The sequence below is a fragment of the Phodopus roborovskii genome, unplaced genomic scaffold (assembly GCF_943737965.1).
Source record: "Phodopus roborovskii unplaced genomic scaffold, PHOROB, whole genome shotgun sequence".
Taxonomy (NCBI): Eukaryota; Metazoa; Chordata; class Mammalia; order Rodentia; family Cricetidae; genus Phodopus; species Phodopus roborovskii.
Window position 1 is genome coordinate 35,026,760 of NW_026126410.1, and position 288,358 is coordinate 35,315,117.

Below are 288,358 nucleotides of genomic sequence, written 5' to 3' on the forward strand. Positions count from 1 at the left end.
TAGGAGCATCCGGATATTTTCTTTAATACTGAAGGATGGAAGACTGGCGGCTGTAGCTGGACAAAATGAGACTGGCCCCTCCTCCCCACTTTAAAATCCAAAACCCAGACTCCCTTTGAGACGAACCCTCTCTACCTGTCCTCCTCAGTTGGAAGGGAAAAGGGAGGCTTTTCCTCTGGTCCCCAGCCACCCAGGGACGCCGCCCAGATGGCATCCACGGATCCAGCGAGCGGAGCGCAGGATGTGCAGCCCGGCCCAGGGCGGCCCCGCCCCTACGCGAACTTGACCGCACCCTCTTCCCCCGCGCGGCCGCGACTGACGTCACAAGGCACCCAGCCGCCGGCGCCCCGCGGTGCGCACCCCGAGCCCCGACCGGTCGCCGCTGCTTTCCGGGCGCTCACCGCCAGGCGCGCGCGTGCCCGGCCGCCCGCCCACCCGCGTCCCTCCCCGTCCCCGTCCCCGTCCCCGCCAGCAAAGCATCGCTGAAGATGGCGAGCCCGGCGCCCGGGGAGCACGCCGCTCAAGGATGCCCAGCCTCGGCAGCAGAGGAACAGGCGCCGAGGCCCGGGGTTCCCGGGGAGGAGGCTGCACCGGAGGCAGGGCCGGCGGGCGCGGGGCCGCAGGTGGAGGAGGAGGCCGCGGGCAAGGTGGCCGCCGCCCTGACCTGGCTGCTCGGGGAGCCCGTGCTGTGGCTGGGATGTCGGGCGGACGAGCTCCTGAGCTGGAAGAGGCCGCTGCGCAGCCTGCTTGCCTTTCTGGGTGCCAACCTGCTGTTCTGGTGAGCCCTGGGACTGGGTGGGGGAGTGGGAGCGCCCCGGAGGGCAGGTGACCTTGGGGCGCCCGGGGCTGGATGTGGCCTGGCCAGGGTGAGCTAGGCGCTGCGGTGGAAGAAATAACCCCGTCCCACTTGCTTGGCCACCTGTCTGAAACAGGTAGTCTCCCGCTTCAACTTTCCTCCAGACACACTTGCCTGTGAGTGGCTGTCACCCTTGCTGCAGATAACCACCCTCCAAGGGGAGGTGATGGTCTGATAACCCACGTGTTCCTTTATCTAGGGATGTCCCAGGGCTCTTGAAAACTTCGGTCCTGGCATTGTCAGCTCGCAGATCTTGACTAAAACGCGTAGGGGTACAAGGGCGCTTGTGCTTGAGTTGATTTTTGCACCCACAGAGGCACATCTGGGTCAGCCTAGGTATAGTTTCAACACTACTGCTGCCTTTCATCAGCCACAAGAGATGGGCAGTGAATGGTTTGTTTTTCCTTTCCCTGGAGGGCAGGGTTTACTGTCTTTGCTCCCAGATGAGAAAGCAGGAGGTAAACAAACAGGTGGATTAGGCACATCGCCCCGCCCCCCCAGGTTGTGTGTGTGTGTGTGTGTGTGTGTGTGTGTGTGTGTGTGTGTGTGTGTAGGCGGGCAGTAGTAATTTCAGGTGAACTCCAGAGGAAATAGACAAGAATGTTCTTTGAATATCCCCCAATCAACAGGTTTGTCTCACCAGAAAGTGTTATGCCTAGGTAAGCACCAGGCAGGCTCCATCCCTGAAGGATGTGCCCTGTCATCTGGTACTAGTGCTCTGAGGGCAGAGAAAAACCAGTTCTCTTTGAAACAAACATGTCCCTCGAAGTGCAGAATAAGCAGTTTTACTAACAGACACCTATTTACAGGACATAGATTTCTTAACCCCAAAGTTGGGAAATAAATGCACAAGAGAGACATAGCCTGTTATTTTCCTAGATTAACTGGGGCAATGTGAAGGATTTTCTTTAGATCCCTGCTTGTCTTGGTTTACTCTGAAAATGAGCTGTGTCTTGTTTCTGTCTGTGAATGTTAATTAACTTTGGGTCTCTCAGCTATTGCTGTTTCTGGAGTTTATCCCAACTCTCTATCCCTGCTGTAAGGTTACCTGATCCCTTAAATAAAGAGGTTATATTATGTCGAGCTAAGCTGGGGCAGGAAACCAAGTCTAAGGGCTGTGTCTCATGTATTTACCAATAAGCAGCGAGTTTTTAATTTTATTTATCTAAAGACATCAAGTTCCAGAGTTTGAAGGTACAAAACTGTAAACACTTTGAAAATGTCTGCCCTTTGAAACTCTCATTCCCACGCCCATCCCCAGCCCTTCAGCTTCCTCCCAGAGGCAACCGAGGCCTCTCTCTTTCTCTCTCTGTTTTAGCAGAAGCGCTCGGCTCTGTGTAGACTGTGGGCTAGAATGGTAAGGATTCCTCATGTAAGGGTGGGTGCCTGGCTGGTCACTTCCTCATTTTGCAATGCATAGAATTCCTTTGTAAGAGGTCTCAAAGTATTGAACCTCAGGCATAGTTTCCAGCGCTTGAGTTTTTAGTGTGATAGCTGAGTATTGTACGTGTAGCATTTGGTATAAATGAAAATGAGTTAGAGGATGAATCCCACAAGTGAAACTGCTGGGTCAGAGGGCATGTGCACTTGTTATTTTAATGGCTGCCACTGGGGTTCTACCAGCTTATTTGACCATCAACAGTGATGTTACTGCTTGCACTGCTAAACTTCTGCCAAGACTTCTGAAAAACATTTTAATCTGGTAAGTCTGCTAGGTGGAAAGGGTACTGTGGTATGGTTTTAAATTTGTGTTTGTCTGAGACTGAATGTTTTCCTTGTGTTCAAGGCCACTGTAATCATTTTTTTCTTCTCTGCAGTGTGTATTTATCTCTAACAACTCTGGTCTATTTCTTCACTTTAGACATTGATCTCATTGACTTCCTGAAGCTCTTTTTATAGATGGATTTTAGCATAATTAATGTAATGAGTTGCAAGTATTTTTCCTATGATGTATTCTTGTGTGTGTGTGTGTGTGTGTGTGTGTGTCCTGGGTTGTGTGTGGGTTGTGTGGGAGTTTGTGTGTTGGTGGTCCACAGTTATGTGTGTGCAAGTAGTAGAGGCCAGATGCGCTCTTATATTGTTCTCCTCATCAATACGACTGGTCAATGAGCCACAGGGATCTGCCTGTCTCTAGCCTTTCTAGGCTGGAGTTACAGATACATGTCATCACTCCTGGCTTTCATGTAGTGCTAGGGAACTGAACTTAGGTCTTTATGCTGTGTGGCAGCCACATTCCTGACTGAGCTACCTCTCTAGCCTCCCTATGACATATTCTTTAAGAACACTGTTGAAACTGCTTTTTTTGAACAGATAATTTTAAAAAGTATATTTGATATTTTCCATATGAGTATTGTGTCCCATCCATTTTATTTACCACTCAGATAGAAAGACAGATAGTGGGCAGACATTGAACCTGGTTAGAATTTTATTTGCTTTGTTTTTTCTGTTTACAGTAGCTGGATTCCACGCATGCATTTCCTCTGACAGACTGCAACCCTGCTCTGAATTCTGAAGCACTTGTTGCTTTTGTGTTAAAATTTACCAGATTTTATGACTGCTTTATTGATGCCAGAACTTCTTTTTTGAAATCTTCCTTATTCCTTTTTCTGGGGTTAAAATATGTTTTTACAGTTTAAAAAAAGTTTATTTCCTCTCAAATGATCTGATTTTTGTTTTCATTCCCCCTTTTCTTTTTTTTCTAAAAAAAAAAAAATAATAAATAAAAAAACAAGTTACTACTCTGTTATCCAGTTGGTCTCAAACTCATAACAATCCTCCTGCCTCAGCTTCTTAAGTACTAACACTAAATGTATGAGCCATCACTCGTGGCTCATTTGGTTCTTAGTATTCTGTGTCTTGGGAATGCTAAAGCTTGTGTTTTCTATGAGAGAGATGAAGAAGTCATTATTTTAAAATATAATGGGCTATAGGATGAGACCCTGTCTCAAAAACAAACAAGAAAAATCCAAATCTTAGCATAAGCAGTGGGGTGTTTCATCTGTCATTGCTGCTGGTCCATCCTCGTGAAAAATAACTTTGTGAATATACAGTTTGCATAATTTAATGTCTAGTACTAATAATTGCCTTCAGGATTTTGAGCTTGACTCAGAAGTTTTGAAATTGACTGCCTGACTATGATTTGTAATACCAGTGTTGTGCACTGAAAAACCAGGAGTGAAATAGGTCCTGGGGATTTGGATTTGGAGAGCTTCACAAAGCTTTGGAAGCTCTCCAGTCTGTTCTAAGGACACACATATAGGAGATGAAACCACAGACAGCATTCACAGACAGACACATACATATTCTTATATATGACATACTTACAAAAATGCTAATGTGAAGAAATGCCATATTGTGAAGTTGTGATGTAATGTAGGCTGCATATAATTCCAGACTCCAGAATCAAGGTTTCTACAGTGGAAACAAATCAGGCCACCGTTCAGCAGGCCTGGAACTATTCAAGGCTTCAGAATGCACTATCTGCCGTATTCTTTTAACTTACAAGGAACATGTTTTCAAAAATTCTTTTTCTTAATTTTAAAAATAACTAAATATAACTTTAAAATTCCAAAGATCAAAAAGCGAAAAAGGGTAAACATTTAAAAATCTTTCCCATGCCTGCACTCAGCCCTCTCACAGGGGCAGCTAGTGTTACAGTTTTAAACACAGCTGGAAGTAAACCAGTGAGACAGAAATGACAGTTTAAGTTTTAAAAGATTTACATTTGAATTTCTAAGTGTGTGTGTGTGTGTGTGTGTGTGTCGTATGTGTGTGTGTGAATACAGATATCTGTGGAGGCCAGAGGTCACTGGATCCCCTTGTGCTTGAGTTTACAGGGGTGTGTGAGCCATCCGAGGTGTGTTCTGGGAATTGAACTCAGGTCCTCTTAAGAGCTACAAGAGCTCTTAACTGTCGAGCCATATCTCCAGCTGGATACTTTTTTTAAAGAATCTACATTTTTTTTTTTGCAGTTTATTCACACTAAAAAGTAGATATTGTGTGTACATAGTTAAGTATGTATGTATCTGTGTGTATAAAATGACAATCAAGATTTAAATTAGTCTCCTGGTTACTGTTATGACTTGGAATAAATATCTGTGTTTTTCGATGGTCTCAGTTGGCCCCTATAAAAGGGTTATTCAACCTCAAAGGGGTCATGACCCACATGTTGAGAACCACTGTTCTAGTCATATTTCAGGTGCTCAATAACCCCCCCTGCTCTCCACCCCCCAGAACCTACTGGTCACTGCAATGCCCAAGACAAGTGCAGAATCATTCCCCACATCACAAATACTCTAGTGAACAGCTGAGCATGTGTACAGTGTAGTGCAGGGATATAGCAGAACTCCAAGAGCTCCACTTGCCCCTGAGAACTTCCCTTCTGCTGGGGAAGGCATGGATGGTTCACCGAGCCAAACAGTGCATCCTGGTTGTCAGCTGCATGTCTCACCAGCGCTGTATAGCATAGGGCAAAGTGCAGATCCTGTGTAGCTTGGCAATGCTGGTGAAAGCTTTTGTACAGAGTATTGAGTGGGTTTAAAAGAAGGAGCCCAATTGTAAAAGAGAGGTTAATGCCAAGAACTTTTGGCGTTTGATAAACCAGGAATAAACAGGGAGTGAGCTCTAGGTTCTCCCAGACTAGGGAGGTTTACCTGGCTCGTCCGGGGGGATATGGTTGGGGGAAGTGGGAGAATAATATGGGATACCTAGACCAGTTAGTTGATGATCTGAAAGGCAGATGCCCAGAATGCTGTGACAGGTCTAGGTGCAATTGGTAGTCTTCTCTAGCCTGGTAGGGTGGAGCTGGCTTGAAAGGGCCTTCAAAGTAGAAAGGATTCAGTCCATTAAAAACAGCTCTGGGCCTTTGGGTATTGAGCCTTCAGCAAATGTTTCTTGAGCAAGGGCTTCCTGGTGGACACAGTGGCTCTTTGTGAAGCTCTCTCTCAGCCTCAGTCCTCAGGACCAGCAAATGCAAGGCTGATCTCAGAGGATCAGTGCTTCTTCTCGGAAGCAGTCACGTTTTCCTCCACGCTACAGTGGCCTTGAGCCTCAGAGCCACCTTTTCAGGCAGGGTCAGTGATTTTTGCAGAGATTTGGGTGTCAGTTTGCCTCAGCTCCATTTGGCATGTCTGTCTTTTTATCTTGTTCTGTGCGTGAATGTTCTCAGGCTGCCCCAATTGGTTCAAATGAGTACAAGTAAATGGGGTGTGTCATTGTTCCTGCTGCTGGGACCAGAAAGATGATGGAGACACAGTCTGATCCCTGGGGAGGTTGGGGACAGCGAGAGACACAAGTTAGTGACTGTGTATATGACAGGTTATGCTGTGAGTATTACACTGTCTGTCACACAGGAGCTGGGAAGAAACAGCAGGGATTTTTAGGCAGTAGATGAAGGGATGCTATACTTTTTAAAGTGTCTCCTAAAAATACACATGTTGGAAATGTGATGCTCAAATTCATCGTAATGGGATAGGGAAGTAGAAGTTTTAAGAGGCGGTAATCAAGTGAGGCTATAAGACAGAACCCCAGAAGGGGAAATAAAATTTGGAGCTGGTGTGCTTGCTTTTCTTCCCATGTGATGTCCTCCTCACCATGTTATGCTGCATGGAGAAACTTACCTGATGATGGCATTATGTTCCTGGACTTCCTACCACAGCCAAGCAGCTTCAAAATTTTGCCTCTCTATGGTTATTCAGTTAGAGCAACAAAACAGACCAAGACAAGATGGTATTGGATTTGAGAGGGCAGGGCATAGGTTGATCTGTTTGTAAAAAGTGCAATAGAACTGGCATGCATTTATTATTATGTTTTCATTGCTGAGTTGATTTATGGGAACAAAACATAGCAACAGCCAGGGATAGAGAGAGGGGAAGTGGTTTTATGTGTTGGGTAGAAGGAGAAAGTTTGGGATGGCAGTTTGTAAAGAGCTTGTTATTGGACCTCTCAGTATCCCCGCTCCTGTTCTTGGTGGCTTCAGTGTGGGTGGGGACACGGATTGAGGCAAAACTGAGGGTAAAATCTGGGAGCACTGATTGGTTTGGCTGGTGGGAAGTGATTTAGATGACTCCCGCATGTGAGAAGCGTCTGGGAATGTTAATAATCAATTTGAGAGTCACTGGGGTCACACCAGGTGAGGGTTTTGGAGAGGAGTGGTTCTGTCCAGTTTGGGGGATTTTGAGTTTGATGGACCCCTGACCTCCCAGGCAGATTACTCACATAGGTGGTTATGAGGTCAGATGTACAGACTCATGCCAGGGATTGGGCTGACTCGAAGTGTGTATCTGGGCATGTTTAGTTCTTGCAGATTTCAGAGTGTGTGAAATGGCTGGGGACCTTTTGCTGGGAATGATGAGAGGGGGGAGGTGCCGAGGAGGCCAGTGTTACCAAGTTGAGTGGCCCGAAGCATTTTATGGAGAGGATCCTTGTGTGGTAGCTCCAGGCTTAAGTTGCTCCTGGGAAGCCAGCAGAGTTGGGCATTGGGGATGGAGAGCACTTGCCTGTGATTGACATGTTGGCCTTTTTGGCATCACTTTCCAGAAAGAGCTGAGGATCCCAGACCCCACTTGAATGAGGGTAGGATACTCTGCCTCATTTTATCACCTTCTTGTTACTGTGGCATGGCTCTATTCCTGGGCCCCTGTGTGATATGATCTCAGATGAGCTCATGACTTACTTGGTCACTGGGGGAGTCCCAGTGGCCTAAGAAATCTGTTCCCCCTACTACCATTGAATGCTATGTCCTTCCCAGTTTATATACCCATCATTAGGTAGTAACATGAAGAGCTGGGGCTTTAGGAAGGCCATCAGGTCACCGAAGGAAGAGCTTTACTGACTGGGATTAGTGCCCCTACAAAAGAAGAGCCAGGGAGCTCACTCTTTCGTCCTCCATGTGGGGACATGGCAGGAAGGTGCCACTCACAAACCAGGAAGTACTTTCGTCTCAGATGGCCCAGCCCCTAAGAATAAGCGTTTGTCTTCCATGCTGCAGAGTTTGCAGCTTTCTTAGCTTAGCAGCCCAAGCCAAGCCAGGACTTTTTCTTCAATGCTCAGTTACACATGTCAGAAGCAGCATGAGCTGCATCCCTGCCAACTTTCTGTGTAGTGCTAGTCCTCTGCTCCATGCCGTTCTCTGTTTATTTTGCCAGTGCCTGGCTGGGTGCTCTGAAGCAGATTGGAGTTTGTAGAGAAGGGGACAATGAATGGGCAGGATGGTGACCTGTGAGGGGTGGAACGGAAGTGGTTAGGTTAGACTTCACCCACAGAGGCAATCTCTGTTTTCTGCCACAGGCATCAAATATCTAGGCTGGGTTCCATATTTTTTTTTTTTTTTTTTTTTTTTTTTTTTTTTGGTTAGTTGCCCAGTGACCCAATTTCGTCATATTTCACTTCCTTTTTGTGTTTGCCCTTTTGACCCAGAAAAGGTTCTCGCTTACAGGTGAGATGTCATGTGGACTCCAGCTGGTCCAGATGCCTTTGTGGCTCAGTGGCACAAGGTGGGGGTGTTTGGGATGCTGGCTTGGGTGACTGTGTTTGCGGAAATGACACTGCCTTTAAGGAAGATGTTTTGCACACAGTGGGTGGGCTTCAGTGCAGGTGTTTTGATTGACAGGGCACAAGAGGATGTTAGGAGATACTTAGCAACTGATTTCTTTCTGGGCCAAGGCATGGCACTGCCATTAGGTTCCCCCAAACCACCATCCCCTGCTTCAGGGCTCTGCCATGTCTCCATCTTCTCACCCAGCCTCTTTGTCTTTAGGCTTCACAGTCACTCCCTCAGCCAAGATGTTTCCAACCACCTGACCTAGGGCTTGCCTCTTACAGTCATGTGTTTTCTGTTGTTAAGGTAAAATGTCCGCACATGGGTATTCGTAAAGAACAGGATGATGATGATGATTTTGAGATAGGGTTTTACTGTGTAACTGTGGGTAGAACAGGTTAGTCTCAAACTCACAGAGATCCACTTGCCTCAGCCTCCTGAGTGATGGGATTAAAGATGTGAGCCACCACACCTGTCAATATCTTGAATTCATTGATTTCCATTCTGGAGTCTAGGAAGTCCAAGAACATGGTGCTCCTAGACCGTGGTGCTCCTATGTGACAAATGCTATTGTCCTGTCTCAGAACATGGTAGAGGGAGGAAAGACAAGCGAAAGGAAGAGCAACAGGGGAAGAAGGGGCCACATTTACTTCTGTAGCAAACCCAGTGCTGTGATAACCAGAAAGCAGCATTAACCTATTTACTAGGGTGGGGCTCTCGACCCAAATCAGCACTATTGCTCCATCTCCCAACACTGTTGCACCGGGAACTTAACTACAGTGTGTGAACTTTGAGGTGCACAGTTGGACAATGATATCTATGAATTTCTTTCTTTCTTTTGCAAAAGAAAAATACTCTCTAATGGTTACGTGTGACATATTAATAAACTAAATTTTCCCAAAAGCATTTTGGTAGAGATCAAAGTTGTTTGAAGTTCATTTAAGGTCATATTTAACAACCAAACTAATTATGAATGTGGAGAAGTGCTTCCTTTAATCTAAATGACAGTGTGTAAAACCCAGAATACATTAGAATTAAAAATATGTCAGTAAATGTCAGTGAGTCTTGTGCCTCTGATGTGTTAAAATAACTAGTGGAGGGCATGGCAGATAGGATACAGAATTTGTTGTTCTGAAAATGAAATTTGACCTCGTGAATAGTCCAGTTCAGAGGACTGTCAACCCTTTAAAACAAAACCCTGCGCTACATCACCGAGAAGCCTTGTTTGTGTGCAGACACTGGTGCAGAAAGGCACTGTGCAGAATGTAAATGCGCCCTCCTGAGCTCTGCTCGCATGGCTGGGCTCAGGGTGCCTGCATGCTCTTGGAAGATGTGTTTCCCAATCAAATACACACATACATCCTTTCTTAAGACTTCATTGGTCTTAGTTGCTCATTTTATACTTTATTCCTATACAATATATAACATGTTTAAAACCCTTCAATGGGTAAGTTAGAAGCAGATTTGGAGAAAGGTTGAGATAGACTAGCTGGTGCTTATCCTGACTTCACAGAGACCCTCCTGCTCCAGCCTCTGAACATCTGTGTATTTCAATTTCAGCTGTGCTTCTGTTCTTGGAGAATTTGTTAAAATTCAAAAGCATTTTATTTATTTCTCTTTGTGCTTATTTTTCTAAGTCATAGAGACAGAATTAAAAATTTTGTCAACTTGACTTAGGTCAATGAGAAATTAAAACCACAGGGACAGAACAAATGATATGGGGTATAAAGCATATGAAAATCAAGTTCTGTTTTATGTACATACATACACAAACACACACATGCACATTCACACTCACACACATGGACATCAAGATACACACAGATGTAAACACATGTTTATATCTGTACATAGAGACACATGCACAGATACATATACATGGCACACATACAACCCAGACACAAACTTAGGTGCAAATGCTTATCATAGTACATGCATAGACATGCAAATATGCATACTTGTGTACACAAGACACATGTACACATGCATATATACACACAGACACATTCACACACAGGTGTTCAAGTCTTTACTTTATCCGCACAGAGACACACACATCTTTTACATCAACTAATTTCAGTGGACTTGTAGTGAAACTGACCATCTTTTGTTGTACTTCTTTCTCTCAGCTTTCCTTAGACTTTTCTAACTAGAATTCCTGTAACAAATGCCACATCTTGACTCAGGAGTCTAAGGGAGACCCAGGCTGAATTAGAGATCAAGAGAGAGAGTGGGAGGGTCCCCGTTTCTTCTGAAGAATAGCTTAAGTGCTGGTTTTTTCTGAGTTTTGTTTTTTTCCACATAAACACTTCCTGCCCTGCTTCTACTGTGATCACTCATATCACAGTTAAATGATTCCCAGTGGAGCTAAGTGGATGCCATGTTTATGCTTCTCTTCTGTACACACACACACACACATACACACACACACACACACACACACTTACTTCTGTGAGGTGAACCCTAGGTTTTGCACATGCTGGAAAAGTGTTCTGCAACTGAACTTCAATATGCTTCTCCTACGGATAGTTCAGCTTGAGAGAGGATCTTGCTATGGTGCCCAGAAGTCCTAGAGCTCATGACATTCCTGCTCAGCTTCCCAAGTGGCAGGGATTAGAGGCCTGAGCCCCCAGCCTGGCTGGACTAGATAGGCAGGCTTCCAACACTGAATTTCTTGCTTTGTTTTTCCTCCAAAAGCTTCCAACACTGAATTTCTTGCTTTGTTTTTCCTCCAAAAGCTTCTAGGCATTTCTCTCTCTCCTTGGTTTCTTGATACCGTGTCCCAACAGATGACACCCACTCTATTTTAATTCATAGTTCTAGGTTTCATTGCAAACTTAGTCCTTCAGTTGCAGGGGGTTTTCTTAAAACAGTGAGTTTTCTATTTTGTTTTTTTTTTGTTTTTTTTTTTTTTCCTCCTGGAAATTGCATTAGTCAAACGTTGGGCTTCTTCAGTAGTCCCTGACTTTTCTTGACGTCTGTCTCTGTGTTCATCCGTGCTTTCAGTTCTCCGCTGGGATTCTTTTATCTTTCAGTTACTTAAATTTTGTTGTATCCTTTTTAGTTCTGAGGCATCCTTCTCATTGTTGATTTCTCCCTTTGGGATGTTCTTGTTTTTTTTTTTGTTTCTAGATTTGGGCTTTTGCCTTTTTCTCCTTGAGAATTTCAGGGGAGCTGACTTAAGGTTTCCCTATACTCACTCAGTGCTCCATACACAGAGTACAATACATGTTTTGTGCTCTGTTAGATGTTGGAGGCTTTCTCTAAATATTTAATAGGGAGCCTTAGAGTGCTGTTCTCATTTCACAGCGAGTGACCCTGAAAAGGAGTACGGTGGGCCAGGGTGTGACCTCAGTGTGTACTTTATTGTGTGGCTCATCTGATGAAGATCCTCTTACATTTTGAGGGATGGCCAGCAATGATTTGGCCTGCCCACTTTCGGAATGAGCAGACTGGCACCTGCCTCCTGTGGCAGCAGGGCAGGGCATAGAAGTAGTAGAAGCCTGGCTACGTCCTTGGAACTGAGTATGAGAGGTGGAGGAGGGTGAGGATGGGTACTCTGTAATCAAATGATAACTGGTACCCTGCTCCCGTGTTTTTAGTGTCACCCCCATTCCTACCCTTTGATGAGAAGAGGCCTTTACTTCTGTAAGGGCATGAGACAGGGCATGAGAGAGCATCTCTCCCCAACTTGTGTGGGTAGTGAGATGGGATGTGGAGTTCTAATTCTTCATTGTAAATGTTTTGGTTCCCACTCCCCAACCCCATCACCTCTTCCAGGTCCAAGCATGTAGGTCAAGCATCCCTATGCTTCTGACTGGCTTATCTTCTCCAGCATCCTTTCTGCCCAAAGGACTTTTGTTTTTGGCATTTAGGTTGCTGTTCTTTAGTCTTCTGCTTGCACACCTTGGTTCCTGTTTTACTTTTTTCCTGGTGTGCTTAGGAGAGGGAGGGATAGAAAAGTGCATGTGTTAAGAATGCCACATCTAACAGCAAGTCAGTCCTTCCCCACTCTGGGGCTGTCTGCAGGAGATGGCATATGTCATCTGCATGCACTGTGATGTGCAGTGGTTGTTCAGTAGTCACACAGGTGAACCTGAGGCATTGTTTTTCTTGACTATGAGAAAAAGAATGTGTGCGAAGCCTCTGCTGACCTCCTGGAGGACACCTTCTGTTCTTTCATTTTCTCCCTCCAATACTGGTTGTGGACCTGCGAGAAATCCTTCCCAATCAAAGTATGTGACCCTTCACGTATTTTAAATTAATAACTGTCCTAACTCAGTTCTGAGTAATTCCTATCCATGGTTTGGAGTTTTCACAAAGTAGAATATTCACAAGTGTGTTGGTTACTTTCATCGCTATGACTAAATACGTGACAAGAAGCGACATAAGGAAGGGAGGATTTATTTTGGCTGATGGTGTCAGAGGATACAGTCCATCCTGCATGGAAGGCATGACTGTAGGAATATAAAGGTTACAATGGTACTACTGCAGTCAAAGAGGAGAGAGAGAAAGGCTGGCATTCAGCTGGCTTTCTCCCTTCCTACCTCTTTTTCAGTCCATGCCCAAGCCCACCAGGTGGTATCACCCATATTCAGCAGGTCTGTCCTTAGTTAAACCTCTGCAAATTCCCTTACAAACATTATCAGATGTCTATGTTTTCTAGATAATTCTAAATGTAGTCACAATGAAGATTAGGCACTGGAACTATCAGGTGTATTTGTTTTTTGCTGGTTGGATTAACTTGAAGATGACATTTCATATATTATATTGTTTTATTTCTAAAAACTAAGCAAATAGAGCATGACTTGATGAATAGAGGATCCTGATGTTAAAAAGAAACCCCAGATATCTTTAGATCATTGAGATGTGGCATTGAGTCTTTAATATTTTATTTTTATGTGTATTTTGCTGGTATGTATGTATGAATGTATTATGTATGTGCATGTAGTTGCTGGGAGTTTAACTCATGTCCTTAGGAAGACCAGCCAGTGCTGTTAACTACTGAGCCATTTGTCCAGTTGCAATATTGACTTCTTAAGTGTCAGTAAGTTTTAGTAACCTAGCAGAGTCTAGTAAAGGGTGGACTGAATAGTTTGGGTCCCTCAACAGTCTTAGCTCCACCAAAATCTGTGGATCTTACCATTTGATGTCTCCTTGGAGAAAACACAGTAGGGAGCAGGTCTCTTTGAATGTGAAGTTTGCATATAACATGTATCCCAAGCTGGTAATGAGAAAGGGGTCTACCCTGTAAATAGGATTCTCTTGGGATAATCACACAGTAGCTTAGTTGAAAATGATTAATAGAAGTACTTTAGGTGAGAAGGGCCTTCTCAGACTAAAGGAGTGCTGTGAAGGATGCAAAGGGGGTGACAGCAAATGACTAACTAGTGATTCATTCTGTTAGCAGATGTCCAGTGGGGCCATGGCAGGTAGAAGTCACTGAGCCTGACATTGGCTGCACTGTCTCTCCTGAAACTCTGGGGAAAAACAAAAGTAAGAGAGTTCTTCTGATATGGCCCTCTCAAGGTCAGGAGGGTCCCTAGGAGGGCAGCCACCTGGCTGGTAGGATCTAGAGGAAGTGATGGTTTGGATGAGACCTCATTTGGCCGGTAGAGCTGGCCAGGCCAGGTTACTGGGTATGCAGCTAGAAGGAGTTGCTCCAAACAGGGAAAGCAGTGTGTGCAGCAATCCAGAGGAAAGAACATCTACATGGGTGTGAGAGAGTGACAGGGTCAAGTGACAAAGTTGAGGATGCATGAAAGGCAGGTCAGCCCTGACAGGTTTGTGCAGGGAAGGGAGGGGCCAGGCTTTTCACTGAGAACAGCCTGAAGCAGGGTCTGTCCTGGTAGCTAAGGTCATTCCCTATTTCTTCCTCAGGACATAATGTTTGCAAGTTGCAAGAGATGAGGTGGAGAGGAGCTAGCCTAGATCCATAAGGTCTTAGCCACTGGCCCACATATGGGGACCAAACCTTTTTCACCTGGTGGGCTAATAGGGAGGCTTTCTGTGACAGAAAATGCCCAGAGGCAAGAAGGTGGAATGTGTGGAGAATAGGGAGTGAGGAGGAAGTCTATGAGGACCTCCAGATTTCCACAAGGGTACACTGGTTGAAGTGGCCTGAGGTCACCTAGTAATGTGGAGAAGCCATCAGGCAGAGAAGGTATGAAGTAACCCTCCCTCCATGTGAACTCTGGAATGGTCATTGACATCCCTCCAAGTCTGAGGCCCAGCTCATCCCAGCCCAGAAAGGACCTATGTGAGACCCAGGATTTTTGCAGGGTGGTCACATTTTTAGTAGAGAAAGATAAGGTACTTTTTCATGGCTCCAAGGTTAGGGCTTATCTTTTGGGCATCAGTAGAGTTAAGCCCTAAAGGAAGATGCAGTGAGAAACCAGTGAATGATTAACATTGCAATTCACAGCCAGTGTGCAAATGCTTATGTCGGGTGTTTTAGGCAGCTTACCCCCTATGTGTAATGACCGAATGAGAAATCTTAAGTATCATTACTAGTACTCCCAGTTTATGGATGACCCCAAAGACCAGAGGGGGTAAGAGATTTGCCAAGGGTACATAGCTTATGGGTAGTTAAGATTGGCTTATAATGCTTGCCCTTGACTTCGGTTCTTTGCATATCCATTTCCATTGGCCAGCCTGTTCTTCAGTATTCTTTGTGTATGTCACTGGTATAGATGCCCTTCTCTGCTTGGTCTAGCTGCTGACTGCAGCTTCTAATACTTAGGGAAGAAGATATCAGATGAACATATGTGTTATGATTTTTCATTCTTTAGGTCTTCAGACCTGACATACTTTCCCTTTGTCTTTTGTAGTCCATTGTTCAGGTGGGTGTGTTGAACAGAGCTTCTGTGTTGCACATGGGAGTGTGACCCTGGAGTTGTGCAGGAAGGCTACACTGGTTTACATTTTTTTTTTTTTAATTTACTGAGTTGTGCCCTGAGGAGTCAAAGTCAGGCCTAGCAACTGGCAGGACCTTTTGTGAACTTTATGTGATTCTAGAGTAGGTTTTGCCTGAATGACCCACAAGGTAGAGAGAACATCATGTCAGATCTTGGTTGTACAATATTCAAAACAAACATCCCACCTGTCATTGTCCAGGATGCACTGAGTTGAGGGAAGGTCATTGCTGTTTATATTTTAGGCTTGGTTTGCCACAAAGGATCCATTTTGCCCTTCTGGACTTCCAAATGCCACCTTGGCATTTTAGGTTGTTTTGCCAAACTGTGTAGCTGAATGAAGTATGTCTGAAATGAGCAGCTTTCTGCCAAGGAATCACAGACTTCCTGGGGACATTGTACTGTCCAGATCTCTAAGGGCACCAGTTGTCTCATGACATCTGGGAGGTGTTTGCTCCTGTGATCCAGCTGACCCAGTAAAGAGGGTTGTTTGGTTGGCAATTAAACCGCTCATGAGGAAGCCACCCTGTGATGAAATAAAGGGAGAGGGAATCTTTGTGTCAATTTATGGACGAGGAAACTGAGTCACAATGTCCCACAGGAAGCCGTTGACTGCATGACTATTGCGGTAAATAAGGCCCTTATTTACCGCAATACATGACCAGTGTCAGAGTCTCCATGCCCCTCTGTAAATAGTGCTGCTAAATGTTGAACCAGAGAATGTGACAAAGCTCAGGAAGCTGAGTAAGAATGTTCTAGAGTACCCAGATCACTGGTTATGTCTTCAGATCTGTGTGGGAACTTGACTGTGTTGATCCTACTTTGTCTCAGGGACCTCTGTGTGGGTTCTAAAAGAAACATTTTTATGAGCAGGTATTTATTATACATAATAATGCATTCATTATGACATTTTCATGCATGTTTATAAAACAGTTTGATCACATTTACCTCCCATTACCCTCTCCAACCCTTTCTCAATCTCATTATAGTTTTTTCCTCTTTCCAGCTATCCCCTCTCCTATTTTCATATCTTTTTTTCTTTTTAATGATCTAGTGAGTTTCATTAGGGTTGCTTATCACAGCAACATTGGAGCCTTGGAGGCTTAGAGTGGACATAATCACAGACTCCTCACGCTCAGCCAGGACCTTTTAGCTGTACCCTTCAGTCCTTAGCCTTACACTTACTTACCCTTCTTGCTTCCCAGACACATGAATCTGCATGCTAGACATCACTTTGATAGAAGCGCACAGTTGAGCTTTCTCTTACTAAAAGTCCCAGTGGCTTGAGTTTGACTCTACTGGAAGCATGGCATCAGGCTCATGGCAAGCATTTGTGGCCTGCTTGCTTGCTTGCTTGCTTGCTTCCTTCCTTCCTTCTTTCTTTTCTTTCCCTTCCTTCCTTCCTTCCTTCTTTTCTTTCTCTTCCTTCCTTCCTTTCTTAAATTTATTTAACTTTTTACTTTATATGCTTTGGTGTGAAGCTGTCAGATCCCCTGGAACTGGAGTTGTAGACAGCAGCAAGCTGCCATGTGGGCTCTGGGAATTGAACCTGGGTTCTCTGGAAGCACAGTCAGTGCTCCCAACCACTGAGCTACCTCTCCAGCCCTGTGGCCTTCTATCAAATGATGAGGGATGCTCCATCCTTAAAAGGCCCTCTGTATTGGAAATTCTTAGCAGCTGAAAAAACATTTACTGATCAAGGGAAACATTTTCCTGTTCTGACGATGAATTTATATTGGTGTTTACTAAAGCAACTTGAGGACCTGTTGACGTGGACATGGTCATTTTGATGGCTTCCTTAGCCACCAAAGCATCACTCACTGAAATCTTCCTAATAGAATATTTGCCACTCCTCATGCAGCCCCTTCTTAGTTATCGCATATCATATAAACTCCATGGATCTTGCAGAAGTGTCCAGCTTACAGACTGCAGGGTTGCACACAGACCAGGATAGCTATGAATGTGTTCCACTACAAAACCACGAACTTATTTGAAACATTATGAGGTAGATTTGTATTTCTTTTGTAACTTGACTGCGAAGTTTACAAGTAACGGATCTTCTTTGTCCATGTGACCCAGAAAACTCAGAAGGTTGGGCACACTTGTGAGTGTCTATATGCACTCAGGGCCTGAAGACTTTGTCCTTTTATTTTGAAACAAGACTGGAATAGAACAAAGACCAAAGAAGTCCACTAGAACACATGTTTTAGGGACACAGTGTATGAGCTCTAACAGCTGTGGGTTTGCATACAGCCAGAACTTGGTGGGGAAATTAAACTATGAGTCAGAGATGGCTTCGTGTCTGGGGCCCATTTGCTCATAAGCTACACAATATCCTAATGCATCCTTCCCTGTGGGGGAAATAGCTCCTTAGCTGAAGGAAGGCCGTTATCAGAACATTATTCCTGCAACCAGTTGCTAGAGATGCAGACTGTGCAATTCTTCATCTTTTTAAGGAATGAATGTATATCTTTCTGGTATACTTTAAAACTTAACTCCAAAATACTTGCATAGTAAATTAAAAATGGTGGTGGTGTTTTTGTAATCCTCAATGGGAACTTTTCGCATGAGAATTTTGGCCTCTTTTTCATTGTTTATAAAAAATAGACAAGTTAAATTTTTATTGTTTTATGATACAAATTGTCTAAATCCTTAAAGACAGTAGTGAATTTCAGCTCATGTGCTCAGTATCTTAAGCTATATAATTAGATATAATTCAGTGGAAATAAAGATGTAATTTCAGTATTACTTTTGTGATCTTTTAAATCTGCTGTATTAGTGACCAGTAGCTTTCACTAATCAAAATGGAAATTGAACCTCAAGAGAAATTATTTAATTAGTTTTGGTTGTTTATACAGTGTTACATACGGATCAGTCTGGCTTCAATTTTGCTGTATAACTGAGGCTGCCCGTGGACTTTATCCTCTTACGTTTAACTCTAAAATCTTGAGATTATAAGCATATGTCTGTTTTGGTTTTAATAGTACCACTGATTGTATCAGTCAGGTTTCACATATATTTTCGAGCCCTGTATGACACTGAACGTCTTCTGTATGAGTTTTGCTTACAAGACAATGCATTCCATCTTTGCTGTGTGACCTGCTGCCTTTAAGATCATGACTGATGAGTAGCATTGGTCCCAGGGGACCACCAAGAACCATTCCTGGCCTACAATTCCCAGAACATTAGTGATGACTTAAAAGTAAAAGAGCATCTCCCACAAAGAAGCACAGATATATTTGGTGTTATATGACCTTTGCTGTAGACCTAGCTGCATTGCCTTGTTGTGAGCACACAGGCTTCTGGTCTGCTGCTGATAAGGAAGTGTGAGAAATCCTTCTCATGACCTTCCCAGCCACTTGATTGCAATATTGCTTCAGCTCGGGGCATGTTCTGAGAACCTAGACTGTCGTCCAGGGGATGGTGCTTTGGTGTGATTAGTTTTTTTTGTTTGTTTGTTTGTGTGGTTGGTTTTTTGATCAACATGTCACACATAATGTCACCTGGGAAAAGGGAACCTCAATTGATTGTTTCTACCAGATAGAAGAGTCTGTAGAATTTTCTTGATTGATTGGGATGGGAGGGGGGATGAAGCTCACTGTGGGTAGTGTCACCCTAGGCAGGTGGGCCTGGGTTATAATGGGCAGGTGGGCCTGGGTTGTAAGGAAAGCAAGCTGAGCAAACCAGTGAGCAGTGTTTCTCCATGCCATGCCTAGAGGTTTTTGCCTTGAGCGCCTATTTTGACTTCCTTTGATGAGCTAAAAGAAACATCTGTGAGCTGAAATAAACATTTTCCTCCCCACGTTGCTTCTGATTGGAAAATTTTATCACAGCAGCAGAAACATACCTACAACTTGCCCTCTGAAACTCATGTTGGAATTTAATGTCCATCATGAGACTGTGAGAGGCAGGACCTGTAAAATGTGACTATCATTCTTCCTTCAAGAGTAGACTAACCTACTTATATGATGAGAGGTGTAGTGTATTAATGTATTAATGAGCCATCCGGACAGTAGTCAATTTGGCTTGGACTCTTTGCTTGGGATGTGTGATGTCTACCTACACACCTTTGTGTTTCTGTCAGCAAGAGGACCACTACTGGGATTGACCCTTTAACCTTAGATCTTAGGTGCAAGCTAAAATAAATCTCCTTTCTTTGTAACTTATCCAGTGATTAGCAGGAGAAGATGGACTAAGGCTGTCAGAAGCCATGTAGTCTTCTTCTATCAAAAGCCACATATATCTTTTACTGAAGAAGAAATGATCTACACCAGATCCCTGGGCTTCTCATGCCAACCATTGCTTATTGGAGTGTCCTAAAAATGATATGGGGGTGGGGGATGGGAGTGGGAGTGGGGGGGAAGGGTTGGGCAGTGGGCGTTTGATTTGATTTCGGGCTAAGGAGCCTGGCTGTGTCACTGTGGAGAGCAGCCGCCATCCACCTTGTACATTTAGGTAGTGAGTCAGGAATTTCCAACAGTGCCTTTGTCAGGCTTTCTTGTGTGGTTGGATGCCTCTTACAGAGAGCCTGTTTTTTTTTTTTTTTTTTTTTTTTTTCATCAGTCAAGCGGGTCAGTTCTTTCTGGATATGGATTTTAAGTTCTGATGTAGTGAACTTTATGATTGGGTTGTTTTCAACAAACCCTGCTTGGCCGGGAACACTTCTCTGTGGTACTTGAAAGCATACATTTTCTGCTCTTTGTCTCCCCATCTGAAAGCTGGGAATGGAGACCCCAGGTTCACCGCACTGACTGTGGTTGGAAGCCACTCATAGTTGATTGAGGTGTTTTCCATTCTTGTTCGTGTTTGATGTGAAATGTGACAAACAGAAGCTGTGCTTCTCATCGGGATAGCCCAAGGAGAAGCTGTTCTCTCTCCTCATTACATATTCCTTTATTCTTATTCCGTACATGTGTTTCCTGGGCTGTGTTTCTCATGTTTGGAAAGTTAATATGGTGCTGGCAATCTCAGGTGGAATTACCAAGAGAGACATATGTTTTCCATCGGAGCTTGGGGACTACTGGTGTTGAGGGAGGGCTTTGTCTCCCTTGTTTAATTAGAGAGTTGTTAGGGTTGTTTGTCCCTCTGTGTACTGCACATGTGTGCACACAAAGAGGGCAGAGAGCTCGTGAACCTGCTGGGTGGAGGCGCCACTCTGGCACACCCATGTGGGTCCTTAACACCATGTTTATTGGAGGGGGTGGCTTTACTCCCTCTTGTAACATTTTTAATCGTTTCTCCTGTCTTTCTAGTGAGTCACTGCTAGAAACTAGCAGCCCCAGAGAATTGCTGTGGAGGAGTCGGGGTGGAGCTGCTGCTCTGCTCATTGCTCAGATACTCAGGGAGCCTGAGGTTGTCTGAGACATGCTCGGGTTCTAGGGTTGCCCTGCTTTGTTTTGTTCCTGGGTCCTTTTCTACACTGACGAGGCAGGGACAGTTTCTCATATGAGCTTGATGTCTCCTCCTAGTCTGTTAAAAATACACCCCACCCATAATGAAGTATCAAGTTCGCTCCCTGAAGGGTGCATTTCACCTCCTGGTTTGAATTCTTGTGGGCCCCACTTCTAAGAGTCATCTTCATTTCTACAGTTCTACAGAACTTTCCTTTGCCTAACTTTTTGTTTTCTTTTGTTTTGTGTTTATGATGCCTAGTAGATATTTGAGCTCTCTAAATTCTTGTTTGGACAGAGGAATGGCAGAAATGAATGCTTGTGGAGGCAGGCAAACTATGTGCATGTGTATGTGTGTGCATGTGTGCATGTGTGTACCTGTGCATATGTGTGTTCGCACACGCGCGCATGTATATGCATGCGCATGTGTGTGCATGTATATGTGTATGCATGTGTATGTGTGTGCATGTGGGTATACATTTGTGCATGTGTATGTGTATGCATGTATGTATATGTGTGCATGTGTGTGTGTGTGTGCATGTGTGCGTGCATGTGTGTATTTATTAGGAGAGATCTGGAAAGAGATGCATTATCTTCTAGCAAGATGAACCCAACTCAATGACCTATGTTTCTGAGCTGCCATTATATTATTTGTAAATAAAAACAAAAATCCAAAACCAAACCAAACCAACCAACCAAACAAACAAACAAAAAAAACCCTCCCCCCCAGAGAAACACTTAAGACCTTGAAGAGAAAGAGTGAAGCCCTGGTAGTCAGCTGTCCTCACAACTGCAGCCCACCCTGTGGTCTCAGTCCACTCCAGAAGTGTAGCCCACCTGAGTGTGTGGCCTCCAGCCCACACACTGGACAGCGGCCTTGACCTCGGGTGCTTTCAGCATATCCTGGCTTCCTGCTTCAAGATGTGTCATTAAACCTCCTCCTAGCCTGTGTTTTTGAGCCGTTTGCTGGAGGTCATTTTTAGAATGGTGAGGTGTGTACTGGGACATTAGAATATGACCTCAAACACAGACTCATCCACCTGCAGGAAGCCTGCTCCGTAGCTGATTGTAGGCAGAGGTGGAGATTTAACTTCTTCTGTACAGGCTTGTGGTTAGAGGGTGTTGGCTGCAGTGGAGCCAGAACCTTGCAAGTGTGCACACTGTCTCTGGCCAAGTAGATAGCATAGCCTTTGTGGTCTGGGGGGTCAAGCCAGAAGAGCCTAGAGAGTTAACAGCAATTGGAAGAGATTCATTCTTACCCCAGGTTACTCTTAAAGTGCAATGCTCCAGAAATAGTCTATGAAAATTAGAGGTATGAGGTCCACCTGCCAGTTTTCTCCCTTCTTCCTTACATTATTTTTCTGTTAACCTTCTCTCTCTCTCTCTCTCTCTCTCTGATTTTTTTGAGACAGGGTTACTCTGTGTTCCTCTGGCTTTCATGGAAACTTGCTCTGCAGATTAGACTGGCCTTGAACTCACAGAGATCTGTTTGCTTCTGCCTCCCAAATGCTAGGATTAAAAGCATACTGCACTGCCACCCAGCCTCTTTTTTTTTTTTAAATTAAGGAATGTAAATGTTTTGGTGATTTTAAAACATTTTTTAATCACATGCATTCATTGTGCACACAAACATACATTGATAGTCTTTTAATTTGACCCACAGGAAAGAACAAGAAAATGTTTTCCTTCCTGGGTTGAGCTAACGGTCTCTGGCCTTGAGATAGACCTGCCAATTAAACACCAGCTGTAATGTGGCCATTGGCATCAAGTGGCCGTTCCTGACACATAGTTATTAGTGCCCTATGTCTGCTTCTGTAGAGTGGCAGGTAGTGTTCTGTCTGAGTGCAGTGAAACAGAGCACCATGGTCCCCCTCCTGCATCCCAGCAACCAAGAGGGTGTGCCTGGCTCTGCTGTGGCTCCTTCTGTGTTTTTAACATTGCTCTCACTGTGTTGGCTGAGACAGCTGCTCCAATGGGCATTAGCTTCAGTTTTGAATTCCTCCTTATCCTTAGGCTGCCTTGCCAGGGAAGACTGAGACCCAAAAGGGCCATCATAACACTGCTCTGCATTTGATGACAAGTGTCCACATCCGCTTTTGATGTATGGTTTCTTGAAGGTTTTGTCATGGAATAGTGGGAAAAAATGGGATGTTTTCCTGAACAGCTGCTGGATATGTTCCTGATCCCAAAGGCTCTCCATGAACACAACTCCTTATACACCAGAGGGTGTCGTGCATGACCTTAAAGGCATAAGCAGTGTGGCCAGGCCAGTTCTCTTGAGAACTGTACATTCACTACACTAGTAAAGGACACTTGGTTGTGGCCTTCAAATAAGTGGGCTTCCAGATAACAGTAGTTTACTGTTCCATCTATTTTATCTTTGGGTCCTGAGTAGGATGATACAGAGCTTATTGTCTTACCCTAAGTAGGCCAGGACAGTGTGTAAACTAGAATACTATGGCCTCTGGTCTTAAGTAGGCTCTTCTATTTGACATAGTTTCCTGTGCCTTGTTCAGATCATCTAGCCTCATTTTTATTGTAACAACCTAATTGAATGCTTTGGAAGAGGTGGATGGCTCCTCAGTACAATGGGTGACACTGATCATCCAGGGCTGGTTAATACTTTGGAATTGAAACAAATCTTGGAGCAAGTTGTTGAATGTCCTAAGGTTTGGTGTCATGAACTGAACCATATCCTTTCAAACTGCAGACACTGGAGTCCCACCTCACAGCACACCCCGGGGGATGTGGTTGACTATGTATTTAGAGATAGGAATTTTATGGAGATTAATAAGACTAAATTGGGTCATATGTGTGGACCATCACCAGGATAGCCCCAGGATTGCAAACAAAGACTCTATGAGGATACCATAAGAAAGCATGTGTCTACAAGCCAAGAGAGAGGCTGTAGGACTAACCAAGTCATTGACAACTTGATCTTAGACGTCTAAATTCCCAAACTCTGAAAAAAAATATATTTTAAAACACTTCCCATTAGGCTTAACACCCAGGACTCATTTAGAAAAGCCTCAGACTGAGTTCTGGAATCGTGGTACCAGATCGGGAAGGATTTGGGCCATATGAAACCTGTGTTACACCTACTTACTTGGCAAGGAGGGCCATTAACAGAGGTCAATCTGTACATGGTGATGACCTTGACATTAGTTTATTAGGATCTAATCAAGCTTCAGTTCCTAAAATGGGTTACCTAAATCTGGGTTCCACAACCCCAGGAAGTAAAGCTCTGTTATTTATGAACCATTCAAACAATAGTATTCTGCTGTGGTAGCCAGAATGGACCTGAGAAGCCAGTCTGTTCATTTACTGACTTAAGAAAGAGGCCCCAGAGCTGCATTCGATGTTTGCTTAGGTATATGGTAGAGAATGTTTGAGCAGGAGAACCCGAGGAGCCTGCTAGTCCACACGCTCACAGGCAGACCTCATGTCTCACCTGTCCCCTTTGTTCCAAGCCACCTGAACCAGGGTGGTACCCAGGAACCTGGACTTTTAAAAAGAGCTCCAGGTAATTCCAGTGATAACAATGCAGTCTGAGGAAGGATCCCATCACTAGGGACTTGATTTAAACATGAGGAGAGGAGTGTTGGGCAGATGGTGTGCTTGTTTCTGAGCTGTATTGGCCTCTGGGCTGCTGGGTCTGTGCTGTGCAGCAGGCACATTGCCTTCTTGCCATTTGCTCACAAGCCCAGTCAACTGACTATGTATTCATAAAGTTTCCTAATCTGTTTCATCTTTAAAAAAAATTCATTTATTTGTGCGTGCACTTACGCACATGTGCTGACGAATGCATGCACAGGCACTCCAAGTGCCCAGGAAGGCTAGCACAGGGAGGGCATCAAATCCCCTAGAGCTAGAATTAAGACAGTTGTGAGCTAACCCAAGTGGTTACTGGGAATTGACTCAGGTCCTCTTGAAGAGCAGCCAGAGCTCTTAACCACTGAGTCCTCTTATCTTCCCTGCCAGATGTTTATTTCTCTGGTTTGTTCTTTCAACTTTCCATCCTTCTTAATTCTTCTGGTCCCCCATAACCTTGCCCTACTTCATGGCAGTGTGTGGTTTTGATTGACACTTCCTCCTTTTAGCTCCTCCAATGACTGATCCTGCTGGTTAGGATTGAATTTTCTAGTATTCCATCTAGAGCAGGTTGCAGAGTATCTTATTTCCCACCTTGTCTTCACCAGGTCATGTATAAAGCAGGAGTACAATATGCTGGCTGATACCCAGCTAAACCGGAAGGAAGGAGCCCACTACACTGCCCAAAGCTCCACCTGACTTGGCTTTCCTGGGACCTTTTTGCATAGTTAGAATGGGAGGTGGTATGCCAGGGCAGTATTGCTCATTGCCTTGGTCTCTGGTGGCCATGAGTCTGCTCCAGCCATGCCCTGGCTTCTCCCTTCCTTAGCTTAAGTGAGCAAATGGAACGCAGGCTGCCTGCTGTGCCTCCCTACTGGCCTGTCTTTCTGCACCAGCATGCCCTACTAACTGGGCACATTCCTTGAGCTCATTGGATTGCCACAGCCTGTGTCACCACAGTGAGCCAGCACCCTCCTCTCTGCAGCAGCTTCACAGTGATTGCTGCTGCCCAGCATTTCCTGGTTCCTGAGGTCTCAGAATCCCTCATCTTTCTAGAGGAAAGCCCCTCCCCTCCCTCTCACCACCCATTTCTCCTTTCATTCCCTCTTTTGGTCATTACACAAGGATAGGTTCTCAAGAAAATAAGGTTATCAGAGTCTAAATCTCTGTCTGTGATTTGTAATTAGAAATATGACTTGGGCCTGGAGAGATGGCTCAGCTGGTCAAGTCCTTGGCATACATAAGCTGAGGGCCCAAGTTTGGATCCCAGCCCCCACAGGAAAAGTCTGGTGGAGCAGTCAGTGCTTGAAAACCCCAGGACTGGGCAAATGGAGACCACTGCTGGTCTTTGGCACTCAATGGCTAACCAGACTAGCCAAATTGGTGATCTCCAGGTTCAGAGGAAAGGTAATTGAGGAAGACACCGATGTTGACCTCTGAACTGCAAATAGCAAGTAGACACACATACCCCCCCAAACACACACAGATTTACCTTATCTCACTCTAATTGATGATTAATCTTTCTGCAAATCATGTAAAATATACATTTTATTGCTTTAAAGAAGTATACCCCACCCAACTGGCCAGTACACACACATTTTACAGTGCTGGGAATCACAGATCCGGTGTCAAGCATGTTAAGCAAACACTCTACCATCAAGCTCCATCCCCACATAGATTTTAAGTAAACCTAAAAATAAAATTCAAGTTATAATTTAGAGTACCAAATTTATTAGGTGTCCTCCTTCTCCCCTCACCCCCCAAATGCAGGGTTTCTCTGTTCTAGCCCTGGCTGTCCTGGAACTCATTCAGTAGACCAGGCTGGCCTTGACCTTGGAGATCCACCTGACTCTGCCTCCCAAGTGCAGATTAATGGTGTGTACCACCACACCTGGCTTTACAGATATGTTTTTGTTATTTTTCATTGTGTGTAGGTGTGTATGTCTACACGTAGGTATATGCATATTAATACATATTCCACATGAAGCCAGAGACATCGGATCTTCAGGAGCTGACTAGTATATGGTTCTGAACCAGCTGATGTGGATTCTTGGAATCAAACCTGGATCCTCTGGAAGAGCAGAAAAAGCTTTTGATCACTGAGCCCTCTCCCCATCAACTTTGACTCTCCTCTTAATGGCATGTGATTTAATTTCAGGTGGTGTTTTCAGTCACTGATATTGCAGAATGAATATGGAAGTTTTGGAATTTTCTAATATTAAGGGATATGTTTCCATGTGCCTAACAGTTGGTAAAATAATCATTTTCTGGGGGATGATATTTAGGAAGTCATTAGATTAGGTCCCTGAGCTTTTCCTTCTGCTCTCCTTTCCCTCCCTCCCTCCTTCCCTCTCTCCCTCCTTTCTTCCCTTCTCCCCTCCTTTCCTCTCTCCTCCCTCCCCCACTACTTCCTTTCCTTATGGTACTTTGGGTTGAACTCAAGGCCTTATTCATTCCCCTACCACTGAGTAACCCTGCCATCCTCCTCCTCAAGATTAGCACTACTGTAGATAGCAGTAGGTAAAGCTGACATAGACTGAAGACTGGGTCTGGCCAGTCTGTAGTCATATATATGCAGTGAAGGGAAACAAAGCGCCTGGTTTGGAAGAGATTCAAAGCTGTTGACGCTTTGCCGTTTCTACAGCAGCGCCACGAAGGAGTCCAGTGGTTACTTACAGACCTTTCTGTTAGCTCTTGATGCTGTTCACCTCCTGGTACAAAGTGGGGTAACGGAGGTCAAGTGTTCACACAGGGATAGAACTGGGCCTGTCCTTTCCATTCATTCTTTTAAAAAGGTATCCTGGCTCCCTTTCTGTGGGTGATCCTTTTCTTGGCCCTATAAGAAGTTTGTTCAATGTGGCCATGCAATTTGACTTTGCAAAACCCATCACGGAGTCATGGAAAAAGTGCAAGTTTTTGTTGTCAAAGGGGCATAGAAGTAGCTGAGAAACATTTTTGTACTTCTTAGCTACTCAGCGGTGCTCTGCAAGGGGTTTGGTCTGGATCTTATCTTTTTTCATCATCTAAACTATCTGCATAGCCTGAGGCTTGTCTGCACTCTCTGGCCAGCCTGGTCTTTCGGCTTTGACTTTATTCCAGGCCTCTGCAGCCACACCCAGAACCCACGGGAAGGAAATGCTTTAAAAATGAATGAAGGGGCTACTGTCTGGGCTGGGTCAAGCCCCTGGGTTGTCATTCTCTGTTGGGCATCCTGGAGCCTGTGCCTCTCAGCTCTCTGTGGCCTGTGAGCATCAAGCGCAGACCACTTTTGCTTACTTAAAGCCACGCTTTGAGAGGATTTCCCCTTGTAATGGAACTAATCTGCTTTACCCAGGCCTTTTATTTATCATGAGGAAAGTGTTATCTTTGCATTCTTTGACTCTTTCTCTGCATCTTTCCCTGTTTTTCTTATATTTTTATTGGTCTCCAAGCATGTGGGTTGGGTCTCATTTTGTTTTTTCACATTTTTTGAGATTATAATATCACATCATTTTCCTTCCCCCTTTATTTCTCTAAATCCTCCAGTGTACCTGTCCTTTCTTTCAAACACATTGCTTCTATATAAGTATATAACTTATATAAAATACATTTGATATATATGTATATATATATATATATATTTGACATATATATATGTCTATTCCTAAATATAAAAATGCATTCTGCTCAGTATGTGTAATGTTTTAAACACACATACACACACACTCTCTCTTTCCCTTTCTCTCTCTCTCTCTCTCTCTCTCTCTCTTTCAGGGATGACCACTTAGTACTGGATAACTAATTGGTGTGCCCTTTCCTGGGGAAGACTAGTTCTCCTGCTCTTAGAATTCCTTAGTTGCCTGTAATTATTTTTCTAGGTTTGAGGTCTTGTGAACTTTCCCCTTCCAACAGTGTGCTGCTGTCCTTGTTCAGCTTATGTTTAGGCAGTTGGTGAGATTTCATGGGTGTAGCTTCTAGGATATTTCTAGGAGACACAATCTCAGTTCAGACTACCTGTTGCTTTGGCACTTGCTGTCTTTATGGGCTTTCTTCTGGAATGTTCTCTGAGCCTTAGGTGCAAAAGTTGTGGGTCTCATTTCTGTAAATGTACAGAGAACTGAACTGTACCAATGATGGCAGTGGGAGAAGACCATGTAAAGTTCAAAATAATGTTAGTGATTCTGGGAGAGGAACAGAAATGAGGGCAAAAATATAAGTAAGTGGGCTGAAAGATACAGACATCCACAGGGTACTTGCTTAGCATGCCTGAACCATGGTGTCCTTCTCCAGCACTAAATAAGCCAAGCAGGCTGATGACACCTGTAACCCCAGTACTGGGGAGGCGGAGGCAGGATCAAAAGCTCAGTGTCACCAACCCTGTCTCAAAGGGGGGGCAGTGAGAATAAAGCAAGTAGACAGATTAATTTGGTATAACAATGGATCAGAAGTGATGTTAGACAAGCATGGCCGGAAGTCGCCCGTGGGTGGTGATCGTGAGATGGGTCACCTGGGTGATGTGCTTTGCTCTTAAAGCCATCAGCATGTCGAGGTGGAGAAGCAGGTCACAGATGATGGTACTGTCTACTCCATCAGCAACCAAGCACACAGTAGGTCTCCATGAGACCAACGGGCTGTAACATATGGATAACTTTATATTTCATACGTGCCTACTTTCCTTATGCAATGCTTGCCTCAGATGCATGTGCTCATTGCCATTGTCATACACATTTGCCTTTGTGTCCCAAACATGGAGTATCCCACGTCAGCTAGCTAAGAGTATGGGATTCCTTTAGTACACAAAATGTACATTTTAATGAACACAGGTATGGTAGGTTTTTGGTTGTGGTAATTAGTTGGTTACAGGAAGTTCACTGACATAGAAGATGCTCCTGGTTGCTTGACTTTTAAGGATTGGTGGGAGTGGTCTTTCTCAATGTTCTTGCTTCTAGCTCCCTAGGCTAAACTACAAATACATGAGGGCTAAAAGCCTTTGGGAAAGGAACTAGAATTACTTTAAGGAGAAAAGACTTGAATGGACAGTCAGGAGGGATAAGGCCTATGTCCTGCCGCTTGGTGCCTGACCCTGCCTAGCCCCCAGGGAAGCTTGTGTTCCATTGTGGCTGTTGTCCTTTGAGGAGGTGTGAACACAAGGGATTGTGCTGCACAGTCATGGCAGGCAACAACAGTCCTCCTTCCAGTGGTGTGAAAGGGCGCAATGACGGGGCAGAGGCTTCCTGTCTATATAGGTCCAGGCCCCTCAGGTGTCCTGGAGTGTACATCCCAGTAGGTTGCGGGGTTATGGATCACCCTTTTGTTGGTTGGAGTGGCAGTAAGCTGGAAGTGGAATGGGGTGGGGAGGTGGCAGGGAAGTCAGCCCAGAGGAGCCCCATTGTTCCATCGTTGCCACTTTACCTTGGACCTTGATTATTATGCAGGTCCTGAGTGAAGATGGTCTATGTCTGGCCACAGAGCCTTCCTCCACACTGCACATAGTTGACACCCGCTTTTACGATCTCTACAGCACCCTGTGCCTTGATCCCAGTCCATCCTAGGATAGTTGCTCTGCAGCGTTCTAGTCACCAGACACCATGGACCAGGCAGTCGCAGCGTGCTTCTGGGAACTGTGTGACTGAGCAGATCAGTGAAGTCACTCGGGTTTTGGTCAGGCTTTGCCCCATGACATTCTTGGGAGGCGATGATGGCAATGAGTTCTTCTGCAGATGGTTGTCAAATATTTCATAGTTTCCTACGGCAGTGAGGTGACTCATAGACACCCCACGATGCAGTAGACCTCAAAGCAAGGTGTCTATGAAACTCTTATGGTGGAGTGATAGGGACAACGACAGTGGCAAGCTGATAGCCTGCTGGACTCAAAGTGCAGAATGTGGGTCACCCTGCAATCGGGGAGTGGCAGGACCTCAGTAATAATCAACACCTGTGATCAACAGTGTGAGTAAGGACTGCTGATATGCAGATATTAAATATGCAGGTGTCTGTAAAGACAAGGAAACAGATGTGATTGATGTCGCAATCAAGGTCTTGTCAGTGTGAATGATGGCCCATGCCAAACAAGAGCAGACTTAATATACTTAGGTTCAAACATCATCTGAAAAATAGAACCCCTAGGGTCTTTGACTGTCTATAAATTCAACATAGGCAGCTTGCTGATAGAACTGTAAAAAAAGAAAAAAAAAAGAGGCTGTTCTGAAATGAGTTGGAAAATACATGTCCACCCCAAGGCCAGCAGACAAATGTTGATGGTAGTAGTAGGTCTTCTTGTTAGACTTCCTTTGGACCTCCAGCTCCCAAATAATGATGCAGAGACTTATTAATTATGAAAGCTTAGCCTTAGCTTAGGCTTGTTCCCAACTAGCTCTTAAAGTTTAAATTAATGCGTTTCTATGGATTTACTCTCTGCCATATTGAGGCTGGTTCAGTATCTGTAACAATGGGCCATCTGAAATGTAAGATGTCTATAACTGCACATGGTATTCAGGGGAGACAGGGTGTGTGGGAGCTCTCGGTGCCCCCTGCGTAATCTTTTGTAAACCAGAAACTGTTCTGAAAAGTAAAACTTTTAATTAAAAAGGAAGTTGGCATGCTGCTGACAGCGCTTCTAGCCCTTTTCACAAGGTAAGAGGCACACGAAGTGGCAGAAACTATCTGAGAGGCGGTTGGCAAAGTGGCAAGGCTGGCTTACAGCCAGCAGCTTGTGTCATCATCTCAGTGCCACCTCATCTTGCCTCTGAGCCTGAGGCAAGTTCCTGACCTCTCTTTGCTCATCTGTGTAATGGGGGTAATGGCTGCACCTTCCTCATGGTTGGTTTTAAGGATGAAGCAAGTGATTGTGAAACTCCTGGAACAGAGCCCTGCCCGTTGCACATCAGCTACTTCATTCATCCAGAACTTGGCTTCAGAGGATGCACTGTCCCGCGCTACCGTCTCGCCAGCAAGAACGACGAGGCACACTCAGGATCCTTCTGCAGTAAAGCTTTAATGCATCTTGAGAGGGAGAGCATAAGCTTATAGAGCGGAGACCCCAAACATCCAAAACCCAACCCTTATATAGGTTTACAACCTTCACCTGGGACGTGTCACCTCCTGATTGGCTGCAGCCCATCGGCCCATATGACGCCACAGAAGAGGCAGAGGCCAAGGGAGGGAAAAATCACCCTGCACCTGCGCATTGACTTGTTTACTCTCAACGCCAGCTGGATGCAGGTGCCATCTTGTAATGGAGAATGCAGGGACGGCTCCCTACATCGCACCTGTACCAGAGGGTGAAGGGGTCAAGGGCTTAGGGCACACCTCCTAACTCTTAGGGGCCACCTTCTCTCATGTTCTTCAACCTGGAGCAGGCCTGTCCTCCTCACCTGACTAAAGTTGACTTCTTTTGGAATACGAAGTTCTAAAGCCATCATTGCCCTGGAACTTTTTATTTCTGATATAGCTACGGGCTCTTTTTTCTGCGCCTACAGCATCTTGAGTGGTTCTTTGATCAAACATGGTTGTTTACCTCCATGCTTTCCCATATTTGTTGGGCAGACCAGCATTTGTTGTAACTCCCACTGCTAGCCTAGTGGCTGACACATGCAGTGGTACTAACATGCTGCAGGGAGTCGGGTGAAACAGGGGTGTTGGTCAAACTAGGTGAGATGTACTGAGTAGAGGTACATGAGTCCACCTGAAGGGAATCATGGGCTGCTGGTGTGAAGGCTCCTTCTACCTTGGTTGTGCTATGGCACTGACTGTATTTTTCAGAGGGTATAACATTGCCCAGGCAGCAAGATCACCCATGCACAGATGATGGGGAGTATTATTCTGATGTCCATTTCCATGTAAGGATTAATTGAAAATTATTTGGTTCACAACACAAGACCCAGATGTCTCGCTTGCGACTGTTTATCTGAAGGAATCAACAGCATATCATAGAGATGGCTACACATCCACATTCATCACAGAATTGTTTACAACAGTAAAGATAGCTGAAGTACTCCATGGATAAATGGTTTAAAAAAATAGTTCACACACACATAGTATATTTACTGAATCTCTCTGTGTGTCACTCACCTACACACACACACACACACACACACACACACACACACACATACACACAGGAACACACTTGTAGAAGGGGACTATATGGAATAAAAGAATGCTTTAGCAGAAGAGGAGGTGATGGGGTGGAAACAACTAAGATTGTTCATATAGACATAGGAAACTGCCAAAGAATAAACAAAACTGATTTTTTATTTCATGAAGGTACAAATTTAAACCCTTCATTTTTACTTGCTTTCAATTTAATTTAACCCCCCCCCCTTTTTTTAATAAACAATGTTGTGATCATGTTTGGCCCCCATTGCTCTTCCCACACTAGTCTCTTGCTTACCCCTTCATCTCCCAGAGAACCCCCTTTCGTGCTTTCATTACTTTTGCATTGAGTTTTATTGGAGTTGGGGGAATTACTGGAGCATGGAGAACTCACCAGTGATCTACACCACTGAAGAAGATGGCTCCTCCCCTTCCCAGTCTTGCTCAGAGAAGCTTCTGTCTGCACTGCAGAGGGTCATCACTGGCCAAGGGCTGAGAATCAGTGACTGTTGGGTGCTCAGCCCTCCATGGGACATCTGAATCATACCTCTTAGGGGAGACAGAAAGAACAAAGGGCCAAAGGGGGTTATGAGTTCTACGAGATACCATGGCCATCATGATGAACACATAGCATCAGTTACCCACACAGGACCTGCACAAGACTGTGCCCTCCCACTATGCATCATGTATGGGGTGGGGCTCCTTCCCTAAGGAAGGAGCTGTTGGCAGTAGCACTGGTTCATGCCTATAAGTGTGACTATTTAGAAGGCAGATTGGCTACCTGCCATCTTGTTTATGAATGTGACACACGGTAGCCAGTATCTTCAGGAGACTCTTGGGTAGATGACTGGTTTATTAAAAAGCTGAGTTGTCGTTCTTCAAACACAGCATCTAACACTTTTTAATGTGTATTTAGTACTTGTTATTGTCAAAGACTGTTATAATAAGGTTGCCTCAGAGGGAGTTGAGAGCCAGCAGGCATGAAGGGAGAACTGGAGGATGAGTAAGGATATTGCTGTGGTAGATTGAAGCACATCACATGTGTGCACATCCCCGAGGGTTTAACCACACTGAGCAAGAAGAAGGAAATCAGCTCTGTCACCTTTGGGGGTGATGCATTGAGGAAGGAGTTTCTTATTCCATGGAATTAAAAACATCTGAGTTCCAGGACAGCCAGGGCTACACAGAGAAACTCCGACTCAAAAAACTAAAACCAAAACCCAAAAAGGACCCAGCAGGAGTGAAGGGTTGTCACCTCTCTGGAGCCCCTGAGCAGCACCACATACCTTAGGATTTCTGGGAAAAAGAAAGATCCAAACCTGATGAATCTCTAGATCCAACCACCAGTTATTAAGCTTCTCACAGGGTTGCAGGAAAATGTTAAACTATACCACAAGCATTCGGTGAGCAGTTCCCAGAATCTTGGAGACTTGGCTGAGCAGATGAGTGTTTCTTCCACAGAATCAGCCATAGTTAAGAACTGTGGCAGGAAAATTAGTGTGAAGGAGGAAGGTGGCCACAGATGCCAGTTTCAGTCTCTCACATTGTTGGCTCTTCTGCCTGCCTGCCTGTCTGTCTGCCTGTCTGTCTATCTGTCTCTATGAGTCTAAAAGTGGGTCTGCAAATGTGAACATTGACAAGGTATGTGCTGGCACTGAAGATGAAGGCAAGGTCGGGGAGGAAGGCAGCACAATGGTTTGGCTGGTAAAGATGCTCACCCCAAAAGCCTGGTGACCTGAGTTCAATCTGAGTAAAGCCGGAAGAGAGAACTGACTCCCTGTAGTTGTCCTCTGCACACAATCACTACAAATACAAATTAAAGTACCAAAATAAAGTGATGTGAAGATGGCTTGTACCTGTAATCCCAATGCCACATACAGCCATGGACAGAGACACACGCATGAGTGTGCACACATAGATACAGATACATCCACCCAAAGCTTTACACATAACAGTGGTATTTCAGTTAAAAAGGGGATTTTGGGAGGATAAATGGCAGCATTTTCAGATTAAATTACCTGTTTGGAATTTACTTCAAGTAATGAGGTAGGGACACGGAGGAACTGTGATTGTGCCTGGGGAATTATGAATTCATGAAGCCGGTTAGTAAACTCTGGCCTCTGTTTTTGTACATGCTTGAAATTTACCAAAGTGATATTTTTCTTTTCCAAATGACCCAAATTATCTAATAACAAACTCTCCATAATATTAGGTAATTCCTTTAAAATGAATAAATTAAATGCGTAAGTGTTTCCAAGATTTTTTTATTTCAAACTCTAAGTATAAATGATAGAACTATGGATTTTAAAATATGGAGGAGAGATGAGTTATAGTAAATACCATGCATAATTAAGATTCTGAATATGCACAGATTTTTTATGTGTATTTATTTACCTTAAATATTTGCTTCTCATTTATATTTTATCCTTCAGACTAACACACAATAACCTACCAAGGAGACGGTTAAGCAGTCCCACGCATTTTGGCATCACTTTTCCAAGCAATTGTTGATTCTGCCTTCTCAACTGACCATGGATTTTAATGACCAACAAGACCCTTAACTGAGATGCCAGCTGGGCCTTTGCCCAGGTCACAGAAAAGACTTGTAGAGTGTTTTTTTTTGTGTGTGTGTTGCTATGGCAACATTCGCCAAAGGAGGTCTGTGGGTTAAAGTTCTGTCATTACCTATTTTTTTTTTTTTTTTTTTTTTTTTTTTAATTCCTGGAAGTAGGAATTCCCACAGGCGAACAAGTAGTGGCTTCCAGAGCTTCAGCTAAGTCTCTGTTTCTTTCTATTCAACAAGATACTTAAATGGCTCTCTGGCTGGCTCTGAAGATATTTAAACTTGAGTGAGCTTTCACTCTCTCCTAGGGGTCTGACTCACCACTCACCATACAAAGGCAGTTTCACTTAACACATGCTACTCTTAACACTTGACTTGTGAGTTACAACTCACTAGTGCATGTGAGTCAGATTGGGGATGAAGAGGACCAACCGGTGGAGAGCATCTGAAGTCAGGACATAGGTTTCCTCCCCCAACGTGGGCTTCATTGAGAAATGTTTCATTGTAAATACAATCTCTTGCTCAGAGTCCAGAATATATGCCTATGAAAATGTATAGCACTGTGTACAATGCAAATGAAACATTTTAAAGGAAAGAATTTCCTTATGATGGATTACTAGTAAAAATCTTAAAAGCTGCTACTTCAGTTTGGAGAAATCTGTAAGAATCTAGTACATGGACAGCGGCAAGGGTTAATTATAAATTCAGGCCAAAGAGACAGGCTTAGAAGAAAACAGACACCAAGACACAGCCTGTGTTCAAACAAAGGCAAAAAGATAATGTTGTGGCCCTGTGGTGGTTAGTTCTATGTCAACTTGACACCAGTTATAATCATCTGAGAGGAGGGAATCTCAGTTGAGAAAAGGCCTCCATATGATCTAAGTGTAGGCAAGACTGTCAGCATTTTTAAATTAGTAATTGATGGAGGAGGGCCCAGCCCATTGTGGGTGGCCATCCCTGGGCTGGTGGTCCTGGATTCTGTAAGCAGACTGGGTTCTGTAAGCAGACTGAGCAAGCCAAGGGGAGAAAGCCAGTAAGTAGTGTTCCTTCATGGCCATTGCATCCGCTCCTGCCTCCAGGTTCTTGCCTCGAATGCCTACCCAACTTCTTTCAGCGACTGACTGTGATATGGAAGTGTAAGCAACATGACTCCTTTCCTCTCCCAGCTGCTCTGAGTCCTGGTGCTTTATAGAAACCCTAAGGCACTGGTAGAACACTAACTTAGAAGCACTGATGTTGTCTACCTGCTCATTTTACTTTTCCCGGTCACATAGGCACTTTGCATGAGAACCAGGATAGAGGATGGATGGATTGTGCATCCCCTCCTGATGGAGGGCTTTATTCACAATGTGACCCAAAATTTTACATAGAGTCACTGACCAGATATATTGCATAAACTTCTGGAAGGTAGCTTGACTACTTATTTTCTTCCTAGGCCAGTGTATTCTTCTAAATCACTTAGCATTTAATTTTCCTGCTCTATACCTTGTGCTTTCTCTCTATAGCCTGTGACATAAAGGCCAAAACCCTACCTTCAGTGATGAAAGCAATTTAAAAGGAGGATTTATTTGGGCTCATGGTTTAAGGGGATACAGTCCATCACCAGGTAAGGCCAGGCTGCAGGATCCTGACTCAGCTGGTCACGAGACAGTGATGAATGCTAGTACTCAGCTCACTTTCTCCTTTTTATTCAGTCTAAGACTCCTTCCATGATTTTTGTTGGTCTTTGCTAGATTAGTCTGTGTTTGGTTATACACAGAAAGCAGTACACATGTATCCTCTTCCTCCTCTTCATCCGCCCCTCTCTCTGTCTTTGGTTTTATGAGTCAGGGTCTCTCTCTGTAGACCTAGTTGTCTTGGGACTCATTATGTAGACTAGATTGGCCTCAAACACACAGAGCCTCTTGGGTGCTGGGATTAAAGGTGTGCGCCACCACACCTAGCTCTTTAGAGAGCCCTGCCATTTAACATTTGTTAAACTAACGTCTTTCGGGGTCTCTGAGTACATCCAGGTTAGCACCAGTTATCACCTTGGCCAATTAACGTGTGACAAGCAGAGTTGGCTCTCTAGTCTCGTGGAAAAGTCAAAGCTCCTTCTGACATCTTGGCTAGTCCCCTCCCTAGTAGGTCTCTCCAAGTGGAGTTTTAAAGTATTATGTGCTCTATATGGGAATTCGTTTTTCTCCAGAGAGGAGAATGTGGGCAAGTAGATTCAAAGGTAGTGATCTTCAAAGAGGATGTACTAACAAACTGGATTCTTAATGCCATCTTTTTTTTTTTTTTTTTTTTTTTTTTTTGCATATATGTGTGCATGGGTATTCCCTCGTGTGTGTGTGTGTGTGTGTGTGTGTGTGTGTGTGTGTGTGTGTGTGTTTAGGTCCAAAGTTGATGTCAGGTGTCTTAATTGTTCTCTACTATATTTATTGAGGCAGAGTTTGTTTCTGAACCCAAAGTTTGCAATTCTGGCTCGTCTGTCTTAACAGTTTATACCAGGGATTCCCTGTTACTGTCACCAAAATGCTGGGAATATTGGCAGCCACCATAGATGCTTGGCTTTTACATGGCTGCTGGAGATCCAAACTCTAGTCCTCACACACAGCAGCTAAAAATGACCTTTATTTTTTTTTATGTGCGGGCAGGGCATGCTAGACACACATATAGATAGAGGTTAGGCTACTTGTGCAAGTTGTCCTTTGTTTCACCCAGGGATTCTAGAGATCTGACTCAGATCATCAGGCATGCAGCAAGGGCCTTAACACGCTGAGCCATCCCCACTAATGCCACTCTTAAGAGATGGCATTCCCTGCAGCTGCTCCATGTTTGTAGAACATCCTGTAGCCCTGATTTTCCAGTCAGTCAAAACTCTGTTTCAGGTCATGCCCTTCTCCATCAGCAACATCTAGAGCTGTCTTGAGTAAGATCCAAGAGAAGAATCTTCTGTCCAAATTAGAAACTAGACTTGTTCCTATGAAAGTCAACTTAGATTTAAAAAAAAAAAAATGAAAATCTTCACATTGAAATGGTGATGTGTCTGTTTCTTTTGGGCACAGGTTCCTTGCATTGACTCCATGGAGAGTTTATCATCTCATTTCTGTTATGATACTTGGGCGCGTTATCATGCAAATCATCAAGGACATGGTGTTGTCTAGGACAAGAGGTAAGAGTACCCAGACTTAACTTTTATGCTTTTTATTTCTAGAGTCTAAATGTCTAATTTTTGTGCAGACATATTAACCCTTTGAGCGGGAGGGTCACATAGACGTTGTTTTCTTTACTTCCCTTTTCCTCTGGCCTTCCCTCCCTTCCCCTGGGTTTCTGGGATAAAGTCTTGCCTTGTACCCAGCCTGTACTGGAACTCCCAGTGACCTTGTTTCAGCTCGAGTGCTACGATTAAAAGTATGAGTCAATGTATTCTCTGGGTTACACACACACACACACACACACACACACACACACACATATACAATTTCAGTGCTGGGATTTGAACCCAGGGTCTTGCATGTTAGGCAGATGTTGTACCACTGAGCTATATGCCAGCTCATGATATATTTCATAATTCTGTCTCTTGTCAGAGCAGGTAAAAGGGCCACGTGTGCTGGGTTCTCCCTCAGTTTCAAGCTACTTCACATACCAGGGTGTTATTTAAGGAGGCTGCTGTGCGAAAAGCAGTTAAATATTTATTCCATCCTACAAGCTCACACTGGGCCACTGGAAAATGCATGCATTTATGGACAGTTTTATTTCACCTCATTGAATAAAAACAATGGACTTAAAATCACTGAAGACTGCATAAAAGTTTTGAATAATTGATGTTAAGAAGAGAATCAAGTATAAAAGTTACATTTAAAAGTAAGAGCTTGAATCACTTTTAATGATGGATTGGTGTCTTTAGGAGCTATGTAACTATATTAAAACCTAAGTGAATCTTTTCCGTACTCCTTCCACTAATGTTTGAACTAGTTTTTGTAAATGAGCAAAAATCTCCCCTGGACATATTGAGCCCTATGGGTCTACTTGTGGTACGATCGATTTGATCAAAATCACAAAGAGGAAGCTGTGATTAGGGTCCATATAGACTGCTGTGTGTAGGGACCGCCAGCCTCCCCATCATGGGGGATATATTACTAGAGAGGCCCAGTCTCTCAAGCCAGGATGTGAGCACCAGAATGAAGGTTCTGTGATTTTACCAATATGGTATTCCGTGGTCAGTTTTAAAGCTGGCTCATGTTTAAGCCTGTCCAGTTTAAGCCTGCCCAGTTTTAAAACCAAACCCCCATAGAAACAATTTTTAGAAAGATTGTTTTATGTTAGTGTGTTCAGGCGTGGCGGTAACTCCCATCATGCCTAGCCTTTCTGGGAAGATAAACAAATTTTAGTCTAGTTGAGGTATTTCACGAATCAACAGATTTAAATTATATTCTCTCTCTCTCTCTCTCTCTCCCTCTCTCTCTCTCTCACCCTCTTTTCCTCTTCCACATCCCCCTTTCAGAGAAGAGATGCCCAATCCTCTCACTGTTAACCCCAATAGTGTTTGCTGTTGTGTCCCAGCTGTACTGAGGCTTCCTGAGGCCAGGGCCTCACACCTCGGGTTCCCTGGAGGAGTTGGTTAGGCCCTGGCAAACTCTTGTGTTTCTGCCTTGATTCATAGCCCATAGAGGAGTGCTCAGTTTTCTTGAATGGATTTTGTAACACATTCTTCCCTCAAGAGAATGCAGGAAGACAGAGCCATTCACAGGTGTGTTCAGCAGCCTTTAAAGCAAGTTGGCCGTCCAGGAAGTTGAGTGTCTTAGTATTTTCTGTTGTGATTCACTTTGCCCATCACTTAGGCACAAGTTAAAAAGAACAGACAAATGAGGAGAGGAGGGTGAGCTGAAGGACTTGGCTTCAGATTGAAACCCAGGTTGTTGGGAGTCCTCCAGCTCCAGTGCTCCAGACTCTCCAAGGTCTTCAGTTTTCAGTTATTTTGGTAGTTACACATTGGCGAACCTATTTATTTGCAAACAGTGTCCTGGAAAACCCTCTAGATGGCAAAACTGTCCTTGAAAACATTAGGAGGTGGCATTGACATCTACTAGCCTGGAGATTCCCATTTTTAAGTTGGGACTGTCAAAGCTGGCCTGTAACCTTAGCTGTGTGGGGCTAAGGCATGAGGATCGGAAGTTTGAGGCCTGCCTGAGCTGGAGAGAGGAAGTCCAGAGCCACAATGGGGCTGCTGATTGAGATCCTGTCTTAAAATGAAAAGGGGATCTGGCTCAGGAGTGCACTGTTTACCGACAAGCACAGGCCGGTCCCTAGTAGTGCAAAAACAAATAAAGGGTGACAAGGAAAGAAGGATAATTCTTGAGCTAGTTAATGTCCACTCCTAGTTATGGAGAAGCCACACAATGGATACTTTCCTGTGGCTGTGTAATGGATCACTACTCATTTGGTGGCTCAGAATAACAGGCAATACTTTTTTCATAGCTCTGGAAGTTACCAGTTCTGAAAACACACCAGCAGGTCTGTATTCATCCTGGAGGCTCTAATGACAGGCCCTTCCTGGTCTCTTGCTGACTTCAGGTGGTACTGTTGCCTCCTGGCTTCTAACTACATCATCACTGTCCTAGCCTCCATGGTCACATCAAGTTCTCTTGTGCTTTCCGTCAGACCTTCTGTGCTCTCTACAAAGAACACTTGTGATTGAAACTGGTGCCCACCTGGATGACCAAGAGTAATCTTCTCTGTTCTTAACCTGGTGGTACCTGTAAAGTCTCCTTTTCTCTATGAAGCAGCGTTCATGGATGCTGAGCCTGCTTTGACGACTGAACCACTTCATACTGTAACAGAGAAACCCATGCTCACACCACAGGCTTGAATTCGGGTCAGGTAGAAGGCTACAATGAGCTAGCAGACCATCCAGTGGCAGTCTCAGAACATCTGGGGATCTGTCTCCTCCACAGTCAGGCTATGTTGGGTGTCTTTTTGGTCCAAGGCTAATTATAAGTACCAGTCTCTAATGAGGATGCATTCATGCCGACCTCTGCCCTCAGCAACCCCACTTCTGCAACAGACCCTCTCTCTCTCTCTGTCTCTCTCTCTCTCTCTCTCTCTCAGGGTTTTCATTGAATGAAACATTGAACACAACATTTCTATACATGAAAAAAGAAAACAGAAAGAGATGGACTTCCTTCTGCTGTTTTCCCAGAACTCCCCATTGGCTGGAGAGACCCCAGGGCCTCCTTTGGCCTCCTTTACAAAGACCCAATTGAGCTCCATGAATAGCTGGCTAGAGATGGCAGCAGGGTTTCCAGACCCCAAACAGAGCTGGCTGCAATAGGCTGTTCTCAGGGACATGTAGGCTTTGTTGCAAGATCTATCTGGAAGCAGCTGTGGTAGCGCTGTAGCTCCTGTTAGAACTGTCAGTCACTCTCAGATACCCCTGCTGATGCTGACGAGTGCAGGCAGTGAAGCCTGGGTCAGCAGAGCTCTCTGGGACCTTCTGCCTCTTTCCCTCTCTCAGCTGCCCACTTTCTCAATTCTTGGCTAAAGATATGAACTTTGCTGGCTATGAGCTTAGCAGCTCTCTTCCCCCAAATATATTTTTACTACACTTCCCACATTTTAAGCGCGCATCCCTATGAATTGTGTGCGTATGAACAGCTGATTGTGAAGTTTTTCATCTCGAGATGGGAGCTCTGTAACCACAGAGAAGCGAGCAAACCCCACCCTGTCTCCCTTCTACTCCCCAGCATTCTCTCTGACACACCCTACACACTTCATGTGAAACAAAAGGAGGAGCAAGAGCAGAGATGCAGTCTTGTGAACTAGTCTGTCTTTGTGAAAGATGCAGGTACCCAGACCTTTAGTTTGTCAGTCACTGAAACCTCCAGCTGCAGCAGACTCCTCTGTCTGACATGGACCTTGAAAGTGTGAATCCCGACCTTACTGATGTCTCTCATGCACGCCCACAGCACTGCTCACCCACAGGCTATGAGGTTATCTTCTGTATCTTGGTAAGTTCTTCCTGCATCCTCAGACTTGCCTGTGACCACTTTGTCCTTTACCCTCATGCTAACTAGGGTCAGCCATCTCCACCTCAGGCTTGGAGACCTTCAGGCACTCCCTGTGAGGAAAGTAGGTGTCCCTGTCTCTGCCCACAGCCATGTTGGGGGGTTAGTTCTGTAACCACTGTCTTTCTTGCCTTCCCTTCTGTGAAATCCACCCTATCTACACTATCTGTTGATGTCCCAGCCCAGACCTATTTGAGATTGGGTTCATGGTCTCTAGTCCTCCATGCTCTTCCGTTACTGTTATTCTGAGTTGGCTTATCCAAGGTCTGGATTCAGTAGTCCGTGTGGTAGCCACTTGTCTGAGCTTAGGGCTTGGAAGCGCTTTCAAGCCACCACGTGGGACATCTCGGAGCCAGGGCGCTCTGCTCACCCTCCAGGACTCTGCTCCCATGGAATCGGCTGTTCATTCACTCTTTTCCTCCTTAGCCCTTTTGCCAATTGTGCCGTGCTTTGACCTCAACTTTGTCAGACTCCCCCCCCCCCATGCAGTTCCCACCAGAACTATGCTCCATGGTGGTAGCCATTTCAAATCTTGTCCCTCAACCATAATCATTTCTCCAATTCCTGACAAAAGGCCAGCATCTCATGCTTATATCTCTTTTCTCTACTGTTGGCTCCAGAGTTGTTGGAGACACACAGTGAAGAGGCAAGTTAGACTAGCACGAGGTGAGGGTAGACTAGTATGTTCCTATCCATATCCAACTCTAGCTGATCCACAGTGTTGTGTAGCACTCAGTGCTAAGTTGACTTCATTTTGCATGCTGTTCAACTCCTGAAAGTTTTGAGTTATTCAAGAAGGTAACAGTTGTTTCAGAGGCCTAACAGGAGCAGACATCCAGTTTCCTAAGATGATGGAGAAACGATTCGTCCCTATGCTCATGCAGCCAAGACAATAAAGAAAACCAGATTAACTGCATGTTTCGAATTGCCTAAAGAATTGGAAACCATAAGCAACTTTTTCCTAGCAGTAAATGTTATGAAGAATATGATAGGGAAAACTATAAGCAACTTTTTCCTAGCAGTAAATGTTATGAAGAATTTGATAGGGAATGTTCACTTGATAGGGGATATTCAAGAACACACGGTAATATTTTTGACATTTGGTTTGATGAAAAGTGAAGAAAAGTTTTTATGGTGGTTTATTGAGCTTTCTTAAATCTGGTAGCTGGGAGTGTATTGTCAAGACTTGGTCCAATAAAGATAGTCCCGAGAGTTTTGAAAAACAAATCTATCTTCCTATCTATCTGTCTGTCTATCAATCATCTATCTGTCTTCATCATTATCATCAATTAATGTTTTTCTGTTGATTTCATTGCAGCTTTTATATAAGTTTACAATACCTGAAGGGTGCACCATACCAATATCCCCTTCAGTAGCACTTCCATTATTCCTACTTGAGAACTCATGTTTTCTGTCCTTTCTGACCTTTGATGGTTACCACTTCTTGTCAAGTCTTATAACTAACTGATTCTTTGAGAGCACTTTTTTCTTAAGTGCACATTTTCTGCCCCACTAGTCAATAAAGTAGCTGGAGCAGAGGTGGGTTCTGGAGTATCCTGCCTTTGTAATACTTAGTGTCTGTAGCCTATCACCTGCATCTATCATGGTAACAGACATGGACAGTGTTCTAGAGTGTCCTGCCTTTGTGATGCTCAAGTGTTTGTAGACTGTTGCCGTATCTAGCATGGTAACAGACATGAACACTATGGTTTGCTTGTAAAGGTTCTGCTTAAAGACGCTTGGGATGTGTCTAAGCTGTCAAATGCTCCTGGGGAGTGACATCTTTCTTAAGCTTCATATTTTACTTCCTGTTGCAGGTGCACAGTTATGGAGAAGCCTCAGCGAAAGGTAGGGGATTTCTCCAAAGATTGGCGAATGGATGGCAGGGCGGTGGGGTGGGCAGGTGACTTGAGCTGCCGATGTGTGTATCATTGTAGTCATGTTGTAGTGATAGGGACCTAAGTCTCTATAATGGTTTGCAAGAGTGGAGAAAAATGACATTGATGTTAAAGATGAGGACAAGGCTGTGAAGTCATTGTAGTGATAAATGCATTTCAGTGCATGGCTGGGCAGTGGCTTTGTGACTCACCTGTGTGAGGATGCAGCAGTGAGGAGAGAGAGGTCCTTGTCTGATGTTTTCTCTCAAGTTAATGACGGTTGGTTCAGTGGAAGAATGGGTAAAGTGAGGTGTAGAACTCCTTTGGAATATTCTAGAAGGGCTGGCCATGTGACAGTTGAGAGGGCTTGAGAGAGGGAAAGGAGGGACAAAAGTCTACTGGGTGTGAAGTGCCTCAGATACTGACCAGCCATGTGGTCCCTGATCCATGAGGGCTACATCTACTCCCTCATCTTCTTCTGCCCTGAAGGGAGGTAGATGCTTCCTGATTAGGGCAGTGATGAGAGGGCACAGTTTACTCCACCTGCTGTACCTATGAGACGTAAGAAAGATGGAAACCCACGTTAGTGTCTTTAGAAACTCGTTTTTTTTTTTTTAAAGAACTGATTCGATCATATATATTTGTACTACTTAAGAAAGGGTGGTTGGGGATAACCTATTTATGCCAAAGTGGACATTTGAAAATGAACACACGGAGTGAGGAACAAACTAGATGATGCCATGAAACTCCCGTGAAGAAACATGGCTTCCACCTTCAATTCCTGTGCTTTGGCTCACCTGTGGTGCACACGGTAGAGTTGATGAAGCGGAGTGAGTGTTCTGCAGTTCCAGGGTTCCACTCAGCCACCCTCCTTACTGCATCCACTGCCCTAGTCTGTAAGTTTCTTAGAATGCCCTAGTTGGTGTTGATTTAAACAGCCATGAGGAGTGCTGGCTAGGTGCATGGTGACATTTACCCCTTCCCAACAGTTGCTGCAGGTTTTTCTCATGATAATGGGACTTGGTGTTTCTGGCAAGTGGACTGTTGAGGTAAAGCATAGGCAGCGTAGAGCTGTACACAGGTGTAAACTATGAAACTTAAGGAACGACAGAGAACATGGTGTCTCCAGGAAGCCCAAATGATGGGTGTGGTGTTGAAGGGTTTGTGCCTTTTTCATCACATCTGTGATTTTTGCCTGTTGATGTTTCCTGGACCGCCTGGCCCGAAGCTGTCTCCAGTTAGCTTTCCTTTGGAGACTGAGTCTATTGGGGAGCTGGGTAGTCAGAAGGCTGCTGATGGGAGCACAGTCAAGGGAGGGTCTGAGTTTCCAAAGTGGAGTTCCTGGGGCAATCAAGTGGCACATGCCTGGTGTGGACACGTCTTGTCTCATCTACATGCTGGGCCACAGTTAGTGGGTTCTGCTTTCTGTGTTTTCCATGCATTAGGAAAAAATACAGAGGCTTGCTTCCTAATTGTGGTGGCTGTGAGATTAGACTGAGTTAACATGATTTCAAAGGATTAAAAAGCAAGCAAGCAATCAAAGCCTTGTATTCTTTTATGTAGAGTTCTGTCCAATTCAGTGATGCTCTGACCATTCAGTGTGTCTTTTGCTATGGTTTGGAAAGTGTCCATCAAAATTCATGTGGCAGTTCACTGTAGCTAAGTTATGGGACCAACCTATGTTCAACCACAGAGAAATGGATTTAAAAGATGTGCTATATATACACGATATAATTGTGGCTTCTAGATTTTATGCACTTACATAAAATCGTGTATGCATTACAGAAAACGGAAGTAGATATGGGATTGTCTAGGGGAACAAAGGAGACAAAGAGGAAGAGGGTGAGGGGGCATGGCAAGAAGTATGTTCAATGTATATACTTGTATGAAAAAAATTTAGTGTAACGAAATGAAAAACTAAAAGTAAATTTGCATGCGAGAAGTTTAATGTTTGTTGTTTTGTGTTATTGTAGTGTTGGGGTATGGGGCATCATGAGGGCTCCTCCTCATGAACGGATGGACTCTGGTTATAGACAGGGTTGCAGCTGGGAGTTGCAGCTCTTGTTTTGTCTAATTGCATGGTGCCTATACCCCAGCAAGAAGGCCTGTGTTACATATGCCCCTGATCTTGGACTTTGGTGTTGGTTCACTGAAGTTTCTAGCAAGGCATACCATTCAGTACTTTAGTGATGGAAATTTCTAATATTTCTGCCTGAGTTTCCTAGGTGATAACTCGGTATGCATGTTCAGTGGTTCTCAGCATCTGTCCTTGGGTTTGTCTATGTCTTTAACTGTGAAAAAAATTAAAAAAGAAAACAAATACAGGTTGAAATACATGATGGTAAGCAGATCATTGGAGGCAAAGGGGAGGCACTCTGCTCTTGGGAGTTATGGTGGATTAGGATCTTTTGTATTCCAAGTTCATGGCTGGCTACTAACCCTAACCCTCCTCCTTGGCAGTGGCTGGTCACTGTCCCCCACTGTCCTTTGGTGCAACAGCTGAGATACTCAGGTTACTCGTCAAGGGTTAGTTTTTCCCCTTGCAGTGTCTGCTTTCATTTGGGCTTCATCTCAACATGAGCCTGGCTTCCTGTCTGTGGGGCTTTCTTCATTTTGGTGAAGTTTTCAGCATCCCTCATGGGCCGGTAACTCACATGGATACATAAACATGCGTACAATATCTCAGATGTTTAAGGACTGTTTGTAGACTCTGTCTGCAAGTGTTTGCACTATAGCCATTCACGATGCTAAAGCCAGGCTCTGCCTTTCAACAGCAGCAACAGTAATTGAAACTTTTATTCACACGCCTTGTCAGCATAGGTACCCAGAACAGTCTTGTGCAGATGTGACTCTACTGAGCATGCTCTGACAACAGCTCACCCCCCTCCCATGTTTGTACAGCAGCAGGGGCTTTGCAAACGGTGTGCAGCACCTCTACAGTGGTTGCTATCAGCTGGACTGGACTAATGACTTTTGTAGCTCCTTCCTTGTAGTAGGTTGAGATCTACTCTGGGGTCTCACAGTACTTTTAATTTCTGCAGCACAGTGGCTGTTCATTTAATAAAATTCTCTGTTAATATATGATAATGCAACTAATTTGCCTTCAGATTAGCCACTTTTTCCTCAGTAGATACGTTAAGAGTTGTCTTTAATCTTTGCTATTCCAATAGTTTTACCTAGTTTTTTTAATAGTTCATTATAACCCAGAATAAAAGGCTAGGTTTTCCTCATCATAAGTCATTTTATTTTTCAGTATCAGCCTGTTTATTTAAGGTTTATTTCATTAGTCTGAAAGGTGTAGGAATTGAGACAGACTGAGCTCTGGAGGATTTCTGACAGACCTCCCAGACTTCTAGAAGCTTCTAGCCAAGAGCAGTCTGTAGGAGGCAGTGGTGGCCCTTGGATTCACCTGCAGCTGGGCCATGCACCAGTCTGACTTACCATGAGGCAGAGCACAGGCCATTCCAGCCAACAGGGCTAAGCAGGCATCCTGGGTTTTTGCCCCTGTGTGGCCAGATCACAGATTCTCCTTGTTTTGTCTCTCACATGCTCTCAGAGCCACTGTGTGGGCACTGACATTTGGCATCTGCATGAAATGATCTTTTGTTCCCAGGGCTTCCAGATAATTCCCACAAAAAATGTTCTTGCCACTGTGTATTTTCAGTCAGGGACAGGGAGAGAATCTTTGACCATGAAGTCCAAGCCGTGGTGTCCACCCAGCTTACAGCCCTGGAATGGGTCAGAGCATTTACAGCAGATGGCTAGGACATCATTCCTCTTTAAAAAAATGAAAGTTCACCTGTTGTCTCTAGATGACTGTTTCCTCTGACAAATGGAACATAGTTCTAAAATGTGGGGTTTTTTTCTTTGTTCTGGGGTGTGTGTGTGTGTGTGTGTGTGTGTGTGTGTGTGTGTGGTGTTGCTAGGAATTGAACTCATGGCTTTATGCATGGTAAGCAAGTGTCCTACCAGTGAGCAACATCACCAGCCTGAGGAAATTATTTTAAAAGCAATTATAACTCTTGCTCATGTACACTCTGTAGGCAGGATGGAAGATCCATATTCCTAGGCAGAAAGCTGATAGCCTGAATGTGTAATTTCTTCTTGGAACAGTAATTCCAACTTTCTTTTGCTAACCTCTCACACTTCACAGCTTTAGTTTTACTTCATGTGTCTTAAAGTTTCTTGACTCTATTGTAACCTTGGAACCTCCACAAGTAAGTGTGGTACCTTGATGTCTGTACATGTTCTTGGAGGAGGGGAGGTCCATGAGTTTTAAAGGAATATCTTCTGGGGAAAGGTACATTTGGTTGGGTTAAATGAAGAAGGACTTTCCTCTTTCAGGAAATATATAGTCATTTGAACTCAGACAGTGCTGGATGCCTGCATAAGCCTTTTTTTGGCAAATGACATGCAGGCAATCCTGGGAGCTGGGCTCCATGAGCTTGGGAGTCTGTCTTCTGCCAAAATGAGAACTCCAATAGGCCTTTTATGCCTTAAAAAAAAATAACAGTTGAGCACAGTTCTGTAGTTATCTATTGTACAATGGGGACTCAAAGCCCCTTTCTTCCTCTCTGGACAAAAGAAGGGGCCTATTCATAAACAGAACAAATCCTTCATGAGGGCTGCCGGGCTGGGTCTCCAGGCCATGCACAGGGTTCCCCAAGATTCCGGCCAAGTTGGTTGTGTTCAAGTTGATTGTTTAAATTGTACTTTGATACTGAGACCCATCAAAGACAAATACAAAACGGGACTCAATTGTGAAAATCACCCTGGAGGATATGACACAGAGAATTATGTTTATTATCTCCCATTACTGCTGGTATACCTACATAAAAATAACTTATTAGCCATTTAAAATATCTCGCACTAGATGTTTAAGGCCCATAGTCGTCTTTGGGGGACCATGACACTGAAGGAGGTGCCAGCCTGGAGTAGAAGGCAAAGGCCCTGGAAATGGATGTAGGTCTTTGCAGCATCAATGAGTGTGTTGTTTTCAAATCATTAGAAATAAAACTCAAGGTATGAAAAACACATGAGGGCTGGGGATGTTGCTCATTTGATGTGCTTGCCTAGCATGCATGCAGCTTTCTCCTTGCATAGAATCAGTGTGGCAATCCCAGTTCTAGGGTGGTAGAGGTAGAAGCAGATGAATCTGCAGTTCAAGGTTATCCTGGGCTATATCGTGTTGGAGGCCAGCCTGGGATGTGTGAGATGCTCTCTCGATAAAATACCATAATTGTGCTTGTGCACCCAGACATGGCTCACTTGTCTGTGCTATGGAATGTTCTGTCATATGCATATAGCAGAACCTTTGGTTTCCGTCTGTTTGCACTGCCCGTGGTTCGTGTGAGTCTCTGAACATACTACGTACGTTGCAGTGCAAAAGCTTGAAGGAAGGGAAAGGGGGGAGCCTGGTGCATAATGTGAGCAGTTGCTGAACTGAGGAAGCTGCACCCAGGGAAGGCTGTGTGAAACTGGCATTGATTCCTGGGCCTAGACTTGTAATTTAGGACAGTTGCAAAGCCTTCTGGAAAGTTTTCCTTCAGGCTCAGTATATTTTTGTGCTCAGCGCTGCTTCTCTGTTGGTGGCCACTAGGGGGTGTGTAGGAGGTGGAACCTCTAAGGTCTGGGAAGCTGAGAAATAACTGGCTGTTAGGGAAATGAAGCCATCCACTCCCTAGGGTTTAATACCTAGGCATTTGGTCGAGATAAAAACATTTGTGCTTTCCCAGTTACAAGAAGAAAATCCAATTAAAAGTTACATCTGTCTATACTTAGGATGCATATTTGTGTGCACGCGCGATGTAAACAAGAGTAAAAGATGAATGTAGACCAAGAGAAGCAATAGACAGTGTGAAGAAACGTGTACCTATGAGGAGTCAGACAGACTGGGAGATGAGGACACACGCACAAATGAATGGCATGGACTGGGGACAAATGGTTGCAACACTTAGTTTTCGAGATCAGCACTCAGGGGCACCTTGAGTTCTAGGCTGCTTTGCTACTTATTGTTTCTACCCCGGTCAGAATCTTCCTGAGTGGGTCTTTTGTTTCTCTTTTCTTCACTCTCCCAACTTCTTGCTCCTGAATCAAAATACAAATACATCCTCTACTCTCTCATGCTTCAGAACCCTATATAAAATAAAATTTAAAAAACCCAGGAAATGTCTTAATTTTTAAGCCATTGTGTGGAGAGTGGATAACTCTTTGAGTTTCTAGGCAAAGATCCCTGTAGGTTAGAAAAGTATGAGGCCTTGGTGCTGTGGGACATTTCCAGAAGCTTGATGTGCTTACAGTGGACTGGACAATCCTGCTGACCCCACTACATTCATATGCTAATCCTGCCCTTCACCTACCTTACACAGCAATACTTTGCAGGTGTTGGATGTGGATATTTTCTGGATTATGCACCATGGACCCAGGAGCATCACAGGATTATAGGGCCCTTTCCTGAGCCAGGTAGGACTGGGGTGCAGAGAAGTTGCAGCTGGAGGGTCAGGAGATGAAGGAAAGGAGACAAGGAGTGCAAGCAGCTCCAAGGAGCCGGAAGAGGCGGCTGTGGGGGGAGAGGGGCTCATCCTCTGGAGCAGAGATGGCTAAGTGACAAGATCACATTTGTAAGATGGTACATCTTCAAGCCACAAGCCAGTGGCAGTTTATTGCATCATTACGAGCAAGCTAATGGAATATTAATTATGATGTGAAAGAACCAGTCTTCATTGGAAATTGGCAAGGCCAAGTTGGTCATGTCATAGCTCCATCCACCAAAAAAATGCAGTTTTACTTGGTTTGTGGGGTAATTGCTTCCTAATGCAATTTGGCTTGATTTGTCCAAAAGTAGTGTCCTGAAACAGGAGTGTCCTGTTCGGTGGACAGAAAGACAAGAGTTATGGAGTCCGAGTGAGAGGACAGCTAGCCAAGACCTGCCTAGGAGGATGTTGCCACTGAGCCAGAGGAAAAATGAGGATGGGGAAAGGAACTTGTGTGATCAAGAGGGTCCCAAGTAAGATGACGATGTCATGCCAGAAGTCAGAGTTGAGCCTTGCTTGAAGGCAGTACCATCTGTGTCCTGGAGGAAAGCATTGGGTACATAAAAACCTTGGAGACCTTTGCGAATAGCTTTCTGTGGGTTTCATTTATGTGTTGAGGAAGAGAGGAAGAAGGCTTTTTAGGACTGAAAACAAAATCCAGGGGCTTAAAGATGAGAGGAAGGCTGAGAAAATGGAGGTAGGTGGTAGGTATGAGCTACAACCTGGAAAATAGTAGTGGTGGGTGACTGGAGAGAGATCACTCAGTGACCTGGAGAAAACACTAGGTTTATCCGGTTCCAAAATTCTCATTACGTATCTCCCCTTTCTCTACCTCTAGACGGCCACAGTCTGCTTCCTCTGGATGGATTTGGATGCTCCTATAAACAGCTATCTGTCCTTAATTAATTTTGTCCAGCTTCTTTTGCTTACCATAATCACTTCAAGATTCACCCATAAGATAACCCTTTACCGTATTCTATTCCTTCTCACAGCCGAGTAATGCCCACTGCCTGGAGACACCACATTTTGCTCTGCCATTATTTGATGGTCTTTTTGGCTTATTTCCATCTTGGCTAGTGAGAGGTTTGATTTTGTTGTCAAAACAGAGAGCTATGATCACCTGAGTGAAGAACTGGGGAGCCTGTGTAAGGGTTACTGGGTAGAACTTACTGGGGTGGGGGACTCAGCTCGGTCATTGGGGACAGAGTGTATATGCTTGTAGAGGGCTGGGCTTCTAAGTTTTCAGATTTCTTGTGGAAAATTGAAGCTACGTGAAGTAACTCCACAAATGCTGAATTCTAGGCATTATCTATCCCCTCCCCTCCTCCGATCCCCAAAGCAAGAGCGTCACTCCTATAGAAGGAACTGGGGACCGTGTCCTTCATCTGTCCTTTAAGTCAAGCTTCCTCTTAAATCTCCTTTCAATAGCAGTAGCGAGTTGGCAGGGAAGAAAGGAAGTCCAGGGTCAGCGCTGTTGGTAGAGGTCTGGTTAAAGGAGGAAAAGGTCTGTGGTGTAGTCTCCTGACTAGGGAGCATTGCTTTATAGCTCATGTGTTCTTCATTAGTTATTTTGAAGTCTATTCTTACTTGTGCCTGTTTTTAATACCCGGACAACTGGGAGAGAGAACTTATAATCCCGCAGTCATTTGGCTTGTATTCTTCAAGAGTATTTTTAAACTATAACTTTCAGAGCCATCTCATATCACCAAGAGCCCAAGCAGCAACCTTAGTATGCTTCCCCCCCCCCCTGGGACTGTGGCTTTAGATTTTGAATAGTATTTTGAAATCCACAAAAAAAATTAAAAAATTAAAAATATCTTTCCCGTGGTGTTTGTCTTATTTTTAGTCAATGACTGTTTTTATTAAAATGAGTGAGGAAATTTTCAGTCATGGCTCTGGAGCCATCTGCTATGGAAAGAATATTGTTTCCTAACATGTTCCAAGCTAAGCAAGCTCAACTCAAGTATGGGCAATTAATTTCAGTAAGTTGCCCATTCAAATATTATCCCCACTCTGGCTAAGATAATAATGTTTAAGGGTCCTTTAATGATTGTACTGTGCTCACTATATAATTGAGAGGAATTTTCATCTTTTTAAAGTTAATTTTTTATGTGTATGGGTGTTTGCTTGAATGCTTATATATGCACTGCATACATGCTGTGTGCTTGGGGGCCAGAAATTGGTGTCAGGTTCCCTGGAACTGGAGGGAGAAATGGTTGTGAGCTGCCATGTGGTGCTGGGAACTGAACTTGCGTCCCTTGCAAGAACAGAAAGTGCTCTCAGCCTTTGGCCTCTGAGCCTTCACTCCAGCTCTCTAGAGGAGTTTTAAGTGGAATTGAAACTTGGGCTTTTAGGTTGGATGCTGGGTCTCAGATGAATGTGGGATTAGAAACAAGACAGCCTTTTCCTTAAAAGCTGAGATAGCAAAGTGACTTTTCATTGTTATGATAATATATCTGAGAAATGGAGTCGGACGTTCTTGTTGGACTTTCTTTAGATCATCAGCCCCCAAATAATGACAGACTAATTATTCATTATGAAAGCTTGGTTTAGGCTTGCTACCAATTAACTCTAGTAAATTACTAACTTAAACTGTTTCTGTTCATTTATGTTCTGCCACATGGCTCTTTTCATCGCCCCCATTCTGTATATCTGACTCCTTCTTTATTTGGCTGGCGAATTCATGCACACCAGATGCTAACCCAGAGTTCCTATCTCTTCCCAGAAGTCCCACCTATCCTCTTCCTGCATAGCTATTGGCTGTTCAGCTCTATTCAACCAACCAAGTGCTTTAGGTAGGAGAGGCTAAACAGATACCTCTTCATACAATGTAGACAAATATCCCACAACAGAGAAAAGTTAAAGGAGGATTCATTTTGGCTCACAGAGCAGAGGCCTCAGAGCATAGTCCCTTGACTTTGCTTCGGCCTGTCCCTTGCATGATGCGCTGGGACATCATGGTGGGTAGCATGTGTTGGAGCAAAGTGGCTCATCACATGATGGACAGGAGAAAGTGAGACAGAAGAGGATAAACCAGGGGAAACTATACTTTTCCCTGGTATATTCCTCCAGTGCTCCACTAGTCATCTACTTAGCTATATTCATGTTCATGTACTGATCTACTGATGCAGTTAGTGTCCTCAGAGTTTTCTCTCAATATCCCCACCAGACAGGGATCAAGCTTTAACACATGAACACATTATGGGGACATTTCACTTCAAAGCCACAACATTTACAAATAAGTTATCTGAAGATGATAAAAATCACATCTCCTTTTTTTCTCCTCGAAGGGAAGATGGTGGTTGTGCTGGGTTAAACAATTTGTGTTGTTTGTGTAGGAAGCCTGGGTACCAATTACACATTTGTCGTTGGTTCCTCAGTCAAGACATCAGAGGTTTCCAATAGAAAAAGAAGACATGACTTGCAATAGATTGCTGATCCATATATTGGGTTGATACATAACCAACAGCAGAAAGGCATTTGTAAAATTCAGAGGAAACCTTGCCCCCTGACTGTTGCCACTTGGTTTGGGGACTAGGAGAAAAGCTATTCTCTGAGCAAGTGTTTCAAGAAACAGCAGGATGAGGCTCAGTGACAGGTGTCTAACACTGATGCCACATCGGTAACACTGCCGGTCTTCCCCACCTCGACTCAGCATGACCTATTGGCTCAGATGGCAAGTGTTTATTTCTCACATTGCTGGAAGTTGTCTGTCTAAGATTATGGGTTCTTGGTTTGATTCCTTTTCTGGGTCTGGGAGCACCATTGTATCATTGTATCACCACATGACAGAGAACACTCCGGCCTGTCATCCCCTTCTAAAGCAATAGTTTGATAATGGGACTCCATCTCATCATCTCACCAAAAACCCACTTAGCACCCAAAGCTCACTTTGGAGGTTAGTGAGTTGTGTGTAGATTTAGTTGCATGTAAATTTAAGGTTTGCAGGTGGTCAGCACCAGGACTCTCATTCCCCCTTCTCAGCTTTCTCATCTTGGATATAGTGAGGAGGGAAGTGGAGGGATGGAAGGGGTTGATACAACTCCTTAGAATGCAGAATTAGAGAGTCAGGCAAAGTCCTGGGTAATCTGAGCTTATGGAAGGGATCATGATGAGGCAAAAAGCTTAGAGGTCATCAGCTCTGCTGACTCCAGGAGGAGGGATTATGTCTAATGCCTTCTGGTTAAGTGGTGCTAGTGTTTCACAACTCTCTCAGATACCGGGGTGGGGGGGGGTCCTCACATCCTTTTAGACACTTTCCCATGCTTGTTATTGTTAAATTGTGTGACACCAGGATTTGGGGAACTTTTAACAAGAGGTAATGCAAGTACTTCAGTATGGACCATGGAGGATTAAGCCATTTCAGTCTCATTCTACCTTCACAGTTACATTTTATCAGCACTGGAAGCTAATTGTGTAGCCTTTAACAACTATATAATGTTGTGGTAGGTCCTGGATAGGAAGAGTGGGTCCTTTATCAGTCAAGGTTAGAGGCGTCAACTAATCCTGATCATTTCATTCCCTGGAGCCCCTACATGACTCCTCATTTATGCCCAGGGAGGAATACCAAGCACATCAGAACCATGGCTCATCCTAGTCACTTTCCTATTGCTGTAACAAACACTTGGGTCCTGGTATGTTACTCAGTTTTCCTTCATTGTGACAAAATACTAGATAACATCAGTCTATAAGAAAGAAGACCTATTTTGGTTCCATGAACACTTAGCCGTGTTGCTTTCATCCTGTGGCAGTAGAGTATGTATGGCCGGTGTGAGTGGTGAAGGATGTCATGGCAGGTGTGAGTGGTGAAGAAGGCCACTCACCTGACAGCAAATGGAGAGGAGGAGAAGGGATCAAGGCCTGAGTACCCTCTTCAAGTGCATGTCAGCAGTGGACATTCTTTCACCTCTTCCATTTCTCCAAAAGGTTCTATTACTTCCCAGAATGCCATAGGTTGGCAACCAATTAGTACTTGGGTCTCTTGGGAGACATTTATGATCTAAACTAGCCAGTCATACTGGTTCACACCTGTAATTACAGACTGTGGGAAGCTGTGAGTCAGAGGCCAGATTGGGATACATAGATTCAGAGCCCTGCCTGATTAAAAAAAAAGATCTGAACCCAAATACTAGGTCATGTAGACAGTTGCCAAAGTTTATTTGGCCTGTGGTTTTAGAGACTTGGAGTGAGAACTTCCTACTGCATCTCATCATAGCAAGGGCAATGGGAAAGATGACAAGTGTGCTGGGGACCAAGCTTATTCCCTGACATGGACACAGGGTAACCCATGCAGAGGGCATAGCCAACAATTGTTTCCAACCCATGAGCTTTTGGGTTGGAAATTCAATAAATCCAGCAAATCTAGCCCCTTCTCCAATTCATCCCACCCAAATACCTCTAGAGTCTTAAACTGGGTCCTGTACCAATTCAAACTGCAAAGTTTGGGGCCTTGTGTGGCTTAGTATGAGTTCAGTTCAAGATAGCCCATCATGAGGTGTGTTCCCTCTAGCTGTTTTCTGTGAACCAAACAAGTCTTCAGCTTGTTAACACAGCAATGATAGGACATGAACTTCCACAAGGATCACAAATGTGACATATTTATGTCATAATATTCAGTGATGATCAAAAGGGGTTCTCAGTGCAGTGTTAAGACTTATTCAAATTATTTTTGGACAGCAGTTCCTGGAAAACCTAGGTGAGAAAGGGTAATGAAGACACCCAGACACCCCGCTCCCCATGTGCTGTATTGCTTTCTTTCTGGACAAGGATTCAGAAAGTTATTGCTGTATTCCAGAGAAACATGAAATATGTTTGGTGTACAATGAGCATTTGTTTCTTGCTTCTGTGTCTGGCTTTAGTGGGGGTTCAGGTTGGAAGGCTTTGCTCCCAAGTTTTTGTCCTGCATCCAGGCCAACTTCATGGCCACTCGGCCTCCTTGCCTCAGAGGCTGCCCACTGTGTGTTATACTTCTGGAAGAAGGCACAAAGAGTATAGGAACTCAAATCTAGTCATTCCAGCTCTACCTGTTCAAAGCCAAGATGGAGAAAATACTTCTGGACACCATGAGGCTATGATGAGATGTATAAACTGCAAGGCAGCTGGCAATTGTGTCTCATAATGTGATCTGAAGCTAAATTTTTAAGTGGAGATACTTTTCATATAGTAGTTACATATCTTTTTATTTTATATTCAGTGCCTTCCAAAGCTCATTTAAATGGTTACTTTTTGATTATATATCTATATAGATATGTAAATATATAAGTATAAATATGCAAGTATTTAATAGTCAAGATTTTAAGTGTACCTACCTACCTATTATATATATTTATCATCTTCTATTTGTCATTTCCTTCCTTCCTTCCTGGTCTTCCTATGCTATCCAGTCTGACTTTGAATTCCTGGCTCTAGTAATTCTGCTTTAGTCTTACGGTTGACAATTTTCATTTTATCTAGTTCTTTGATTTAGCATCTCATATAGCCAAGGCTCGATTCAAACTAGTTCTGTAGCAAGGATGACCTTGGATTCCTGACCTTTCTGCCTCCATTTTGCGAGTTCTGGGACCATGTGGAGCTTACCCATTTATTTTTGTTACTTATCTACATTTACTTTAATGTATTGTTTGAAAAGTCCATGCATGAATGTAGTGTGTTTTGATCAAACCCATCCTCAACCCCTCTTCTCCACCTCCCACCTCCCCACCCCCCACTTTGTGGGTTCCTTTTCAAATTCATTCATGGTTACTTTAAAGATTTTTTTTTTCTGACTCAATATTTAACAAGCATTTCCTAGAAAGTTTTAACCATAGTTGTTAGTTTTACCCAGAACTAATTTTTAAAGAATTCTCTCACTATCTTACTAATTTTATCTTTCTAAGCCAGAATAATTGGCCTACTAGCAAGTCCAGGTTACAAAATTGTTGGAAAATTTTCATGATCATGGTACATTTGCACATGGTCAAATATCCAAAGAAAAAAGGCTCTGGACTTTGTGCTATTATATGTTTCAGGACACACCATGGACCTTTATACTTAGATGTTCTTGAGCTTTCTGTCCTGGCTGCCTGGTCCCACAACCACTTCAGCCCCAAATAAACACACGGACACTATATTAGTTATAAAACTGTTGGCTGATGACTAGGGCTTTCTATTTGCTAGCTCTGTCTTAATTACTAACCCATGTGTATTAATCTATGTATTTCCATGTGGTCTTGGCTTTCTGGAGAATGACTTTTGTGTCCTCTCTTCCCAGGCTTTACATGATGACTGCTTCTGCCTATGTTTTCCGAATTTTCCTCACCTCCTAGCCCTGTCTATGCATCCTGTCTGGCCAATCATACAATCAGTGGTTTTTATTCACCAATCAATAAGAGAAATATAAACAGAAGGACATCTTCCATCACATAGAGAGGTTCTCTTTTATACATTGAAGGGGTGACTCAGAAGACTCAGATATGTTCTTTATGGAAATCATCTATTTCTGTACTATTTCTGTAGCCTAAATTAATGTTCAAGCACAAGGTTTTGTTTGTTTGTTTGTTTTTTTGCTTTGGCTAGTAAACTCAGTTCCTATCATTGGCTCAAGATTCATTAAATGTTAACAGAAAGTCAAGTGTTTTGGGATCTGTGGGCATATGGTTTAATGATGTGGAGACCTCATTTCACTTTGCCACCAGGATGTTGTCAGCCATCTGTGTTTTATCCTGACGATTCTTTATCTTGAGTTGATGCTAATGTGCTTGACTGAGAACCCCCTCCATTATTTGCAAGAGAGCAAAGTTATATAAATGCCAGCCTTTTATTATGACCAAAGAAGCAGCCAACTCCTCATGCTCGTTCATGGTCCCACACACCTGCTCTTTTGGATCCCTGCTTACACCTTGGGGTCACTTTCTAGTCAGTGGATTCATTCTTCCAGTGAACACTTGATGTACATGGGGTAAGTGTCAGTGTTACGACATCATTGCATTTCCTCTCAGGCTAGATAGAACTTAAGGAAAACCAGTCAAGTGTCAGAGAGGTGTTGAGAGGAGGAGATCGGCACATTGCTGGGCTCAGGGGAGCTGTGAGAACTCACATACTGAAGGAATCTGAGAAAGTCTTCTGCTAGCCACTCTGTGTAAAGAGGAGACTGTCGGGAGCTGTCTTTACGGGACTGCAATTGGAACCAGCCTAGTGACCCTGGGTTTGTACCCGAGTTGGGGAGTGTGGGAAGAGGGAAAGTCTAGCTATAGATGATAAAGAAAAGACATAGACTCAGAATAAAAGTCAGGAGGGCAGATCAGTCAATACTGAAATACCACAAGTTTATTTTTCACCAGTCTTATATAACTTATCCAAAAAGGGGAACACAGTATCATGTATATGGAACAAACAGACTTTTCTTCTTCATTTATTCTAAGGGTTCAGTAGCCACATGTTAGCTTCAACTTCTTGTTCCCTAGCCTTGAGGTCAAAAGTAGCCACACTTCAGATTCAACTTCTCCTTCCCTAGCCTTGAGAGTCAGGAGTAGCCACACCTCAGATTATGTCTCTGTCAAAAGTTTTCACTGGTTCTTTAAGGCCTTGAAGATACCAACTGCAGACTTTTAAAAAAAAAAAAAAAAAAAAAGATTGACTGGACAGGGAAGAAGGGCAGTAAATTAGTTTTAGACTCATTGCACTCACAATCTCTCAGTGCTGGAGTCTGCCATTAGTTTTTATTTGGAATCAGCGCCCTACTTTCTTCGTGTCCACTTCCTGTTACAATCACTCTGCCTTCCACCCAACTCAAAGGGGTCTTTGGTGCAACATGATCCTTCAGCATGACTACTTCAGACGTTGAACGTTTATCCCAAGAATATGAACTTTCAAGGTCTGTGGACAGGCAGATATGCCACAAATACTTAGTTTCTTCTCAGGGTTTTAATTCCTTGTGTTTCTGTCGTGCAGCATGGAGTGCAGCATGGAGTTCTTCAGAGACCTGGGTTTTTCTGAACCCTTAACAACTTTACTTTCCTGTGCCTGTGGTTTACCCAGCGCCACAGGACAGGTTACTATGCCTTTACAGTGTGTCGTAACTTCTGTCTTGTTCCTCAATTCACTCTGAACATTCAGTAGCCTGCAGCTGGTATGAGAGGGCCATGAGATTTCCTGCCTGAGTCTTTCCGGGGGCAGTCTTTCCAGGGCAGCTGAGTTGAAAACACTCAGAGTCATGGTTTATGCCCCATGCTTCCTTTCCTTTTCAAGTAACCACAGCTTAGTTCCAAATTACTCATTAATAGATCTGTAGTTTTCCCAGACTAGGTTTTCTTAGTGAATGATTCACTGGGCTATGAATGAAGTTTTGAAAGGGATGGAATCAAAGGGTTTAGAAGTTCAGTCTTTCAGGTCCCCTTCTTTCCCGAATTTGTGATAGAATCGAACCTATGACGTCACTCCTTGGTGACAGTAGCATTTGTTTACTTCTCAGTCCTGAGATAGCGGGAAGTCTCCTCAGTTCTTCCATGGCAGGTGTATTCTGTCTTATGCTGTTCTTTTCCATACATCACCCACATCTTTGTTGACAAGGTCAGGCTCATGAGCTACTGAAGGTTCCTAAGAAGCTGCACATGCTTACTCTATGCCAGTAGTTCAGAGGTCACCATCAGAAAGAAGCCCACATGCAGGCTGGTTTCGTTGGTTTTTTTCAGCTGGTAAATGCAAGCATCATTTAAGAAATTTTCTTTGATTCCTAGAGCCAAATCAAAAAATTCCAAGGGCTAGAGGGTTGGCCCAGAAGTATAGTACTTGCCTAGCTCTGGTTTTTTTTTTTTTTTTTTTTTTTTTTTTTTTTTTTGGTATGGTAAACAGAACATAAAATAAAAAGCCAAGAAAAACAAAATCCCAAAGAACAGACTTTCCCAGCTGGGTGGCTTAGCAGGAAAGGACATGTGCCACCAAACCCAACGACCCAAATTTGAGCCCTGGGACCGACATGGTGGAAGGAGAGAAGAGATTACTTGAAGTTAAACCTCTAACCTCTACATATGAGCTTTGGCACACACAGAGACACACACATACACACAGATATACACACAGACACAGATATACACACACATACACAGATATACACACACATACACACACTACACAGACACACAGATACACACACAGAGATACACACAGATACACACATACTACATACACACATACATAAATAATTTTAAAAAGAACTGATATTTAATAAAAGTATATGTATTACCAGCCATATTCTTCCTAACCAGAAAACACAGAATATAAATAGAAAATCCTCTTACATTGAAATTGTTCATATGCTGTCCTTAAGATGAGCTCTTCTCTGTTCCTTCCAAATGCCATCCCTATTTTTTTTAAATACAAGAGTATATTACTTTAAACATAAAAGTTATTTTTAAAACATGTCATTCACTTCAGTCATAGTTGATAAGTAGAGAACTGAGTACTAGTAATTATTTGACACTAACTGTCTGATGGATAAAATACTCATTAATGTCTGACAGTTGCTCCAGTGCATTCAGGGCATATTCAGGACTTGATGGCTATACCTGCCAACAGTTCACAAACTTTGCTTCAGATGGTACCAGGGGTGTTGATCAGAAGCAACACAGGGGCCCAAAACAGGGGCCCAAGACATGAATACAAGCAGAGAGTTGTTTGGCTGGGGAGGAGGCTGGGCACTTGAGCGGGCAGTAGGAGCTGGGCCGGGCCAGGCCTTGACCTTTCCTTGTCTCCTGGCTCTCTGAGTCCCAGCTGGAGATTATGAAATGTGCTCTGGATGTTGTTCCCAGAGGGCACACGTCCTTTTGATGACAGCTTATTTCTGGATTCCGGGTGCCAATGTCTGAAGTCTGATGACATTCAGGGGTGTGTTCCCCAGCCGGTAATCTGATTAGTCACCAAATTCCAGGGACTCTCCCAGCTGGCTCAGAGTGCAGCACGTGAGTGTGGAGGTAAAATAACATTTTCTCTAGTGTCATTGTGACAGTTCATGAAGCCAAGCCTTGGTCCTTCCCCTGGTCTCTCTCTGGGGGTGTCTGTAAGTCATTAAGAAAATGAAATCTTCTGTTCTTTGTGGGGAAATGAGGTTGCTAAGGGAAAAGGCATTCCTTATAGGGGCGGCGTATGATCTTATATCTGAAAAGATGACTTGAGTTGCCTCTGAAAAGCCTTAGAAGAGTGAGGCCATGTCATATTCTTATAGCACATGCTCAGTGTCATTTTAAGGAGTAACATGCACATCTTCCCTCTCTAGTTCCGTTTGTCTGTGGTTCCCGTGAGGTTCAGAGTCTCAGCAGGTCAGTGTTATGCCAAGAGGAAGTGCTTTGTTTGTTGAGGTCATTCGGAGTTTCTGGGTTTGGCTGTACTGTCTTTAACATGAGTATTTTGGAGAAACAGCCTTGCAGAGCTTTAGCAAAGATGGAGGGAGATCACAGATAAGTAGCACTTCATAGAAGCCAGTGCAAAGTGTGCATTGGGCTCCTCTGATCTCTGCTCTTGCCTTCCTTTGACTTGAGAAGGGCCACTGATCTGAAACAGCTTTTAGCCAAGCCCAAGACTCCACAGGATCAGGATAGAGCGCTAATCCTGCAGCTGCCAGAGCCCTCACATCACAGGTTCCCATCATCCAAGCCCATCTCTTCATCTGCCCCTGAGATTGGCTGCTGGGTCTTCACAGGGGGAGCCAGGCGCCATCTGTTCTCCATTTCAGTGGAGGTGGATATGGGGCAGGGTTAAGTTTCCTGGCTTTCTCCAAGACTCGGGATTGCACCATAGCTCTGGAAATGTCTTCCAAATTGGGGCCCTTATGAGATGAATCTCAGTGTCAACTTTGCAGCCATCATTTCGCTGTTTGGTCGAGGCTGTGGTAAAAATGAAGGGATTGGACTATGCTCATCTTAAGTTTCCCCCTCTGCTACAATCCTGTCATTCTGTCAGTGTAGCCAAAGGTGGAGAGTCGCTGCTCCAAGTGGGTTTCCTTCCCTTGATATGTGCTCTGAAAGCTGTGTTTGTGATGAGACTGTAGGCCCTGGTAGTGACCCTGCTGTTAGCTGTGCAGACAGAACACTACACATGAAAGTAGCTATGATGTATCCTCTTTCATACATCTTTGTCTTGTATTGTCCTTTTCCTGTTAGGAACTAAAGCCTTTGGTCTTTGGCCAAATCCATACACAGTTCACTCCCACCTTGTGTAGTTGAGGTGGTGTGTTTGTCACAGGCAGTTTGCTGTGGCATCCTGTGGCAGTGGAGATGAATCATAACAGGGTGGTACCCGAGGCTCATGTGGATATTTAGCTGAGCACTCCCTCTTGACAAGGACTTGCCCCTTAGCAGGGTATAAGATCTTAAAATCTCACTCTTCATTTTTTAATACATATTAATTCCAGAGATTGCCATGAGATTAAAGGACTCGGAAGTCCATAGTGTGCACAGCACAGAGCCTTTCTGTGAGCAGAGATGTTGGATTAATGAAACTAAGTTTTATAGGCCCTTGTGCCAGCAATGAATAAGATAGACATGTTGAGAACGACTTAGGGCTCATAGGAAGGGAAGTCACTTGGCATTGGACCTTTTGAAAAGACTTTTAATTCTATTTTTATTTCTTGTGGGTGTGGGTGCTGTGGTGCACTTGTGGACATCAAAGGACAGCATGAAGAAATTGGTACTCTCCCTCCAGCCTGTGGGCCCTAGGAATTGAACTCAGGTCATTGGGCTTGGTGATGGATGCCTTTACCCACTACGTCATCTTAGTAGCCCTGGAACACCAGGGCTAATGAGAATGCTTTTAGACTGTTTACCTCTTGCCAGTGGTAAAGGCTATGGTTTAAAATGTTCCACAGAAGTTCATGTGTTACAGATTTATTTCCCAAATTCATATGTTAGTGGCAGTTAGAGATGGGACTTGTAGGAGGTTGATTAAGATGAGATGAGGTCATGATGGTGGGATCTGCGTAATGTCATTAGTGTGCTGACAAGAGGAAGAGAGATCCAAGTTGGGCCTTCATCAGATGCCTGGGCCCAATCAATGTTCATGGATTTTTACAACCTGCAGAACACATCTAAGATGCTTTTACCATCTTAGAACTATTATGATAGGAAATCAATGAAGAATCCAGCCTTGGTGCCTTGGCCTCCAACTAGTCTCTTTCACGCTCACAGTTCATCTCTGGAAACCCTCAAGTAGATCCATGGTCTGGTTTGTTCTCTCTTTCTTCCCTCCCTTCCTTACTTTTATTTTAGACAAATCCCACACTCGTCTTTCTGGCTGGCTGGGACTTACCCTATAGACCCAGATGTTGAAGAAACAATCCTTGTTGGAAAGTATTGTCTTCTTCCTAACGGATGTTACTGTATGTGATTGTTTATATAAAGACGGCCCATAAGGGAGTGGCACTATTAAATGTGTGGCCTTGTTGGAGGAGGCATGGCTTTGTTGGAGGAGGTGTGTCACTAGGCTGTGGGCTTTGAGGTCTCAGAAGCTCAAGCCTGGCCAGTGTGTCACTGTCTCTTCCTGCTGCCTCTGGATCTGGATGTAGAACTCTCAGCTACCTCTCCAGCACCAAGTATGCCTACATGCTGCCATGCTACCTACCATGATGACAGTCAGCTAAGCCTCTGAACTGTACAAGCCAAATGTTTTCCTTTGTAAGAGTTGCTGTGGTCATGGTGTCTCTGCACAGCAATAAAACCCTAAGACACTGTAAGACATGAGATAAGTTTTAGACCCCATTAGTTTATGGAACATATCTACTTAGATTTTAACGTGTTCTCAGGCGTCCATTTGTTTTGACATTATCTACACTTTGTACTAATTTTTCAGTACCTCATCATTTTTAATACCTCATCATGATCCATGATTTTTCATCAAATACAGTTTGGCACAAAAGTTAATATTTCCTCCTGAATGAGACAAAGAATACATGAGTGTGAAGAAAATGAAACAGAAAAATGAGTTTAATGAAATGAACCTGTAATCCTAGCACTGAGTGCACAGGGGCCTGAGACAGGGGGATGGCCTGGTCTCAAGTTTGAGTAGAAGCCAGCTAAGATTATATTGTAAGACCCTGTCTCTAAAAAGAAATAACAAAACAAAAAAGGAAATGGAAGATTAGGCCACATTTTTGTGTCTTGCATTATAAAGTCTGGCCATTTCCTAGTCCAGAGGATAAACTGGGTGGCTAATCAGTTTTGTGAATTGATTCCCTCAGGCTGACTAACAGGCCTGTCACTCTTGAGCCCACTGCAAGCAAGCAGAAAGAAGAGGAGAGTAAATTTGGGCTCTTATTAGCACTGCTGGGCCTTAGGGTATTGAGTAGGAGCCTTTCTCAGAACAAATCCTGTGCCCATGGCTGTTAGTCTATCTCTGGTAGGAGGCAAAATTTTGCCCTCATGAAAACTGACGGGCTGGCCGGCCCGTCTCAAGCAAGGGAAGTCAAGTGGGTGAGAGTTCACTACTTTCCTTGCAGGGACCGGCTCCAAAGCAGGGAAAATGACTCAGCCCACTCCTGGTTTGTGTGTCCATGTGAGGTGAGAGTCTTCAGAAACACAAGATGGCTCTTGTTTCAGCCCAAGACTGTGTGTACCTAAGGGCCACAACTCCCACCGTTGGGCTGTGTTCTCTGCACTTGGCATTGTAGAGATTTAGTGCAGGGTTGTGATCATACAAGGGCCGGCCTTGGCCAGAAGCCCAGGAGTGGGTAGATAGAAAACAGATGATTTACTGTGACAATGGAAATGTTGTGAGTGAGAGGCATTTTGAGATGTGAAGGTATGTATTTAGATTTTTCAAAACAGGGTCTTGTCATATACCCCAAGCCTGCCTAGTTCCCACTCTATATCCCATGTTTGTCTAGACTCCAGGTGATCCTTCTGCCTCTGCCTCCCAGGTGCTGGGAGTACTGGTGTGTGCCACCACACACAGCTGTTGTTCTGCTTTAGTATAATTTGTAGTATCCCAGGTTCCAGTAACAGCTCCCATCACTTTATAAACATCTTCGTTAATTTAGTGTCTATCCTGGGACGTGGGGCTACATCCCTGAATTTCCAGGCCTTGCTGCAGTGTGGGCCCTTAGTAGGCACTCTAGAAATGCACTTGCGGATCATTTGACTCCTATAATAGAGAATATCACTTCAAAAAGAAGAGAAGGTTACCTGGAAGTAGTTCCTGCTGAAGTTTGTCGTGTGCTTACAGTCGAGCAGTGAATGGTACAGGGCTCAATCCTGAAGGACTTCTGTCAGCAGACCAATAATAAATCAGGGGTTAGGAGTCCCACATGGGAAATGGCTAGTGACAGCTCAGAAAGAGAATGAGAGCTGGCTGGACCTGAGGTGTGAATGTTGATACGCATTTAGAAATCCCAGGGCTACCCCTTTGGATTGATTCACACATTATCACATGATTGCCTTGGCCCTGATAAGGTCGGCTGGGGTGAGCATAGCAGGTTCCCTTACCCACCCACCCTTCATGTCCTCACTCTGCAGTGAGGCAGGACGGGTGAGGAGCCCCGTGCACTTGAGCATGATAACCTTGGGGAGTTCCCCTTGTGGCCTGAGCACGCCATTCAAATCTGTGGGCAACCCATACCTGAGAGCATTTGTAGACAGGAAGGACCACGCATGACTGACGCTTTATGTGAACAAACATGATAGTCTGTCATGTTGAGAGTTGTTGGGTATGAGAGGCTGTGTCATTCTGGATGGCTACCCAGACCTTTTGAAGTTTTTTTTTCTGGATGTGAGAGGTTAGATTTACTTTTCTTTAAGTCTGGGGCTGTGGGAGACGCCCACCAGGTGTTTTCTGGTCAGTCTTCACAGTCACAGCGGGGAGTGGAAGTGGACTTAAGGGGATCACCTGTCACTGCAAGGGTCCAGCTTGTTGCATACTTTCCTCCATAGCAGTGGTGAGGGTTCTAGTGTTGGCAGAGCCAGGGTGGGCTGTACCCCACAGGGCTACTGATGCTTTGGGCAGAATACTTCTTTGGAGTGATTTGGGTCGCATTTGTGAACTCAGTCTTTGACCTTCTAGATGCTAGAAGTCTAGATTTTTAGAACTTAGAAGACTTCTAGAATCTGGAGACTCACATGACTCTTTAAACAATTCCTTGCTGTTTATCACATTTATTTATTTATTTATGGTTTGTTTGTCGTGTGTGTATGCATGGCATGCATGTGGATGTTAGAAGACAGCTTGCAGGACTCACCTCTCTCCTTCTACCAAGTGAATTCTAGGGGCCATACTCAGGTTTGGAGGTGAGCATCTTTATACCATGAGCCACCTCACCGGCCTCAATTGCTTTCTGCTTAAGCCAGCCAGAGTAAGTCCATCTTATTCATTACCAGGAACTGTGGCTGAACCTGTAGGTAAGTCAGGTATGAGACACTATACTTGGCCTTCCTAAGGGTCTGCTGCTAGTTTCCATGGTGGGCTGTCCATTCTTGAGCATCAGTTGAGAAAGGTTTGGGCCTAAACTCCCCCAGGATGGTCCACCTTTGGACATACTTCCTTGATGTTGAAGGATAGCATTTTTCTCTGCAGATGAGGAAGAAAGGAAGGAGACTGTAGGTTAAATATTTAAAAGAATCTTAGATTATCTAAAACATTGGACATTTACCTTGTCAACTGCTTAAGTATGCATTTGCGTTCCTTGCTAATTTCTTTCATTCTCAAGTCTAGAATCCAGAATAAGCATCTTCTTAAAAAGGATGTCTTCATTTATTTTCATAATGCCACATACAATGAATTAAGATCAGTGCATTGTACTTCATCTTACATCTAGGTTGGGTTTTATAATTCATTTTGTGGTGGTGAAATAGTTTTTCTGTTTCAACCTGTGTTAGAAGTTGGTTTAAATTTCACATGAGTCTTTTACATAAGCTGTATCATATCAATTCTAACAGTTGATAAAGCAAAGATTCTGATCAACCATGCCTCAGCTGGCTTTCCAAAGACTGGTTTACACTTGGGACACTCAGACTTCATGTGGGGAACTCATGCAGGTATCTGCATGGCCAGATAATGGGGAGAGGCCCTTCAGAGATATGAGGATAATAGTGACAAACTGCAAAAACTGAAAAGTAGCATCAGTGTGGTTGCTTCAGTCTTCCTCTGAATTGTCTTCATGGAGACCCAGCATTGGGTTAAAGAGAGAGAGGGTGAGGAAGAGGGACAGAGACGGGGAGAGCGGGAGCGAGAGTGATGGGAAGGAGGTGATAAAGGGGAAAACAAATAGGAAAATCTTTGAACACTGGCAAATTAAGAAATTTCAGTAGTCTAGAAAACGACAACATATGTAGTGGCCCCCAGACATTGAGTGATAACTATTAGAATTCATTGCCATTGGGTCTCTATTCAGAGACCACGGAAACCATGAGTTTATTCCCTCCAAGCCAGCAGTCTGGGTGCTGTACTTGGGCAGTCACAGGACAGAGGGGTCTGAGTTCTGTGCCTCTCCTGCCTACCGCTGGGGAAAGGAGCCTGTAGGTAGGGTAAGGCGTGTGGAATCCTTCCTAGACTTCCTGGGTTGTGAAGGAGAGGTACCATGGTGTCCTGTTTGGTGAAGAGCCTCCTTGTCCTCTTTCATCTTTGTCTATGTCTCTGCTCCCATCAGATGTGTTAGAGGTTCTGGCTTCCTTATGGAATCTCTGCTGTCAGATCCAGCACTCCTTTAACATGCCTGGGGCGTGCCCCCCTTGTGAGGCCTTTGTGCAGCCCCAACCCTCCAAGGCTGCTTTCTGGGCTTGGTGTGAGCTCCCATGTCTCACTGTACTTTCCCTGATGTTGTAATAGCCTTTATCACGCTGTTCCTTAATTATTTGTTGCTCTGTCTCTGTCTCCCACCAGACTTAAACGTGGTGACGGCAGAGACCATTTCTAATCTTTGTCCTCCTGATGCCTGCCCTGCAATTGGCAGCAAATAAACAGTTGTTAAATGAGTTATTCATGTAACCAGCCAGTGCCATTAATAAGCATGTGTGCTGAGTGTGTGGCTATTGCTATAAGCAGTGAGGGATTCCAGGGAAGGACAACATAGCCCTGACTCTGCTGTTTACAAGTTCTGTGACCTCGGGCAGGATGCTAGCCCTATCTTGACTTCATTCTCCTTTGCTCTGGAATGGACTAACAGCACCTTCCTCGAGCCAGCAGAGGACCAGGGGCCTAGTAAGAGCACGCTGGCTGCTGCTGTTATTGCCTCCCATCAAGGGTCAGTAAGTGAGCAATTAAAATGAAAATTAAAGGCATCTCGGATTCACTGTTCCTTTTCAAAATTTACTCATTACTTTGTATATGGGTGACATATATGTGTGTAGAGGGCAGAGGTCAGTGTTGTGTGTCTTCACTCTTACTTTTTTAGACAGGGTCTCTCTTGGAACATGGAACTCTATTTCAGCTAGGCTGGCCGGCCAGCAAGCCTCCAGGATTCTCTTGGCCCTGCACTCCAGCACTGGAGATACACGTGTATGCCATACTGCCCAGGTTTTATGGGAGGGCTAGGGACCCAGATTCATGTCTTCATGCCTCACCCACGAGCCAGCACCTCAGCCTTGCACCTTCCTTTTGCCCTTGCTTTTCTTTCTGTTAAAATTTTGATGAAAGAGAAAGGGAAGATCATTGTGATAGGAGACAGGGGAGAAGAATGCCTAACATCTTCGATCCCTTGAATATTCTTACTGAAAAGAATATATCTGGTTTCTTAAGACAGGGTTTCTCTTTGTAGCCTTCGATGTTCTGGAACTAGCTCTGTAGAGCAGGCTGGTCTCAAACTTAGAGAGATCCATGTGCCTCTGCCTCCCAAGTGCTGGGATTAAAGTCATACACCACCACTGCCTGGCTGTTATTGAATATAGTTTTAAAAGATTTATTTTCATTGTACTTTTAGTGTGTGTGTGTGTGTGTGTGTGTGTGTGTGTGTGAGTGATGTGCACATGAGCCTGTGGAGTCCAGAAGTGTCAAGGTCCCTCTAGAAATGGACTTATAGGTGGCTGTGAACCACCTAGTGTGGGTGTTGGGAACTGAACCTTGGTCCTCGGGACAGCAAGAAGCACTTTTAATCACTGAACTATCATCTCTCTAGTAGTCATAAGTATAGAGACATTTATATAGAAAAATAAGTGTGCCAGGCATTATTGCTTTGTTATTAGTCTCATTTAGTCTGTATACTTCATCTAAGCCAGTTACATACAGAACCTTCCTTGCACACTTTTCTCTTTGTATGAATTCTTTGAAACAAGTATCTGAAGTACTGCTTTTATCCCCCATTATACTGTGAAGAAAAGAAACAAGCACGAAGAGCAGTTAGGTTGTAGGGATCATTTGGTGGAGATGCCCCTTGGATATAACATACATGGACTATGCCCACCACAGTGATGCCAATGACATTGCCATTTAGTGGGGTCCTGTTCAGGCAGAGTTAGAGCTGCACAGATAAGTAAATGCAGTTAAAGGCAGCAGAGAAGACCAGGTAGGCTCCATGGGAGTAGCCTGTGAGATGGACATGAGCACCAGGCACCTAGGAGGGGAGAGTAGAGGCCCATGAGGAGACGCAGGAGGGGAAGTAGAGATAAAGTTATGTGGCTTCTGGGGACAGCAGGACTGATGATGTAGAGTCGAGGGCACAGCACCGTGGGCTCCTGCCAGGCTGCCTAGGGCTTTACTTAGAGTTGACTTACTCTTTGAAAAAGGCAAAACATCACTCATTGACCACTCAGGATACCAAGAGCCTGAGCTCTCTGCAGCAAATGACAATTACAGTTTTATTTTCTACCCCATTCAGTGGCCATTGGAGAGATGAAGCAGGCAGCTAAGCACCCGAGAATGTGCAAGAATTAGCCCAAATTGGCTGACAGTGAAAACCTTGACATCCAGGCATCTGATTGACAGTGAGGTGCAGATGCTTGCCGTGGCAAGGTGATGTTAACCAGGCAGTGCATCTCTGGTGGGGTGGTGGAGTGAGCAGTGAGGCACCAATCCTTGCAGATAGTTTCTTATTGTTGAATTACCACATTAGCAGCAAATGCTACTCACTTGATCAGCACCTGCTGTGATAAGAGGCTAATTATATGACAGGGTGACCCACGTGGCAGGGCAGTCTAGGTCCTAGCAACACAATATTTATCTGGGCAGCAAAGGCAAGCTGCTAATTCAAGATGCAATCTTTTCCAGAGACTTAGCCAATGCAGTCAAAACAACCTTTCCAGTGCCTCACATAGGCACCCTCATCCCCACCCCAGGTCATCGACACACAGCTGTAAGTTAACTCTTGTCAGCCACTGAATTGGGACTTGTGATCTGATGACATTCCCTGTAGTTTCATACTGGATAGCCTAAAACCAAAATACAATGGAAACAAAGCAAAAACATCAGTTCTTGGAAGGACACCAGGCACAGTGTCGCAGACTTTGTTCCTATTTGTTGAATTTTAAGGAAAGAATCTCAGACTTCTTTTTACTTGAAGAGTTTCACCTGATAACAAAAGGAACATAGAGTATTGTGTGACACTACTTCTGTGGAAATGAGAGCAACTGTCTGTTCACCACAGATAGGTAACCGATGGCAGGTCAAAGTAAGGGTATCAGCATTGTCCACCTTGGGGAAGTGAGGAGTTTTATTGGGGTTACTTATAGGAATAGAAATGTCTCAAAGACTTCCAAGTCATCAAAAGCCCAGCCAGCATGGGTGATGGCACATGTAAGCTGGAAACCTGGTGCACACTGCACAGCCTGTAGGCAGCTCAGTAGTCTGGAGAGTGTCTTTTAATGGCAGCTCCATTGGTCTGAGCCTCTTCCAAGAAGTCTGACTGGTCTGACAAGCTTGTAGGCAACTCAGCTCGTTGATAGTATCTCTTAGAAGTCCTCACTGCTTATATAAGTGTGCAGAAGGAGGGGCCTAATGAACCTGCTTGGTTTCAGGAACTTCCTGCAGCCTCTGACTTGTTTCCTGAGCTTAAGGAGCTTCCTTCTAAGATGGAGGTTTTATCTTGGAGGAAATTACTTCACTGAGTAAGGCTGGGGAGAAGACTCAGTGGACAAAGGTCTGCTGTGCAAATATGAGGATCTGAGTTTGAATCCCCAGGACCCAAATAAACCAGATGTGGTAGTTCTGTCGTTAATCAGTGTTCTGCAGCTGTGACAGAGATAGAAAGAGGAGCCCTTAGAAGCTGTGGGCCAGGTAGCCTGGCATACACAGCTGTGAACAAGAGACAAAGTCTCAAATGAGGTCAAAGGTCAAGACCGACACCAGTGGATGACCTCTGACCTCCACATGTGGTTCATGGCACATGTATGCCCACATTTATACATACAAACACAGCCCCTAGAATAGAGGAAAGGAGGAGAGAGAGAGATTAAAAAAAGAAGAAAACATATGTGAGGAAAACTGTTAATTCGTATCAGAGTAAAAAATCAAATTACAGCCAGGTGTGATAGAACCAACACCCTTTCATCCCATCACTGTTCAGGCTGAGGGAAGCATATTGCAAATTTGAGGCCAGCCTAGACCACATATTGAGACACTCTCTCAAAAGAAGAAAAAAGAAAAGACACAACCAACAAATTGGGAACAGGCATTACTAGTGACAGTACTAATTGCATCAATGTATTAGTGTAATTAGTGGCATGAAATTAGCTAACCAGGCAGGCGCATTAGGAGCTTAATTAGCTGGGTGCGTTGTTGCATATCTCTAATTTCACCACTCAGGAAGCAGAGGTAGGGGATCTCTCTGAGTACAAGGCCAATATGGTCTGCAAAGTGAATTCCAGTCCTCCATCCTGCCCCCCCAAAGGAAGTGGGGATGTCATATCACAGATTAGAAATGGGGCATGTCCATAAATGCTCCAACCCTGCTTTTAGTGATGCCCTTCTTCTGGCAAGGTTGCACCACCTTTCCAAACAGTGCCACCAACTGGGGACCAAATGGTCTAACACATGAGACTTTAGGAGACGTTTCTCATTCAAACCATCCCGACACTATTATTAAACCATGAAAAGTATGGAGGTCCCTTGTTCTGGTATTTCAGAACTCAATTTCCAAGTAGGCAACATGTTCTTTCATAAGTTGAGTAAAACACAAGAGTTACAACTTCAGCCCACACTCCTGTTTACACGCTGTCTGTGCCTGTTTCTTGTAGGAATTGGAGCCAAGCAGTTGTGACAGAGACCATCTGGGCTGCGAACTGAAACTGTTTACTGTCTGGCCCTTCCTAGAAAAGTTTGCAGTCTCTGTCCATAATATGTCAAGCATCCCACACCATCAGATGTTCCTCTTAAGCATGCTTTCAAGGACTGCATGGTGTTCTAATGTGTAAAGGTGTTGATCCACATGTCCTGTAACAAACACCTTCCTCCATCAGTAAACCTGCTTGGCTCTTCTTAATGTGTCCCAGATGCCCATCCCTTACCTTGGATGGTTAGAACCCAGTTCTTGCCCTTTGCCAGCCCTGTCCTTCTCTTGAGCTTGATGAGCCTGGTCCCCACACCAACTTGAGTTCATCTGATGGCTTCCCATTTCACTCATATGCAATGTATGCCTGGCATAAAGTAACTTTGAATTTCCATCTGTACATGGTGACCACTGCTCCTTTCCAGTACCAATATGTTGGGCAAGCTGTTGGCTAGCTTAAGACTCCCAGGAATATAAATTTAAAAGAGGAACCTTTCTCACTAAATACAAGTCTCTGTAAAATCATGTCTTAGCTACATGGTACACATGAAATCACATTTCTTTACCTACTGTAAATGTTCTAGAATGTTCCTTTTGCTATTCTCCCCAGTTATAGTTTTATTGACTACGGCTACTTTTTGACACTGACATGTTTCCCAGAAAAGTTATTTTCTCCATTAAGTCCTGACAAAGCACTTTTGAAAATTTGAGTTGGTGAAGTTTTTATCAAGGAAATCACTAGATATTTTCTTATCATATGGCTACGGGCTGTGCTGAAGAAACAAGTGTGAAGGCTTATTTGTAGGACACTTGGCCTTTTTGATGTTGGATGCACATTTCATACCCACTCCTTATGAAATCTGTGATTCTTTTGTTTTGATTATCACTATCGCTGTTATTACTGTTCTTAACCTATTTCCTGTGATAATTTCCATGACATTTATAAGCTCCCAAAACTAGCCTCAGCTGATGCTAGCTATATTCTATGTGAAGTAAACCAAGTGGGACATCTCTAGTTCATGGTATTTTTAAGATCACAAACTAATGCTGTGGTTTGAATTTTGGCTTTGAGAAAGGCTCTCACTCTATATGTGGTTCATGCTGTGTAGCCTGGGTTGGCCTCAAACTTACGGTGTTCCTTCTGCCTCTGCCTCCCAAATTCGGGGATTACAGATGAGAGCAACCATTCTTGGTGTACATCCTGGTTTTAAGGGCTGTCTTCAGACATAGCAAAGCAGATTTATTCTGCCTTGTCTTCAGATATAAAAGGTGAACTCTGGAAATGAAGTCTACACAGCCCTATAAACCCTGCCCATGTGATCCACTGTGCCTGTCATGGCCTGACTTGGTGGTTTTTATTTCCACCCCAGAGCCTGCTTGTCAGGGTTACAATTGAAGTCCTCCCATCTCTCACAACCTCCACCTTGAGCCCCGGACAAGTGACCTAGATGCACTGTCCTCCTCTCCAGGGACCCCAGAGGCTGATGCTGAGTTCTAGAGGTATACCAGTGACAAGGAGTACTCTAGGGAGGGGTAGAAAGGAGGGAGAAGCAAAGCATGACGTAGTCTAGATGAAAACCTCCACCGATGCCACAGGACCTTCTAGAGCTGGGACAACGGTACAGTGCCATCCCCAGTCTGCAGCTCGGGAGGAGGAAACCTAGCATTCACATCCCTGGTCTGATCAGCATCAATGCATTGTCGTTCGGAGAAACAATTTTCTTTAGCCAAGCTGTCCTTTCCCAGCTGGCAGAGTAAGCAACTCTCATTTCTGCAGAGGGACCTGGCAACACATCACCTACTTGCTGATAGTCCCACTTTCAGGCAGTGCATGGTGGAGCATCTATTTGGGCGTGGTATCTGTAAGCCTCATTCCTGCTTAGATCCTTGGTACCCGAGCTCACTGTCACTGCCATAGCCAGTGTATGACTGTAATACCACTTAGGATCCGTGCAGGATGTTTCCCACAGAGGAGTGCAAATGAGTGAACAGAGCTTGAGATTTTCTCATCTGTTCCACAGAGTGGCCCTTGGTCAAAATTCAGATTTTTCTTGGAAACAGTGTATGCTTCTACATCATTTTCTTGGTCCATCAGGCAACCAAAGTAATGGCCCTGCACAAATGCTTGGAGATCACCCCCAGTGCATGGCTTAAAGCTGTGTAAGTTCAAGTGGACTGGAGAGATGGCTCTGTAGTTAAGAGTACTTGCTGCTCTTGCGGAGGACCTGGGCTCAGTTCCCAGCATCCACATGGTTGCTCACAGCTATTTGTAACTCCAGTTCCAGGAGGGGGCAAAGGGGGACTGACACCATTTTCTGGTCTCTGCAGACATTGCACTAAAGTGGTACATAGACATATGTATAGGCAAAATACTCATACACATAAAATAAAAACTTCAAAAAGTCAGTTCACGCAGGCTACAGTTTCTAGTCATTTGATCATCTAGTCATTTGCTGTTGTTGAGGTATTTCTAGTTGCAATAAACTCAGCAGTAGAATACCATTAAAGCAGATCATACTTGATAATTGCAGTGGACTTTGTCCAGCCAGTGGAAAGCCTTGAGAGTAGACTGAGGTTCCCGGAGAAGGAGTTTGGCCTTCAGACTATGTATAGACTACATCCTGGACCTTCTCCTGGACTGTCCTATAGATTTCAGCCTTGCCAACTTGAACAGTACATAAACAGTTTCTCTGAGTCAGTCTCTCTATATGCCCACCCACTTGGTCCATTTCCCTGAGAAATCCAGCTGATGCTCCTTGGAAACCATGCCCAAGTCTTACCCAAACAGTTGTCATGTTCATCTGGAAGTCCAGGAGTGACTTCATCTGTGCCAGCCTTGGTCTTCAGCAGACTGGCCCAAGAGCAACCTTGTTCTTTAGCTATGGGGCTGGTCCTTCAGTCCATCCACAGAACTCAGGAAAGGCTGCTTGTCACTTGACAGGAACTTCTTGTCTGTTTTCTCACAGGAGGCCAGGTGTACTGCTGTGAGGAGAAGGGACAGCAATCACCCTTCCAGACAGTGTAAACATGATGTCCTTGCTTGCACACGATGGGGACTGGTGTTGTTTTCTGGCCTCTCTTAAAACTCCAGACAGAGACTCAGTTTGTCCCTTTGTGTTTAACTTATATTTAGGACGGAGATGATACATTTAAACTGCTCTCCTGGCCAGAGAAACAGAGGCAGGAATCTGAAGAAGGCCACTGCACTTTGAAATTTTTACTATGGTTTGCAATTTTTGTCTGATGAAAAAAAACTAATGTCAAGTCAAATTGAATAGAAAATATCCATGTTGGTTATGGATAAGGTTGAGGGCAGTCTGTTGGGAACCCACTGTGCAAACTTCTGAGGAACTGTGTGGTTGCCATGGTTTGGTGCTAAAAGTAGGTGCATGCAGTGAAGCCAAGTTTTGTTTTATTTTTAAACCATGGACTTCATCTAATACACTCCAGAGAAGAGAAACATGGAAGGTATGGTCTGATGACCCACATGGCAAGGGAATCTGGACTTGGTGTATTCGATCTTGGAGATTTTGTCAAGTTGGGGAAAAATGACAGCTTGTTATTCTTGGCTTCATAAGGGTACATTGGAAAGAATTCACATGGCCCAGTTCTGTGGATACTGCTCATACACTGACTGTCCACATGCCCATCATCCTATATCACATGCATTCACAGGAATGATATATGGGGGGGGGGGACAGTCAAGGGCTACACAGTGAAACTCTGTCTTGAAACAAAACAAAACAAAAAACCAGTGAGAGACCCCAGCAATTCTCATAACCCCCAATGATTAAGTGGATTTAATGCTTGAATGCAGTTTGCTACCCAGAATGGGATCCTGGAAGGGAAAATAAAATGTTAGCAAGAAAACCATTGAGGAACAATAGGAATCCAGAGCTTAGCTCATGGTGATGAACCAATGTTGGCTTTAGTTCTGACATATTTTGAATAGGTAGGAAACTGGCAGGGGCACATGGCAGGGTATATAGCAGTGTCTTGGCTGTCTTTATGGACATTCTCAAACCCAAAGTGATTAAACATAGACATAACAAAACAGGTGTGTGTGTGTGTGTGTGTGTGTGTGTGTGCGTGCATGCATGTGTGCGTGCGTGCGTGCGTGCGTGTGTGTGTGTGTGTGTGTGTGTGTGTGTGTGTGTGTGTGTGTGTGTTGTTCCCAGGCATGGATATACTGCATCCTGGAGTGAGTGCATCCTTCCAAGGTGCTAGCGTATGGTCAAGGAATCATGAGTCAACACTACTGGGGACTACCACACGTTGTTTATCAACTCTGATTTTATGGCTCATGATCATTGAAGGGTGCTGTGATCTGAATGTGTCCTGAGTTCCTTTGTTGGAAACTTAATTCCCAAAGTCAGTGTTAGAAGAAGAGATCTTTAGGGGTCAGTAGCCTGTGTTGGCTCTGCCTTATGAGTATTTTAATGCTGGTGTTTGTGTTGTTGTTGAATTCCAATTTTAAAGCATGGTGGTCCGATAAGATACATCGGACTATTCCTATTCTTTTGTATCTGTTGAGGTTTGTTATGTCACCTAGTATGTGGTCGATTTTAGAGAAGGTTCCATGTGGAGCAGAGAAGAAGGTATATTCTTTTGTCTTTGGATGGAATGTTCTATAGATGTCTGTTAACCCCAGTTGAGACATAACTTCTGTTAATTCTTTTGTTTCTTTGTTGAGTTTCTGATTTGTGGTCCTGTCTAGTGCTGTGGCAGTGGTGTCCTGGTGAAATGGTGAGTTCCACCCCTTTATCTTAGATGTGTCCTCTTGCTTTTCTGCCTTCTACCACGGGATGAGACAGTCAGGCACACCTTGTCAGAAGCAGGTACCTTGGTCTTGAACTTCCCAGCCTTCTGAAACATAAGGAAAAAAAAAAAAAAAACCCTTCATACTTTATGAATTACCTAGTGTGCTGGCTGGTTTTATGTTATCTTGACACAAACTGAAGTCATCTGAGAGGAAGGAACCTCAATTAAGAAAATACCTCCCTAAGATTGGGCTTGAAGGCACTTTTTAAATTAGTGATTGATGGGAGAAGACCCAGCCCCATCCCTGGGCAGGTGTTCTTGGGTGCTGTAAGAAAGCAAGGCATAGAGAACAATCTAGTAAGCAGCACTCCTTCATGGCCTCTGCATCAGCTCCTGCCTCCAGGTCCCTGCCTGTTTGAGTCCCTATCCTGACTTCCCCAGTGATGGAGTCCAGTGTGGAAGTGGGAGACTAATTAACCCTTTCCTCCCCGGGTTGCCTTTGGTCATGGTGTTCATCACAGCAGTAGTGACCCTAACTAAGTCATCCCTCAGGCTGACAGGGCTGAGGCAAAGGGGTTTTTGGTCCTAGCCTGATAGAAGCAGAGCCACATATGGGGTCCTTTCAAGTTGTCCTGTTAGTAGGGGCTTGAACTGATCCATCCTGCAGACACACTGGCTTATCAGCAGGCAGTAACAGCCATAATTAAGTTGCAGCCTTTGGGGTTATTGGTGTAGTCACCCCTTGAGGGGAAGCAGTGGGGAGGTTCCGTATGTGAAAGTCTTATTTCCCTCTCATCAGGGTCACAATGGCTCCCAGCCTTCCTTGTGGCAAATCCTTCAAAAGCAGCTGCTTCCTCTTCAAGAAGCCCCAGAGGCTGGAGGATGTTGGCCAGTAGTGTGGTTTCCCAAACCCTCAGGCCTGAGAAGTTCCTTCAGTGTCTGGGGGACATCTCTCATCCGGGGTCAAGGCTGGGTCACAGGTAGCACTTACCTGGCCACCCACTCTGCTGCATGGCACAGGATAAAGAGAGACTTAAGAAGCTTTCTGTCACCCAACCCCCAGCCTCAAAGTGGCAGTAAAAATAATGAACTGTCACAGTTGTGTAGCTAAGGACCTTCTTCTGCTCAGCTTGATTTCTTTGTTGAAAGAGCTATGTGATGGAACCTTCTCTAAAATCGACCATATATTAGGTGGCATAATAAACCTCAACAGATACAAGAGAATTGGAATAGTCCCCTGTATCTTATCAGACCAACATGCTGTAAAATTGGAATTCAACAACACAAATAGCAGAAAACTTGCAAACTCACAGAAACTGAACAATGTGCAATTGCACCACACCTGGGTCAACGAAGAAATAAAGAAAGAAATTAAGGACTTTCTAATATTCAACGAGAATGAGGACACAACATACCGAACTTATGGGACACCTTGAAAGCAGTGCTACGAGGGAAGTTCATTGCACTAAGTGCCCATATGAAGAAAACAGAGGATAGTCACATAAGAGAATTAACAACACAACTGAAAGCCTTAGAACAGAGAGAAGAGAATTCACCCCGTAGGAGTAGACACCAGGAAATAATCAACTTGAGGTCTGAAATCAACAAAATAGAAACCAGGAAAAAAATACAAATAAATCAATGCAATGAAGAGTTGGTTTTTTGAGAAAATCAACAAGATAGACAAACCTTTATCCAAATTAATGAAAAAGCAGAGAGAGAACATGCAAATTAACAAAATCAGAAACGAAAAGGGGGACATAACAACGGACACAGGAAATCCAGACAATTTTCAGGTCATACTTTAAAAACCTGTATTCCACAAAAATTGAAAATTCAAAGGAAATGAACAAATTTCTGGATAACTATCACTTACCAAAATTAAATCAAGAACAGACAAACAACTTAAATAGACCTATAACCCGCAATGAAATAGAAGCAGTCATCGAAAGCCTTCCAACCAAATAAAGCCCAGGGCCAGATGGATTCAGTGCATAATTCTACCAGACATTCAAGGAAGAACTAATACCAATACTCCTCAAATTGTTCCACACAATAGAAACAGAAGGTTCATTGCCAAACTCTTTTTATGAGGCCACAATAACTTTGGTACCCAAGCCTCACAAAGACACAACTAAGAAAGGAAACTACAGACCAATATCCCTGATGAACATCGATGCAAAAATACTCAATAAAATACTGGCAAACCGAATTCAAGAATACATGAGAGAAATCATCCACCATGACCAAGTAGGCTTCATCCCTGGATTGCAGGGATGGTTTAACATACGGAAATCTATCAACGTGATCCACCATATAAAGAAAAAGAAAAACCATATGATCATCTCCCTAGATGCTGAAAAAGCCTTAGACAAAATTCAACACCCTTTCATGATAAAGGTCTTGGAGAGATCAGGGATAACAGGAACATACCTAAACATAAAAAGAGCAATATACAGCAAACCAACTGCCAACATCAAACTGAATGGAGAGAAACTTAAGCCAATTCCTCTTAAATCAGGAACAAGACAAGGCTGCCCTCTCTCTCCATATCTCTTCAATATTGTACTTGAAGTTCTAGCTAAAGCTATAAGACAACAAAAGGAGATCAAGGGGATCCAAATTGGAAAGGAAGAAGTCAAACTGTCTCTATTTGCAGATGATATGATAGTTTAAATAAGCGACCCAATAAACTCTACCAGGGAACTCCTACAACTGATAACACCTTCAGCAAACTAGCAGGATACAAGATAAACTCAAAAAAATCAGTAGCCCTACTTTTTTTCAGACGACAAAGAAGAGGAGAAAGAAATCAGAGAAACATTACCCTTTACAATAGCCACAAGCAACATAAAGTATCTTGGGGTAACGCTTACCAAACAAGTGAAAGACCTATATAATAAGAACTTTGTGGCTCTAAAGAAAGAAATTAAAGAAGATACCAGAAAATGGAAAGGTCTTCCATGCTCTTGGATAGGTAGGATAAACAGTAAAAATGGCAATCTTGCCAAAAGCAATCTACAGATTCAATGCAATCCCCATTAAAATCCCACCACAATTCTTCACTGACTTTGAAAGGATAATAATCAACTTTATATGGAAAAAACAAAAGACTCAGGATAGCCAAAACAACACTATACAATAAAGAACTTCAGGAGGCATCACCATTCCTGATTTTAAGCTCTACTACAGAGTTATAGTTCTGAAAACAGCCTGGTATTGGCACAAAAATAGACAGGTAGACCAATGGAATCAAATTGAAAATCCTGATATTAACCCACACACCTATGAACACCTGATTTTCGACAAAACAGCTAAAATTATACAATGAGGCGAGGGCAGCATCTTCAACAAATGGTGCTGGCACAATTGGATGAGGGTGTGTAGAAGACTGCAGATAGACCCATGTCTGTCGCCATGCACAAAACTTAAGTCCAAATGGATCAAAGACCTCAACATCAATCCAGCCACACTGGACCTCTTAGAAGAGAAAATAGGAGGTACCCTTGAACAAACTGGTATAGGAGAGAGATTCCTGAACATAACTCCAGGGGCACAGACACTGAGAAAAACAATTAATAAATGGGACCTCTTCAAACTTAGAAGCTTCTGTAAGGCAAAGGACACAGTGAACAAGACCAAACGGCAGCCCACAGACTGGGAAAAGATTTTCACCAATCCTATATCCGACAAAGGGCTGATCTCTAAAATATACAAAGAACTCAAGAAACTAGTCAATAAAACACCAAATAACCCTATTAAAAAAATGGGTTACAGAACTGAAGAAAGAATTCTCAATAGAGGAAATCAAAAAGGCTGAAAGACACTTAAAATGTTCCACATCCCAGCTATCAGGGAAATGCAAATCAAAACAACTTTGAGATAACATCTTACTCATGCCAGAATGGCTAAAATTAGAAACACCAATGACAGCTCATGCTGGAGAGGATGTGGAGAAAGGGGAACATTCCTCCACTGCTGGTGGGAGTGCAAACTTGTGCAGCCATTTTGGAGATTAGTATAGCAGGAAATCAGGAAAATGGGAATTAGTTTACCACAGGACCTGGCAATCCCCTTCTTAGGCATATACCCAAATGATCCACATTCATGCAACAAAGACATCTGTTCCACTATGTTCATTGCAGCATTATTTGTCATAGCAAAAACTGGAAGCAACCTAGATGCCCCTCAACTGAAGAATGGATAATGAAGATGTGGCACATCTACACAATGGAATACCACTCTGCAGAAAAAAATAATGGTATCTTGAAATTCGCAGGCAAGTGGATGGCACTTGAAGAAACCATCCTGAATGAGGTAACCCAGTCACAAGAAGAGGAACATAGTATGTACTCGCTCATATATGGATTTTAGACCTAGAGCAAAGGATTACCAGCCTATAATTCACACCACCAGAGGAACTAGGATACAAGGTGTATTGTAAGAGATCCATATAAAGTCCCTCACAGAAGCGGGAAGGGACAAGTCCCCCAGAGCACAGGGGAAGTGTGGGGGCAGCGAATGGAGAGAGAAGTAGGAGAAAGAGAAGGGGAGGAGAGGAAAACACATGCGACTAGGAAGATTGAGTCAGGGTAGGAATAGAAGACAGGAGAGAGAAAACATAAAAGAGGGAGCCAATATTGGTTTTAAGAGAAAACTGAACCCAAAGAAAGGTCTAGAGACCTACAAGACTGCCACCAACTAACAATTTGAGCAACCATGGGAAGGCTACCATAAATGCCCTTCCCCGATAGTGAGATCAACAACTAACTTATCCATGGAGCCCTCATCTAATACCTGTTGGAAACAGAAGCAAACACCCATACCTAAACACTTAGTCAAACTAGAACCCAGATGCAATACCAGGTTGCAGAAACACATAGAGACAGCTGACCTGAACAAGGAGGAGCTAATGGGCCCCCAGACTGATAGCTGGGAAGCCAGCATGGGACTGACTGAGGCACCCTGAATATGGGTCTCAGCCAGAAGGACTGAGCAGTCTAAGAGACCTCAGACAGTGGAGCCAGGATGTATCCCTGGTGCACAAAAGAACTTTGCGAACATATCCCCCATGGAGGGATAACTGCCTTAATCTAGAGACAGGAGAGAAGCCCTAGTCCCTACTTCACAGGACCTGTCAGATCTACATGACCCCAACTGGATGGCATTCCCCTACATATGGAATTGGGGTGGGGGATGGGAGGGGAGGGTGTTTAGAGTGCATGTGAGAGGGCAGAGAGGGTAAAAAGGAGAGAGAGAGGGAGGGAAGGAGGGAGGGAGAGGGATCAACATGTAAAATAATAAAAAAAAAGAAAGAGCTATGTGAATGCATAGCCAGGAGATATCTTATCGGTTGTTGTCAAGCGAGGAAAATGTTTTAACACTGGCATAAGCAAAATGTAATAAGGAAGATAAGAGTATCATACATTTCATAACCCATCATTAAACAGGTGCTTCTATATAATTGTCCCTGTGCTGTTCTGTGTTTTTAAACTCGGGAGATAAAACTGTGTTTTGAGCTGAGCCCCACCCCCATGGAGTCATGCCTGTCTTCCCTGTCCTCAAAGACCTCAGTCTCCACCCCTGTGGCCTTGGAAAGTTTCCACTGCTGTTTGCTTGCCAGAGTTCTCTCAGGGCTATGGCTGTTTGTTCTAAATTTCTTGGAACTAGGGTTTCTCTGTCAAGGAACTATACCACTCAAATCCATATGCTGCCATAGAATGAGCAAGTAGGAGCAGCTGAGGCCCGTGGAAGACCCCCCCCCCAAAGAATTAGACCAGACAAATATCCTACTTCTTGTGGGGATTTTCTGGGAGCTCTCATTGTGGGGAGCACACACATAGAAGAGTGTGTGGCTGGAGAAAGAATGGGAAAGAGAGAAATGGATTTGGTAGCAGAAGCAAATCAACCTAAGGACAGTGGATAATAAGGAATCGAGAAGAAACGTAGCTAGTCAGTCCCAGGTGATTACCCCCCCCCCACACACACACACACAAGACAGCCACATTTGTAGAGAACAAATTCAGGGTTAGGAAATGGGTGTGGGTAGTGGCTGGACGCGGGGTGATGGGATGCACAAGGTGGGGTGCCTGTTGTCTTCCTGCTTCTTCCCTAAACTCTTGACAGAGTGCCTCCTCTTCCCTGGCACATTTCCCCAGGCTGCTCCTGCACGCAGAAACCCCTGCCACGCCCTGCCGTTCTTCTCCTTCCATCATTTTACCCACAGGTGAGTGAGGGGACTGCACACTTCCCTTCACCTATTCAGATGGGCATTGACTGCTAAGTACCACAGTTCAAAAAACAGTGACATATAGCGGATTTATATTAAGAAAGCCAGGAAGTATGCTGCAGCCCACTCTGTGGTAACTAACCCAACCCTGCCCCAAGGAGACTGATTCATTCGTTGATCCCCATCTCCTAGCATCACCAAAATGGAGATTACGCTTCTAATAAGTGAGTTTTAGGCACACCCGAAGTAGGGACATTTTTAGAAAACAGACAGGAAGTGGACAGAGCTCAGATGTGGGAAACGCTGATGTGCTGGTTTTTACAGAGTTGCTGTCTCTACCTGAAAAGAACTTTGAGGAACCTTCCTGCGTGACACTCCCAGAAAAGATAGGTACAGTGGGTTAAGTCTGGTGTAATTATGAGAAAAGACAGAGGGGAAAGTTTGATTTCTCTTTTTCACTGTCTAGCTATGGTGATCCCACTTTTCTCATAGCTGTATCTGGTATACAGGATCTGTGTCAAGATGCCCATAGACAGAGGCCATATAGCTTATATGAATCCCTGTCTCCATTGAGAGCTCGTGAGCACATCTTATTTCTGCCATTGCTATATCTTTTCTGTATTAAGATTTGGCTTAACTTTGTGTTGGTTGCTGTGGTCAACGCCACTAATCCAGGGCGGGTCTCCACCAACCACAGAGCAGGAGAGAGGCACCTGCTTGGCACAGTTGATTGCCAGGCAGACCGACAGTACTGGTATTGTTTGTGCCATGTACACACCTGCTGGTTGGATCCTTTGGTTTAATTTGCTTGTTTTCATCCAAGGAGGAAAATGCTTTCTTTTACTTCACTCCAGAAGTATTCTGGCCTTAATACGGGCGTCCTTCCTCATTCCACTGCTCCAAAAATGTATACTATATACTCTCAACTTTTGTGGACACTGAATTCTGTATTGATGCCAGTGGAGTGTAGGCATGGAGAGAAGAGCCACCCTTTCTCCCTGAGTCAAGATATTGAGGGAGGACATGTCCTATGGACTGTGCTCAGTCTCACTGTGTTGTTACCTTATATAATCTCTACTTTGTCCCTTCTGACTAAGAGCAATTGTAGGAATTGCACTACACCTTTAAACTTTTTTATTTTTTATATTATACCATGTATGCATGTTTGGGCACCAGGTGTGTACAGTGTCTTCAGAGGAGGCCAGAAGAGGGTGTTGGATCCCTAGAACTAAATTTGCAGATGGCTGTGAGCTGCCAGGTGGGTGCTGCGAACTGAACCTAGGTCCTCTGCAAGAGCAGCATGTGCTTTTAAATGCTGAGCCACATTTCCAACCCCTCACTGTAACTTTTGTTTTATGTCTTATTTGAACCAATTTTGGCAACTAATTAAAGCCCTTGGTCAGCTTTAATAGAACCCAATAACATCATCTATAGTAGGCTTATTTTTAGAAGGTTAAAAAAACAGAAAAAGGTGGAACAGCTCTTTATAACTGGTATTAATCAGTATATTCAGAGTAACCCTTTGAGTGTGTCCTCCATATAACTGTTACTAATGAGATGTTTGACATTTTATTTTCCATTGAGTCTTAAAAACAAACCAGTGTGTATATTTACAGCACATTTCAGTTTAGATTACCTACAGCTCAAGTGTTCAAGGGTCATGGGTGGCCAGTGGACAGCTCTGAATGGTGCTGTTTGGGGCTTTTTGTGGTACTTGATGCTAACATAAGAAACTGTGATTCCTAGCCCTAACTGATACATCTACATCACAGTTCCTACAGCTAGCTAAAGCTTAGGGAGTATCATGGACTCAACCCTAGATCTTGGTTATAGGTAACTAAGGAATGCTAAGAGTAGGAAAAATAGTCTTCTCCAAGGAAGAACACACTATTTGGTTATCCAATATCAAGTAGTCATACCTGAAGTTATGTATGTATGTATATGTGGATGTATGTATATGTATGAGCATGTGTAATATTATATGGACTGAGGAGATTGTATCTATATATTTAGGAACACATGGATGTGTGTGTGTGTGTATGTGTGTGTGCCTGTGCACACACTCACACACTCATGCAGCAACAATAGAAGAAAAAGGCCATAAATTTGAGAACATGCAGGCAGAGGGCATATGGGAGGGGTGAGGATGGGAAAGGGAAGGAGGCAAATGATGGACTGTAGAGTCACTACATATTTTTTGTTTGTGTGTGGTTTGGGGAAAACACAGATAGAGATACGAATCACAAGGTCTTACCTCCAGTAAAGGGGATTCTCAGAGACTGTGCCCACCTTAGGAGGCTGTGACTGAGGGATCCAGTCTGCTCTGCAAGGGAGAGCAGATCTGAGATGAGGAGCTAGAGGGGATAAAATGTTAAAGTATTAAAGCTCCAAAGGAACCCGAAGAACTCTGGCTCTGACCAGTGAGGAAGCTACAGAACGAATCCAAAAGGCATCTGGCTGGTAAATTGAGGCAGAAAGGCTCACATCCCAGTTGGGCTTCCAGATCTTCTGAGTCCCAGGGCTTGGAGTCTTGGCACTAAGGATTTGTGGATTTTAGAGTATCCTTTAGCTACACCTGTTCAGATTTCTACTTATAAGAAAATCCCTGAAAATCCCCTGGAGATCCAGGTGCCTGAGGCCAGCTTCGGAGCCAAGCCACACCTCTGTACTATCTCACTTGGTTGCAGACCACTGAGGGGACTGTGAGGAGAAACAGATAGGACCTCTGGAATAGAATGGACCTCCCCTAACTCAGCTACAAACATTCCAGGACATTAAGTGGAAGTGGAAGGACCTTGGCGTCTTTGTGGCCTGCCTGTCCCCATTCAGACGTCATTCAGAAAGTATCTCCTTAAGCTAGCCTTTCTTGTTTGGTTTCAGTGCTGTGTAGACTTGGGCCGGCATAGAGAGCACAAGGAGATTGAGAGCAGCTTCTGAGAGAGTGGTGGATGTCTCCAACCTTCAGCAGCTGTTTGTCATCCCAACCTGGGATGTGGCAATGAGGATAACCAGGCTTGTTCCCCTTGGAGCACGTTATAGTACCTAAATTTGAAACTTGTGATATTATCAGGGATTTAGGTTAATGTTCCTCTGGATTCTAAGAGTATAGAGGCTCCTTCTAGAATAACTGACTAAATGTTTGTCTGGGATAACCAACCAGCCCTGAACCCTCAATGTGAATGCTAATTAAAAAAAAAAAAAAAAAAACCAGCAGCAACGCATTTGCCACTTTCTCAGCACAAAGTGTTTGCCACGTGACAGCATTTCAGCCACAGCAGGAGCCCACATGCAGGAATTTGTGGGGAACCTGCCAGATTCACTCAAAGGGAAAGCAGTGAATCCAGGACCAAAGTCTGTGCTCTTAGCTACTAGGTCATATCTACTCTGTTGTTCTCAGGGACAGCTTTTGCTGGAGAAAAACGTACCCTGTCATGTCAAAGAGTGAGCAGGCAGACGATTCAGGAGACTAATGTGTAACGGTTTTTGCAACAAAAGGGTTTAACTTTGCAGTGAGAGTGGGAACGTGTAGACAAGAAGGTAGATGGTTCATGTGCGCTGAGGGTTGATGGACAGAAAATTGCTCAGAGGGTAAATGCTGAGTTTTAAATGTGCTCCCAAGAAAGAGATCCATGTTTAGGGAAAACTCAGTATGCAAATTCATATCCTGATGGTATTTGCAGGAGAGGCCCCTGGGAAGTACTTAAGAGTTAATAAATTAATTAGGGTGGGGTCCCTGTGATAGCATTAGTGGCTCTATAAAAAGAGGAAGAGACACCTAAACTAGTGAGCTTGTCTCATCTTGTCCCATAATGTTCCTTTTCAATGATGCTTTTCAAATGTTTCATACATGTTTACAGCCTGGCAGACCTGTGTGAGGACTGGAAAGGAGGGCATGTCCTTTACTCCCACAGTGTGGCCTGATGGATCTCTGCTTTACTTTTGGTCTTAGTTTTAATGGCGTTTTTTGTTTGTTTGTTTTGTTTTGTTTTTTGTTTTTTGTTTTGTTTTGATGACCATTACTTATACTTCTAGGGAAATAGTTTAGTTAGGGTTAAGTTTGGATTGAGGACAGTAGTCCCTCCTCATCCACAGGTTTGAGAGGATGTCACCACAATGGATGTCTGAGTCCACGCATAAGACTGAGCCCTATATGCATTCCTCTTGAAAAGCAGCTATGCATACCCATGATAAAGCTTCATTTATGAAGTAGGCACAGCACAGATTTATAATGCCCTACAGATCATAGCAAACTTAGCACAGTTCTCAGATTTTTATTAAGCCAAGAACTTTCACCTTAGTGTTGGGGCCAAAATGGAAGTTTAATAATGGTCACCTGGATATAAGCCTACAGTTACCTTGATGGTCCATCTGATAACTCCAGATGATTATTAAGTGACTAATGGACAGGCAACATATACACTGTTGGTACTGGAAAAGAATGTTCCCCTTGCTGGGGTAAAAAGAGAGCCAGGACAGAAAAGTAGGACATCACAGGATGAGTTATAATTAAAATTGATGACTTGTTGATTCTTAGAACTTCCCATGGGAGTTTTAGACTATGGTTGGTTATGGGTAACTTGAAAACCTACAAAACCATGGGTAAGAGGAGACTACTCTTGTACTCTAATATTAAAAGCAAACAAACAAAAAAACAGTGGCATTAATCTTTTTTATTCTGTCTTATCTGAAATTTCCAAAAAAAGTAAAATGTTATCCAGCTGTTGGCTGCTCATGTCCCCTAGCACAGGCAGCTGCTTTATCATGAGGAAGGACTCTGCCATGTTTTTCCTCCTTTGCACAAGTCGTGTTTTGCCAAAAGTGGCCTCTGGAAATCCAGCTATCAAGTCTGAATTCTCTCTAGCAAGAGGCAGAAGGACTATACCAGGGATGTACCAGGTGTCACTTAATACAAGTCCCTGGAGCTGCATAAGTCAGAACTTATGCACAAAACTTCACTTTGCTCGGAGAGGCCCAGAAATCTAGTTTTTATCTTGGAAGGTGATGCATGTGACTCACCCAGGTTTCTGCTACCTGCTAAAGTTGGAAGGGACTCCGAGGACAGCCATCTCACAGCGATGGACGTTTTGTGCCTCATTGCTCAGACTGCTTTTTAACCTCTGAGAGAAGGGAGTGGTGTCTGTCGTGTTGCCCCTGGTAGAGCCAGAGCTTCTCCCAAAGCTGTGATGATGAGATAGCAACAATGTAAAACTTTTATACTGGAGATTTTATGGAGTGGAGGCTGTAGATACCATGGAAAGGAGACAGTTATCTTTGAAAGGCTGATGGATTTAAGGCCGAATGGAATGGCAAGGAAAAGTAAAGCACATTACTGAAAATAAATATACATACACTTGAGGAGAGTGTGAACAGAGGAAAATCTAAAACCTCAAAAAGTCTGGGGCATGAGCTTTTGCCTGATGTGAGGGATCTTCTGCATCTTTGGCTAGAGGCAAGAAAATGGCACTCCAACTTGGAAGGTCCTGACTGTCACTAGTAGGCCATCAAAAATTCTGAGGCTGTGATAACATCTGAACACCTTAGTGAGTGCTTCCTTGGGTCCTTTTAAGTTCTGATTGTCCACTAGATTTTCAGGTCAACAACAGTGAGGGGACCCATAGTACCTAGTTTCCAGGACAGAAGGTGGCATTCAGGATAAGTGGCATATAGTAGGAACAGTCATTGGCCATGAACCTACGCTCTGGGATTTGTTGCTTGTGCGGTCCTTGTTTTCTGTCTTTATCCTTGTGAATTTTGCAAAATGTCACCAGAATACCTCCTGGGGAATCATTCCAGCTGGAGCAAGTAATTTGGAAATTTGCCAAGGGCTGAATACTCCGGAGCAGTGTTCCTCACTAGTTCATGGGAGTCGCTGGCGATCTGTCTGTTTAACACATCAGTGAATTCTTCTAGAACTGAGAGATGTTTCAGGGGTGCATCATCTTCAGAAGAGAAGGTCCATTTACCTATTTAAGAAATAGATGGGAGCTTGGAGAGAGACAACGGAGTAAAATGAAGGTACTGGACTGGTCAGAAGTGAGTGTGAGACAGTAGAATTAGCCCTCCGTGCTGTCTCAATTCAGGGCAAGGGCTGACATGATGTATACTGTTCTCTGCATTTTAGCTTCTCAGTTCTTAAAAAGATTGGATGTCTAGTGATGTAGCATGTTGCTTTGGCCCTAGGATGCTATTCTGCTTTGCTCTACCAACCTCTGAATGTCAGTTTGCTTTCAGGTTGCCTATTTGAGAGTAATCACTTTGACAGGACATATGTTAAAGTTGGAATAATATGGAGAGGATTAGCATGACCCTGGGCAAAGATAATATGCAGATTCATAAAGTATGTGATATTTGAAAATATGAATTAAACACTTGAGTACCTAGACCCACCTTTGGTGTATGTACTACAAACCTTAGGCTTGAAGTCTCTAAGCACAACGCTTTGTATGCAATACTATATCATTTCAGTATATCTATTTTAAAGTATGGCACTTATACATCACAAAGTGGCCAACAATTTCCAAAAGAAGGCAGATAATTATTTTAAATTCTCTGACTTCTCAATTCCTCCATGATTTGGAAAACCATTTTTTTAGCAAAGATACCATGTAAAATACTCCATAAAAGGCAAATAACAGCAAGTAGAGCATACATACTTTTAAAAGAAAAATTATCATTTTTAAATTATTAGATCTTGCTTTGAGTCTTCCTGTATGTTCTTAGTTGGAAAATAAGATGAGAAAATGGGTTCGGCTTTTAAGTGAAAGTTTTTATTGGGTAGTATTAAATGAGTTGTCTGGCATTTTGGAAACAAGGCACTGTGAAGGGTGCAGCGATTGAGACAGGCACACATGGCAAGGAGCTGAAGTATAAAGTCCCCCAGAGCCACAAGCAGCCCATGAGCCTATGCTTGCTCCTAGTGCTCCTTAGCCACAGTGATACCGATGCCTTGGGGAGGCAGGGAGGGAAGCTTTAGATCACAAGAGACACACAGGCTCACCTTCATATGCAAGCATACTGTGAGCTGGGAAACCTAGATGGTCCAGAGAGAGGTTTCCTTGCAAAGCAGTGTCCCATGACACTGTGTGTGTGTGTGTGTGTGTGTAGCTTGCACACACTCCTTTTGACCAAGAGACTTTATGCTGAGTGCCAGGTGTTATGCAAACAAACCTCCCCCTCTATTGCTGGGACAGTGCTCTCTTTCTCTCTTTCTCTCTCTCCCTTCCTCTTCCCCTCCCTCTCTCCTCTCCAACTCCCCCCTGTGACTCAAAGGAGGAGACCTGATAGCTGGAGTGAGGTTTCAACCTGCCTGTGGCCACTCCACCTTTGGTAGGTGCTTAGATCGAGCCAGGAAAAAAAAAAAAAAAAAAAAAGTTAAGAGGGCAGGCAGGGCAGCTTGGTGAAGTCATCCCTGGTGACACCTTTTCACACGACTTCAGGGAAAATGCTGGGCCCCTGGGCAGCACTCCCGTCCAACTGCCTGTCAGGGTGCCAAGTGAGAGGTGACCTCTTTATTTTTAGCAGGGGGCTGTCATAATAGTCCAATGCTTTGCTTCATTCAAGGCAGGAGACTGGCACTTTGCAAGTTTGTAAACACCAGCTTTCTGATTAGAGTAGGAGCACTTTCTCCGAAAAGGGAAGGATCCCCTGCCCAGTTCTGTGAGAGTCTGCCTTGTGGGAAAACCAGCTTTCTCTGGCTATCCTAGCTGTGGCAAGCAGGTGCGGCTATAGTTATTCTTAAAGGGCAGAAATGCCTGAAGGCGACGACTGTGGGCCTGGCAGAAGGTAATTATGGCATTTTATTTTTCTGGAGTCTGTTTCATTGTTGTTCATCTTAAATGTCTTCTGACAAGTTTGAATATGTTTAAATGAAAATTATAACTCTAGGAAATTTTCTTTGGCAGAAGCTAACAGAAGAGATACAAAATTAGCAATATAAGCTTAGAGATGCATGCAAATTAGTGTTTGTTTTCCTTGAATAAGGAAGTAATGGCCTGGGATTTTTAAAACTCATTCCCTCATATACAGTGTGAGTCTCTTTGAAGTTCTTGATGTTTCATTTTAACCTGAGACGATTGTGGTTGAAATCTAAGCTCATAGGCTTTTTGTTTTGTTTTGTTTTGTTTTTTTGTTTTACAACTCCCTCTCAAATCTTTAAAATGAAAGAGTTGAATATTAAGCCAATTTATCAATATTGATATTTAAACACTTCTTAAGCTACTAAATTTGAAAAATTTGATCAGCTCTCTGCCGTGTGGTACATGGTTGTGAATGTTTTCACATGCTCTCTTACTGCTAAGAAGTGGGTACCAGGAGGGCAATGATGCAGGTAGGTAGTGTGTGCTGGCTTTATAGGATACTTGCTCCCATGCAGTCTCCCATCCAGCCCAGACAGAGATTACAGGAATCAGCTAGATGTCCCCATTGGATTTCCAATTGAGGTCACCAAAAGTTGGATATGAAGAAGTAGGAAGAAAATTATGAAACAAAGAGATCATGGGTCAACTTATTACCAAAAGAAACAGAAGTCTCTAGGAACAAGAGCCCCCCCCAGACTGTTTCTGTAAATCATGGCCTAGGTATGGTTTGTGTGGGGCTATTTCACCAGTGATGGTTTCCTTAAAGGTTGCATTTCTCTGTGGGTCTCTAGGTTCTGTGTTTCCAGAATTCTATTAAATAAAAAAGAAACAGATTGGCATTTTATTGAGCAACTTTCTACATGAGACTAGCTGTAGCACCTATGTCCTTTGTAACAGTTCGTGACACTGTCTATGGATTAATTGGCAATGAGGACACTTTTAGACACATTTAAACATCTGCACTGGCTGATAGGTTGGTCCATGGATGTCATACATTTATTTTCCCAGACATCTAAACATTCCTGAAGGGAAGGCTTTCCCTTTTCTCTAACCCCTAGGCATTCCCACCAGCTCCCTGAGTTAGAGTTTTGCACAGCTAGGCATTTTAAGGGAATGCTTGGCAGATGGAAATGCATTGATAAACCATTTTTTTTTACACCAGGGGCCCAGGGACACTTATCATCAGACGGTTCAAGGAGAGAGACTTGGCACAAGAGGATTGAGGGCTGTCCCATGAGAAGCAGCATTATCAAAATTATTAAATAGTAACTAATTGTTGATAAGGAATATCTTGAGCTATTTGTGATGTGAACTGAGGAAACTAGCTTTATCCCCGAAAGTCTCACTAATAAAAAACACACAGATAAAGGGAGCATGAGTATGCCCACACATAAACATACACATGATAATTACTGTTGCCCTCAAGGTCTGTAATATTTTGTATTGCAAGTGAAAACCCCTCTCACTCCAGTCTGGTAACATATTCCTGGCCCTCGGTTTTTATTCTGCTGAGAAGTTCACTTCCAACACTTGGTGGATGTTAATCTTTGCTTTGTCTCCTATGCTTGTTGGGTTTTCCTTTCTTTATGTAGTAATGGTAACAGATTGGAGCTAGGCTAGAAATAAAAGATTTATAATTGGGAGAGCACTTTTCTCTTGCTAAATTTGAGATAGCATGACTTTGGATGAGTCCCTTGGTACCATGTCTAAAACAGAAGTAACTTTTAAGTCACGAATCTGCTGACAGACACGTTCTCTGAGCTGTGTTGCCGAAGTTCCTAATTGACTCTCACATCAAGGCTGATTATGTTACTTGAGTCTCCTTTCGGAATTGATGTCCTGGATTGCTCAGTACCTGCCAGAGAGTTAAATAAGAGTTTGGTCTTTGATAAAACAAAACCAATTGCCAACAACAAGAACAACAAAACAAAGCCAATGAAACGCACAGGATTAGGATGTGTGTCATATAATGAGAAGTGGGCTTCAGGCATCACAGATACCCTCTGCTAGGTGACTTACAGGCCAGTGGCTCCAGATACCATTTAAAAGTCACCTGATGGAAGAAGAAAAACCCTTCTTGTCTTTAGCCAGGAGTGAATGCTGTTAGTAAGAACACTGGAAGAATCACAGCCAGTTTCAAGGTCAAGATACATTTTTTAAAACAGGCCCCAGAAGGTAGATAGATATCTCAGCAAGAGGCCCTGGATGCCAAAGAAGAAGTGGGGAAACCAGGAAGGTAGACTAGCTCCAGGCCTGTGGGAAAGCTTATACGGTAGCCTGAGGCCTGCTGGTTCCTTATCTAACCTCATTTGGTTCCTGCCTTGGAGTAGCAGCCAAGCTGCCCCTGGGAGGTGCCTGATTAGATAGGTGAAGGGGGTGTGGGTGAATCATCCATCTCCCATTCCAGATGACTTGGGAGGAGATGGGCCTGAGGCATGGGGATGGGACTCGGCTAAACATGAACCGCATTTTATGCTTTTAGTGTGTTTTGTCATGAAAGCACTTTAACTGGGTAATTATGTTCACACGTTTAGCTGCTCACACAGTAGAAATTTGTCGAGCTCCGGCTCTTGGTAGTGGCTGTATCTCGTGCTGGGTTGGTAGGTGCAGACCCTGATGTTTTGAGTAAGCCGTCTGAGTGGGAAGATGGCACAGGGTGAAACGATCAGCAAGCAAGAGCTCTTCAGGTAGTAGGGCCAAGGCTACGGTTTGAAGTGGTAACATGAGAATGCCTAGTGTGTGTGCTGAAGCTCGGGTGTCTTCGCAGGGAAAATGTGGCAGTCCTGGACTGCAGGGTGTTGCTGTTATTTTACCTGCAGGGTAGTAAAGATGTACAGTTCATTTGCAAAGATCACCGAGACTCTAGAATTGTGAATTCAATTTGTGTCTCCAGATCTTTCTGTTGTTCTCAGCTCTGGAGTGGTGGGTCGTTCTATCACTTCTCTGAAATCCATGCAGCCAATAGTCTTGGATCTCAGGGCCTTCTGTCCCTTCTCTACATTTCGGCATATTTGTAATTAGATATCTTGCAGATGGGATCGATGTCTAAACATGAAACCCACTTCTGTTTTATACATGCTAAACTTTAATTTCCTAGATGGTTTTTACTGTGCTTGTATTGGGACCATGAAGTCTGGGGTGGGAGTTTTCACTTGTGGTATCATGTCGGCCCTTCACATTTTAGAGCATTCCAGACTTGGGGGTTTCAGATTAGTCTTGTCTAGCCTGTATTTGTTTCTGGGTTTTTGAAAGGTTGTTGTATTTAGGGAATCCACAGCTCTTTTAAACAACAATGGACTAATTAGTATAAACATGTTATTAGCCTGTGCATTGAGTTTTAGTTTTGGAAGAATAAGAGAAATTGATTAATATACATTCTTCAATTTCCAGTGTTATAATAGATCAGACTGTTAGGATTTTAGTTATAATTTTATATCACAGATGAGTCGTATCCATTGAGAATGCCATTTCTTAAAAAAAAAAAAAAAAAAAAAAAAAAAAATCTAAGACCTAACACAGAGATGTGACCAGGTGCCTCAAAGCTAGCATTGTGCACTTTGTCCTTTACTCGAGGCAGATTCCTAGGAACAAACATATTTGGGCTTTTGTATCCTTGAATACACTCATGCTGCCTTTCATTTGGAAGCCAGTGCTGATGGGTGGGGTAAATGACGCTGATGCTCACTCACATAGCTGGTAAGAGAAGGGATTCTGACCACACTGCAGATAAACAGGCGAGGCATGTGAAGGACTGCTTATTTACCCTGGGTAGGAGCAGTGCTGGTAGACATCCAACATTTGCTCTCTGGGGAAGGGAGTATTTGCAGGTTCTTGTGGTGTAAATGCACCCATTCTCACCAGGTCACTGGAAAGGGAGTTACAGAATTAGCATAGAAGCTTTCTTGAGTCTGCGGAGGCCAGCTCCAATACACAGAGGATTGTGGGCCAACTGCAAAGTCAGTATTAGCTTTACCAAGGATACATTTTCTCTACTTCTGTATCCTGAAGCCATCACAGACATTTGCCAAGTTTGGTTGAAGAAATTAATGATTTATCTTCCTCTATTCTCCCATATAATCATGGAAAATATTTATCATTCTTGAAATCCTACTTTGACCCAGCTGGGCTAATATTTGAACCTGATTAAGAACATGTAGAACAATACAATCTGTCCTTATTGCAGGGCGTTTGTTTTATGGGCAATATCGTAACCACTACTGAACCAGCGACCTGCTTCCTGAATCCTGCAATGCCCCAACAGGGTTCCCTCCCCGGTAAAGCTGGTTTCTATGCTATAAGTAAATGGTGATGAGGTCTTTGTTGCCACCACTAAAATATGGTGAAGGCTCTAGTGTGTAATACCAAAAGGCCACAGAGTATTTGTGGCAGGCTGTGGGCAGGTCTGTCTAGTGACTGACAGAACAAGGTCATAATTGGGTGGGCTGTTCCCTTTTTGTCATTACAGGCAGGCCTTTTGACTCTTTATGACAAATTGGTATCCTAATACATTTCATTTTTTTTTTTAACTTCTTCATGATGTGTTTATCCAGGTTGTGTAGAATGCATGGGAGAACAGATCTTCTCTTGAAGGACCAGTCTCGTTTACTATCATGAATATATTTTAAAAGAAGTCTTCCCACTGAAGGTGTTCTACTGAAGAATGCTTTAACTATTTGGGGGAGATAAAGCAGAAAAGATCAGCTCTAACCCCAGTACCTGGATATAATTATATTGTACATATAATTATACATACATAATGTAATCATATTGTACTTTGATGAGTTTTATTGACAAAGTTATGATAAGCATATGGTGTGTGTACATACATATGTATGTATATTTCTATATTGATTTTCACTTATAAGTACTTTCCAGTGACATCTAAATAGTGTGAAAATGTTTTTAAAATGCCTGCCAGAACATCCCATCCATTGGATTTGCCCAAATATATTAGTCATTATTGAAATTAATTGTGCCATTTATAAATGAGGTGGGTGGGACATGCACTATGGCTTCCTAAATAGGGAATGAGATTGAAAGGTAGGAAGTATCAGCTGCCATTTCCTTAAGACCTGGACCCAGAAACTTTCACAATTTTATTCTTATCATGTTACATTAGTTGAATGGCTCAAGAGTCCCAATTTGAGGGGAGAGGACAAATATACTGCCTACTAAAGTTTCAAAGTGTTTCTCAGCCATTTGAGTTTCCTCTACTGAGAGTATTATGATTAGACATGTACCTCATTTTTAAAATTGGATAATTTTTGATATCTGGTTTCATAAATTCTTTATTTTTTTGTATATTAGTCTTCTATGAGATGTGGAATTGGTAAAAAAAAAAAATTCTCATTCTGTATGCTGATGCTTTGTCAGATGATGTTGTCCTTTGCCTTACAGAAGCTTTTCAGTTTCATGAGGTCCCATTTATTAATTGTTGATCTTAGTGCTTCCCCTAAAGGTGTGAAGGAGCACTGTTCAATTCCTGGAAGTAGTAAATAATGTGGAAGTGACATACTGTTCAATTCCTAGAAGCAGTAAATAATATGGAAGTAACATACACCCTTATGCAACATTGAATAGGTAGGTCACAGCCAAGTAAAAACATCAGTCACTGTGGTCTATCCCTTGTGTGTATCCCAATGGCAGACAGAACATGGGAAGCCATCCTTCTCTAGAAGGTGTTGGTGCAGACTCATCTGCTCTTCAATTCTCCACATATCTCTACAGCGAGTTCCTGGAGGATCTAGTCTGGATGGTTTATGTGTTCTTCCTGTTTCGAATGGGACTCCCAGGGATGTGTTTAGCTCCCCTTGTCTTGATCCCCCCCCTTTTTTTTTTTTAACAATTGTTTAAGCCCATGTGACTGTCAGTGTTATGCCACAGAATGAGAAATATAGCTGTCTCTCAAGAGATTGCTTCCAAGGCCTCTCACCCTCAATACCGGGTGCCTGAATATCTTTTCCACTAAAGCCTGCTCATCTTCAGTGAAATTATAACCTTTCTCCCCCAAATATGTTTGGCCTGAGTAGGTTCATTCTTGGACATAGATTCTATGGGTCTGATGGGCTAACCATATTTGTAGATTGTCAGGGAAGCCAAGATGTCTACACAGTGCATCTTAGAAGGCCATGAGTAGTTCCAGAAGTGGTTCAGAGTCACAACATATATATTCATCTTGTACATTGGTTTGGTGTCATCTTAGTGGCACTGTGAACTTTCTCATTCCTATTTCCAGTTCAAAAAGTTTAAGGTTTTCTTCAGTGAATAAAAAGTACAACCATCACTTCCTATCTACAATTATTGGTTCTGGTTCCTCCTAGAGATACCAAAATTCTCTCTAGAAACATTTCATGTGGCTTCTAGACAGTAAGGATGTTGGAATTCACTTCTGAGTGTTCTTCATGACATAAAAATGTTCTTCTCTTCCTAGGCCTTTAGCTTCCTGGGGTCACCCTTCCCTCCCTCCATGGTTTCATGGTTGTGTTCAAGGTACCAACTGCAAGAGTCAGGGTCGGGCTCAGACCTCAGGCAGCTTTCTCTGCTTTGCTACTCATGTCCTAGGTGACAGAGTGAAACTGTGTGTGTTACACAATGCATCTTGTACCCAAAAATCTAATATGGGGCATGCACAAGTTTAATGCACATGAAAACAGAGAACATTATATGTTTCAGTCACCTGATTTTTCAACTTAAGACTAGAGAACAAAAAGGGGTTCTATTCTAAAGATCAGTTAATTAAGGTAGGGATTTGAATACAGCACCTCATTTTGGAGTTTGAAAAAGTAGAGTGCTAGCATTGTGGGCAGAGGGGTTGCTTTGAAAATTGGTGTTTTCTTCAGCTACCAAACTTCTCTTTCAATTAAGATCTGTGTATTTTTAGTTTTCTATGTTTGGGTAGCCCTGCTGCATCCTAAATTCTTTATATATAACAAGAATCAATGGGGGAGGGGAACTCAGAGGAAGGATTTTTGAGTCTTTAAACTGTTTAATTTTTTTTCAGTGATTATTTGTGACTCCCCTGAAAACTGAAGAGGGAAATAAAAATAATTTCATGAGAGAATATTGTCCTCAGGCTGTTTGGTCTGGACAGGAATGCTTCATCTAATGACTTGGATGGTGGGTGGAAACTGAGAAAGATCTGTCTCCATAGACCCTAAGACACACTTTATTAAAATTCACCTTCTTTCACAGCCTCAGAGTCTCATCCATGCATCTGTCTTCACTCTAATCTTTCTTTGCTCCTCTAATGTCTTCAGTGACCTCAGACACCTGCTGTCTCAGAATCCCAGACTGAGAAAGGCAAGGGGCAAACCCCGGATGTAGCAATGCCTGGAGTACCTCTAGGTCACAAAGTGTTCTGGTGCAGAAATTGGGAAACCAGGGGGCAGGAATGTCCCAGCTGTCCCTGGAGACACATAAGGAACATGATGACTAGGAGGACAGTTGCGGTGCTTGACTTCTCATGGATCAGTTAGCCCTTTCCTTGGGATACAGATGAAACAGCAACCTTAAAAGGAGGCTCTGGGAATCATCCAGACAAGCCACACTCTCTTTTCTGCTTTAGCCTTTGAAGAGTTGGTATGCTCAGGGAGTAATCTTCGCTCACTGGGTAAAATACCAGCCAGGTCTATTAAAGACTTGGCATCATGTCCTGTAGTAGTGTCTCAAAGAGGCATAACCAGACTGCAGCAGATCCTTTGCCTAAGGAGGGAGGGCTGTGATTGTGCCTAATATGGAAAGAGGTGATGGGAGGAGGTAAAGTCCAGAATGTTCCTTCTGCCTGGCAAAAGTGAGTTATGAAAGTTTTCTGCATTCCCATCCCCAGCATGCAAGTGTTTTAGGGGTGAAGACTGGTGCTCCCAGAGCTGGGCAGACCCCCCTCCCCCTCCCATGTTAATGCACATAACACAGTAATTACCGTGGTGATGGGGTCCCTTGCTAGCTATGTAAACAGAACAGAGGCACAATGTACAAATCCTCCTGACTCAGGACATGCCATCTCACTCTGAGCTAGTTGAATTTCTAAGTGCTTCCATTTGAAAACAAACCCATTTTCCAGTGAGGCATCTCAAAGTTATGCCATAAAATTTATAGGCTCCACCCTTAGATTAGTAGAGGGGATTAAAAAATGTACTTATGTTCTTAGAACATGCAAGTTTCTACCATGCTGAGAAATCTTCATAAGGATCAAATTCTGCAGCATACATTCATTGTTTCTGGAGTAGCTTGGATCTCGCACCCGTGATGTGTTTCCCTCCATAATGGGGTAAACAGAACAGATTGTAACTAGCCCTATTCTTTTCGTGTGATTCTGGGGAAAAGAGCTTTTAGGAACCTACTTGTTTCTTTTGGGAAACCTGAGACACAGATTTTATTATAAAATGAACCCTTGGATAAAGGAATTACAAACCTAGATTTAATGGACTGGCTGAAACAAGAAGAGGTCTTTGCAGTTCATCTCAGATACAACAAACATTGGCATTGACAAGAAAGGAAAGAACCGATACCTCCCCCCGCCCCCCTTCTCACAAGAGATGGGAAGGGCGAAGGGAGCTGTTGTGTCCTTAGCACTGAGATTTTAATGGCACGTAGCTTCATTTTCCTTGCCAACTCTTAAAGACTGGAAGTAGTGCTTGGGGTTCTGCTGAGGATCATGAAGCCTTGTGGGGCAGTTTCTGGAAAGAGTTCTCTAACACATTAACATAGTCAGCCATGTGTCGGAAGCAGTGGTACATGTTTGCCTCAAAGCAAAATCAAGAGCAATTAATCAACGCTTTCCACTTCTTTCTCTCAGCTTTGGAAGGCCCTGTCAGTTTTCAGTGACTTCCATGGTTATCTTTGCTTGTACATCCCTTCATTGGTTACCAAGGCTCCAACATTTAAGACCTTGGCAGTTACAACTCAGGCAAAGCTGAAGGTTAGGTGGCTCCTTGCTAAAGCCGGGATAAACCTCTAGCACAAGAGCTATTTTAAGCTTTGCTGTTGCGATGTGTTACATGGCCAACCTGGCAGAACTGCTTTGCCAGTGGTACAATAGTGGGAGTGCATGTACTTTGCTTCCTGTGTGCTACAGGATGGTCTTTTATCTGACTTCTGGGAAGCAGTCTTTTATCTGGAAGAGAAAAGGCTCAAAAGCTGCAAGGGATGGCTTCTGCTCTAGATGCTACTTTTCTTGGCTGTCTGCTGGTCTTCTGGAAATAGGAGCATCTCCCTCAACCTATCAGATTGTTGTCAGGACTAGAAAGAACATGAATAAAGCACTAGTGTAGTTTTTAGCTCTTGGTACTTTCTCAGTAAGTAGGGCTGTCCTAGTAGCAGGTATCTTCACGGTTCCTGGTTTTGTTGCTGGGTTGGTTAGTATCGGTCATTTATATGTAGCCCATGTTTCTGAAGCTCATGACACTCTGAGCTAGTAGACAGCTGTGGTTTATGGGGGGGGGAAAATCCATCCTTTTGTCTGCTTTATAAATCAAGTTTTATTGGATCACTACTATGTTCTTCCATATAAATATGCCCTGAATATGTACTGAATATGTAAATATTCAGCAAATATGTAAATGAATATGTACTAAATATATACTGAAGGTGTAAATATTTACTTTCTGGCTCTTTACAGAAAATTTTTGCCTACCACTACTTGAGTATACAAGTGTTTCCAGCACTTGTGTGATTTCTAAATTAACTCCATGATAGAACCACAGACATTGCTATAGCTAATATAACGGAAAGAGGTCAGGTGTTAGTGGCTGTGTTCTAGCTGAAACCAGTATTCTGCTGCCCGAGGAAGAAAGCTAGGATTTGGGAACAGCCAGCAGAATGTGCCACAATTACACTGTTTTGCTTCTCTTACTACGGTGGTTTTCATTAAATTGCACAACTACCAGCACAAAAACAATAGACACAAAGAGGTGTGAGGACAATTACAGGATACCCTGTTTATTTATTTATTTGTTTTGTTTTTTTCAAGACAGGGTTTCTCTGTGTAGCTTTGGAGGCTGTCCTGGAACTCACTCTGTAGACCAGGCTGGCCGAAACTCACAGAGATCTGCCTGCCTCTGCCTCCCAAGTGCTGGGATTAAAGGCGTGTAACACCAACGCCCAGCTATAATTTAATATCCTTTATAACACCAGAAAGTAAAATTGTTTTGCCCTTTTGCCAGCCTACTAGGAGGTCTGTTGTCTGGGAACCACTGAGTCTTAGATCTGACATTGTGATAGTACCTGAAGGGCCACTGATAGCCACTGTCCAAGATGTCCTTGCCCATTTGAATCACCAGGGATGCTTTAAGCTGTGTTGTTAGCATTGCATATTATTTCCCTCTCTAGTTAATTATAAAGCTCTAAGTCCATTTTCATAGGAAAGCAAATATCCATTTCAGAGACTTAGGACTTAAAGAATACAGTTTCCACTTACTTCAGACTCCAGATGTTATTGGAAGGATGAAAGTCAAGGCCCACAGATATTTTGGGGTGGGGGAGGAATGGTTCCAAAAATCAATGTCTTTTTTTTTTTTTTTTTTTTAAGACAGGGTTTCTCTTTGTAACTTTGGAGCCTGTGATGGAACTCACTCTGTAGACCATGCCTGCCTTTGACTCCCATAGTGTTCTGGGCTTATGTTCAGCTTCTTATTTATAGCAAAGAAGCCCAGATTCCCTGTTTGGAATAGTCAGCCCTTGAAACCCTACCTAGTGAGAGCCATACTACTATAGACCTACCTGTCCCCACTTCTCACAGCCTTTATCATAATTACTTAAAGGGACACTAATTTCACTAGCTCTTTTGAAAACAGTGAGTTGATTAATGACTACATTCATGAGTTCCCAAGTAGGTTAGGATAAAAATGCTTTAAACCCTATAACTGATCTGTTGCATGTGTGGGAACACTTATGGTGGCCAGACTCAGTAAAGGGATGTTCCACAGTAATTCTATTTTTTGTGCCTCTGGAGGCTTCTCACCCAGGAAAAGTAAGTAATTGGGGTTGATCAGAGAGCCATTTCTCTGTATTTTTTTTCAATCTTGCACATGCAGTGTACAAATAGAACGAAGAATAATTATTCTTTCTTATCTCTGTGTTTGTGCATCTGTATGTGCCTGTGTACCAAACAGAAGGCATCTAATATCATTTCACTACCAGGTATGTCCAGTAAACAGTGCCCCCTAAGGGAGAAGAGGAACGGGGAGGTCTCTGGCATCTCAGTTGCCGTGGTTGGTGGGCACGTACACATGAACTCCTTATGCTCTCTGATATCGCGAAAGTGATTTCCTGAAAATGCTTTTGGCTAGCAGGTGATCTCCAATACACTGCTTGACATTTTACACACACACATACATTGCAGGTGGTGGTTCCCCTGCATGCTGCTGGCAGAAATTTGAACCAGCTGAGAACCCTGGTGGCAGAGAGAAGTATCTATACGAATGAAAGAGCTAAGATGAACAGGCACCTCTGTCACTGGTATGGTTCAGCCTAGACTGTCCCAATCTTCTTTTATATTGTAATCCCTTTCGTTCCGGAGTGCACATTTTAAAAAGGAATCTGGGTCACATTAATAATATGCATGGCCATGTGGCAGTAGCTGGGCTCTTTAAATAACTGTTTTCAGGGAGCCCTTCATATACATTTATATGCTGACTTCTATATTATAACTCAGATGCACTGAAAGTCTAGCCCTTTACATTCATAGGCAAATTCCTATTGCTGTTTGTATGTATAAGGAAGTGAGGAAATATATTCCTGTAGAAACATCCTCTGCATCAGGCAGGAAAACTTTATGTTTATAGTCTTGTTTTACTGTAGTACCTCTCACTAGGGATTGGCTTCTTTCCAGACTCTGACAGCTTTGGGAGATGTCACCTTTCATCATCCTTTCTTGGTTGTGCCTTTGACACCAGCCCCCATCCCCACCCCAATTCATGGTGTACCTATCTTCACTTCATACTGCCCTTGAGTACCACAGAATGCTAATTTACCATTAACACATGCACTGCATGTTATTTTCAGAATCTGCTTGGGTTTAGCAAAGCAGAGATAGCATATTGAAAAAAGCAGTTGTTTTTATGACTGGTCAGAGTGTGGTCATTTTTCTGCTTGCATTCTTTTAAAAACTACTGGTTATGTCGTTCAACTGCTGGCCTACCTAAAAGAGAAACAAGCAGATGTACTCAGGCCCAAGGAATGAATGTGACCTAGACCAGATGATCCAACAGGTTAGTTGGTAGTTGGTATCTGTCTTGTGCATGAGAGTCACTGGGTTTTGTTATACCATGGGCTACCTTTGTCATCATGTACATCAGAATTAATTTTCATTGGCTTTTATGTTAGATACACTTTGGAATCACTCAGTAATTCTATGGGTTTGGGCTGTAATGTATTTCTCAGGCGCAGTGCAGTAAGTCCAGTTTCTAAAGAGCAAATTTAAGAATTATGTTGTTAACTTTTTTTTTTCAATTCTGAGATACATACATATATACTGGTTTCATACAGCTAAACCAAAGGTCAAAAAGCAGGGAGTGGGCATTTACTTTTGAGCCCAACTGCAATAAATTCCGGGCTGTAAGTTGGTTGGAAACTGCAGATCACAATTAGGATGAGAAGTTAGCAAGCTTGCTCCACAATGACGGTTTGCTTTCCGTGAAGCTTGTTTCTTGACTCTGATTTTGATCTGCCCTTTGAGGATAGGGTGGAAATGCTTTCTTGCTTAGGAACAGTGAAGTGATTGAATCAAATCTTGGCCTTGGTACTCAAGAAGGAAGGGTGATTTAGTTTCTACTAGTACTGTCTCAATAAGTGCTTGCTCTTCTTGTAAGGGACATTATCTTGCTCAGGACCTTGGCTTATAGCATTCAGTTATTAAACACTAACCAAAGTTGAGGTGTTGAAAACGGCTGGCTTCTTGTCCTCCAGCACTTGAACAGAATACCACACATAGCAGAAGAAAGCACCCTTCTAGATGGCGGGTTTGATTATCCATGCCTCCCCACCCCAAAGTGGCCCTGCTTAGTTTGAGATACATGGGGAAGGATGGTCTTAGGGAGTGACCAATTCCTGCTGCTTTCCAACATAGGGAGGGAGAAACACACGGTGTGTGTGTGTCTGTGGTGTGTGTGTGGTATGTGTATGTCTGTGTGTATGTGATATGTGTGTGTGTGTATGTCTATGTATGTCTGTGTGTGTAGTGTGCATGTGTCTGTGTGTATGTGTGTGTAGTTTGTGTGTCTGTGTGTGAGTATATGGTGTGAGTGTGTGTATGATGTGTGTGTCTGTGATATGTATGTGTGTGTGTCTATGTATGTGGTGTGTGTGTAATGTGTGTCTGTGGTATGTATGTGTGTGGTATGTGTATGTCTGTGTATATGTGGTGTCGGTATGTGTGTGGTGTGTGTCGGTATGTGTGTGGTGTGTGTGTCTGGTATGTATGTGTATGTGTGTGGTATGTATATGTCTGTATGTGGTATGTGTGTGTCTCTGTGTGTGTGGTGTGTGTCTCTGTGTGTCTGTGTATGTGTGGGTATGTGTGTGTGTGCTTGTGCATGCAGGTGTGTGTGTGTGTAGGCAGAACACTTAAGTTGCCTTCAGAAGGTGGGGTTCAGCTTCCCTGATAGGAAAGCAGACACTCAGCTGGTGCCTCTCTGTCCCTGGTCTGGGGAGAGGCTGCTCCTTGCCTAATTGGTTTGAGAAAGTGAAAGCTTCAAATTGAGTGCTGTGTAATTTTTAAATCTCTAGTTTGCTTGTTTCATCCTGTAGTTGACACATCCCATTTGCTTTGTCATGGCTCTAATTCAGTGTTGTGGAGAGAGACATTCCCTGTTCTTATTTTGTTCCTTCCCCTACATATATTCACTCATAGAGGGCATAGAATGTCTTCAGAGGATTAAAAAACATTCTGACACGTTACACTAAGATGTTAAAGTCAGTAACTGGATCCTGACTGACCTTTCTAAGAAAAATTCAACAGGAATTAGCATCAGCAGATGGTCAATAGCAAAGAGCATGAGACCCTGAGTCACTAGCTGAGAATGAGAGGTCCGCAGTCCAAGACATATTTATAGGTGTGAGAGCTGCACCAGCTGTTTGTCACAGTTGCTAGGTGACAAGTTATTGCAAATCCTTTTTTAAAAGTTTGTCACATAGGGCAATGACATGGCTAACTCTCTGAAAAATGTACATTAATGTACATTTCCTATCTACAGCAAGAATCACACTGTGAAATAGTCTCTAACAGTGCCCTGCCAGGAATCTTCTATATAAGTTTTACGATTATTATTGGATCACAGGTTTATATGTGAATATGAAACACTTACACAGTTACCAGAAAAGTGTGTGTGTGGACAGAAAAGTGTATGGCACACACTGTATGGACTGAGCTATATCCCTGGCTCACTCTGCCTGCCTTAGAGAGGTCAGAACAGTGGCCACAAATTCTGTAATGTGATTTAGAGTTTACCGGGAGCTAGCATTCTAAAGGTCATAAACCCATCACAGTAGAATTTCTGCAAGGAAACAATACAAACTGCATGACAGACAGTAACACATCTTTTGGCCTCAAACCCTCATCCCCATTTTCTCTTGGGTGAAATGGAGGTCAAGACACCAGTCTTGACTTGCAGTGTTATGATGAGGGAAGGGAATCACATGGAGATTATCTGAGACAGCGATTGCTGATGGAGTGATTAGCAGACCGCAGCCATGGTCATGATTATGCAAAAGGATGTAATTTAGTCGGAGAAGCTGGACCCAGATTATAGGATTGCTTGTGACTGCTTCAAAATTGCGAATGCGCTTAGAAGGGGAAAGAGGAACCTTGATGCCTTAGGCCCAAGAAGAACTGATTTAGCTTGCAGTTAGAGATGGATGTCCTTTGCCATTCATCTCTGAAGTGATCTGCATGTTCCAGTGTGGATGGTGTACTTCTTGTGCCAGTCACTCCTATTCCAATAATTCTGTGACCTTGAGCCACATAGGTGAAGAATCTGGTCCACAACTTCTTCAGCAGTAACCTAGGATACAAGAAATCAGATGTGATGATTAAATGAGGTTACTGAGTTTCTAATAGTCAGGAGAGTGCTTGTCCCCTGGACGGTGTTGCCTGTTGCAGTTTCATGCTGCCATAACCCCCAGTACTTGAAATGGTTTATTGCATTTGTTTGAATTATTATTCAAACTCTTTGGCTCCTTTTCAACTAAAAACTGCTACCTAAATAAAAAGTCTTGCCAATCTGTGTAAGCTTATTCTATAATTCTTTGTAATAGTTCTGTCTATCTCATAATTTAAAACATGCAGTTTTCATTATTTCAGCTGAAAAAAAAAATACCAGAAATAAAACAGAAAAACAGCTTTATACAAAAGGAAATGGGTTTCAGTCTCAGAGACCTCTGTGAATGGCCGTGCTTTGCACATTGCTTCTTTTCTTTTGGTCCTAACGGTACCAAGAACTCCAACTGGACCTTCAAGGTTCATTTATATTCTTCCCCTGTGGGCAGGCACACACACACACACACACACACACACACACACACACACACACGTTCATGTGAGGGTTTTCTTCTCTCTTCCCAATCTATTCTCTTTGGCCATTATCGCCTTTAATCTAAAGTTAAAAATATGTGAAAGAATTTATACCTTTTACTTTGGAAATGTCTATAAGCACACAGCTACAATTTTATTCTATAAAGTATATAACAGAGTATTTAATATGTTTGTTCCCCTTACCCAAGCCCCAACTTAGTTTTCAAAAATTTTTTTTCTGTAGTAGCTTGAGATATTTCTGTTTCTCAGTTTCTTCCTCTTTCTAAGGCTCTGGAGAGTCAAGAATAGCACAGCATGCATACACTTGCTGTGTACTCACTGAAATAAAGAGAGGGAGAGTACTGACAGCAAGAGATGTTGCTCTTTTTAAAATGACAGCAACTTTTTTTTTTTTTTTTTTTTTTTTTTTAGTATTAGTGCTACTTGTCAGACACAGTGAGTGAGGGGAAATGCTAGCACATGTCCCCTCTTTCAGAATGGTGGTTTATTTTTAAGGAGCGCTGAGTGTTGGGTTTCCTAATCTTAGAGAGCCCCCTAATGGAGAATACTGTGTCCTGCACCATGAAAGCCACAGACAGCCTGTGAGAATCCCATCTGGTTAAGTGTAGGTCTTTTTCCTGAACTTGGTGACATGTGCCTATATAATTCCAGCACGCTGTAAGTATAAGTCTGGGAACCAAGAGTACTAGACTAGTCTAGCTACACAGCAAGTTCAAGGCCATCCTGGGCTACATGACATCATGTATCATAAACCAAAAACAAAAAGCAAAAAGCAACCCCCCCCACACACACACAACCTCAAACCTTGTTTTTGATTATTTGTGTGGGTCTGTGCCCATGACCACAGGTTTTCAAAGAGGCTAGAACTGGAATTTCAGGCAATTGTGAGCTACTTGAGCTAGATTCTTAGAACTAAACTCTGGTTCTAGGGAAGGTGCTGCCCATGCTCTTTACTACTGAGCCATCTCTCCATCCCGGTTACTATAATTTTAAAGGAAAAGTATAAAACTATGCAAAAGACACACAGGAAAGGTTTAAAAAAAAGCCTCTTAGACCCATTTGACTTTCTTTTTTCTTTCTTTCTTTTTTTTTTTTTTTTTTTTTTTTTTTTGAAACCTATAGAATGACTTTGAGTTAGTGTAACCCTTTGGAGCCTGTGTGTAAGGGCAGTGTTTTGCTCAAATAATTTTCCTGGCTTTTGATCCAGGACCCAGCTGAGTACTCTGTAAACAACTGTGGATTTTGAGATTTTTCTAGTCTCATTGGTGGGATAAGGAGTCTTCTTGGCACAGACGCTGGTTTTTCTAGGCCTTCCTCACAGACGTTTTCTGGTGTGTGAGATGTCACAAGTGCAGCTATCAATCAATCATTTGGAAACTTCAGGGGTTCCCTGCAGACTTACTGAGTGCTCCCCTCCTTCTGGGTAGCACTCTATTCACCCATTCTTTGGCCTACAAACGCTACCCTCAATTCAGGGAGGTGGCAGATCCCATCTACTCTGGGGCTCAGAAACTCTTAAGAGGAGGAACTGGGCAATCCTCGGATTCTTAGTTCTTAATGCTGCTCTCCTTCGCCCAATGCCTAGGGAAGGGAGTAAATGTGCCCCTGACACACCATCTTACCCAAACGTGTGTGTGTGTGTGTGTGTGTGTGTGTGTGTGTGTGTGTGTAGTAGAAATTCCACATAATTTGCTCACAATGACTCTTAGGATAAAAAACATGTGACTCAGAAGTGCCCTGGACTCTTACCTGTGGAAATTTCTGAGCTTCTCCCAAACTGCTCATTCAGAATCTTCTCTCAAATGAGGCCCTGGCCCATTTCAGTAACTCGGGTACCAGGCACACCCAATGAAGACTCTGAAGGATGGACCTCAACACAGCAAGCATTACTAGTTGTAGTCAACAAACCCATGGATGCAGAAGTAGGGATATTGGCTTGAAATTCTTTCAGGGCAAAGTTCCTTCCTGCTGATAAAGGGGCTGCTTATTATCCAATGAGCCATCATATTATCTTTACAGGGGAAGCCACAGATTCTTCAGCTGTTGACAAAGGACTTTGGGGCTAAGGGTTCATCAGTAACTTGATCATTTTGGTTGTAGAATGTCACTTGTCCCAAAACACCAGAGTATTTTCTTTGGAAGGGAAACATGCAAATGCCATTGAGTCACACCCTCCTCTTTTGAGAAGGGAAGATTAGCAGACTGTAGGGACAGGCCTCTCTGAAAACTGGTGTGGGTTCCAGGGGACTGGGATCTGTGCAGTGACATAAACAACTAGGACTAAAGGCTTGAGGAACATGGGTCACTGAGGCTGGGAGGAACCATGGGTGGCAATTCAGTGGCTGTAGGGTGTATGCCACTGGCTCAGTGCCCAAGGGATGCAAGATTGGGAGGGAAGTACAACACGTGGAGGACATTACTTTCCTTTGAGTTTGTGTGTCCCGTCTGAGCTACCAACAGTGACACTGGGGGCAACTAAATTCTCTCCCTCTGAGGAGCCTTCATCACAGATGGCATGTAGTCTTTGGTTAAGAACTTGCTAAAATCTCAAAGTGCTTTGAAGGCTAATGTGCTATTCACTTCCCTGTGTGATGGCTGGGTCTTGCCTTGCATATCCAGTAATAACAAAGATGGTGGCGAGACAGCCATGGGAAAGAGGTTTCCTAAACTTTGTCCAGTATTCACAGAGAGTATTTCCCAGGCTTTCTAAGAAAACCTAGAGTTTTGTGATGGAGCAACTCTGTGTGCAGACGTCATTTGTGCTAAACAACCGCCAGCACCACACATGGGCCTTAGTTTCTTTCCGCTGAGTGTTGGATTCTGCACATGGCATACTCTGCTTTCCTGGAAAGGCTTGGTCTTGCATGAACCCACACTGGTGTTGGTCAATCACAGCTCTTTTCATTCTTGGAATTGGGGAAACAAGGAATATTCCCTATTCTCAATAATAACATGGTTTTTAAGGATAGCAATGAATTTATTTGTTGTTTGAAGAGTCGCACTGTTTAAGTAGAACTGTATTGGAAACCAGGAATCTTGTTCTGAGGTCTTGATTCTGTCCTTAAGTAGGTGAGGCAGCTTGGGTGGGTTTAATTTTCTACATCTGTAACATGAAGGAATATGAAAAACTGACATTATGTCTGACTTCATTCCAAGTTGTGTAATTCTATGTTACCCATTCAAATTGTGTTGGCACAAATTAATGGTTGACTGACTTGGAGACTATAGAGATATAATAATCACTGTCTAATTTGTTTTTAAAATCTTATTTTTATGTGTATGCGTATGTGTATGTGTTTTGCTTGCATGTGTATCTGTGGACCACATGCATGCCTGGCACCCGTGAAGGTTAGAAGAGGTAGTTGATGCCTGGAACTGGAGTTCCAGATGGTTGTGAGCTGTTGTGTGGGTTCTGGGAACAAAACATGAGTCTTTATTTACTTATTTATTTTGAGACATAGTCTCACTAAGTTGTCTGGGCTGGCCTTAAATTTACTCTTTATCCTACATAGGGCATTCATTGACTTGAAATTCTCCTGTCTCAGCCTCCTGGTTAGCTGGGATTACAAGACTGTATCATCAGGACCAGCAAATCTTATATAAAATTTTTAAATTAATTTAAAAATTACTATTAAAAGTACTAACAAAGCATGCATATCCTGTTATTCTCTATGTACATAATTTCCCTGTAGTTGAGCACTAAGAGCCAAGGCCATTTTGCTTTGGGGCCACTGGGGTTGAATCCAGATATCAGTCTTGCTTGGAAGCCCTTCCCTGACAGTTAACTGATGCCTTTTGCTGGCATCTTCACTGAATGTGTTTATTGTATGTCCATGGTTCTGCGATGTCACAACCTTCCACATAGTAGGACCAAGTTCTCTCACACATAATGTATGTGAGACTGTGTACCAGAGATTGATGTCGCTGTCATTTCATAGAGCGGTGTAATTCACACATTATCTTCTTTCTGGAATGTTTCTAGTGTCCGGTCGTTGAGATTCTTGTGAAAAAGCAAGGGCAAGGGCAAGGGCATGGCACACTGCCAGTCTCTGTATCACGTTCAACACATTTGAGATGACTGGGGAAGGATACTTCATAAAAATAGGGAGGATTGGGCTGGTGAGCTGACTCAGCAATGGAGCCATCTGATGCCAACCCTGGCAACCTGGGAGCGATCCTCCCAGACAACACACCTTACAAAGTTGAGCCCTGGCTTGCACATCCACTCCGTGCAAGTGCATATATATGCCCATACATACTAAATCTGTTTTTAAAATTAAAAGGGGGGTTACTGTGAGAAATCATTGAATTAACATTTTTTTTCTAGAGTTGGCCAAGCTACCACATATATTGAAAGCACATTGGGTTATTAATAATTATATGTCCAGTGTCCCTACTTTGTTAAACGTGCTGTGGCTTCCTGTCTTTAGTATTTAGGCTTGCAACAAGCACTTCAAGGCCCAGCATGAGCTGTGCCTTCTCCCCATGAACTTTATATATTGCTTTTCTCATGGTTCACTTCCCTGGTGCCACACTGAGGCTAGACAGGATAGTTCTTGCAGGTTTCCCCATCCTAGGATCTCTACATACACTGTGGTGGTCTACAGTCAACAGTTGGAGTGAAGTGCTAATTCACTCCAGATCTGAGCTAGAAAACGACTTCTTTAGAAAACATGCCCTAAAGCCCCAGCCCTGCCCTCCCTAACGTTTCCCATGTTGTAATCAGACAATGAACTGTGTGTCTCATTGTTTCCCTTGGGATCCATGTCTTTTGAGTTGGGTATCTGGCTCGTTTATCCCTTGGAACTCAAAAGCATGACGAAGCCAACAGTATTCTCCAATAACTACCTGTTGAAGCCGTGAGTGTTCAGTGGATACACACTGGTGTTGGTGTTATCGTTGCTGACATTCAATTGCATTTTTTTTCTCTCTCTCTAGCTGGGAAGTTATCAATTCCAAACCAGATGAAAGGCCCAGGCTGAGCCACTGCATTGCAGAATCATGGATGAATTTCAGCATATTTCTTCAAGAAATGTCTCTTTTTAAACAGCAGAGTCCTGGCAAGGCAAGTTTTGAAATCCTCAGTGTAACCCGGGAACAAATGAGGTGACCTGTTTTAGCTGGTAAAGACTCTCTAATTTGAACATACTGTATAGCAAAAGAGCTGGCTTCAGCAACACTGAGACATGGCCACATGTGAAACTCTTAAGCATTTCTATTTTGTACGGATTAATTTGGCTCATTCCTGGAAGGAATTGTGATTGGGCTTTGCCAAACTTAAAGCAGAAAGGGAACAGAAGGGGTGTTGTTTAGAACTTTGGTTGGCATCTGAGATCTAGTTCAAAATCGAAAGGCAGTTGAGATAAACATACAGTTCTTTTAGGGTTTCAGAGGGAATCGAGTCTCACCTGCAGTGTAAGAGTGTAGTGGCCATTCTGGTTTGGTTCATTTTAAGGAAATTTGCTGAATGTGGTAGATCACAGTAATCCCAACACTGGTAGGTAGGATGATCATGAATTCAAGGTCAGCCTGGGTTATACTGCAAGATTCCCACCCCCAAGTAACAAAAGAGAGAAAGAATGAAGAACCAAACAAGCTTTGGCAAAAACATACATTGTGGTTACACAACTGGAGTGAGGGATTTTTTGTGTTTGTTACCAGCTTTTTTTTTTTTTTTTTTTTTTTTTTTTTTTAAATCTGACTGAGATAACAACCCTCTCAGGGAAGAGTCTCCAGTGATGAAAGGGATTTTATAAAGGAATGCACACTTTGATGACTGGAATCTGCAGCTTTATTTGAGTGAGGGGCAGGGCCATCAACAGACTGTGCTGGATCCAGCACTGCCTTCAAGATTAAATTATCCACTAGGAGTTGGAAGGGAGAGCTAGAAATGTCAGTGTTAAGATCCGCATGTGCTATGTAAGGCAGTCTCATAACTTCACCAATATTAAGCAATAGAGCAGCCCTTGGGAACGCATCATTCCTATTAAACTGTCAGTGCTGTATTTGTAAGGGTTTCTTTAACCATGGTCAATGATAGAATGGATACACTATGGAGGTTGATGGATTTTAGTGCTCATTCGACCAACATGGCATAATATATGGTTTCAGAAGATTCTGAACTTAAAATGTCTGCTTTGAATTACATTAATGTGCCCCAAGGCCCTTAGTTAAAGGTGATGGTGTTGCAAAATACAGGTGATAAATGCTTTTGTAAAGCCAGCTTCTGAGTGTTTGATTATATTTTTACTGTCTCATTTCTTCCTTCAACTTCTGACATTTCATTTCTAGAATTCCATATTTTTTTTCAAGGACCCATGCTTTATCGTGGTTTATTAAGGATCAGGATAAACAATTAGGCCGAAGAGATGTTTATTCAGGGAGAAATAACTCACAACATAGACATGGGACACCAACAGGTTCCTGCTTCCAAGAATTCCTCCAGCAGTCCTCCTGTCCCCTTGCGGCTTGCATTCCCCGCTCCTCCTCAGACCTAGAAACCCTGTCACTTCCGTCCCTGGCTCCACCTCCCAATGGGTGTGGTCAGTGCCACAGAAGAAGACAAAGTGAATATCCCACTACAGTGCTTTTTTCTGAATCAGGCTCTTAATTTTGTTCCATGTGTTCACCTACTCTTTATTAGCCAAATGGAATTAGATACTTGTTAACCTGAAATTTAGAGTCCTTATTCTTTCTCTTAATTAGTTCTTGGCCAGGGATGTGTGTCTCCCTATTTTTTGAAAACCCTGTCCCTCCAGTGAATTTGCTTGGCACTTTAATTCAGTACTTCCATTTAGAATAATGCATGAAAAGTAGATAGTCTACATAGACTGTAAAAAGCAAGCGAAGACTTAAAAGAAACTTTTCTGTCTTGATTTCTTTCCTGTGAATTGGGACAGTTTCCCACAGATTGCTCTAAAATTCTTAAGAACCAAAGATTTGGTTTTTTTTTTGTTTTTTGTTTTGTTTTGTTTTGTTTTTTGTTTTTCTTTGCTTTGTGATTGACAGAGTGAATGAAGAGTATTAGATGCCACTGCAGATGTTCCGTTTCATTTAGCATTTAGTTTTGAGGTAGCCTAGATGTGGGTGGATGTTAGGATGGATTATGATGTTCACAGATTTATGCCAGAGGTTTGCCAGCAGAACAAACTCCGTCAGATCCACTTCTATTGCATGCTTTGACCTGTCTCTGGATTTCAATGGTTTTATGGTCATAGTTCGAAGTGCAGATTTACTTAAGAGGCTGAACAAAGTTGTTGCTGGGGACATGTTACTATTTGAGTCTCTTGCACCTGGCAGTGATACATCAACAGGTCAGAGTACGAGAACTTGTCATTCTTAGTGCCAGAATTAGATCCTCTGCTTGCGAATTGATTGTTATGAAGTGTTAAAATGCCTCTTTAGTGTTTCAAAGTACAAAGAGTGCTGTTTGAGAAACGTGTGACATATATGATAGAACATATATAGATATATATCATGCATGTATTCTACAGTGTCTTGCTGTTTTTAACTGTCCCATGCTATTTCTGTTACTTCTAGTTTTGTCTCCTGGTCTGCAGTGTGTGCACATTTTTTACAATCTTGGGAAGTTACATTCCTGGGGTCATACTCAGCTACCTACTGTGTAAGTATAGTAGAGTGCTTTCCTAATGTGTATGACATGTATGGCATCATTAATGCTTATCAGATCTTCTGTAGATTGGAAGAGAAAAGGTGTGCTTTGAATTATTGAACAATGACACTCCATAGATGACATTTCACTTGTCATTTATATGTAAAAAGTTTGGAGAACAGATGTAAAATACAGGATTATAAAAACAATATTAAATTATACAATTGCATGTATAACTAAGCAATATGCTCCTCTCTGCACATATACCTGCACTTTTGCCTTCATGCATGTTCTGTGGCACCAAAGATAAAATCACAACAAGATACCACTATGTCTCTGCCAGAAATATCAAGTAAGAAATGATACAGAACAACCTGAATTCTTGCTTGTTAGTGGTAGGTAGGTAGAATGGTGCAATCATCTAAGAAAACTATGGCTGACTGCCCCACAATTATTTACCCAAGAGAAACATATGGCTACATCTCTGCAAATACTTATTCACAAGTGTTTGTTGCAGGTTTGTTTTGAGTAGCACAAAGGAATACAATTCATATGAGCCTCCCAGAGACATGGATAAACTGTTCAATATCCATATCATGGATTATTGCACAGCACTAGAAATTGGTACATGCAATACTATGGATAAATTTCAAAGCAATTAAGCTGAATGGGAGGAGCCAGAGCATGCACCATATAGTTCTATTAATATATAATTCCAGGACGTTCAAAATAATGGTTAGTGAAAAAGTATATCAGTGGTGGCTGGGGATGAGTTGGGTGGGGTCAGGGAGAGGCTAGAGGCAAAAAGGAAGGATTAATAAAGACATGAGGATACTGCTTGCAGTAAACTGTTTACTATCTTGATTGTTTCAAGGACTCTTTGCCAGACCTTATCAAATTATGGACTTTATATGTAATCTGTTATATGTGAATTACAACCCTAAAAAGATCTTCAAATTAAATATTGTTTTTTTTTTTTTTCTAAAATACACGAAAATCTGGTGCTGTTACCTCTCAGCTAGGTAGTACGGCTGCTAACCTCACATTTCCTTTTCTACGCTGGCTTTTGAGATTCACTGGGCTCTAAGGATAACTGAATAAGAGAGGACACTGCCCCAAAACAACAAAATAACAAACACTGAAAATGCAGTGCAGCCAGTGTTGCTAGCTTCCTTTCTTTTGTATTCCTAATGCAGGACACACCGAACAAATGGCTGGAGCTCAGTTCGGTCTTCCAAATAGAACTTAGAGTACTGACTTGATCCCCATTACATAGGGAATTAGTGAGAAAAGTGCTGGCAAAGGAGAATAGGAGCAAGACATTATCTGGTTTGCACTGAGCTCAACTACAAGTCCAGCAAACCGGTGTAGCACCACCCCAGTATCACTGCAAAGAAGCTAACAATAGGAAATTTCTTCCTCATGGTAAATGGCAATAATAAATGAAGGTAATATTTTAGTTGAGAAAAGGGGCTATATCTTTTTTAAAAAATGTTAAGACATATAATTAAGTAGAAAAAAAGTCCACCTAATTCCAAGTTTAAAAACAATAGCTGTGAGTATGGTGTGTGTGTGTGTGTGTTAAAACAGTATCTTGTAAAATACTAAAATTGAAGCATTCAAAACGAACACCTTACCCTTCATTATTTTCTTCTATTTCAGTACTGTTTGCTTTCTTGTGTCCACTGTTTAAATGTAATGATATTGGACAAAAAATATACAGCAAAATCAAGTCCATTCTATTGAAACTAGATTTTGGAATTGGAGAATATATTAACCAGAAGAAACGTGAGAGATCTGGTAGGTCAAGTTTGAATATTAGTTCTACGTGTGAAATGAGACTTTTACTCGGTGGTACTGTAAAAGCTAACCCCCAAAGTGTAATCTGTGTAGTTTTTTCTTATATGGGCTTTTATTCTTTTCTCAAACATACAGTTAAATAAATTGAGTTTTAAAATATACATTGTGCATGTTCCTAATGACACGGAAAGATTTTGAGAGTCAGAGGTTGGGGGACACAGCAGTGTCTCCTGGATATGACGTAGCATTCACGAACTCAGTTAAATACAGGTACCTTGCACAGGAAGTACACAAGACTGTGCCTGTCAGCATTTTACCCTGGAAGGGTTGGGCTCATGAGCTCCCGCAGTTAACTGTGGCTTCGGGAGGCTGTCACTCCCTTCAGTAATGTAGCACACAGTAGTTTTGCCCATGTTTCAATAGATTACCTCCTACCCCTGCTCACATGGGCAACCCTACTGAACTCAGGGGTCACACACAGTGACAGCAAGGAGACATGTGGAGAGGGCGGGCTTCATCAGAAGAATGGGAGATGAGTCAGGGTGATAGGGAGGCGAAGGATTAAAATCCATTACACACATATGAAACTGTCAAAGGACTAACACATAAACAGATCACAAGATACACACATTGGTGAGGAAGGAGAAAGGGCCTCAGCAACTCTGTGTCATTATTTATGATGCACTTTATTTTATTTGGGTTGGATTATGGAAAATTCAGGGGTGAGGGAAGTGTAAGAGGGGACTAAGTAAGGGAAAGAAAGGGGGGATGGTTCCTGTGTGGCTTTAAAAGATTAAGATTATATATATCATCCATCCATCCATCCATCCATCCATCCATCCATCCATCATCTATCTGTCTGCCTGCCTGTCTGTCCATCCATCCATGGCTTTAGAGTTTCCCAGACTGTAGTATGTACCAGAATGGCCTGGAGGCAGCATGCAGCATAGAGTATGGGCCCTGCCACAGACTCTTGACTCAGGAGGTCTAGGATGGTGGCTGAGAGCCACAGAGTCCCCAAGGCTGCTGGTGCAGCTGTTGCTGGATAGTGCTATGAGAACACAGATGTCCATCATTTCCCCTGGAAAGCAATTGCTTGCAAATACGTGAAGCTTCTTTGGGACAAACAATTACAGGGAAGAGCTAGAATGTATGGGTGGATGTGAGATTATACATTAAAATAAATGCACCATATTCTAAGCTTGGAAGGAAACTAAGTACTTCTTTTTCTTCTCCCCCTCAACAGATGCAGATAAAGAAAAAAGTCACAAGGATGATAGTGAATTAGACTTTTCAGCTCTTTGTCCTAAGGTATTTTTGGTTAATCGGTTTCTGTTTGGTTTGGCCATTTATTTACAGAAAGTAAGATGATTGTCCTAATAATGTTCTAACAGATTTGTCTATAACATGGGTTATCCTGTTTTACAAGGTGGTTGGATAATCTCAAAAGAAAGTGCTCATTGCTTTTTGGTTTTAAAATTTAGGGAGTTATTGCAGGCTCTTTAAAGGGCTTTCTTCAGTTTAAAATGTGCAACTGGTATTTCTATTGACACAGATTAGCCTCACAGTTGCTGCCAAAGAGTTATCTGTATCTGACACAGATGTGTCAGAAGTATCTTGGACTGATAATGGGACCTTCAACCTTTCAGAGGGGTACACTCCACAGACAGACACATCTGATGGTAAGCTGATGTTCCTGGATTCTCTTTTATTAGCACTGCATACATGTAACCACTACTCAAATTTTGTCAATCGCCTCATGGATAAATAAAATAAATGTGGAATATTTGCACAACTGAATAGTGCTTGGATTAAAAAGTGAATGAACTACGGAGAGTTGCTATAGCATGTGTGAACCTTAAAAATATTGTGGCATGGTTCCTGTTACATGAACATATATATCTTCTTTGGCTTAAGATGGTTACCATCTTCAGGGAAGGATAGAATTATTATGATTAACACTATATTAGTTACTTTACCCATTACTGTGACAAAGACCCATAATAGCAACTCAGAAAAGACTTGACTTGGTCTCAGAGCTTAGGGGTAGGGCCCATCAGGGTGGAGAAAGCATGGTGGTGAGTGCTATTCTAGCTATAGTGGCAAGAACACGAGGCAGATGGTCACATTGCAGCTGCATTCAGGAAGCAGATATAGATGCATGCTGGTGCTCAGCTTGCTTCCTCATTTTCTCGTCCTTTTATTCTATCCAGGGCCGTCCAAGGCCTTAGTTCCTGAGATGGGCTGAACACAGTCAGGGTGTGGTGCTCCCCCACCCCATTAAACTTCTCTGGAAACATCTTCACTGACAGGTCCAAAGGTGTGTCTCCTAGGTAATTTTTAAGTCCAAACAAATGGACAGTGTATATCAGAAACATCAAAACTAGGCAAAGTTGATTGTCCTTGCATACACTCTCTCATGGAATAGGAGCCAAAGGTACAGGGAGAACATATAGTATTTATCTGCTTGCATAGAAGTCCAACATGTGGTTTGAAATGATTCTGGTAGACTGAGGAAGCTCGGTGAATGCCAAGTTGCTCCGAGGCTTCAGGTCAAAGTCATTTTAGATAGCTCTTACTTCATATGTTTTCTGGCACTTATGCACGTATTTCTGTGACACATTTTACAGATCTTGATCGGCCCAGCGAGGAAGTTTTCTCTCGAGATCTTTCAGATTTCCCATCTCTGGAAAACGGCACGGGAACAAATGATGAAGAAGACGAGTTAAGCCTTGGCTTACCTGCTGAGCTCAGGAGGAGAAAACAGCAGCTGGACGCTGGTCACAGACCAAGCAAAGGCGGGCCGTCAGCAGCTGGCCTCTCGCTTCCTCTGAACAGTGACCAAGCCCTTCACTTGATGAGCAACCTGGCTGGGGACGTCATCACAGCTGCAATGAGTGCTGTCATCAAAGACCAGCTAGAAGGGGCCCAGCAGGCCCTTGCTCAGGCTGCACCCACTATGGGAGAGGACACAGACACCGAAGAAGGTGATGACTTTGAACTGCTTGACCAGGCAGAGCTAGAGCAAATCGAGAGTGAATTGGGACTAACTCAAGACCAAGACGCAGAAGCCCAGCACAGTAAGAAGCCTTCGGGCTTCCTCTCAAATCTACTTGGAGGCCATTAATCTGGGAATCAGACACAGAAAACCACAGACAAACCACCCAAAAAATGTCAGACAAGCAGGGAAGAAACAAACAAACAAACAGAAAAAACAAAAAACAGAAAAAAATTGAATTGTAAGCTTTAATCACTTTAGATTTTTTTTTTGGTTTTCTTTTCTCTTCTATAGTGAGTTGGATACGTATCAGCTGATAATGATAGATTGACATTTCTGATAGCTATTTTTATGTAATAAGCATGGAAATGACCTTTATAGTTATACATATATATTACATACTGTGGTGTCATAAGTGAATAGAGATTGTTTTTAAAGAGAAGAGAAAAAAAGGAAAGAAAAAAAAAACCCACCAAACCCATCAAACTTAAGATCTTTCTATAAGTCTTCTTTTTCTTTATAATTTTCAAGCATGCAGAGATTTAATACTAAATTGCTGAAAAGTAACAATTGTGAACAAATGTTGTATCAGATCCCATACTGCTGACACTTGGAAGGAAGTAGCTTTCCAAACCTTGTTAGATTTTAATAAAAAAGAAAAAAAAGGGAGAAATTATCAAAATGTTTGTAGTTGAAGGGCTTGGGAAATGCTATCAAAATTAATTTTCTAAGAAAACCTTTAAAAAGAAGTACTGCCTATAGGCTGAAATATTTCCATGTTATCTCTACAGCTGTAGGCCTAGGCTTACTTGTAAAGTGGCATGCTCCACTGCCTGCCACATCTAATCTTGGAAAGAGGTGGTATTGACCCACAGAAAGCAAGCAGTTATGTATCCCATAATGATGCTTTGCTTTTGTTCTTTTTTGACATGTTTGCAATGGGGAGGTTGTAAGTGCATATCTATTTTGCACACTCACATGTAAGTGAAAGCTGATGTTTTTATATTGTGTTGCAGTCTTCTAAGATGGTGAAACTAGCTACTGGTATGTCCTATGAGTGATGTGGTCATTGGTAATTAAAACAACTGTTTCTCCTTTTAGTTTGCAGACGCAGAGGAGAGGAACTTGAACTTCAAAGTTATTTCTTTGCCACTGCAGTCTAAATACATACTTTTTTTTTTTTTTTTTTTCCTTACCGGGAAGCTAGAATATATCCTTCCCTTTAAACCTTTTTGATCACCTTTACATAATCAAATTTGCCTTACAGTGGAAACCAAGATAGTTGTTTTTGTGAAACAATCTTTTAGTAGTACTGAGGGACCATGTCAGCAACTATCTTAAATCTTTAGTTTTAGCTGGCATTTCTACACAGACAAACACGATCCTTAGCAAGGAAGGGTAACCTACGACTATAAAAATGTGTTTTTTTTTTGGTTTTATCCCTTTTAGTTCTAAAGAGTAATTACAAGCAACTTGAAATTTAATGCACCATTTCTTATTTAATTTTTTCTTTCTGAGGTATTAAAATATCTAGACTGAATTTTGCCAAATGTAAAAGGGAGAGAAGTTACTGAAGACTTTAATACTTGCTGTTTTTTGATTGATGTCCTATGCTTATGTCATTAGTGCCTCACGACTGTGTTTGGTGTCCTTTGTTGATACAAAGTGAGCCTGTGCCTTCATTATCTTGCCCATTTTGGTACCAATGTAAATTTGTGTTAGGAAATCTTGAAACTGTGTGAGTCTGGGAAGACTATATCTGAATTCTATTCAATACATTTGCTGGATGTGAAGAAAAATACAGCCACATATTTATAAAATAGTTGTTACCAGTACTCCTTTTTATGTGTATGTTTCTTTATTTAGAAAATAGTCTCAGTCAGTCCTCACATTAAAAAAAAAAAAGTAACAAAACAAAGGTCACTCAATTTTTTCACTAAAGTAAAAACAAGAATTATATTGATTAGTGATCAAAGAGTGTGTTTTAAATCACTAGACAAGCTTACAAAATAAAGTTAAAAATGCTGAACTGATGGTCTGAACAAAAAGAAATCTGGTCTAAAATATCACTGGATACAAATTAAAAGTCGGTAGGGGAAAACAGTCACAATTCCGGGGGAGTGCCAGGGAAATGCACCAAAATCACATGCATTTCAGTATGACTTGTACAAGAATCTGTGATTATCCATTTACATGGTAGAGTAAGAAAACTCCACTTGGACCTTGACTTCAGATGTAGGATGTTAAAGTGGATGTGTGCTTCTGTGGGAACAAGTGTTTCTACTTTTAGGCTATAGTAGCAAATAAACCCTAAGAGTGATCTAGTTTAATAGAGAACTCCATAGCCACTATCATGAGAATTTACACAAGCTGCACTATTTTCTCACTATGTAAACAACCGTAAAGAACGGCTTGTAAGGCCCCTGTGGAATGTTGTCATTAAAATGTGAACTATTTTAATTATAGAGGAGTTACAAAACCGTTTTCTCATTTCCTGAAGGGCATTAAAAAAAAAAAAAAACATAACAAAGGGAACAGCATGCACTGACCATGTATATTGCTAAAAATCAATACAGCACTTGCTCAGGAACCTGAAGTCTGAGATGGAAGGTGAACCTCCACTTGCATATTCTTCTAAAACACTTTTGCTTTTTACTACACTAAAAATCTTCAAAGAGGATTGAATTTCATTTTGCCTGCCTTCATAGACTATGGGGAAAACTGTTACAAAAGTTTTATAATGATGAAATATCCTCATAATTAGGTATTATCTAGAGACGTTGCGGGAGTGTTCTTTTTATGTTGCCCAGGTTGGCCTTGGACTCATGTTCAGTTGTCCTATTGAGTCAACCTCCTGAGTGCTGAAATTAAGGTATTTACTTAAATGTGCGTACTTACTTAAATAAGCACAACTTTCTCCTTTTTGAAAACTGGAAAATTTTAGCATGCTACTGTTTTTCAGCTGGAAGTATTTACAAATTTAAGAAAATATTTTAATATTTCTGATTGTAGTTGTGTGTTTACACTCCAGCTTTATTAGTTGCAGAAACTTACCGTGAAACTCTTAGTAAACTGTTTTCACAGATCATGGAAGTCCCAGAACTGTATCAAGGCACACTGTCCCTCCATTTTCACGGCAGCATTCGAATTAGCCCAACAATCATCATTGTCATCAGATCAGCTGGGGAAACGCATAGGCAGCTCTCAGGATTGGGCCCGTTGACATACCCTAAAGAGTAGAGGATGGAGAGGGTCATCCAATTGTCTTAGCCACTTTCTCTGGAGCCTTCCTGCTAGCTATACATAATTGTGCCCTAACATATGCGGCTTTGTGGGGTGCTAGCCAGTACAGAGCATGAAAGGTTAACTGAAGTAGGAGGGGCACTGTCTATGAGCTTGGAGACGTTATCATGCAGGTAGAGCTGAGACTTTCTGGTGGCATGGGTGCTTTGGGACTACCCACTGTTAGGAGCAGTTTTCCTGGAGCCTGGTCCCAGAGCTGCGTCAGCCCCAAATAACACACAGAGATGCTATATTAGAAATAAAGCTGTTGGCCAGTTACTAGTGTTTCTTATTGGCTAGCTCTGTCTTACACATTAACCCATTTCTATTAATGTAAGTGTTTCCATGTGGTCTTATCTTACTTGAGAGAGGATCCAGACTTCTTTCTCTCGAGTCTCTACATCTTGAATCTCCTCCCTACATCTCCCAGAATCTTCCTTGTTTTCTAGACCTGCCTATCTTGCCTTCCTATTGGCCAACAGGGCTTTATTCATTAACCAATAAGAGAAACATATTTACAGAATGACATCTTCAATCATCTCCTCTTTTCTGTCTAAAATAAAAAGGGTTTTAACTTTAACATAGTAAAATATATAACAAAGCAGTTATTGAATAAGAACTATAATTAACAATATTTAGTCCATTAACATTTAGTAAGATTTAAAGAAAATATTCCATTATCTATCCTATCTTTGTGTCTAAAGTCTTATATGTAACTTATCTTTAATCCTAAGGAAAACTTTAACCATAACTATCTGTCTTCAACTCTCTCAAAGACCACAGAAGGATAATACTCTAGAAATGACAGTGACAACTTGCTGCCTGGTCAGTCACCTGAAATTCTTCTGTAATGTTCCATCTTCAGCCCATAGGCCATAGTGTGTCTGGAAGACTTCTCAGCAAAGCAGAAAATTTCAAACTGTTGCATCTGGGTTGGCAGTTTGTCAGTCACTTTTCTCTGTGTCTTGCAAAATGTCTGGCAGATTCTTCCACGAAGCAGGAACCCTATGGCAATGTCCATCTTGTATCAGCAGTCACTTCTCTGTGGGTCCTGCATGTCAAGTTTATACACCATAAAGTCAAATAGTGGAGACAAGAGAAGTATCTTGCCCAAATAGCTAGTCTTGCTATATTGGGAGTAAACTCCATAACAAGTTCCTTCCATGTCCATCTTCCTTTGTGATACAGGTTGTATTACCAAGAGCAGTTGTGCCTCACTGTTAAGGAAAACCCTAAACCATTTTAAATGCCATATTCTATAGGTCTTTGAGAGGTTTGAAGAATATTTATTCATCTCAAATACATCTGTATTCCTAGAAATCATAACTAACATAGGTTTTTTTATTATTTATTTTTTATTTTACATGTCAATCCCAGTTCCCTCTCCCTCCCTCCCTTCCTCCCTCTTTCCCTCTCTGCCCCCTCACATGCACCCTGACCACCCTCCCCTCCCATCCCCCACCCCAATTCCATATGTAGGGGAATGCCATCCAGGTGGGGTCATGTTAATCTGTCAAGTCATTTGAAGTAGGGACTAGGGCTTCTCTCCTGTCTCTAGGTTAAGGCAGTATCCCTCCATGGAGAATGTGTCTGCGAGGTCCTTTTGTGCACCAGGGATATATCCTGGTTCCACTGTCTGAGGTCCCTTAGACTGCTCAGTCCTTCTAGCTGAGACCCATATTCAGGGGTCCCTAAGTCAGTCCCATGCTGGATTCCCAACTGTCAGTCTGGTGGCCCGTTAGCTCCTCCTTGTTCAGGTCAGCTGTCTCTATGTGTTTCTGCAGCCTGTTCTTGTCCTCTCCATCTGCATCTGGATTCTAGTTAGACTCAGTATTTAGGTATGGGTGTTTCCTTATGTTTCCAATGGGTACTAGATGAAGACTCCATGATGGTGGATAAGTTAGTTGTTGATCTCACTACCGGGAAGGGCATTTATGGTAGCCTTTCCATGGTTGCTCAAATTGTTAGTTGACAGCAGTCTTGTAGGTCTCTAAACCTATCTTTAGGTTTAGTTTTCTCTTCAAACCAATAGTGGCTCCCTCTTTCCTGCCAGAATGGCTATAATTAGAAACACCAATGACAACTTATGCTGGAGGGGATGTGGAGAAAGGGGAACACTCCTTCACTGCTGGTGGGAGTACAAACTGGTACAGCCATTTTGGAGATCAGTATGGTGGTTCCTCAGGAAAATGGGAATTAGTTTACCACAGGACCCAGCAATCCCCCTCTTAGGCATATACCCAAATGATCCACATCCATGCAACAAAGACATGTGCTCAACTATGTTCATAGCAGCATTATTTGTAATAGCAAGAACCTGGAAGCAACCTAGATGCCCCTCAACTGAAGAATGGATAAAGAAGATATGGCACATCTACACAATGGGATACTACTTGACAGAAAAAAATAATGGAATCTTGAAATCACAGGCAAGTGGATGGTACTTGAAGAAACCATCCTGAATGAGGTAACCCAGTCACAAAAAGAGGAACATGGTATGTACTCACTCGCTCATATATGGATTTTAGACCTAGATCAAAGGATCACCAGCCTATAATTCACACCACCAGAGGAACTAGGATACAAGGTGTATTCTAAGAGATTCATATAAAGTCCCGCACAGGAGGGGAAAAGGGACAAATCCCCCAGAGTACATGTGAAGAAGGGGGACAGTGTATGGAGAGAGAAGTAGGAGAAAGAGAAGGGGAGGAGAGGAAAGCACGTGCGACTAGGAAGATTGAGTCAGGATAAGAATAGAAGACAGGAGGGGGGGGGAGGGAGAGCCAGAGCCAGAGAGAACTAACATAGGTTTTGACTATTATAGGTAATTATCTATAATCTGTACTAAATTATACATTACATTTTTAAATGAGCTATGCAAACACAATACCTAAACAAGAGGAGAATTGACCTTAAATTTGTATTGTAAGACCCCAATTCCAGGGTCCTCATGGGCTGATGGGAGAGCCCCATGATACAAACACTAAATCCAGGAGATGCAACAAGCAATACATGTTTATTGAATGAGTGCACTCAGGTCAGCAATTTCTGGGAAAGCTGCACACCCCTCAAAGGGTTCAGGCTCCTTTTTATAGAGACAAACTGCAAATAAGCATACATGCATAGGGCACAAGATGATTGATTACAAAGTATGATCTCATGTTTGACAGATTGCCCAGGTGTGACCTGTTCTTTTTTAAAGGAAAAACTGCAGAATGACTTGGAAAGACCCCAGACTGTCCATTGGCCAGGTGTGACCCAGACAGGGCTGTTCATCTGGGACCATTTGTTCCAGAGTTAGGGGCCTATTTCCTTGTTGTGGGCCAAGACCTGTGAGAAACTTCTTTCATACTCTGGCTTTCTCTTGGCTGTACATTTAGAGCCTTCAGTTATTCCACAAGTTTGATGATTGAGTAACTAGCCCTATTTAGCAAGATCAGCCTAGCATTTAACCACTAGCCCCATCACCATAGTAACCTTTCTTGTTCTCATAATTCCTGATCTTTCCACCTATGTCAACGTCCATTCTTTGTGATTTTCTATATTCTGCTTGCAAGAACTATTCTCCTTATCCTTTCCTACATCCTTGCTCTGCAAACTAAAATCATTCAATATCAATAAATGAAAATCCATTCCAAAACAAAATATTCATTTCTATACCATAATCCTTTTTCTACACTTAAAAAGAGGTTGGTTGTGATCATTTGTAACTAACCCCATTTAAATGAAAACAAACATTTATAGACAATATTTAGGAATTTGGGTGTCGTTCTTTCCAAACTGCTTCCTGATGGTCGGGGGCGCTGTCTTGGGGATTTTAAGAAGATGCAGAAATCCTGGCTTTAGTGGTCTGCAAGGCTGCCTTGTCCCAGCTGTTTTGAATATTAGATCACCTGGGACACTGCTTCAGGGGGTCTTGCTTGATCAAACCATGTTACTCTGGAAGGAATCCATAGCTCTTCAGTTTCTGTGGAAACACAAATAGAAATTCTTATCTCCATGATTGAATCAGGGAAAGATTGAATCAGGGTACAGTAGGGATAGATGCAGAGCCTTTAGACCCCTGAGAATGCTGGGTTTGAATCTTATTTAAAACCAAAAGAAAGCCACTTGATTTTGTGTAAAAAGGAACACGATTTAATTCTGATCTGCTTGAGCCAGACAGTGCAGATCAATCTGTAAAGTCTTTCAGATTCCTATTTTCCTACCTAACATATATATGAGGCTACATGGACAAACTGAGCACATGAAATGGGGCAATTCCGAACTGATACGGATTATTGCTGTTATACACACAGGATCTCCAAAACTTAGCACCAACGAAGGGGCGTAAAACGTCTCTCAAATTCTTTTAGCTTCTGGATGCTGAAATAGTATTTCAAGCATTCAAAAGCGATTTCACATAGTTTTACTTTTTGCGTGGCTACTTGCATTTAAACTTTCACACGACAGTGGCTAGGCTGTGCTTTTGGCATCTGGTAGGAAAACTTTTGCGCCCTCTGCTGCAAAGGCGGAGGCTTGGGTGTGGACTCTCCATGGTTTCTGGCCTCTGGGACTGCGGGCCAGGAGGCTCCGGAAGTCTCGCACGTTTGATCTCCCGGTCCAGAAGTGCAGGAGACAGTCCCCAGGGAACCCAGCTCAAGCTAGAGCCGCCCAGTGCAGCACCACCAGGCGCCCACGCCCTCCACTTTAACACGTCACAACCCAAAGGGCTAAACAGCGTTATCCCAAAGGGCTAAACAGCGTTATCCACACAGCGTAATCCAAAGGGCTAAACAGCGTTATCCGTAAGGAGGCAGGAGCAACCTCCAGACCACGCCTCTGAATGACAGGGCAGATCTCACATCACCGGGATAGAAACGCAGTTCCACCACCTTCCGGGGCGTGGCCGGGGAAGGGGCGGGACTTCCTGCCCAGCTGTGCTCTGGCTCACTAGGAAGTCGGAAGCCAGTGTGGATTTTGGTGGCTGTGGGCGTGGTCGTGTGGTGGGAGCTTGTGAGACTTAAAAACGCCGGTCCTCAGCTTCTCTTGCTTCGGGCCCCGCCATGGCGACGTACACCTGCATCACCTGCAGGGTGGCGTTTCTCGACGCCGAGGTGCAGCGGGCGCACTACAAGACGGACTGGCACCGCTACAATCTGCGGCGCAAGGTGGCCAGCATGGCCCCGGTGACGGCCGAAGGCTTCCAGGAGCGGGTGCGGGCGCAGCGGGCAGTGGCGGAGGAGGAGAGCAGGGGCACGGCCACCTACTGCACCGTGTGCAGCAAGAAATTTGCCACGTTCAACGCCTACGAGAACCACCTCAAGTCCCGGCGGCACGTGGAGCTGGAGAGGAAGGCGGTACAGGCCGTGAGCCGGCAAGTGGAGATGCTCAACGAGAAGAACCTGGAGAAGGGGCTGGGCGCCGACAGTGTGGACAAGGATGCCATGAACACGGCCATCCAGCAGGCCATCAAGGCCCAGCCGTCTACGTCTCCCAAGAAAGTGCCCTCTGGACCCACGGAGGCGTCCCCGAGGGCGGCAGGTGCGAGCGCGGCCAGACGGGGCGCGCAGGAGCGGGACCCGATGGAGAAGCCGCCCCGGCTGCAGTGGTTCGAGCAGCAGGCGAAGAAGTTAGCGAAGCAGCAGTTGGAGGAGAGTGAGCATGAGGATGAAGAGGAGGACGAGGAAGGTAATGACTCGGTCCGGGTTGGGGTGAGGCACCGGGTCCCCGGACGCTTGCAGTTGGAGATTGAGGGCTGGGTCTGTTTTAGGGATGCCGCCTTTCTAGGGGTTGAACTGAGCCCCGCGCGCGACCGGGAGGCACCCCCACCGAGCCCCTGCCTGTCCTTACTACTTTGTTTTTAAGCTTTGCGACAGGGTCTCACTGGTTCCTAGGTCGGCCTTCTAACCTCTTACCTCAGCCTTCACGGGAGCTGGGGTTATAGGCCCACGGCATCCTTGCTGGATTTAAGGTTGCTGATCTAATTTAATTTACATGGTCTAAATATTTGACTTCAGAGTTTATGGTTGTCCTCAGCCCCACCAAACTTTGGGTGGACCTGAGGGGAAGAGTGTTTAGTGATTGTTTAAACGTCTTAATTATGGACAAAGCAGGCTTTACTCTCTTTTTTTTTTTTAATTCGCATTAAGTTTACTTTATGCGTTTTGAAGGAAATAGCATGTATTCGCTGTATAAAATGATGGGTTTCATTAGGACATTTTCGATTGTTTAAAGGTGTTTAAATGCCTCACTAACCTGCATCCCCAAAGGAAATTTTGTCTGTCTGCTTCTCTGTTGTGGATTCGGAGCCTAAAGCATTGACTGAAAAAAGAATAAAAACAGAGCTACTTTATAAACGTAGAATATGCTCCTTCTAGTTCGGATGAGGAATGTCACACCTGTGCACACAAGACATGATTGGCATACGGCTATAGAAGTTGTAATTGTCGTGGCTTCTGAGGATTTTGCATTCAGCTTAGTTAACACCATTTAACTTAGTTGATTCAAACCGAGTGAGGGGGTCAAACTGCCTGCAAGTCTGAAAAGTGGGGGCTCCAGCCAGCAAGAAGGCTCTTTTACTTTATGAGGTGTTTATTTCTTCACCCCCCACAGCATATTAATACTGAAAGTTTGTGTTCAGTCTCAGTCTGTTTATGCTTCTATAACAAAATCTCCCCCCCTTTTTTTTTTTATTATTAACTTTTTTGTTTGTTTTGTTTTTTTCAGAGACAGGGTTTCTCTGTGGCTTTGGAGACTGTCCTGGAACTAGCTCTTTTAGACCAGGCTGATCTCAACTCACAGAGATCTGCCTGCCTCAGCTTCCAGAGTGCTGGGATTAAAGCCATGTGCCACCAATGCCCGGCTATTAAAAAAAAAAATCTTAAGTCTGGTAATTTATAAACAACACAAACTTATTTTGTGCTGCTGGCAGCTTGACTGTCTGGTGAGGGCCTGTTCTGTGGATGAGGTATTTTTCTGAGACTTTGTCTACATGATGGAAAAGGCAGAGAAGTCTAGATTGTGTATTGATGGAGGATGAGCAAAAAGCAAATAAAAAGGAGGTGAGCTAGTTTACTTAAGTCCTTTCTTAGGCTATCAGTCCATTCACGAGGGCTTCTAGAGGTCCCACCCATCACATTGGTGATTAAGTTGAACTTAGGGCACATACACTCATACTACAGCATTTCATATAACACATCTGACATCTGCACATACCATAGTATACATGTAAGTGTTCCTGTGAAGTGGAAATGATCGATACTGTTATTCAAGCAGATAGGAATTCATTTGACTCTCTGTCTAGTACTGGGCCAGGCACTGTGAGGCATAGGGAGGAAGTTAGAGACTTCAAGGAGCTTATCATGTGCTGGAAAAGAAAGATTAAAAGTTTGTTACTGTCCAAACTTGTCTGAGGGTAAATAAATGTCTAAAATTGAGGTCTTGAAAGAGAATTTGGCTTCAGGGGGACAGGCAGATTATATTATGTCAAGAAGCAACATGGTGTCTTCAGTTGTGTTTACTATATTTTTAAAAGTAAATTTGTTTTTCAAAACTTCTGGCTTGAAGATTGGGAAGATATTGATTCAGATGATGGATTGGAATATGAGAGCCCTGAAGTGGAGGACCAGGATGCAGAAGACGCAGATGCTGGGGAGAGCCCACCCTTAGGTGCCATCCCAATAACAGACTGCTTATTTTGTTCTCATCACTCAAGCTCCCTCATGAAGAATGTGGCTCATATGACTAAAATCCACAGCTTCTTTATTCCTGATTTAGAATACCTTTCAGATCTGAAAGGGCTGATTAAATATTTGGGTGAGTACAGCTGTTTTGCTCTAGATAAAGAAAGGTTTTTCAATTTGAGAATAGTGAGACTTAACCTGACTTCAGAAGATTGATTTCATATTTTTCCCTTAAATTTTATGACCAGGAGAGAAAGTTGGTGTTGGCAAGATTTGCTTGTGGTGCAATGAGAAAGGGAGATCCTTCTACTCCACAGAAGCTGTACAGGCCCACATGAATGACAAAAGCCACTGCAAGCTCTTCACAGATGGCGATGCTGCTTTGGAGTTTGCAGACTTCTATGATTTTAGGTAAGACTGGAGTTTGTGAAGTGCATTGAGGTCATGCTTGTACTAAATTGCCGCCCCTTCTGAAAATGAGTTGAGCTCATCATGCAGTGAGTTGTGACATTCACACTTAGCTTTGCTCAATATATTCTTAACCCTTATTACACATATCTACGCTAACAAGCTAACTTGAACACCTCTAGAAAAATGTAGCTCTCTAGCCCAAAGTGAGTACGAATGACTTGGTTTTGTTCTTTGTGATTGAGTGTTCAGAACTTTAATTTTATTTATTACCTAGTGACCAGACATACCAAAAATTCGGTTTCACACTTTGGGCTCATTGAGAGACTTTGAGTCAAAGACTGCTACTAAGGAAATTGAACTGTTTGATTCTTTATGCCAGGTCCTGACATTTGGGTAGTGAGATTATTTCATAAATAGTTCAACTCTAACTGAGTAGAGCATATGTATGCAACAAGCATGTTAGGTGTTCCTGAATAATTAGTTTCTTTGGTCACATTTCTGTAATATAGCATAGTAGTGTATGGACAGGTATGTGTAAATACCACACCAAGCAGCCACACACAGCCCAAGTGATACAGATGGTCAGGAAAATTAATAATCTTTTAGAACTTTTTTACCCTCTCTTCCTGATTTCATAGTTTGCAATTGAAGGTAGCTGTTGGATGGTGTAATTGGAAGGTTATCTGTATTAGCAGTATAGAAGACAGATTTGACTTTCTGCTAGAGATAGAAAGCAACTTCCCTAAGCAATAGATATTTGTCCCTCTCTTAAGTTCCTACCAGACAGCAATGTGTTTGACCTTTAGACTGATTGTCTAATTGGCAGTTGGCTAAGCAAATACCAGAGATTAGGTTGGTCAACTTGGTAACTGGCTTGAAATATTGAAGTATAGACATTCTGATTTCTTTATCTCCATCTGCTTCTTGTATATTTAGGTTCCTACTTGGTTTTGTAGATTTCAGTAACCTCCTACAGGCTATCGCTTTCAATGTATATTTCTAATGCAACCTCCTCAACTTCAAACTTAGAAGATCCTTTAACTTTTTTTTTTTCTTTTTGGTTTTTCATGACAGGGTTTCTCCATAGCTGGCCTGGAGCTCACAGAGATCCACCTGCCTCTGCCTCCCCAGTGCTGAGATTAAAGGTATACCTGGCTTCCCTTTAATATTTGTCTTGAGTTCTGCTATAAAACCTAACATAGTCCACCTTATGTAAACGGTAATTCTTTCCTTCCTAGTATGTAAGCCAATGATTTTCAGTCATGCTTGGTATTTTATTTTGTGCCTGCATTAATTCTTTAATCAGATCCTGTCACACATACTGAAGGTGTGCTTTTCATTTCCTCCAGTGGCCAGGTCTAGGTTACCATCCACTGTCATTGCATTTTGTTTCCTGTCCGATCTTTCTTTGTATCCTCACCACCTCCTGTGTTACATTCTCAAAGCTGGCTTAAGAAATCCTTTTACAGCCTTAAGTAAGATTACAGATTACATGCTACTCAGAATTGTTCAAAGGCTTTCCTTCTTCCTTAAAGCAACAGCCAGAATTTGATGGCCTACAGGGTCCTGGTGTTCTAGCTGTGAGTTTGCAGTTTGGATGCCTGGGTTTTGTTTTGTTTTCATGTTTTGTTTTTTGTTTTTTTGTTTTTTTTTTTTCTTTTCTAATAGATATTAAGGATGTGAATCTCAGAGTTTCCGCACTTAGCTTTAGCTCAGAGAGGCCAGTGACTTGTGTCCTCATTTCCTGAAGGATTCAAATAAATTTTACCTTGCCATTATGACCTTCCATGACTGCCCTTCATAAAACAGCAATGCTTATCTAATCATTTTTATCCCTTATTACCCTCATAGCCCTTACTACCATTTCATGCAATATGTATTATTGCTGTTGTCTTTTCTTGATGGGATAGTTCATTCTGTTGCAGTGCTATTGTTTACCAATGTGTTGCTAGGATTTAAAGTTGATTACTGATGCAAATGGTTAAAGAGTTTCTTGGCTGTGGATGGCTCAGGAGGAAAGCTCTTGGCTAGCTTGTTCAAGATCCTCAGTTTGTTCTGCAGTACTAACAGAAGCAAACATCTCAACACAGAATAGCATTTTCTTTGAATTTTTTTTTTTTTTTTTTTGCTGGACTTGATGTACTCCTTTGGCTCCAAAAAGATTTGGTGGTATGAGCCTTTATAAAAGTAAACATTAAATAATTTATTTGCCCGCTAAAGCAAAAGTTGATAATGTTTAGTAAGAAACGTTGGAAAGTAGAAAATATTTACAAGCAAGGCTAGCATTAATTGAGTACTTACTACCTGCCAGGCATTGTTCTTATAAGTTCTTTGTGTGGATTTACTAGCCTAAAAAAATGAGCAAATTATGATTCCGCCCTTACAAGATAGTTTTAGTCTTGAACTTGATATTTTTCTTGAGTATATTTTCAGGAATTAGCCATACATCCATATATAGGTAAATTTTGTCTGTATTTTAAATTTTATTGAAGGTTGGATCACATGTTTTTGAACTTTATAGAAACAGAATAGCAAAGAATATACCCTTTTGGGTCTGGCATCTTTTATTCAACTTTTCATTTGGGAAAACTCATCAATTCTGTTTTGCTTTGTTTTTGTTTTTAAATTTTTTTCCTTCAGATTTGTTTTTATGTGTATGAGTGTTTTAGCTGCATGTTTGTCTGCATCATATATGTCCTGTGCCCAGTGCTTGCAGAAGTCAGAAGAAGGGGGCTCATATCCCCTGGAACTATAGTTATGGATATTTGTGAGCCATAATGTTGGTGCTGGGAATCGAACCTGGGTCCTGTGCAAAAACAAGTGTGTTCTTACCCATTGAGCCATCTGTACAGACTCACTCTGTTTTATATAGTTGTACAGAAAATTTTTGTTCTAGAAGTAATGCTGCTTTGCCAGCCTGTTACCATTTGTAAATGCACATATCTTATCTACAATGTATATGCGTATGAGTTAGGTCATAGGAGATGCACGCGCGTGCGCGCGCGTGCACACACACACGCACATGCGAGTTCAATTTCAGAAGAAACTGTTGGATTTTTTTTCAAAGTGATCTCTGTAGTACCACCATTAGTGAGAGCAAATTTTTCTTTTTTATCCATATGGCTGAATATATAGTAGTTTTACTTTGTATTTTATTATGACCATTGTAATTATGAACCATTTACATATTGATTAGCTACTTGGAAGTATTTTTGTTTCTGATTTAGTCTTTTATCTATTTTTTTTATTGGGTTGTCTAGCTGTTAATATTTCAATGTGTTTGTTCAGTTATTTTTTTTAACTAAAGTTTATTATTATTATTATTATTTTTTTTGCTTGTGTGTTGCATGTGTTAAATATGTGCCTATACGCACATGCCATGTGAAGATCAGAGTTGGTGTTGGATGTCTTTCTTGATCATGCTCCACCTTATTTTTTTGAGACAGAGCCTCACTGGGTCCTGGAGCCCAGTTCAGCTAGAAGGCTGGCCAGCAAGCTCCTTAGATACTGTTGTTTCCACCCCTAGGCAGCCATTGCTGTGCTCTGCTTTTATGTGGGTGCTGGAAATCGACTCTGGTCTGGTTGCCTTGCAGGTACTTTACCCATTGAGCCATCTCCCTATCCCTTTTTAGTTATTTTTCTTAAGTCCATTTAAATAGGAAATTTTGGATATATTTAGAAACAAATTCTTCTAGAACTACACTGTACAATGTGGTAATTAGTAGGCATGTCTTTGTGGCTACTTAAATGAAATAAAAGATATTAAAAATTCAGTGCTTTAGTCAGATTATCTGTATTTGAGAAAGTTCAGTATTTGAAAGCCCTGTATATCTAAAGTTAACATGGGCAACAGGTAGACATGTGTCTTTCTGTCATCATCACAATTCTGTAGGACTGCAGTCTTCTAGAACTTGTTTCTTCTGTGATTAATCGGACTATAACTTCATGTCCAGCTCTGTGTTCATGGCTTCTGCATTTGGTAACCTTTCTAGAGAGAGGAAAACCATCCTCTTAAGGGTCATTTGGTCACATTTGTTGCAGAGAAATTCTAACAGCAGTAGTTTTATCCCTCAGTCCTTTCAGTGGGATTCCCTGAAGCTGGTGGTAGTTTTGCTCCATTTGCGAATGCAGATGTCTATTCATTCAAGTGTGTTTATTAGGATTCTTTGGTTGTTACAGGAGTAGCTACCCAGATTACAAGGAGGGGCAGGACCCTGACGAGATGGAGTTGTTCTCAGAAAAGACCTTGGAATGTGACGATGAAACCATGGAGCTGATACTTCCTTCTGGTAAGTGTATTTGTCAGCAGAAATAGCTTACCTCCTGTGTGTTGTGGAAGAAATGTGTCTTTCAAGTACTTATGAACTTTAAAATCAGCTACTTAGCTCTGAGTTGGCTGTTTCATTTAAAGTGGGTTATTGTTTGTTTTTCCTTGTTTAGAATATTTCCAGGTTTAGAATATTTTTTTCTAAGTATTTCATTAATTTTTTTTTTTAAATGTAGTAGACTGATAAATCCCTTGCCCTGCCTCCCTTCTGTGTATATGTATGTGTATGTCTTTTTCCTGGTGTCTGGTCTATGTGTATACATGTACATGTATTGGTCAGAGGTCAGTGTTGGGCATCTTCCTGAGTTGCTCTCCTTATTTGGCAGTTTTTCACTGAAGCTATAGCTCACCACTTTGGCTAGACTGGCCAGTGAGTTCCAGCGATCCACTCTTCTAACTCTGGGGTTGTAGATGTGGACCAACATTCCCAGCTTTGTACTTAGGTTCTGCATGTCTGAATTCAGGTCCTAATGCTTACATGACAAGCACTTTATCAACTAAGCCATCCCCCTAGGCTTTCTCCCTGCTTTCCTTGATGCTCCTCTCCCTCTTGACCTGGTTCCTCTGTTGCCTGTGTCCTTGCATAGCTCAGGCTTCCTGTTAGTTACCTTTGCATAGCTGTGACCAAAAAATATGGCTTCAATGAAGGGTTTATCTTGGTTGATGGTTTCAGAAGATTCAGTCCATGATCATCTAGTCCCGTGCATTTGGGTAAAAATCTATGGGCTGTTGGACCATGTGGTAGAGGAGACTGCCTCATCACAAATAGTGAGGCAAAAGGAGTAGGGATGAAATAGCCTCCAGGGAGCTGGCTCCAGGGATCTACTCTGCCAAGGAGGTCCTTCTCCTTAAATTTCCAGTTTTTCCAGGTGTGGGTCAACTTGAACATAGTGGAAGGATCTCATAGTCAAACTGTGTAGTAGGCTTCCAAAATAGTTTGACAAGTTGATATTTGACTAACAGCGCCTGGGTTGCCTATCTCTAGTAGTTGGAGAAGAGGCATGGAGAATGAATTCTGCCTCCTCCCTTGAAAAATAATAGGACTCATTGTAGGAATTTATCTCAGGAATGAGAGGATAAAGGGGTTGTGAATATGAGAGGCATCCACTGTTGTCTATTGTATAGAAAGGAAGAAATGTGGCAGTTAATTGGTAAGAATGGAGGAGATATGGGGGGGGGCATGGTTTGAAATGAAAGAGAAGGGAATGTAGAGATGATAGTAAAATAGTAACAGATACATGGTGTTTACTGAGTACACAGCATATTCAGGCTTTACAGCAGCCATATAAACTCAATTCTCTTCATCTGGCATATGAAGCTAGCATATGTTTGAACAACTTATCCAGGACCCCACTACACTGGGTAAGGAGTTTTGTAGTCATAGCACAGCAGTAGTGGCAGCCTCCATGCCAATGAAGGTGTCTGAACCATTCTATGTGCTGAAAGTCTTGCTTCCTATTATTTAGCTTTACCTATGCAGCTAAACACAGCTAGTATCACTGTGTCATACAGAGAGCTGTCATTAACTCAGAATAATAACCTTCAGTGCCTAGCCCAGAGAGGATGTCTTGAAGGTAAAATTCTTCATAGGTGGTAAGGAAGTTTTATTGTGATGTATTGTAGCCTATGCAATTCACAGTGGTCAGGACTTGTGGGAACTCAAGGACTCTAGACACTCAGAGCGACATCGAAGGAGCCTGCATGGGACCCACCTAAGCCTCTTTTATGTGTGTGATAGTTGTGTAGCTTGGTGTGTCTGTGGGCCCCCTAGCAGTGAGATGAGGGCCTGTCCTTCCCTGGTGCTTGAGCTGGCTTTTGTGGGAACCTGTTCCTCATGCTGGGTTGCCTTGCCCAGCCTTGATGCAGAGGGAGGAGCTTGGTCCTGTCTCCATGCTTTATTGATGCCCATGGGAGGCCTATCCCTTTCAGATGAAAGAGAGGTGGAGGAGTGGATTGGGAGGGGGGTGTAGAGGTGAGGTGGGGAGGGAATAGGAGGAGAGGAGGGAGGGGAAACTGCAGTCAGGATGTAAAATTTAAAAAAAATTCACAGTTGTAAAAAGGTGAATATAATCTCTCTTTCTCCTCTCTCTCCCATCCACCCATACACACACCAAAAACCAAGAAACCTAGCTTTTAGAGGATGAGAAATTCCTCCAATCTTTTGTGTCTATGAGAATCGAAGGTATTTGGAGAAAAGCACTGCCATGTCCCGGTTATTCTAGAACTAGGTTAGTATACTGTATTTATTAAATGTTAGAATTGAGAGCAGTGTTTGATTGTGGAACACTGTAATGCTGACTTCACTTTGTATCTGCTTTGGTACATGTTATTACACAGACATTAATAACAGGCATATCCTATTTGAGAATCACACTTATCTGGACTTTATATTTTTGAGAATTGGTAAGGAATATTTAATTATGTAGAAAACACAGTGAAGGCCTCAAATTGGTATCTTTTTAGCAAACTTCTTTTCCCACTCGGATAATTGAGTCCTAAATGTCTTTTGAGTACTTTTCTCCTGAGGCATTTGTCTGTGTCACAGTTTTCATCTGACCATCATCTGTCTGGTTTCTTTATAACCACCAGCACCTTCTGTCTAAAACAGGAGTGTATTTTCTTTACCCTCTGTGGTTCCTCACAGGGAGCCATTGCTCTCAAGGTATTTTATGAGTATATGGGCCCTCTTGCCATACACTCCTCTCCTCTGGGTCTCTATGAGTGGTGCCTCTGGTACTCTACCACAAGGCTCATCTTGGTTTTACCCCTCAGGAGATTATCCCTGAACCTCTCCTCTGCTCCTAGAATACTTGTGTTTCTGTCTGATAATTTGTTTACTCCTTTGTAAATGTTGTCTTGCTTGTCTGTCTCTTCCCTCATTACCCTTTAAAGACATGCTTTTATTTTAAGTGGGTACATACTAATTTTACCTACCTATGAGATACAAAGTGGCATCTCAGTGCCACATATAACATATAATGATTTTGCCACGGTGGCTAGCGTATTTATCATCTCATACATAGTGTTTTTGTTGGGAATACTCAAATTCTCCCTGTTGGCACCTTTGAAATAATTGTCCTCCATCATCGTTTAGGCACAGACATACAGAGCTCTAAAACTGAAGGGATTCCTCCTCTCCAACCTCCCATTACTTCAGAGAACAGACTGCCCTGTCTCTTTCTTTATCTTAGTACTGGACTCAGGCACATAACAACAGGTTAAATATGTTGACTGAGGGGATGGAAATGACTTTCAAAAGGAAGGCAGACCTGGTCCCTTGGGTCCTGTAGGAGGAAAACAGTGAGAAGAAATGAAAGGGAAGGAAAAAGTGAGCAGAGGAGGCTTGAAGGAACTTGGAATCATACTTGATTACAGGGTTAAAACAATTCAGAAAATAGAAATCTCTGAACAAGCATTATATAAAAATGTAGTGGCAGCAGGAGGATGAGCTAATTATTTCTGCACAAACGACCTTGGAAGCTCCGGGTGTGTTCACTCGTGTGCTTGCTTGGGTTAGCGTGGGTGTTAGTGTAAAGCGAATTTGGGAAGGATCATACACCTAAGAGTTTGCTTTAAACTGGCTTCCAAAGCATCAACAATTGTGGTCCCTGAAGAAGAGATAGATATTTAGTTATTATTTCATAAAATCAGCTAGATGATTCCAAAGACAATGGAAAAATACCCAGTAGAGGGCGCTCTGAGCATTTCTCTGGAAGACTGAAGTAATTCCTTCATTACTCTTCAGTTCATATGGAGGAAATTGGTGTGAAAATACATTGATTTATTTGCCAACAGGCCAGATGAAACTGTTGTTGTATCCATGAGAAATGCACAATTAATTTTAGGAAGATACTCTAGTATGTAATATCAGTTGCATGGGCTGGCTGTTTTGCAGGAATGGGCAGTTTCATAAGCCCATAAGAAGTTTCATAAGTTAGGCATAACTGTCATTATTGGGCAGTCATAGTGTTCTATAGCTAATTTGTTCTTCAAGGGCCTTCAGGTTGAGCTGCTCTAGCACTTTATATGATGTTAATGCCAAGTTCTAACTGTAACTGACAGCACAGGCAGCTCACTTCTGCCAGTTCTCAGAAGCTGTCAGATGCATTTCCAAGTGTTGCCTATGAAGATGCATTTTTATTTTCTATATACTAATTACCAATCTTAGTATTTACTTAGGTATAAATCACCCTGACCTAACATTTTAATTTGGAAATCCCACTAAATAATGCTGAGATTTTTTGAGAGGACCTTCATTTACATATGAATCTTTTCCCGTTAGATTCATCTCACATGGGCATTCATTAATGTTTTCCAGAGTTGAGGCACAGGTGCCGTAAAAATGCTTAAAGCATCAAACAGCTGGGTTCAGAGAGATAGATACCTTTTACCCCTCCATACTGGTATCCGAAGACCATGAGATTGAATTTGAAGGTTCCTTTTGTCATTACCTGAGTCTGATTACAAAACATTATATCTGGGTGGCAAGGTAATATTTTCCAAGTGCTATGCCAGGTGCAGGAACTCAAAATAACGTGGCACATTTTTTCCATGTAAATCCAGACATAGATACTAAAGTCGGATAAAGCCTTCTAAAGCTTATGTGATAGACTGTTCATGCTTGCTAATTTGACAATGGTAAATTGACAACTACTCTAAGAACTATACACAGGATTTTACCCATCCATTGTTAGTTTATTTACAATGGGAATGGCTATTTCATGTCTTGTGTATATGTTAAATATCCTGTGTGTTTCTACTTGGAAAGTTACTTGGTTGCTTATGTCCTAATTAATATTCTTCTAAAGCACATAGCTTGCTTTTATTAGTAAATCCATAGGCCATGTGGATGCCACTGGCCTAGGGACAGTCTCTCATGGTAATAAGGGTAAATCACCTTTTGAAAACCATCCCACTTATGGTGCCTAGAGTTAGCTATCTCAGAAGTTTGTCTTATTTCTTAGTTTCCCTACTCTGAAGCCATATAATTTGGTAAATATTTTCTTGTTAATAGTCAGAAAGCAATAGCTTAGGCATTGTGTGCCACTCTGTCTCTACTAGCTATTTAAGTCAGCTTTGTAGCACCAGGGCTGCTAAAGACATGGATGGGAATGTTCCATGAAAACTTACAGACTGGTGGAATGGATTTAACCCTCCAGGAGTTTGTTAACCCTTGATTATATCTTACATACCTTTTAACTAGGAACCTCGAATTTTTCCTCTAATAACTAACTTCTTATGTTGGAATTTTATTAGTCTAATTATAGAAGTTCTAGACTTTACATGGATAATGCCTTTGTCCCTTAGTTTCTAATTTGACATTTATGTTCTCTTTTCTTTGTTTTAGAATTTTATATACTATTATTGTGTGGGGGGGGCTGTGTGTGTATGCATGTACCATGATACATATGGTAAGGCCAGAGGACAACTCTAAGGGGTTGATTTTTCTCTACCCATCTTAACGTGGTTTCTGGGGATTGAACTCAGGTTGCTGGGTCAGCACCTGCTGAGCCATCTTTCTGTCCCTCTTTTTTGCTGAATTTATTATTACACAGTTGATGTCAGGTCTATGCAGTGATATATACAACCATGTGTTGTAATGGCATCAAAATACATTGGAAATTAAAATTAAGAATTCATTTCTCAAAGCTTGATTGATTTATTCTGTTTTGCTTGGTTTCTCTAAATAATCTCAGGCTTGGAAGATAATTTAGCTTAATCATCTTTGAGGTAGCCAGGTGGTTCCCATTTAGGAAGGAGCATTTCAGCTTTGTCAATATGGCTTTACTGTTGGTGGTCTGCCTCTGAACCTTACTATGTTCAGTAGCATCTCTGTCCTCAGCCACTAGATGCCAGTAGCACTCCAGCTGTAACAATATGATGTCTACAGCAGTGTCAGATGTCTTTGTGGGGTAAAATTCACTCCTGTTGGAGGACCAACCCCTGGAATGGAAAACTGAACCAGAGAAAAGATGGTTTTGTTTTTGTTCTGCCCTGACTGTGGCTTGTAGACCTAAGGTCAGGGCTCTTCCTTGCTTGATCTTCTTTCTCTTAGGAATTTTTAGCCTTTATCTCTTTATTTTATTTATTTATTTATTTATTTATTTTTTAATGCTGGTCTATTTTTCTCTAGTAGATAAACACTGTCCTGATTACATGTGTCTTTCTACTAGATTTCTTAAGGCTTTGATGCCCTTGAATTCTTTTGGGAAGCCTTTGGCTTATAGCTCTGACTTGAAGGAACTGTACAATTCAGTATGTCAATGTTACTATTTTGAAAAACAGGTGCCAGAGTGGGTCATCGCTCCTTGATGAGATACTACAAACAACGATTTGGCTTGCCAAGAGCTGTGACAGTTGCTAGAAACCAGAAGGCTGTGGGCAGGGTACTCCAGCAATACCGAGCCCTGGGATGGACAGGCAGCACAGGTACCTCAATACCTACATCCATGGATTTCATGGCCTTGGGTGACATACTATCATTTGTGTTGTACTGGGTCTTCTCCAAGGGAAGGTTGACTTCTTAGCTCTGGGACTTCCATTACCACGGGATACTTAGGGCAATAAGTCCAAGACATACATACATACATACATAATTAATAAGTCCAAGACATATTAAATATATATTTAATATTCTAATATCTTAGTGGTTAATAGCTTGAGCAATGGAGTCTACATGACATGTGTAGTCACATGTTATAAACTCTTGTGTCATGGACATTATTAAATTCCAGTTTCTATTTATTCATTTATACAAGGGAAATGATTAATAGAACCCACCTTAGAGTTGATGAGCTCGACTGTTATGATGACTGTGTGATGTGATGTAGTACGTGTAGTGCATGTACTACAGGTTTGTCACCAGCCCTCTGGCCATTTTCCCCAATAGAAGTAGATTGAAATGAGTAAAGCTGACAGCTGAAGTTATTTAGCTTTGAGACCACAGTGTACTATTACTTCACTCTTATAATATGCTGTACAGAGTTGTCTTCTTGCTCTTTTGGGACATAACAGTCTAGGTGAGGGTGGTGAAGATAAGAGGACGGGCTTTCTGATGTTCTGGAAAGCTCTGGTGCTTAAAACCAATGGAAACTCCACAAAGTTCTGATACATAGTCCTGGGTTGCACGTAGATCTCTGAGCTCCATTGCTTAGAACCCCCATATTGGCGTCTGTCTTTAAATATAAGAGCTCACTTACCCTAATCCAACTTTGGAAATTCTCTACAAAGATTTGTAGAGAATTTTTTTTCTAATGACAAATAGGAGACCCTTGCTTCATTTCTTACCTCCTTCCAACCACAGGAGCAGCTCTCATGCGTGAGCGGGACATGCAGTATGTCCAAAGGATGAAATCCAAATGGATGCTGAAGATGGGAATGAAGAACAATGCCACTAAGCAGATGCACTTTAGGGCCCAAGTGCTATTCTGAGAGGCTGAGACTGAGAGATGTATCTCTCACCACACTTTCCTCCTTGTTGGAGGACCAGTGAAGCCAGATTGTGGAATGGATCTGTTGCTGTTATTTCATTTGTTCTGATCTAATAAAGTCAGAATCATGTTAGTCTTCAGTTGTCATTTTTGAGCAGTGTTTAAAGCTTTTAAGTGGTGACGTGTTTGCTGGGCTCTAAGACCTACATCGCTGCCTGACAGGTGCTTTATTGCCTCAGCTTTCAAATGCTTTCTGGCTGTCAGTGTAATGTGGGAAACATAAGTGATTTGTCTGCTCCAAAATTAGTTTACATTTTAGTATAACTCACCACATAATGTCACAGAGACCTAAGTCAGGGACTTTAAGGCTTACATAGGAGCAAAATTGTGTGTCACTCATGAATGTGTTTGACTTAGGCAGTAGTCCATGTCTCTGGGCATGGAGATAAAATACAGTAAAGGAAAGACCATGTGAAGGGCTTGGTGTGAGGGTTTAAAAAAATAAATTTCTAAATAAGAACAAAGAATGCCAGTTTTTATGTAGTTTGTAGGATTACCTCACAGTTAAATCTATGCAGAGGTTCTTAATTTAGTTTGCTAGGAGAAGGCACTAATGATATATCGTCAGGGAACCTAAGCTCAATATCCCTTGAGCTACTTTGTGACTTTGAAAAGGTGATATGTCTTGAATCTAAATTGTTTTGGGTTCTTTCAATCTTTTTATCTCACAAGTTGTGAGGGCTCAATAAACCAGTGAAAACACCCATTCCATAGTAGGCTTCCCAGTAATAGGCTAAAGTATAGTCTCCTTCAATGTAAAAAGGGCCATACCCAGCCAAAGCCTTAGCTAGTTTCAGTACTCTAATGCTATGACTTAAGGATGCCAGTAGGCTGCAGTTGTCTGGATCTTTTGCTAAATGACCTTTTGCCAGTCTGTTTATTTTTAAACTTAGGGTATTGAGTTACATGCTCCTCAGGATACAGATTCATTAGCATTTAAGTAGAGAAAGGAGCTCTCTGCTTTGAATTTCCCTCTTTCCATTTTTTCTAGCATCCTTCCCACAGTACTCTGTCTCTTGGCATCTCTGACATGTACTGAAAACTATACCTTTGTAGTGTGTTTCAGGCGGTGTGTTTTTAATTTACATCCTACTGAATATGTGTACTAGTTCTGCTAGACCTCTTCTTGGTTTGTTTTCTTTCAGTGTGTCTAGTTCATTACTTCTGACTGTTACCTGGTGTTCTACTATGTTGTACTCACCTCCTTCTGCTAAACCAAAAACTGGTAGCTTGTACCTTCAGCTTGTACTTGGTTATATATACACACCTTTTTTTGGTCATCTTTCCTTTTTTCTCTTCCTCCTTTTTTCTCCTTCCTTCTTCTCTTCTTCTCTCTCCTTCTTCTCCTCCATCACCACCAGCACCACTAGAGTAGAAGACAATGGTTCTTTTGTTTATTAACCTCTCAAATACCAAATACCAATACTACCTCCATTTTTTATTAGCTATCCTTTTTAACCGCCAGGGTAAAAAGTGCAGCCTAGTGTCTTATTTCTGTCCATTTTATAGAATTTAATTTATAGAATTTATAGAATTTTATAGAATTTAATTTATTTTTGCCTTGTGTGGAGGCTTTCTTCCTGGGATTAACCTCAGGACCAGATAAGGCCCTACCAGGTTGGCTTATGTGGCTTTAGCTTGAGACATCAAGACTGAGTCAACTGAGACAGCATAAGTTTGTTCCTCTCCATTCATGTTGCAGAAGTACCTGACAGCCTGGCTTTCAATGGCTATCTCTAGAATAGACACTGTGTTGATGTATTCTTTCTGCATTCAGTTCCACAAATTCATGTTTTACTGAGTATAAGTATATTATTTGATTCTCCAGTGTAAGGTATTATTAAGGTATTATTACTGTTTCATAGACAAGGAAATAGACTCTGAGAAGTTCTGGAACATAGATAAAAACCTTAAGTCATTTCTGGCTCAACTTTCCTAATACTGCTGCATACTTGGTCCCACTAGGGCCTGTTTGTCCAGCCTTCACAACAGATTGTAATGTGCCTGAATTTGCCACCAGTGGTGTACACAGAGAGGATGGTATAGTTAATTGCCTATCAGCCCTGAGATAGACTGCTTTGCTAGGTTCTGCAGAGCAACAGTATGAATGGGGCTGTGGGTCTCCAAATAATGGACTAAAGCTATCTTTCCAGCTGGTGAACCTCAGAGCAAGTGAAGCCACAATGTTGTGGTGGAGTTTCAATTAGTGGCCTAATATGTACTCTAAGACTAAGTCCCCAAGTGCTGCTAACCTAAGTGTATTTAATGCAATTTTATTTAAGATATAGTTGACTGTAACTATTCCCATGTGAATGTTCTTGAGATGATGTGGGTTCAGTTTTTATGCAGAGCTTGGTTTAGAATAGTGGTGAATAAGTACCACTTACAATATTGGGAATTTCCCCAGAGCAATACATACATGTATATGTTCATGCATACATATATACGTTGGGGGCTGGGAGAAGGGTTTGTTTCATCTTAGACTTCGTAGATCCTCCGGGGAAGTCAGGGCAGGAACTTGGAGGCAGAAACTTGGTGCAGAGGTCATGGAGGGATGGTTCCTGGCTTGTTCAAGACTTGTTCAGCCTACTTTCTTGTAGAACCTGGGACCACCAGCTGAGACTCACCAACAGTGAGGTTGGCTGTCCATGTCAATCATCGAGAAAATGCCACAGGCCAATCTAGTGGAAACATTTTGTCATTGGAGGTTTCCTTTTCCAGAATGACTCCAGTTTGTGTCAGGTTGACAATAAATGTAGCCAGCACATGGGGTAATTGATTTTTTTCAACAAGGTTGCAAAGGAAAGCCTGTGTGGCCAGACAGTGTGTAGTTGGATTAGATTCGCTGCATGAATCCCCAGAGTGGACTGTTTATGAGTTTCTAAGGAGGAAGCCTAAACTACAGTGGAGATCCCAGCAATTAGAAATTCAGGGTGAGGTTTTTATTGTCTCATTTTTCTTCTTTGTTTCGGGACACAGCAGACAACTAACTATATTTTGTAGTTACATGGCAACTACACTATCACTTGCTCCTTTGACTCCTAGGTCTGCGTCTCCTCTCCTTGAGGAGAGGCTGGACCTACTTATTCTTATGGTAAACTGTAGAGGCAAGGCTGTCAGTATCCAGAGATAATCATTAAAAAGCAACTTGGATTTTATTTTCCTTTCTTGGACTTCTGACCATGCAAGAAGCCTGACTATTCTGAAGAGTTCATACTGTATGGAATCCCAGGCCTCATGAAAATGTGACATGTTTTGGGTGATAGTCCCAGATGAAGTCCACATAACAGCCAGCACCAACTGCCATCGTTTGAATACCTTACATGTGACTTCACATAACAACAGCCCCTACCAGTTTCCAAGTATAATTTAAAGATAGAACTAAGCAAAAACTGCCTGTGAGCCTTTTTCCAAATGAGCAATGGAATTGACCATAATAACAGTTGCTTGACATTACTACATTGCATACTACTAACTAGAATGCATTGTTCATGAATTCTTTGTCTTCCACTTCCTACCTTGTATTGGAGTTTCTCTGTCAAATACTTCTAAGGTCCAGGGTTTACACATACTATATTACCTTAATCTTCATGCCACCCTTAAGAAATAGTTTTACAGTTGAGAAATCTCAGGTTTAACAACCCAAAGTCACACTGCTCTTAGTATACTCATCTGTGCTGAAATATGAGAGCCTCCTGGAATCAGGATTTTAGATTATGGTCAAACATTGCAACTGGTTGAAATCACTACCCACCACTTCATCATTTAGCTTCGGGTTCTGATTACACGTAAGAGTCTGTTCTCAGTGGTACAATATGGAACACAGTATTGATGGGGAACGTTCTTCTGTATATGTGTTTGTCTTATTGGTTAATGAATAAAACACTGATTGGCCAGGCAGGAAGTGACATAGCATAGCAGCAGATACTGTCACTAGCTAACCATAGAGGTCAGGAGGTCTGTACAGACAGGCAAGAAGTTACGTAGTTGGGCAGAATCAGAATATAAGCAAGGGCAAACAGGAAATCGTGCTCTTCTCTGCAGAGATGTAGCAGGCAAAGGAGATGCGGGGCTGGCATTCCTTGTAAGTCAAGACCACATGGAAATCCTTAGATTGATAGAAATGGGTAATATTTAAGACAGAGCTAGCCAATAAGAAATGCTAGTAACAGGCCAACAGTTTCATAATTAATACAAAGTCTCTGTGAGTTATTGGGGCTCTGGGACCAGGCTGGCAGGAAACTGCTTGTAACAGTATTTGAAAGTAGGAAGAATATTTCTTCAAATTGTATGTGTTTGTTAACTACTCTTCTGGAAGCTGTTCACAACTAAGGTATGGTTTTGATTTTGATTTGTTTATTTTTTTCTGTGTGAGTGTTTTGCCTGCCTGCCTGTATGTTGTACACTATGCATGCCTGTTGCCCATAGAAGTCAGAAGAGGGTGTTGGATCATCTCGAACTGGAGTTACAGATGATAGCCCAAATTTGTTTGTTTTGGTACTTTGCGTAAGCACAATAAATTTCTTAGAGGGACTAAATATACATGTAGCATATTCCTATAGTGTGTTTTTGTTAATCCCAAACTGACCTAAAGTGAGAGCTTAGCAGTTAAAGAGCACTGGTTGCTCTTCCATAGGAACCAGGTTCAATCCCCTTACCGACATGGTGGCTCACAACCATCCATAACTTCAGGAATTCAGTGCCCTTCTTTTGACTCTGCAGGCACTGCATACATGTGTTACAGGTAAATTCAAGCAAAACACTTATCTACAAAATATTTTTTTAAAATTTGAAGTTCTGCATTATTCATTATCTCACTTAAGTTTTGTTTTGTTTTTTAATTAAACACCACATCTGGCATTTGAGTCTCAATGCCATAATACCATTACACTTGGAGTCACATATCTTGAGTATATTGGCTTCTTTGTTTCCTTTTCCAAACACAGTGTCTGCAAATGTGGAAAGTGAGATTCTAAGTGAAAGATTTGAGAGCTTCCGAGGGTGTTTTTATACTGTGTGTTATGTGAGAATGAAAGTATTAAGTTGACAGTAAACAGAGTGAATGGAAAGTTTTAACATTTATGCTTGGAATGACTCATCCCAAGATGTCTTTTATATTTCTACTTCAAGCAAGTGAAATTGGGTCAATAAAGAAATATATTCTCCCTCATCTTGAAGCTTGGGGTGGGATTCCTGGACATACTTAACATGTATATAATGTGGAAATGTAGCAACAATGCTGAAATCTCAGTAAGATGCTGTATGTGATTTATACTGATGAACTCCCTTCATCTGCAAACAGTTCTTTGCATACAAAAGAGTATTTGTAGCTATAGTAGTGGTAAAGTGGGGATGTGACTCCAGGTGTTTAGGCTGCAGACACAGCACTTCACACTAACAGTTATGAATGAAGGGGTTTGCTTAGGTTTTGTTGTTCTTTTAAGCTCAGATCTTGTTAAGACCTCTTGTTTGTGATGGTTGCAGTTATCAATTATAAATTATGACAGAGAATTTAAAAATATTCATTTAAAAGTAATCAAATCAGTGCTGGGATGTAGCTCTGTTGCTAGAGTGCTTGCCTGTCATGCTGAAAGCCCTGGGTATGATCCCTGTACCGCATGAGCCGAGTATGGTGCCTCACATCTGTGATCCAAGCACTTGGGAGGTAGAAGAAGGAGAGCTAGGAGTTCAAGGTCAGCCTCTACTACATAGCAAGTTCACAGTCTAGGATACATGAAAACTTGTCTCAAAAAAAAAAAAAAAAAAGAATATTGTTAATATTTCTTCCATAAAAAATATCACCTGGAGTTATAATGAGATGAGCATGTTTAAATTGCTTTAAACTGTTTTGTGGTGATATAGCATTGCCACAGAGTGTTTTGCTTGAATGAATTTATCTCATAGCTCTGGAGGCTGAGTTCGGTATTAAGGTACTAGCCATCTAATCTGGCAAAGGCCTTTCATGGTGTAAGTGAAAGATGAAGAGAGTCAAACCTGCTTTAGTAAACTCCCTCTTGCAACACTGAAGCCACTGTGACAGTATTAACCAGTTCATAAGGGCAGAGCCTCTTAAAGGTCCCTGTCTCAATACTGTTGCACTGGGGATTCAACACATGCAATATGGGGGACATATTCAAACAGTGCATAGCATTTTATGACCAGCCCTGCTCCGAGTTAACATATTCACAATGTACAGTCATTCCATCCAAGTAGCTCCCAAATCTTATCCAGAAGTTCTTGTGGGCTGGTGTCTCAGGATTCAGCTTTCCCAGACTTAAGTTACATGGTTGTGGCTGTGCAGATTGTGGTCTCTAAGGCTACCCAAGTCCCAAGGCTACCAGACATTCACCCCCAGGAATTTTCTTTATAAGTTTTGCTCTTACAGATCTCGGGACTTTGCGTTAATGGGTGCTTTCTGCCATAGCTCTGCCCCTATGATGTCTCTGCTTGGAGCTGTTATGTCATTTGAAATCTAGGAGAAAATTACCATGATCCCTACAGTACTTGGATTCTACATGATTGCAAAATTAGCACACATGCATGCCACTAGGTTATTTTGTATTTTCCAGAGTGGTGGGTCAAACTACACTCTTGTGCTTGGGTCTGCTTGAGACATATATGGTGCCAAGAGGCACTGTTTGAAACTCAGGAAGCAGAGGCCACTGGTGGTGTAATACAACAAATGGTGTTACTCCACAGACACCTCTCTAGAAATTTGACCCATTTTACCTCAAAAATCTCTGGAAAATGCCTTTGGGGTCATTCCATTGTTTTGTTGAAAGGAACCTGTTTTCTATTTACATTAGTCTTCAGCAAGTAGATGGTTGACCACAAACTTAATTTTCTTCCTTGAACATAATGTTTTACTCTTAACATGGTTAAGCTGAGAGTCTCTCCAAATCATTCCATTATGCTTCTCTTTTGATTATAATTTTCAGCCTAAGATTACTTCTCTTGTCACTCATCTAATTGTAAATAAGCAAGAGAAACCATGTGCCAACTCAGGCTCTTTCCTTCTTAGATAATTCTAACTCTTTCCTCTTCAAATCCATTTTCTATGTAGCCTCAGAGCATGGACACAATTCCATCAAGTTCTTTGCTAGTTTATTTTAAGGATGGGTTATATTTTCTTCTTCATTTCCCTCTTACCTCAATCTTACCATCCATATTTCTATCTGTTGTCTGATCAGATCACTACCTTTTACCTTTTGTCTTCTGAACTTTCTCCAAATTTGGGGAAATTACTCTGTTCATAGCAAAATAGGACTCTTTTAGCCTGACTTTCTACGTTCTTTCAGCCTCTGCCCCTTATCCAATTCCAAACCATTTCCCACATGTTTAGATGTCTGTTATAGTCATGGTTCCTCATTTTAATAGCAATTTTCTGTGTGTTGCTGTGCTGGAATCACACAGACTAGATGATTTATATAGAACTTTATTTCCCATAGCTCTCGAGGTTTAAGAGTCCAATGTCAGGGTGTCACTTCCCAGTAATGATTCTGCTGTGTCTGTCATTCCACGATGGTAGAAAGGCAAGGAAGAAGCAAGGAGAATGCTCTAGCCCTGTGACTCACAGGGCTGACACAGGAAGGCTACTGGGAGCTTGAGGCCAGCCACGACTGTATAATGTGTTACACAACCCGAACTGAAGTGGAAGACCCTGTTAGAAAACAACAAAATGGGAGAGGAGGAAGAAGAGGAGAAAGGAGAGAACCACAGGGCAATGGTGAACCGAGGGACAGAACTCAGGTAGTTTACAAACATGATAGTGATTTTAACCCATTTATAAGAACAGACCCTTAGCTGGGGAGATGACTTGGTGGGTGGAATGCTTACTTGGCAAGCCTGAGGACCTAAGTTTGGATCCCCCTTATGAAAACCAGCTGCGATAGCACATCTGTCTGTGATCCCTGTGCTCATGTGAGAAGATGGGAGGTAGAGTCAGGAAAGTTCTCCCAAAGCTTGCAGACCAGATAGCCTGGTGTATGTATGTAGTGGAGAACAAGCAGTGACCCTGTCTCAAAACGAGGTGGGACATAAGCACTGACACCTGAGGTTGTGGCTTGTGTGTTCCCCATCAAAAGAAACCCCATTTCTCAACATTGTTGCACCAATGGCAGTGGCAGGCAGTTGGATACATGGTAATCCTAGTCGTATCAACAGATGTGTCAATGAAGGTATAAACACTTTATATTTAGCTTATTGAAAATATCCCTGGCCAGGACTATAATACCCTGAAGAATAAATACAATATTAATTGACATAGTAAGATCTATTTCTCATTGCATTCCCAAGTAGCAGAGCACAAAGAGGTGACAGCATTTAAAAACTGGCAAGTAAGAACCCAAACATGTTGCTCATAACATCCAGTGTACAAAGTTTTCACAGAATAATCAGCCCTGGAGTTTGAGCATAAAAGTCATGGGCACAAAAGAATGTTGGACAAAAAGAAACGATTATAAGACTCAAAATATACTTCTGACTAATTTATCAGAATGTGAAACTCCATGAGTGTTATAACAATCCTTGCAGTCTTGACAAACTTTAAATTATTGGTTTCTGTGAGATTTTTATCAAACTCTGTAGCTCCAAGATTCAAATAATTCAATTATTTTTATCTACAATACTTTTCTACCCTCTGGAGGAGGTAAGTTACATCTGTTTGGGCATCTACATGCCACAGATATTAATAGCAGCTTAGATAAGATATATTTTAGCTTACAGTCGATCTGAGCTTGCCACTGTCACAACATCAGCATTATGGCACTTCAAATACTACTTGCCTGCCATGTCAGAGAGCAGGAAAACGTTTGCGAAAAGGTAGAGACCTAGAGGGGTGGAGACTGTTACCACGCGCGTGTTCAATGAAAGGAGATGCGGCCGCTCTGGCGAGGTGAAAGGATTTGGGTTTTCTCCTTTATTCTCCCTCCTGCCGTACCTTCCTCTCTTTTGTCTTCCTGTTTCTCTCTTATTGTTTTGTCCTTCAAAAGCTGACATTTAATTTTCTTTATACACCAGACCACTCCTGCTTTATTGCCTTCACTGTATAAAATGTCTTTATGAAAAGAATTCAATTAGAACAACCCACCTGACGAAGCCATTGGATGTAATAGCCCCATCTCCCTTGCAGGCCATAGGAACTTCTTCCTCTCTGACTTAGGAGTGCCAACCTTTGCTGTGCACAGTTAAGCCACCCCCCCACCCCACCTTGCAGAAAGAAACTTACTGCTTAAGGCCATACCCCAGCCTGCAGTTTGGGAATGGAGCAGGACAGCCTACACTCCATGTCTGCCTTCTTTCCTTGACTAGAACAAATCTGACAGCAATCCATGGAATTGCCCAGGGCCCATGTTAACTGAATCACAGGTAATTTTCTCCTTCTGTGGAATTCTTTTTCTTCTCTCATATAAAAAATTGATTCTGAAAACATTTAACAATAAAAGTACTTCACAGAAATCTCTTATTCCAAGTCCCTTCTCACCTATAACCATGAGGGCTAGAGTTAGGAACTCTAATTTCAGGCTGAGTCCCCAGTTGCCCAGCAAAGCCAGCAAGGATGCCGTAGCTGTGTGGATGAAATACTGATGGTTGTAGTCTGCTGCAGCCATGCAATTACTGCAGCTTTCACTGTGATGAGACGTGAAGGCAATGTACTTGTGGTTGCAGTGTCCAGAGTCCTTGAGAAGTCCAGGGCCAGTAGTAATTGTTAGTACAGTGTGATTGGATGGCAGCTGCTTAGTGCTAGAAAATGAATTAGAGAAAGGTGATGAAGGCTACAGTGATTAATCACCAACTTCAGGCTAAGTTCGAAGGCTAGAAGGCATATGGTAGTTTATAAAGAGACTCTCATTTCCTACAGCCAGAAGCATGGACAAGCGAGGGTCACACCTCGCACTTAATTCTGAGACCTGCAGAGCTTCAGTGAAGGCAGAATTCCTAACCCAGCAAGTCTGCTCTTCCTGGGTCAGGGACCTGACTGCATTCTGAGACAAACCTGCAATTTCTAGGTTGACTGAATGCCCTGGGCTCACTCTCTAATTAAGAGCTACTTTTGTTCACTCAACAGAAGACAAATTGGAAGGCTTTGCCTTACAAGGCAGCATGTGCCCAACCCAAGATTTGCCCTGACCCCAAACACTAGACCAATCAGCAGTGGTGGGCTCCAAGCCAAATCCAGCCCCTAGTCTGGTGTAAAAAGTCATTGGTATCCTACCACCACGCCATCCAATGACACATTATCACTGGATGCTTTCATGCAACATAGGAAGAGATGGGTGTCTCAACAAAAGGACAAATGGCCTACATAACTCAAAATACTGACAGTTGGTTCTTTTAGGATAAATTTGGGGCTATGGAGCTAGGAGAAGAGCTGGTCTTTATAAGGAAGAAAAATCATTATATTGCAAGATGCAAGGCCTAACCTGCATACAACCAGAAAGGAAGGATACATAATACCACATTCTGAACATCATGGATTAAGAAGTCTGGTATATACAGTTGTAAAAGGAATACACACGACACACACACACACACACACACACACTCATTCACACACACACTCATTCACACACACACACAAAAACACACACACACATACGAGCTGTTGTAGGATATAGACTTAGTGCTCTTCTTCTTCTTCTTCTTCTTCTTCTTCTTCTTCTTCTTCTTCTTCTTCTTCCTTCTTCCTTCCTCCTCCTCCTCCTTCTTCATCATCATCATCAAAGTGATTACCAAACTCAGTAGGGGAGATATGTGAGGAGTATATTAGCAGACAATGGTAAAAGGAATTAAATGGTTGAAAGTACCAGGCTTAGATACTTAGAATAGATATGGTAGGAAAAGAAAACCCACATGTTCATTTGTTAGAAGACAAGCTGTTTACTAAAGCTATAAGGGATGAGCTAGTGATGATCATAGAACACAAACTCAATGGTGACTGTTCTCACTGGGTAGCAATGACACCATTCACAATGCTGTTGTGGAATTTGGCTCTCCAACAGCAATGGCAGTAATAAGATCCCAGGGTGATAGAAACCACTTGGCAGAGCTTAGGTGGCAGAAGCAAGGGACTTTCAACTATTTGAATGAATGCCAAGGCTGAAGCTCCCATCTGGAGAGAGCTATGTATATACTTACTGAAGTTCTTCCTCATTCTAAGACACCAGCAGGTTTCCAAAATCATGGCTGGGGCCAAATCCTGTATGAAAAGCTTAATTTATAAAATAGACTAATTGTAGATGTTGTAGTAAAAGTTACATAATCTCTCTCTTCCATATTGTACTATATTACTCTTCTTGTACTGATGGGGTGGGGGAGTGAAACAATGCTTATGTGATGATGTGATGTGAGGTTAATGGCACAGAACTGTGGTATAATGTGGGCTACTGTATAAAGTATGCTCGAACAGAACTGCTATGGTGCCATAACAGTAGATTTCGCAACCAAGACAGCCATTGAGTAATTCACTTTGCAGGTAGGGCATACAGTATGAATATAATGAACAAGGAATAATTCATGTCTGGATCAGGACTACAAGAGATTTTTGTCATGCTAATCAGAAGTTTTCCAATTGTTATTTTCAGACCATAGTTGACCAGGCATAACTGAAACAGGAAATGAAAAACCAGAGAAGGGGGGAGTATTGTATTGGAATATGGTATTCTTAGGAGCAAGACAGTGGTGGATAGCAAGTTAATAATTATACCAATTATATTTAGATATAAAGTGTTGCCTACGGGATGATGTGTTTGAACACTTGGTCCTGAATGGTGGTGCTATTTTGATAGGCTATGGGACATTTTGTAGGTAGGGTCTTGCTGAGTAAATGGATCCCTGAGAGTAAGATTTATAGGTGACTCTAGCTACATCCTCCCTGTTTCCTGACCTGCCAGGATTTGAAAAAGCAACCTTATGTTCTTGCTATCATAGCCACAAGATCTTTCCACTATAATGCCTTTCCTCTCATGGTAGATTATACCATCAGAATGAGTAAAATTAAATCCTTCCCTAAGCTTTGTCTTATTGGGCATCTGGTCATGGTAACGAGTAAAGCATACTTATACACCCACACCATGCTGAAAAGCCATGGCTGATATCTAGACCTGGGCCAGTCCTTTAACACAAAACAAAAGATGGGTTGAAGAAGCTCATTGCTATTTCACAATGAGTGCTTATGATAATTGTTTCTCTAGTCTACACCAAAAGGAATACATGAATATTCACTGGAGTAATGGTGCAGTCTGAAATGGGTAAATCTCATACATTAAAAAAAAATCCTTCAGCATGACAAATTCCACCAATATGCAAAGAATATTATATTTCATCATGACTCTTGGCTAAAGTGAAAAGTACTAGAGGCAGTTAGGACTGGAGAGATGACTCAGAGGTTAAGAGTGCTGTTTGCTCTTCCAGAGGTCCTGAGTTCAATTCACAGCAACCACATAGTGGCTCATAAACCATCTGTAATGAGATCTAATGCCCTCTTCTAGCATGCAGGCATACACTGTGTATATAATAAATAAATAAATCTTTAAAAAAGAATAATGATGGCTAATTATAAAAGGGAGGCAGCTAATCCACTTCTCAGTGAGTTCTTGAGCTCCATGGATTCACTTGGTGATTGTTTGCTCCATTTCTAATTGTATACTTGAAAAGATTATACATAGGAGTTGGCAGAATACTCTTGTTAGCTCTATGGTTTGTAAGATGAACTATCATGTTACAGAAGAACACATGGAAGCTTTTGAAATTTTCCTGCCATGACCAAGATAATACACTAAAATCCAGTATCTCACACAGGGAGAGCTCTGGCATTCCAAAAATACTCAGCAGTGTAAGAGTAGAGGTTCTCACACGATCCTCACTTAATCCTCTGTTTAGCACCCTTCAAAAACATAGGAGGTGGAGAGATCTTTGAGGAGTTGGAGAGAACCATAATTAAAATATATCGAATGGAAAAAATTCTATTGTCTATAAAAATGGAGCTCTATAAGAACTGAATAATGAGTTATAAAACCCAATATACTTTATAAATCACTAAAAAAAATCCAACACAGGTATGGATAATTGAAAGGGAGCTACCAAAAGAATCAACCAATTGCCTACTATATCTACTGCTGCTATTGAATATTTAACCTACAAGCAAAGGAAACCAACACTGAGCCTCCAACAAACACTGTTACCTGAGAACTGGTCACTTTTAGAAACATGATTACTTGGCTCCCTTGCAATCTGGAAGTGATAACAATTTATCTAGATTGGAGTGACACATACATGCAAATGGCTTTATCCTTTGACTTATGGCTATTCAAGCAGTGCATCTACCCACCAGTTTACAGATTACTTGCTAGACTGACATATGGTCCTTTATATTGTTTCATTATGTAGCAAAGGAAGAACAATGGGTGCAGGATCATGGGGTCCACTGCTCTTGGCAAACACAGCCTACTCAGAAGCAACTATGCCTTTTGAAAGCATGACTAAGGCTGCCAGTCTAGAGATGAGACCATGTGAAGATGGATGGGGCATTAAATCAAGGCCCACTATGTACCACTGTGTCTTCAATAGATGAGACTGCTATGTCAGTAAAACAGGGGTTGGCATTAGACTTGGCTGTGTCACCATTATTCTCAATGACTTCTTTAGTGAATTTGTGTTTCTTTGTTCTTGTGTCGTTAATCTCTGTGCTGGATAATCTTATGTCCACTTGACACAGGCTGGAGTCCTCTGGGAGGAGGGAACATCAATTGAGAAAGTGCCTTCATAAGATCCAGCTGTAAAGCATTTTCTTAATTAGTGACTGATAGGGAAGGGCCTAGCCCACTGTGGGTGGCAGCATCCCCTGGCTGGTGGTCCTAGGTTTTATAAGAAAGCAGGCTGAGCAAGACAGTAAGCAGCACCCCTCCATGGCCTCTACATCAGCTCCTGCTCTTGGTTCCTGCCTTGTTTGAGTTCTTGTCCCGACTTCTCTGATGATGAACTGTGCTGTAGAAATGTAAACCAATTACACCCTCTCCTCCCCAGGTTGCTTTGGTTGTGATGTTACATAGCAGCAATAGAAACCCGAACTGAGACAGTCTCTAAAGTCCTGGTCACCAGAGGGAAAGGTTTCTATCAGCAATCAAAAAAGAATCCAATTAAACTTTAAGCTGAAGCTATCACCCAGTTGTAGCCATCAGTTGTAGATGGTTCATTGGATGGGCTTGTGGTACCAAAAAAATATGACTTGAACTTATCCATCATCACAGTCAACCCATCATGATGACCTATTGCTTGGGTTCTTCAGGGAGTAGAATCTTAGTTACCCACACCAAACTAGTAGCAGAGGTGTTTAAATGTGTGAAGAAGAGACAATAGGAAGAGGATGATTGCTTTTCCAGCTATGGTGGCAGCCACTGCAATTTAACATAGTAATTGTTCTATTATTCTCTTCTAAGTTTTCATAGCAAAAGAGAACATCCAAAGTCATATGTGGTTACTCTTAGATGAGATGAACTTGGGGTATAAAGATACTAGATACAGTAGACTCAGTGGACCAAAGTACTTATTTCCCAAGCAGAAGAGTTAGTTCCTAGCTGGGCTTGTGGGCAAAGATGGGTAATCCCAGCCTACTGGAGAGACTAAAACAGGAGAAATACAATTTGCAGGGCTGCCTGAGATTCAGAAAGATTTCAAGGCCTATCTAGACAATTAAATGAGAACCTGTCCCAAAGTTTTTTTTTTAAACTTTTTAAGAAAAAGTTTTTTAAAAAAATGTATTTATAGAAAGCATAAGGTATATAATTGCTCAGTGATAATATGGTTGCCCAGAAGCAAAAAGTTCTAAGTTCAATCCCTAGTACCAAAAATGAAAAAGAAGGAGGAGGAGGATGGCAGGGAGAGGAGGGAGTGGTGAGTCTTAGGGTTTTTATTGCTGTGAACAGACACCATGACCATGGAAACTCTTATAAGGAAAACCTTTAATTGGGGTGGCTTGCTTACAGTTTTAGAGGCTCAGTCCATTATCATCATAACGAGGAATAGTATGGTAGCATGCAAGCTGTCATGGTGCTGGAGTGGCTGAGAGTCCTACACCTTGCAGGCAACAAGAAGTCAACTGGCATTGAGCATAGGAAACCTTAAAGCCCCTGCAGTGACATACTTCCTCCAATAAGCCCATACCCATCCAACATAGTCAAACCTCCTAATAGGTCACTCCCTCTGAGATTATGGGGGCCAGTTATATTCAAACTACTACATGGTGGTTACTTGACCGACTTTTGCAAATGACTCATGGCTGAGTCTACTCAAGGATGGCCTTTGCTGAAAGGAAATGACCTCATCCATGGTCACAGCTGATCATTTCAATGACATGTTTATGTGTCTCTATTAGAAACCTCCAAGGGCCATTTTCATTCATTCTCCCTTGGAATTTACTTAGGCTTCCCGTAATAGCCTAATAGTGTCACAGTCCAACAGCTCTGTATGCCCAGCCCTTACAGGTGACACTTCCAAGTGCTCCCCAGAAAGCTACTGCCTGTGACCTTGCATTTTAGAGTCCATTCCCCTGGCTTGACATAAAAGTACGCTATGGTTTTTAACAGTTCATGCCTTCTTTACTCTAATAGTTACAACTCTCCTTAAAAACAAGCTGTTTATTAAGAACAAATAGTTTCTTCCTAGCAAACTGAAAATTAAAATATTTAGTCATTTAATTTGGCTCAAAGTATTTTACTGAACACAAAGCTTTGTTTCTATGGGAAGGCTTTTCCATATAGCCTCTTCCCCTCTATGGTCTTTTGGTCCTAAATTATTTAGTTTTTAATCAAGTCCTAATCCATTGTTTAGGCACATGTTTCTGAAATCTTTTAAAAATATAGTCTGTTTTTAATATTAGACCTCCCTCCACCTGTCATTGCTTGGAATGTTTCAGCGCACATGGTGAGTGGATTTATTTTTAACCCTTGCAGACTATAGCTTGTTAACTGTATTCTTGGAAAAGAAGTACCTTTGTGAGTTGTTCATCTCTTCACTCACAATTACATCTTTGCTTTGTGATTCACAGTGGCAGTTTCTTTAAGCCCACATCACCATCTCAGCCTCAGCCTCTTTAAACAGGACCCTAGGCATTGATCTTCATAATTTATGTCCTTGTTCCCTCTCCAAATTATTTTTTTTTCTTGGAAGCAAGGAAGATGTGTTCACTGAGCATAGCATAAAACTTTTGAGAGTTACCAAATTCCTGTCTTAGATTGAGAATTTTGGTGTTCCTACTTGAATTGATGATCGTGGTAGGTGCTAAAAGAATGTGGAAAGTGATTAATCTTTTAATTAATCATCAGATTCAAAACTAATTGGATAATACCTGGCGTGGTTGTACTTCAGATATAGATAAGAGATCAGCACATAGCATATGGAGTAGGGGTTTCTGAGAAGTATTTTCTTTCTTTCAGTTCTTTATCCCATGCTTTCCAGTTTTGACCACAAATGGGATTTTATTTTTATACGACTTAATATCCTTTTAAATGTCATTCTTGGTGTTACTTTTTTATTATAAATTCCAAACATACAAAGGTAGAGCAAATGGGATGACGAGTCTTTATGTGCCATCACTCTACTTCAATCCTAACCAACATTTTGCAGCTTTCTTCATTTACTCACTCCTGTCTCATTTCTCTCCTACCACATGGACATGAACAGACACACATTTCCTCCTGGAGCACTTGAGGCCAATGCCAAATGCCATGGGAAGTTCTTTGTACTTTGTATGAAATTAAGCAATATGATTTAATATGTGTATAATCATCTAGGGACCATCAAATATCAATGTCTCATATTTTGTAATAGTTCATCTTCAAATATATCATCTTCAAAGTTCTTTACAGTTGGCCTAATTAAGTGCTTAACAATAAAACCCACAAACCACATGGTTATCATCTATCTTAACTACCTGATATACAATTTCTCTCCTCTCTTCAATTGTTTTTTAGTTTTAAATTTGTTGAAGAACAAGTTTATGTAGTTTTTGGATCCTGTATTCTAGATGTTTATGATATTTTGCACTTGTTCTTCTGTTCTTTGTGTTTCCTATCAACAACAATAACAGCGTAATAACAACAGCAACAACAACCGCACCCTTTGTAGTTATATTTGAGTCCTGAAGTGAGTAACATTCAAAGGCTTTAAGGCCATACTATTTATTTCTCCTGCTGTGTACTTGTTGAGGACCCCACCATGATATCATGAAGCTTATTTTCCCTACTTTGAATACTAATAATAACCAAACAGGTGGGGTCCTATGCTCCACCCTCCACAGCTGTCCTATGGACATTTCTTGACAGCATTTCCTCCAGCTGGGGTCTCATTAAGGACTGAAGTCACACTTTCCTTGTTGTATTTCTGCTTCTGAATGAGTTATTCACAATTATTCTACAATAAAAACTTATCTTCATTAGTTATTTCATTCTGTTGAATTCTAGTTAATGTAGGAAAAGAAAGCCAAATTCTGGATTTTACACACTTACCTATTTTCATAGTAATGAGCTGATGTTCTTATAAGTAAGTCTTAAGTCTTATTTTTAAGTGCCATTGTGGACACATTGATTTTTTTAATGTAATATTTGAAAAGAGTGGGATTATCATTTTTTTTTAAATGTGGTCATTCTGTGTTATTTTGCTAGTGGGTTCCCTTTCAAGTTGGCTGGTTTTGTTTTGTTTTGACATGAGTTCTCTAGAGTTAATAGATTCCTGCTTTTGGCATTGCAGCAGATCATTTCATACATTTGGAATTTCATATAGATTCCCTAAAGATGGTTTACTGGTCAAAAGAAACAACCATTTTAAGGCAGTTGGGCTAAGTAGAAAGTACATGCATGGGCACTGAGCCGAGTAGATTAATATAATGACAACTTCATTGCTGACCAGTGGGACAAGAGGAGGCTTTACCTCACCCTAGGATGTTAGCACCTTGAACAGGGAAAAATGTTACAATGAAAGAGGAGATTGTTTTACTCTGGTGTTAATTGGAAAAAGCATAATTTGTAGACATGTAAAACACACAGAGAACTTTGTGATTAAATATGCTGGAATGCTAATGGCAATATCACTGGAGGGTGGACTACAAGCTGTGTTTCTCTTCTACATGCCTCATTTTGTACACTTTCACGTAACCTACAATAGAAAGGAGATAACTTTCATTAAAAGGAAAAGAAGCCTCTCACGTAAATCCTAGAATGTTGATTATAATGTGTTTGAGAACTGATTTATCACATTCTCTCTCTTTTGTATCTCCCATGGTCAATTTAATTCACTTATTTCTTAACAGAATCGAATATAGATTACAGAATAAAGAAAATATTGATGTAGCTATATTCTGCCATCTGCTTCCCCTCTCTACGCCATGCCATATTGATTTCAGTAGACGGGGTCAAAGCTGAGTGTTTCCTGCTTTCAAGACTGACCCTGAAGGCCTCACACTGTTCCGCCTCCTGGCTCCCAGGGGAACATGTCTATGGTCCTGGTTGACAGATGCAGGCGGAGCAGTAAAAACAGGAAGTGAAATAAAATCTCTGTCTGACATGCTTATAAATCAATATTCCTGTGGGACAGAGCTGTTGGTGTTGGGAACACATTGAGAATTGTTTCATTGATCAGAAAGCTAAGTCAATTGATTCTTTATTCAGCTAAAATTCAGGGCAACTTGTCAAAGAGGAATTTATCTGGTAGCCCTTTAAAATATGGAAAATAATTTCAAAAATCTTTCATGGAACCAGTAGGGAGAGAGTACTATATAGAAATTGAATAGAATTGTAAAGAATGGTGTTCTAATCTGAGTTGAGAATTTTAATGGTTGATAAAATTCAGCAGACATTATAAGCAAGGAGATAATCACAAATGATTTTTCTTTATGATTTTTTCTATGTGAACATATCTTATTTGAAATGGTAAGTTTTAATGTATGACTTGAGATGGTGTAAGCTAAGCAAGCCCCAGACTGTGGAAATTTGACAACAAGATATGTCCTCCGAACAATGAATGGCTTTTGGCAGGTCTTTGGGTGGCTGCCTGGGAAGGAACATGTAAAATAGCCCATCATGGTAACTGAGAACACAGTCCAGAGCTGTTTTTTACTCCCTGGTTTTCTTTTTCTTTGTGTTCTTTTTTCTTTCCATAACCACTCTGGGTGCATATCATGTTGGAAGTCCAGGACTCAGCAGCAGGAGCATTATCATTAAAGGTCCGGCTTCATCTTTATCAAGAATTTGATCCTGATTTAGGTACTATGTTGGATGCAAACCACATCCATGATAGAGATAATTGTGCTGACTCACAATGACCTGGCTAGTAGGGCTGGTATATATTAGCAAAGAAGAGGCTACCCATAGGATGATGTGTGTGATGAGTGATGTGTGATGGGAGAATCTAACCCTAAGGATGGAAGTATTAGTTGGGAATTCTCCAGAGAAATGGAAGCAATAAGACCTCCCTGTACTCTTCTCAACAGAGGTCTATTTGGTTCGCATAGTTGTGCCCAGAGTCTGAATTATGCAGAACAGGCCAGGAGGGTAGCAAGCTAGGAAAGGGTTGAGGTAAGGATATGAATCTGAAGGCCATGTTCTTGCTCAGAGGGTCTCAGCCTTAAGGTCTTCAACTGATTGAATTCTGGGAAAGAGGGATCTACTCTTCTTAAAATCTAGTGATGTAAATGTCAATTTCTTATCTCAACAGTGATTTCACAAAAATGTCTGGATGTGTCTGGGAGCTGTAATTTAACCAGAGTGACACATAATATTAACCATAACAATTAGGAACACAGCTGATCAGGGAGGTTAGATAGGAGGCAAAGCAGTATGCAGAAAAGCCCCTAGGATCTTAACTGCTCACCTCATAATGGAACTGCCTGACTTTAACAATTAAGAATCCAATTGGTGGATCAAAGACCTCAACATAAACCCAGCCACACTGACCCTCTTAGAGGAGAAAGTGGGAGGTACCCTTGAACATATTGGTACAGGAGACTGATTCCTGAGCACAACACCAGTAGCACAGACATTGAGAATGGCAATTAAGAAATGGGACTTTCTGTAACTGAGAAGCTTCTGTAAGGCTAAGGATACAACCAACAAGATAAAACAGCAGCCCACAGAATGGGAAAGATATTCAGCAACCCTACACCTGACAGAGGGCTGATCTCCAAAATATACAAAGAACTGAAGAAGCTAGTTACCAAAACACCAAATAATCCAATTAAAAAGTGTGGTACAGAACTAAATAGAGAATTCTCAATGTAGGAATCTAAAATGGCTGAGAGACACTTAAGAAACTGCTCAACATCCTTAACCATCAGGGAAATGCAAATCAAAACAACATTGAGATACCATCTTACTCCTGTTAGAATGAATAAAATCAAAAACACCAAAGACAGTTTATGCTGGAGAGGATGTGGAGAAAGGGGAACACTCCTCCACTGCTGGTGGGAATGCAAACTCGTACAGCTATTTTGGAAATCAGTATTGTGGTTCCTCAGGATAATGGGAATCAGTCTACCTCAAGAACCAGTAATTCCACTCTTAGGCACATACCCAAAAGATGCACATTCATACAACAAGGACATCTGTTCAACTATGTTCATAACAGCATTATTTGTTCTTTCTTTCTTTCATATTTTTTATTTAATTTATTATTTTACATGTCGATCCCAGTTCCCTTTCCCTCCCTCCCTCCCTCCCTTTTACCCTCTCTGCCCTCTCAGATGCACCCTAACCACCCTCCCCTCCCATCCACCCACCCCAATTCCATATGTAGGGGAATGCCATCCAGTTGGGGTCATGTAGATCTGACAGGTCATGTGAAGTAGGGACTAGGGCTTCTCTCCTGTCTCTAGGTTAAGACAGTATCCCTCCATGGGGGCAGAGTCCGCAAGGTCCTTTTGTGCACAAGGGATACATCCTGGTTCCACTGTCTGAGGTCCCTTAGACTGCTCAGTCCATCCAGCTGAGACCCTTATTCAGGGGGGCCTGAGTCAGTCCCATGCTGGATTCCAAACTATCAGTCTGGGGGCCCGTTAGCCCCTCCTTGTTCAGGTTAGCTGTCTCTATGTGTTTCTGCAGCCTGGTCTTGTTCTCTCCCTCTGCATCTGGATTCTAGTTCGACTCAGTGTTTACTTATGGGTGTTTGCTTCTGTTTCCAACAGGTATTAGATGAGGGCTTCATGGACAACTTAGTTGTTGATCTCATTATCCCGGAAGGGCATTTATGGTAGCCTTTCCACGGAAGCTCAAATTGTTAGTTTGCGCAGTCTTGTTGGTCTCTAGACCTTTCTTTGGGTTCAGTTTTCTCTTCAAACCAATAATGGCTCCCTCTTTTATGTTTCTCTCTCTCTCTCTCTCTCTCTCTCTCTCTCTCTCTCTTTCCTGTCTTTTGTTCCTAACCGGGCTCAATCTTCCTAGTCGCACGTGCTTTCCTCTCCTTCCCCTCTCTTTCTCCTACTTCTCTCTCCATTCACTGCCCCCCCCCACTTCCCGTGTGCTCTGGGGGACTTGTCCCTTCCTGCTTCTGTGAGGGACATTATATGGATCTCTTAGAATACACCTTGTATCCTAGTTCCTCTGGTGGTGTGAATTATAGGCTGGTAATCCTTTGCTCTAGGTCTAAAATCCATATATGAGCAAGTACATACCATGTTCCTCTTTTTGCGACAGGGTTACCTCATTCAGGATGGTTTCTTCAAGTGCCATTCACTTGCTTGTGAATTTCAAGATTCCATTATTTTTTCTGCAGAGTAGTATTCCATTGTGTAGATGTGCCACATCTTCTTTATCCATTCTTCAATTCAGGGGCATCTAGGTTGCTTCCAGATTCTTGCTATTACAAATAGTGCTGCTATGAACATAGTTGAACAGATGTCTTTGTTGCATGGATGTGGATCATTTGGGTATATGCCTAAGAGCGGGATTGCTGGGTCCTGTGGCAAACTAATTCCCATTTTCCTGAGGAACCGCCATACTGATCTCCAAAATGGCTGTATGAGTTTGCTCTCCCACCAGCAGTGGAGGAGTGTTCCACTTTCTCCACATCCTCTCCAGTATGAGTTGTCATTGGTGTTTCTAATTTTAGCCATTCTGGCAGGAGTAAAAATGGTATCTCAATGTTGTTTTGATTTGCATTTCCTTAATAGCTAAGGATGCTGAGCACTTTCTTAGGTGTCTTTCAGCCTTTTTGATTTCCTCTATTGAGAATTCTTTCTTCAGTTCTGTACCCCATTTTTAAATAGGGCTATTTGGTGTTTTGTTTTCTTGAGTTCTTTGTATATTTTGGAGATCAGCCCTTTGTCGGATGTAGGATTGGTGAAAATCTTTTCCCAGTTTGTGGGCTGCTATTTGGTCTTGTCCACTGTGTCCTTTGCCTTACAGAAGCTTCTAAGTTTGAAGAGGTCCCATTTATTAATTGTTGCTCTCAATGTCTGTGCCCCTGGATTTATGTTCAGGAAGCTGTCTCCTATACCAATTTGTTCATGGGTACCTCCTACTTTCTCTTCTAAGAGGTTCAGTGTGGCTGGATTGATGTTGAGGTCTTTGATCCATTTGGACTTGAGTTTTGTGCATGGCAACAGACATGGGTCTATCTACAGTCTTCTACACACCATCATCCAATTGTGCCAGCACCATTTGTTGAAGATTATTTGTAATAGCCAGAACCTGGAAGCAAGCTAGGTGCCCCTCAACTGAAGAATGGATGGAGAAAATGTGGTACATTTAAACAATGGAGTACTACTCAGCAGAAAAAAACACAATGGAATCCTGAAATTCACAGGGAAATGAATGAACTAGAAGAAATTATGCTGAGTGAGGTAACCCAGTCATAAATATACAAACAGGGTATATATTTACTCATATATGGATTTTAGACATAGTGCAAAGGATTACCAGCCTACAATTCATACTGCCAGAAAAGCTAGGGAACAAGGAGAATCCTAAGAGAGACATACATGGTCCCCTGGAGAAGGGGAAAGGGACAAGATTTCTGGAGCAAATTGGGAGCATGGAGCAAGGGAAGAGGGAGTTAGGAGAAAGAGAAGGGGAGAAGAGGAGGGGAGAGGTGGGTATGAGGGAACAGGAGGATAGAGACGGGGAAAGAATAGAGGAGAACAATAAAAGAGATACCATAGAGGGAGCCATTATAGATTTAAGGAGAAATCTGGCACTAAGGAAATTCCCAGAGAACTACAAGGATGAACACACTAACAATCTAAGCAATAGTGGAGAGGCTACCTTTAATGCCCTTCCTTGATAATGAGATTGATGACTACTTTGTATGCCATCCTAGAGCCTTCATCTAGTAGCTGATGGAAGCAGAAGCAGATACCCATAGCTAAACATTAACTGAACTCCCCGAATCCAGTTACAAAGAGGGAGGAGTGATGAGCGAAGGGATCAAGATTCTGTGGAGGAACCCACAGAATCAGGTGACCTGAACAAGGGGGAGTTCATGCACCCCAGTCTCATAACTGGGAAACCAACTTAGGGCCAACCCAGACCCCCTGAATGTGGGTGTTAGTTAGGAGGACTGGGCAGGCTATGGCGCCTCTGGTAGTGGATCAGTATTTATTTCTAGTATAGGAATGGACTTTGGGAACCCATCCCACATAGAGGAACACTTTCTCAGTCTAGACACATGGGGGAGGGCTTAGGCCCTACCCCAAATGATATGATAGACTTTGAAGACAAAGGGGATGGATTGGGGTTTGGTGGGGGTGATAAGGGAGGGTGGGAGGGTGAAGGAACTGGGATTAACATGTAAAGCAACCTTGTTTCAAATTTAAATAAGAAAGGAAAAAATAAAATAAGAATTCATTTGGTGTAAGCACCCTTTCTCACCAACAGGCACAGGCTTGTGTACCACATGGTAAGGAAGGAGTCAAGAGCTCTGCCAGACTATGTGATCAGCTTCGGCATGGCTCAATGTCTCCCCAACAAATTCTAATTTCTTTGTCTGCATGCTGACTGTATTACTGTTTCATTGTCTTTTGAATATCTTTATATGCCTTTCTTTTTCATGAACCATAAACGTCTTAAACTCCTACTTAAACACTGCCAGTTTGTTGTGCTATTTAATATTTTTTTTGTATGAATGATTCATATCTGTGCCATAAATTCCAAAGCTTCAGAGGGACACAGAGCAAAAGTAAGTATCCCTCTGGACCCTGACTACAAGCCACCTTCTATCCCCTCCCAGAGGCAATAGTTCTGATGAGATTGTCAGTTTCCTGTTAGGAAGAGTTTGATAACAGAATAACAGAGTTATTTTGTAACACAGTTACAAAAACATAACAATGCATTATTATTATTCTTGCTTAACGCATATGGTTGATGTTCTTTCATTTTGAGATTTAAAACAGAACTATTATCATTATCATTTGCTTGTTTGAATGAGATGCCCCCATTGATGGTGCTGTTGATAGGTTTAGGAGGTGTGGTCTTTTGGAGAAAGTATATCACCTGGGGCAGGCTTTGAGAATTTAAGGACTCAAGTTGGTTCTAGCTTGAGATCTCTGTTTCATGCTTGTAGTTTAAGATGTGGGCCCTCTATCGCCATACATCTGTTCCTCCATCATAGACTCTAGCTAACCTTCTGGAATCGAAAGCCCAAATAGACTTTCCTATGAATTGACTTGGTGATGGTATTTTATCACAACAATAAAAAAAATGTCTAATACATCACTATGGTGTGTGCACTGCCAAAGTTTGAGCCCAGGACCTTGAACATTCCAGAAATACCTTATTTTTATGGCTGTATGATATTTCATTGCACAAATGTTCTCTAATTTATTTAGGTAGTCCTCCATTTGGACTCTACAGTATTATGCTTTTAAGACAATAAATGAATACCGTCAGATAGTCACTTATCTTCCATTCATTACTTTGTTTGCATACTTGCACACACATGTTTGTGTATGTACTGCGGCACCCTCCTCATTTAGTATCCCTTTATTTTTTGAGACAAGTTCTCTCACTGTATCTGGATCACACCAATTCAACAAGACAAGCTTGTCAGCTAGCCCCAGGGATCCTGCAGTTTGTACCTGCCCAGTGCTGGGAACACAATCCTGTGCTATCATGCTTAGCTTTTTATGTGAGAGAGCTGGGCATCCAAACTCAGGTCTTGTTTGCAAGCAATTTACCAAATAGCCCTTCTGTCAACTCCTTCCTTCCACTCTTCATGATAAATTTCTAACAGTAGAAGGCCTAATTTAAATGGCACGTGTACTTCAAGTTTTGATATGTTAACTAAGTGCCCTAGGAACAGCTTGTTCACACAGCTCTAACTGGTTATCCCTAAGACCAATTCACTGCAGATGTATAATAAATGTGACATCACCTGGAGTTATGAAATTTTATTTTGATCCTTTCTTCCCTTCGGGTCCCTGGTGACCTTGGACCAGTTTCTGCAAGGGTGGGGACAATCCAAGGCAAGGGAACAAAGAGAAATTGACCCCAGAGGTTGACATTATTGCCAGTTGGATCGAGTTCAAGTACAACCGAGGAGGTTTCCTTTTTGTGGCTTGCGGAAGGGCCAACCTCCTAGGTGTCAGGAGCAGAACCTGAACTGTTACAGGGCTCTTTTTGATCTTGGGCCTCATAATTATGTTGCTGTGACTGCATGAGCTAATTTATGGACATCATTTAGGGCACTTACAGGTACATGGCAGCAATGCCAGTCAGTACCCTTGTTCTTCAGGAAGTGGGGGCGTGGGAAGGGCTGGAGGAATTTGCAGAAGTCTTGTACTCTCAGGCTGGGAACTGCAGCATCAGAAGTGGCTCGTGCAAGCTCCTCACTCCTTCTAACTGTGCTATTCAAACAGTGTTTGAGCACACTGGTAGCCTTGCTTGAACCATTGGGGAGAGGAGCATTATTTTTAATTGAGCAGGAACTAACAAGAGCTGCATTGCTTTGAATCTGCCCATTGGATGAGAACAAACATTAATGACCACCGGGCTGGAAAGGCCAGATGCAATTCACCAAATGAGAGGGCATCTTCTCCCATCAGTTATAAAACAGTGTGCAGGAGACCAGGGCATGCTTCCCAGCAGCTAAAGTCCATCAGTGGTGACACTGTTAAATACAGAGTGAAGGCCCCATAAACTGCCATCCATGCATGAAGCAATTAAACATGGTGTTGCCCCTGAAGCAACACTCCACTCCAGCACCAGCCGTTAGAGCTTTCAGGGCTTCACAACTCAGCAGATGACAAAAGAATAAGAATTTGCCTGTTTTTTTTTTTTTTTTCCCTTAAACACGAAAAAAGCTGAGGGGGTGTGGGGTAGAAGTCCTTGTCTTTTAATCGAAGCAGGATTCAGAAGGTATAAATAACCAGGTCTCCAGTGAAAACAGAGCTAAGATCTCCCCTGGTGACACCTCCTGCAAGCAGGAGGGGACTGCATGGTTTGCTGATGACTCAATTAGGGGATCTTTGACACATATGGTGGGAAACCCAGGCTGTTGGAAAGAGGCAGCTCCCGGTTTGCTGCTTTCTCCTCCTCCTTGGTTTTAATGTGTGTGCTACCCATTACTCCACATTTGACGACTTTCCACTAGAAGCCTGAGTCTCCTTTCCTAGTTTGGGAGCTCAGAGTGGAGATCCAGCCACTGGGATTCAGAGGAGTGCAGTTATCCCAAGCGTGCTGAGGTGGCGCCACTCTCTGGGGTTTTTGTGACAAACAGCATGTATCCCTCTATCCAATGTCACTAATGTGAGAACTGAGGAGGTGGCATTAAAAGCATGTACTGGGGAATGTGTGGGTTTGGAGGACGAGTGGAAGGAACATACTGCCAGCTCTTTCTCCTTTTTCATTGTCCTCTAAAGCAGTGGTTCCCAACCTTCCTAACGCTGCGGCACTTTAATACAGTTCCGCATGTAGTGACCGCCTCATCAAATTACTTTTGTTGCTGCTTCATATATTATTGCTACTGTTATGAATTGTAATGTAAATATCTGTATTTTCCTATGGTCTTAGGTAACCCTGTGAAAGATTTATCCGATACCCCCCTCCTCGCCTCCCACCACCAATGGTTCGAGACCCACAGGTTGAGTACCACTGCTCTCAAGCGTGGAGCAGGTGTTCTGTTGACTTTAACGCCATCTCCCAGGCACACCCAGATACTTGCTTGACACTGGGCCTGCAGTGTTATACATCTCTGTGTGGGGAATTCTCTCACTAGGAGTGGCTGCGGTCCCCAACCCCCTGACATTCCATGTCACTCCTTGATCCTAAGGGTGCTAAGCACCCACCTGGGTTTCGAGAAGAGTGAACCAGAAGGGAGAAAGCTTTGAATCTCTCACCCAAGCCCCAGAGGTCTCATCGCCCGTGTAGCTGTTGCAGCTCGGAGGCGAACACCAGACTATCTGGCCACCTTGCTTCTTTCGATTTCACGTTGACATTTGTATTAAAGCCAACTGTTTTAAATGATTATTTTAAAGACAATGGCATAGAAAAAGTTGCAGAGGGGCAGTCTCAGAGTCTCATGACAAGCATTCATATTTGGTGTGACAAGGTGTTTTGGAAGGGTCATCATTTTCCCCCTTCACTGTGTCACTGTGCACCAGCAGCTGTACATGTCTGGTCTCTCTGCACAGCTGCCAGGGCTGACCCACAGTCTTAGAGCACAGCCTCTCCGGTCTGGGGCTGGAGGTGTCATCACCTCTAATTTGCCATTGTTTGGGGGAAGTTGTCATTTACAATGGCTTTAATTTCATTAAGCAATTGTGGGTTTTTGACCATACCTTCATTTTCAAATGACATGACTTCTCTTATTCTTCATTTTGAGTTATAATGTTTCCCATCAAACATCCTGAAATATTAAGTTATTTGTTGGTTTTCCTGTGATGGTATTTGTGCTTCTTCATAATTATCAGATGAGACTGTTCAGATAAAAAAAAAAAAAAAAAAAAAAAACGGTCAATAGTTGACACATGGAGGTTTATTTTTTTATATTAATTTATTTCTTTTTTATTTTTATTTTACATATCCATCCTATTTTCCTCTCCCTCCATCCTCCCTCCCTCTTTCCCTCTCTCCCACCCTCTCATGCTCCCCCGACCACCCTCCCCTTCCATCCCTGCCCCCACTCCACATGTAGGGTGATGCCCTCCAGGAGGGCTCATCTAAATCTGTCAAGTCATTTGGAGTATGGGCTAGGACTTCTCTCCTCTCTCTAGGTTAAGGCAGTATCCCTCCATGAGGGATGTGCCCTCAAAGTCCTTTTGTGCACCAGGGATACATCCTGGCTCCACTGTCTGAGGTCCCTTAGACTGCTCAGTCCTTCTAGCTGAGATCCATATTCAGGGGGGCCTGAGTCAGTCCCATGCTGGATCCCCAGCTATCAGTCTGGGGGCCCGTTAGCTCCTCCTTCTTCAGGTCAGCTGTCTCTATGTGTTTCTGCAGCCTGGTCTTGTCCTCTCCCTCTGCATCTGGATTCCAGTTCCACTCTGTGTTTAGTTGTGGGTGTTTGCTTCTGTTTCCATCAGCTACTAGATGAGGGCTCCAGACACATGGAGGTTTATTTAACTTTTATTAGCTTTTATTGAAAAATAATTGATTAATACACTAATCTTACTTTGATTGAAGCACAATCACTTAAAACTCTTTTGTTTTTTGGGCTGGCAAGATGACTTAGCAGGTAAAGATGCTTGCCACCAAGGCTGATAACCTAAGTTTGATTGACAGATTATATAAATGCATGCATACACAGTCTCGCAAGCGCTCGCTCACACACACACACACACACACAAATAAATGTTTTTGTACTTACTTTGTGTGTGTATATGTGTGTGGTGTGCACATACCTCAGTGTTTGTGTGGAGGTCAGAGGACAACTATTGGGAGTTGGTCCTTTCCTTCCACTCTGTGGGTTTTGGGGGTTGAACTGAGGACATCAGACTTAACTGCAAGAGCCTTTACCCTCCAAGCCAGCTTACTTGTCCCAACCTCCACTTTAAAATGGTGACTTTGGAGAAAGCCACACCTACTTGAGTCCCTTTCTCTCTCTCTCTCTCTTTCTCTCCCCCTCCCCTGCCTGCCCCATGTGAGTGTTCACATGTGTGTGCAATTACAATTGTATGTGTATGTATACACATGCATGCATAGATATGGAGTTGGTGCCACGTGTCTTCCTCAATTTTCTATCTTATTTTTTGAGACTGGGTCTTTCATATACCAATTCTGCTATTCTGCTAGGCTAGATGGCCATTGAGTTCCCAAGCAAGGATCCTTCTGTTTCAGCCCAAGCACCTAGAACACAGGCAGGAGTGAGTGCCAGGCTCTTTTTTTTTTTTTTTTAATGGTTCTGGAGATGAGATCAGACTTAGTTCCTCACACTTGATGGTGTAATCTCTTTATCAGTAGAAACATCTCCCTAGCTTTGAGAAATGGTACTTCTATGCTAAAAAGTTACTTCCAGACGCCCCTATATTCCAAAACTCTGCACCCAGAAGACAAGGGCTCCAATTTATAATGGTGATAAATCCAAAAGCAACAAAAGCAAGTGTCTTATTTGCATACAAATAGGATGCTAACCAGCAGATGTTGATAAGCCTTATAAGAATCAGGATGGGCTGTTAGGGCCTTCCTACAGAGGTGGCTAGACAATGTGAGCCAGGCAGGAGGAGTTAGATTAAGAAGAGGTAGACAGCCATTAGTTATCAGTGGCCCCCAGTGTACGCTTCCTCTGGCTTCTGAGAGCTGAGCAGTTGAGCCCTTATCTCTCCAGACCTGGAGTTTGGAGTCATTGTCTACTAGAGCAGAGGGATTACAAATAATGTGAAGGTCTGATGGAGGCAGTATATTGGCAGTCACATGAGAATGGACAGTTGGCAGTGGAAGCCGGTAGGCTGAGGTAGATGGAATGTATCTGGACCACAAGCAGATTACTAAGGTCACCTTGGGAAATTTTCTTAGTCATCTTTGTAAGTGAGGTGTAATTTTGTGATATTACAATCTGGATGTATATATTAAATAGTACATATATCCTTTTGTCTAAAAACAATCCCTATCATTATAGTGGAAGGAATCTTGTTATCTATTTGTCCTGTGGCTTGACATTTAGTTTCTTTCCATTATAAACCTTCAAATGATTATTAAGATGCATTGCTTAAGAAAGTAGCATTGTTGTACAAAACATGTTTCATATTTAATTGTATTCAAGTTACTTGACTGGAAGTTTAAAGCACACTTAAGAAGTAGAGAGAATGAATCTCGTGTTCCCATCACCATCTTCAGAAAGTTTCAACACCAGTTTAGCGTGCTGCATCCAGTTCCTCTGTGTAAGCATTTTGAAGGAAATCCTGAATGTTATCTATGGCTGTTTTGTTATGGGGTTCTAAAGAACAAAGGCCCTTGCCTGAAAATCCTGTCACTGTCATTGTTGGAGCTAAAAAGTGAGCACTAGTTAGTTCTTCCACAATGCCAAATGCTTTGTCTCTTTACCTTCCTCTGCCTCGCACCCTTGAATCAGTATTCTATCAGTCTCATAGACTGTGATTGGTATCTCTTTCTCTCTATGAGTCTCTGTGTGGGTTATTTGTGTGTGTGTGTGTGTGTGTGTGTGTGTGTGTGTGTGTGTGTGTGTGTGTGTGTTCCTCCTCATTGCTATATGCATCCCCAAAGCACTTAGCATCTTCTTTTCTTCCTCTTGCCCCTTGTAAATATCTAATTAGATCTAGGCTCTTTTTTTTTTCTGTTTTTTAAAATTTATTTTCCTTATTTTACATATTGATTCCAGTTCCCTCTCCCTCCTTCCCTCCCTCCCTCTCTTCCAATCTCCCATGACCCCCCCACCCCTCCATCCCCCTCCCTCCACTTGTAGGGTGATGCCTTCCAGGAGGGGTCATCTAAATCTGTCAAGTCATTTGGAGTAGGGACTAGGCCCTCCCTCCTGCCTCTAGGCTAAGGGAGTATCTCTCCATGGGGAATGTGTTCCCAAAGTCCTTTTAGATCTAGGTTCTTGATCAGCTTCCTGTCCTTCCAGCTTCAAGCCTTCTTGACTTTCCTCTCAAGTTGGGTGATGTCGTGAGATTGAAAAGAGCTTAAGTTAGGTATACATACTGCTTAATCAGACATGATGGCTAGTCTGCTGAGGTAGGAGACATGAAAATTGCAAGGAATGAGCAAAAACTTTTAAGTAGAACATGGTAACCATATATGTTGGTTAGGTTTAATTGTCAGTGAGGAATTATCTAAATCAGGTTGGCCTGTGGACTTGTCTGTGGGGGTTATCTTAATTGTTGATGATCTAGGAAAACTCAGCCCTTTGTGGGTGACACTATTGCCTGGAAATAAATAGAGGCGAAAACTAGCTAAGAATAAGCAAGCAAGGACCTATGTGGTTATTGTCTCTGTTTTTGATTTCAGATTTGATGCATTGACTTGTCCACAGCAATAGACTGTAACATGGAATTGTCTAACACCCTTCCCTCTTCTATGTTGCTTTTGTTTGCCAACTACAGATTTTCTGGTATAAGCCTATGGTTTCTAGGTGCTTTGGAGACTGAAGCAAGAGGGTCACAGGTTCAAGATCTACTTTGGCTAGTTAGGTCAAGGCCAGCCTGACTCACTTAGCTATTTATTACCTGTTTCAAAATAAAAAGGAATATGATTGTTGAGGACAAAGCTCAGTGGTACAGCTCTTGCCAGACATGTGTGAGGTTTAATACCCAGGAGCTTTTAAATGCATCTACACACACACACACACATACACACACACAGAACATGGTGTTTTTTTTTTAACCAAATACTAAGTACATTTGCTTACTTAAATTTATGAATACATATATATCTGTGTACCACATGTGTTTCTGGTACCTGTGGGGGTCAGAAAAAGAATCCCCTTGGAACTGGAGTTACAGTTGTGAGCCACCAAATGGGTGCCAGACATTGAATTCAGAGTTTCTAAAAGCCAGTTGCTTAAAAAGCTGAGGCATCTCTCCAGCTCCACATTCACTAAACATTTATATTTTCTGTGTAAAAAGTGTTCTGCACACAGAGAAACCCTATCTTGAAAGACAAAAACAGTTTTGCAAATATGTATTCTACATACATGCAGAGGCCAGAAGGTGTGGAGAGGTCCCCTGGAACTGGAGTTAAAGACCTTGTGAGCCAGCCGGTAGGTGTGGAACTAAACCAAGGTCTTCTTTAAAGGAGCAAGCTCTCTTAACTGCTGAGTCATCTCTGCAACCCTAATATACACTTTTTTTTTTAATCACCATGGTTTCTAGAACTTTTACAAATCTTTATAAACAGAAAGTGTACCTATTACATATAACTCCCGATTGGTTCCTCTCCTAGACTGGCAACCAATATTACTGCTCCTATTCCATTTTTTGATTAGTTTTTTTTAATAAAAGGGTTCATTGTGGACTGAGATAGCTTCTGTATGTTCAAGTCTTCTTGTTTATGTGTGATTGAGTTTACTGAAGAGAAAGGTAACAGAAAATGGGGTTGCATAAAGAAGAGTTAGACATAGAATTGTGGGCCTTCTATCCACAGGTCTTAGCAGCCCTGCCATGGATCTGCCCGGTTCTTTCGAAACAAGAAGTTAATCTTTCGAGCCATTTCCATGTTGTAGATCCTCCGACATGTCTCATAGCTTTCCCGCTGGCGGCGGCGGCAGAGCTTCTCGTAGTAGCGCCTTCGCTTTATGACTTCAGTAAGCCCATCAGTAGTGAGGATTCTGGTCTGAGTCCTGTATGCACCTTCCACGTTCCCCTCCTGAACCATCACAGTCCTGGCAATGAACTTCAGGTGTTTAGCCATGGCCTTGTTTCCAAATCTTCATTCTTCAGGACCTACAGAACCTACGGTCTCCGCTCTCAGAACTCCGGGCAGAACATGGTGTTTTAAATTGAACACAGTACAAATGAATGCTTAAAGGGTAAAATTACCCAATACTCATTGTTCATCAATGGATCACATAAGACTATAATAGAGCTTAATAATAATCATACCTTAGTGACATTGTAGCTGTCACAGTGTGGTACAAAAACATATCATTAGGTGGTAATGGTGATTAGTATAAAAAACCCAGTCTTATAAAAGAACAAACACAACTATGTGTAGTACTTGCAATGAATGACTACATTATTATCCCATCTACTAGTACTATGTTTTATCATTACTTTATAATGTGTTCTGACATATAGGTGTACTGGATAGGGATGTGACTTAGTTATATATAGAATGCTTGTCTAGCATCAGCAATGCCTTAGTTATTCTTAATTTTTAAAATATTTTTGATATTATAATATAATTATATCATTCACCCATTCCTTTTTCTCCCTCCAAAGCCTCCCATGTACTGACTCCCAATCCCCTTCTCTTTTTAAAATTCATGGTCTTTTTCCCTTTAATTGTTACATATGCACATAGTTGTATAATTTTAAATACACAAACACAACCTGTTCAATCATATGTTACTTGTATGTATGTATTTTCAGGGTTATCCAGTATGGTATTGGGTAATAATTGGCATGCTGTTCCTGGGGAAGTGTGTTTCTTCTACTCTCAGAATTCCTTGGTTGCCTGTAGTTTTTTGTCTAGGGTAAGGTATGGTAGTACTCAGTGTGTTCTATCCAGTTCATTCATTCCAGGGCTCCACCTGTGGGTGTGACCCACATTTAGGATGGGGCTTCAATCTTCAGCTAAACCTTTCTTGAAATGCTCTCAGATACATCCAGCAGTGTGCTTCCTAGGGAATTATAATCCAGTCAAGTTGACAAGGAAGATTAACCACTCTATTTAGATGAAGAGTATGGCTTCCTGATTCCAAGTTTGAAGACAGAGATATGTGGTGATGCCATATAATTCACAGTTTATTGTGGTCTGATCACTCACCGGCTCTAGTGACCTGATCTGGGCTGTTCATGTGACCATGATGTTGGAAGCCTCTCCCCGGTGGTGCCACTGTATTGAGACTTTGGGCCCATGAATGTACAATACCCCTGCTCATTCTTTCAATGTTTCCATTTTATGACTAGCAACCAGAATCAGGCCATGTTGGTGTGCAGCCAGCACTGTGGAATTGGATTGATGATCCTGAATGGGTTTCCCAGTTAAATTTTGTTTGATATTATTTTAATGAATACTAACTAAACTTAATCATTGAGTTAAGTACATTGGCGAGGAAAGGATAGGGGCTTAGATGACTGGAAGGAAAACCAGGAACCATGGTCTCAGTGAATAGCTTGGGTTATCTCATGCAGTGATGAGATGAGATCTAGGTTTGTTTTACACAACAACTGCATTTATCACGTAGTCCCTCTTGTCTGATGTGGTAAATGTGAGTGGTAAGATGGCTAATCCTATTTTTTGTTTTTGTTTTTTTGTTTGTTTTTGTTTTGTTTGTTTGTTTTAAAGAATATTGGCCACAAAGGGAGCGGCACTATTAGGAGGTATGGCTTTTTCGGAGTAGGTATGGCCCTTTTGGAGGAAGTGTGTCGCTGTGGGGGTGGACTTTGAAGTCTTATATATGCTCGAACCACGCCTCGTATTTCAGACTACTTCCTGTCATCCCTGTTCTACTCTGAGCCACTTCTGCAGCACGGTATCGGCCTGCCTGCGTGCCACCATGTTCCACCATGTTGTTAATAGGCTAAACCCGTGAAACCGTTAGCCACCCAATTAAATGTTTTCCTGTAAAAGAGTTGTCATGCCTTGACTAGTAAGAGCACAGGGACCTCAGTCGTAAAGCTGGGGAGGCAGCATTTGACTGATCCAAGCCCTCTGAATGTGGGTGCCAGATAGCAGGCCTGGGCAGTCTATGGGACCTCTAACAGTGGAACCAGTGTTTATCCCTAGTGCACAAATGGACTCCGGGAGCCCTTTCCCTACAGAGGGATATTATTTCAGCCAAGTCCTCCCCCAACTGATCTGACAGACTTTGATAATCCCCCCATGGAAGGCTTCATTATCCTTGGGGAGTGGGTAGGGGGTGAGTTGGGGGGGTCAGTGGAGGCATGGGGGGATGGGAGGGAGAGGGAACATGGGGGACTGATATATAAAATAAGATTGTTTCTAAATAAAAAAAAAAAATTTATGCTCGTGGTGTCTCTCCACAGTAATAGAAACCCTAAGACAGTTGTTAACTTGGAACACCTGGAAAGAGGGGACCTCAGTTAAATGACTGGCTCCATCAGATTGACCTGTGGCATGTCTGTGAGGGCATTTTATTGATTATTAATTCATGTCATGTGCCAAGCCCATTGTGAGAGTACCATCTTTAGATATGTGGGCCTGAACTGTATGAGGAATGTAGCTGAATGTGAGCCAGTAAGCCTCCATGCTTTCTGCTTCAAGCTCCTGACTTGAGTTCCCACCTTGATTTCCCTCAACCACAAAAAGAAAGAGAAGAGAGAGAGAGAGAGAGAGAGAGAGAGAGAGAGAGAGAGAGAGAGAGAGAGAGAGAAGAATTTCCTCCCACATCACAAAGCACATAACCAAACTGGAATAGGTGGTTTCTAGGCACTGCTGTGAATTCCCTGAGAGAAAAAGGCTGCACACTATTGGTGGTAGTTGTCAGGATCTTTATTGTATTCTAAAGAATAGCTATCGTGGGTGTGACATATGCTATGTAGTAAGAAACTTAGGTCCCAGTTCAAACAGAGCAAGGATTTAGCCTCACCAAGGTGGGTGGAATGCAGATGAAATAGCCTCCAAGAACTTGTTTAGGACAAAGGTCTGTGTGGAGACCAGTCATCAGGGGAAGCCTCTTCCCTTGAATGTAGGCTGGTTCCTTTCTACAAGTCATGCATCTTTCTGGGTAAGACTGTGACACACTTATTTCATCTTTATGCCACATTCTGACCTGTTTACAAGTCAAAACATGAGTAAAGGCCAAGAAATAGCACAGAAGGGAACTGAGAATGGATTTATCCTCCAGAACAATGAAAACAGAACACTAACATAATTCTTGGTGAAAATTAATGCTTACGTCTTTGTCCTTAAGCTGTTCCACACAAAGCAAGTAAGTGTCTTTGAGAACTTTTCAGAGGATAATAACTAGAGTAGAGACTGGACATGTGAGTGAGGCACTTACCTTGACCTCAAAATTTAAGGGGGGTTATCAATAAGTTCATTAATTAAGGTAAGTAATATTTAGATGCTGTCTTAGTTACTGTTATTTTGCTGTGAAGACACACCATGGCCAAGGCAACTCTGATAAAAGAAAATATCTAACTAGGAGCTTGTTTACAGTTTCAGAGTTTGAATGTAATGAGCCCTATAATTTCACAGGGAGTGGCACTATTGGAGATGTGGCTTTGTGGGAGTGGGTATAGCCTTGTTGAAGGAAGTGTGTCCTATGCTCAGGATATCACCCAGTGTTTCAGTTGACTTCCTGTTACCTGCAAGATGTAGGACTCTCATTTACTTCTCCAGCAACAACACATCTGCCTGCATGCTGCCATGCTCCCCACCATGATGATAATGGACTGAACCTCTGAAAGTATTAGAGGTCCCCTTCAATGAAATGTTTTCTTTATAAGAGTTGCTATGGTCATGGTATTTCTTCACAGCAAGAGAAACTCTAAGACAATGTGACTGAACCTTGAGTCACTGAAAAGGATCGAACCTCAATTGAGAGAATGTCTCCATAAGATACAGGTATAAGGCATTTCTTAATTAATGATTGATGAAGGAGGACACAGCCCATTATAGGTGATGCCATCTCTGGCCTTGTGGTTCTGGGTTCTATAAGGAAGCAAACTTAGCAAGCTGTGAAGAGCAAGCCAGTAAGCAGCACTTCTCCACGGCTTATGTGTCAGCTCCTGCCTCGAGGTTCCTTCAGTGATAGACTGATACCTAGAAACATAAGCTGAACTAAACCATTTTCTACCCAAGTTACTTTGGTCATGGACACACACTCTGATAATACCATCATTTGGGAGACTAGGGAGTAAACATAAACATTTTGGGAAAGACACATGGAACTCATAATGCCTATTAAATCAAATGAAGTATCCCCTATCATCATTTTCTCTCTCCTCTCTTTTTGTCTTTTTATCCTTGAGATTAAAAAAATTTTTAGTCAAGTACAGAAGCGTCAAAAATGCTGCGCAGGGCAACTAGTAAAATCAGGATTTGAACCCAGGTCCTCTGACACTAGAGTCTGCACTTTTATTCCCTTGATACCTTTATTCTAAAACAATAATTTCACAAGAGAGATTGAACCAACAATGACAGACAGAAAAAAGTGATAACTTAGGGGCAGCAGAGACTTCCCTCAGTTGCATTTCCACACACGTAGACATGAAACACTCCATGGAAATGCGGAAAAGAGTAGTGATGGGGCCCTTCTCCACTTTGTGTCAGTTCGTAGCTCTCTTGTTGGATGGACCTTAGGTGACCTCTGTCTTTAAAGTCATGGTGTGTACAAAAGGGAAGCTTTGAGGAAGGCAGGGAAGAGGCAGCCATAGACTATATTCCTCGGAGAATGAAGGACTTCAGGGATAAAGGGATCAAGGTTAGTAGTCCCTCTCCCCAACCAAATCACCAGGTAACTGAAAGCTAGGGAGAGGTGAATGACTGAGTGGAGTATGTGAGCATGAGTGGAAGGGTGACAAAGCCCCCATTTTTTCTCTGTCACATCAGTTTGTAGAAATGTCAAGTTCTGTGGTGTCTTGTATAGTTTTCATGAGTGACAAAGAGTGTTCCACTTCTAACAGTGCATTTGCCTGTGACCTCTGTCTGTGAATACTCCCTGTTTTCTCTTTCTGCTGACTCAACATGTCCCACATCATTTGCCCTGTGTTCTGGTGTCTTCTGGACATCCGGATGGCCTTGTCCAAGGTTGCATCATGATCCATGGCCAGGATTTGGACTGAAGCCCAGAATCTGACTTCTAAGTCTCTGCTCTGGTCATTATTTGCTGACATTCCCTGTTAATTCTCCTTATCCACAAATTTGCAGGCTTCACAGGCTTGAAGAGTGAAATTAATCCCTATAATAGTTGCTGCCTTCATTCATTGTATTTTGGTTCAATTGCCCTCTATGGAGGCTCAGGCTCAGCTCAGTATGCCTGACAGACTCATCCACTATAAACCTGCAATAGGGAAGTGAGTCTGTTTCCTCTTCTCATTCTTACTTTACTTTAGAATTAATATCTGTTTGTCCCCAAATTCACCCGCTGAACCCTCAGTCCCCAGTTTAGTAGACTTAGGGGGTGGGGTCTTTAGATATCATTAGTGCATGAGTGCTGTTCCTTCGAGAACGAGATTGGTGCATTTATAAGAAGAGATGAGTGATAGAGAGAAAGCTAAATCTTTCTCTGCTACTGGTGTGGTAACAACAGGAAGGTTGTCATCTGTAAAGCAGAAGAGGGCCTCACAAGACCCAGCCACACTGATATCCAGATCTCAGACTTCCAGCCTCTAGAGTTCTGTGAATGAATATCAGTTATCTAATCCACACAGCCTATGGCATGTTTGCTGTGTCAGACAGGGATTTATAGAAGTTATATGTCTGTGTGGTATATAAATATAAGATTATAATGTTTTCCCAAATTCCTTATAGTGCCCAGAAACATGAACAATAACACTGCTGTTGTTTTGATTGAGCCTTTGTTTTGTTTGCTATGTGGGCCAGGTTGGCATCGAATTAGCATCCCCTGCCTCTGGGTATGTGACTCTGTTCCTGTCTGAAAATGGCCTTAATATTATATTGTTTACTTGTGCTGTAACACTGGACACTAGAAGAGCAACTTAAAGAAGGACTGATGAATAATTTTATGTCAACGTAAGACAAGCTGAGTCATTAGAAAGAAGGGAGCCTCAGCTGAGAAAATGTCTCCATAACACTGGGCTGTTGGCAAGCCAATAGGGCATTTTCTTGATTGACAGGGGAGGTTCCAGCCCCTTGTGGGCAGTGTCATCACTGGGTTGGTTGGTGGGCTTGGATTCTATAAGAAAGCAGGCTGAGGAAGCCATGGGGAGCAAGCCAGTAAACATCTCCCCTCCAGGGCCTCTGCATCAGCTCCTGCCTCCAGGTTCCTGTCCTGCTTGAGTTCTGGTGCTTACTTCCTGTGACAATGAACAATGATGTGGAAGCATAGGCTGAATGGACCATTTTCTCCCCAAGTTGCTTTAGTCATGGTGTTTCAAAACAACAATAGAAAACCTAAGACAAATTGGTGCCAGGATAGTGGGGTAATGCTGTAACAGACCTGACCATGTGTTTTGAGGAGGGTTGTGGAAGGACTTTGGAACTACGGAGCAGGAAAGCCATTGAGTGTTGAGACCTCAGTGGGAAGTTCTTGAGGAGTTGGAAGAGAAGAGTGTTGAGGGCAATGCAGAGGATGAAGGCCTGGCTTTCAAAGTTTTAGAGGAATGTTTGAAGACTCTTATCAGCATCATTTGTTAGTTTAAATTAAGACCCCGAGGTTCTGGTTAGCTGCAGCTGAAGAGTCAGCTGTGGTTAACAAGATGCCAGAATTATGGAAGTAATTGCTTTGCTGGGTTAGAACTCAGTGCTGATCAGCTGGGGCTAACAAATTAGTGGTGATTAAGAAGAGATGGTGGTAAATTCCAGCACTTGGGAGGTAGAGGCAGGAGAGGCAGGCAGACCTCTGTGAGCTGGTCTACAAAGCAAGTTACAGGACAGAAAAACTACACAGAGAAACCCTGTCTTGAAAAACCAACCAACCAACCAAAAACAAAAACAAAAAACAAGCAAACAAAAACAAAACAAAAAAGAAGCGGCCAGCATCACTGAAGTGAAATCTTCTGGGAAGTGTTTTCTGAGAGCACACAGAAGCCATGTTCTAGACATGGTTGTACCTTGCACTGCCAGCCAAACTTGGTATTGTAAGAGCTACCCAGATGGTGTTAGCTCTGAAGGTATGACGGGATCATGGGGAAGAGCTGAGGCTTACCACTGTGTGGAAGGTCTGGAGTCCTGAAGAGAGCACAGAAGAGGCTATTAGTGAAAGTGCATATGCAGAAAGTAGTTCCATCACAGCTTCCCTCTGGACGTCTACTTCTCTATAGAGACCGACCAAGACTCACTGACTCTCCTCGAGCTGTGTTTCTTGGTTGCATAGTAGGTGCTTTCCATCAGAGTGAGCTTGATTCAACCAATACCAGCTTTTCTCTCTCTGTGTGTGTCCTTTCTTCATTCTCATGTCAGGTTTCCAGGACCAAACCACACAAGACATGGCAACCATGTGGGAAGAGACCCATCAGCTCTATTCAGGAACTGCCAGTGCTTTTCCTGAAGCCTCTGTTAAGAAAATATTCGCATTCATTCTGTGGACAGAGCAACAGAAGGCAACTTAAAGCCAGGCCTTGGTGGCTCACACCTTTAATTCCAGTACTTGGGAGGCAGAGGCAGGTAGAGCCCTGTGAGTTTGAGGCCAGCCTGGTCTACAGAGTGAGTTCCAGGATAGGCCTCAAAACAATACAGAGAAACCCTGTCTTGAAAAATCAAAAAGAAAAAAAAAATGGCAATTTAAAACAGACTGGATTTGCCTTTTCAGAGATACTGATGCCCCAGTTGTGGGTTCTTGGTAAGGGAAGGAAGGCAGCCCCTCCCTTCATGTGGTCAGGAAAGAGAAACTGCTGCTCTAGATGTTTACAATTAATTAGGATTATGATTTGTATGATTAATTAGAGGGCTGGGGGGTTGCCATGTGACTTTGGAATATAAACCAAGCAGAGATTGCTGAAAGTAGTTATGCATGTGTGCTGCACGCCAGGACATCATAATGGAGGGGAGAGAATATTCAGGAAGCTGATGCTGATTCTGGCTTTTGGAAAAGCTGGCTTTGGATGGGACAGTCTGATACAGACGGGTTAGGAGTAGGAGAGGGGTAATTAAACTGGGAAGAGGATTTAGTCAACTCCATTAGAAAGAAAGCCACCAAGTCGGGCTTCTAGAGTATTACTGGTCACTAAATTTTGCCTACAGAAAGCAGTTATTGGTCTGTGCCAGTTTTCTGCACAGGGCAATGGATTTCAAATGATCCCAAGACTGATGATAAACCAGAATTATTCATCAGAGAACTTTTCTAAAATGTACGTGGGATTCCGTCTTATTCTCACCCCAGAGATTCTGAGTTTAGAGTGTGAGAGATACTGACTTGAGCCATCTCTGGAGTGGATATTTTTAGGAAGGTCATCAGGCGGTTGAGATGAGCACACAGGTCCAGAAATTGCAGAAACAAGCAGTGTCTGTATTGACAAACAGGTTTGGAGCAGGTGGTAGATATGCTGAGGTCGCCAGGCAGTCTGGCCTTGAGATCTGAGGTCAAGGTTATAAATCCATGCCCTGGAAGTGTGGTTTCCCTAGAAGTGAAAAAACTATACACAGTGGGCATGTCACTGACACCACAGGGACCTCTGTTCCATGCACTGTTCCAGAGTTATGTGCAGGTGTTCTTATCTTACTCTTGGTGAAACCTGCGGAGAGGGCAATAGATTTTACACAATATGGAAAGTTTTGTGAATGTAGAAATAAGAAAGGGACCAAAGTTTTTCATTCACCAGTGGCCAAGGGAGAGTGGTTTCAAAAGTCACTGGAGGCCTGATTGTGCACCCAGAATAAACAGAGATTGACTAGGACAGCAGGAAGGAGGAAAGGAAAACATTTCTTGGAGTGAAGGTGGCGGCACAAGGTGACTTAGACTCATGCTCTTATGACAAATACCACAGACTGTATGATTTGTAAAGAACAGCATTCTATTTTCTCACAATTCTGAAGGCCGAGGAGTCTAAGATCAAGACATTCACACCCAGAATCTGATGAGGGCTTTTGCTGCACATTCACACGGCAGAAGAACAATGTTATCACTCAGATATGAAATGTGCTTCCAAAGGCTTAGGTATCGAAGGCTGTATTACCATGATGTTCCTTCTCATCTGATGCAAGGGAGGAGTTGACTGTGGCCTGGAGCCACTGAAACAATGAGGCAAAAGAAATCTTTCATCCTTTCAAGTTAATTTCTTTAAGGTATCTGTCACAGTGAATAAGTAGTGTGGCTAACACAGGTAGCAAGGCTTGCTCCCTCAGCTTGCTCCCTCTGGTCGTTTTTGCAGGGCACTAATCCATCCACGAGGGCGAGGCTGTCACAACCTGGTACTCATTCTTACAGCCCTCAATTCATAATATCATCTCAGTGGAGTTCAAGCTTCAACATGAATTTTAAAGGAGCTACATTCAAGCCACAGCATGGGGGGAATGGGAAAATTGGGACTGAAAACTAGAGAAAACTCACCATTTCCATTTAGCATCATTGATTCATTGTTTGCCCATGATTAATTCCATGATTAAAACTCAGGTCCTTTGAGTTCCAGCTTCCCAGTAGTTTCCACACCATCCCTCACATGCATGCCCTTTAATGCTGCCTTGCTGTTACATTGATGGTTGTCGTGTACCACAGAAGCAGTTCCTCAGTCTTTTTTACAGGGACACCTCTGCTGCCCAAACTCTTGGGATGATGCTGAGAATGCAGAACACAATGCTGGTGTTGTTGAAGAAGGTAGGTGTAATGGGAATTCCTGTGCTTCCAGGGGCAGAAGACTGCCACAGCTATTTACCTTTATTGTGTTATTGTTCCCCAAATAAATATGCTATTCTTTTATTCAGGCATTCATGTTTTATTCAGTCATTCATGGACTTGCTTAATTCGCCCATAGGTGAGGGCTACTTTGGGGAGACTGGCTCTTTTTATTTTGCGGATATTGCTTCTCAAGAGGAGTAAACAGTTTTTGTCTGTAACTAAGGGTGTTAGACTTTTATTGTTATTATGAAACACCTGAGAAGCAACCTAAGGGAAGAGGCCTTGTTTTGGATCAGTTTCAGAGGTTGTTATTCCTAGGGCAGCTGGACCTATTGCTTTAGGCCTGAGGCTTGGTTGAATACCACAGGTCCTGGGAACATGTGGAAAGCAGGGAGTAGAGAGAGAGGTGCAGGCTGGCACAAATATAAGCATCAAAGGAAAAGCATACAGCCTTTGGGCTACTTCCCCTAGCCAGGCCTCCTAAACGTTCCATTACCTCCCAAAGCAAAACAAGCAGCTGGAGCCAAGCTTCTAACACAGGAGCCTTAGTTTGTTTTCTTAAACACCATTCAGACCTCCCTCTAGTTTGTACAATCATGAAACCACTTAGGGCTGGGAAAGAAAGCCTCTCGATGTATCGGTATGTATTTCTCAGAGATAGTGGACTTCTTGAAGCATGCACTCATCTTCCTATTGATGTTTATTAAGGATCAGGAGAAACAAATAGGCCGAATAGATGTTTATTCAGGGAGAAATAACTTACAACATAGACAGATGAACACCAGCAGGTTCCTGATCCCAAGGAGCCTTTGGATGTACTCCTGTCCTCATGCTGCAAGCAAGAGAGCTCTCCAAGCCCCCTCCTCAGACTTAGTTCCTCCCTGTCTTCACCCCAGTGGGCGTGATCTATGCCACAGGTGCAGAAAGGTGACTATCTTACTACAATTCCCCTTTTAGTCTAAAGAAAATATTTGGGCTAGATACAAAAACTACATACAAAACAGTGAATAACAAGTATGCTCTAAGAAAAGGAAAATCGAGAACATACAAACTTAAGACCTAACTATCTAGTCCTAGAGTGAAGTCGAAATGGGGTTTACAATAGAATTGTCCTAAGCTGGAAAGCTTAAATCTAGTACCTAATATATCTAACTAGGAAGAGAGAATAATAGTTGCGATAATTTCATCTTCAACCTCATCAAAGACCTGAGAAGGAAAATAACAGTTTATACACTTATATATTCTAAAAATGCTTTGTCTTCAAAATTTAAATCTATTTGATAACTGGTGTGTGATATATTTAAGTCTTATTTGATAACTGTTGTATGATACATTTTACTATGCTAAGGTTAAAACCCTTCTTTTTATTTAGATGATGGGAGATGTCATTCTGTAAATATGTTTCTTGTTTTGGTTAATGAATAAAGCACTTGGGCGGGACTATGAGACTAGGAAGAGAGAGGAAGTAGTAGGGAAGAGATTCAAGATGGAGGACTGAGAGAAAAGAATGCCAGGGCTTCTCTCTGGTAAGATAGACCACGTGGAAGTACTTAGATTAGTAGAAATGGGTTAATATTTAAGACAGTTCTAGTCAATAAGAAACTAGTAGCAGGCCAATAGCATTATATCAAATACAATGTCTCTGTGTATTATTTAGGGCTGGCAAGGTGGTGGGACAATACCGGTGGGAAAAACCTGCTCATCACACCTTCCTTTTCTCCTTCTTTCTTGTTTATCATCATCATTTTCCTTAGCGAACACTTTCTAGGACAGGCTGGCATTGAACTCATGATCCCCCAGCCTCAATCCCTCCAGTACTGGCATTGTAGGTGTACTTCACCATCTGCTTTTCTAACCATAGATCCTGGATGTGCCTGGACACCTGGGCTCACTGAGCTTTCAAAGCAAGAAGGAAAGCGCCAAGGCAAGGAGAATGTTATATTCTGTGATTCAGTTTGAAGGGCAGGAACAATAAACTCTGTGTCTAATCGTTCTAGAATTTGCAAATTAACAGTGAAAACAGTGTTCTTTATGTTTCTGTAATAGACATTTTGGACAGCAATGCATTAGGCCATAAATTAAAATATCAATTAAAATATTATGCTAAGTATTCTCTTATTTATAACATACTAATTTATTGTAAAGAAGTTTGCCTTCTTCTATGGCGGAGTTTAATGAGTTTCTTTCTGAAGAACCATAAAATTATGCTCAGAGAAAAGAGACTCTTGTTTTTTTAATAAGCAATGTAGCTGTCACCAGATGTTATAAAGATTGATTACTAATGCATTTTTAATGAAGATAATTTATTAGATAATAAGGTTTTTTCTTCCTTTAAATTTCTAGTAGGAGGAAATCGAGTTTTTTTTTTTTCATTTTAAATTAAAGGCTTTCTACAATTGGTTTTTCACTAAGCTTTAAAATGGATAATCAAATTCAATTATGTAACAAATACACTTAGAACAAGACTGATGCATCTCTCATACTTTTATGTCTGCTTCAATCCCATGGAAGCTTTTGAAAGAAAGAAATAAGAAAGGAACATGCCTTCATGAGGCTATTATATTTAGTAACTGCTCCATAAATGTTTGCTGTATGAATGAAAATGTATGCTACTATTTCTGCTAGAAGCAACAATTCAAAGATTTCTTCTGTTGAGTAGACCCATCAGAAGCTTGTTTATCAGTGATGGGTTGTTATAAAGGATCACATTTCCTAGGTTCTTCCTACCAGCAGCCGGGGACATGGACATGTTGCAGAACTTAAGAATGTGTTAGCCCAAATGTGGACTATTTTCTTCACTGAAGGAGTTGAGACTGTCCTGCCCAGTTGTCATTTGTTCTATGCGTGATGTCCTTATCTGTTACTATACCGAGTGCTTTAATTGTATGAAAAGGGGAGGTTATTGTTTGATCTTGTCTGCTGTTCCTAACTCTGGGAAATTTTCTGTTATGGTCCTTTTAAGATCATTTTCTGTACCTTTAGAACTGCTGTCTTCCTCCTCCTCCCTTTACCTGTTACCCATAGATTTAGTCTTTCCAGACTGCCGTTGGAATCCCACTGGTGCGTTGTTTTATCTTTGTCCTTATTAGATTATTCAATTTACTTTAGCAAATCTCAGGCTCAGACATTCTGTCCTCTTCTTTATCTGTTCTATTGAGGAGACTTTTTTTTGCCTTTACACCTTTTATTTCCAATGCTTTGGATTGGTTTTGTCTCAGTCAGAAACTTCTGTCTCTGTTGAATCCTTCCATTGTTATATCTTGCTTTCCTTTCCATATTCCATCCAGCTATTTGTGTTTGCTATCAGGAGCGTATTTTATTTTGTTGAATATACTTAAATACTTCTTTTATTTTTCGTGTTACAATAGGGTTGAGTGTGCAGTTCAGAAAATAGTTCCTGACTGCAGAAGTGCAATGTGCATGTTGTAAACTTTGTATATTTCCCAAGCAGGAAATTAGCTACAAGGGCAACCAACAACTGTTTGATATTACCACTATGCAAATATTGTATTAGTAAATAACAGTGACCTTTTGACTTCAGTAACTAATGGATAATAAACAGCCAAAGACAGCAAGTAGTATATTCAGATTTTAATAAATATTAGGAGTGGGAGGAAAGTAGAGTGGGTAAGGATCAAACATTAGATTAACTTTGAAAAGAAATAATGTGAATTACATAGTTAGGAGGTGTTGTAATTTAAGAAAAGCAGCACTCCAGAGAAAGATGCCATGAGACAGAGTTCAAGCAGAGAAGCAGAGGTTTTTTTTTTTTTTTTTTTTTTTTTTTTTTTTTTTTTTTTTAGGGAAAGAATCATAAAAATGGGGAAAGGGTAGTGGGGAGATGACCTCTGGGGATAGGAACATTAGGAGAGAGGAGGCTGGGAGAGAAAAGAGAGGGAGTGGTCAGAAAGAAAAGGGGAGGTGGGCATGGGCAGGGCCCTTTTGTTTATTTACTTATTTAGTTTAGCTTTGTTTTGCTTGTCCAAAGTCCATTAAGGTATGGGCCAGGCTCCATTCATCTGGTGGCTTCTATAGAAAACAATGCACATTTTCCATGATTTCCTAGCTTCTAGAGGCTGCTCCCATTCCTTGCCTCTTGAGCTCCTCCATTCTTCTCCAAATCCAGAAACAGAGGATCACAGCTCATCACTGCAACCTTCTTAGCCCCTTTCTACATTCAAAGATGCTTGTGATTGCTTAGGTTTCCACTTGGGTAAACAAAGTTAGTTTCCCATCTCAAGGCCAGCTGCTAAGCAGTAACTTCCTTGTAGCAGTCACTGAGACATCTAGCTTTAGAATGTTTGGGTTTTTGCTGTTGTTCTTTTTTTTATTTATTTATTTTTCTTATTTTACATATCCATCCCAGTTCCCTCTTCCTTCTTCCCTCTCTCCTGCTCTTCCACCTTCCATTTCCTCCAACCACCCTCTCCTCTCATCCTCCCCCCCCCATTTCATATGTAGGCTGATGCCTTCCTGGAGGGGGTCATCTAAATCTGTCAAGTCATTTGGAGTAGGGACTAGACCCTCGCTCCAAGGCAGGGCTCTTTTAAAAGGGAACATAGTGAATATGTACAGGTGGTGCTCTTAGTGGCTGCAGCTGAGGGCATATAGGGTCAGAATTCCTAGGGCAGAAATGAGGGAGGGGTCATTCATCTTTGGGGGACCTGGGAAAGCTGGGGTGCCAGCCACATCCTGGGGTGGCTGGCCGTGTCACTTCACTGTCCAGGCCCTTCTGAACCATCGGGTGCCTTCTGGATCTGGGAAAATGCTGTTCTTGTCAGATCCAAATTGATTCCCTAGGACTTAAAGCCTGATCCTTTCCCATCACCACAGCATCACTTGAACATGTTTGGTAGCTTTGTACCTTCAGCTCTATGGCCAACAGCTGGTAGTCCTGCAATAATAGCTGATTAATGGCCAGTGGGTCTCCAAAAAACATCCCAATGGGAGCAAGGAGGTAGAGATGATCACACAGCTCCCAAGAGTAAGGCAGAGAAGTAAGACCAAGTGTCTGCAATTTCTACTGTCCCAGGAATTCAGAGAGGGTGGATTTCATGACAGGCACAGGCCACCCAGTGAGTCTTCATTCATGGGGTAGGGGCCAAGGGCCTGAGAGAGACACAGCCACCTGGTATCAGAACTTCTATAAAAGCCAAAAAGCAAGGAAAGGACTGTGCTGGAGAAAGGAAGCCTCACATCCAGGGGAATGGTCAGAAGTGGATAACTCCACCAGAGACCCACCATTGGTATTGAATGGAAGGCAAAACAATCAACAAATGAAAAAGCAGATTTGTTGCAGAGAGCAGATCTATTGAAAGTTAAGCAGGTGGGTAGGGTCTAGCATGAAGCAATTACAAAGTTCTGAGAAGCTGATTTTTTTTGTAGGCTTATTCCACATGAGTGAGGATGAACAAGATCCAATGGCTTTTATCAAGCAAGGATCTATCGAGAAAGGCACAAGCTGCCTTGGTGATTCCTCAGCCAAGGAGTGGGGGCTGAAAGACCTGAGGGTCTGAGAAACAAGACTGGCACAGGCTACCCAGTGGGTCATCATGCAAAGGGTTGCGGCACAGGGCTCAGAGCCTGAGAGAACCATGGTTGCCTGAAATCAGGACTTGACTAGGCCAAAGGGCAAGAAACCACACTCAAGAAGATGAGTCCTCACTCATGGAAATACCCTAAGGTGGGAAAGGTGGAGTGGTTCACCAATCATGACTATTTTGAATAGGACCCAGTGATCCAGGAGAAGTGAGGCTGTCTTATGTGAACCGGGTTCCAAGGCCCTGGCATGCCTCAAAATGCCTGTGGGCAAGAGGAGGAGCCATGACAGCCTTCCCAGTCTGGGAACCAATGTTGTAATTTAAGAAAAGCAGCACTTGAGAGAAAGACAAGATGCCATGTGACAGTTTTTTGTTTGTTTCTTTTTTAAATTAGGGAAAGGGGTCATAAAAGGGGAGGGGGAGATGGGCCTCTGGGGATGAGAGCAGCAGAAAAGAGGAAAGAGGGAGGGAGAGAAAGAAAAGATGGGGGGTAGACAGAGAGAGAGAAAAAAGGGAACATAGTGAATGTGCACAGGTGGTGCTCTTAGTGGCTGCAGCTGAGGGTGTATCCTGTCAGAACCCCAAGGTCATGCCAGTACAAATGCCTGAATACTAACAAGAGGAGAAAGTTGAAATACTGTTAGAGTCTATAGACTTTACTTTACAGATTGTTAAGACTATAGTTAGAGTTAAGAAGTCAAAGAAGATCAGCCCTTTGTCAGATATAGGATTGGTGAAAATCTTTTCCCAGTCTGTGGGCTGCCGTTTGGTCTTGTCCACCGTGTCCTTTGCCTTACAGAAGCTTCTAAGTTTGAAGAGGTCCCATTTATTAATTGTTGCTCTCAGTGTCTGTGCCCCTGGAGTTATGTTCAGGAAGCTGTCTCCTATACCAATTTGTTCAAGGGTGCCTCCTACTTTCTCTTCTAAGAGGTTCAATGTGGCTGGTTTGATGTTGAGGTCTTTGATTCATTTGGACTTAGGTTTTGTGTATGTGACAGACATGGGTCTATCTGCAGTCTTCTACACACCCTCATCCAATTGTGCCAGCACCATTTGTTGAAGATGCTGTCCTTGCCCCATTGTATAATTTTAGCTGTTTTGTTGAAAATCAAGTGTTCATAGGTGTGTGGGTTAATATCAGGTGATCTCCAAAATATACAAAGAACAAGAAACTAGTCAACCAAACACCAAATAACCCTATTAAAAAAAAGGGGGTACAGAACTGAAGAAAGAATTCTCAATAGAGGAAATCAAAAAGGCTGAAAGACACTGAAGAAAGTGTTCCAAATGCAAATCAAAACAACTTTGAGATACCATCTTACTCCTGCCAGAATGGCTAAAATTAGAAACACCAATGATGACTCATGCTGGAGAGGATGTGGAGAAAGGGGAACATTCCTCCACTGCTGGTGGGAGTGCAAACTCATACAGCCATTTTGGAGATCAGTATGGCGGTTCCTCAGGAAAATGGGAATTAGTTTACCACAGGACCCAGCAATCCCCCTCTTAGGCATATACCCAAATGATCCACATCCATGCAAGAAAGACATCTGTTCAACTATGTTCATAGCAGCATTATTTGTAATAGCAAGAATCTGGAAGCAACCTAGATGCCCTTGAATTGAAGAATGGATAATGAAGATGTGGCACATCTACAGAATGGAATACTACTCTGCAGAAAAAATAATGGAATCTTGAAATTCGCAGGCAAGTGGATGGCACTTGAAGAAACCATCCTGAATGAGGTAACCCAGTCACAAAAAGAGGAACACAGTATGTACTCACTCATATATGGATTTTAGACCTAGATCAAAGGATCACCAGCCTATAATTCACACCACCAGAGGAACTAGGATACAAGGTGTATTCTAAAAGATTCATAAAAAGTCCCTCACAGAAGCAGGAAGGGACAAGTCCCCCAGAGCACAGGGGAAGTGGGGGGGCAGTGAATGGAAAGAGAAGTAGGCGAGAGCGAGGGGCAGGAAAGGAAAACACGTGCGACTAGGAAGATTGAGCCCGATTAGAAATAGAAGACAGGAGAGAGAGAGAGACAGAGAGACAGAGAGACAGAGAGAGAGAGAACATAAAAGAGGGAGCCAATATTGGTTTGAAGATAAAACTGAACACAAAGAAAGGTCTAGAGAACTACAAGACTGCTGCCAACTAACAATTTGAGCTTCCATGGAAAGGCTACCATAAATGCCCTTCCCGGAGAGTGAGATCAACAACTAACTTATCCATGGAGCCCTCATCTAATACTTGTTGGAAACAGGAGCAAACACCCATACATAAACACTGAGTCGAACTAGAACCCAGAAACACATAGAGACAGCTTACCTGAAGAAGGAGGGCCCCCAGACTGATAGCTGGGAAGCTAGCATGGGACTGACTCAGGCCCCCTGAACATGGGTCTCAGCTAGAAGGACTGAGCAGTCTAAGGGACCTCAGACAGTGGAACCAGGATGTATCCCTGGTGCACAAAAGGACATTGCAAACATATCCCCCATGGAGGGATACCTGCCTTAACCTAGAGACAGTAGAGAAGCCCTAGTCCCTACTTCACATGACCTGTCAGATCTACATGGCCCCAACTGGATGGCATTCCCCTACATATGGAACTGGGGTGGGTGGATGGGAGGGGAGGGTGTTTAGAGTGCATGTGAGAGGGCAGAGAGGGTAAAAGGGAGGGAGGGAGGGAGGGAAAGGGAACTGGGATCGACATGTAAAATAATAAATTAAATAAAAAAAAAAAGAAGTAAAAGAAGAGTGAATAAGGGTGAGGGGAAGAAAGAATGTGTAGGAATAAGAGGGGGAGAATATGAGATGTGGCTAAAAAATAAAGAATGCCTTTAGTCAAACCCAGTGGAGAAACACAAGTCGTTCTAAAACCTAACTGAACAGCACACAAGCAAAAGCAAAACCATCATGAGACACATGCAGGGACAGAGTAAAGGAGAGTAAGAAGAAATTAAAAACATGCTCATGGAGCAAATGGCTAGTACAGCTGCGTTGACTGGAAAGGTGAGTTTCTCAGGTGCCTCTGGTCTTGATGCTCCATGTGTTGCTCATATTCGAAGGGCCAGAGGAAGCCCTTGGTCTCTGCAGCCTTAGTGTTGCTGGGGCTTTGGTATGTGGGGGAGAGGAGGCTGTCAATTCTTTCGTGTAGGTCCCTTGGTTCCTGGCAGTCCTTGGTGGCCTCTTTTGGTTGTGTGGATGTGAGAAACAGTGCCTCTTTGTAGCTTCTGCTGTTTGCTTCTATCGAGTTTTATTTGGCAGCAGGTAAACTGGCTTGGAAAGGGCTTTCAGCTGACTCCGTGTCTCAGTTTCCCTGCTTGTTTCTCTGCGGGAATCTCCACGGTGGCTTCAGAAATTCATTAACATAATTTGTCTGTCTTTGTGATGTTTCAGATTTTGTGCCATCTTGAGTAGGCCATAGTATTTAGATGTTTGGCCAAATATTATTCTAGAGTTTTAGTGTATGAGATTAATGTTTAAGTTTAAACCAGAGGCCTCTGAATGAAGAAAATTCCTTGCCCTTATGTGGCTCTCTGAGCCCAAGCAAATCAGCTGAAGGCTTCAGTAAAGGAAGCCTGACCCCCCTCTCGGGAGGAGGGAGTTCTGGCACCAGATGGTTCTAATTTCAAGCTGCACCCCTTCCTAGATTTCCAACATCAGTCCACTATGCATGTTTGGAGTTGACAGTTTTTATGACATGTGAGCCAGTGCCTTATACATAAACTATGCCTCTCTACAGACATTCTATGCATTATGCTTCTCTGGAGAGTGCTGATTGACAAGGGCAGACTGAAAAGGATTCTGAGACATCCATCTGCAGTCAAGAAAAGAGTTACCAAGGGTCGTTTCAGAGGAGAAAAATGAACAGCAATGCTGTTCTCTTCTCACCAGTTATGGGTGTAACCTTCCAAGATAGATGTGAACGGAGTCACGGGGTGCATTAATAAACTCCAGCAGAGCTTCCTGACTACATGTTCACTGTGTCAATGTCACCATGAGTGACATGGCTGTGCTTTAGCTTAGATGTTGAGGGAAGTTCATCAACAACAAAGCCAACAAATGAACACCGATCACTTATCGTATCACTTATTGTAATGTTCTCCAAGTCCATCCATGTTACTGCCAATGACAGAATTTTCCCCCTTTAAATTTAAGGTCGAAGAGCTCCATTGTGTACAGGTACCATACTTTAGTCACAGAAATTGGAGAGTGGAGGATGAAGTGGTTATGATAAAGAGAGATGCTAATACAGAGTATTTTAGTGACAAACTGATGTCTACCCATGACTATAGTCTATGATTAGATTGTACATATGTCAGGAATCCTAACAGAAACAAAGATCACCAGGAGGTAAGTTTTTATGTGCTCTCTATGTTAAAAATGTATTCAAGGCAATTAATAGATAATGGGCTTTATTTAGTCATTCCATACTGTACATACATCATAATATCACAGTACTTCATAAATCTTCCACTGCCTTTCAACATCTGTGAAGGGCACTTGTGGTTATCAATACCTAAAGATATTCCAATTCCTTGTACAAAATAATGTATCTGATTGTAACCTATATATAACCTCACTTATACTTTAAGTCATGTTTAGATTATTCACAACTTAACATAATGTAAGTTATTGTGATCCAATAGGTATCCCTTTTGAGAACAATGATAAGGAAAAAGAGCCTGTATATGTTAGTAAAGACACAGGATTCCCTCAGTGTTTTCAGATTGTGATTGGTTTAGTCTACAGGGGAAACTACAGAAACAGAAGATCAAATGTCTATAATTATTTGTCAACTACTAATGACATAAAGGAGGAGGGAAAGGTGATTGACTCTGAGTTTCTAAATTGACATTGGTAACTCCTAATATAGGAATGACCCTGTTTTCTTGTGAATGGGGAATTTCTAGTTATGTGGAACTTAAAATGCTAAAACTGGGGAAGTCCAACATACCACAGAAAATAATCAGCTTATATCTCTTTGTAGTAGACAGTGCTCCTGAGATCCACATTTTTATTACTAATTACTCTAAAATCATAACTCCCTGGGTCAGAATTATTTCACTTGAAAAAAATCATTGCATTGAGTATAGTAGATGACACTAATGGTGTTCTTTATTCAACATTTTCCAATTAAGTGACACCCTATGAATTCCTGAGCATTCAGACACACCAGGCCTGCTACCAGGTAAACTGATAGCAACCATGAGGCTCAGGTACAATTGTACAGTCCATTCCTTCTCCGGGACTGCTCTCTAAACAGTAATATTCACACTGGTATTGCAAGGGAGACAAATGACTTCATCATTGTTGCTAAATTAAGCTTTTCAATCTTGTCTTACAAAAGACAGTGTGGTGTTCAACATGAAAATGTGAGATTCTTCTCAAAGAACAAATATCAAAGACTAGAGTTTCAGGGCAGCAGTGTTCAGAAGCAGGGCTTTGAGTTCATAAATCGATCAGTTAACTTATGAATTCATAACTTAATGGACTACTAGGAAGTGGTGAAAATTTTGGACATAACATGTAATTAGAGTTAGTAAGCTTTGGGGCATGGCCACCAGGGCTGTGTTTTGTCCCTGGGTCATCTTTTTTCTCTGTGTCCTTCATGGCTTTGGTGAGGCCATCAGCTCTGTTCTGCCATGTCCTTCTGTCACAACCTTCTGCTTTACCGTAGGTCTGGATGCAAGATGATGATGTCACCTCTTTAGACAAGGACTTCAAAGGTTTAAGTTTATGTAGTTGAGAAAATCGGTGCACATGGAAATGGGTAATAGCTGAAGAGGGCTAAAGAAATAACTGAGTATGTCTCAAGAACAAGTTTTGCTATCTGTTTGATTGTCTTCAGAGGTAGAAAAGGGATGAATAAGATGCTTTTTAAGCTAGGATACAAAAATGACTGTGCTTATGACCAAGATTTATTAATTACTGTGTGTATTCCACTAGTAATTTAAAGGACTAAAGGCAAGAGAGATAGCAGAGGATTAACAATTCTGGTCATTAATCTCTATAAATATGGGGAACGCTTCAAATGGTCACAATTTCAACCATTGTAAGTAATTGATTGAGTCACTTATGGACTACAAAGTTCTTGTTCATACATCTTTCTATTCCCTTAGCAAATACACAATGCCCTGAACTAAGGAGGTAATCAATAAGGGTGGTTGACATCTTGCCAGAAGCTTTAATTTGTATAAATTAATGAAAAATATATGTGGAATCTATTGTTACGCCTGCTTTGTGTGCTGGATATGCCCGTGGGGATCACGCTAGTGCATTCTCCAAAAGCACTCAGACCCACAAGTATTTCTTCACTGTCTAGGTTCTTATTTTATATACATGATACCACAGAGAGAATTTACTTAATTGGCAGTGTGAATAAGGAAAACACAGCTGGTTTAGACAGTTATTGCTACAGTCCTGGGGAAACCATGAGCTATAAAAATGGAGCCATGGAAGTGTCTGTTGAAAGAAAAAAAAAATCACATTTTCACCAAGATAAGCCTGAAGATTTGGGGGTAAAAACCAGGAAGAAATCTATAAGATGACATCAAGATTTTAAGTATTGTTCATTTAACCTTTATAATAGCTTCACTTTTTTTTCTGGAGAAGTTGGTAATGCAGTCTTATGGCTAGCTTTATGTAGCTTGAGTCACTGGAGAGGAAGGAACCGGAATTGAGAAAATGCCTCCATAAGATCCAACTGTAAGGAATTTTTTTAAATTAGTGATTGATAGGGGAGGGCCCAGCCCATGGTGGGTGGTACTGTTCTTGGCTATTGGTCCTGGGTTCTATAAGAAAGCAGACTGAGCAAGCCATGGAGATGAAGCCAGTAAGTAGTTCTCCTCCATGGCCTTTGTATCAGCTTCTGCCTCCAAGATCCTGCCCTAATTGAGTTCCTATCTTGACGTCCTTCAGTGATGAACAGTGATATGGTAGCATAATCCAAATGAACTCTTTCTTCCTCATGTTGCTTTTGGTCATGGTGCTTTATCATCACAGCAATAACAACCATAACTAAGACAAAAATTGGGACCAGGATAGTGGGGTATTGATGTGGCAGACGTGATCATGTGTTTTGGGGAGGATTGTGGAAGGACTTTGGAACATGGGTCTAAAAAGAACATTGAATGTTCAAAGCATGGTGATTTATTCTGTAAGTTTGAAAGATAAGATTGTTCAGAGAAATGCAGAGAATGGAAGTCTAGCTTGTGAAGTTTCAGAGGGAAGTTTAAAGACTCTATGGGGTCATTTGCTATTGTGAATTAAGATTCTATTGTTTCTGGGTCAGTTGGGACTGAAGAATCATCTGTGATTAACAAGTGACCAGCACCACTGAAGTGAAATCTTTGTGTTAGAGGGACAATTGATGATGGCTAGCTAGAGCCTAGAAATTTGTGGTGATTAAGAAGAGACCAGCATTCTTTAATCCCAGCAGAGACAGGCAGATTTTTGTCAGTCTGAGGTCAGTCTGGTCTACAGAGCTAGTTCCAGTACAGCCAAGACTACACAAAGAAACTCTATCTTGAAAAACAAGCAAACAGAAGAAGAGACCAGCATCACTGAGGTGAAATCTTCTGGGAACTGTTTCCCTAGAGCGCACAGAAGCTGTGTTCCAAACAAGGTCAAAGTTATATCTTGCGCTGGCAGCCAAACTTGGTAGTCACACAGGTGGTATTTGTTTTGAAGCCATGAAGGGGTCATGGAGAGCAGCTGAGGCTTGCCACTGTGTGTAAAGTCCTTGAAGAGAGCCCAGGAGGCTCCTGGTGAAAGTGCAGTCTAATTTCAGCAGTAGAACCAAGCATTTCAGAGATCCCAGTACCATGGATGACTACCAAAAGATAGTGGCCATGGAGAGTAGCCTGCCAGAGTCTAGAAGACAGGGGCCAGGGGCCAGAGAAGTGACACAAACCCTTTGGAGGATTCCAGAAGATGGTTAGTAAATCCCAGACATTGAGCATTGAACTATTTCTACTGTTGGAGTTTTGGTTTTGCTTTCATCTGATTGTGACCATGCCCTGGTTCTTCCCTCTTGAAGTAAGAAAGTATTTATTTTTGATTTTACAACTGAGTGAGTTTGAATTTTAAAAAGAATTTGGATTGTAAAGAGATCGAAGTTTAAGATGATGGGACTTTTAAAATTTGAAATGTCTTATATTGTGGTGTTCATATTAATTTGAGATTTTTGGGGATGGACAAGAAAGGAAAAGTTGTGGCTTAATAGTGACACATTGGTGTGTCAAGCTGACAAGGGGTTGGTTGTGCTGGCTAGGTTTATGTCAACTTGACACAAGCAGAAGTTCTCAACCCATGGGTCATGATCCTTTTGGCAACCTTCCATCTCCAAAAATATTTACATTTCAGTTCATAACAGTAATACAATTACTGTTCTGAAATACCAATGAAATAATTTTATGGTGGGGGGGGGTCACCACAACATGAGGAGCTGTATTAAAGGGTCACAATATTAGGAAGATTGAGAACCACTGCTCTAGAATCACTGGGAAGGAGGGAATCTAAATTGAGAAATGCCGCCATTAGATCCAGCTATATGGCATTTTTTAAATTAGTGACTGATTGGCGGGGCCAGTCCATTTTGGGTGGTGTCTCTCCTGGGATGCTGGTCCTGGCTTCTATCAGAAAGCAGGCTGAGCAAGCCATGTCAAGAAGCTAGTAAGCAGCACTATTCCATGGTCTGTAGGTTTTGGATATAAGTTGTTTGAGGGTGGGTGTTAGTGGGGTGGGCACTTGGCACTGAGTAAATGATAGTTTTACTTTGAGCTATTAACACATTTTTCTTTAATAGCAGCCTTCCTGTTGATTCATTAGTCATATACCATATATTTTCTAATTGTGGTTTGTAAGATGCCACCTTCCTAATTAAAGCACATATATGTTGCATGTAAATGCTCTGCCACTGAGCTATATCCCTACCTCTTTGTTAATATATAATTATGTAAAATATAAATATTTATAAAAATAATATATAAATGTGATTGTGTATGTGTGTTTGTATATTAGAGTTACAAATTGTCAAATTTACTAGATTTTTTTTAAAGTTAATTGAGACAGAATATGTTTCCATCCAGGCATAATGATGTTATTAACCACATTTTTGCAATCCAGGTACTATTAATATATTTAAAATCTGCCATATTGGTGAGAATATAGGGGACAGATTTGGGTCTTCCTTCATGCTTAGCTACCTTGTTAATACATTCTCTTTTGCAAAGATGAAAAATATAAATAATAAACAACTCACTTGTTTACACATATTCAATTGATTACAGTTAGAGTCTCATGCTTGGCTGCCATTTTGTTATTGTTTTTTGTTCTTCTGATATAGGGTTTCTCCATGTAGACCTGATTGTTCAGAAACTCACTATGTAGACCAGAATGGCCTGCCTGCTTCTGTCTCCCAGGTGCTGGGATTAAAGATGTGAACCACCATACTCAGCCATGGCTACTTTGTTAATAAACTCTGTTTTGCAAAACAAACAAACAAACAAAAAAAAAACAAAAAAACCAAAAACTAATCTACTGGTTTACAATAGCTAAATTTTTTATAAAGTCTACTTATTTTTTTAAAAGATCCATGTATTTTAATTTATAAATACATTATTTGCAGTATGACTTATGAATGCCTTCATATTTTGTAAATATAAGGTTTTGAATATTCCCTTCAATTATTTTAAAATAATGTGTATATGTGTGTGAGTGTAGGTATATGTTCAGGTGCTCACATAGGAATGAGGCATCAGATCCTCCTGGAACTAAAGCTATATGCTGTTGGTAGAAGCCCAGCATAGATTCTGGGAATTAAACTCAGGTCATCCCCAACTGCTGAGATATCTCTCCATCCCTGTAAATATAAGTTTTTCCTGGGCATTGTTAACTATAAGGAGCACAGACTGAGAAGTAGAGGCTTTCTATGGACCATGATCATATCTTCAAGGATTGTGAAACTCAGAGACAGAATTCTTCCCATTAGAATTCTGGGATTTTTGCAGGTATAATAGTATCTGAATATATGAGTGTTGCATAGGTACTTGAAAGGAATTTTGGCACAAACCAAGTGTCCCTCTTTGTTGTAATCACACAAAGCCTAGCTTTGCTGCCATATTGTGTACTTGGCAGATGAACCTCCACTGATGTAGGGAGAAATGCCAGGCATCAAGATGATGCCTGTCATCTCTGGCACCATCTGGGGCTTCTCTGTCTTTGTGTTCTTTCCCAGTTCCTTTGTCACAGTTGCAGTGAGAGCTCTGTCCTTCCCACCCAGCCTCCAGCAACCCAGGGTTTATCTCATCAGTGCCCATCTGAGATATCAAGTTCCTAGCCTTTCTTTCTCCTCCCTCCTACTCTTTGTTCTCAAGCAGGGTTTTCTATTTACAATCCCTTACTCTCTTCATGCTCTAATACACCTAAGTGAACGCAGACCCTCTCTAAGTTTTGAAGATGTCAGTGCTGATGAACAAAGTTAGAAGTGAGACAGAAATGTGAATGTTTGGCAAACACGTCCATGGATTCATTTGGACACTTTCCTGAACCCAAACAAGAATATGAACCTTTATGTTCACATGTCAATTCAAATAGGCAAATTGTTTCTGAGATTATGCCCCTGAGTTAGGAAAGAGACAAGATGTTTGCCCCTGAGGCATAGGTGACCTGATGTTTAAAGTGGCAGAAGACTGTACTTTATGTCACATGCCCATGAGTCATCAGTCTGCTGCTGATGTCATTCTGATAGAAAAGCAGGATTAGAAACACTACAACTTTTCCCAGTGACTTGAAAAACAGGTTAATATTCTACCAGGCACTTGGAACTTACACTCCTATAATTTTAGTTTTACTTGTATCTGTAGCCAAAGAAGGCGTGATTTAAATGTGAACACAGAGGACAAGGTATTAAATGTAAAGCTTTGCTCCTTGCCCAAACAAATCAACCAAACCCTCACAAAGATGGGAGTTGTATGAAGAATTTAAATGCATCTCATTTCACAAGACCACGAATCTAAGTGTGTGGCTAATTTGAGAACACATGAGACCTTTCCCCTTCCTTGACTAGATCGTTAGCCTGGCAGAAGGAATTTGCTTGTATAAACCCAGTTGCTCTGATGGTGGGAAGTGCCACCTGCTGCCTTCATGTAAAGATGGTCCCAGAAATACTAAGACAGATGTTTAACTCCTGGAAGATGGGCCATTAAAACTTTAAAATTGTCCACTAATTTCCTTTGCATGCCAGAATGTAGGACATTTAGGGAGAGATATTATCCTAAAGTTGAAGTATTCAGCCCTGTTAAGACTGGAATCATAATCCTTCACTGATGAGATTGGTGGTCTAGGTTGGAGATTTTTCAATGCCGGCCCGTTGTTCTGGAATATCTGTCTTTCTGACCACTTCCAGCTAATATAGTGAAAGTTAAAAGCATCCAACTGATGCAAAAGCTTTTATGGAAATGAATGTTTCAAATAAATGGGTCTTTAAGAATCCAAGGGTTGACGCATGCTAGTAATATCCTCTTTAATTATATCTAGTCATTTTGAAATAAAGCCATGCAATAGATAATCAAGACCAGCTTCCACTTCCGCTCCTCAACCCTCTCCCAGCCTCTCTGTAAAGGGTGAGTCATGGATAAATCATGGTGCAAATAGCAAGCAAAGGGATCAAGAAAAGAACACAGGGACAATGGGGTCTTCTCTCTTTCTGCTCTCACAAGGACACAAAGTTTCCCCACAGATGCTGAAATTGGTTAGGGTGCTAACTTTTCTCTCTTGCAAATATTCACCCCTTTCTACTTGCTGTCATCCTTTCTCAGTTTGGATTCTCTGTGATTAATAAATTTAGGTGCTAGTGCTACTGGAGGCTGAGGTCCTTCCACAGTGCACACTCGTTTGCGCCGGTCTGTGTGTAAAGTATTTTCAGATCCCCAGCCCATTGCAGTTTGTTTCTGGATGTTTAGAAAATGCCATTTATAACATGAGTTATCACCCCCAATGGCAGACTCTTTTCTAGAAGTGATAATGAACCTGGCTGTGTTTATACAAAAGGGTAACATCTCAGTAAATCACAACTTGTCCTCTGGCGTGCTGTTCTCATTATCAAGCCAGTCTGCAATACCTGCTGATTGGGTGAGCACACAACACAGATGTCTGACATCTAACTGCAGAGTCCTCATGGTACTCCCCCCCCCAGAATGAATAACCTGTCAGAGGGGATTATGGCAATACCTCTCATGCACTGATAATGAATTAACACTCCGAGTAGTGATGTGTGCTCATTATACTGATACATGTCAACTTTCTTGCTGCTGCTTAATAATCTTTTGGGTCATACACAGAAGCACCATGGAGACCCCTCACACGATCCAGTAACTGACACCTTTGTTTCCCTGTTTTCAGTCTGTTTTCTGGTGCTGAGGTTGCTGGTTCCAGTGTCTCATAGCTGGTTATAACATCACTGCCGAGGGGGACGTAATGATTCTTTATCGATTACGTGTGGTTTTTGTGGGCTTGTCAGAGCTGGACAGAAGAGAGAAGAGCTTCTAGTCTCAGAAAGCTATGATGCTACAGTGAATAGCACCCAGGTATAGTCTACAGGGCTAACTCATTTCCTAAGAGGAGTTATCAAATGACTCAGTGAAATAACTGTTTTACAGAATTTTAATATTCCCACCATCTAATTTGTTGTGTTTGCAAATCATCTAATTTGATTTTTACACAGCCATAATCCCAAGAATTTTTTTCCTAGCAATGTCTTTATTATTTTAGTTTTAAGTACAAATCAAAATGACAGTTACATTGAGAGCTGTAAACTCAATTGCCAGCTTGGCTAAGGATCTTGTGTTTATTTTTTTCAGACACCGTATTCATAAATCAGCTCACAGCTAGAAAATTGCATGTATACAAAACCAAATGGTACTATTTGCAGCCATTAGCTGGTTAGAGCCCACTGCCTATGTCCTGTGGCTCTAGGATGCTGGATGAGGTGAGGCTACTGGGTTGGGTGTGTCTTAGTGGTAGAGTACCTGCTTAGCTTGCCAGGGCCCTTGACTCTAACCAGGGAGCCTGCATGGGACTGACCTAGGCATTCTGCACATATGCTACAGTTGTGTCCTCTTGTAGGACTCCTAACAGTGTTAACAGGGACTGTCTCTGACTCTTAATGTCTTTTGAGCCCCTACTCCCCAACCTAAATATATGAGGAGGTGCTTAGTCTTACTGCAAGTTGATATGCCATGTTTTGTTGATACTCACTGGAGACTTGTCCTTTCGTAAACACAAACAGTGGAGGAGTGGATTGGGTGGTGTGAACAGAGGGTGGGAGTGGGGAAGTGACTGGGAGGAGAGGAGGGAGGGGAAACCAGGCAGGATGTAAAATAAATAAACAAATTTATAAAAAAGAACATAGAAAGATAATGGAGGCAAGGCTATATAAGTTATTTTTTCCCTGCATATACTTGGAATATCTCATAACAGGAAATGGTATTTGGGGCAATTTAATTCACATTAACTAATTTGGAGAGGATAAAAGGATTTTGTTTTTATTTTTGGCTTTTAATTTTCTGGAATTTGGGGCTTGATGAGAAAAAGTCATCAAAGCTTGGCACATAGCTACTGAATGATCATAGTAAGTTAAACTCAACTGTATATTAAGAAGGAAGCAGAAGAGGCAGAAAATACAGCAGAGAAATCACAGCTGAAGGAGTTGGTCTAGTTCCGGGAGGATGACCTATGACGGGCCTCTCCTTGGGGAGGGCCTTCGGGGTCAAGGAAAGGCAATATAAGGAAGAATGCGGGGAAATTTAATGATCCAGTGTAATAAATACAGAATGCAGGATAATTTGGCTAAGTTAAAATTTACCATCAAATATTAGTGATAGGATCCCTGACTAAGGTAAGGAACACAATTTTCTGATAGTTATCAGAAAATTAAAGTGAGCAGAATCATCCACTGTACATGCATACCTCAATGTTCTAATTACATGTGATTCTTACATAGTCATTAAGGCAAAGCAAGCTACACTGTGTGTAAAACATTTTGTAAAAGGAGAGTAAGCATTGATTAATTCATTTTTTTAAAAGGAGAGTAAACTGATTAATTCAAGAAAACAGGGAAACTCCCCATGTGAATGGGAGTGAGGAGTCAAAGAGAGAGAGAGAGAGAGAGAGAGAGAGAGAGAGAGAGAGAGAGAGAGAGAGAGACATGCCACATCGGACTGGCTTTTTGAAGTCGTCTGAAATCCTTCCTTGCTTTTCTGCCCCATTTATCAGTGTTTTAACCTTGACTGAAGGACATCTGTTGTAGGGCTGGGTGGGGGAAACACTTGGTACATATGTTTGAGGTTGACTTACCCAGCTGCTGGATTTCAGTGATGCTGCTCTTTCTACAGGAACTAATGTAGAGTCCCTGGAGAACTCCCCTTTGTCGTCACTTGCTGGGTGACCCTTTTGCTGTCACGCTGCCACTGTAGAATGTTTTCAGGTTTCACAGCTTAGCTTTAAAGGGTGCTTGCTTCTTAGTGGTCCCTACATGTCACCACCAAATATACTCCCCCCCAAACATTCTCATCTACCTTCGTATCATAATGCTCATTATACTTTTCAAGTCAGCACCAGACACTCAATAAATCCATCTTCTTGTCTTCACTTTCTGAGCCATCCAGGCCAATTTACTAGCTGATATTTTGCTTCCTTTCTGCCTCTTTTGAAACCATCTTTTGATTCTAGCTGTCTCTAACTCCCATTGAAATTGTATGCCTCCTCTGACAGCCCTTGAGGATTTATGCCCAATTCCTTCCTCTCCAAGTAAGACAGAATTAGGTTAGGATTTGTGAACAGGGAAAGGCTTGGTTAAGACTGATAATCTTGTTGAGTGCAATGAATTATTGCCTGACACACAAAATAACATAAATCCCCCCACCCGCTCTTAACTGATATAATGAACTAGATGAGGTTAAATGAATCATTGGCATTCCTCAATCTGCAAGTTACCCATGTGTGGATGAAAAATGGCACATGGCTCCCATTCGTCATAGTGGCTGACTGCCTGAGTTAGGAGGGGAGATGAGCAGTCAGCAGTTAATATTCAAAACCAAATCCAAAGTTATGGTTACAATATCATTCTGTCTGGCCGAGCAACTCTTGATTTATAAGAAAGTAAAAAGGTACAGTGAGTGAGTTGATCAGGAGCAGTCACACACAAAACTTTGATCTTAGTAGTGGACAAGTAATGCTAGTTACTATTGTTAGCTTGTCTTTTTCTCTTGTTTTGAGAGGGGGTATCCTAGTTCTCAGTCTGGTCATGAACTTATGCACATAGCCAAGGCTAGCCATGAACTCTGGGTCCTCTGGACTCAGCTTTCCAGATATTTGGATCACAGGCTTATCTTGTTGTTTGCATGTCTATTGTTTTCCTAAGTCTTCTGACATGTGGACTTAGCCCATTTGGTAGATATATTGTTCTGTTTAGACTGCCCTAAAAAACTGTATAGGCTGGGTACCTTAAACAGTGTAAGTCAATTTCTCCCATTTATGGACAATGGAAACCCAAGATCACTCAATCACATTGGTTTCTTCTGAAATGTCTCTGTCTCCCTTGCTATATTCAGTGGTTACCCTTTCATTGTCTCCTGCCTAGTCATTCATCAGTGACCGTTTGTGTCTTAATCTTGCAAGAACCAAGTCACATTGGATAAAGGCCTACTCTTATGACCTCATTCAACCTTAATTAGTTTTGCCAATACCTTATCTCCAAATAAGGTCACATTATAGGATTTTTGGAGTTAGGACTTCAGTGTATGAATTTTGAAGGAATATAGTTTCAATCCATAACACAGATAAAAATCTGAAGCATCTGAGAGCTAAATCAGAGTCTCTGGACTTCAGGCTCTAGGATTGTGTCATAAGTACTACTCAGCCCTATGCTTAAAATTAAAAATAAAGCGAAGACAGATATTTTTAGCACCTCTAATTAGAATTTTCTCAATGTATTTAATTTCTGTATTCTTGATATTAATGACAATCATTAGGAAATGAAATGTTTGAGTTTATTTTTTATAATTCACAATGTACCAAGCATATCATTTTTATTTCATACTTTGCTTAAAAACTTAGGCTGCCTATAGTCGACTTGTCTTGTCTTTCTATACAGATTGCCACAGAGATTTAAATCTTTTTTTTGTGACTGATGATCATATTTTATGGTTAGTGAGGAAAACATCTCCAGCATTACTCTGAATTGTACAGTGAAGTGGCGGGGGTGAGTGACTGACCCAGCTGGCATGCTTTTGCCATTGCCTCTTGCTTCTAGACTGAATATCATATGGATACATGTGTACATACACCCTATACATGCATACACACATACCAAACACCATAGGTATCCCCATACCACACACACACACACACACACACACACACCACACAACATACATACCATACCACATCATACATATATACTATACACACATCACATGCACCATTGACACACCCAGCCATACATATACCACATAGACAAAAAGACACAACACACACACACACACACACACACACACACACACACAAGTTTACATTCATTCAAGGATATTAGCTCTACCTAAATGTAGGTAGAGATTTGGACCCTATTGCTGAAGAGATCACACACTTTGGACATGAGATACAGAGAAATCAAATGGGAACTGAGCTGGAAGCATCTTCCCTGTTGGCTGGTTTTTCTATCCAGGAAATGTGATGCATGCTGAGGGAGAAAGTCATTAATGGTCTTATTCAGTAGTTGACTCTACATGTTACAATACCAGCCAGCCAGGCAAGATATAACTGGTTCATTAGTAGCAACACTGTTTTGAGGGTATCCAATGGCTTTATGATCAGAGCTCAGGCCTCTTTTGTAGGAGGAATACATGCCCAGTGCTGGTTAAAAGTCCGTGACTGGGGAGGTCACAGGTCCTAGGTAAGGACCTGCCACTGTTGATTTGATAAATGGATATGTACCACACTGCCTTCTGAACATTGCCATGTATGCCCACAAGTAAGGGCTGCTCTTTGCCTAGCCTCTGTTTATCAGTGGGTAAGAGTTAATGCAAAGACTTATGAGTTGTCACTGTGCTGAGACATCCTAAGTGGAACATCTGGACTACCCTCTTTAGTGCTCAAGGAATGTCTTAGAAGAGGGAGCAGAAAGATTGTGAGAACCAGAGGACACCTGGATATGACATGGCCATTGCAACCATGAACACACAGCAGACCTACAGTTACCTATACATACAAAAAGACATGAAAATAAGGAGATGATTAGTTGAGGTGGAAAATGGGGCTATCAGGAGTGGGAGGGGATGGAAGAGGGTAATGGTGAGGGATGGTCACAGCGCATTGTATATGTGTATGAAACTTGTCAACCCCCCAACAATCTAATAATTAAAAAATCATAGTAATGAGAATATTTGATCCTACAAATTATTGGACATTTTATGACATTTTCTATTACCAATCACAAGATTTCCCACATTCTTAAGAAAAGGCTAATTATTTTGTAACCATGGTAACAGGTAGCTGCCCTAGTGGATTTTAAACCTACTTAGCTTTCCAGGAACATAATTTCAAGGAGAAGAGTTTTTAGGTTATTTAATCAGTTAATATGATTTTGAAAACTGAGTCATAAGCACTGCTCCTCACCTTGGAGAGCCAGCCAGTGGGATACTGACTTGACCCCCTTAGGCAGGTCCTGATACTGAGCCCATCACACCCTCACACTCAGGGCTGCTGCTCTGGCTTCCATCACCCAGTTCTGCTTGTGAAAGTAATGGTCCCTGAATCTGTACTTTCCAGCAACCTCTGTGAGACAGAAATCGACCTTTTCCTGCAAGACTGTACTCATACAGCAAGGTCTTTTTTTAACCTTTTGTAAATTAATTTTTTAATCAAATCTTTTTTCATACCATATATTTTGAACATATTATTTCCCTTCCCCCAACTCCTCCCAGGGCTGCATCACTTCCCTGCTCTTCAAACTTCATGTTATCTTTCGGTATAAATATCAAATCAAACTTCAAAAACAATGTCCAGTAAGACAAAAAATACCAAAACAAAAAGTACATAAATCTCCCATGAAGGAACTATGTAATATATGATGGAAAATTTAACGGAGTCACTACAAAATGGAGGAGATAATGCCTCAGCTATAGATGGCTCATGCCACCAAATCTTTGTCAAAGTTTTTTCTTTTACTGGGTGGGGGTGTTGGCGGATTGGGAACTCATTCGAGATCTGCTTCTGCCTTATGAGTGATGGCATTAAAGGCCTGCACCACCACACCTGACACCTGACACCTGACTCTTCCTTACTTAAGGGAGTGGTAAACTCAGTGGGTTTTTTTTTTTTTTTTTTTTTTTTTTTTAATGTTGCTGCCTGTTTGTTTAAGGCATTGAAATACGGTCTTTTCCTTTGATACTTAATTTTTCCCTAACGACTTAGCCAATGCCCTTCAGACTCTTCTTCATGTGGAAGAAGTGGCCATTTGGCTTTCTTAGTCCCTTTAGTCCTGCTGTGTCTTGTCTTGATTAGTTTGCAAACCGTGTGGCACACAGTATGGAACAATGGCTCTAACTTCTAGTTTCTGCAAGGTGGGGGTGGGGTTGGGGGTGGGATGGGATATATGCTGCAGTTTAAATGATGAAAGGCCAGCATGGAGCTCATGTGTTTGCACACTGGGTACCCTGTTGTGCAAGGTAGATGGAACTCTGTGAAGAGAGAAGAACACTGTGGTTGGACCTTGAGATTTTACAGTACATCACATTTCCTGTTTGCAGTCTACTTCCTGTTTTGCCAAGAGGTAAGGAGATGGAGGAGTCCCACCTCATGTTCTTGCCACCATGAACTGCCTACAATATCTTCTCCTCCATGATGGATGCAAACTGCGAGCCAAATTAAATGCTTCTTCCTTAAAGTTGCTCTATGTTAAGGATTTCATCACAGCAGCATGCTAAGTTCTGTGGCATAGTTGTGACTTTCAGTTTCTGCAAGGTGGCATCTAGATGGTCAGGGACCTCTCCTGGTACAACAAACTGAAGACTCTTACATTGAAAGTCAGATTTCATATCTTCTTCCTCCTTTCTCCTTCTCTTTCTTTTTTTTTCTTTAGAAAAGTTCTTACCATGTAGCTTTTCCTGGCTTAAAACCCAGTGATCTGTCTGCCTCTGCTTTCTGAAGTGCTGGGGTTAAAGGCACATGCAATCATGCTCAGCTCATACCATTTAAACTACAGCTAGATGTGGGGAAAGTTAGGGAATTTCTCAGAGTCCTTCTAGAAACTTCTTGAAATACAAACCCAAAAAGAGCAGAGTAGGAACACTGCAGCTAGTATCTAACCTTAGGATCAAACAAACAAACAAACAAACAAACAAGCAAAAATCTGGGGACAGTTTTCGGTGTTTTAGTGGGACAAATGCAGATGGTTAGTTACCAAATTTCAGATCCCAGACAAAGAAAGTGGTCATAGCAGAGATTATGTCTCAATATAGCACCCCTAAGATGAGGAAATACAACTCATTGTGCTGAGAAAGACCTGGGGATAATACTAGAAACAAAGTGTTTATCTGATCTGATTTCTTTTTATAATTTCAATCTATAAATCCTAAATCATAAGGTTTTACCATCATCAAGATCCCCCAGCCTGTTTGGCTGCAGGGAATTTAGTGAGTAAATTGGTTTGATAGTGCTGCATTGGGCTGGCAACAAATGAAAATATCCCCTATGGACATACTTATGTCCTCAAAGGCCTCCCATAAATAGGATTCTAAAATAATGATGAACAATTAGAAGCTAACCAACAATTAGAAGCAAAACCAAGCCAGCAGAAACTAAAGTGAGTACTTCATATAGCACAGAAATAAAGGCAGTAGACAACAGAATGATCTTGAACTGGATGTGAAAATATAGCAAGGAAACAAGGTATGTTGGAAAAGAACTAAATCGAGCTCTTTGGTGTGAAAAAAGAGTTTGAAAGGTAGGACACCATCATCATTAGAGATTAAATACATCTTTGGACCTGGGGGAAATGGATTGGTGGGTAAAAGTGTTTCTTGTGCAAGCCCGATGACCTCAGTTCAATCTCCAGAAGTCAGCTAAAAAGCTATATTCAGTGACATTCAAAGTCTAGCACTTCTATGGTGAGACAGAGGGTGGAGACAGAACCAGAACAGAAGAGACTCTTCCTTAAAACAATTTAAAAGGAGAGAATTGAGAGTTGTCATCTGACCTGCACGTGTGCCTTCTTTCCCACAAAGAAATAAATTAAGAAATTTAAAAATGTTTCTTTGTACATGAATGCAAAATCTTCCATGGTCAACAGATTTAAACAGGTCCCTTCATCACCTTATCTATTGTGACTGTCCTACTCCAGAGACTGCTCTTATTCCATCAGCAATGCAACAAGTGGCTTCCTATAGCCCTATCAGTTCACAGCCTCACCTTGATCAAATTATTTCTGTCCAAAGCCACCAGAATGATCAATTTATATCTTTCTACAAATATGACTATACTGGTGTTCTTGACAAAATTCAGATCCCATAGTCTATAACTTAAGACACCCCATTCCCTACCTCTCCATGAGGGATGGCGTACTTCTCCCACTGCCTTGCTCATCAGCACTTCCAAGTCATTCTCCTACACACACTATGCCAAGTTTTATATTCATGCCCTATTGTCCTCAATGCCTGGCTGATTCTAAGTTATTCTTTAAAGCTAAGATTTGGTACCACTTGTCTCAGGAAGATTTTCCTGATGCTTCTCAAGTCTCACTTAGCTACTTTTTGTAGCCTTTCTGTGCACAATGCATGTATTCCTGTCACTTACTTCCACATTGGATTACAAATACATGTTTACATGCTGGATTCCCTCATAGTGAGATCTCTGAGTTCATTGAAAGGTCTATAGTAAGTGTCTTAGTAAGTGTGTAATGAATGTTCTTCAATAACTCATCCTTTGTATCTATTTTACCTGGAGAGTGAAACTTTATTGAATTAACTTTTTTTCCGAAAACTTAGTTGAATAATCAAATGTGGAACATTATTCACATAACTATGATGTATCAATGAAACTCAAATGACCCAGTCATTTGTTGCTCCATGTATTATTATCCCATGCTACTTACTTGCTTAGTTAGTGACATTGGGGATTAATCTAGGCAAGCCATCTCCACAGCTTCATCTCCAGCCCTGCTTTTACATTTCAGATTTTGAGACAAAGTCTGTCTGGGTTTTCCAAACTGGATTTGAACTTGTGATTCCTCTACCTTGCCTTTCCAAGTAGCTGAGAATAAGCTTGCACCATTATGCTGGGTTCTTTTTCCTGATAAGACTAGAGAAAGTAATAAGGTATGGAAGCCAAGACCTAAGTGACTCTTATCAGTGTCATTCCATCCTGCATTGAATAAGGATAGTATAAAAATAGTGGTATGTAAGTTTTGAGGCTAAGTCATTAAAAATCCTTTGCAGTTCCAGTTTCTTGTTCCCGGATCACTCCCCTAAGTAAGCCAGCTAATACGTCATGAAGACATATAATCATCACCTAGACAGATCCTTGTAGTGGGATGTGGAAACTTCCTGCTTGCAGATATGTCATCAAGATGTCTACATAGCATTTTTATAATCCAACTCAAGCTCTCAGATGATTAGGACCCTAAGTGCCATATTGACTGCAGCCTCATGAGAGATTTCGCTAGTTCTACAAATTAATTGTAAGTCCCCCTCCTCACAGAAACTGGGTCAGATCTACCATTGTTTTAAGCCAGTAGGTTTGAAAGCATTAAAAATAATGGAACAGCAGGTAACTAATACAGAAACAATCATTGCATTTTTGCTGTTCTCCATGTGTTTTTCCAATATATCTTTGTACATAGCTGTATTTGTTACTTTTCTGTTACTGTGCTAAAAATACCAGGTCCCTAGCCAACTTACAGTAGAAAAGGATTTATTTTAGCTTATACTTCTAGAGTGGACACAGTTTATCATGGTAGAAGCCGAGGAAGCAGGAACAGGAGGCCAGCCAGCCTAGCAGTCAGGAAGAAGAGAAAACATATTTCATCTGCACACAGGAAACATAGGAAAAGAACAGGAAGTGGGCACAAGCTACAAAACCTCACAGTGACATAATGTCCTTCTGCAAGGCTCAGTCTACTAAAGGTCTATAACCTTCCAACAGCCCCACTAAGTGGGGATCAGATGTTCAAATACATGAACCTAGGGGGTCATTTCTCATTCAATCATAAAGGCCATTTGCTTTCTTAACATGAAGGAAGCCACTAAGTTTGCATTTGCTCCTTTTCCTCATTTACTTTGTTTTCAACACCATAGATTAAAATGTTGGGTTATGTTTGGATATATAAGCATTCTACTACTGAGCTGTATCTCTAGACTTTTTATATTTTATTTGGTAGCATTTTAAGTCTTTCAGGTTTTGTTTCCTATGTAACTGGAATGATAGGCATGTGCCACCATGCTTAGACCAGCATTCACTTTATGTTTACTGAATTCAGAAATATTCTGCTTATTTTAAAGAATAAGTTAGGTGCTAGTATTTGTTTCATTAACATCCATCCTGCAAATATCTGTTGGTGAAGGTACTGGTATTAATGTGGCATAAAAAAAAAGGCTGAAGAGAGTGTTGAGAGGATGGCTTCTGGGATCTGGGGGACTTACATGTAGTCTGTTGTGGTGTTTAAGGTAACTTAGTCAATAATTTCTACTTCTCAGTGTATCACCACTTTGAGTGAGGAGATGATTTTGGAGAATTTGGCTTCTATCTCAAGCAAGTTGATTTCTGTTATGATTTGGTATTGTTTTGACTCATAACAATACTGTACTGGGAGATTTTGGAGACATTAGGAGATGGAGTCTAGTTGCAGGAAGTAAGTCAATGAGGTAGAAGGGTAGGCAGGTGAGTACTCTAACTTATGTCACACCCATATCTGCCCCTCTCTGCTTTCTGTTGGCCATGAGGTGAGTAGCTTCTGCCATATACTCCTGTTGCCACAATGGACATTGTATCTTTGTACAGGTCCCCAGCCAACAGAGCCACAACCATAGACTGAATCCTCTGAAACTGTGGGTCAAAATAAATCCTTCTTTTAAGTTTTTTTTGGTCAGGAATGTTTTCATGGTCATAAGAACATCCTAATTCTGAATGTGAGGACAATGTCTAGGCAGTGAAGGCAAGAAGTCTTCTCAGAGTTGTCCCTTGCAAGAAAGACAACTCCTGGAATGGAGGAAGTACATCAGCTGTGTGCCCATTGTAGGTGTGGCCATTTCCCACTCCAGATGAGACCAGATTGCTCTAAGGAGGGGCCTCTTCTTAACCTCCTGGTGCAATGCTACCTACCACCCCATCATTCACATGTCTCCAGAGAAAGGTAGATTGTGCTTTCAGAAGGGCCAAATTAGTCAGGATGCTGGGTTAGTGAATTCAAAGCAAAAGCCACTTTAAAATCAGTGAAATCAAAGCCAAAGGCAGAAATTGCAATCCTTCTATTTCCTTTCCAAATTATCATCAGCCACATTGTTCAATTCAGCTCAACCTAGAGTCTCCAATTCAGAGATTCTGAGATGGAAGCATAACATGACTACAAAATGCAGTAATTCAGCCCAGCCCAGCTGCCCCAAATCTGATCCCTAGCCCTCTCACATTACATATTTATGAGTGAGAAATTAGATTTCAATGACTAATCTTGTATATTAAAGTGAAAGCATTACAGGAATTAACAATGGAAAGGAAATTATATTTTCTGTGTGAGTAAAAATTAGAAATTATTATAGTCTTTTAATTCCTATTTTTTTCTTCTTCTTTTTTTTTTCTTTTCTTTTTTTGTTCTGGCTGTTCTAGCCAGGAGATCTTCTTTGTCTGTCTCAGCAATATTTAAGATTTTGGTCTCAGGATCATTTGAAACTCTAAATTATTTTTGAGACTATCACAATACTTATCACTATTTTTCATATTAAATATTAAAACTGAAATACTGGAAATACTTACAATTTATTTAGATGTTAGAAATTATATCTTAAGGTAGATAAAGTATCTTTATAGAATTCAGAAAGGGAAGATATTAAAGGGTAGAATTTGATTGTACAAGAGGATTTGAACTTAGTGGTCTGTTGCACTGATGGTAACCATAGTTAACAAGAACAGCTAAAACAATAGTTTGATTTTTTTCTCTCTACAAAGACATGATAAAGAAATGAGGTGGCTGATATACTGATTAGTTTGATTTACTAACTCTACATATGTAATTACATACATCTAATAAATACAGGTGTGTTCCATAAATATCATTTTCAATTGAAATACAGTGGAAAAAATGACACTTATTTTCTGCATGTTTGGAAACCTTTTTACTCTTGGCTCAATAGAAGATGGTTGGTTTTCACGTCTGCTTCTATTTTGAAGGCCTGGTAATATGTTCTTCTGATTGTAAACCCTCATGACATTTCAGCTACTCATGGGTAATGTGCTTGGATGAGGGAGGTGGATTTGGAAGGATTTCCTTCTTTGGTCTCTTTGTGAAACGATAGCTTCCTCAAAGGTGAGTTGCAATTTGGAACCTGATACCGTATCAGTGAGTGCTCATGCTTCACATCTATTGAAGTACATACATCAAAACTCACATTTTGAAAGGTTCTTTTACCCACATAGTATGTTATTATCAGCATACATTGATCACTTAAGACATGCTCCCTAATTTGGTAGATCTCTCCAATGTTGTCATATTTCATCATACAAAGGGGTCAAGACCATGCTGGGAATCTCACAGAATCAGCTGACCTTAGCAAGTGGGAACTCATGGACTGATTCCAGTCCTACAGCTAGGGAACCAACATGGGTCCAAACCAGGCCCTATGAACATGGGTGCCAGGTAGGAGGACTGAGCAATCTATGGGGCCTCTGGCAGTGGAACCAGGATGTACCCCTAGTGCACAAAGGGACTTTGGGAGCCCATCCCCCATGGAGCGATACTCTCTTAGCCTAGATACACAGGGTAGGGCCTAGGCCCTTCTCCAAATGACTTGGCAAATTTTGGTGATCCCTCATGGAAGGTCTCACCCCTCCTTGGGGTGTGGAGTGGGGGATGGAATGTGGGAATTAGTGGGGTGCATGGGAGGATGGGAGGGACAGGGAACCTGAATTGATATGTAAAATAAGATTGTTTCTAATTTATATATATATATATATATATATATATGAAAAATCTGTGAATCTTGGGATTGTGGGAATGTTTTTTAAATTCTAATTTTTGCTTGCAAGATGGACTTTTATTATAGGAAACAATTATTTGTCAGTCGTATTTGAACTGATACTTCTTGGTCGTGTTTTGGAAGTCTTTCCAAAATATTCAAGATTGAATAACCAGAGTGGTTCCTTTACAATGATATTCTTGAATAGAAAGGAGGAGGAGAAGAAGAAAAAAGGGAAAAGGATTTTCTCCTTCTTGATTACTCTTCTGTGTTTTGACACAGCATTTTATTGTGTAGTTCAAGCAGGCTTTGGGCCAGTGGTCCTCCTGCTGTGCCCTAGCTGCCCATATATGTGTACCTCTTTGCCCATTTTTCTAGTTTTGCATTTAATTCAAACAACTGCACTGTGCTTGCCCTCAAGACAACCTTCATACTTCGGCACACTGCAAAATTAATTTATGCGGCCTTCATATTTTGCTGCATTGAATATTAAAAGGTTGTGTACTCAGTAAATGAGATTTAATAAAATTAATTTTTTACAGTTTCATTAAGGACATTCTCAAGGAAAAGTAGCCTATTTTTATTTTAGCATTTTATCAGTTTGTGCCAGTGAGGAATTCAATGACTCTGCATGCAGTGGAAGGCTGCAGGGGAGAACAGTGATGTCCTTCTCTCACTGGGAGACTTGTATCAGAGGCTCCTGTGTCAGGAAGGGGTACAGTAACATGAGAAAAATCAAACATACTGACTTAACGTTAAGTGCAACACCAATGCCTTCACAGGGAAATGAAAGTCTAAATAAATAAACAAAACTGCATGTTCTTATGCTAGGCTTGAAGTAGGGGATAACAGTGGAATGCTGTTGAGCATTGGGATGAATTCTAATGTTACTAAACTTACAGGCTGTTTTTTTCAGATTATTCTGTGTCTTTAGAGATGGGGGTGAATCTCTTCCTCTGGGACAGGATGAGCACCTCTAACATGAGGGTCTCTTGTAGCAGTAAAGGGAGAGCAGAGAGTTCTTCTCAGGTTTCTTTTTTTTTTTTAATCTTTAAAATATATATTTATTTATTTTATTTATTTATTTATTTTATATAACCCAGTCCATTTAAATGAAAACAAACATTTATAGACAATATTTGGGAATTTGGGCGTTGTTCTTTCCAAACTACTTCCTGCTGGTAAGGGGCGCTGTCATGGGGGATTCGAAGAAGATTCAGAAATCCTGGCTGTAGTCTGTAAGGCTGCTTTGTCTAGCTGTTTTGAATGTAGGATCACCTGGTACTCTGTTTCAGGCTGTCTGGCTTGCTCAAACCACATTAGTCTGGAAGGAATCCACATCTTTTCATTTTCTGTGGAAACAAAAATAGAAATCCTTTTCCCCAGTAACTTGTCCTTGAACTTAAATTTTGGAGTCAAAGCATCATTTTTTTAATTTAATTTATTATTTTACATGTTGATCCCAGTTCCCTCACCCTTCCTCCTTCCCTCCCCCTTCCTCCCTCCCCCCTTCCCTCCCTTTTACCCTCTCTGCCCTCTCACAAGCACTCTAAACACCCTCCCCTCCCTTCCCCCCACCCCAATTCCATATGAAGGGGTATGCCATCCAGTTGGGGTCATGTAGGTCTGACAGTTCATGTGAAGTAGGGACTAGGGCTTCTCTCCTGTCTCTAGATTAAGGCAGTTATCCCTCCATGGGGGATGTGTTCGCAAAGTCTTTTTGTGCACCAGGGATACATCCTGGCTCCACTGTCTGAGGTCCCTTAGACTGCTCAGTCCTACTGGCTGAGACCCCTATTCAGGGGGGCCTGAGTCAGTCTCATGCTGGCTTCCCAGCTATCAGTCTAGTGGCCATTAGCTCCTCCCTGTTCAGGTAAGCTGTCTGTATGTGTTTCTGCCGCCTGGTCTTGTCCTCTCCATCTGCATCTGGGTTCTATCTAGTTCGACTCAGTGTTTATGTATGGGTGTTTGATCCTGTTTCCAATAGGCATTATTTGAGGGCTCCATGAATAAGTTAGTTGTTGATCTCACTATCCCAGAAGGACATTTATGATAGCCTTTCCACTGAAGCTCTAATTGTTAGTTGGGAGCAGGCTTGTAGTTCTCTAGACCTTTCTTTGTGTTCAATTTTATCTTCAAACCAATATTGGCTCCCTCTTTTATGTTCTCTCTCTCTCTCTCTGTCTCTCTGTCTCTCTCTCTCTGTCTCTCTGTCTCTCTGTCTCTCTCTCTCTCTTTCCTGTCTTCTATTCCTAACCAGGCTCAATCTTCCTGGTCGCACATGTTTTCCTTTCCTCCCCCTTGTTTTCTCCTACTTCTCTCTCCATTCCCTGCCCCCCCTACTTCCCCTGAGCTCTGTGAGGGACTTTATATGAATCTCTTAGAATACACCTTGTATCCTAGTTCCTCTGATGGTGTGAGTTACAGGCTGGTGATCCTTTGCTCTAGGTCTAAAATCCATATACGAGTGAGTACATACTGTGTTCCTCTTTTTGTGACTGGGTTACCGCATTTAGGATGGTTTCTTCAAGTACCATCCACTTGCCTGTGAATTTCAAGATACCATTATTTTTTTTTCTGCAGAGTAGTAGTCCATTGTGTAGATGTGCCACATCTTCATTATCCATTCTTCAATTGAGGGGCATCTAGGTTGCTTCCAGGTTCTTACTGTTACAAATAGTGCTGCTATGAATATAATTGAACAGATGTCTTTGTTGCATGGATGTGAATCCTTTGGGTATATGCCTAAGAGGGGGATTGCTGGGTCCTGTGGTAAACTAATTCCCATTTTCCTGAGGAACTGCCATACTGATCTCCAAAATGGCTGTATGAGTTTGCACTCCCACCAGCAGTGGAGGAATGTTCCCCTTTCTCCACATCCTCTCCAGCATGATTCATCATTGGTGTTTCTAATTTTAGCTATTCTGGCAGGAGTAAGATGGTATCTCAAAGTTGTTTTGATTTGCATTTCCCTGATAGCTAAGGATGTGGAGCATTTTCTTAAGTGTCTTTCATCCTTTCTGATTTCCTCTATTGAGAATTCTTTCTTCAGTTCTGTATCCCATTTTTTAATACGGTTATTTGGTGTTTTGTTGACTAGTTTCTTGAGTTCTTTGTATATTTTGGAGATCAGCCCTTTGTCGGATATAGGATTGGTGAAAATCGTTTCCCAGTCTGTGGGCTGCTGTTTGGTCTTGTCCACTGTGTCCTTTGCCTTACAGAAGTTTCTAAGTTTGAAGAGGTCCCATTTGTTAATTGTTTCTCTCAGTGTCTGTGCCCCTGGAGTTATGTTCAGGAAGTGGTCTCCTATACAAATTTGTTCAAGGGTACCTCCTACTTTCTCTTCTAAGAGGTTCAATGTGGCTGGATTGAGGTTGAGGTCTTTGATCCATTTGGACTTGAGTTTTGTGCATGGCGACAGACATGGGTCTATCTGCAGTCTTCTACACACCCTCATCCAATTGTGCCAGCACCATTTGTTGAAGATGCTGTCTTTGCCCCATTGTATAATTTTAGCTGTTTTGTCGAAAATCAGGTGTTCATAGGTGTGTGGTTTAATATCAGGATTTTCTATTTGATTCCATTGGTCTACCTGTCTATTTTTATGCCAATACGAGGCTGTTTTCAGAACTATAGCTCTGTAGTAGAGCTTAAAGTCAGGGATAGTGATGCCTCCTGAAGTTCTTTTATTGTGTAGGGTTGTTTTGGGTATCCTGGGTCTTTTGTTTTTCCATATAAAGTTGATTATTATCCTTTCAAGGTCGGTGAAGACTTGTGGTGGGATTTTAATAGGGATTGCATTGAATCTGTAGATTGTTTTTGGCAAGATTGCCAATTTTACTATGTTTATCCTACCTATCCAAGAGCATGGGAGATCTTTCCATTTTTTGGTATCTTCTTTAATTTCTTTCTTTAGAGCCATAAAGTTCTTCTTATATAGGTCTTTTACTTGTTTGGTAAGCGTTACACCAAGATACTTTATGTTGCTTGTGGTAAAGGGTAATGTTTCTTTTATTTCTTTCTCTGTCTCTTTGTTGTCTGAAAAAAGTAGGGCTACTGATTTTTTTTGAGTTTATCTTGTATCCTTCTAGTTTTCTGAAGGTGTTTATCAGCTGTAGGAGTTCCCTGGTAGAGTTTATTGGGTCGCTTATGTAAACTATTATATCATCTGCAAATAGAGACAGTTTGACTTCTTCCTTTCCAATTTGGATCCCCTTTTGTTGTCTTATAGCATTAGCTAGAACTTCTAGTACGATATTGAAGAGCTATGGAGAGAGAGGACAGCCTTGTCTTGTTCCTGATTTTAGAGGAATTGGCTTAAGTTTCTCTCCATTCAGTTTTATGTTGGCTGTTGGCTTGCTTTATATTGCTCTTATTATGTTAAGGTATGTTCCTGTTGTCCCTGATCTCTCCAAGACCTTTATCATAAAAGGGCCAACATCCTTTTCTTGCATCTGAGGTCATTCACTCACGTGTGAGCATATACACACAGACATGCACATATAAGAATAAAATAATCTTTTAAAAAGGGAAGGAGGAATATTTTTAGGCACATGGTGTAAGGGATTACAATCTATCATGGAAGTGAGAATGTGAGGTTGCATTGTATTTGAAGTCAGGATGCAGAGAGAGGTGGATGCTGGTTCTCCACTCAGTTTCTCCTAGTTACACAGTCTGCGACTCCAGCCTGGGGGTTAATGCTCCCCACAGATGCATCCTCTATCTTTCCTTAATGTCCTTGGAAGTGCCCTAGTCTCACCCATAAGCATGTTTTCTAGGTAACTCCATAGCCAGGGAGGTTGATAAGATTAACCATCACAGACAATGTGTCCTGAGAATTGTGTTAAGGGCCAACAGTTACCTACCCTTGTTTTTGCACTGCAGTGCAATTGTTAGCAAAGAAAATAAGTAAATAACATTTTACTATTATTATGAAAACAATTTCCACCCAGAACCTTCATTCAAAGGCATGGGGATCACTTGGGTGTGAGTACACTTGGAGGACAATGCCTGAGGAGATCCTAACTTGTTTGTCTTTGGGCTGAGAACAGTTCCTTTTAGACTACAAAAGTGATAGGATTTCAGTTAGAAGCTCCTCAGTGTTTCTCTCCTCCATCTCCCTCTTTCTCACATTTTTCCTGATGCTTAATAGTTTCTGTTACTCTTAAGGCTTTGCTTATTTATTTTAGAACAGTTTTAGGCTCACTTTCTTTGGAACAAGTCAGTGGGATATCCATCACTGCCACTTCGTAACTCCAGATTCAGCTGTCTCCATGAAACCAGCCTTGTGGAATCCAGGAAAGGGGTCTGCCAGAAGAAATAGATGAATCTGGGAAAAAGCAGCTGGAGAAACTTGTCAAATTCTGTCCTCTCTGGACTATGCTGGTTGCCTGGACCTTTGTGCACCAATATCCCCATAGAGTGGCATGAGAATTCCTGCAGTGATAACCCCAATCATATGTTGTTGGCCTTTCCATTTTCACCTTCCAGTGTATTTGTGTCTTACATTTCAGCAACAAGTACAACTAGATACAGCAGCTCAATTATGAATACAGGCATTGTTGGAACACACACACCATCATGAGTGTAGCATGACAGAGTGTGTTCCAAGTACTCAGATGCTAAGGGAGGTTTATTCTGATATTGGCTGAGGGAAAGGAGCAGTTGTGGGTGATTCTGTTCAATTTCTGGCTGTTCAATCTCACTTTTAAGATTTCATGAGGAGCTCACTCCTTTCTATCTCTCAGTTCATTTAGTAAGCACATTATTTTGATCATCTACTGCCTGAGAGGTCCCAGACAAGCAGAGGCACAAAAGGTAAATAATAGCTTTCCTTTGTCTGAAGATCTGAAGACCTAGGTGAAGAAATACACACACACACACACACACACACACACACACACACACACATACACACACGGCCTGAATGTTTATGTTCCCCATTCATGTTTTAAATACTTACCATTTTGACTACGTGTGTGTGTGTGTGTGTGTGTGTGTGTGTGAATGCTGCTGTCTATGGATGCTAGAAGAGTTACATTTTTTGGAGCTAGAGTGACTGGCAGTTGTTTAGCACACATCATCAATACTGGGGACTGTAAGACTCTGAACAATCTCTTCATTCCCAGTCTCCAAGATGACAGTGATAGCAATGGAGTGAGGAACCTTATGCAGGATGGTAGAAAGATCCTTTATTGCTTCTCCCCAGTGAGGCTTCAGTGAGAGACACCCAGCCTGCTACTATCCTGGTCAAGGATTCCACCTTAGAACTAAGAAATACATTTCTGTACTTCATGCTACCCCACCACCTTGGTCACTGTTCTATTGCTGTGAAGAGACACCTGGGCAAGGCAACTCCTATAAAGGAAAACATTTAATGGGGGTTTACTTACCATTTAAGAGGGTGAGTCCATGATCATCATGGCAGGAAGCAGACAGGCATGGTGCTGGGGCAGTAGCTGAGAGGTTTGCATTCTTGATCCCCAGGTGGGAGGGAGGGGGAGAAAGAGATAGATAGATAGATAGAGAGAGAGAGAGAGAGAGAGAGAGAGAGAGAGAGAGACTGTGCCTAGTGTGGGCTTTTGAAATCTGAAAGCCCACTTCCAGGGGCTCACCACCTCCATCAAGGTTACACCTACTCCAACAAGGCCATACCTTCCCATCCTTCTCAGTTTGTCAAGGTGGTACTAAGCATTCAAATACATGAGCCTCTCTCTCTCTCTCTCTCTCTCTCTCTCTCTCTCTCTCTCTCTCTCTCTGTGTGTGTGTGTGTGTGTGTGTGGCATTCTCACATTTTTATTCAAACTACCACACGTACCTATGGTGTTTTGTGAAACCTCCCCAATTGACTAACATGCATATATACACACATACATATATGCACACCACATACATATGTCCATGTATGTATGCATACATAGAGCTATTAGTCAAAAAGCACTATATATGCAAGCAGGAAGGCGAAGGCATGCCAATATACCATGACATCTGAGCAGAAGGTGTAGGAGGAAGGAGGGTGAAGGCCTCCTCCTCTTCAAGCATCTGGAAGGCTCCATGACAAGAGTAAATACAGGGAGACAAATGTACAGAGGGAGAGTTAACACATAGGCAAGAAGGCTGAGCAGTGGCTATGGTCAGAAAAAGGAAGCCCTTTGGGAGAAATGTCTTATTTTAAATTTTATAATTTTTTTCTTATTTTACATGTTGATACCAGTTTCCTCTCCCTCCCATCCTCTCATGCCCCCCCCCATCCTCCTCCAGGTGCCATTCCCCATCCACTCCCCAGGGAGGGTGAAGCCTTTCAGGAGGGATCATCAGAATCTGTCAAGTTATTTGGGGTAGGGGTTAGGCCCTCCCTCATGTCTCTGGACTAAGGGAGTATCCCTCCATGGGGAATGTGCTCCTGAAGTCCTTTTGTGCACCTGAGATACATCCTGGTTCTACTGTCAGAGGTCCCATAGACTGCCTGCATCTCCTAACTGAGACCCACATTCAGGGGGTGTGGGTTGGTCCTATGCTGGTTTCCCAGCTATCAGAGTGGGGTCCATGAGCTCCCCTTTGTTCAGGTCAGCTGTCTCTGTGGGACTCTGCAGCCTGATCTTGACCCCTTTGGTCATCACTCCTTCCTCTAACTGGATTCCAGGAGTTTGGCTCAGTATTTAGCTGTGAGTGTCTGCTTCTGCTTTCATCAGCTACTAGATGAAGGTTCTAGGATGGCATATACAATCTCATATCAGGGAAGTACATTTAAGGTAGCCTCCCCACTATTGCTTAGATAGTTAGTTGGGGTCATCCTTGTAGGTCTCTGGACACTTTGAGAGAGTTTTTCCTGCAGAAGCCAAGTTGGACTGAAGCATTTGGTTCTGCTTCAAAGGGCCATAGAGAGCATCTGACTTAGTGCTACTACATAGCTTTAGGTACCATTTTTTTTTCACCGTTAGATAATCTTTTTTATTTCTAGCATCATTAAGGCCACTGTTTGTTGCCGATAGTCCATCTAGAAAGTCAGCTGATGATCATAAACTTGGTTATTTTAACTACTGAAGGGGTCCATAGCACACTGTTCCAACAATATATCACTGACGTTTGACTATGAACACATTTAAAGTAAGTAAACTCAAGTCAGAAAATCAATGTTATTTTGTAGTCAATACAGTATCTGTTTTGTATTTCAAGTCATGCACAGAAGCTCAATGAAAGGAATAAATTATTTCCTGGTCCAGTTAATGAGAAGAAATATATTCAATGGTCTCTGATGTCACAGCTTTAGTCAGATTTTTCAGAAACTGGAAGGAAAGCAAATTGTATGGTTTCAACTCAGCAAACTGTGGACAGTAGTCTATACCACACACAATTAAATCCATGGAATGAGAAGAGGATTCCATTGCTAGGGGAAAGGCCTTCCCACCCTGCCTGCCAATGATCTCCAGCTGAGTACTTGCATCATTTAACAACAATGCCAGTTTATTGACCATCATAGGCTTAGGTCTCACTGATGCACGGATAAATAAATTAGTATCTTGAAAGTACATAACAGGAAGGGGAAGCAGAGAAGAGCTGCAGGATTGAGAGTGCTCTAGTGGTTTGGATGATGTGAATGTTGAACTGAGTGTTCCCCTGCCCAGGTGTGCTTCTAAAAATAGCATACTTTCTTTGTACAGAGCCCAAGTCCACTGATCCACAGGCACTGGGAAAAATAGAGTATTATTTCTGCCACTTTTTTTTTTTAATGTGATGGAATTAGAAATTCACAGAGAGTTGAATGGGGTGTGAGTCACCTCCTATGGTCTCAGAATAGAGTAAAGACAGAGTCCAACTGGGACCTGACCTTGTGCTATTGGGCTTACTTATCTTCTAAAAAGGCGAACTACGGGTATATGGGTGGGACTATAAAGTGGGTGAAGCAGTCCACTGTGGTCCTCTCAAAGATTTGTGCCTGTTTGTGCTTGGAGTGGCCCCATTACAAAACTGTAGTTCCAGCACCTCCTAACAGGTACTATGTGTTTTATAAACAACATTAAAACTATTTGACTCAGTGTGGGAACAGCCATTTTTGTTCAGTGTCTTAAGTGTTACCTAGTTAGTGTAATGGGGTTGTGGCAACTATCAGGGATTTCACTGCAGTCCAGAGTGTTCTAGATAGTATGCATGGCTCATTTTTTATTAAATAGGAAAAAGCTCATTATAACCCTTATTTAACCACACATTTTTGTTTAATTGATTATCCTGTCTTTGTCCCTGTTTCTCACCGAAAATCTCCCACATCCCTCCCCTCCCCCAGATGGCTACCATGTCCTAAGTTGGAAACCCAGTTGATAGAGTTGATAGAGTTATTGGGTGTTGTAGACAGGATCATTTCCATGCATTGATTTTTCTCTTGCTTGAGTAGCTATAACATGAACCAAACTGGCAACTGAACCATACACTGTGTTCCAGTTATTTCCACTTCACAGATGTATAGCCAGACCTCATAAAGAGACAACCAAAGTAGCTTGGTCTACTCCTTCCCCTACTGATGATCATGGTTAATGAAACAGCAGGGATGAACCATATAAAAGCAGCTGAACTTTCTTTTAATTAACTAATTAGCTAATGATTAATTAATTTTACATCCCTATTACAGTTTCCCTCCCTCCTCTCCTTCCAGCTCTCTCTCCCTCCCCTCTATTCCCCCTCCATTTCCATTCCTAAAAGGGCAAGTCTACCAAGAACATCAACAAAGCATGACATATCAAGTTGCAGTGACACTAAGCTCCTCCCCTTGAATTAAGGCTGGACAAGGCAACCCAGTATAAGGAATAGGGTCCTAAAAGCCAGCAAAAAGAGTAAAAAAAACAAAACAAAAACTGCTGCTACTGTTAGGAGACCCACAAGAAGACCAAGATACACAGCTGTCACATATATGCAGAGTCCCATGCAATGAAAGCTCCATGGTTGTTGGTCCAGTCTCTATGAGTACCTATGATCCCAGGCTAGTTGATTTTGTGTGTTTTCTTATAATGTCCTTGATCTCTCTGCTTCCTACAGTCCTTCTTCCTCTCCAGTAGGATTCCCAAGTTCTGCTTAATATTTAGCTGTGGGGCTCTGTGTCTGTTTCTATCAGTTGCTGGATGAAGCTTTATATTGACATTTTTTTTCTTCTTCAGTCATGTTTGGTTCTATCCTAGTTCTCTAGGTCATCTAGCTTCTGTGTCCTACTGCTCCAGACAGTGTCAGGGTGGGCTGACTCTCATGGCATTGATGCTAGGCTGAACCAGTCATTGGTTGGCCACTCCCACAATCTCTGCACCACCCTTACCCCAGCACATCCAGGAGGCAGGACAGACCATTGATGGAAGGGTATGTGACTAGGTTGGTATCCCAATTTCTCTACTGGATGTCTTGCCTGGTCATAGGAGATAACCAGTTTGCAGCTGAGCTTTCAAAGTGTTCTTGTAAGGCAGTTTCAGTGGCTCAGTGGCAGAACAGGTATTCTATGTTCTTGAAGCCATAAGATTCATCCTCAGCACCCAAACCACCCCACCGCACCTCTGAAAACCAGACTCCTTACTTTCATGAGGCATCTAGCTCAGAAAGAGCTGCAGAGGCTACCATTAGCATCAATTCCTGTACTAACCCTACTTGTTGGCAGCTATGCCATTCTTACCATTTGGAGGCACAAGGTCTTTCTTCTTTTGAGGTGCAGCTGTAACCAAGGTAAGGTCAGGCATAGCTTCCACCAAGAAGAATAGGGTCTGAACATACAATGCTTCTGCTCCAGCCAATTCCAGTCTTCTTGTGTGCTTTAGTTGGATGTAGAAAGCCACAGGAATATTTTATCAGGTGGGCAGAAGACCAGCTTGACAGATGGTGAGGTGAACTGGCAGCTGCCCAGAAATGGAGGCTGTATCTGGAGAGTTTTCCCAGGAAGGGCATTCGGCCTGGCTTTGATAAGTGGAATTGTTTAGCTCAAGCTCTTCAGGAATACCTCATCACAAACTAGACATTCTAGTAGAAGTCATAGACATATGCTTTGCAGTCTTGACCTTGGTTAGTTTTAGGTAAGGCAGGCCTTGAAGGAAAGTGATTTGGTCCTTCATTATAAGTTTTGCTTTCATTGTGGTAGGATTCTATCTGGGTGCCTGAGTGAGGCTAGGTACAAGTGACTGTGCTAAAGATAAATTGAGAACAAAAAGGCAAATGGAGATGGGAGAATTAGGAGGGAATGGGGATGGATTTGACGGTAATGTATGTATGTAATTCTCTATGTATGGAATTCTGAAGTATAAAATATGTAATTAAAATATCTTAGCCTAGCATATTTTATAATATGTGGAGGGTACCTCAAAATAAACAGTACATGGTTTGAATAATGAAAACATGGTAGACTGGACCTTTCTAGCCAGATTTCCTCCATGTTAAAAATCCAACCCCAATATCCATTTATTTTGTAACTTTGAGTGAGTTACTTAATTTGTGCCTAAATTTTCTCTGTTAAATGGAATCACCAGAGGACTGTTGTGTGGATTGAGATGCATGTGCCAAGATCTTAGAACAGACCTGGGATATAGTAAGCCCTTCAGGAAGGTATGGTAATTTGTATTAAAAATTTATGCTTGATGGGGGATGTCCTTCTGTATGCTGTGAATGTGTTTATCTTATTGGTTGATGAATAAAGCTGTTTTGGCCAATGGAAAGACAGGATATAGCCAGGCAGGAAGTATAGGCAGGGCTGCCAGACTAGGAGAATTCTGCAAGGAGGAACATAGAAACTGAGTCTTGAAGGAGATGCCATGTAGCTACTGAAGGAGTAACATGCTGGAGCATTACTGGTAAAAGCCACAGTCTTGTGGCAATGCAATTTAATAGAAATGGGTTAATAATTAAGAGAGAGCTAGCCAATAAGAAGCCTGAACCATTGTTCAAACAGTTTATAATTAGTATAAGCCTCTATATGTTTATTTGGGAATAAATAGCTGAGGGATCAGGCAGGCTAGAAATTCCCATCTTTATATGGTAATAAATCCTCTAGAGGAAACTGAAAGTAGGAAGGGGCAGAGAGTGTGGAGGATGGATCTTAGTTCCACACAGTGCTATCAGGGCGTGTCTTGTGGAGAAGGCATTGACAGATAAGACTAGGAGTAAAGAATGAGGGTTCTGGGAGAATGTTTGACCAGGAGCAAAAGAGAAGTTGCTCAGAAGGAGTTAGGCATGTTTCAAAAGCCAGTGAGTGAGCGGAGAAAGAGAGATAGAGATAGATACATAGGTAGATAAGTAGACAGACAGACAGACAGACAGACAGACAGACAGACAGACAGATAGAGAATAGAAAACATGGTGGTAGGGAGAAAAGGCACTGAGGGCTTTACATGCCCCTGGAAAGGTATATAGCTAGGAAACTCTGGTAATCCCAAATGTTGTTTGCTTTCTTGACAAAGGAGAGACCAGAAGGCTTGTTAACAATAATCATGGAGTTTTATATTCAGAATCCTGGGGATAGAATTGAAAAATGTACTTAATAGTTGGCTTACTCTTTGGGGACAGATGAAAGAAGTTCACAACTTCTTGTTGAGTATCTTCTGTTTTTTACAAACAATAATTTAATATCAACAAGTGTGAAAAATGAAACTCCTCCGAAACAAAAAATCAGCCATGCGTCTGTCTCTTCAGCAAATTAATTGTTTTGATTTTTATCATGTTTCAGACTAGAAGGTTTTAAATGAAATGATAAAAAACATCTCTTTTTAAGGTGTATGTTAATGAAAAAGGTGTCACATGGCTGGGAAGGAGGCAGTTGGTACTGCATCTGTATATAGGGGCTGTCTCTTATGTCTGTAGAGGTTGAAACTGGACACTTCCAGAGTCTCTGAGGATATCCTTTTAGTGCTGCGGCTGACAAATGATGAATCAGGGCAGGCAGTGGACATGGAAGATGGGGAAAGACTGCGAGAATCATGTATGAGTAAAGCTTCAGGACTTGGCAAGAAATTCTCTGAAAAGGAGAAGTTAAGGAGAGAGGGATCTGAGTATGTGAGATTGGGAAATATTGGATTTACACAGAAGCCAGGATATCAAAAATAATCTTGATTTGTGGGGCAAGTTTACTGAATTATAATGTGAAATGCTGACTTGAAGGGTCTAGAGGAGACTTTTTTTTTTTTGTGACACTGTAAGCCCCAAATTAAGCAATTTAAATAGGTTGTCTTGTCTTGATCATGGTGTTTCATCACAGTGTTGGAAAAGCAACTGAGACACCTGGATGCAGTGTCTGTGACATGATGAGCAATCCACTGAGAAGGGTTGCACACACGTCAAACTTAGAGAACATGAATCAAACATTTTAAGGAGTAAGGGAAACTCCAATTTTGTGGCGCCAGTGCCAGCCAGTGGATCTTTGAGAAAGTGGGAAGCAAATACCAGCCCTTCAGAGAATCCATATGAAATGAGGTCTTGAAGACTTTCCATTGAAATCTTTAAGTTAGTTGAAAGAACTGTCAAGGTTCTCATTGTTATGCTCTCAGCCGTTGCTCACAAACATCCTCAGTGGGTTGAAGAATGTCATATGTCACCAAGTAAGCAGTTGTCAGCTGCTCCCAACATCAGCCAGGAATAAATGCATTGAGCAAACTGGGCAAGAGTTCATATTTCCAATCTTCTATTTCAGAAGGAGGGCAGGAGAAGCTTGTGGAGTACATGATTCACAAGTCTTGCTTTGCCCAGAACATCCTTGGTTTAACTTTTACTTTTTTCTATTTTCAACTAATTTTAAAAGTAACATGAGTTTCATGAAGACATTTTCATGTATGTGTATCATTATCATTATAGGATTTTATTATTCACCTCTTTCCCCACCCCCCATGTTCTCTCACTTGGGGAGTGTGTGTGTGTGTGTTTGCTGGTTTTAGGAGTGAAGATCTTACTTCCTGGGAACCCCTTTGGTGTCAGGCCACTAAGAGACACAATGCCAGTAGCCAAGCAGTGACTTCTTTTATATATGAAAATATTTGGATGCCTCTTTCTAGCAAAATGGATGTTTGAACACACTGTTTTAATCTTATTTTTTAATTTTATTGAAATCAATTGTTTTCTCATATAACATATCCTGATTATTATTTCTCCTCCCTCTGCTCCTCCTAAGTCCTCCCCTCCTCCCATCTGAATCTCCTCCCTTTCTGCCTCTCATTAGAAAGGAACAGGCTTTTTAAAGAAATAGTAATAAAATATGACAAAATAAAACATAATAAAATAAAACAAAAACTATCATATGGAAATTGGACAAGACAAACTAACAGAAGGAAAAGGGCCCAAGAGAAGGCACAAGAATCAGAGACACATTTACATAATCAGAAATCTCATAAAACACTAAACTGGAAGCCATAATATATATCCAGAGGACCTGGTTCAGACCTGTGCAGGCCCTGTGAATGCTGCTTCTATCTCTGTGAGTTCACAGTAGATTTTCTTATGTTGATTTAGAGGACCTTGTTTTTTGATGTCTTCCATCCACTCCAGCTCTTACAATCTTTTTACCTCCTCTTCTCGGGGTTCCCTGAGGTCCAAGGAGTGAGATTTGATGAATACATCTCATTTAGGTCTGAATCTCCCAAGGTCTCTCACTCTCTGTATAGATGTGGGTCTCTGTATTTCTTCCCATTTGCTGTAGGAGAAATTTCTCTGATGATGGCTGGACAAGCCACTGTGTTATCAATATAGCAAAATGTCCTTAGTAGTCATTTTGTTATTACATTTTTTTCTTTCAGACCAGTAGTATTTTGTTTTATGCTAGGTCCCTGAACTATCTAATCTCTGATTCTTGGTCAGCCAAACAATGTTGGGTATGCATTTCATCTCATGGAGTGAGCCTGAAGCCAATGAAATATCAGTTTGTTACTTCCCCAAGCTTTGTGTCACCATATCATTAACATATCTTACAAGCAGGACATCATTGTAGATCAAAGGGTTTGTGACTGGCTTGGTGTTTACATTTATCTTTAGGTTGCATGCAAAGTACATTACTATATCTAAGATGCTAGAGTGTAGGGGTGAAGGCTTTATGTATACACCTGCTCAACTTTCCCATGTTCAGTGAGTTATGTGAGTATTGTCTTCATCAGTGTGTCCTGGCAACAGCCTGAGTTGTTAGGGAATCCCATGTGACCCCTTTGGCCAACAATTCAATTACATGTAACCCAATCCAGGTACTGGAAGCTTCATTTGTTGGCAATAGATGGTTAGTTGGGATGTGGTTTCCCCCATTATCTGACAATTTCATTTAGAGTACCTTCATATGTAAGGAAGTTTCTACTGTATTAGGATTCCATACTACCTCTCAAATGTCCCTAATTTTCACTCTCCCCATTTCCTTTCTCAACTCCTTCTCTCTCCCACTTGTTTCTCCTGTTCCAGTCCCCACCATTCACCCATAATTATCTGTACTATTCCCATTTTTTAATGAGCTCTGTACTTTCTAGCCCTTACTCTGTATCTACCATCTGTGATCCTATGAATCGTAAGTTGGTTGTCATTGACTTCATAGCTAATATCCACATATAAGTGAATAATGCCATATTTGTCTTTCTGGGTCTGGATACTTCACTCAGGATGACTTTTTTATCTTTTTTTTACTTTATATAACCAAGTCCTTTTAAATGAAAACAAACATTTATAGACAATATTTGGGAATTTGGGCATCATTCTTTCCAAACTACTCAGGATGACTTTTTTTTTCTAGTTCCATCCATTTGCTGGTGAATTTCATGAGGCTATTTTTTTTAAAAAATAGCTGAGTTAATGGCTCCATTGTGTAAATATACCTCCTTTACTTCTGTTGAGGAATATCAATATTGTTTTCAATTTATGGCTGTTATGAATAGAGCCACAATGAACATGGTTGAGCAAATGTCTTGTGGGAGGATGAATTGGTTTATTTATTTATTTATTTTTTGGTATAGTTGGATCTTAGGTATATCGTTCCCATCTCTCTGAGGGACTACCACACTGATTTCTGTAGTGGCTGTACAGTTTGGACTCCTATAAATAGTGGATAACTGTTCCCCTTATTCCACAACCTTGTCAGCATGAATTGTTACTTGTTTTGTTGATCTTAGCTATTCTGACAAGTGTAAGATGGAATTTCAAAGTAGATTTTATTTGCCTTTCCCAAATGGCTGAGAATATTGAACCTTTCTTTAAGTGCTTTTCAACCATTTGGGTTTCCTCTCCTTTGTTTTTCAATAGATTTTTGTAACCATTTTTAAATGGGATTATCTTTTCTTAACCTCAAGTTTTTTGACTTCTTTATATATTTTGAACATTAGCCTTCTATCAGATGTGTAATTGGTTAAAACCTTTTCCATTCTGTAGGCTACTGTGTTGTCTGAATTATGATGCCATTTCCCATGTAGAAACTTCAGTTTCATGAGGTCCTATTTATTGTTGATCTTAGTACCTATGCTAATAATGTTCTGTTCAGAAAGTCTTTTCCTGTGTCAACAAGTTCAAGGCTTTTCCCCACTTTTTCCTCCATTAAGTTCAGTGTATCTGGTTTTATGTTGACATCTTTGATTCATTTGCAGTTAAGTTTTGTGCAAGGTGATAAGTATGGATCTATTTCATTCTACATGACAACACCCAGTTTTAGCAGCACCATTTATTGAAGATGCTATCTTTTCTCCAATGTGTGTTTCTGATTTCTTTATCAAAAAAATCAGGTGATGGACACAGTTCTTAACAGAACTGGACTGAATTCTATACTCACTCTTTGCATGTATTCACAATATAACAATATGTAGAAATCCATATTTTCTGGTATCCATCTTAAAACTAGGCTTTTAAATCCTAAGTTTGGAGTACTCTAAGACAAGAAAGTATAACCACACAAAAGGTGTAATTTATGACTCCATGTAGCACATGGTATATAAAATGATTCTGTCTCAAGAAGGAAAACATCAAGAATCCAGGAAAAGATTGGTAAGGGTCATGGGTAGCCAATTTAACTTTTAAACTGTGCACATTTTTCCTAGTTGGCATTATTTTTGCTTTATTTACTATGACCACATATTGACAAATTAAAAAGTCTTCCTAATATTCAGTTTTGGCTTTCTAGAACCCTTTTCAATTTAAAAGCACAATGTATTTAGAAATCAATAGACATCTTGCTATCTTTTTTGATTTTATTTATTCTTATTTATTTTTTACATTCCATACTCTTGCTTTCTTTTGATCACTTCCAAATAATAAGTTTTTAATACAATCTGTCCCTGGTTTTGGAAAAGAAATTTCAAAGATCAAATACTTTGGAGCATTATGGGAGTAGTTGTGAGGCACAAGAGGACTCAAGGATAAGTCTCTCTAATTATTGAGGAGAAGTGCTTTTGGTTCTATCTCTATACCTCAGAGTGGAAGTCTGTTGAGATTGGCCTATGAATTTCCCAAGCTACTTTTCAGAAGCATGTGCTGAGCCATGTCATTGTCACTGAACAACTGGGATTCAAAACTCTGACACCAGAAGCAGTAAATGCTATGGATTTTCAAAGTCACCATCTTCCCTTGCCCTGGTGTCATTTCTTGCATTACATTTAACTCCTCATTTAAATGTATCATCTATATACATTTTCCATGACTGCCTTGGCCAGAGGCATTTCCTTTGCCACTAAAATACCAACTACTTTATATCAAATAAGGCTGTTTACATTCAGTGTGCATCATTTCCTTTTTAATCTCTTTCCATTTTTATTTCTGCCTGTCTACATCCACTTGTCCTTTCTACCTAGGGAGTAAAACCCAGTGCATATATTTAATAAAGCTCCAGAAGTAAGTAACACTTATTAGGATAGAGTTGGGATGTTCTATTTTGTGAGATTAATAAAGTGTCACCATTAAAACCCAGAATTTAGTTACTATCCATTGGTGGTGGTAGTGACAGCATCAGCAGGTGCCAACCACTATAGAGATACATGGTGCTGTAGGTCTGCTTTATGGGGTTGTTTCTCAACACATCTTTGGCAGGTGGTATCTTTTAATTCCAGGGTGATGCCCAGCTATTCATCTGTTCTACAGGCTGTTTATTAAGCTTGTTTTTGTTGTTGGAGGTGGGACTTCAACAGAAATTACTATTTTAGTAGTATTTTCTTTTTTTCCTTAAAAATTAATATACAGTTACACCATTTTCTCCCCTTTTCCTCCTTCTAAATACCTTCCATATGCATTCTTGTGTCCTCTAAAAATCAAAGACATTTGTCATTTATCCCTGCCTCTCTTTCTGTACTGACCTCCCTTTCCACACCCCGGTTAAAGCCTGCACCCATTTTCCCCATTTCCTGATTCAAATCACTGACATCATGCTACTCCTGTCTCCAGAGCCCTTGTTACCTGCGCCATGGCCCCTTTTTATGCCCCTGGTTTCTGCAGCCACTCGAGGTTATGTACTCACATCTAGAGATTTGGTGTTAGGAGCCACAGATGAGAGGTTTTGTGACATCTGTCTAGGTGACCTCATTCGAAATAATCTTTTTTTTTTTTTGTTGTTCCATCTAATTACCTGTAAACTTTATGATTTTATTTTTCTTATAGCTGAATAGCAATGCATAGAATATTCATGTCACATTTTCATTATCCATTCATCTGTTCAGGGACATTTAGTTTGTTTCCATTTCTGAGCTCTGGTAATGAGAGCAGCAGTGAACATGGCTGAGCAAGTGTCAAGGAGTGGAATCGCTGAATATTATGGTAGTTTTGTTTTTAGATTTTTGAGGTTTCTATACACTGATTTCCAGAATCCTGGACCAATTTTCCATCTCACTGTCAGTGCACATGGGTACCCTTTCCCTATACACTAACCAACATTTTTTGTTGGTTGTTTTGTTGATATTAGCCATATTGACTGAGGTAAAAATGAGATCTCAAAGTTGTTTTTTATTTGTTTTCTCTAATCGTTTAGGGTGATGAACACTTTTTTTTTGGAAATATTTCTTAGCCATTTCTATTTCTTCCTTTGACAATTTTCTGTTCAGATACATAGCCCAGTTTTTGAATGAGTCACTTGTAGTTATTTTTACTCTTGTTTTTTTTCTTTATATATTCTGAAAATTAATCTTCTGTTGGATGCATAGTTGGCACAGTGCCTCCTAATCTGTGGGCTTCCACTTCACTTTGACTAGAGCAGTTGTTTTTTAGCTGTACAGAACTTTTTTAGTTTTATGTGGTTCCACTCGCCAATTGTTGGCGCTAATTCCTGAGTGAATAAAGTCCTCATCAGAAAGTCCTTTCCTATACTTATAAGATGTAGTCTATTCCTACATTATCTTCAGTAGTTTCAGTGTTTTGAGCTTCACTTTTAGGACTTTGTACCATTTGGAGTTATTTTATGTGCAAGGTGATAGGTACAGGTCAGATTTCATTCTTATCTATGTGGATATCTGGTTTTCCCAACATCATTCATTGAAGATCCTGTCTTTTGGTATCTTTGTCAAATACTATATGAAGAGATCAAATGCTGTGCATCATTAAGGGGGGAGTAGTGAGTTATTTAATATTCACAAGTTTGTGTGCTCAGTAGAGATTTGTTTACTGGTGATTTTTAGTTTTATTTATTTCCTAACATCTTAACTTCCAGGCATCAGGAAGTTACCTGTCTATCACGTGAACAAAGGAGACCTCAAATCCCACCCCTACAGGGACACACTTTCTCCCACAAGGCTACATCTACTCCAACAAGACCAAACCTCCTAGTAGTGCCACTTCTTGGGGGCCATTTTCTTTCAAAGCACCATATTCCACTCCCTGGCCCTCAAAGACTTGTAGCCATTCATAATGCAAAATGCATTTAGTCCAACTTCAAAAGTCCCCATAGTCTATAACAGTCTCAAATTTATTTTAAAGTCTAAAGTTCAAAGCCTTTTCTGAGAGTCTGCAATCTCTTCACTGTAATCCCCTGTAAAATCAAAATCAAAAAGCAGCTCATATACTTCCAACATATAATGGCACAGGGTATACATCACCATTCCAAAACATAGGGAAAGGGGCATAGTGAGGAAATACTGGATCAAAGCAAGACCAAAACCCAGATGGGCAAACTCCAAACTCTACATCTCCATGTCTGGTATCAAAACGCTCTTCAGCTCTCCAACTACTTTTAGCTTTGATGACTGCAAAACTCTGCTTTCGCTTGGGCTGGTTCCATTCCATTGGTAGCTCTTCCTGGCATGTATCCCATGACACTGGCCTGTCTAAAACCTTGGGATCCCTAAAGCTATCCATGCTTCTTCACAGATTTCTCAGTCACAGCTTTTCTCAATAGCCTCTCTGGGCTTCCATTCAGGGACACCGCTGACACATGCCTGGTCTCAGAGGCTTTCCTTAGTTAGGAATGAATATCCCATAACCCTTTTCTTCTGTCCTTGACTCTAAAGCCAGAACCATGTTGCCAAAGCTACAAAGTTCTGCTGTGTATTAGGTTGGAACATGATGCCTTTGTCCAATTACATCTTCAGCAGCTTTCTGATTTCAATGGACTTTGGCACTGCCTAAGTCCTTGAACCGGATATGCATTCAGGCTGACCTCAAACTCAGATAATTGCAAGTCTCTGCCTTCCAAGTTATGGGATTAAAGGCAGGTACCATGTACCACCACACCAGGCTGTAAGTCTTTATTTCTTCTACAGAAGTTGGAAATTTACCTGGCTAGGATCTTGCCCTGAGGTCACCACTCCATTCATCCATTTCTTAATCCATTTATCTCCTTAAACACCTTCCTCGTCCATCCACCTCCCTGGACTTAGCTCCATCCACCTTCCTGGTGCTCCATTTCTCCTCAAAGCTTACATTTTTAAATTCACCCTGTTCAGCTTGCTCCTTTCCATTATAAACATTCATTTGAGTTAACACTGATACTAGGCTGTTTTGAGATTTCCTCTGCTAGTGGAATTAATACTCTTCACTTTATTCTCAGGTGACTCTTTGGACAAGGGCAAAAGGCAGCCACATTCTTCAACAAAACATCGCAATAATGATCTCTAGGCAACACTCTAAAATTCTCCTCTGAAACCTCTTGATCCAGGCACCCACATTTTATCAAATCACACTCAGCACCTTTGTTTTCCATCTTCCTACTAGGATGGCCCATTAAGCAGCACTTAAAGTGCTTTTCTAACCCACAATCCCAAGTTCCATATTCCTTCAAAAATATGGTCATGCTTATCACAAAAATACCTAGTCCCTGGTACCAACATCTGTCTTAGTTAGGGTCTCAGTTACTGTCAGGGGACTCCATGAACATGGCAACTTTTATACAGGAAAACATTTAATTCAGTTTGGCGTGTATTTCAGAGGGTCAGTCCATCATCATCATCATAGCAGGATATGGGGACATGCAGACAGACATGGTGCTGGAGGCAGAGCTGAGAGTCCTACGTATTTTTATTTATTTATTTATTTATTTATTTATTTATTTATTTTATTTTCTTATTTTACATACTGATCCCAGTTCTCTCTCCTTCCCTTCCTCCTTCTCTACCTTTCTCCCCTGCCCCCACCTTCCCATTCCCCCACTCCACAGGGAGGGTGGTGCCTTCCAGGAGGGGATCAACAAAATCTGTCAAGTCATTTGAAGTAGGGACTAAGCCCTCCCCCTGCCTCTAGGCTAAGGGAGTATCCCTCCATGGGGAATGTGCTCCCAAAGTGCTTTTGTGCACCAGGGATACATCCTAGTTCCACTGTCAGAGGTCCCCTCTCACATGCACCCTGACCACCCTCCTCTCCCATTACCCCATCCCAATTCCACATGTAGGGCATGTGGTCATTTAAATTTGTCAAGTCATTTGAAGTAGGGCTAGGACTTCTCTCCTGTCTCTAGGTTAAGGCAGTATCCCTCCATGGGGGATGAGTCCGCAAGGTCCTTTTGTGCACCAGGAATACATTCTGGTTCCACTGTCTGAGGTCCCTTAGACTGCTCAGTCCTTCTAGCTGAGACCTGATGGGAGATGCCATTCTGTATATATGTTTCTCATACTGGTTAATGAATAAAGCACTGTTGGCCAATAGGAAAGGGAGATAGGTGGGACTAGGAGACAAGGAGGAAAGAGGAAGTAGTAAGGAGGAGTCAAGATGGAGAGTCTGGAGAGAGCTGGATGCCTGCCAGCTGGCTCTCCAAGGGTAAGAGGAGACCACCTGGAAATACATAGATTAGCAGAAATTGGTCAATAATTAAGACAGAGCTAGCCTATAAAAAACTAGTACCTGGTCTCAGTGTGTTATTTGGGGCTGGCATGGTGGCGGGACAAGACCGGCGGCGGGGAAAACCTTACTCCTTACATAGACCCATTTCAGGGGGTCTGAGTCAGTTCCATGCTAGATTCCCAGCTATCAGTCTGGGGGGCGAATTAGCTCCTCCTTGTTCGGGTCAGCTGAATCTGTGTGTTTCTGCAACCTGATCTTGTCCTCTCCCTCTGCATCTGGATTCTAGTTCAACTCAGTGTTTAGTAATAGGTGTTGGCTTCTGTTTCCAACAGGTACTAGATGAGGGCTCCATGATGGTGGATAAGTTATTTGGGGAATCTTACTATCCAGGAAGGGCATTTATGGTAGCCTTTCCATAGATGCTCAAATTGTTAGTTGGCGGCAGTCTTGTAGGTCTCTAAACCTTTCTTTTTTATTTATTTATTTTATATAACCAAGTCCATTTGAATGAAAACAAACATTTATAGACAATACTTGGGAATTTGGGTGTCGTTCTTTCCAAACTACTTCCTGCTGGTAAGGGGAGATGTCATGGGGGATTCGTAGAAGATTCAGAACTCCTGACTGTAGTCTGTAAGGCTGCTTTGTCCAGCTGCTCTAAGCCTTTCTTTAGGTTCAATTTTCTATTCAAACCAATAATGGCTCCCTCTTTTATGTTCTCTCTCTCTCTCTCCTATCTTCTGTTCCTACCCTGGCTCAATCTCCCTAGTTGCATGTGCTTTCCTCTCCTCCCCTTCTCTTACTCCTACTTCTCTCTCCATTCACTGCCCCCCCCCATTCCCATGTGCTCTGGGGGACTTGTCCTTTCCCCCTTCTGTGAGGGACTTTATATGAATCTCTTAGAATACACCTTGTATCCTGGTTCCTCTGGTGGTGTGAATTATAGTCTGGTCTAGGTCTAAAATCCATATATGAGCGAGGACATACCATGTTCCTCTTTTTGTGACTGGGTTACCTCATTCAGGATGGTTTCTTCAAGTGCCACCCACTTGCCTGCAAATTTCAAGATACCATTATTTTTTTTCTGTAGAGTAGTAATCCATTGTGTAGATGTGGCACATCTTCATTATCCATTCTTCAGTTTAGGGGCACCTAGGTTGCTTCCAGGTTCTTGCTATTACAAACAATGCTGCTATGAACATAGTTGAGCACATGACTTTGTTGCTTGGATGAGGATCATTTGGATATATGCCTAAGAGGGGGATTGCCGGGTCCTGTGGTAAACCAATTCCCATTTTCCTGAGGACCCACCATACTGATCTCCAAAATGGCTGTATGAGTTTGCACTCCCACCAGCAGTGGAGGAGTGTTTCCCTTTCTCCACATCCTATCCAGCATAAGTTGTCATTGGTGTTTCTAATTTTAGCCATTCTGGCAGGAGTAAGATGGTATCTCATAGTTGTTTTGATTTGCATTTCCTGATAGCTAAGGGTGTTGAGCACTTTAAGTGTCTTTCAGCCTTTTTGATTTCTTCTATTGAGAATTCTTTCTTCAATTATGTACCCCAATTTTAAATAAGGTTATTTGGTGTTGTGTTGACTAGTTTCTTGAGTTCTTTGTATATTTTGGAGATCAGCCCTTTGTCAGATGTAGACTGGTGAAAAACTTTTCCCAGTCTGTGGGCTGCCATTTGGTCTTGTCCACTGTGTCCTTCGCCTTACAGAAGTTTCTAAGTTTGAAGAGGTCCCATTTATTAATTATTGATTTCAGTGTCTGTGCCCCTGGAGTTATGTTCAGGAAGCAATCTCCTATACCAAGTTGTTCAAGGGTACCTCCTACTTTCTCTTCTAAGAGGTTCAGTGTGGCTGGATTGATGTTGAGGTCTTTGATCCATTTGGACTTGAGTTTTGTGCATGGTGACAGACATGGGTCTATCTGTAGTCTTCTACACACCCTCATCCAATTATGCCAGCACCATTTGTTGAAGATGCTTTCCTCCCCCCATTTTATTCTTTTAGCTGTTTTGTTGAAAATCAGGTGTTCATAGGTATGTGGGCTTATATCAGGATTTTCAATTCGATTCCATTGGTCTACCTGTCTATTTTTATGCCAATACCAGGCTGTTTTCAGAACTATAGCTCTGTAGTAGAGCTTAAAGTCAGGGATAGTGATGCCTCCTGAAGTTCTTTTATTGTGTAGGGTTGTTTTGGGTATCCTGGGTCTTTTGTTTTTCCATATGAAGTTGATTATTATCCTTTCAAGGTCAGTGAAGAATTGTGGTGGGATTTTAATGGGGATTGCATTGAATCTGTAGATTGCTTTTGGCAAGATTGTCATTTTTACTATGTTTATCCTACCTACCAAGAGCATGGGAGATCTTTCCATTTTCTGGTATCTTCTTTAATTTCCTTCTTTAAAGTCACACAGTCCTTATTATATAGATCTTTTACTTGTTTGGTAAGTGTTACACCAAGATACTTTATGTTGTTTGTGGCTATTGTAAAAGACGAGGTTTCTCTGATTTCTTTCTCAGCCTCTTTGTTGTCTGAATAAAGTAGGGCTACTGATATTTTTGAGTTTATAATGTATCCTGCTAGTTTGCTGAAGGTGCTTATCAGATGTAGGAGTTCCCTGGTAGAGTTTTATTGGGTCACTTATGTAAACTATCATATGTTCTCCAAATACAGACTGTTTGACTTCTTCCTTTCCAATTTGGATCCCCTTGATCTCCTTTTGTTGTCTTATAGCTTTAGCTAGAACTTTAAGTAAAATGTTGAAGAGATATGGAGAGGGCAGCGTTTTCTTTATCCTGACTTTAGAGGAATCACCTTAAGCTTCTCTCCATTCAGTTTGATGTTGGCAGTTGGTTTGCTGTATATTGCTCTTATTATGTTTAGGTATGTTCCTGTTATCCCTGATCTCTCCAAGACCTTTATCATGAAAGGGTGTTGAATTTTGTGACAGGCTTTTTCAGCATCTAGGGAGATAATCATATGGTTTTTCTTTTTCTGTTTGTTTATATGGTGGACCACGTTGATAGATTTTCATATGTTAAACCATCCTTGCATTACAGGGATGAAGCCTACTTGGTCATGGTGGATGATTTCTCTGATGTATTCTTGAATTCTGTTTTCCAGTATTATATTGAGTAGTTTTGATGTTCATCAGGGATATTGTTCTGTAGTTTTCTTTCTTAGTTGTGTCTTTGTGAGGCTTGGGTATCAAGGTGATTGTGGCCTCGTAGAAAGAGTTTGGTAATGAACCTTCTTTTTCTATTGTGTGGAACAATTTGAGGAATATTGGTATTAGTTCTTCGTTGAATTTCTGGTAGAAGTCTGCACTGACACCATCTGGTCCTGCTTTTTTTGGTTGGAAGGCTTTTGATGACTACTTCTTTTTCATTGCAGGTTATAGGTCTATTTAAGTTGTTTGTCTGTTCTTGATTTAATTTTGGTAAGTGATAGTGATCCAGAAATTGTTCATTTCCTTTGAATTTTCAAATTTTGTGGAATACAGGTTTTCAAAGTATGACCTGAAAATTGTCTGGATTTCCTCTGTGTTTGTTGTTATGTTCCCCTTTTTGTTTCTGATTTTGTTAATTTGCATGTTCTCTCTCTGCTTTTTTGTTAGTGTGGATAAAGGTTTGTCTATCTTGTTGATTTTTCTCAAAAATCCAACTCTTTGTTGCATTGATATTTTAGTATTGTTTTCCTGGTTTCTATTTTGTTGATTTTAGCCCTCAAATTGATTATTTCCTGACATCTACTTCTACAGGGGGAGTTTGCTTCTTTTTGTTCTAAAGCTTTCAGTTGTGCTGTTAATTCTCTAATGTGACTATCCTCTGTTTTCTTCATATGGGCACTTAGTGCAATGAACTTTCCTTGTAATACTGTTTCAAGTATTGTTTGGGTATGTTGTGTCCTCATTCTCGTTGAATATTAGAAAGTCCTTAATTTCTTTATATCTTTTTTGACCCAGGTGTGGTGCAATTGCGCATTGTTCAGTTTCCATGAGTTTTCAGGTTTTCTGTGATTTGTGTTGTTGTTGAATTCCAATTTTAAAGCATGGTGGTCTTATAAGATACAGGGGACTATTCCTATTCTCTTGTATCTGTTGAGGTTTGTTATGCCACCTAGTATGTGTTGATTTTAGAGAAGGTTCCATGTAGAGCAGAGAAGAAGGTAAATCCTTTTTGTTTGGATGGAGTGTTCTGTAGATGTCTGTAAACCCAGTTGAGACATAACTTCTTTTAGTTCTTTTGTTTCTTTGTTGAGTTTCTGATTTGTGGTCCTGTCTAGTGTTGAGAGTGGTGTATTGAAGTCTCCCACTATAAGTGTGTGAGTTTTTATGTGAGGTTTGAGTTTTAGTAGTGTTTCTGTTATGAATGTGGGTGCCTTTGTATTAGGGGCATAAATGTTCAGAACTGAGACTTTGTGTTGATGGATTTCTCCTGAGATGAATACGAAATGACCGTCTTCGTCTCTTTTGATTAATTTTGATTTGAAGTCTAACTTGTTAGATATTAGGATAGCCACACCTGTTTGCTTCTTGGGTCCATTTGATTGGAAGACATTTTCCAACCCTTTACCCTGATGTAATGTCTATCTTTGAAGCTTAGATGTGTTTTTTTGTATGCAACAGAAGGATGGATTCTGTCTTCGTTTCCATTCTGTTAGCCTGTGTCTTTTTTAGGTGAGTTAAGGCCATTAATTTTGAGGGTGAGTAAGGACCATTAATTGTTTATGCTTGTTTGTTTTAGATTTGTTGTTGGCAGTGGTATTGTGAATATATTTGTCTTGATTTACCCTTGGTTTCTGGTGTAGTGGGATTATCTGTTGCCTATGTCTTTGTGAGTTAACTTCCTTGGTTTGGAGTTTTCCTTCCAAAACTTTCTGTAGGGCTGGGTTTGTAGATTTGTATTGTGAAAATCTGGCTTTGACATTAAATATCTTGTTTTCTCCATCTATAGTCATTGAGAGTTTTGCTGGGTATAGCAGCCTGGGATGGCATACATGGACTCTTAGTACTTGTAGAACATCTATCCAGGACCTTCTGGCTTTGAGTGTTTCCATGGAGAATTCAGGTGTAATTTTGATAGGTCTGCCTTTATATGTTACCTGTCCTTTTTCCTTCACTGCTCTTAATATTCTTTCTTTATTCTGTTTGTTAATTGTTTTGATTAGTATATGTTGAGGGGACGTTTTTCTTTCGTGCAGCCTGTTTCGTGTTCGGTATGCTTCTTGTACTTTCATGGGCATGTCCTTCTTCAGATTGGGAAAGTTTTCCTCAATAATTTTGTTGAGTATGTTTTTGATGCCTTTGAGCTGGGCTTCCTCACCTTCCTCTATATCTATTAGTCTTAGGTTTGGCCTTTTCACGGTGTCCCACATTTCCTGGATGTTTTGTGTTAAGGATTTGTTGGATTTACAATTTTCTTTGGTCGATCAATATATTTCCTCTAGTTTATCTTCCGCGCCTGAGGGTCTCTCATCCATATCTTGACTTCTGTTGGTTATGATTGCATCTGTAGTTCCCAGTCTTTTGCCCAGTTTTTCTATTTCTAGCATTCCTTCGGTTTTTGTTGCCTTTATTTTCTCTATTTCAGTTTTCAAGTCTTGAACTGTTTCCTTCACCTGTTTAATTGTTTTTTTCTTGCCTTTCTATACTTTCTTTAAGAAATTTGTTCATTTCCTCCAATTTTTTTGTTCCTTTTTTTCCATTTCCTTAAGGGATTTTCTCACATCTTCTTTGAGGTCCTTTATCATTTTTATGACAATATTTTTTAAGTTGTTCTCTTCTGCTTCATCTGCTTTGATGTGTTCTGGTCTAGTAGGTGTAGATACCCTAGATTCTGGTGTTGTCATGCTTGTCTTTCTGTTGTTAGGTGTTTTCTTGTATTTCTGTCTTCCCATAGCTTCCCCCAGTAGGTGTTGCTGGGGGTCTGTCCTTCTCTTTATGGTACTTTCCTGGTGGGCTTAATTGGGTCAGAGGTTCGATGTCTGTATCTCTGGATGGTCCAAGCTCTCTAGGAGATCTCTCCACAGACAGGGGCCTGGTGATGGGGGTCAGCAATCAGCCTCCAGCTGAAGACTAGTTATGGGTATCAAAGATCCTGAAGGCTGGGACTCAGGATGTTCCTTGTGCCTATAGGCAGATCTCGGCTGGGCCTGGCACTCTCCATCTGAGGCCTCTTTAGCAGAGGCCCTGTGATGGGGGTCAAGGATCCTGCTGGCAGGAACTGAGAGTGGTCCTGCAGAGATAGGCAGATATCTGGGAGGGGCCCAGAGCTCCAGTAGAGGACTAGTGGTGGGGGCTGAAGACCAGGCATGTGGAAATTAAGGGTGGTCCTGGAGGGATAGGCAGGTCTAGTGTGCTGAGAGCTGTTCCTGGAAGTTTCCTGAAGGTGTTTGGATTGTTGGCTCCACCCTCTGTCCCAGTGCTCAACCAGAGTAGTGGGACAGTAGGCAGGGTAGGGGACAGGGTAGGGGGAGGACAGGCTCTCGGTGAGGATGTGTGGGGGTGCATTAGACCTCCAAGAGCGTTCTTGATGGGGACAGCACATAAGGGCAGGGGGATCTGGGGCCAACCCTGGGAATTCCTGGGGAAGGGTATAGGGAAGAGTCCACCCAAATAGGTCCCAGACTTGCCTCTAGCCAAGGTCTGGCGATGGGGGACAAAGGCTGGGCTGATACTCAGGATATTTCTGCACGGATAGGTGGATCTAGCTGGGACCTCAGCATCAGTCTTCTTCCAACAAGTCCTTATCTACTCCAACAAAGCCACATTTCCTAATAGTGGTACCCACTTTGGAGCCCATTTTCTTTCAAACCACTGCAGCATGGATTTTTTTTAAGGCTGTTTGTATCATGAAAACTTCTTTCTCCTTCAACTATGCCAGATAATATTTTGGGGCTTATTGAGTTTTTCCATTCCATCTGCATTTCAGTTGGAGCTCTCCTCTATATTTCTATCTCTTCATTGAATTTGTTCTCAAATTCTAATTGTCTTCATCATTTCATTCAGCTTTTTGTTTCTGCTTTCTTGGGCACCATTCATATTCATATTCTCTTTAAACTCATCCAATTGTTTGTCTTCTTCAGACTCCTTGAATTCTTTTAAAAAGTATATGATTGTTACTAAAAATTCCATGCCCCAGGGTTCACATAGGTAATCCTCATCAAAGAATATTTCTATAGGACTGGTGGACTTTGGGTAGGAAATACCATTTTCATATTCATTTCATACTCTTTCATATTGTGTGTAATTCTGTGATAAGACCTGGGCACATGGACATGGGCATGTGCACTTCTTTTGTTAGTTTTGTGTTTATATGGACAGAATAGGCTGGGAAAGAGCATAGGATGTGTGCCTCAGATTGTTTCTGAAAGTTGGATGTAGTCTGGGTGGGATGAAGTCAGGCAGATAAAGGCAGCTGAATGGAATGTAGGATATTAATCCTAGCAGTCCTGGAGTGTGAAGGCAGCATGGCTGGGCATGACCAGACTAGGCTTGTGCACTGGATGTGGGGTAGTCTTATGGATTGTGGATGGTGTATGGTGGGAGGATCATGATGATTCCCATGGCTGGCCCTAGAGCAAGGTGTACACACTTAAAATTACTACTTTTAGTTGAGTTAGGGTTTCTTTTGCCAGCAACTAAGGAGGCTGAACGTATATTACAGTGAGCATTTTCCCAAAGCAAGAGGGTGGGTCTTCTCCATTCTTTATCACTACATGTTGAGCTAAGTTTAGCAAACTTCTCTAAATCTCAGGACCCTATGCAATGCCATTTGTGAGAATATGTATGCATCTCGTCTAATGTTTTTTTTTGTGAAGTGTACTATGTTTGTTTTATGATATGCTATTCTCTCATTCAAGATCAATTAATGTGTGTGTCAAAACAACTTTTATATATTCAGCTACCCTTTTAAGCATGTGGAAGAAAATTAATCTTTGAAGTCTAATGTCATTACCCTCAGGCTAAACTGAGTTTTCCCAGATGAGATGTAGTGGAGGTAGATCCCCAAACTGTCAGTCAAATGCATATGCTGTCTCTCTTCTTTATTTTGTTCTTTCACACTCTCCATCCTTTGCCCCTCCCCCAGAAGCTCCAGCCTATTTTCTGACATCTCAGCAGCTACTGTGGACTCCTAGACTCCCAGGCTCCCTAGGTAACTGTACCACGCCCTGCTGATTGCTGACTCATAACAGGATGCGCTGAGGCTAGACATCACCATAGATTATCAGGCCTCCTTTTATGCCCTTGAGACGACAGCATACTTTATCTCAATGAGAAGTTCTCAGACCAGGAATAAAGAGAAGTTAATGCATGGCAATCACTCTCTCAACTGTATTTTGCTGCTGTCTCACCCTCCACTCTTATCTGCTTCACTATCTTTCAGCTTCATTTCAAATGATGGGAAATAGTGACTGATTGGAAACACAAAAGACAAAAGGAGGGTGGAAGTGGAGTGGGGTGGGGTGAGGGAGGGATGAGAGAGATGGGAAATGGCAAGAGGGGAAAAAGGAAAAGCATATCACAGTATTAAATCCCATCACACACAGGGGATGGTCCCAAGACAGCCAGAAGCAACTGGGGAATTCATCGCTGAGATCACTGATGTACAAGTTTTAATTCCAGTGTTCTGTCTGATGTCCCTCCTCTTCATTTTGTGTGAGTGCCACCAGTGATTTGAATGCACATCATGCTGTCACCCACAAAAGACTTATTCCGAGGACTGACCTCTATGTTAGGTTGAGTGGAAATTTCTCAAATCCTTACCCAGAGAAGCAGCTGAATTGCACCAGGGAAAGAAAATCATCCGTATTTCTAAATCTTTATATAAAAATGATGAACTATCAGCATCAGCAGACCATAAGACCATTTGTCCCAACCTCATCCTTTACAGATAAAGAAATAATATCCAAACATTTTGAGCACATAGCGCTTTGTCAGAAGAGCCCAGAATAGTTTTCTGTGGAACTGTGGCAAGAGGGGTGAGGATAGGATCAGAAAGGAAGAGACTGGATTTGGTAGGGGAAGCTTGTATTAATAATTCATTCTATATTTGTGTTTTCAGAATTTGAGAATGCTTTTTGATAAATTATTCATGGCAGAAGGTAAAACAAACATCACATGCTATAGTACTCTGATCTTATCTTTTTGAGAAGAGCCATTTCCCGAGTCCAGCTTAGGGCAGTGACATTAGTCCATTAAGCTCTCTGCATATAGTCAGCAAGCATTTTTCATAGACATACTGAAATGCCCCGGAGACAAAGACAGTCTCTCCTCCAGGGGCTACTGTAGGATAAGCCTGAAATATTGGCTTTTGGAACTTAGCTGATGACTCCATCTAAGGCTGCAGGAACAGAGTCCTGGGTTCGATAGACCTCTGTGAAAGTAGGCACAGAGTTCTTCCTTAAACTCATCCATTGCAGTGGCCATGACACTTCTCTCCTATCAGCGGGTGCTCATCATAGGGCTTGAAGAGCAAAGAGTGGAGCAGAGCAATGAAGGAAATCTGGTGACCCTTATGTGTCTTTGTGTGTGTGTGTTTGTGTAACCCACTGAGTTTAATTATGGTTTCTTACATATGCATGGGTGAGGTGTCGTTTATTGGAGCAGGGACAACTCAGTGGCTAACAGCTAAAGAAAATGTCTTCCCTCCCCCAGCCATCACTAATAGCCTACCATTTCTCAGGAGAGGGTGGGACCTCATGAACCCCTCTCCCGTGCAAGACAGATTGTAGATAGGTTCAATCTTGTTGGGGTAACCAGTTACTTGAGTAGAAGACAGCTGCACAGAATTCCTCCACATATAGTCTTTCTACTCCATCTTCTATTATGTTCCATTCCCTGAGCTTTGGAGGGGTTGATATTGATGTTGATGTCCCATTTTAGACTGAGTGCTTTCAAGTCACTTGTCCTTAGCACTTTGACCAGAGTTTTGAGTCTCTGCAGTAACTGCTACCCACCGCAAAAAGGAGTTTCTCTGAATGACCTTGTCCAGCACAGTCTGAAGAATCATCTATTACAGCCATTCTTCCAATTTCTAATGAGTGGACTCATTATGCATCGAACCAAAGTAAAAGAGTAAATATCAAGTGGCAGATAGACAGATGGCTATCAGGCTTTTAAAATATCCAGCAGAAATCAAATAAGGAAGTCTCTTTTAAGGCAGTCAGCTGGAGTCCCCACTGAGAGTCCTGGGTAGAGCAGAGTGACAGTTTAGTTACGGCTTCTAAATAAAAGAACAAACAGTGACAGACAGGGGTTGCATAATCAAATCTTATCAAATCAGGTACACATGTCTGTCAGAAACCAATGAGGGAAGCTGAGGAAGCTGGAGTCCCTGATAGTGTTCTCTCTGTAGATAGCTTCTGATGGTTGAACTTCCAGACTCTCTTGCCTACTGCAGGTACCGTTATGCCATGAGTTAGACGACAATAACCTCTTTTGGAAACGAGAGGTCTCAAGAACATGGCGTTTCTATTCATGGACTGCTTGCTGTTCTCTTCCTTCTTTGTCAATGAGTGAGGGAAGTCAGTCCATCTACAGACAAAGGGCTTGGGAAGACAATTTGAGACAGACATGCTTAGGTCTGAAATGGTTCTTGCTTCCAGAGCCTGCTTTGCAGTGAGTTCAAACAAGACATGACAGTTTACTAATACAATGTATACATACCATAGGCACTAAGGTATGGGTATAGACATAAATATTTAGAGGCAGTTTGATGGGCACAACATGTCTATTTAGCATACAACAATAGATGCTTTTCCCTGTGGGTAATGACAACCAGATTTCAAGTTTTCAGTAGAGGCATGAATTGCCTCCTGTGCAGTGCAGTGTGTCTCAAATTCAACTAGAAAGCTATTGGTTACCTAATAACACTTTGCTTTTAAGGCCATTGGTTTTGAAGGCTATGGACTGTATTTGCCATAAAAAAAAAGCCAACCCCCAGTTCAATTAGACTGAAGTTGTAAGTAGAGTGCTTGCTACTAGGTGAAGTTGGGGACACCACCAAAGCTGTGGCAGAATGTTGATTACAATCTTGAAAACTAGTTGTAAATCTTTAAAGGAAATATAATCCTTTCCAAATATGTATAAAGATGTGTGATATTTGTGTGTAAATGTATCATGTGTGGGTACATATAGACATGTTTATGAAGGTTCATGTTGATATCTTCTTCGATGACTTGCCACCTTATATGTTGAGATACAGTCGCAGAGTTTTTCACTTTGGCTAATCTGGTTAGCTAGATTACTGCTGGGACCCCCGTCTCTACTTTCTAATTCTAGGGTTACAGATAGTCCACCATTCCTACCCAGGTGCTGGGAAGCTGAACTTGGATTTTCACATTTTCCTGGCAAGCACTTTACACTCTCAGCCAACTTTCTTAATGTCTTTCAGACATAGAGAGTCCTTAAGTGAAAAATGACAAATGGCTTAATCCATGCTATCAGAAAAGCAGCTGAATTTCTTTAACTCAGTAAATTGAGACACAAGACATAGGAACTCAGTGGGCTGAAGCTAGAGCTGCACTTTAAGTGCAGGTCTGTTTGAGGAATGCCAGCAGGTTCAGCTAGTTTTCTTCTATCTCTGTGTCTCCCTCTCCCCCCTCCCACATCCTACCTTGTCATACCCCTAGTCAACGAGTTTATGAATACAGGGTTGAGATTCATCCAGAAGTATGTGAAAATGCTGTTTCATGTTGCCTGGATCTATGAGGAGGAAATTATTCAGACAACAGATGCTTCTGAGGGTAGAGTAGCACACTGAGGCTTTGGCAAGGAATACCTTGTGGATTTTAACACAGTTCTTCCTATAAATATCACAGTGGCTACCAACCACAAGTAGGGCATACCTGCCTGTCAGCATTAGAAAGGAGCCTATGCACATTTTTGTGTAGCTGTTATGTTTGGTCTGTGTGAGATTGATGTGCTCAAACCAAACTGTGTAAATAACAGGAAAAATGTGTATGTATGCTTGACAAAAAGAAACCAAACCAAAGCCACTTCTGGGGTAAGACTTGACTTGAAGAATTTATTTTTCAAATAGAGCTCTCCTCATCACTGACACTCTTTTGTTTTTTTATTAGCCATGGAATTCTCTTTTTGATGGAAAAATTTAATGTTGTTCCCTTTGGGAATATTACTATATTTTAATGATGCAAGCTTGCAGACATGTGTTTCAAACTGTTGCTTTTGTAATATGAAGTGAAAACCCTAAATATTTCTCTCCTTTGGGTAGAATTTCTTGTATTCACTCTCTGTTCATGCATTTACCATTAGTTTCATTCAATTCACTTTTGTTGCATACCAGGAAGGGCTCTAGGCAGTGGGATATGTAGCTCAGTTGACACAGTGTTTGTTAAACATGGGCAAATTCCTTGACTTGAGCCCAAGTACTGCATCAAGCAACCATGATCCTGCATACCTGTAATCCCAGTACTCAGAAGCAGAGGCTGGAGGATTAGAAGTTGAAAGTCATCCTCAGCTACAGTAAGACTGAGGCCAACCTGGGTTACATGAGTATCTGCCAAATAAAAGAAACAGATAGTTCAGTTTATACGAGTCTTGAGTAAGAGTGTGGTAATATTTGCTTGTACAAAAAAAGACTGTCTGACATACAGCAAAGGACCACCAACCTACAGTTCACACCACCAGAGAAGCTAGGATACAAGGAGGATCCTAAAAGAGACATACATGGTCTCCCACAGAAGGGGAAAGAGACAAGATCTCTTGAGCATATTGGGGGGGGAAGTGAGTGGAGAGTGAGTTAGGAGAAAGAGAAGGGGAGAAAAGGAGGGGAGAGGAGAACATGAGGGAGCAGGAAGATTGAATCAGGGGAGGATAAATAGAGGAGAGCAAGAAAAGAGATACCATAATAGAGGGAGCTATTGTAGGTTTGAAAAGAAAACTGTACGAGGGAAATGTCCAGAGACATACAAGGATGACCCCAACTAACAATCTGAGCAATAGTGGAGAGGCTACCTTAAATGCTCATTCCTGATAATGAGATTGGTAACTAAGTTATAAGCCACCCTAGAGCCCTCATCCAGTAGCTGATGGAAGCTGAAGCAGACACCCACAGCTAAACACTGAGCTGAACTCCTAGAATCCAGTTGCAGAGAGGGAGGAGTGATGAACAAAGGGGTCAAGACCAGGTTGGAGAAATCAACAGAATCAGCTAACCTGAACAAGGGGGAGTTCATGGACCCCAGACTGATAGCTGGGTAAACAGCATGGGATCGACCCAGACCCCCTGAACAAGGGTCTCAGTTAGAAGGCCTGGGCAGTCTATGGGACCTCTGACAGTGGAGCCAGGATGTATCTCTGGTGCAGGAAAAGGACTTCAGGAGGACATTCCCCATGGAGGGATACTCCCTAGCACAGAGACACAAGGGAGGGCCTAGGCCCTACCCCAAATGACTTGACGGATTTTGATGATCCCTCCTGGAAGGCCTCACCCTCCTTAGGGAGTGGGTGGGGAATGGGATTGGGGGAGGCATGGCAGAATGAGAGGGAGAGGGAACTGGGATGGATATGTAAAATAAGAAAAAACAAACAAAAAAAAGGCTATCTGAGGGTCAGAGAATGGAACTTGCCACTAGTTAACCATAGATGTCTGGAGGTCTGTACAGACAGGAAGTGAGGTAGCTAGGCAGAAACAGGATATAAGCAGGGAGAAACAGGAACTCTCTTGTCTGCTGAGGGGATAGGAGGTAAGGTGTGCTGTGATTTGCTCCTTCTCTCTGACCTCTCAGCCTTTCCCTCTCTATCTGACTCATGCTTTTTATTATCTAGACCAATTAAGAACTCAATTTACATGAGAGTGTCCGTTAGCATTGCCACATCTGTCTGGTGATATATTGTGTATTGGAGACCTGAAGGGAGAGAATGAATGCAATAGAGGCCTGTCCTCTTGGATGGACACTTAGCCTACAACTCTCATATCACAACTGTTGCCCTTTCTTCTCCCTTGTTTGAAGATTTTGGCCTTTGGCTCCTTCTATTTAGTATTAAATGTTCATTGCTAGAGCACCCAGTATCTGTGCTCTCTCAGTGGTGTGGATTATTCTCACTGTAAGTTCTTGTGTACTGAATCGCGTCCAGGCATGTTGCTTGTCCACTGTGCTGTTTCTCTCAGGTTTGGTCCTAAGCAAACTCTTGACTCTCTGACCTTGCTGCTTTGTGCTTAATTTTTTTTTTCTTTCTGGTCATGCTCCCTAATTTTGTCATAGGAAAATGTTCTCATTTCTTACCTTACTTATGTGCACATATTAAAGTTGCTACCTTCCATTCTGAGGCCGAAACAATCCAGTCATGTCTTCTGCACCCCGTGAACTACTTTGCAGGTTCCAGAAGCAGCGTCAACACCACCATCTTAGGTGCTGAGATGACAGTCTGCAGCTCGGCATGTGGATCCGATCCAGGCAAATCTAGGTGATTCTTTCTACCTTCAGAGACGATCAAGATTTGACTGCTTCCAACCACCCTACTACTATTGCTGCTTCTTTCCTGGACTCTCAGAAAATACCTCTCACTTCAGTGCATGTGAAGTTCAACAAGGCAGCCAGAGTGGTTCCTCTTAAATACAGGTTGTGCTGGGATGACACTATTGGGTACACTGGATTACCGTATCACACAGTAAACATCCAAGCCACCCTGTAGCCTTCACAGCTCTACACACCCTTCAGTTCTTGTATGTACTGACCACCTCTCTTTCCTCAAGCTCTTAGACTCTACTCTGTCATTCTGCCTCTACCGTTGCACCTGTTAGTTCCTATGCCTTCCTTTTCATTTAGTGTGCAAAGGAAATAACTCCTTCAGTTATTTTAAGTCTGCACAAAATACCATTTTCATTCCAAGCCATGTTCAGCCCTCAGCGCTGAATTTTATTTTTATTGTCTACGTTTGTTTCTCTCCTTAGTCGTTATCATTATTTCCCTGCCCTTTTAGTTTGCTCACGCAACATGTTTATTTTTGACTGTACCACTAACATACAAGCCCCTCAACAGGTGGTATTTGCCTTTTTCACTCAATGTTGTATGCTAACTACTTCGTGAGTAGTTGGTAAATATTTGCTGAATGTGTGCATGGATGTGCCGTCCTATAGAAACACAATGTGAAGCCCAAATATAATTTAAAAAATTCTATTAGCCACATTAAAAATTTAAAGAATGGCACTTATTTTAATATTATAGTCTGCTTAACTTGGAATGGCCATGTTATATCTTCACAATTCAGTGGGGATTTGACACTTCCAATATATCTGAATCTATACCTATGACTAACAACTGCTGAGCTTGTATTGGTCCGGGGTGTCCTGATTAAGTAGGCTTGGGTGACATTATCTAGATTTGAATGTACACAACTACACACTGTTGTGATTTGAATGTGAATGTTGTTCACAGGCTCATACATCTAAATACTTGGTCCACAGCAGATGATGCTTTTGGGGAAAGTTGTAGAATCAGGAGGTAAATTCTCACTGGAGGGAGTGGATCATTAGGGGCTTATCTTGCAGCTTTACATACCCATGTTCTGGTTTTCTCTGATTCCTGAACACAGTGCTATCTGACCAGCTTTCTTCCTGTCCTGCTGCCAAGCTTGTCTCATCTGATGACCTTCCTTCCCTTCCATGATAGACTGTAGCACTCTGGAATGCTAAGTCTGAATAAATTCCTCCCTCCTTGAGTTTCCTTTGTCAGGATATTTGATGACAGTACTATGGCAGTACTAAGAAAATAACTGAGACAAACAAATGCACAGATTAATTTATTCATCTCAGTTGAGCTGGGAGTATCTCTGCAGAGATACTTTAGGATTAAATGAGATAATAAGCTATAATCCATAGAGCTACAGAGCTAAGGTATAGAGCAGTGGTTCTCAATCTGTGGGTCCCTTTGCTCTAGGGCTAATGTATGTGTAAATGCACTTGCACACAAGTAACCATGCAGGACCATCAGAAAACACAGATACTTACATTGTGATTCTTAACAGTAGCAGAATTATACTTATGAAGTGGTAACAAAAATAATTTTATGGTTGTGAGTCACCATAACACAAGGAACTCTGTTAAAGGGTCACAGCATTAGGAAGGTGAGAACCAGTGGTATAGAGGAAGGGGCCAAGGGTGGGGCAGGTAGACCTTCCTAGGGAAGGGAAATAGAATGGATAGTTAAGGATGGTGGAGGACTGGACTGGGAGGATCAAGTGTGGAGGGGATGAAAGAGGGATTATGGGAAAGTTAGCTAAAATTAAGGGCCATCTGAAGAATAGTATAGAAACCTAATACAGTAGAAGGTTCCTAATATATATATATATATATATATATATATATATATATATATATGAATCTAAATGTACCTGCCAAATGATGGGATAGAACCCCAACTGGACATCTTTTGTTACCAAATGAGACTTCTTAAAAAGTTATTTTAATAATGGCTTAGAAGGAAATTTCCACCTTCTATCTCTTCTACCATATGAGGATAAAGCTTTTGTTCCCTCAGGAGGACGCAGATTTAAGACATTATCTTGAAGGTACTGAGTAGCCCTGTCTAGACACAGTCCTACAGCAACCTTGCCCCTATCCTTGTGACATCCAAACAGTGAGAAATAAAATTCTATAAGTGCTAGGGTCAAGAATTTTGTTATGGTGCACAAATGGATCAAGACATATCAGTTATACTTTAGCATCTATTTTTCATAAAGCTGTGTCTATTTCTATGAAAAGACACCACGGCCAAGGCAAGTTTTTATAAAAGAAAGCATTTAATGGGGTGCAGGCTAGCTTACAGTTTCAGAAGGTTAATTCATGACCATCTTGGTAGAGAGTATGGCAGGAGGCAGGCAGGCACTAGAAAAGTAGCTGAAAGCTCACATCTGACCCACACACACTCAAAAGAAAGAGAGAAAGACTGGGTCTGGCATGGGCGTTTGAAACCCAAACATCTTCTCCAACAAGGTCACACCTTCTAACCTCTTCTAAACAATCAGCTGACTGGGAAGTGACATGGCCATGAGCATATCATTCAGTTAACAATCATAGACTCCAGGGTATCACCATTCCTCCAGGCCTTAGTGTTCCAGAAGTAAGCAAAGCGAATGGAGGATGTGGATAATGAACAAGGCTAAAATAACTACTACAATGGTAGCTAGAAGCAACTACAGTAGGGGAGAAAGGAGCAGAGCAGGCAAATGTCTGGATACCACAGAAGGCACAAGGTACAGGAACCCAGGTAGGTTGTGACCACTAGAGATGAGATGGTGGCATGAGTGTCACAGCCCCAATCTGGAGAACCAAGGAGGGGCAGGATCAGTGTTGAGTAGACTGAGATAGCTATGTGGAAGCTTCCAGAACCGTAGAGTTGTCTGATGCTGTCATCTGAACAGGAACAGCAGATCGATCCCCCAAAAATCATGTATAAGAAGTGAAAGGGCTATGCACGCAAGCTAAAGAAAGCCTTTGTACATTGACTGTTAGGTCATTTCCCTGTGTGGCAGGCTGACCCTACTCCAAAGGCTGCTAACACCAACTCAAAATTGTGCACATTCAAGTATTTAAAACAAAACATAACACGCAGCTTGATGGTCCCTATTGTATGTTTTAAGAAACTGTTTCCAAAGTCTTACAGACACATAGAAGACAAACCCCAGGGCTATAAAGACCCTGAGCTGCTGTTGTCCTTAGGGACAGGCTCCCTTTCCTGCTGAACTGCTGTGATTCTCATTTGAAAGGACAAGCTAACTCCTTGGCAGCACATAGCCCTCCATCACTTTCAGATATTGTCCACATCCCCACACTCCTATGGATATACTCAATTAACTTCTTAGGATGTAGACTTCTACTTTTCCTTCAGTAAGAGGACTTTGGTCTTCTAAAAGTCATACGTCAATGCGCTAAGTCCTGAGCATCCTAAAAGTAACCGTCTCTAGAGTTAGAGACATTCATAAACTAAGGGAGTGGAAATGGGGCTCTCTTTCTCAGAACATCTCCCATGTGACTGGCGTGCTTATCACAAGTCGAGATCCAATCAGAAAGAAGCTTACATATCATCTATACAGAAGTAACGCTAATGTAGATTTGAAACTGTCTAGCAGAACGAAGGGTCTAATAGGAAGGGAGGGGGAGGAGCAGTAGAGGGATGTGAGAGACAGTGTGCTCAGAGTATAATTTATCAAATGGATGTATTTAACATCATGTTCACGTAAACTTCCCTGTAAATCCAGCCTTTACAGAGAAGAGCAGGTTGGGACACTGACATACGCAGAGGGTATGAGTTTAGGATTGGGGCCTTGGAAGAAATTACCTTGGTCTTGGACATCAAACCTCCATAGTTGGGAGAAAATAAGTTTTTTGTAGGCTCAGCCTCCCGATCTACAGTTCTCGGATAGATTAACACTAGGAAATGAATGCTTTGCATTTTATCTGACATACAGATTTCATCATAGTTTTCTCTAAGAAATTTCCAAGTTCTTTCCAAGGCTGACATCAATGGAATGTCAGTGGTTACTATGCTGGCAGTCTTAGTGTGATGCAATCTTTCTTCTTGTTCCACAGAGTTCCTACTGCCTCAGCTATGGGATTTATTTCTTTACCATCTGAGAGCCTGGCTTCTTGCAGGCAACATTGGTTTCTCCCTTAAACTCAGCAAGCCAATCCTGGCACGATGATATGCTGCATATGGTTGTCATATGTATTTGGATGACTATGAATGATCCAGTTAAAATTTGAGATGATGTCTTAAAACCAAGGCATTCCATGTGAAAATCCTTCTGAAGACTAACAGAATATGAGAAAACTGGGCAAAATTTGATGCAACAATTGGCTGGAACTAAATAGCCACATCTACCTCTAGATGTCCTGTTACTCGCTGTTTCTTGTAGACAAAAGTTGTGACTGGAAGGAAACCGTTTCTCTATTCTCCCAGTGAATCTGATGCTAAATGTGTGTGCTTTTCATGCCAAGCGATTTTCTAGTCACCAACAAGCTATCCTACATTTAATCCAGTTCTGACTAGAGTTAGTGCAGACATAGTCCCATAAGACAACAAAATGAATTGGTACATAGGGGGAGATATACAGGATTCACCTCAACTTATGAGGATGTGTTCACCAACCTGGAGTCTGGGAAGACTGTTGCAGGGGTTTTAGGGAGTCTGCATTATGTAATCATGACTGATAAAATCATTGGCCAGTTGGGGATTACCTCAATATCCAATCTACCTCCTTTCCTTGAAGATTAAAAGTAGAATAAATACCTTAATCACATGGTTGATTTTTTTTGACAGTGTATGCCCCATCCAAAAGCTAGGTTAGGTCCATCAGGTGCTATCTCATTAGTATAAATCACAGTGTGTTTGTCAGGAGCTTATTGTGAAGAGCAAAGATGACCCTATGGTACGACTGCCTCTCAATGGTTTAGAAGCTCTGCTGGGAACTGAAGGATAAACTGAAGTGAACATTTCTTGTAATTTCACTGGAATATGGGGATCCCACTCTGTCTCCTGTGTCATTCTTGTTTATATGTGTGACTCAAGAACTTTTGTGAAATCTTCTTGGAGATCTTTCCCCACCATGCTCATATCCTCACATCTTCACCATTTGCTACATATAGAGACTAGAGATGTCCACTTCTTTTAGAGACATTAATTGAAAACATTTTTGTTTTTTTGACTTTACAATTTTTTATTATTTATTTTTTATTTTACATGTTGATCTCAGTTTCCCCTCCTTTTCCCTCCCTCCTTTTCTCCCTCCCTCCCATCCTCTCTCCATTTTACCCTCTCTGCCCCCTCACATGCACCCTGACCACTCCTCCCATCCCCCAAGGAACTGGGATCGATATGTAAAATAAGAATAAAAAGAAAGGAAAAAGTTCTTGTGAAGTCTGGGTTACTTTGTGGCTGGAGCTTCAGAGCAGCTGTAATATCCAATGTTGCCTGGGCAGCCAAGGAAGGTGATCTGGGCCACACAAGGCTCCCAGGTTCTCTTTTTTCTTACCTGCTTCTGGCCCATGATGTGAGTATTTTGCCTATCATGAGTTACCTGCCATTACCATCTGGTACTCCAGGGTCCAAGGCAATAGGTTCACTGCATTTGGGACTGGAGCTTCCAGAACTGAGAGACAAAATAAATCTTGACTTTTTACTAGGCAACCATCTCAGGTTTGTCACAGTTACAGGTTTATGACATCACACACATCAGTTTTCTCTTTTATATACGTATACGTGGTAGACTGACTGGGTATCATTGTGTCTATTATCCTGATGGGATACGGGATGTGCTACCTCAAAACATGTTGCATGGAATGCTGAAAAACTTAAGAGGGAAAATAAGAAAGGAGCAGGAAAGACTCTGACCTTGATCTAAGAAGTGTAGAGATTGTTAGGTAAGAGATGTTCTTCCTACTGTAAAGGAAAATGACTTATGTGTCTCTGAAGACAGATACCCCAGAGGGTTCTGCCTGGGAATCTGAGGTTTCTGAGGGGCCATCAGAGGGGTCTTGGTGCAGGGCCCTTCCTTCTTTTAGCTTAGATCTTTTTGGTCCTATTATATTTTTCTCACAACTTTTCACTTTGTCAATCCTAGTATAGAGACAGCATTTCATCGGACTTTCATTTCCTTCTGGAGGCACTCATGTATAATTTACATGACATAATTTATATGCTTCCCCTCATTAGTTTTTTTCAAAACAAAATTTATTTACTTTTATGTGTATGTGTATGTGTGTCTGTGTGTTTTATGTGTGGGTACCTGTGGAAGCCAGGAGGAGGAGTCATCTTCTGGAACTGGAGTTATGAGGGGTTGTGAGCCACCCAGTGTTTGTTCTGGGATGAAACTTGGGTCCTTTAGGATAGCAGTAAGCATTCTTGGCCACTGAGCCATCTGCCCAATCCCCAGCTCTTTTTTTCTTAACTTGTGTGGAAAGAGGCAATATTTCCGCCCCCCCCTTACAAACCTGAAAAACCAACTGACTGATTTGAATGCAGTTTTAAATATTAAAAAGGCATCTTTCCATAAAAATGAAAATAATGTAAGTAAAATAATAAAAATACACCTAATAGTTGCTTGCTAGTGACATGTAATGTACTGGATATTATCTAATCTAGGAAATCATGGATTGTAAGATGTACCACTAGCAGTACAACCATGGTAAACCCCGACCCCACCATTAAACCTAAGACACAAACTCCTCCCATCTCCATGTAGGAAGGTGGGGAAGGAGGTCTTGTGCCACAAGCTGGTACCATTTTCAGGTTTGTGGTCTGAATTTATAACCCCTAAATGGTTCAAAAAAATTGAATAATGGGATTTAATTTAATGCAATAAAGAATATTTTCTCCTTAAAATAGATATTTTGTGTATTTTTTTTATAGTGATAAAGGGCAAGAGATTTAGGGTTAGGTAAATTAATGCTTAAGCCACAGCTTCATTTTTTACTAGGCCCTTGACTTCATACAAACAGAGAACTTTGAGATTCAGTGTCCTCATGTGAAATTAGTGAATAATATCCATACCCCAGGATCGTGCCACTACAGTTGAGACTAACTCAGTGATTATTTAGTACAGAGTCATTTGTAAAATGGTGCATTAAGCGGCTTTCACTCTTCTCAGTGGGTCATAGCGTCTTTGCATTACAATTCATGTAGACAGACACTTCCATTCTTGAAAGTTGTTCTGTGTGCTGAGAGGGAGAACAAGATGTTCCTCCTGTTCAGTCATTGGATTGTTTCCAGTTTTTAAAATGTATAATCAAAGCCAGGACTGAAATTCTTATATACATTTTGACATAATGTTATTTTGAAGACACATTTTTATCCCAGAAGAATACTGTCAAATATTATCTCTATGTTAAGCTATCTTTGTGGCCAGATGCTTATATGTTCTGCATTTAAAATTACTCACCAATTCCTGTTAATGCAGCCATGAATCTCAATCAATTCCTTTATTTGACGACACAAGGGATTTCTTCTTACCTTTCTCTGTACTTGGAGGCTGTATGCATTATCTTCAACCAGTTTTAGTGGGGCTCAATACTCTCATTTAAACTCTTCGTTGTTTTTAGTATCCCTCCTGATTTTACTTTGTTCATTCCTCCTCCCCAGGGTGGTGCCCTTACTGTATTAATTCTGTATCACCATGATTAAAATACCTGTCAGACACGACTTAAGGGAGGCAAGATTGATTTTGTTTCATGGTTTCTAAAACACTCACATCAAGGAAGGCATTGCAGAGTGTGTGATATGTAATAGACATGTCTTATCTCTTTACAGTCTAGGGGACCCAGGAAGCAATAACAAGCCAGGTCACCCCTCCGGATTGCTCCATGTCTTCCCCAAAGAGTGCTCTCAGACAGGAAATGGGCACCCAAAATGTGAGCATGTTGTGAACATTTCAGACTCCAGTGAAAATTTCTGCACCTGCTCCCTAGATGTTGGTGGGTGTCTCATAGTGCAAAATATACTTAGTCCCATTTCCAGTTTCCATGTCATTCAGAAGTCCAAAGTCTTTTCTCAGACTCAAGGCAAACCCTTAGCAACTGTTAGCTCCCTGTAAAACCTACCAACAAACCAACTGACCAACCAATTAGCCAACCAACCAGCCACCAAATCAACCCACCAACCAACCAGCCAGCTAACCAGAAATCCATCCATCCATCCATCCATCCATCCATCCATCCATCCATCCAAACAACAAGAACAAATTTTCCAATATATAAAGACCCAGAATAAAGATTCCCCTTACAAAAGGGAGGAAGTAGGGGAACAATGAGGAGAGATTGGACCAAAGGAATTTCAAAATCCAGTAGGTCAAACAATAAATATGTAGCTCCATGTCTGGGACCTTGAGCACCTGGTGTTATGTGAGCTCCATTGGGTTGCTCTGTCCTTATTTCCCTGTAGCTTACAGAACATTTAGCCTCTCCCTGATGGACTCCACTCATTGCCTGAAAGTTTCCTTGGAAGATATTCTGCATTCCTGGCATTGCCAACATTTGAGTGTATTCAGTGAAACATGGGCTTTGTCTTTCTAATTTCATGCATTGTTCCCTGAGGTTCCTTGCAGTGACTCTAGCAACACTGTACAATATATCATGTAGATTTCTAGGATTTTCTTAAAATTGGAGTTGCAGTTATTTTGTAACTGTATCTTCAGTTATCCCATAACTCTTTCATTCTACATGCCTACACACCCAGCACTACATTCTGCTGCTTACTGAGAAGTAGTTAGGTCTACATGCACCATACCACACATGCAATGACTTCACCTTATTAATACAGTTGATGTTTGGAAAGCATTTCCTTAGATGGCCCCATTTGAACAGAGAACTGCTATGGCATTCTCTTCAAATGTAATTAAAGTTGAAAAATGAGGTTTATACTCTAGAGCCTCCAATAGGTGGTGATGTGGGATGTCTTTCATATGCTGTCAATATGTGTTGCTCTCATTGATTGATAAATAAAGCTGCTTTGGCCTATGGCAAGGCAGGATAGAGCAAGGCAGAAAATCTAAGCAGAGATATAGGAGAAGTTCAGAGTCTGAGAGATGCCAGCAGCTTCCCCTCATCCCCCAAAGAGCAACATGCCAGAACACTACTGGTAAGCCGCCATGATACACAGATGCATAGAAATGGGTTATTTTTAAATGTAAGAGCTAGCTAGTAATAAGTCTGAGCCATTGTCCAAACATTTATAATTAACATTAAATCTTTAAGTGATTATTCGGAAATGGCTGCAGGGCCGAGTGCCTCTGTTTGCAGGGTGGAGTTTCATACTCCAGGTACAGTTTGTATTGTTCTGATCACAAAGTGCCTGGTTTCTCCCTTTTTATTAGATTTTAAATTTATTTTATATACCAATCATAGTTTCCCCTCTCTCTTCTCTGCCCACTTCCCCCTCCCATCTATCCCCATCTCTACTCCTCCATTCAGAGAGGGGCAGGCTTCCCACAGGAGTCAAAAAACCATTGTCAAGTCATGTTGAGGCAGGATCAAGCTGCTTCCCCTGCATAAAGCCTGGGGGAGGTATCTCTGCATGGGGAATAGGTTCCAAAAAATCAGCTCATGCACCAGGGGCAGGTCCTGATCCCACTTCTAGGGAACCCACAAACAGACCAAGCTACACAACAGCCATCCACATCCTAGGTTGGTACCACGCAGGCTCCCTTGCTGTCTGTCCAGTGTCCATGAGCTCCCATTAGCTCAGGTCAGCTGTCTCTGTGGATTCCCATCTTGATCTTGACTCCTCCTTGCTCATACAGTCCCTCCTTCCTCTTGTCAACTGGACTCCTAACCCACTGATTGACTGTGGATCTCTGCATCTGCTTCCATCAGTTTCTGGATGAAGGTTCTCTGTTGACAATCAATGTAGTTACCAATCTTATTACAGGAGAAGGCCAGTTCAGGCACCCTCTCCACTTTGCTAGGAGTCTTAGCTGGGGTCTCCTTGTGGATTCCTGGGAGTTTCTCTGGCACCAGGTTTCTCCCTAACCCCCAGATGACCCCCATCAAGATATCTCTTTCTTTACTCTCACCCTCCATCCCACCCCCAACTCAACCAATCTGAACCCTCATGCTCCCATCCTCCCCCAACCCCAGTTTATCCAGGAGATCTCTTCTATGTCCCCTTCCCAGGGAAATCCATGCGTCCCTCTTAGGGCCGTCTTGGCTGGTTTCTCTTTAATGTTAATACTTGCTTTAACAGTAGCAGCTTTGTCACACCATTAAGTGTGATCGTGATTACATTTTATGGTTTTCAAGTACTTCTGCTTGCTTTAGGTTCTCAGTTCTTACTGTAATCTTAGATAATAGCAACTAACAATCACCATGCCACATCATGAACACTGTATTACAATTTTCTCAATGGAATAAACTAGTTAATCACTTTTGAATTCAGTCTCACCTAGATTTCAAGACAAAGAAGTCAAATTGTTTTTTTTTTTTTTTAGAATATAAGGAGCATGAATGTTCTGTTTTCTAATTCCCAGTGAGGTTCCTATTCTCATCTGAAACCCCATGAGCCTAGTCTACTGCCTGCATATCTATTGCTGTTATAGTCTTCCAAATTCCAACCAGAATTACCTCCTGAGCCTGGCTTATAGCATTCTTGGGCTCCCTAAGCTCCTGTCTCTAACTCTTGCATATTCTTCTTGTAGACCTGTTATAAGGATTTACATGGTCAAATTTTGTTACAGCATCAACCCCATTCTGTCAGCAATTTTCTGTGTGAGTTATTATTATTTTGCATTGTTATGATCACAGTACCTGACAGAAATAACTTAAGGAAGAAATAATCAATATTGTTCATATTTCCCGAGGATCGGACCACTTGTGGGGATGAAGGCATGACAGAGAGCAGTTCATGTGGGGGCTGGTTGGGAAGTAGAGAAAGAGGAGTGCCAGTTATTTCTCTCTCTCTGATTTGCTCAGGGCCTGAGGCCATGGAATGACAATGTTCACCATCAGGGTGGATCTTTCTTCTCTATCAGTTCATCCTTTTTGGAGATGCCCTCACAAGCATACCTACAGGTGTGTTTCACCAGTCACAATGACAACAAAGATTGATCATTATTTTTTCTACTAGACAGGAGTTTAAGTGGAACCTCTGTAGTGTCCAATATGCTGGTCGGTCACTCTCTTTGGAAAGGAAAATCAATTTTCACTGAGCTCAGATCATGAATCACAATTAAAGTGCTGTAGGAATTTACAATAGTATCATATTTCTTGATGACTGAGAAGGAAGCTGTGTGTATACTACCAGATTCCAATAATAATTTGTGAGCCTCCCATTTTTATTTACCTACCAAGAATTGAAATAAAAGGTAGTTTTGCCATTAAAATATTAAGTTACTGTGGCTGGGATGTCAAATAAATTTACTAAAAAATAAAAAATAAATAAAATCATCAATGGAAAAAATATTAAGTTATGTGGAGACTAATTCTAATCTCACCAGTAGTTCAAACATTTCCATATACTGTGCCTTATTTCAAATGGTAGAGCCAAGAACATAGGTGACGTTTTGTGGGAGAATGATGGAAAATTCTAGAAAACTGAGGTAATACAACTGACAACACACGAGCTAATACAGAGCACCAAACGAGGCCAAGTAGATGTCTCTCAATAGTTAATGGATGCTGTACCAGTGTGAGGAAAATGTTGCCACAGGGCAAGGAAACAAGGTCAAAGTAATATGAATAGGTGCTATGCTCTGAATACCACGGTCAGCAGTTCATTTGGGCAAACTCAGTAGACACTAGAAGTGTTTAGAAACATTACTGTGACAGAGGATAAGTTGGTATGTTGAATTAGCCTAATAAACTACCACAAACTTGGGCACTTGAATAGCTCTAAGTTTGACAGGTCAGTGGTAGAAGCAGGTATGGCTGGATTCCTGTCTCCAAAATCACACATGGCTAAAATCAAGTTAGCAACCAAACATAATATATTTTGGAGGCTCAGGGAAAATCCTCTTCCTGGATGCTGCAGGCTAAGGCAGTATCCATGCTCTTTCATGTGTACACTGGAGGCATCTTTTGCCTCCTCCTCCATCTTAGCCACTTTCCAAACTCTTCAGACCTTCACTCAGCCTTTGCCTCCCTCTTGTGCTGCTATCAGGAGATGCTCTGTTTTTAAGGGATGATGTGATTAGATTATATACAGGATCATCTCCATCATCTCCCTATACCAAATCCACATGTCACATATACAGAGCAATGTAAGGGATGATAGAACATCATTTAGGAACTAGGAAGTTAAATCTTGGAGTTTATACCTAGAAATTCTGCCTTATCATTTAGAGGATGAAAGCAGACAGGACTCCCCAGCCAGATGGGCAAAGAAATAATATTCTTAGGGAAATACATTTGTGGACAGATTTATTTAAGGGTTTCCTGTTTATTACATTTAACAATAATTTTTAAAAATTCCATGCAATATACTTTGATCATAATCTTTTCCTCTTCCCAACTCCTACCAGACCCTCCTTACCACTATACCACTATACCACTATACACACAGAACTTCATGGCCTCTCTCTCTCTCTCTCTCTCTCTCTCTCTGTCTCAACACAACAACACAAAATTTCCAAAAGAAAAAACACACCGAACGACACACAAAAAATGTACACATAAAAAACAAAAAACAAAAAAACTTGGCGTCTGTTTTGGGTTGGCCATGAGCATGAGGCCTGCTCTGAAGTGTGGTTGATAGATCAGTGTCACTCTACTGGAGAAAACCAATCTTCCTGGGGTTTCCTTTTAAAGTTTATTTATACTTGAAAGGTTACCTTCCATTCCAGCATTTTTGATTACTTAAATTTTTTTTAAAGCTTTTCTCTTTGAATAACCAGCTACTAGACTTTTCAGAAAAGAAGTTTTCTATATTAAACAATCATGAATTTTAAAGAGAGAAATGGGTATGCTTTAAGTGATTACAAATTTTGTAATAGTAATACTTTGAATATAGTATATACACATAGAAATATGAGCTATGCCTTTTCATTTTGGGGGGGTATACACATAAAGAAGCATGAATTACCAGAATTTTTTAAATTCATTTTTTCTTATTTTACATATCAATCCCAGTTCCCTCTCCCCCTCCCTATCTTTCTCCCTCCCTCCATGCCATCCACCCTCCCATCCCACCCCCTCTCACTCTACAGAGGGTGGTGCCTTCCAGGAGGGGTCAACAAAATCTGTCAAGTCATTTGGGATAGGGACTAGGCCCTGCCTCCTGCCTCTAGATTAAGGGAGTATCCCTCCAAGGGGAATGTGCTCCCAAAGTCCTTTTGTGCACCAGGGATACATCCTGGTTCCACTGTCAGAGGTCTCTTAGACTGCCCAGGCCTTCTAACTGAGACCCATGTTCAGGGGGTCTGAGTCAGTCCAATGCTGGTTTCCCATCTATCAGTCTGGGGGTTCATTAGCTCCTCCTTGTTCAGGTCAGCTGTCTCTGTGTTTCTGTAGCCTGTTCTTGTCTTCCCTCTTTGCATCTGGATTCCAGTTTGGCTCAGTGTTTAGCTTTGGATGTCTGCTTCTGTTTCTATCAGCTACTAGATGAGGGCTCTATGATGGTGGATAAGTTAGTCGTTGATCTCATTATCAGGGAAGGGCATTTATGGGAGCCTTTTCACTGTTGCTCAAATTGTTAGTTGGGGTCAGTCGTGTAGGTCTCTGGACATTTCTCTAGAGTCAGTTTTCTCTTCAAACCTATAATGGCTCCCTCTTTTATGGTATCTCTGTCTTTTTTCTCTCAGAATTTTCTTATATGTCTGCCTTTGTATCCTTAAATTTATGAAATGTTGTGACAAAGTTTAATTATTAATTCTGAGAAATTATTACTCATTTTTGCTTATGTAACTATGGGAAGTATCTAATAGGGGAGCTTGTCTCAATATTGGTTTGTAACTCTCATCACAAATACCTCTTCTTTTTCTCCTTGGCTCTGCTTCAGTGTAGGAATATATTTATTTGTTGTCTATTTCTCTCCTGTGCTCTTATGAGGCTTGGACCTATGCTTTTATTGTTTCTGGGTGCCTGTATCTACTTTATTGTCTGCTCTAATGTAGACACTTGAATGAATGAAGGAAGGAATGAAAACCTGAGCCACCCATTTTCTTAGACATTTAAGCAATACAGTTATTTTTAGGAAAAGCAGGAGGTTTTTGAGAGGTGTGTGTGTGTGTGTGTGTGTGTGTGTGTGTGTGTGTGTGTGTGTGTGTATGTGTGTGTGTGTATAGTATGACTGTTGGTAAATGCAATAAGAATCACTTTCTGAGACATTTTGGGCACAAGGCAGGGATGTTTTTAGTTTTGGCTGTCTTAATACATTGCATCATATGCTTTTCTGGTTTTGCACTGAAGGCTGTATAGCCTGAGTCATAATGGGCTGGGCTTAAACTATACTACATTGTTTCTTGTATTCTGGAAACCAGAAAGTCTAGGGTCAATGTGTACCTCAATGCAGTTCCCAGTGGAGGTGCCTCTGGGCCTCTTTCTCACTGTCCTCACTGGACAGGCAGAGTGATCAACACCCTCTTATGAAGGACCACTGCCATCATGGGAGCTTCCTGGGTAAAACCTGATCAAACACTAATTACCTCCCAAAGGCCTCAACTTCAAGTGTGAACCTTCACATAGGGGCTAAGTTTTAACATATGAGTTCTGTGGGGGATACACTCAATCTATATAACAAGGTCTAAGGAAATCAAAGTTCAACAAAGATGACACACCAGGAGGTAATTCTTCAGCAAACTACAAAAGCTGGCAATTAGATTGCTAGGAGCGTCTTGCTGATACAGCTGGTTCTCAGGGCAGCTCCTGTGGTTTCCTTCCTAACTTTTTCTTTAGTTCAAAGGACCAAGTGGTCTACCAACCCCTACTTCTTTTGATAGGCTAGTGAAGAAAATTCAGGAACTCTGAACTTGGATAAAAAATTTTCTTTTTATTATATTTAATTTCTGCCCCAAATATATTATTTCCTTTTATTATAAATGTAAGAATAGAACACTAAGAGTCTTATTAGCATTGCCTATGATTTTGTCACCAAATGAAATAAATAAGTTCATACTCTATTGATTACAAATCTTCAAATGTTGTCCAGACTCATTAGAGCACTGGCATCTTTGTTAGTACTGCCATATTTCCTTAATCGAAGAGCTCATAGATTACAATAACACAGATTTATTCTTTTAGTCAGAAATTAAATTTAAATCTATAAATGTTAAATCGTTAGATCAGTTTTATATTCTCAGCAAAACTGAGAAGAAAGCATAGCGTACATATTTACCTCAGTTTCCATGTTCCACAGCCCCTGTTGTCATCAGGCAACACCAGGGTGGTATCTTTCCTACACTCAATGAAACTAGATGGTCACATCGTTCTCAATTAAAGTCCACACTTCATGTTCACCTTTACTCTTTATACACTCTGTGCTTTGAGAAATGTATAATGGCATGTATTTACAACTGCAGTACCACATATGTTAAAACTTAAACTTGTGCCTATATCTGTCTGTTTCTCTTAAGCCCCAGGAGCTCCAAATCTTTCCAGTGTCTTTACAGTTTTCCCTTTTCTAGAATTTTATGCAGTTGAAATTATAAAACCTGTAGCCATCTCAGACTTGCAGCATTTACTTAGTAATAGCTACTTAATTTTCTCCATGTCTCTTCATGGGTTGATAACTTATTAATTTTTAATAGTGAGCAATACTCATCCATCTGGAAATGCCGCAGTTAATCTATTCATTTGTCCAGTGAAGAACACCTTGGTTGCTTCCAAGTTTTGAAAATTACGATTAAAATTCAGTAAAACAATCCGTGTGTGACTTTCATGTAGATACATGTTTTCAGTTCATTTTTATAAACAGAGAGGAGTATGGTGGCTGGATCATACAGTAAGATGATGTTTACTTTTGTAAAACACTGCCAAACTACCTTCCGAAGTGACATTTCACATTGCTACCAGCCATGAGTGAGAATGTGTGTTCCTGGCATTTATAATCAGTGTTTTAGATTTTTCTGTTTTAATAGATGTGTGGACACCACAAGTCTAGTTCCTACATGTACCTGTGAACCCCTTCTGTTTGCAAGCCACTCTTGCTGGACCTCCCTCCATATCTGTAACCTTTAAACTTGCTGTGCTAGTGAGCCATCTTTGATTGGTGAGATGCTGTTCCTCTCCCAGCCTTCCTTCTACCCATTGCTATCTCTATACTTACAAACCAAGCTCCAAGCCCATGGTTTTGGAACATCTTTGCCAGGTCTAATTAAATAGCTCATTCACCAGCTTTACCTGACCTAGCTCTAGTAACATAGATCCTGCGATGGCTCAATCTAAGGCAGATTAGATTTTCACACCAGACAAACACCAAAGAAAGATCTTCACATGCCCAGGTCAAATTGTATAAACAAAATATCATGAATGGCCATGACAACATGTCACCCATTAGACCCATGAGTCCTATAGAAGTGTTCTCTGGTGAGAACTAGATAAACTCCAGGACACAGAATCGTAAACTTTAACGAAGAATTAAAAAAACAAAACAAAAGAAAACTTGGCAAACTCTTCATTTTTTTTTTTTTTGCCATATTTCTTTTATTTATTTATTTATTTATTTTTATTTAATCTTATATAACAAAGTCCAATTAAATGAAAACAAACATTTATACACAACATTTGGGAATTTGGGCGTCGCTCTTTCCAAACTACTTCCTGCTGGTAAGGGGCGCTGTCTTGGGGGATTCGAAGAAGATTCAGATATCCTAGCTGCAGTCTGCAGGGCCGCCTTGTCCAGCCATTTGGAATGTAGGATCAGCCTGCACTCTGTTTCAGGCGGTCTGGCATGATCAAACCACATTAGTCTGGAAGGAATCCACATCTTTTCATTTTCTGTGGAAACAAAAATAGAAATACTTTTCCCCAGTAACTTGTTCTTCAACTTAAATTTTGGAGTCAAAGCATTTTTTTTTTTTAAATTTATTATTTTACATGTCGATCCCAGTTCCCTCTCCCTCCCTCCCTCCCTCCCCTCCAGCCCTCCCTCCCTCCTTCCCTCCCTTTTGCCCTCTCTGCCCTCTCCCATGCACTCTAAACACCCTCCCCTCCCAACCCCCCACCACAATACCATATGTAGGGGAATGCCATTCAGTTGGGGTCATATAGATCTGACAGGTCCTATGAAGTAGGGACTAGGGCCTCTCTCCTATCTCTAGAATAAGGCAGTTATCCCTCCATGGGGGATATGTTTGCAAAGTCCTTTTGTGCACCAGGGATACATCCTGGCTCCACTGTCTGAGGTGTCTTAGACTGCTCAGACCTTCTGGCTGAGACCCATATTCAGGGGGGTCCGAGTCAGTCCCCTGTTGGCTTCCCAGCTATCAGTCTAGTGGTCCTTAGCTCCTCCTTGTTCAGGTAAGCTGTCTCTATGTACTTCTACCGCATGGTCTTGTCCTCTCCATCTGCTTCTGGGTTCTACTTCGACTCAGTGTTTATGTATGGGTGTTTGCTCCTGTTTTCAACAGGCATTAGTTGAGGACTCCATGGAGAAGTTAGTTGTTGATCTCACTCTCCGGGAAGGGCATTTATGATAGCCTTTCCACGGAAGCTGAGATTGTTAGTTGGGAGCAGTCTTGTAGTTCCCTCGACCTTTCTTTGTGGTCAACTTTATCTTCAAACCAATATTGGCTCCCTCTTTTATGTTCTCTCTCTCTGTCTCTGTCTCTCTCTTTCCTATTTTCCATTCCTAACCAGGCTCAATCCTCCTGGTCGCACATGCCTTCCTCTCCTCCCTCTCATTTTCTCCTACTTCTCTCTCCATTAGCTGTCCTCCCCCACTTTACCTGAGGTCTGGGGGACTTGTCCCTTCCCAGTTCTGTGAGGGACTTTATATGAATCTCTTAGAATACAACTTGTATCCTAGTTCCTCTGGTGATGTGAATTATAGGCTGGTGATCCTTTGCTCTAGGTCTAAAATCCATATATGAGCAAGTACATACCATGTTTCTCTTTTTGTGACTGGGTTACCTCATTCAGGATGGTTTCTTCAAGTGCCATCCACTTGCCTGCGAATTTCAAGATACCATTATTTTTTTCTGCAGAGTAGTATTCCATTGTGTAGATGTGCCACATCTTCATTAACCATTCTTCAATTGAGTGGCATCTAGGTTGCTTCCAGGTTCTTGCTATTACAAATGGTGCTGCTATGAACATAGTTGAACAGATGTCTTTGTTGCATTGATGTGAATCCTTTGGGTATATGCCTAAGAGGGGGATTCCTGGGTCCTGTGGTAAACTAATTCCCATTTTCCTGAGGAACCGCCATACTGATCTCCAAAATGGCTGTATGAGTTTGCACTCCCACCAGCAGTGGAGGAGTGTTCCACTTTCTCCACATCCTCTCCAACATAAGTCATCACTGGTGTTTCTAATTTTAGCCATTCTGGCAGGGGTAAGATGGTATCTCAAAGTTGTTTTGATTTGCATTTCCCTGATAGCTAAGGATGTGGAGCATTTTCTTAAGTGTCTTTCAGCCTTTTTGATTTCCTCCATTGAGAATTCTTTCTTCAGTTCTGTACCCCATTTTTTAATAGGGTTATTTGGTGTTTTGTTGACTAGTTTCTTGAGTTCTTTGTATATTTTGGAGATCAGCCCTTTGTCGGATATAGGATTGGTGGAAATCTTTTCCCAGTCAGTGGGCTGCCGTTTGGTCTTGTCAACTGTGTCCTTTGCCTTACAGAAGCTTCTAAGTTTGAAGAGGTCCCATTTATTAATTTTTTCTTTCAGTGTCTGTGCCCCTGGAGTTATGTTCAAGAAGCGGTCTCTTATACCAATTTGTTCAAGGGTACCTCCTACTTTCTCTTCTAAGAGGTTCAGTGTGGCTGGATTGATGTTGAGGTCTTTGATCCATTTGGACTTGAGTTTTGTGCATGGCGACAGACATGGGTCTATCTGCAGTCTTCTACACACCCTCATCCAATTGTGCCAGCACCATTTGTTGAAGATGCTGTCTTTGCCAAACTCTTCATTTAACTCCAAGAGAATATAATGAACTTTTGAGTGATGTTCAAGAAGATATAAATACATGGCTGAATGAAAATGCAGAGTTTAAAATCTGCATTTAATAAAGAGAAACATTAAAGATAACACAAGCTGCAGGGAATATGGAATTGACAAACTTAACATTTCAATTAGAAAACTCAGGGGACAAAGAGAATGAATCAAGCCAAAGATAGAATATAAGGACTCAAGGATAGGAGAATTTAGAGCAAATAAATAAAGAATATGGAAAACATTTACAAGCATGGAAATGAAACATGTAGGCGATGTGGGACACCATCAGAAGGAAAAATTAACTTATAATCATAGAAAAGCAAGAAGAATCACAGGGCTATGGCATAGACCAGATATTTAACAAGATTATAGAAGTAAATTTCCCTAAACTATGGAAAGACATATAGACAAAAAAAAAAAAAAAAAAAAAAAAAAAACCCACAAAAACACACAAAAAAAACACAGAGCACCAACTAAACAAGACGAGAAAAGAAACTCTCTATAGAATATAATAGTTCAAGGACTGAATATACAGAACAAAGAAAAAACATTGAGTGCTGCAAGAGAAAAGAACACCAGTCATTATATATAATACTTATACATACACATAAACAATATTAAACAATATTATATATAAGCAATACCCTATCAGAATAACATCCAGCCAGGTGGTGGCGGCACACGCCTTTAATCCACGTACTCCAGAGGCAGAAGTAGGTAGACCTTTGTGAGTTCCAGGGTAGCTATAGCTGTTGCACAGAGAGTCCTTGTCTCATAAACAAACAGAACAAAACAACAAAAACAGAATAACATCCAATTTTCTAGTGTAAACTCTGGAGGCCAGAAGCACTTGTTGCTGTCTTTCCCTCCTCTCTTTGAAATTGACTTCCACACAGCAGATGATTTAGGTAGTGAAGTCCACGTTACCAGTCCTTGATTTCATGGCCCTTGTGTTTATTCCAGATGATCCAGGCACCCATTTCTCCTCTAAGGGCTGTATGACTGTGCTTTGCTCATATATCTCTCATCCATTTTGGTGAAAAAATGTGAAGACATTTGACATCTTTGCCTATGGATGTCCAAATGTCTCAGAGTGATTTCTAGAAACAACATAATTACTCCATTTCTCTTCCTCTACTTTGCAAAGATTAAGTTTGACTCTTTTTTTTTTGGTGTGTGTTTTGGGGGGGGGGTACAGTTTTGCTCAATTGATATGTTCTGTATATTTTTTCCTACATGATCTTATTAGTTTTGAAGCAAGTGTTTACACTGGGTATCTAGCCCTGTGATTTTCAACAGTGTATCAGCTATTTTTAGACTATCTTATGTTATCTGGATAATTTTTTTTTTGCCATTACAAATATTTGCTGGGATTATTATGGGGATTGGGTTGACAGAAATTTGGAAACTGACATCTTCATAATTGTGTGTGTGTGTGTGTGTGTTTAACCATGAATAGTAAGGTATATTTGGCTTTTTGATAACTTTTGCAAGGGTTTTGTAATTTCTGTCATATAGATATGCATATTTTTATTATATGTGTCCCTAGGCTATTTGATGAAGATGCTGAGTTAAATGGCAAATTGTCTTTTAAATCTCAGATTCTATTGGATCCCCATGGGTGTGTAGGGAAGCAGCTGGCTTTGATTCATTAATCTTATATCCTACTACTTTGCTGCGATGACTTCTTCAGTCCAATAGTACGTTTGTTCTTTCTTTTGGATTTTCCCGCATAGACAACCGTGGTTTGAGAGAACAAAGACAGTTGTGTTTATTTCTTCCAGATCTGTATACTTCTTACCTCATTTCATTGCCTTTTTGACTTAGAATTTCCAATACAATATTGGAAACCCACAAGGGAATATTCTTGCCTTATTCTTGACCTTTACAGAAAATTCTTGATTTTCTAACCATTGATGCTAATTGATACCCACGTAGAATTTTGTAGGTGTTATTTATCAAGTGGAGGAAACTCTCCTTATTGCTCTCTTGATGAGAGTGTTTATCATGGATGCCAACTTCTTAGTTCATCTGTTGACATGATCATATTAATGTTCTCTTGGTCAGTTGAAGAATGTGAACAATAATATTAATGGATAGTCTAGTATTGAACCAGCCTTATGTACTATTGATGGATCTATTTTGGTTGTAGTATAGAATTATTTCAATAGAGTTTTAGGTTCAATTTGTTAGTAGTTTGTTAAGGAATTCATAAGTATACTGGCTTGTGCTTTATCTTCTTATAGAGTCTTTCTATGGTTTAGTTAGTAAGAGAATTGCAGATGTATGGGTCAAGTTATCAAATACTCTTCGATGACATTTTTAGAGAGGTCCTGAAGAACCATTAAATACTCCTTAAATAATTACCATTGAATCTAATTCAATTTCTTGAGTAGGCATAGCTGTATTTCTTTTGGCATATTGGTAGCTTGTCTCTTTCTGGTTCATTCTTTGATTTTAATGTCCATGTGGTTGGTAGCAGGGCTCTTCATGAAGACATTGTGTTTTGTCAGGTTTTTTTTTTCTCTCAAAAAACAGCTTTTATTTCAGGTGATTTTTATTTACTAATTACATGTTTCCAGTTTCATTAATTGCTTTTGTAGTTATTACTTTTTCTCTTAGTGTATTTTGGATTTAAAATGTGGTTTCTTTTTGAACCAAGAATGCTTTGAGTATTAATTTTCTTCTTCTAAAATATATAAATTTAAATCTATATGCTTCCTGTTAACATTTCTTTATTCTACCCCTCCATCTTCATGAGTTTTATTTTCTTTTAGTTTAAACATATTTTAAAATTTAGCCTATGGGTTACTTAAAATTGTGATATTTTACTTCTAAACACTTGGGAGTTTTCTAGGCATATCCCCATCATTGATAATTTGGCTTAATGTCACTAGTGCCTGAGAGCAGTCGCTGTACTGTGGTTTGTTTGTTTGTTTAAGTTGTGTTTTATAGCACAGAATGTAGTCTATCTTGGTGAATATTCAATGCAAGCCTGAGGAAGATGTGTAACTTCCGTTGTTGAATGAAGTATGAATGCCAATTTTATTCAGTTGATTGATGGTTCACTATATCCCTGGTAATTTTCTGCCTGCTGGATCTGTCCATTTCTGATAAAGGTGTGTTTAAATCTCCAAGTATAATAGTGCATTTATCTATTTCTCCTTGTGGTTCCACCAGTTTTTATCTTATATAACTTGGCATTGCTGAATGCATACATATTAGATTGTTGACTGTTTCTGGAATATTGTCCTTTTTATCACTATCCCTGTTAACTCTCCTTGTTCTGAAGCCTGCTCTGTCTCTAATCACTACAGGTTCTCCTTTCTTCTCATTATTCTTACGAGGACATATCTTTCTCTACTGCATGGCTTTAATCTGTTTTTGCCTTTATACAAAGTGGATTTCCTGTTGACATTTGGTTGAGCCTTGCTTTTTTTAATCAACCCCTTTCATTCATTGCTGCACTAAACAACTGATGTTTCAGGAGATTAGTTCAATACTGTTTTACAGCTGTATTGGTGTCTAACACACTTTGTTATTGTCTCTCCTTTGTTGTCCTTGTTCTTTGTTCCTGTTTTATTTTCCACACTTTTCCAGCACTTTGAGATTTTCATTGAGCATTTTAAGAACCCATATTTTCTATGTTTTAGCTTATCAAATATACTTTTAAAGTCTTCGAATTTGAAATACACATTTAGTAACTAACCTCAGCCCAGATTCAAAGAACACTGTAGATTTCATGAGTGCTGCAAATCCTTCATGAACATTTTTGGTTTTCTTCCCTTGCATAGGTATTGCCATTGTCATACACACAGAAGCAATTGAGATGGGCTATATCATTAGTGATCATTATTTTAATGTTTTTATCATCATATAGTAACTGTAGATCATAATGGATTTATAATGACACTTTCAAACATGTACATGGTATATTTCAATCATATTTACCCCTTATTTCCATTGCTTGCCCTCCTCTTCTTCCCACTGATAGTCTTTTTTCTTCCCGCTAGCCCTATTTTTTTAGTGTGTGTGTGTGCTTCATTATTCACAAAGCTTGTTAGCATGGGAGAAAGTTTGCAGGAACATAGGTGCCTTACCAGCATCTGCCTCCCCATCTACCTTTAACTGCTATATATCCTCATAGAGGGGTGACTTCATGCCCTTGATGGATTTAATAAAAATTCTTGTTTTTTTTTCAGTTCATTCAGCTTTTTATTTTTGTTAGGATGGATTTGAGAGTTCAATAATCTTTGCATGCTAGTCTGAACCCAACATTGCCACATTGCCCAAACTTACATATAAAAGTTTTAATGAAGATATTTATTCTGACTTGCTGTATTACATTGTTAAAACAAAAACAAAATCTTAATCTAAATCTAAGGAATTTGCAGGCCAAGGAGCTGGCTCAATTAGTAAAGGGCTTACCTGATTTTAAGTTCCCAGCACCTATGTAAAGGCCAGGCACGTTTGTCTGTGCCCATTCCCCCAGCACTGGGAGGACAGAGACAGAGAATCCCTGGCACTTGCCGGTGTGCCAGCCTAGCCAAGTCAGTGAGCTCAATGAAAAACTCTGTCTCAAAACATAAGGTGGGAAGTGTTAGGAGGAGAAAACCCGAGATGACTCATGTGCACACATGTATGCACACACAAACACACATACACCCCCCCCCATACACACACTAGAAATTCACCAAAATGCCAAAAGAACACATGGCACCCAAACCTTTTAGAGAGTTCTGATGTAAACTAGGAGGTGCTGAAACAAATTGTGCTTGATTTGATGTGGGGAATCTTTTAAGGTGATGGATGCTGGGCATAGGAGACAGCTTCTGGAATCAAACATGGTTCTCTGGCAAAAGATACTAAGCTCTAGGGGCTAAAGCTTGGCTCGGAGATGCCATAGATCAGCCACGGTTCCCTGCAGGAAACAATTAAAGTGCCAAGATACCAATCTGTGAAATGAAGCAATGCACTCTGCAGCTCTGGCTGGTGAGCCTTTAAGCCAGAGATTCCAACAGGAGGAATCCTGGGTCTTCTGCAGAAGCCACTGAGATTGTCACCCAGATTCTCATTTGATACCGGCTCAGGTCCAGAGTTCGTTTCCAGCAGCTTAAAAAAGCTCCCTGTCAGAAGAGGCATCAGGTTGTTTCTGGTTACTTCCCAATGGCTGCTCTCAGCTAACGAAGAAGTAGACTTCTTTCTGCTCAGTGCTGCCAGGAGACCCAAGAGAGGCCAGTGCAGGAGAACTCCATGCAGAGAGTTCTCACTATTTGGGAGCCAGGGAGTCCCATCCTTTCTGAGGGTGTCTGGCAACTCCCATTGAGAAGTTGGGGGCAGACTACAGGGGCATTGCTCCATTAAGGCTGCTGGCAGACCCCTGCACAAGAAAGCTTTCCCAAAAGGCCAGAACAAATTAAACGTCTAGCAGAGAAGAATGGGCGTCGACAAAACGGCCTGAGTACATTTTTCAAAGTGGAAATTGAAGTGCTTGTGCATGATACAGACACGGATCACCGCAAAGAAGGTTTAGCTTAGAAGTGAAAGAACCCGGTAAAAGGGCACATTGCATTTTTTTGCTTCAGCACCTTTGTTTCTAAAAAAGATGAATTCATGAACACAATCTAAGGAAATGGCTCAGTTCCCATGCACTCTAAAGTAGTTATCCTTACATTACATAACAAAGAGGCTTATCCGTTGCACGATGCAATTGCTAAAAAAAATTCCATCATCTCATTATTTAAATGAGCTTATTAAAATAGTTGTGAAGAAGAATTTTAGAGGTTTCCTTATTGGACAACTTAAATAATACCAGTGATTTTTCTTTTTTCTTTCATTTTTGAAGAGTGGTTGTTCTTTTAGGATGTCCTGTTACACAGACCCAGATAAAGCAACCCGAAAATGTCCAAATGGCCTCGTATCCAGTACATCCTCACACTATGAGAAAAGGAAAGTGTCACAGATGAACTCCCAGTTACTAAAGAGGAAGAAAGATTGAGGACATGACACTTGCATGACTAAAAGACTGTATGCAGGATTTAGCTTCCAGCTTTGGTTTGGGCCTGAGCATCTTTGTTAAGGGGCAGTAATTATTACAAGCGGAATAACATGCAGCTCACAACTCTACTCCCTCACTCTAGACACTGGGCAGACCAGAAGAAAGTGGAAAAGAAAATGGAGGCTCAGTCCTCACTCGCTTTGTCTTCATCTTATCTACACAGGGATGTTCTGTATAGTGGTATCAGTTTGGAGGGCAGACTACACAACACTATATACAATAGTTAAAAGTAGTTCTTTAGTTGGAACATTTATCATTAGAATGTTTGGGAGAGTGGGAGGATTCCATGCAAGACAGAGTGGAAAACACACACCAAATCTTCCAGATTCAGGACAACATGCTGGAGGGGTTGATGAGTGCTTACTTCATACGAATGAGGTCCTGAGTTTGGCTCCTAGCACACATGTAAAAATCTGGGAATGGTTATGCATATGTAATCCAAGTGCTGTGGGGGCTTGAGACAGGATCAAAGGTTTGCTGACTTCTGCTTCACTGCTGGTTCAGTGAGAGGGAATGAGATAGGGAGTGACAGAGAAGGACACTTGACATCCTCCTTTGCCTTCTACACACTTCTGTCCAGGTACATGTACATGCATCTTCCTCTTCACACACTCACACACATATACACAGAGACCACACATACACACACACACACACACATACATGCATACATATAGAGATATACACAAAGAGACACATGTACATACAGACCACACACACACACACACGCATGCACACGCACGCATGCACACACACCGATATATACACATAGAGACACACTGACATACAGACACACACAGAGACACACACAGACCACAGGCACACATACATATACACAGAGAGACTGTAACACAGACATACAGACATATACATAGATACACACACACACAGACACAGACACACACACACACACAGACACACACACACACACACACACACACACGGCCACAGATACAGGGGGGGATGGGAGAATAAAATAATAAGTAATGAAAAAGTAAATTTTCATGAATACATATATGTGTGTGTGTGTATGTAACCTTGTGAACATAACCTATATACTTTAAGTTGATCTTGAGAAGTTTCTTATTTACCTAGCATCTATGTATCACGGATCCAGGGTGGGCTAAAAATATTCATGGGGAAATAATATTCATATTTTATTAAGCTATCTGAAATGGGATTTCCCCTAAATGCCAAAGTTATTCATAGTGCAAAAGCACATCAAACCTCTACCATACTAGCACTTTCTCCCAGAAAACTGAATAAGAATTTCTCATATTTGAACCCCATTGCCCATATATTCAATAAATAAACATATGCCTCAAGTAAAAATGGTCGGGAGCAAAGGATAACAATATTGCTTCTTACCACATCCTAAATGTACAGCAGGCTTGTCTTAATTCTGATATTTTCTATTTGGTCCCCTTAGTTTATCGAGTGTCTACTATAAAGTAAGATTTTTTTTATGCATATAGAGTATTTTTTATTTAATTTTATATAACAAAGTCCAATTAAATGAAAACAAACATTTATACACAATATTTGGGAATTTGGGCGTCGTTCTTTCCAAACTACTTCCTGCTGGTAAGGGGCGCTGTCTTGGGGGATTCGAAGAAGATTCAGATATCCTAGCTGTAGTCTGTAGGGCTGTTTTGTCCAGCTGTTTGGAATGTAGGATCAGCTTGTACTCTGTTTCAGGAGGTCTGGTGTGATCAAACCACATTAGTCTGGAAGGAATCCACATCTTTTCATTTTCTGTGGAAACAAAAATAGAAATACTTTTCCCCAGTAACTTGTTCTTCAACTTAAATTTTGGAGTCAAAGCGGTTTTTTTTTTTTTTTTTTTTTTTATTATTATTTTACATGTCGATCCCAGTTCCCTCTCCCTCCCTCCCTCCCTCCCTCCCCCCAAGCCCTCCCTCCCTCCTTCCCTCCCTTTTACCCTCTCTACCCTCTCCCATGCACTCTAAACACCCTCCCCTCCCAACCCCCCACCACAATACAATATGTAGGGGAATGCCATCCAGTTGGGGTCATGTAGATCTGACAGGTCCTGTGAAGTAGGGACTAGGGCTTCTCTCCTATCTCTAGAATAAGGCAGTTATCCCTCCATGGGGGATATGTTTGCAAAGTCCTTTTGTGCACCAGGGATACATCCTGGCTCCACTGTCTGAGGTCTCTTAGACTGCTCAGACCTTCTGGCTGAGACCCATATTCAGGGGGGTCCGAGTCAGACCCCTGTTGGCTTCCCAGCTATCAGTCTAGTGGCCCTTAGCTCCTCCTTGTTCAGGTAAGCTGTCTCTATGTACTTCTACCGCATGGTCTTGTCCTCTCCATCTGCTTCTGGGTTCTAGTTTGACTCAGTGTTTATGTATGGGTGTTTGCTCCTGTTTTCAACAGGCATTAGTTGAGGACTCCATGGAGAAGTTAGTTGTTGATCTCACTCTCCGGGAAGGGCATTTATGATAGCCTTTCCACGGAAGCTGAGATTGTTAGTTGGGAGCAGTCTTGTAGTTCCCTCGACCTTTCTTTGTGTTCAACTTTATCTCCAAACCAATATTGGCTCCCTCTTTTATGTTCTCTCTCTCTGTCTCTGTCTCTCTCTTTCCTATTTTCCATTCCTAACCAGGCTCAATCTTCCTGGTCGCACATGCCTTCCTCTCCTCCCTCTCATTTTCTCCTACTTCTCTCTCCATTAGCTGTCCTCCCCCACTATACCTGAGGTCTGGGGGACTTGTCCCTTCCCAGTTCTGTGAGGGACTTTATATGAATCTCTTAGAATACAACTTGTATCCTAGTTCCTCTGGTGATGTGAATTATAGGCTGGTGATCATTTGATCTAGGTCTAAAATCCATATATGAGCAAGTACATACCATGTTTCTCTTTTTGTGACTGGATTACCTCATTCAGGATGGTTTCTTCAAGTGCCATCCACTTGCCTGCGAATTTCAAGATACCATTATTTTTTTCTGCAGAGTAGTATTCCATTGTGTAGATGTGCCACATCTTCATTAACCATTCTTCAATTGAAGGGCATCTAGGTTGCTTCCAGGTTCTTGCTATTACAAATGGTGCTGCTATGAACATAGTTGAACAGATGTCTTTGTTGCATTGATGTGAATCCTTTGGGTATATGCCTAAGAGGGGGATTGCCGGGTCCTGTGGTAAACTAATTCCCATTTTCCTAAGGAACCGCCATACTGATCTCCAAAGTGGCTGTATGAGTTTGCACTCCCACCAGCAGTGGAGGAGTGTTCCACTTTCTCCACATCCTCTCCAACATAAGTCATCACTGGTGTTTCTAATTTTAGCCATTCTGGCAGGGGTAAGATGGTATCTCAAAGTTGTTTTGATTTGCATTTCCCTGATAGCTAAGGATGTGGAGCATTTTCTTAAGTGTCTTTCAGCCTTTTTGATTTCCTCCATTGAGAATTCTTTCTTCAGTTCTGTACCCCATTTTTTAATAGGGTTATTTGGTGTTTTGTTGACTAGTTTCTTGAGTTCTTTGTATATTTTGGAGATCAGCCCTTTGTCGGATATAGGATTAGTGAAAATCTTTTCCCAGTCAGTGGGCTGCCGTTTGGTCTTGTCAACTGTGTCCTTTGCCTTACAGAAGCTTCTAAGTTTGAAGAGGTCCCATTTATTAATTTTTTCTTTCAGTGTCTGTGCCCCTGGAGTTATGTTCAAGAAGCGGTCTCCTATACCAATTTGTTCAAGGGTACCTCCTACTTTCTCTTCTAAGAGGTTCAATGTGGCTGGATTGATGTTGAGGTCTTTGATCCATTTGGACTTGAGTTTTGTGCATGGCGACAGACGTGGGTCTATCTGCAGTCTTCTACACACCCTCATCCAATTGTGCCAGCACCATTTGTTGAAGATGCTGTCTTTGCCCCATTGTATAATTTTAGCTGTTTTGTCGAAAATCAGGTGTTCATAGGTGCGTGGATTAATATCAGGATTTTCAATTCGATTCCATTGGTCTACCTGTCTATTTTTATGCCAATACCAGGCTGTTTTCAGAACTATAGCTCTGTAGTAGAGCTTAAAGTCAGGAATGGTGATGCCTCCTGATGTTCTTTTATTGTATAGGGGTGTTTTGGCTATCCTGGGTCTTTTGTTTTTCCATATAAAGTTGATTATTATCCTTTCAAGGTCAGTGAAGAATTGTGGTGGGATTTTAATGGGGATTGCATTGAATCTGTAGATTGCTTTTGGTAAGATTGCCATTTTTACTATGTTTATCCTACCTATCCAAGAGCATGGGAGGTCTTTCCATTTTCTGGTATCTTCTTTAATTTCTTTCTTTAGAGTCACAAAGTTCTTATTATATAGATCTTTTACTTGTTTGGTAAGCGTTACACCAAGATACTTTATGTTGCTTGTGGCTATTGTAAAGGGTGATGTTTCTCTGATTTCTTTCTCTGCCTCTTTGTCGTCTGAAAAAAATAGGGCTGCTGATTTTTTTGAGTTTATCGTGTATCCTGCTAGTTTGCTGAAGGTGTTTATCAGCTGTAGGAGTTCCCTGGTAGAGTTTATTGGGTCGCTTATGTAAACTATCATATCATCTGCAAATAGAGACAGTTTGACTTCTTCCTTTCCAATTTGGATGCCCTTGATCTCCTTTTGTTGTCTTATAGCATTAGCTAGAACTTCTAGTACGATATTGAAGAGATATGGAGAGAGAGGACAGCCTTGTCTTGTTCCTGATTTTAGAGGAATTGGCTTAAGTTTCTCTCCATTCAGTTTGATGTTGGCAGTTGGTTTGCTGTATATTGCTCTTATTATGTTTAGGTATGTTCCTGTTATCCCTGACCTCTCTAATACCTTTATCATGAAAGGGTGTTGAATTTTATCGAAGGCTTTTTCTGCATCTAGGGAGATAATCATATGGTTTTTCTTTTTCAGTTTGTTTATATGGTGGATCACGTTGATAGATTTTCGTATGTTAAACCATCCCTGCAATCCAGGTATGAAGCCTACTTGATCATGGTGGATGATTTCTCTGATGTGTTTTTGAATTCGGTTTGCCATTATTTTATTGAGTATTTTTGCATCGATGTTCATCAGGGATATTGGTCTGTAGTTTTCTTTCTTAGTTGTGTCTTTGTGAGGTTTGGGTACCAAAATTATTGTGGCCTCATAAAAAGAGATTGGCAATAAACCTTCTGTTTCTATCTTGTGGAACAGTTTGAGGAGTAGTGGTATTAGTTCTTCCTTGAATGTCTGGTAGAATTCTGCACTGAATCCATCTGGCCCTGGACTTTTTTTCGTTGGAAGGCTTTCGATGACTGCTTCTATTTCATTTCGGGTTATAGGTCTATTTAAGTTGTTTGTCTGTTCTTGATTTAATTTTGGTAAGTGATAGTTATCCAGAAACTTGTCCATTTGCTTTGAATTTTCAATTTTTGTGGAATACAGATTTTCGAAGTATGAAAATTGTCTGGATTTCCTCTGTGTCTGTTGTTATGTTCCCCATTTCGTTTCTGATTTTGTTAATTTGCATGTTCTGTCTCTGCTTTTTCGTTAATTTGGATAAAGGTTTATCAATCTTGTTAATTTTCTCAAAAAACCAACTCTTTGTTGCATTGATTTTTTGTATTGTTTTCCTGGTTTCTATTTTGTTGATTTCAGCCCTCAAGTTGATTATTTCCTGGCGTCTGCTCCTGCGGGGTGAATTCGCTTCTCTCTGTTCTAAGGTTTTCAGTTGCGCTGTTAATTCATTTATGTGACTATCCTCTGTTTTCTTCATATGGGCACTTAGTGCAATGAACTTCCCTCGTAGCACTGCTTTCAAGGTGTCCCATAAGTTCGGGTATGTTGTATCCTCATTCTCGTTGAATATTAGAAAGTCTTTAATTTCTTTCTTTATTTCTTCTTTGACCCAGGAGTGGTGCAATTGCACATTGTTAAGTTTCCATGAGTTTGCAGGTTTTCTGCTATTTGTATTGTTGTTGAATTCCAATTTTAAAGCATGGTGGTCCGATAAGATACAGGGGACTATTTCTATTCTCTTGTATCTGTTGAGGTTTGTTATGTCTCCTAGTATGTGGTCGATTTTAGAGAAGGTTCCATGTGGAGCAGAGAAGAAGGTATATTCTTTTGTCTTTGGATGGAATGTTCTATAGATGTCTGTTAGCCCCAGTTGAGACATAACTTCTGTTAATTCTTTTGTTTCTTTGTTGAGTTTCTGATTTGTGGTCCTGTCTAGTGTTGAGAGTGGTGTATTGAAGTCTCCCACTATAAGTGTGTGAGGTTTTATATGAGCTTTGAGTTTTAGTAGTGTTCTTTTACGAATGTGGGTGGCTTTGTATTAGGGGCATAGATGTTCAGAATTGAGACTTTGTGTTGATGGATTTCTCCTGAGATGAATATGAAATGACCGTCTTCATCTCTTTTGACTAGTTTTGGTTTGAAGTCTAGCTTTTTAGATATTAGGATAGCTACGCCTGCTTGCTTCTTATTTCCATTTGATTGGAAAATCTTTTCCCAACCCTTTACCCTGAGGTAATGTCTATCTTTGGAGCTAAGATGTGTTTCTTGTATGCAGCAGAAGGATGGATTCTGTCTTCGTATCCATTCTGTTAATCTGTGTCTTTTTATAGGTGAGTTAAGACCATTAATGTTGAGGGTGAGTAAGGACCATTGATTGTTGATGGTTGTTTGATTTAGGTTTGTTGTTGGCAGTGGTATTGTGAATATATTTGTTCTGCTTCACCCTAGGTTTCTGGTGTAGTTGGATTATCTGTTGCCTACATTTTTGTGGGCGTAGTTACCTTCCTTGGGTTGGAATTTTCCTTCCAATACTTTCTGTAGGGCTGGATTTGTAGATACATATTGGGAAAATCTGGTTTTGTCATTGAATATCTTGTTCTCTCCATCTATATTGACTGAGAGTTTTGCTGGATATAGTAGCCTAGGCTGGCATCCGTGTTCTCTTAATACTTTTAGAACATCTATCCAGGACCTTCTGGCCTTGAGGGTTTCCATGGAGAAGTCAGGTGTAATTTTGATAGGTCTGCCTTTATATGTTACCTGTCCTTTTTCCTTCGCTGCTCTTAATATTCTTTCTTTATTCTGTATGCTAGGTGTTTTGATTATTATATGTCGAGGGGTCTTTTTTCTTTGGTCCAGCCTATTTGGGGTTCGGTATGCTTCTTGTACTTTCATGGGCATGTCCTTCTTCAGATTTGGAAAGTTTTCCTCGATGATTTTGTTGAATATGTTTTCAGCACCTTTGAGCTGGGCTTCCTCACCTTCCTCTATGCCTATTATTCTTAGGTTTGGCCTTTTCATGGTGTCCCACATTTCCTGGATATTGTGTGTTAAGGATTTGTTGGATTTATGGTTTTCTTTGGTCGATGAATCTATTTCTTCTAGTTTATCTTCTGCGCCTGAGATTCTCTCTTCCATCTCTTGAATTCTATTGGTTATGCTTGTGTCCGTGGTTTCCGATTTTTTGCCCAGCTTTTCAATTTCCAGCTTTCCTTCCATTTGTGTTGCCTTTATTTTCTCAATTTCGGTTTTCAAATCTTGAACCGTTTCCTTCACCTGGTTAATTGTTTTTTCTTGGCTTTCTGTACTTTCCTTAAGGAATTTGTTCATTTCTTCCACTTTTTTGTTTGTTTTTTCCTCTATTTCTTTAAGGGATTTTCTCATATCTTCTTTGAGGGCCTCTATCATTTTTATGATGGTGATTTTTAAGTCATACCCTTCTGCTTCCTCTGCTTTGTTGTTGTGTTCCATTCTAGTTGGTGTAGATTCCCTAGATTCTGGTGGTGTCATGTTTGTCTTTCTGTTGTTAGGTGTTCTCTTGTATTGCCTTCTTCCCATAGTTTCTTCCTGTAGGTGTTGGTGGTGTCTCTTCCCTCTCTCTATGGTCCTTCCCAGATGGGCTTATGTGGATCAAAGATTCAATGTCTGTATCTCTGTGTGGTCCAAGCTCTCTAGGAGGCTTCTCTCTGGCCAATAGCCGGCAGAAGAGGACGAGGGCTGGACTGGAACTTGAGAAGGTTTTGCAGGGTAGTGGGATCTCACTGGAAACTGGCGCTCTCCAGCTGAGACCTCATTCTTTGGCAGGGGCCCGGATTTGTGGGTCAAGGATCTTGCCTGCAGGAACTCCAAGTGGACCCGCAGAGATAGGCGGATCTCTGGGAGGGGCCTGGGACTCCAGCAGAGGACTGGAGGCGGGGTCAGGGACCAAGCCGGTGGAAATTACAGGTGGTCCCACGTGGATAGTCAGGTCTCCTTTGTTCGGAGTTGCTCCGAGAGGTCTCCGAAGTAGGGTGGACTGTTGGCTCCACCCTCTGTCCCAGTGCTCAACCAGAGCGGCAGGACCATAGGTGGGGTAGGGCACAGGGTGGGGGGGTAGGCTGGAGGTTGGGATGGGTGGGGGTGTATCAGAGCTCCAAGGGTGCTCTCAAAGGGGACCGGAGACAGGAGCAGCAGGATCAGGGGCCAATCCAGGGAGTTCAGGTGGGGGAGGGGGGAAAAGAGGTTGAAGGGGACAGGCAGCCCCGATTGGGCCCAGACTCACCTCTGGCCAATAGCCGGCAGAAGAGGACGAGGGCTGGGCTGGAACTTGAGAAGGTTTTGCAGGGTAGTGGGATCTCACTGGAAACTCTAAAGTAAGTTTTATACTATGCTCTGGGCACTACATTGGATACAATAACTTACAGTGATATGCAGGCTACTACTGTTTGCATAATTACTATGAGAAAAGGAACTTTTGTTGGATAAAGAACAATTATTCAGTTACTTACTTGGACCATGTGAGTTTGGCCAGGACACTTTTTCTCACAATATGTATCAGGCTTCTTCCATTCCTTTATTGACTGTTTATCTAGTACCACTTCTTGTTGGCTGTGAAGCCACAGGAGGGTGACAGTCCTAAGGGAGGAACTGAAGACACCCACACTTGCATTTCTAACACACTCACTCTCCTTAAAATTAGCATGCTCTTCTGGTGATCTCACAGTTCCTGATTAGGTCACCTCTTCTTCCCAAAGTCCCTCATTCAGGACTGTAGATTGCTTGGACCAGTGGACAAGTGACTGAAGAGAGATCATCAAAAACTCATCCATTCTTCTGTACTACACATGAGAATGTGAGATCCTAGAAGGTAGAACAGAGCATCATCTGGCTCTTTAGCATTTGCTTCTTTTGAAGTATGTAAACTTTGTTTGGCCTGAGTGAAGATAGATACTTTGATTCTTGGTCCTTATGAAGAATAGGTAGTAGAATAATGGAAAGGTTCCAGAAGTTTATCTGGCATGCTGAGTCCATTGCTCATTGCTGAGATATCTACTTTAGTTTTCAAAGAAAGGTGTAAAATTTGGGAGGGAGGGAAGGAGGGAGAGGGAACTGGGGCTGATATGTAAAATAAGAAAAAAAAAACTGATTCTCTTGGGCACCAACTCAAATGTAAACTATTTTGAGACAAGCAACTGTGAAAATAGAAAGTCAAGGTCGATTACCATTTAAGCCATATGGAGACTAAACTAACTACATGGAACACATAAAATGTCTGTATGTGTGAGGAGGGGTGTACACCTTTCTCCAGTAACAGACAGGACGTTCCCAAGCTCTGATGTTCATAGTCATATTCATACCTGAGCAAGGAGATTGACCAATATGACCACTCTCATTTTCCTAGGTTCAAAAGTTCATGTCCCACACCTTAGTTTCCCTGTAGTTCAAGAAAAAAAAATAGGACATAGGAAATTAGTACAGAAAAATAGCCACTTGGGACATTCAGAAATATTTGCTAGGTTTAACTTATCTTAAAACTATATTGAAGAGATAACCCTCATGCTTTCTACTTTAGAGTATAAAATAACAATAGAAAAAGTGAAGTTTTCCTCTTTCATCTAGAGAAAGTAAATACATTGATTATGTATGAATTGTCTTAATGGAAAGCAACATGAGTTGTTTCACCTATTTGTTCATTACTTACAAGCTCTTCCTTTTGGAAATATGTACACTAGTTGATAAAGAGGTTGATATGACCTTTAGGAAAGCTAAAGACTGGGTTCTAGTTAACCATGCAACCAACCCTCTCATCTAGTCAACACATTATTTTAATTTACTAATTAGCTTTCATTTCTCCCATTTTACCTCTTAATTTCACCATCTTACAAGTACAGAAGTAATGACATTTGTCCTGTCTGTGTGGCAGACTTGTGCCCAAGGTTGATCAGAGGTCTACATGAAAACCAATATGCAAGACCTCTGTATGAATGATAATGATTTCTAGCAATGCCTATTAGTAAAGACATAGACATACTATTTGATGTAAGGGGTCCTTTGAGTATACAAGATAGTTCTCTGCCTGCTCCTTATTTGCCCATAAGTTAAGACATAAACTTAAGAAGTGTTCCTCTTGTCTCACAATTAGGAAGAACAAAAGGTGATTGCTGGAGAGATCACCATAAGCCCTTGTTAGCCTGGAGAAAGCGCTGGAAGAATGTATACAACAAACTGGAAGGTATCTTTTACCCACTACTAGCTTCCAACACACTTGACTTCTCACAGTTTGCAGCCTTGAGACAGTAGATTATTGTTCTTGTCACTTCTCTAAGAATTTTATGCCTTTGGTGAAGAATGTCCTGTAAGTCAGAACTCCAAGTCTTCTGTTTGACAGTTACCCTTTGGACGAGTTTTCTTGTGCATTTACATAAAATAACAGGTCAACAAATTGTTTTGTTAACTTTTCAGGTTTCTTTTAAAATTAATTTTAAATTCATAAATATAAGTAATATATATATATATATATATATATATATATATATATATATATATTACCACAGCATGAT

The 288,358-nt window shown here is 41.7% G+C and overlaps 3 protein-coding genes and 1 non-coding gene across 5 annotated transcripts; 3 read left to right on the top strand and 1 right to left on the bottom strand.

Annotated features, from left to right (window-relative positions):
- The first annotated feature begins 348 nt into the window (after positions 1–348).
- On the top strand, positions 349–121,150 carry Retreg1 (reticulophagy regulator 1). 2 transcript variants are annotated; one of them, XM_051182586.1, is made up of 9 exons: positions 349–778; positions 37,975–38,081; positions 43,791–43,821; positions 111,844–111,970; positions 114,445–114,529; positions 116,180–116,317; positions 117,564–117,628; positions 117,873–117,999; positions 118,948–121,150. In XM_051182586.1, exons 1-9 carry the CDS (start codon positions 489–491, stop codon positions 119,442–119,444), a joined length of 1,467 nt encoding a protein of 488 aa, XP_051038543.1. In that variant the 5' UTR covers positions 349–488; the 3' UTR covers positions 119,445–121,150. The 2 variants fall into 2 exon arrangements, with proteins under 2 accessions (XP_051038543.1, XP_051038545.1); XM_051182588.1 differs by lacking the exon at positions 349–778 and adding an exon at positions 2,421–2,558.
- LOC127220838 (U6 spliceosomal RNA) lies at positions 89,770–89,875 on the top strand. The gene has a single exon (XR_007834402.1). It is a non-coding gene; the product is annotated as a U6 spliceosomal RNA (small nuclear RNA).
- Positions 121,151–127,602: 6,452 nt separating the features above from the next.
- Znf622 (zinc finger protein 622) lies at positions 127,603–142,562 on the top strand. The gene is made up of 6 exons (XM_051182589.1): positions 127,603–128,267; positions 130,146–130,394; positions 130,510–130,672; positions 134,852–134,961; positions 141,285–141,428; positions 142,303–142,562. The coding sequence occupies exons 1-6, from the start codon at positions 127,643–127,645 to the stop codon at positions 142,428–142,430; spliced, it is 1,419 nt and encodes a 472-aa protein (XP_051038546.1). The 5' UTR covers positions 127,603–127,642; the 3' UTR covers positions 142,431–142,562.
- A 32,268-nt stretch (positions 142,563–174,830) lies between these two features.
- On the bottom strand, positions 174,831–175,311 carry LOC127220820 (28S ribosomal protein S21, mitochondrial-like). The gene has a single exon (XM_051182705.1). The coding sequence runs from the start codon at positions 175,270–175,272 to the stop codon at positions 175,009–175,011; it is 264 nt and encodes an 87-aa protein (XP_051038662.1). The 5' UTR covers positions 175,273–175,311; the 3' UTR covers positions 174,831–175,008.
- Between the last annotated feature and the right edge of the window lie 113,047 nt (positions 175,312–288,358).

Excerpts from the sequence above, each read along its gene's own strand:
- Retreg1 (XM_051182586.1), top strand. The coding sequence starts at position 489 with ATGGCGAGCCCGGCGCCCGGGGAGCACGCCGCTCAAGGATGCCCAGCC. Across the intron at positions 779-37,974 it reads GGTGCCAACCTGCTGTTCTG|GTTCCTTGCATTGACTCCAT; the intron begins GTGAGCCCTGGG and ends TTTTGGGCACAG. Across the intron at positions 111,971-114,444 it reads AACAGCAGAGTCCTGGCAAG|TTTTGTCTCCTGGTCTGCAG; the intron begins GCAAGTTTTGAA and ends TGTTACTTCTAG.
- Znf622 (XM_051182589.1), top strand. The coding sequence starts at position 127,643 with ATGGCGACGTACACCTGCATCACCTGCAGGGTGGCGTTTCTCGACGCC. Across the intron at positions 128,268-130,145 it reads TGAAGAGGAGGACGAGGAAG|ATTGGGAAGATATTGATTCA; the intron begins GTAATGACTCGG and ends TCTGGCTTGAAG. Across the intron at positions 130,673-134,851 it reads GCAGACTTCTATGATTTTAG|GAGTAGCTACCCAGATTACA; the intron begins GTAAGACTGGAG and ends TGGTTGTTACAG.
- LOC127220820 (XM_051182705.1), bottom strand. The coding sequence starts at position 175,272 with ATGGCTAAACACCTGAAGTTCATTGCCAGGACTGTGATGGTTCAGGAG.